The sequence below is a fragment of the Python bivittatus genome, unplaced genomic scaffold (genome assembly GCF_059951505.1).
Source record: "Python bivittatus isolate LINGU-HERP-01145 unplaced genomic scaffold, Pbiv_v1 ctg000020_np1212, whole genome shotgun sequence".
In the NCBI taxonomy this organism is placed as follows: Eukaryota; Metazoa; Chordata; class Lepidosauria; order Squamata; family Pythonidae; genus Python; species Python bivittatus.
In genome coordinates this window covers 120,606,000-120,874,239 of record NW_028277030.1, presented here as the reverse complement: position 1 = coordinate 120,874,239, position 268,240 = coordinate 120,606,000, and the positions used below count along the sequence as shown (strand labels likewise).

Genomic DNA, 268,240 nt, shown 5'->3' with positions numbered 1-268,240 from the left:
AACTTTCTGTAAGTATTGCGGATGGAAGAGTCACAAACAGCCTAGTGAATTCTATTCTTAAAAGGGCATATATATCTTTTTCAGCTTCTCAAACTTTGGTTAGGGACATCTGCTTTCTTTTGTAATATGAATGTATGTACTTTTACCACTGAAGTGGACTATGAGCAATTTTTTACAAAATTTGTGTAAGCATTCTTACTGCAAAAGTTTTATTACAATACAAAATTGGCAATTTTCATTTTGACTGAGTTTGCTGGATCACCAGTTAGCATCACTGGGTGTACCTTCTTGTCTCAATGCTAAACAAATCCAATTTTTCAAACATTCCCTAAAGATTTCAGCGTACCATTTGGTTACACTCTAGTTTGTTGGTGTGCTTTTAAAAACAATGGACTCAGAAATGGACATGATGCTATAGATGTGGTTTGGCCAGCACATAATATTGTGGAAGAGCTGTCTTGCAGGATCTGAGTAAGTTTTATCTACTGCATCATTCTGCTTCTCATAGTGGTCATCAAGATAGCACTGAAAAGCCAGCAATCTATAATGCAAGAATTTGCTCCTTCCATTGCTCTTCAGCAGTTTTTTCCAACTATGACTTTTGTGATTTTGCCACCCATTGCACAGAATTTTATATCAAGGGACTGATTTTGTACCCGATAACCAATGTGAGATTTGCCTTATATAGTCACAAACTCCAGAGAAACCTGTAAATCACATGTATGTTTTGAGCAAATACCACTGCTGTTAGCTCCTCAGGATGCTAGGAAAGTGACTAATAAGAGGGAGGAATTTGAAATACTGCTGTCTGCATTTGTTCAACTGCTCTGTTCTACAACATGGAACCTAGGATGCCCCCGGTTTCTTGGTCTCTTTTATAACTATTTTATATAATTCTCTGTATTGCTCATTAGATTTGCAGGACAAGAAAGAATTTGCCAGTGACCAAAAACTCTGCACTGCTGAACTGTGAAACGTATTTACACTTCGGTAAATCTGTTTCATAGCAGCACACATGGTTAACGGTACCATTATCAGGACAGTATAATGGTTAACAGTATAATTATCAGTTGCAGCAGGTTTGGCTTTAAAGAAGCAAGTGAGCTTGCTAGGGTGACCCTTGTGAATGGTGTTATTGATTCTTGTAGCTGGCTATGATACATGTTTTAAAGATTGATATCCTTTTGGCTTGTATAAAATGATGAATTAATTTGTGGGTCAATAAATAATTGATAAATCTTCCTAGCAGTATCTCATAATCAAATACAAGTTTTACTTGAGTGTGGTTAGACATGGTACATGCTGTCTCTCTTTCTTGAACTAATTTTGATGTTTAGGGCAGAAAGTCCATTCCTTGCACTACACAACTGAGGCATGTTATAAGCTTTGTCTGGTTAATAGTGATCTAGACAAAGCATCCTCCTTCATCTTTCTGGTAGATTGACTGAAATGCATTTGAATTATAGGATCAACTAAAGCACTAAAACAGGATACTTAGTCTCTATAGGTAGCCATCTAAATGTATCCTTACAAAAGAAGCAGAGATACCAGGTTGGTTTGTTTCTACAGCATTTTCCTTCCCACAGCCAGATTTCTCTTCTGGGTATATTTACAAAGTTCATGAGGAGTTTTACATAGTGGGCTGACTATGCTAGAATAAAATTAGCTGTTTTGGTATGTGCTTGTGAAATGTATGACCCAGATTCAGAGAGGAAAGTTTCTTAAATCAGTGGAAATCATAAGTGATTAAAACAATAATTGGGAACCATAAAAAGCAATGAGAAGTAACAGCTTCTGTGCCCGGGGAAAAGAAGTAGGTAGGAAGAGAGGGATGTGCTAAATATACCTGCTGCATGCAAGCAAAAGGGAAGCAATAATACAGCAAATGTAGAGATTCAAACTTGATTCCATTCTAACTGGGTGCTGAGAAAATCCTTAATAATTTACCTTTTTTTCTTTCAAGTTTGTCAATGAGTCTTGAATGGATGCCAGTTCAATATCTTGAAGCTGAACTAAGGGCTTAAAATTGGAGTTTAGACAGCCAATAGTCTGAAAAACGAAGAAAGCTTTCTCCATTCGTTATAAAAAGCAACATCACAAGTCCTTTGCAAGTTTATTTATTTCTTATTTTTAAGATTTATTAGTCACTTTATAGCTAATAGCTCTCAGGTACCATTCAATTTTAAAACATTAAATGAAACCCATGAAAATCATCGAAATACCTTAAAAATCAAAGCAGCAGAGGGGGAAAAAAAACCTTAAAAAACCTTAAAAATCACAGTTACTTAAAAATAGCTTTCGTATTTCTATGAAAAATACCTTTCAAACCACATTTTAATGTGGCTTCTTCTATTGTGTCCAGTCCCCCTACAATCCTTGAAGAATATACTGAGGTTTAACTTCCCTGGATTTGAACAGCTTCCCAGATAGTGCAAGAGGCATACTTTGGTCTTTCATTCTTCCAACAGGGTAAGTCTTCCATTTCTCCCAGGTCATTGTCATGAAGATCATCCCTCATATGGCTTTAGCTGTTTTGTCCATTCTCTAGGGAACGCAAGCAGAATGAGAAAGTCTTCCTGTGTAAATTACAATAGGAAGGGAGAAATAAATCTACTTTGTGTCAAGTCAGACCATTGGATATCTGGCTCAAATGTTCTCATGTGTCCCATTTTATATATTGTGGTAAGGTCCACCTGCACTACTCCCTCAGATCCAGTTATTCCTTGGACATCGGTTGGGAATGATTGCTTTGGATGTACTGGACTATAACTCCTGTCAACTGTGTACAGCAGCATTCTGGCTGGAAATGATAGGCTGCAGTCAAACATCCCTACAAAGCACCAACCTTTAGGAAGGTTGTGGTAGTGAGCTTGTTTTACATTTCAGATGAGGGTTGCCTCAGTGAACTTGTTTTACATTTCTCATAAGGGTTGAGGCCCAGTGCCTTGATTATAGTTACATTGAGTGAGCTTTGGGTGAAGCAACATTAGAAACAAAGGTTTCTGGATAGGGTTAAGTCTTTATCATGAAGGTTTCAGTTTAGTCTTTATCATAAAGGTTTGTGGGGTAGCCTCAGGAGTAAAGACTATTGAAATCAATGGAGTGTTATCTCAGGTATATGCAGGATTGCAGCCTAAGCTATAACTTCATTTGTTTGCAGAACTTACATGACTGCCTATCTCCTTCCCCCAGGCACCAGACCAAGCAACCTCCCAGCTCAATCCCCATCCTAGCCCAATGTCTGGGGGAACAGCCAGGTCCTCATGGTCTTCCAGAAGGCTAAAAGAATAGGAATCCCTTGGATCTGAGGTGGGATCCTTAGTCAGTCCTTAGGCCACAGCAAAGCCATCCTTTATAACAAGATAGGGCTTTATTGCTGTGCATTAGCTCCATGCATATAGTAATTCTAACATATTCTAACATATCTCATTTTGGCCAGCTTTTTTTTTTTTTTTTGTCTGCACTCAGTCATTGCTGACCCTGCAGTGACTGCTTGGACGAGTCCTTGCAGTTTTCAAGGCAATTGTTTTTCGGAAGTGGTTTGCCAGAGCCTCCTTCCTAGAGCAGAGCCCAGTTGGCGAGCGCAGGAGGCGGGGTTTCTGTTGCTTCGCGCCCTTTTCGGGCACGCACAGTTTTTCACGCTTACCGGCAACTGCTCCCAACTCCCTTTTTGCAAGGCGCCACCAGCATTTTTCCTCCCACCGGAGTGAGAGTACCCATTTATCTACTCACGTGAGTTTTCGACCTGTTGGGTTGACAGGAACTGGGGAGGAAACAGGAGCTCACCCTGTTTAACGCGAAGGCTGGACTCGAACCGCTGAAGCGTCGACCATTTCTGGCCGGCAACTTTCAGAGTCATTAAGCCGCTGCGCCACCGCGTCCCCCTTTGGCCAGCTAGTAGGATAAAAACAGGAATTGTCTAACACCTGGAATGACATAGTACAGTCTTCAACCTGGTGCCCTCCAGATGTATGAGGAGTACAAAGCTCAGAATTCCTAAGCCAGCATGGCCATTTTCTGGGAGGTGGGAATTCTGGTACTCCCATTACCTTTGAGGTGTGCCAGACTAAGGAAAGGCTGAACTGTGTACTATGCACCAGTTAGGAAAATATCTATCTGCTAATCTCTTTCATAGCTGGAAGATTATTTGAAGATTGTAGTCCCAACACATATAGAGGGCACCAGTTTGGGGAAGGTTTCTCTTCAATTTAGCTGGCAGAATATACACTTGGAAAGTTGTATAGACATGTGCTATGTCAGAACTGCATAATTATTGTGGCTTGAGGGCCATACCAGGCTTTGTATACCATATCGAGATCACACTCCAAAAATGGATGGCCCAGGGCCCTTCAGGGAGGATTTTGAGGGATTTAAGCAATAAAATGAGTGCCATAAAACACTCAACTAAACCATTTAAACCCACTGAAAAACTCAGATCAGTGCAAAACAAAAGTTTACCTGCCCCCAGTCTGGGGACCAGAAAAGGAATAAATGCAAGTTATTCTTTTTGCTTCTTTTTACTACATAAAATAAAAATGCAAGAGTGCATGCCAGTGGTGCTAGAACATACATTTGAGGCCATTATTTAGTTCACTAACTTCTGAGCATGAGGAACAAGAAGAGGCTATTTCAGTCTGGAAGAGAGCTATCTATTGGGTTAAGTCCCCTGTCACATTGACTGAACTTTGTTTTCTCTGTCTCTGCTTGGTCAAAGTTATATGGCGGGGGGGGGGGTGTTTCTTGAATTGTCAAAAGCCCACTGTCAAACTCCAAGTTTCAAATTAAGAAGCCGTATTAAAATTAGAAGCTGGACGTAGGAATAATGAGGAGACAGCATACAGAGAAATGGGAAGAGTTGTCCCCATCCCACCCCAGCCTTTTTTTTTTATTCTAAAAAAATGCTGCCCAAAGTGGAAAGCTATAGAGAGAGGGAAGAGCAGTTCTCCCCCACTCCATTTTGGGATGTGTCTATATACCTTCTTTTAAACTTTGTTCATCAAAAACATTAATCCCCCAAACCCTGAAACCCTAGCTCTGCCCACATACATCGGATCACTATATCAATGCCCCCTCCTCTGCAGGCTCCAACATTTTCCTTAAAGAAGTATGCCTACCCTTGGTCCAAATAAATTATACAATTTTGAATCTCTAAGGAGCCTAGCTAGATGGCAGCACTTACCTATCCTTCCTGATCTTCAAAAGCTGAGTGGGGCAAGTCCTGGTTAGTACTTGGATGGAAGCCACCAAAAATACCAAAGCTATAGGCTAGATTGTGAAGTCAAAAATCATCCTGGAAGAATATAATGGCAAACAAATTTTAAGAAACTACATAAACATTCCTTAAAGTCACCAGACGTTGAGCTCAACTTGAAGGGGTCTTTATTTTTATATTAAAGGAAGCAAGGATTATGTTTACATGATGGGCAGTCTTTTATAAGGGGAAGTTGTCCAGTTTGTAAAACCAGGGTACAGGGTTGAATGAAGACTTGCATCCTTCAACCAAATATGGCCATATAGCTGTAGGTATACCTCTTGAGGTGGAATTTTGACATTTGAAACATGGCAGGATCAGAACCTACGTAAAAAAGCCTTCAGGGAAGTGGGCCACTGTTGTTTCTAGCCATCCAGGAAGGGTAGAAATAAGAAGTACAAACTCTGATCTCTTATTACACAGAGATCCAGGGATGTGTGAAGTTCTGCCTGTATTCACAGAGGATACATGATAGACAATATATTTTGTAAGGGGAAATGTAGGCCATTATGCCAGCTACACTAAATAAGAGAAATTTTATACTCCAGCATTTCTCATTTGAGTTTTTGTTTTTTTCTTCTCACCCAGCTCTAATTTCTGGCTTTCTTATAAGAAGCGTGGCAAAGTTACTAAGGTTTTCCTCATAATGGTAACTCATATGGAATGTAAAAATTAGAGACAATATGATTTCTTGCATCCTGCTCAATCTGGGTGCCCTCCAGGTGTGTGCAACAACTCCTGGAGCTCCCAGGCAGCATGGACACTGGCTGAAAATTCAAGGGATGTTATGGTGTCCAGGTAAGGCTGTTCTGTTGTGTGGGACTCTCTGTCCCCCAGCAGTCAGACACTCTGGTGTGAATTCTTCCTGCCTGAAGGTCTTGACTCCACACAGCAAGCTTGTCTGTGTGTGTTGCTTTATATTTCCCCTGATGACATATCTCTTTGTTATCCTTTGTGCCTGCCAAAATATGGTGGCCCTACTGTCTCTCGAGTTGACCTTAAGTGTCCAATATTCTTCTCATTTCACCCCACTGTTTCTATACTTCTGGGCCTGGGGTCAGACCATTGTATCTTAGCTGTCAGAAATTTTCAGCTTACGCTCTGTTTCTTTTGGACACTCGGTGATACCCAAATTGTATGTTTTTATTTAAAGACAAACAAACAAACATGTTCTTAGATTAAATGCTTACATAACCCTGACTTCAGAAACAATTTTTGCTAAAAAGCTACCCTTGTTGAAAGATTCATGACACTGCCCTAAGAGAGCACAACCACAGTACTTTGCTTTAGTTTTGCTCTACCACCTGGTAGAGTTGATGAAGCTGTAATTCACCGAAATAGTTCATTCTTTCCCATGTGTTCCTTCCCCATGCGCAGAAAGCCTCTTTGTATACGGTATACGTGGCTCTTCTCTGCCTAGAAGGAAACTTCCTCCCTGCCAGTTGCCTTTATGCTGTGCCTGTGAGTCCGTCTATGGGGCTAAGGGTCTGTTTGGGGTTCATTACTGAGTCTGTTTGAAATTCCAACAAGCCATAACCAGCTTTCGTCATTGCCTGGTCATGTCTGCCTGCTCCAAGGACTCACCATGGGTTTTCATTTATGCATGGTGCCAAAAGCCATCCCCAATGGCAACCTCTGCCTGATAAGAAAGAAGTTATAAACACTGAATCTCTAATCATTGAATTAGGTCAGTCTTGGGGCTCAGGCCAAAAACTAGGCTGTAGACAAAACAGGGAAGCCCTAGACCTGCATCTAGAAAAAAGTCAGTCTAATGGCTGATTGTGCCCCCAACAAATTACAAGTATCAGTGCTTTGTGGGCTCTACCCACTTCTCTGTGTTAAGAGATAAGGTCCCCACCTCAGATTATGCTTGCCATGCAAATGCCACCTGGGAGAAATATGAACAAGACCTCCTAAACTTGCTACCATCTCATCTTTCCAGAAAAATTGGACCATGTTAGTGCAATTAGGAGCCAAAGGATCCGCTTCCTCAGTCGCTGGTTAGGTGGCCAGCTGACTGTGATGGAGGTTTTTAACTTTTTTTTTTAAAACTTACATTGCACATTGATGCTGGCTCTGGTGCTTACATTACCCAGGCAGAGAGTGGTTTCTGCCCTCTGCAGCATCTCTTGGTGGTTCTGCTGAAGTTCCAGTGGAGCTGACAAACCAACGGTGCAGGGCAGCAGCAAAATGGAGCTGCAGCTGCAGACACAGGACATGGGTGGCATGACAGGTGAAGTCACAGAGCAAGATGACTTTGAGGCCAAGCAGGCTGAGGCACCTGACCTCCAAAGATAAAATTGGTGGTTGGCAAGCTGACACCAACTTCCTTCTACCTTCTCTGTGTAAGCTCCCATTGCTGCATATCACCAACTGGGTGCTTTACCCCCCACCTCCAAGCCAAGAGAAAATAGTTGGGGTCAGGCAGTCAGCAGACCAAACAGAGGAACACCCAGCAGCTGGAACAGTAGCAGCCACTACTGGAGACCAACTCCAATAGCCCCTGGAATGTGTCAGAAAGAACAGAAGTACAGTATAGTCTACTTAATAAATACGTGTGACTTTTCAGAGTTTGTTGCTGTGAATGTGTAGGGTTCTATGTCTATAAAATGGGTGCATGTTTACCTCTTTCATATTGTGTGAGTGGGTGTGGGGGATTCTGGGAATTGAAGTCTACGCATCTTAAAGTTGCCAAGTTTGAGAAACACTGAGTTGTATTGTGGAAGAAAGACCAGGGAACGTGTGGTATGTACTAATTATGGTCATAGAATGGTGAAAGTGGAGGAGCAGATGATATGGAATAGGGCTCAGTCAAAAGACAGACAATATTGAACAAATCCCATCTTCATTAGAGGCCTTAAAAAAGAAACAAGCAATTGTCCATCAATTCTAGCCAGAAGCTTTTTCTTTTAATGCCAGAATCTTCTCAGACTCGGTGCTTTTGTTCTTGCTAGAAGGCACTTTTTTCACCGAAAGGCTAGTCTTCCTTCAGCTGCAAATATAACAGCTGGGGTGATTAATAAAGAGCAATTTCATTAACTAATTAACCAAACATAGCTATTTTGTGCACATATGATGCACATGGGGAGAAGGAGGCTCCCTCGTTGCAAACTGCAGCAAACGGTTTGCTGCTGCCTTTTTTCCGCCCTTCCCAACAATCTTGGCAACAACTGCACAGCTAGGCTGGTCCAGAGAATAGTGATTGACAGGGCTGTGATTAGCAGGGATGGGATCCCTCATTAGCTAATCAGCTTTCTCATTGCTTTGTCAGAGTTTAATGAGTAGCTGCCCTGGGAAGGCGGGTACCGTGCTTTGCATTCTGCTCAGGAACCGGGAGTAGCATGAGAGGGATGGGGGTGTGCTAATTGGCAAGATGAACGAGTCTCATGTGGCTGGGCCCTTTGCACCTGCTGCTCAGTCTGGGGCTGCCTTTTCTTCCCTGTGCCAGTCTAGAGTAGCAATGGCAGCTAATGGAAAGTAATTGCCCCATAAATCAATCATTTGTGCTACTGTGGCATCAATCTTGAGACAGGTCAGATCCAGTTAGAAGGTAAAGATCTCCATCTTGCTGGAACAGATGGCTCTATTAAAAAAGGTTCATCCAGCCCACTGGTGATGGAATGTCCATGGAAAGTTACAAGGAGGTTGTGATTCAGGGATTTTGGAGTACCAAAAAGTCCTGGGACACCCGCAGGAAAAGAATTTGTAGGCCATTTTTCAAATGTTATTTCTCAAATATTTAGGAGTCTCCCCTTGGCTTGAAAGGCAACTGAGGACACAGACTATATTAAAGTGCAGCTATAGATTCATTCTCAGCCACCTAAAATCTACTTATAAAGCTGAATGTGATTCATAAAAATGCATGGACATTACTCAGGTACTCAGTGCATGATTGCAAGCTGAATGTACAAACGGTTTCCGATGAAAAATGTGCTGGCGCTGATGTGAAAGTTCTAAACTGTTGCATTTATGTGGTGGGTCACTGATACACTGAAGACACAAGAGTCACACCCTGAGCTATACTGTAGTCCAAAGCATGTACATGTAAACCTATAAAGAATTCGGTTTCAACCAGGTGCCTGACTTGTATATGATTGGTTTTTAGTCAGGATGATTTTAGGGATGGAGCATATTTCTTCTTGGCAATTGAAGAAGGATGATAGCTTTAAAATAGATCTCCCACATTTAATTCTTGCCCTCTCCAGGCATAGCTGGGGAAGATTCTTGTCTGAACCCTGGAAAGTGATTGTAGTCAGAGTAGATGCAACTGAGTTAAATGGACCAGTAACATAATTCACAGTAAAGCAATGTCTCATGTTTCAAAAGGCAATTTTAAATATGGATAAATTGACATGAATGTACTATTTTTCCTATCTTGGTTTCAAATGTTAATGAATGGAAAATCTGAAAATTGCATGTAAGTTAATTAATGTACACATTAACATCTCTTTGTCCCCCCATATGTCCTGTGATAAATGTGTTAGTCATCACCTAGAATGATCATAGAACTTGGATACACAACTTCCTTGGACCATAGTTACCCCTTGATTCAGATCCTGTTGGACCAGGTTAAAGAACTGGACAGAGCCCCACACCCATAAATAAAAGAAATTTAGATCTTATTAATTTCTGGAAAGATGGCGGAGAGAGCAGGAGCCATGGACAGACCGTCCTCATAGTTATATGGCTGTATGGCATATTAGAAGAATGCCTGGGTTGGCACTTACCTGGACTGAGGCTAGACTTAGTTTTGGACTTGTTTGGGCTGTTCGGGCTCTGTTCCTGAAGGAGTGGGCCAGAGGATGGGCCACATTTGCTGTGCCGGCCACACTTGCTGTGCCAGCCACTCTTGTTGCACCTGTGGGCCTGGCAGCAGTTATGGAGGTGGCCCCTCTGTGTACTGTGTGCTCTTTGCTGCTGGCATCTCTCCCCCCATGGACTTTTTTCTTCGGTGGGGTTTGTCGGTGGCTGTGTTGGAGGGATGGCATGATAACCTTTGTTGGCTGCCTGGCCAGATGGGCTGGTGTTTTTCTGGCCAGCAGTGGTGGAGGACTGGATATCTCTTGCAGCTGGTCAATGATGCTGAGGGATTCCAGTTGCATGTTGATGACAGAGGTCCTCTGCCCGCTGTGACACTGTGTGACCCTGATGGCTGCTGGTGGGAGTTGCATCCTGGCAGCTCTCCATCTGAGAGGCCAACCAAGATGCTGGGACTCTGGAGGTGCTGGCGGTAGCTAGGTGTGGGGGGGGGGGAACAGTGGACACGGGACAGTGGTCACACACTGGATCTGGTATTCCTGTCAGAGCAGTAGCTATGTGATTTGAAATTGGGGGAGCTTTTTGTTGGAAAATATGGGGTTTCAACCAAGCCTGTCTCACACGAGCACAAAGCGAGGGGTGGCTCCACTGCGGCCTAGCTTTGCTGCTTTGTGTGGGAGGGGCTTGGAGCCTGCCTTTTTTCCAGTTTCCCTCATTTTCTTCTCTTCTCCTCATGGCTCTCCACGAGGTAGGAATAAATCCTCTCTCCTCCTCCTGTTTTCTGAACTCACATTTCATAACCCCAACATAGGGTTACGGGCCCAGCGTATCACCCCAGGAAGTTTCTTGCACATTTTCAAAAAGGCTCAGTTCAGATTTTTTTTTTTTTCCTCTCCTTTTAACAATGGAGAGGGAGGAGGGGCTTCCCCCCATCCTGAAGGTGAATGAAGAAAATTTTTCAGCTTGGCTATACAGACTAAGGCTACGATTGGACTTTTGGGACGGCCTAGATTGTTTAGATTCCCCTCAACCACAACCAGGGGATTCTGAGGAAGCCAAGAGATTGTGGGAACAGAAAAACAACAGGGCCATGATTTTAATTTCTAGTTCACTACCTGATCACAGACTGGCAGAAATAAAAGATCTTCCCACTGCCAAAGAAATGATTGAAAACCTGAGGACATTATATTTAGAAAATGATGATCAGAAGATTATTTTGTTACTGAGGGAACTGATTGCACTTAGTTTTTTAGAAGATGAGGATATTAACAAGCATTTATTGAGAATGCAGTCTATCTTTGAAAGGCTGAGCACAATTCAAAATCTCATGAATGAAAGACTAAAAATGGCTTTTCTATTAAGCTGACCTGACAATTATTACCCTTTCGTAGCAGCACAGAATTTACAAGGGTTAGTAAACCCTCAGTTGTTTGGAGCGATTAGAAGTGAAGCGAGGAGACAGAAAAATTGTTTGTATTTCCATAAAAAGTCAACAGAAGACATGGGTTACCTGGCAGAAAAGGGGAAACGTGAGCAGAAGCCATTGATTGCTAATCAGCACAACAATAAACCCATTGTTTATCATTCCTGTAACAAGCCAGGGCACATAGCTAGATATTGTAAAAGCAGAGACAAAAAGGATTTTTCAAATGGAAGGCATTCCAAGGAAAAATTAGCTCTGCATACAGTTTTCAGAGCAGAAAATGCTCTTGGAGCTAATTCTAATGAAGCCAAAAGTCAATGGATCTTAGATTCAGGTGCAAGCCAACATCTTTGTGGGAACAGAGATAACTTTAGTGAACTGAATTAAGAGCCACAAGGGAACATTGCTCTTGCTGATGGGAATTCCATCTCAAAATACCCTTGAGATATTTTAATGTAGAAAAATACAAAGATCTCATAATGACAGATGCATATTATGTACCATGATTGACAACCAATTTACTGAGTGTGCAACATTAAACAGAAAAGGTTTCAATGTAATGTTTAAAGCCAATAGAACATGTGAAGTAACCAGTGGTAGCCAGATTTATGTTACAGGCTTTGAGAAAAATGGAGTGTACCAGGTGAACTGTGAACAGCCACCACCAGATGTCAGCCTCATCTGCCAACAGCAGCAGAGAAAGGAGGACATCAGCGCCACCATATGGCACAAGTGGTTTGCACACAGGGACTTTGATGCAATTTTTAGAATGAAGAAGGAAAATATGGTAAGAGACCTTGAACCAAGCAATCACGAAAAATACTAGTCAAAGTATGTAGTGTGCATCAGAGGAAAGGCAACAAGGCCTGCCATACCCAAACAAAGGGAAAGGCGTGCAACTAAACCACTTGAACTTATCCATACTGATTTATGTGGACCTCTTCAAACATCAGCAGGTGGAAACAAACACATAATATGTTTTATAGATGATTTTTCCAGATATTGCATAACCTACCTGATGAAGGAAAAGTCCCAAACTGGGGATATGCTGAAGACATACGTTGCTATGGTAAGGAATAAATTCAACCAGACCCATCAAGCCCTTCAAAGCGACAGAGGCGGTGAGTTCATTTCTAATACCATGCAGACATACCTAACACAACTAGGCAAAGAGCACAGATTAACAACTCCTTACACACCAGAGAGTAATGGAGTCGCAGAACAAAAGAATAGATCATTGATGGACATGGTAAGGTGTATGCTGTTAGAGGCAAATCTACCTGACAAATACTGGGCAGATGCTGTTATCACAGCTACATACTTGCAAAATAGATTGCTAACCAGAGCCAGTAAGGTAATGTCTTTCAATTGCATCAAAATCCCTGTGTGGACCGAGCTTTGGCATGGGCGAAAACCAAGTGTCAAACATTTAAGAGTGTTTGGATCTAAGGCCTATGCCCACGTACCAAAAGAAAGGAGATCCAAACTAGACCCTAGAGCTGAAGAAGGGGTCATGATTGGCTACGCTCCAGGAAGCAAGGGATACAGAATCCTGAACCCAAAGACAGGAAGAGTAAGCATATGCAGAGTGGTATACTTTGATGAGAGGGAGAGAGGCTGCTGTACTCAGGTGGATAATGACTGCAGAGGAACCAGCAGCAGCAGTTACAAGCTGAGACTGTGTTGCTCTGGTTTGCCTCCTTTCTCCAGGGTCGATTCCAGTCAGCGGTGATTGGGGGGGAGAGATCCTGCCCTCAGCGCCGACTGTGTGCTCTCTCCGCTCCTATTCAACATCTACATGGGGCCATGGGGTGAGCTCATCCATCACCATGGAGTGATGTATCATCAGTACACTGATGATACCCAATTAAACATCTCTGCCCCTGGCAAATTAAGTGATGCCGTGGACATCTTATCCCATTGCCTAGAGGCTATGAGGGTCTAGATGGGGAACAACAGGCTTCAGCTGAACCCTGGCAAGATTGAGTGGCTTTGGGTTTTGAGGCCTGCCAGTTCTAGGACTATGCCATCTTTGGTGCTGGATGGGGTTGCACTGCCCCAAACAGACCCGGTGCGCAATCTGGGGGTCCTCCTGGACTCACGATTCCTGCTTGAAATAGGTCATGGCTAGGACAGCCTTTGCACAACTTCGTATTGTGCACCAGTTGCACCCATTCCTAGATCGGGGTGCTCTACTCACAATCACTCATGCCCTAGTCACCTCCTGATTGGACTACTGTAATGCACTTTACATGGGGCTGCCCTTGAAGAGTATCCGGAAGGTTCCGCTGGTGCAGAATGTAGTGGCACGGGCAGTTATGTGTGCCTCTAGAATAGCACATATTACATCTCTGCTCCGTGAGCTGCATTGGTTGCCAGTCTGCTTCCTAGTCAAGGTTCTGATTTTGACCTTTAAAGGCCTATATGGCATGGAGCTAGGTTATGTGAAGGAACGCCTCTCCCCAATTACATCTGCCCTTCCCATCAGATCCAGCAAAAGAGGCATGCTATGGGTCCCATCTGCTAGGGAGCTATGTTTGGTGGGTCACAGGAGGTGGACCTTCTCTGCTGTGGTGCCCGCCTTATGGAACATCCTCCCCCCCTCAAAGTGAGGCTGGCTCCATCCCTGTTGATTTTCCAGAAGTCCCTCAAAACCTGGCTATGCCATCAGCCTGGGGGCCCGAGGGGATCGGTGAGGTACTGAGGTGGCTATATTGTTATTAACATCTGCTGTTCTCTTAGCCTTTGTGGTTTTTTAATTGTTTTTTCTTTTATATATATATATTATTTAAATATATATATAAAAACTGTTTTATAGTCTTGTTGTTCAATGCCCAGAGTCACTTTTGTATGAGATGGGTGGCCCTATAAATTTGATGAATAAATAAAGGAAATGAATTAAATGCAGATGTTATTACTATATTGAGTGATTTTTTCTCTTTCATCACTGTAAAATGACAATTCAATTTGGTGGCAACCTTTAGAAAAACTCTGGGGCTGTCCCCCAAATTTCTGTGGCTGTATCCAACCCTGCCTAGAGTTCCACACCCCTGCTCTACACAATTTATCTTTATAAGAGTAATCAAGCCAGGGATCTGGGTTTAGGGCTTGTCCCATTTTCCCTTTAAGGTTGGTAAAAATTATAATTTTGCTAGAAACAGACTTAATGACTGTGATGGCTAGCGGGCTAGTCTTGAATCATGGATGGGGAGGGGATATATTCCACTTGGCTCAAGATTAAATCCAGAAACTCAAAAAAAAGCAGATATCTAGAGGATCAGTGCTTAAAACTGATTACAAGATACTTTCTGAATACTGGCTGCAGTAATCAGGAATGAGGGCACTGGAAGTATGGGCAGAAGCTACTTGCAGTACTTAGGCTGCTTCTTTGTCTCTTCAGAAGAGGAAGAGAATATTCTGGATTTTCCTATCTAGGAACAAAGACTGGCTAGCAAAAACAGAGCAACAGCATTTTAAAACCCATCAGCCCCATTTCCTGATACCTTAGGCTGAGTTAATGAAAGCAGATAGCCCCAGAGGGGCATCTTCACAGGTCAGGAGCACACCACTTCTGTTGGCTCAAAGGCCCCATTCAAAAGCGGATAGGGGAGACACCCCATGGTTCTTTGGGGTATACATTATAAAGTGACGAGTGACTACATCGTTGTATTTCCCCCCTTAACCTCCAAAAATGCAGAAGTGGGGGTGCGGGATGGAAACATTTGGGCCTGCTTACTTGGGGGAATTCTGAGGAACGTGAAAGGGATGCGCCCCTTTCTTGGAAACTAGACCTGATAGAGGACAAGGAAGAAATATGTCACAGGTGTAAAGTTACCAAACTAGTACTGTAATTAGTTTCCTTAAGGATTTCTTAGAGGCAATACATGTCCTCTATGATAAAAAAAAAATCTGATCAGAAAGAATGAATTAGCTTTTAAAAAGAGAAGCACTGAGGCTTTTGCTAAACATGCCCACTAGTAGATCTTGGGTTTCAAAGAGATGGGCTCTTGAAAATTAAGCAGGCAGCTTGGAAGAAGTCAGCCTTCCCCAATCTACTGCCTTTCAGATGAGCTGAACTTCATTTTTGTTTAGCCACAGCAGCTCACTCCTCATCTATGCTGACGTAGGGTGATGAAGAGTTGCAGTCAGCACCTCTGAGGGTTGCCAAGTTGGGGACAACTGCTTCAAGCTATGGGACTGTTGCAGCAAGAAAGGGCAAGCATCCCACGAGATGCCAGGAGCCATTAAAGCCCCTTGTTGTTTATAAAAACCATTCTCACCTGGGCAACTATAGCCACAGAGAATTTTCTGCAGAGTCACTTGGTACTGGGCATCAGAAATATAAATATAGGGAAAAATTTTACTTTTTTCAGGCTTGAAGTAACTTGTTTGTAATAAGTATGTGTGGCATATGATTCAGGAAATGCATAATTTGAAGGGCAGAATTTGGAGGCAGGGGGGTATTGAGTAGCTTGCAAGCATCCCTCTGAGCCAGAGGCCTGCTTGGACAGTTCTCCAGGGCAAGCCACCCCACCCACCCATCCCAGAGATGAGGAGTAATGCTCTGGCATCAAAGCTGATGCAGAAGAATTCATCAGTGGGTTCCCCCTCCCCGACATGTGAATTAGCTCCTCTCCTCTGGGCTGAGGTTGGAATGCTCAAGGCTTGCTCCCTCCCTCCCCACTCCTTCATTCCTCAGATAGAGAGAGGAATTAATATTGTTCAAACCCATCCAACATTTGGATGAAAACGTGGTCCTCCTGCTGATTGTTTTGGCAGGAGATGTGCACACAGCAGAAGCTCCAGAGAGAAATACATTGGCAGTGGATGGCAGCCGGAAGACTTAATCCACTCAAAGTAGTAGATGACTGATTTGGTAACAAGATTAAAGGATAGGGATGACATTTGCCTGGCAGCTTTGAATCAACTCAACAAGAACAAAAGATTTCAAATAAACACTGGCATTAAAGCAAGAAATACAGAAGCAGCAGAGAAGGCTGTGCACTTCTTATTGCTGCTCAACAATTTGCCCCTCTGGATGCATTTGGCTGTTCTGAACCAGCAGAATCTGGCTCCTGTCTCTCTTCACCCGCCTGAGATGTGAATTAGCAGAAAAATCCAGGACTTAATGTCTTCCTTAGTCTGTGGGGGGGAGGGGGTTGTTGGAGGGGGGCAAGGCAGGCTTTTAATCCTAGATGATCCAAGATGCTATTGCAACCTTCCTTAGGCCTGATTACTATATCCCACAGACCGGTATCTCCCTACCCCACTGAGTGAGTCCACTTGGCCACTGCCTTGCTGACATTCACATGGTACTGGCATGCCTTTGTAGGCTGACAATCATTGGCATGCTAACAATAAACCACCTACACAAATTGACACATGTAGCAGGTATATTTCACCTGGTGGGGAAGTCATGGAATGTTCATCACTTCTGCCCAGGGCAGAAAATATTTATACTTATTGAGCAATAAATAAATACCATATATACTCGTGGATAAGCCAAGGGTTTTAGGTTCCAAAATACACCCCCAAAATTGGGTTCAGTTTATCCATGGATAGGCTTATCCACAAGTATATACAGGTATTACTTTTTTAAAGTACCCCTATATACTTGCAGATAAGCCCATCTGCAGGTAAGCCTTGAATTTTTAACCAAAATATCATGAAAAATGTACCACTCACAGATAAGCCAATTATGAAAATTAAAGCACACGAAAATTTTGGGGGTTGGTTTAGGCACAAGTGGTGCATTTTTCATGGTATTTTGATTAAAAATTTGAGGGTCAGCTTATCGGTGGATGGCCTTATCTGCGAGTATATAAGGTATATGTACATATAGAAATGAAGATTCCTGCACACAAACAAGGCCAGGAAAGGATTATCCATAAGGTTGCTGCCTGGACCGGCTGCAAGAAAAGTGAACATGCTTGAATCATCATGCCTATTTAATCAAGGTGAGCAGCTTATCTCTCATCTTGGATAAGTCCATACACTCCAACAGCCTTTTCTTGAATACTTTATATGCCACATAGAATCCCTGGGAGTTGGGCGGCATATAAATTTAATAGATCATCATCATCATCATCATCATCATCATCATCATCATCATCATCATCATCATTGGCTGCACAGTCAGCCAGACGTTTAGACTGGATTTGGCATTTTTATCCACCTATTGAGTCCTTCCCAAGGACCTGGGATAGGCAGATGTCCCTGTTTGATGGCGTTAAAGATATTGTTGCAGGATGTAAGCTGTTCCAAGTAAAACTGCCTTTTGCAATTGACTGATGGTGATTTTGTCAATGCCGATGGTCTTCAAGTGATATTACAGATGTTTTGGGATTGCACCCAAGGTGCCTATTACTATTGGAACTATCTTTGCTTTCTTTTGGCACAGTCGTTCTATCATTATTATTATTATTATTATTATTATTATTATTATTATTATTATTATTATTATTATTATTACCCTTCAGGCTCCTAAGCAAACAGAGGTTTGGGCTGCAGTTGCCAAGGTAGCACCCTATGCAAAGAGGTTGCATCCTGCTACCCTTTCAACCCAGCTAATTCCCAAGAAGCAGTGAATCCCACTAAACAACCCAGAAGACCATTGTATTTCCTTTCCCTCTATCTATCTTGTCAGTGGGCTAAAGCAGGAGGAATCAGGCTGCCCCAGTTGATCATACCTGACTGGGGCCATTGATCCTGCTTACCAGGCTGCAGCATTTTGAATGCCAGAGTGTTAAGTATGTAATCAGTGAAATTAACAGCAGTGAAAAAAAGAGAATGTCTGAGCATCTTTCCAGTGCTGCTCCCAGGCACCAGGGCTTAAGAAGCAACTGGTAGGTTCCATCCCATTGTAGGAACCTCAGCAAAGTCTGTTAGCACATCTCCCAATGGATCTGACTCCCCTTTCTCAGACTATGTTGCTTTCTAACAAGAAAGCATTCTAGTGCTTCATTTACAAAGAGAACATCTTGGCTGGGCCTCAGTAGATGACTTCTCTACAAAGCAATCTTGCCAGTCACACGAGTTTGCACTGCAATTCAGATGAACATCTGGAACAGGGCAGTGACACCAGTGCAAGGGACCATGTCTGATGCTTGCAAGACAAAGGAGGCTGAGCGCTTCTAGCCAGCCTCTGCAAATTGGGTGAGTCATAGAGTGACAACTGCAAACTTTGTTCAAGGTCTTACCAACTTTCTCCCACAATTTGAGCATTTTCTCCTTTTCTGCAAGTGCAGAGAGCTTTATGCTAGATCTTTGGAACTAGCATCTTTGATCTTCTCCCAGAGATCAAGCTGTTACTCAGTTTTTACAGTTAGGTGGGCATGTCAAGCACAGTTGGAGATATTGGCCACAATGTGACAGCATACCAGCAACACTGTCACCTGTAATTGAGTGTACACTTACACAATGGGGTGAATATAACTAAGGCCTTAGTACTGCTTGTACAAAGGGGTGATGATGGCTTTGGATCAGCTTGCACCTGTCCATGGATCCTGAAGAACTCCTGGTTTTCAGAGAAATCCTGAGAGAGAAAGCTGCAGAAAAGACACCTAGAACATTGCTGGAGGAAGAGGAATGAATCTAACTGACACAGGTAAGCCTTTATTAAAGATTACCTCATGGCGATAACAGCAGTGAAACATTGTTTGTTTATTTATTTCAAAATGTAAAAGGCTGCCTAACTCTACACTGACTCTGGGTGGCAGACAGTAGAAACAGCTATAAAATACAATTTGAAAACCCCAAACTCCAGGACAACCATGAAAAAAAAACCAATTATTTCTCCACTCTTATCACATTCCCAGATTGCTGCCTGCCAGCCCTGTTTGAAGTAACTTTCCCCTCTTGAGGAAAGGGGGTCAGAGGAACACCTGCAAGGCCACTGGGAGGAATATTCTGGGCATCTGATGGATAAAGACACTTAGATCCGCTCTGAGCTAGAGTCCAGCTATGCAAGTTCAGTGTCGCTGACTGAAGCAGGGTCTTGCCTGGTTATGTGGAGGACTTTGAGCTTTCTGGTCCTGAGGAAGTGGACAGGATCCTCAGGGCTGTTAGTTCACCCACCTGGGTTTTGGATCTCAGTCCCTCCTAACTGCTTAAGGTCTCCTCTACCTGGGTGCAGGCAGTGGTGAATTCATTCTTGAGTGGGGAGTGGTCCTGCCTGTGCTGAAAGAAGGTTATTAAGAAGTTGGTCAGGCTGCATCTTCAGAGGGCCCTGGAGGAAACTGGTTATCTGGACCCCTTTCAATTAATATTCAGACCTGGTTACAGTACCAAGTCTGATTACAGTTGTTGATAATGTCTAGAGGGACTGGGATAGTGGTGATGCTGCCATCCTGGCTTTTCCTGATTTCTCAACAACTTTGATACCATAGATGATGGTATCCTTCTGGACCAACACAAGGGATTGAGAGTGTGAGGCAGTGTGTTGAAGTGGTTCTCTTCCTTCCTCTGGGGTTGATTGCAGTTTGTAATGCGGGGAGAGAACCCCTGCTTTATGGGGTTCCACATGGCTCTACTCTCTCATCAGCATGCTGATGATACCCAATTATACATCTCTATCATGGGCTGACCAAGTGATGCTTGGGTGCTCTTGCATTGTCTGGAAGCTATAGGTGCCTGGATGGGGAAGAATAGAATCAGGCTCAACTCCACAAGACCAAGTTAACTGTGGGGTTTGGGGTCTCCTGTATTTGAGGATTTACCATCTTTAGTTCTGACTAGGGTAGCACTTCCACAGACAGAGCTGGAGCACAATTTGGGGGTCCTCCTAGATTCTTGACTCCCACGTGAGGACCAGTTAGTAGACATGGCTAGGAGAGTCTTTCCACAAATCTACCTTCTGCTCGGATTGTGCCTGTTCCTAGACCAGGAAGCCTTACCAGGAAGTCCATGGCTAGTATGGACACTCATGTAACATCTCTGCTTGGCAAGCTGCATGGGGTCCCAATGTATATGTGTATCAAATGTATATTGCCATATTGGCAGAATCAAAACATTGTTCTCTTACCAACTGGTATATGAAATGAAAGACTTGCGGAAATTGAGCATACATACATAGGGATGAGTATGCAATATAGTTCTGTAATTTCCAACCAGCCACACCAGCTTGATATTTTCAGTTATGTTAGTCTACAAGCTTATCATCTCCAGCTAGCAAGTCAACAGAATGTTAACTGGGGATACTGGGAGATATAGTGCAATACCTCAGGAAAGTGTCAGGACAGAAATTAACTCAATAATCTGTACAACAACACTGTAAAGTAGGCTGGCGTTATTCAAGCAAGTGCCACTGTTTCAGAGAACGTCCCAAGCACAGTTACAGTGCCAAGAGAATTATGTGGCCTTCAGGCCGGTAAGTATACTTTAGGGTTCATTACAGTTCAACTGACAGCAGTTAACCTTTTTGATCTAATTGTTTGTGATAAATTAAGTACAAGTAGCTCAGACAGCACTTGACAGTAACACATTTGTGGTAGCTGATACTACTCCAAAAGTGCTATCTGTGCAGGAGCCAAGTATTTTATGCTGGCCAGAGAACAAACATACCTTGAATTTACCTGGCTAGATGCACACGTGTATGTCATAAGTAGTTCTGTCTTTGATCCAATTAGTTCTCGCTATCCACTTTTCTCTATCTTATTGGCACAGAGAAGACTTTACTTATTAGGCATTGTTATCTTCCAAAAAGTGAGAAAGCCTTTGGCTTGCATGAACAAGGAACTGCAGAGCTTCAGCCACGTATCCATCTCTCATTTTTGTAGATGTGCATATTCTCCTTGAGCATAGCAGAGGCCACTGAAATTATCTGGCCAACGTTCTTCTAGAATTTTAACAATTTGAGATTCTGGTGAAGTCTGTGTTAGCACCTTATTTGAACATACCCTGCACAGGATCTATCTTATTCCTTGAGGCTCTTTTGGTAATTTGTTCTTTTAAAGTGATATTATCACACAGATCCCACAACCTTCTTTCAGAGGCTAGGAAAGTTTACCCACTCACAAGAGCAGGATGTTCTGATTGCAGGGATTTGGAACTGGGCTTTGATTGGGCATATGCGTGTGTATCTGGACAGACTGAACTAGTGAAGCTCCCTCATAGCGTTTGTAATGCTGCTTGTTAACACCAAGCTTTATTTTATTTTTTCATTATAAATGGTCCTGTGCTATCCTGTCTCTGCCTTTCCTATATACATTTCTAGGCCACAAAAGAGAGAGAGAAAAAGTGGGTCTCAATACTGTACAGTCTAAGTATGTTCTTTCCAATTGCTTAAAAATAGGCCATCAGTCCTTGGTTGCATTTGCCCCCTATCCTTCCCATGCAGAGCCTCCACTTCTGGATCTCCCAGCCAGGGAACCATCAACCGCAATCTTCCTTAGCTTCCCAATTCCAGGACTTGCCTTGGGCCTTGACTTTAAGCTCTTCTCATTCCTCATCACTCATAGGAACTGGATCTACTCAGCTGTCTAGAAGCTAGGCCAGGACTCTGCAGAACCAGAAGGAGTAACAGATGCTGTCCTGTGCTGGAGGGACCCGGATTGTGTGGAGTAATCTAACTGTCACCATGCTTGTGTGCAGCCAGTCATTAAAGGGAACTGGTAGCTTCAAGTGCCTGCAGTAATTTAGCATTGTGCATTAACCCTGGCCATACAAGGGGGAGAGTACTCCATAAATTGTTTTGCCTGTCAGCTGACTCGTGTCTGCAGGCGGCTCTTTGCCCTGTTCTCTGGAAGGGAGCCAGCAGCAGCAACAGCAGCAATTTCACAGGGATCCCTTTTGTGCCAATACAACAGGGAGTGGCAAAAGTCTACTAGGAAGAAGACACAGTATGCAGAATAGGTGCTGAGTAAACCACCAATGCCATCCTAATGTTTTGTACGCAACAACAGGGATGCACATGCCTACATACCTCAAATTTCAAACCAGAGACTACTGCCCAACCATTCACAAATTACACACTGTCAGGTTATACTTCACCTTCCATTCTTGTTTATTCTAAATGTCATTTGTCTTCTACTGACTTTAAAGCCAAGTGTGTGTTTTGTTAACTTGATCGGTGTCACCCTCCTCCCTGAAAAAAAACCCTGCAATACTCTATGTAGTGAACATCAAAATATTTTTCAGCTGCTGCAGTGTGAAATGGTCGATTGACTGCTTCTGATGCTCTTGTATTTACTGTATATGCCTGCATTTTACACAAATGTGTACAAGAACTGAGATCCAGTCTCCCAGCTTATCAGTTTGAGATTCTGTTACAGGGTCAAGATCACTGATAAATTAAAATTAGCAGCCCACATTAAAATATGAATTGAGGCAATTCTGAAAAGGTGAAAAAGGCTGGCATTTAACAGAGTCTAATAGAAAAAAAAAACACAGAATACACCTTGAAACAGAGACAGTATGATAGTGATGCAGGATTTCATGCTTGGCAAGGGTGGGGATACCCTCTTTCTTTTCTCTTACACACTCTCTCTGCCATCCCTTTCTCTTTTTCTCCCTTCTTTTCACTTCCTCCCCACCCAGCAGGTTACTGCAAGAAGGACTCATCATGTTTGCCAGAAGTCTGAACAGATTGCTGCAGAGGACTTTTGAAATTAGGCCAAGGGACCTGTGAAATTAGGCCAAGAGCTCCATGAGTCCTTTGGCTGTAGGTTGCACATGCCACAATAAGTTGTGTATCTGAGTTGCACACACAGCAGAAGTTGAGATCTTTAGGGAGAAACAAATATGAGCCATCTGTGCAGCTCATGAAAATGGACGTGGTTTCATTCTGTGATTGTCAAGGGTGGCTACAGAAGTCTGATTCCTGGTAACTGCAGCTAGAACTGAAGACTAACTATGTAATTTCCTGCCACTACCATCAAGAAACCCTGGAAATTGGAATTCAGTGAGGCAAGCAAGAAACACTATCAGAAAACAGCAATTAATCCAATATTAAAACTGGTGTGCGGCTAGAGTGCAAATGAAGCCCAAATCTTTGTGCAGGGGGCAGGGCATTAAAGCAATGCCATCGGATTTTTTAAAAAATCAGTCTGTTCACTGAGCCATTGAATCATTCATCAATTATCTTTCAATAAAATGTACAAATAATGCCATTTGTAATACAAAAAGAAACACGGTGCTACTATTTAATTAACAAATGCCCCTACATTCAGATATTAGATGTGTTTAATGTTTTCATTCTGTGCCAGAGTTAGTTTCAAATAACCTTTCCCCCCCTCAGATCAGCAAATGTGCCCTTATCTTGCACACCAATTTATCTTTTTAAAATGCCCCCATCCATTACTGAAGCCATAGTTAATGAATCTATCCATTAAAGCTTGCGGCCCTTTACAGGAAACATTGCCTTGTCTTGGAGATACATGAAATCAAGTGGGGGATTATAACCCGTTGCGACCCGCAGATCCGCTTCACTTCCCTGCCAGTCTTGAGAAAACTTGGAGTGGTTTGCTGTGGTTTGCAGCAATGCCACTGGAGCTTTGGGCTTAATAACATTTGACCTCAGGGCATGCACAAGCTTGCTGGTGGGCGCAGTTTGATCCACAGCCCTGTTGAACAGGGCTTGGATTTAAGCTTTCTACATTTACTGCACCTCAGCTGTCCTGACACTAGTTTAAATAAAAGGTGCTTGACTTTATTGGGATGCAACACGATTTGCCTGAGGGAGCTATTCCTCTCTGAATGAAAAGCTTTATTAAAAGGTGGGTGGAATGCCAGCAAGACACATCAGTTGGAATGACCTGGATGGGGCTTGGCATCTTCTGCTTACATTGCTGGTTTGGGCGAATTCGTGCAGGAAGACAGTGAGGACCTGCGTGTAACTTTTGTTTGCTTTGCAGAGTCTTGGGTGCATTGCTTTTCAGCAGCATCTGTTCACACAGCCAGCAACCAGTAATTCAAGCATGCAGCAGATGAATGGAGTTCAGATGACAGCATCCTTGCCCAGCACAGGATGGTGTTTTCACAGTAACAGTTCCTAGAGGTTTACGTTCCAGCCACAGAAATGCATGCCTTGATTGCCTCAGATCATAATTTCACTGGTCCCCACACACTGGGCTTATTCAATATCTGTCTTTCTGCATTTTAGCTGCAGTATTAAATCCCCAGAGCGAGTTACCTCCACCCCAGCAGCAAACTATCCAGTGCAGCTGTCCCCATCCTGGTATTTTCCACGTGTATTGCAACCACATCTGCCAGAATTGCCAGCAAAGTCTGGGAATGGTATCCCTGTGATCCAGGTTGGGGAAAGCTGTTGTAATCCATGCGTAATATCTGAAGGAAAAGTTCGCAATGATGCCCACAAGGCAATTCTAGACCTGCTACTGTCCCCAGCATCTGTATGTGCCTCTTCTTAACTTTCCTTTAAAGCAGCACGATACCCAGTTTAGTGTGGGAGAAGGGCTGAAAATGGGGCCAGTACGAGAACTGAAACTGGATAGGCAGGAAACAGAGACTGGAGCAGCTTGTTGGGGGGTGCTGCTGAAAAGCTTGCTTGTTTATCATGAAGGATAAGGGTGAAACTAGCAAGGAAGCAGCTTCTTGGTCTTTTGCCTTGACTAGTATTGGTGTCAATAGAAGAGAATATCTGTAGCTCAGGGTTGAACTATGGAGCCCTTGGTGCTCTCTGAGCTTGGTTGTTTGCTTGCAGACGTTTCATTACCCAATCAGGTAACATCATCAGTGCCCTGTGCACTAGTTACCTAGTTGGGTAATGAAACATCTGCAAGCAAACAATCAAGCTCAGAGAGCACCAAGGGCTCCATGGTATTGGTGTTCTCGCAAAATTCTCTCCCTGCAAACTGAGGCCATTGGTATTGGAGTTTCAGTATGGTAGGGTGGTCAACCTTTTCTTGCAGCGGAGAGGTCCTTAACATTGGGTCTTCTGTGGGCAGACTAATAATGGAGACAAGTGGAGCTACTTTTATCTCTTTTGAGGGGGCACTTTGGGAGAGATGCTACACATAAAACCTATTTTAAAACTTACAATGGAGCTTTGGGTAGGAATCATGGTGCTAATTTTCCACAAATCTGGAGAAAGGGGTTTTGGAAGCCCCAAAATATTTAGTAGCCACCTGAGGAGGAGGTTTGGACCCTCAAGTTACTAACCTTTGCAGTCTGGCATTGAGATCTGGGTGGAAGATATTCTGACACTCATTAATAGAGATGTCAGTAACGCAACCCCCCCAAATATCAATGACATGTACTCTAGATAGCCACAGGTCAGAAAGCTGTGCAAACTATTGCTAGGGATGGAATGTGGATGGCTTTTTACCAATGGAAATTATATTACCCTTTCAGCACAGAGGCAATGTGGTATCTTATCTCTGGGGAGGACAATATTTGAGGGGTGGGGAGCTGAAACTCCCTCCCAATCTTCCAGAGGGCTGTAGGAGGCCCAGTGGTATCACCAAAAGGGGCAAGGCTGATTTTCTGGGCCCTTCTAGGGGGAAGGGGATTCAAGGTGGGAATGGAAGTGGCAGGCATCTGGAAACATGATAATTCTTTAAGAGAAGCCACTATGTGAACTGGACTTGTCACACTATTAATGAAATCATAGGGTTTTGTAAACACATGGCACAAACTGGACTTGGGAGCAGGAAGAGACTGAAGACAAAACCAATTTTTTAAAAAAGGCTTGTCCCTAGTGACAACTGAGAGGTGTTCTTAAAATGTTTTGAAAAAAATCCCCAGCTGATGATGGTGGTTTTTTTTTTTTTTTAATATACATGAGATACATTTCAGCATTGAAGAAAATGTTTGTCTGCAATGTAAATGTTATAGAAGAGGGATTCAAGGGAAGTTAATTTGCATGAGTATTGATTCATGTTTCTGTGTTTACCAGACCAGTGAGCAGTTAAGCTCTAGCAGCTGTTCACTAAACAGAGCCAATAAGGATAAGTTCCAGCCAAGAGTAGACAACTGGGTGTCCTCCAGAAGTTTTGGACTTCAGTTCCCATTGGCCCCAGCAGCTTGGCCTATGAAGAGAGCTGCAATCTTCAGTTTCTGGAGATACCTAAGTCCCCCCAGTCTTACACTAAGATACTAAGCAGATGTGACTGGAATGACCCATTTGTAGTTCTGTAGAGCAACTATTTTAGCAAGTGTATCATCCAGTAGTTCTTCCGGAGTCATAGGAACCTCTGAGTTATACTCTCAGTGTTAACTGCAAAAGGAGGAAGGGATATGTTTAGAATTAGATTTACTGTAGGTTCATTGGCACTAGTTACTGGCAGTAATCCATTAAATTTGGGACTACCTGACAAATGAAAGGAAATAAGTATCTGTATCAATCATCTTCCTTTTTCTGTTTTCACCCTCTTTCTTTTTGTTCATTAAATTTACAGTAAATGTGTATTGATTAGGTTTATGCAACAGGCTAAGCCAATTGTCCCCAACCTGCGGTCCAAGTATTATTGGTAGTCCATGAGGATATGTCAGGGGTCCCTGGTGCAGGTGCCAAAATAAAAGCCCCAAACTTGGGAGACTGCTGTGTGTATCAAGATTTTGGCATTCTTGCCTAAATGGAGATGCCAATATTTCATGAGGTTTGACAATTTTGTGAGATTTTAGCCACTAAACATTTATAATGCAACTTCTTCAGGTTGGAAATTTATACTCTTATGATTTGTAAAATGCTACATTATTATGATAAAAGGAGAAAGGTTGAGATACAGTAGTTGCAGCAGATATGAACATTTACTAAATCCATGATCCAGCAACCAGATGGTGGAACATCTGTATCTGGGAGCATCTGTGCTTTGTGCACAGTCTAAAAAGAGCCTTGGAAAACAGGCCTGCAAGAGGTTTTTGCCTGAGACATGGAGACACTATCTCTCATGATAGACACCACTGGAATCAATGACACTAACATGGCTTTCCCAACCTTCCAAATTACCTAGAAGATATTATTTGTTATCATTATATCATTATCTGTTAGCTGTAAGCCATGCTTGGCTGGAGGTGATGGGATCTGAAGAATACCAAAATAGGAAAGTCTGGACTAATGATCTGGTTTTGATAAAAGGCTACTTTTTACATTTACAAGCTATACCCGATGCCCTTCAGAAATCACCCAAAAAGAATAATATCTTACTCAACAAATCTCGAAGGACAATTGCCTTATCAAGGGTAATGTTTTAATATTCAAAATCCATGTTTCTGGGATGCTTCTTGCACAAAAGGGGCCATAGTACTAGATTCACTTTTCTTTGCCTTTGACTCTTCCATCCAACAGAAGTCCAACATAGATAGTAGGCAGTGTGCAGCAATAAGTTTTTCATGCTCAGGAATTGCTAATTCCTCAGAGGTAAGAGTCATACATTCAAAACCATTTTTTGGTGTCCAGTCATGATATCTAACTCAACAAATACTGCAGATACTCACCACTCTCTTAATTACTTTCTGTTTCCAAAGACCTTGGATAGTTTTCTCATGCTTTCAAGATTATCTTCACAACAAGGGTTCCAGCGTGATCCTAAGATGCACTGCAGCCTTATGATGGAGGTGACCACATTCCTGGTGGGACTAGGTGGATTATAGGGGAATTGTCTTGTGGTGTGTGTGTGGTGGGTGGGGGGAGAGTGGATATGTACCTGGGCATACCAGTTTAATAAATTGTTGTTATTACTATTATTATTTCTTAGGCTTTATTTGGGGAACTGAAAATATGAATTTATCTTCAAGTAATTTCATGCCTTTTGACTACAACTATTGGATCTAGCCTACAAAGTTCTAGAACAGTGGTTTTCAACCTTTTCATCTCATGGCACAGATCTCATAGGTGAGACTTCTGGCTCAGGAAACACCTGCACACCTTTCGTGGCACAAAAATGTGCCATGGCACAGTAGTTGAAAACTGCTGCTGTAGAAAATCACTAGATGGCAGCAAATTCTAGCTCTTTGCTGCCATCTAATAGTCTTCTGGAGCTCCGCAGTCCAGATTTGGTAAACTTACCTTTGACTCTCTTTTTTTCCTTTACCCATTTTTAAGATATTACTGTTCTTCTTTCTTTCAAATATATAATTTAATTAAAGGCATAAATAATAGTTACATCTTATAATATGAAACCAAAAAATGTGGGGAAGAAGACTACAGATTTTGACCAGCCAGTTCAAAATTTCCTCTTACCTCCTCCAAAACAAAACGAAGTTAATAGAAAAAGTGACAAAGCTTTTCAGAAAACAAGACATGCAGCAGTCAAAAATTTAACAGCTTACATGTGATGTTTTCATAAGCTAGATCTCTTAGGTGCAGTTTTCTAGTTTATGTATGCATTTGTGCATATGTGTTTATTAAAAACACTGATTTTCTCCCCTGGAGAATTTACATACAGTCTCTGAGTTTTCTTTTTATTTATGATTTCTGGTTTTTGGCATATGACAGTCTGAAAATGGCTCCAAATCTTCTATTAAAAAGCTGAGTAAAGATTTGTATTTAGAAGGAAAGGAGAGTAAACTGTACTCCAGTTAATTAAACTTCTGATTACAAATCCTGTGAAATATGTATGTGGGAGTAAATGTCACTGACCTGAGTGGGAGTTTCTTAAGAGTAAGCTGCAGGACACATGGGCCATTTGCTGAACAGAAAGCCTCTCATCAGCTGCAAAATAAGTTTCTCATGTCTAACTGTAAGCAGTAAATGGTTTTATAAAAATCTGCTAAACTTCTTTTTGAAGAGGAATGACTAGAGTACACTAAGAATTCCACTGAAGAAAGCAAGAAGAATAGACGGTCCTTCTTTGGCTTGGTCTCTATTTATTTATTTATAATAGTGCAGGTTGACACTTTAAAGTGGTAGAATTGGAAATACTTGCTCAAATGTTGCCCTGCAAATAAATCAAGCATACTTTCAGTGCCCTCTCCCTTCCCTTTTGCTTTAATTAGCAAAATAAAGATAATTAATCCCCTCTCTGACTTAGTCCAGGAGTTCCTAAAATGTGGGTCCTAGAGGGCACCCCGTCCTGGAGGTTCATGAGAACATTTGAGGGGAACTGCACTTGCTCCTACTCTGTCTGGACACAGGTGGCCTTTACTGAGCTGAGCTGCTGGTGCTGGGTAGGTTAGTCTGGGTTGTATGTACAATTCAGGTCCTGGGGCTCTCCTTCAATGGCCTTTGTACCAAGTCTGTCAAAGGACAGGCCCGGAGCCTGGGGTATATTTTAACCGTGATTCAGCTTTGGGTCTCAAAGGCTGGCTTGCACACACACAGAGGGGGAGCCCATCAGAGTAGTATTCAGGAGGGGACCATTGGACCAATTCATTCACGATTTTAGGGGATCACAGTGCCATGAAGTTGGAGACCCTATGCCTTAGCCCTCATGTTCTTTACTTTAGCTTCTCTTGAGGTATCTTTAAAATCCAGGTAATTAGCAAACATCCCTGCTCATGTTCTGGCCCTACTTAAGGAAGAGAAAGGCTCTTCCCCAGAGCAGGAAGCAGCTGCTATTCTGGGGCTCTTTTCAGCTTTGTATTATAAAAACAAAAGCAGCCTGGCGACTTCCATTTCTGCAAAAAGCCTTCATTCGGCAGAAAGTACACATTTCCACCAGGGTTAAGCAAGTTTCCTGGCAGTCTATTCAGTGAGGAAGAAGAAAGGAAAGGGGTGGGGAGAGCTTGGAAGAAAACAAAGATGTGCCCCAGAGAAGGTGTGGGCTCTTGACTCTGGACCTGCCTGCCTATCGCTTCCTTCTGCCCCACTCCTCCCAGCATGTGATGTGGCCTCCGCAGAGCATTCTTCTAGGAGTTCAGCCCATGACAGGAAAGAAGTCATCAGAGGACAAGGTGAGTCCTTGAATGTTTGTGGAAAGGCCATTTGAACAAAGGCAGCTTACCCTGCAGGAGAGGGAGGAAGGTGTATCCGTCAACATTCTCTCCTATCTCACAATTAAAAGGATTCCTGACCTGGAGGCAGGTAGGGAGTTATTATAGTGTGGGCTATTATGGAGGATGAGGCCCATTGTGGATTTTTGTTATAGTAAATCTATAAAACTCTACACATTCAGAGAAATTGCCTTGTAAGTAAAAACTCTACAGGATCCAGATGAAAGCACAAAAATGAGAAGAAAAGGTGCAGAATCCTTGTCTGTCCCCCATCTCCCCAAAGAAGCAATAAAACTGAATACTCTTGCATCTGGAAAAGGAAATCACCCTGGCAATTTTCTGTCTCTCTATTCTTCCTGTCTGGCCACATCTAGAGCTGTCTCTACACAATTACTGCAACACCATCAGGGTGACAATATTGCTTGACAAGCATGGCTGCACCTGCTGCTCCATGATTCAGTAAGAAAACATTTTCAACTCCAGTCCCAATAAATTTTCATTGTATAGTTTGAAACCACGCCTTAGGTGGTTTTTAAGAGGAGGCTGAACAACCCAGGTCCTGAGATAACCAAGTGGGTGATATTTTGTGTCTTTCTCTCCTCTTGGTTTCCTGCAACTAGACCTGTAGCCTTCTTATCTTCCAAGGCAGCATCTAGCATAAACACTGACCTGATCACTGAAAGATGTTGCAAGGCACTTGCACAGGGAAATGGGACAAACCTCCAAGCTTGGTCTTCATTTTATTGAAAGAGAAAAATATCCATGAAAAAGAAGCATGGGGAAAAAGGATCACAAGCCAGCATGTTTCCACAGGAGAGAGAACATGGCCCTGGAACCACCACAAATCTGGGCAGCCCACCCCCAGAAAATTAAGTAGGCAGGCAACAGATGCAGCATCTTTCAACCATCCCAGAAAGGAAGGTCACATTTTGAATTTATGTGCCCAGTAGGTGCAGAAAAGATGCTTTCCTGATATTCACAGATCTATTCTATGCAACAGAGTTGGCCATATGCCCAAACAGCTTTCATTACAGAATGACTGACTACAGGAAAGGCACAGGAGGGAATTAATCACTTGCTGCTGACTCCTGTCCACTGGCAGATTATTGATTCAGTGGCTCATACTCCTTCCCCAGAGATTTGTCCATCAGTTTCTACCACTTGCTAGCTTGCTCCTTGGCAGTAGGGCTGGGCTCTGTCCTGGATCATTCCTGAAATGACCTTATTTCAACTGAGGCCACTGTTAGCAGTACATCTGTGTAAGAAAGGAAGGGGAGGGAGCACTCACTGATAAACTTTCAAGATGGACCAGCACTGGCTTGGTGGGGCCTGATACATTTGGTTCCTCTTTGCTTTTGATCTTAATGATCACAGACATAAGGTGCTTCTTGCCACATGGCATGTGGATGCACAGCTTGTCATGTATTTTCCTGGGCCAATTCCTCAGGACAGGGAGTCTGGTTCTGAGGTTTCAGTAGATGCATGACAGGCTGTGGTTGGGAAGAAAGATGATGTTGTGGGTCTACTGTGCCTGATCCTGCTGCTGTGTGATACAAATGTTTCTTGTACTGCACAAACATGCAGACCTTAAGAACAATGGCCAGCACGTTCTTCCCCATGAAGATACTAGAGACACGAATGTCCCGGAAGAATAACATGTTGCTTCCCCTGATGAAGATAGTGGTGATATTGATTGTAAGCATGCTCAGCATTGGGTAGAGCATCATGCGGTGGGGCACAATGCTGATTCCTTGCATACTAATTTCACACAGTGACACACAAGGCAAAATCAAGAGCAGGATATAGCAGTAGAAGAACATCAGGCCTTCAGCCCAGATGGGTAGCCCTTTCTTTTGAGGCTCCCAGAGATTGGCCTGGATATCCAGCACATCCAGCATGTCGACAATAACCCAGAAGAGACGATTGCGAAGATCCTCCTTTTTCTTGAACGTCCTGACGTACTCCATATGCTCTGTAGCCACCAAAAGCACATAGAGAGCCGGGATGCAGATTGACAGCAGAAGGGTCAATGCTTTGCGGGCCATGAGGTCCAAACTTTTCCTGTCAGCCTTATAGTTCTGATAAATAAAGTAGACTTTGATTTCCAGCACGAAGACATACAGGAACCAAAGGATCATGGCATAGCCTCGTTTAGCAGTCCTCACTTCAGCCCCAACCCAAACAGCAACATACCTGAGCACCACCAGGAAGCAGATGTCTCCAACTGAGACCATGATGCAAATAGCCAATTTCCTGGAACCCTGGTTCTGTTCCACCAGATAAGCATCCATCAGCACCATGCTGCTCATGATGAGTGTAGTGGATAGGCAGACATGGGGCTTGTTAATAGGAGGGGGAGGAACCATTCTGAAACAAAGAACACACAGCACACATATTATTAGTCCAACGGACAGAATTTCTGTGCAGCCATGGCCCTTCTGTAGGCTCATTTTTAGCACTATATATTCTGCAACTTCAGGGGGTGGGGGGTGGGGTGTTGACTAACTGTATCTCTTTATCTAATATCCCTATGGTTGAACAATGCACATTAATCTGTTCTTAGTTCCCAAGGAAACTGTATAGATATAACTTTCAAGCAATGGAAACTGAACATGGACCTTTAATCCAAGCTGTGACGAATGTATTAAACATGCATTCTTTGCAAAAATTTCAGATATGGGCACGGTAGTACCATGCTTTCAGCACTTAGAAAAATTTTATTGCAAACTTCTCTTTCCCTCTGTGAAACGTGGGAAAAACATGGTCACTACTGATTTTCCTTTCATCACATAACCAGTAACTATATTTCCAAATATAGTTACTATATATATACCATATATTATATACTCCCATCCCTCTGGACAAATTCTGGGGAATCCAAACATTTGGGGAGAAGACATCAGTGAAAATGATCTGTGGTCTTTTCTAACCACCATCCAGGGGTAGAGTTTCACCGAGAGGTCACTCTCTCCACTAAAGCTTTAACAGTGATCCAAATCTTTGATTTTAAATAAAAGCATACCCTAGTGAGGGATGGTTCCCTGACTGATATTACATTTTACACAGATGTTTTGCGGAATCAATACAATCCCTCTCTCAAGTTGCCAGCATGGACTGTTAAGTCTATTGTGGCCTCAAAAATGTGCCTCACAGAACAGTTCATGGATAAAATCCCAGTTCCTATGTAACGCGCACTCCCAGGTTTGGCTTATGGTCACTTATTCATACATTCTCAGCCTGTTGAGGCATGCGGATCTTGAAAGCCCCCCTTGCTTTCTACCTGGGTTTTCCAGGTAGGTGCAGCTAGAGCAGACAAACACATAGTCCTGGTCAATAACCCGAAAATAATTAGGGACAAAACAAATCACTTTCAGTCGAACACTGAGGCACACCAGGTTCTTTGGAATACAGAGAGACTGAGTGAATTTAAAGTAATAGCAAAACTTTACAATGTACCCTTGCTCTTTCTCACTCACACACACACACACACACACACACACTCATCCACACTTACCCACATCCTTCTCAACTAGACTGTCAGGCATTAGCTAGAAGGACAGAGGTGCCAAGTCTGGATCCAAAAAATGACTCAATGAGTGGGCGGGCTTCAGGACCTCTTTTTATCCCCAAAAGTTTTTGCTTTCAATAGAAGGTAGTATATGTAGCTCAGGGTTGAACTGTGAAGTCCTTGGTGCTTTCTGAACTTGTTGGTTTGCTTGCAGATGTTTCATTACCCGACTAGGTAACTTCATCAGTGAATGAAATGTCTGCAAGCAAACAACCAAGCTCAGAGAACACCAAGGACTCCACAGTTTTTTGCTTTGTTGATTAGCTGGGATTGGGTTTTTTCCCTTGTGTTCACGCCCAGCTTCCTTTGTCTGGTTCAGGTGACATTTTTTCCTTTGTTTCCTTAACTACTTATTTCCTTCTTATCTACCTCCCTGAATGGATCTTCTAGACAAGATTCCTGGCTTTTTGTCCTCTCTGCTTAAGTGCCTGCTTCATCTTTAGTTATGGCAGCTTCAGCCTAGTCTCACACCTATCATGTGCATGAGCACTGTATCCAAATATTGGGAAGAGACTGAAAATGAATTAAAGGCTAGGAAGAAGCCCAACAGCTCTAAACTAGACCAAGCTCTAGAACAGCTTTTCCTAACGAGCTATCCTCCAAAAGATTAGGTCTTCCAGAATCCCCAGATTAGCTACATGCTCAACATGCAGCTGAGCCATTCCCTTGTTCTTGTTTACTATTGGCATATGGGGTCCTGATTCAGACTGGGTCTATAGTAGGTGCTAAGATCTTTCCTCTCCCATGCCTCTCATTCCCAGATTTCTGGAAAGTACCTCCATCAATGCCAGTGATATTCTGTGGCAAAAACTTGGATTGTCTAACAAACTTCAACATAAGAATGATCTCCTAGAGGTAAATTTTTAAAAGCACTGATATAAACCAAATCTGGCCAGCAGTGTCATTCAGCAAAAAAGAAAATAACCTGATGGCTTGTTTTATATTTCATATAAAAGTGGGATCATGAGCCACTGAAAAATGGGAATGGGATCCCTTCTTTCCTGCTATGTTCATATGTTGGGTTAAATCATAATGTGGTCTGTTTGATTTTGACTTAGTGCATTGTATAAACCCAACTGCTGTGGTTCAAACACAATTGTCTATGTCTTAGTGTTGTGTGTGAACTCAACCACTTGGAATTTAATCAACAAATCATGGTTAAAGCACAGATCCAGTCACTGAGCTAAATGACTTCTGAAAGGGAGATGTATTGAAAAACATCTTGTTAGACTATGTTCCCATAACCATCCCAGGCAGTGACTGCTGTTTCCTGGGCCTCTAGCTCTCACAAGTTTATTGATTCTATGTACTACTGGGGCTGTTGGAACACTTAGGCTGGTGCTAAAGCAATCTTCAAAAGGCTTGCAAGCTATTGCTGCTTTGAGAGACTCTTGTGCCAAAGTAACATCAACAGAAAGAAGTAAAAGCTGAGGCCACATCATAATGATGATCACCTGAGCTTTTGAAAGCAATTGAAGATACCTAATATGCTTTTTAGAGTTTTATTTTTTATGTAATTGTTTTAAGTTATTATCACTTAAAAGCAAGGCTGCTATTTGTTTTTAAGGATCTGCACTCTGCTTTTGGATTGTAATGTTATTTAAGTGAAATGTTATTTAAACTTAAGCTGAATTCAATTAAATTCAGTGCACTTAAATTATTCCTCTCTGCATGTTTAATAGTTTTTCCTCCTGTCACCTTCAGAATTATATTACTTTTGAAGGGACTCCAGTGCCAGGGCCTAGAGGTGGGAACAGGCATTGCTCACCTCCGGTGAAAAGCTCATCCATTCCAATGTAGAGATGGTTGGGCTGGGGCTGTGGTGTGTTCTGTTTGACCATTAGACAGCTGGTTTTTAGGTTGAATGGCATCACATTTTAAGCAACATTACTCCATCTCATTACTGTGAAGTGACCTAGGGTTTGAAGCATATGCCTTGCACATACATCCTTACAAATCTAAATTGACATCTTCACCCTACTGCCTCAGTGATACAATACAATTAGATTTGTATAGCTGAAGAATGGATAATAATAGTTAACGGAATCCATTTATCAGTGTATGAAGATACGAATGGTAAATCAGTAGATAAGCCCATGAAAGAGCTCATTCATTTCTCTGAAACTGGATAAAAATTAGTGAATGATCTGTTCAGCACTTTTTAATAAATCCTGTTTATTTTAAAGGGAACAGATCTTTAGGCCTTTCTGCTTCACTTTGACTAGATTCCATCTACATATATATGATATATAACTATAAAAACTGAGGTTGCTGTATCTCTTCTCTACACACTTGCACAGAGAGCCAATTTTAGTAAATATATTACATTGGAATTGCCTTGTGAACTCTTTTGCAAAAGCCAAGTTACTCTAGGAAATGTTAAGTGTATTCTATTTATACAGTGATTTATGAGTGATCCAAGTACCCTTCATTTTATTTTATAAAAAACATTCTGTGTTTTTAATAGATATGCACATTCAAGAAAGCTAATAACTTTCAAAACCAGTACAAAATTAAATCATTCAAATGAAGAACAAAGAAGGCAAAAGAAATATTATAGATAAGTTCTGCATCTCCCATGGTTAGTTTTGGCTTGGAATGTTTTGTGAATGGAATCAATGAAGTTTATAGCTCAGTGGGATGTACAAACCCAGCATGCGCGCGCACACACACACACGTCACATTTGTGGATTCATGTGACTTAGTCAGGAAACCAATTAAGTAACCCATGACTTAGCACTACTGCAAGCTGGGGTCTTCCAAAGTTTGGACACAATTCTCAGAACTGACCATGTTGCCTTGGGATTCTGGGAATTGCATTTCCAATATAGGGAAAGTGTGTACAGAATGCCAGGCAGGTTTAGTGTGTCATGTTAAGCCTCACTTAAGGATGTCCTGTGATTTCTTCAGTCCGTTTAAAGTCTCATGCAATGCAATTCATGTACAGTTGGGGAGCATATGCCTTCTAGGAGATAGGGGAATCTACAGCTGAGCATACGTGCATAGGATGAGGCTATCAATCACTATGTAGGGCCAGCTCTCAGGACTCGTAGTTAAATGGTAGCAACTGGGCTATGATCTTTGAAGGGAGTATTGAGGATTTGTTCAGTGTTGCACTTTAGAGGACAGCTCATGGCATTCAAAACTGCAGATGTGGGAAGCTGTGAGAACTACCAAAAAGAAGAAAAAAGCTAGAAAAGAAGCAGCTGAGACTACAGACAATGGCAGAAGACAACAAAGCACATACAAACGGAATTGGGGCTGCTAGGAAGCCTGACTGGGGAGAAAAATGCCAGATGAGCCACTGAAGAAAGGGTTGCTTAAGATCTGGTGTTTTTCTTCTATGCTTCTGTGCAAGAAAAATACATGCAAAACCTGTATATAAATTATTTTCCTATTCTGTCCACTGATCTTTCCTATGATTAATCCTCACTGCTGTTTATATAAATCCATAGCTAAAGTTGCCAGAAGCCCCAAGTAAAAGCAAGAATTTATGCTTCTTTCATGTGTAACTAGTTTTTAAGAGCAACTTGTTAGGTACTCCTGTATCACAACATTAAGTAGGAGGCAATAAAATACTGTCACCGGCCCTGACCTTAAGTAGTTGAGCTAATATGCTTCTCTAGCTCAGAGACAGGACTAGGTTAATTAGTTCTAAAGGAGATATGTAGACCAACATTGCCCCATGTATTTACAAACAGGTTAAGATGGCTCATAAATGGAATAGAGGCTAAATACAGCTCATACAATCCAGGGTGGTGGGGTTCCTTTGAAGCATTCAACATAAAAAAAAGGGGGCAGTGCTCCGGTTGCACAGTCGCAGCCACTCTCTTGCCTTTTTTGAAGCCCCTCTACAGACCCCCCTTGCTCCTTAGCTCGCTCTACTGGTTCAGCCTCTAGGAGAGGGTTTATGAATTCGGGACTATGTGAAAGAGAATCATTTATTCAGAAAAGAACAAGCTTGTAAGGAAGTAAAAGAAGCAGAAAAATGTACCAAAATGTATATACTTTGCTAAGTTATATAGCAAAGGCCAAAAAAAGAAGGGAAAGGCACCTGGAGCAACAAAATACCTGCTTTGAAAGAGTCCCACCTTAGAAAGTAAATCCTCTTCTTTGGCTTCACAAGGGCTATTCTAGCATTTGATCCAACACAACGAGGTACATTATAAGCTACAAAGCAAGACAAAAGTCAGCTTCCTTTGATTTAGAGGGAAGTAGCAGCAGAAAACCATGCAATTTAGAACCAACAGAATTTGATTAAAATTTGAACTTTGGAACCATAATTTATGCCATGGAAAGAGGCCACGTTAAAAAAAAATCTGATCTGAGCAATTAGTCTGGGACTCCAGAAGCTCCTCAGGTGGTTGCTAAGTGGGATGAAGCCTTTTGATCAAAAACAAAGGACATTATGTTTTTACGGGTCTTAAATCTAATGCCTGACTGTCTGGATTCCATTAAACCGGAGCCAAGAAAAAAATTAAGCCTCCAACAAAGAAAGATGGGTCCAAGATACAGTATCATCATTTGGTAAGAGTGATACCATTTTTTCATGTAATATATTGTTTCTTTATCCATGGTGCAACTCCATTGTTCATATTTATTCAATTAATAACATTGGGATTAGATTAAGAACATACCGTATGGGGTTAGGAATGTGTAGGATGTGAATGTAAAAACAGCCACTGTGAAATATTTCTCTCAAATTGTCAGCGCATCTTGCTTGTCACTGGTGACTCTGATGCTGCTGTCAGTCATATATTGCTTTCATATAGCCCATCTGATGGTAAATCATGTAGCCTGCTCTAGTTTATTAAAGCAACATCACTCAAACTTAACTAAGAAATGTGTAGCCAGTAAGTAGAAAATTTAACTTTGGATCTTACAGAAGTAGGAAGAGACAAGTGTTAATTTTAATAAGTGACATATTTTTAAGTGTTTCTTTCCTACATTTGCATCAAAAGATCTTCTTTTGGTTGTGGTCACCCAACATGCAAAATCATAGTTTACTTTACCATAATTTATTAAAATAAACCATAACTGGTTGACTCCACAGAACACAATAAATTATAAAGCACAATCTACAAACCATAATGTCTGGATTCATACATTAGATTTAAATGAACACAACAGAGCAGAGCAGAAAATCACCCAGAAGCTGGGCTGAACATTACATCATTAGGGGATTAATATTTAGAGCCAAATTTCTATCCTCTCATGTGGATCATATACTTGTTCATGAGCCAATCCATGCAATGACTTCTACTAAGCAATACACCAAGCATCAAAAAATTGTCTGTTGTTTCCCTGGCACAGTTTAAAGTCTGAGTGTTAACCTTTAAAGCCCATCAACAGTTTAGGATTTGATCTTCTAAGAGACCCCATATTTCAAAATGAACATGCCTGGGCATTAAGTGCAGAGGGGCTCACTTTCTGAGGTCTGTTTGCTGGACATATAGGAGAAGAGCTTTTTCTATATGGCTCATACCCCTGGGCATCTGGACGGGGCAAGGGGGAAGTGACATCATATACATCATAATGCAACTGCTATATTGTCATAATGACATCGTGATTAGTATGACATTGTAATGGCTTATAGCAGTTGCCTTTGTTCTCAGGAAAAGGAGACAAGACTTTCTTCTTCAACTATGCCTTTTTAATCCGAGTTAGCTTTAATACCAGTTGTAATTGTTTCAGTGACATTTTAACTCTGGTTATGTTTTGTACTGTTAGCTGCCTTGATTGCCCTGTGGACAGAAAGGCGGGATATAAATAAAATAAATCTCTATGCACATATCAGTCTAGCTTAACTCACAGGAAATACTGATGGTTCACATTACATACACTGAGGCAATGTACCACTCCCTTCTTCAGCTGTCCTAAAACCTGAAATTTAGCAGTGTAGAGATGTCATCGCTTCTTCCTCTTATATAGGAAGCAGAGTAGGCACTTCCCTTTGAAGGAGGCATTCTGGCTATTATGATGCAAAAATCCAGTTCAGACTGATTTCCCAGAACATTACTGTACAGTTACCACAGAGATCCCATGAGCAACATGGCATGTCTGTCTTGTAATTCCCCCAAACTAATAAAGATTCATCAGTTTTCCCCAATCTGATGCCCCACCCCCAGAACTCCCATGCAGGCTGCTGTTCTATCTGTTAACCAACAGAGTAGAAACAAGTTCTGCTCACCAGCCAGCTCCCTTCAACCCTATAAATATGCTTATTTGTAAATTGGATGGCAAAACTTCAACCACAGAACAGGATCCACCAAAAAGATTATTACCTATCCTGAAACATGGCAATAATACTCTAAACAAAATAGGGTACTTCCTCACCGTTTTTTTCTTAATTTTTCTGTGTCTTATGCTTAGCTCTAGTTGAAGGACTTAATGTTAGAGGTTTTTAACTGAGTCCAAGCAAAAGTACGTTAATAACCAAAAAGGCAACATTGCAAGCAAAAGGCAAGGATTCCATCTTTCTATCTAGACCTCACCTCTTCTTTCAGTGGCCAGCAGCACGTGCTCCACACACACACACACACACACACACCCTGCTCAGTTTCCCACATATCAGAACTCATTGATGCCTTTTGTTGAGAATGAGTCGTCCCTTCAGATGAATGATGGCTGTCCAGTCCACCTGCTGAACATGGATCACCTTTTGCTGTTCAATCCCAACTTGAGACTTTGGAAGTTTTTGGGAGCATTTGTGAAAGAGTATGGAAAAAGGGGTGCATCAGCCTCCACTTAGCACATGGGGGAGAAACAGTCATTTGTCCATCTGCAGCAGGGCAGAAAGTTAGGCAGGGTGGCTGGCCTTTGGGTCACGTGCAAAAGGACTTGGATTGCTGTATTTTTTTCACAAGGGGCTTCCTGGCTGCAGACAATGCAACTTATAGTCTAGCACATCTGGAAAGTGCCAGTTTGAGAAAAGTGTTTTACACAACCTATCTTTTCCTGCACACCTGATTAAACATATTGAGTGTGTATGTGTGTGAGAGACGCCTGTCTAAATAGAAATAATAGTCTTATTAATGCTATTCAGAGATAAAAGGTCATGATGTGGGAATTCTGTGCCTGGTTCTTTTGTGTCTTATTTTATCCCAGGCTGGCACAGGCTAAATGGCAAAATCAGTCTGGGTCTGTAAAATAGATGGGAGAAGGCACTTAGCCCCATCCAGATCATTCTTCCCTCCCACAGCTGCTGTCTATTAAATGAATATTGGTGAAATTTCTCATCAATTACAGTGAGACCATAAACATTTTAGTGAATATACTGTATAGCAAATACTGATACTGACTGGGTGTCAGAATTCATGTGAGAATGCAATCTCAGGATAATTTTGTCAGTCCTTGGAGTCTACATATGCACACAATCATAGTCTCCCCCCCCCGCCCCGGGACATGTACAATAAATGTGGGCAACTACATCTCAGTGATTGCCAACATTCAGAAGAGTGTCTAAGTTTTCAGTAGGTCACAACATCTGCCCAGGATCGTAAAGATGCACGAGCAAATAGCACGTTTTCCAGAGGTTCACACTTTCACCCTGACGTATTGGTATCCGGCCACCCATTCACTGCAGCATCAGGCCCTTCCTCAGTTTGTTCTTTGGCTGCTTCCCACAGAAACCCAAGAGCTAAAACAAAACCAAAGCTCATTTAATGGATGATGATTTTGGATGACAATTATTATTATTAGCAATAGTAGTAGCAGCAGCAGTAGTACAGTATTACCTAGTGCTGGTCTTGAAAGCCCTGGGACTTTTCTCCGGCTCTGGGCAGGGACGGTTCAGTGCTGAAAGACGGAAGGATCTTGAAGCGATCCAGTCAGTTAATCAACTGAGTTGGGGATGAGAGCGAGATCCCTGGCTGAGCGAGGCCGCCCTTCGCAGCCAATGAATGCTCAGCAAGTTCTGCGCGTGGATGCCAGCCCGGGTAGCTGCTCCCAGTCCTGGAGAGCCAGCTGCGCCGCCGCCGCCCGCCCGCCCGGCCTTTCACGCCCGGAGCGCCTCGGACGGACTCTTGCGGGGGACCACCGACGTGCCAATCGCTACGGCTAGATCCAGTCCTCCCTCCACGCGCCCTCCGCGCCCCGGCCCGCTCGCTCTCGGCGGTCCCGCACGCCGGCTGCTTCCCGCCGCTCCAGGGGGCTCCCTTCCGGCTGCTTTAGCGTAGACCGATGCCGGGAGCGCTCTGCGCCTCTCGGCTTGCCGCTTCTCCCCCCAGATGCCGCCTCTCCGGTACAGGTGACGAGCAGCCGTTGGCCCGGCGCCCAGCAGCACCATCCCCCGCGATGCGACCCGGGCAGGCAGCCTCTCTTTCCCGCGGGAAGCGAAGGTCAAGAGCGATTCTCGCAAGCGGCGGTGGCTCACGGGCTTTGCAGTTCCTCCGCCCTCGAGCGCGGAAGGTTCGGGGGGGGCGGAGGTGAGAACTGTGAAGAAGCGGCGCCCGCGCACACATACACCCCGCACACAAAAGTCCTCGAGGTGCCGGAGAAGAGCCGGACTTTGACTCCGCTCGGCTCTCGTCCGGCCTCGCCTTCGCCCGTCTCCGGCTCTCGCCCGCCTCGGATCGCAAGTGGCAAGCCGCTCCTCAGGCGGGGGGTCCAGGCACGCGAGCTGCGGTTCGGGGGCGGGAGCTCCCTGCCCCTGGCTGGGAAGCGTGCGGCGGCGGCGGCGGCGGCTGCTTCTGCAGTCTGGCAAGCGCCTGGCTCGGCGAGGCTGCGAGCGCTGCCGCGATCAAGTGCGCCTCTGTACTGAGCTGAGTGAAGCAGTGAATTAAAGTGAGTTAGTCAGGCGGCAGGTTGGCAGCATGGCCGCTCCCTCCAGAGAGCGAGACGGACGGAGGCGGGAAAGGCGGAAGAAAGGAGCGGACAGCGGAGGTGGATTAATTGGGCTAATGGGGTGTTTGTCACGCCAAGGAGCCTTATGGGGGGGACAGGAGGAGGAGGAGGAGGAGGAGGAGGCTACTCCGGGACAGTCCCGGGGGGATGCGCCGGCGCTTACTGTGGTGCAAAACCAGAGTTAAATTCCAGACGAGGGCAGCCATCTATGTATACTGTATTTGTGCGTCCGCCCCGGTGCGCTCCTGCTCAAACCTCCTTCGTTCTCATCCCAGAAAGTGCTCCGCATCCCCCACTCTCCACCTATTTAAACGCTTCGCCAGCAAAAGCCAAAAAATACGCAAACCAAAGGATGTGCTTGGCATAATTCCGAACCTGCTAATTTTTGAGAGGAGCAGATCTTTAGGCCTTGTATAATTGTCCTTCCTCATGTGCACGCACGCACGCGCGCACACATACACACAAATGTACATAAGCATGTGCAATTTCACTAGCTACAGTTAACATACAGTACTTTCAAGCTCTTTTCTGCAGGCAGAATTGCTTTAGAAGGGTAATAGATACACACAAAAGCATAACAAAAAGATTTTCAGAAAGATTGTTGTGCCCCAGCTCCAAATTTCCACGATTGGCATTGCAGTCTAATACAGTAGCTCTGGTGAGGGAAAGGTGAATGAAGGCAGACAGAGAGAGAATGCCAGTTAGCAGGGTTTGTATATGTTAAAATAAAGATTTAAAAATCTTTATTTACCTCCCCCCCCCAAACACAAGCACAAGAACATTATACAAATGTAGATGAATACAAGGTTATATTAATCCAAGTAAAACAATGTAACTCCACCAGAAAAGTATATAAAAATATGAGCGTTATATAATTTATTTATAAAGAAATCTTATTTTGTATTTTAAAGTTGAGATACTGCTCCTGTGGAATTTTTGACAACTGATACATAAGAAGCCCAAGTATAAGCAGCATTTGCTTTTTTGGTAGAAATTGTGACCTTTTCCTTGCTGCTCAGGAATGTCAGGCTTATAGGTATCCTATTGTCTAGCTAGTACAAATTTAGCTACTTTTAAAAGGAAGAAGATGGAATCCCTCCAAGCCAAGCATTAATAGATTCAGCATCAGAGTTCAGACGTTGCCCTAAGCATCGTTTGTTAAGGAAGCCACAGGTGACTAGATTTGTGCATTGTGTTCAGCCGAAACTAAACAAACCACAATTATGACTTACAGAAATGTGGGATTGTAGCCAGGGATTTAAACAATTAACAAATCACAAGTATAGAGAGTACATACTCTGAAATATAAACTCCCTCAAAAGGGATGGGATCCTGGTGGCATAATCTAAACTTGCTTGTTTGTGCATATCAACCACTTGCTCACAGTTTAAAACCTGTTCTCTGATGTCATTACGTACAGAGACAACAGTGTATTTTCTTTACGTTTGTGCTGTGCACCTTAATCCCATTGTACCTGTATATATGTGGGTGTGGGTGTGTATGTATGTATATATTAAAAAATCCTCTTTCACCTCTATGGGTGGTATGTGTCTTCCTCAATCTCGGGTCCTGGGAGTTTGAGGGTTCTGCACAGTATCTTAGCTGTTCCTAGCACTGCACTCTTCGGGACAGAGAGCTCGGATGTTGCTCCTGGGATCTCTTGGAGCCATTCTCCCGGCTTAGGAGACACAGCTCTGAGTGCTCCTACCACCACTGGGACCACTTTGGCCTTTACTTTCCACATCCTGTCTAGTTCCTCCTTCAGGCCCTGGTCCTTCTCCAGCTTCTCATGCTCCTTCTTTCTGATGTTGCTATCACCTGGTGCTGCTACATTTATCACCACTGCTTATATAAATATAAATATATAAAACTATGCCTGAAATTCCTTCCCAGAATAGCTATTGAAGTGACATTTTCCTTCAAATTGCCCTCCAGCTTCCCCCCTCCTTACATTTTATTAAACTTTGGGATTAACTCCGACAAGCTGAATTTATGTCCCATCAAGCTGAAAAGTGACTACTAATCATAAGCAGTGGCTCCACCTGTTTCTGGTATCAGCTTAAGGCTAGACTAGAGAAACAAGGAAACGGTCAAAAAGTTGCCAGAATTTCTATGTGGCTTATATGCTGCATTATGCCTGGCATGTATATTTCAGACTATACAGGCCTGGATTAATCATTTATTACTCATTTACAACTAAGGCAAAGCTGAAATATATGTTTGTTTGTTTGTTTATTTACATTTTTTGTGGGTCCTGCCTTTCCTTTTCCTTCTTGCTTTTCATTTCAGATTCAGATGCCAGATTTAACAGGATTTAGGAATGGACATAGACATTCTAGAATCAGAGAAGAGACTGAGTAAAGGTTACTTTCAAGGTAACCAAATAATCTTTTTAAATATATATTTGTAATTGCTTTTTAATTAATAATGAAAAGAAAAAGAAAAAAAGCAAAACAATGATAATAATGATGGAGATACATGTCAAAGAGAAAAAATATTAAAAATGCTTTACAAAAAAGTGAAAAAAGTATGACAAAGAAGAAAAGTATGCTATATCGTCATTACAACAGTAAACAGTTACATTCTCTATATATTTATCTAATACAAATATTGTTCAAGTACATATATATATTTCTAAAATATGTATATGACTATCATGTTTTTTTAACCTACTGTATTTTGTATAAATGAGTCCCATATTTCATTATACTTGTCCATACAAAGTCTATGTCTATAGGCAATCCGCTCGTAAGTGGCAAGTGGAATCAGATCTTCAGTCCATTGAGTAATACATTTATCTTTCCAATGCTGTAATATCAGTCTTTTAGCCATAGTAAGGGCATGGAGAATCCATTTACGTTGTCCAGTTATCAAGTTCCATGTACTAGGTATGTAATTCAAGAGAATATTACCCTCTGAAAATTTTAGCTTTAGTCACAATTACATTTATATGGTCCAGTAGTTTAAGGTCCATTGACACTCTTGCTATAGAAGTTAAGTCCCTTCCCCATAAAGTCAATTTGGCATGGGAAAAAAGATCAAATCTTTTTCTGTTAGGCATTACGTTCCATAGCAGGAAACATCTTACAAAATTGCTACCATAGTGGGCATGGCCAGACAAAAACATCCATTCACCAGGAGGCAAATTTGTGAGGTTATTCTCCACTATCCTTCCTACACCTCCCATCATGTTCTCTAGCACTTCACTTTCTTTTTCCTTTTTATAGTGGGAATGGGGACATTTCCAATCAGATTATTGGACTGTAGCCACCCACCATTTCTACAAAGACTGTTCACACTTAAGCTTGTTATTCAATAAACCCAACATTAAAAATTGGGAAGAAGATGGTGATATGGAAAAATTGGATGGAAGTAGGGATATTGACTTTGGACCAACTGATAGATGATGAAGATGAATTTTTAATGTATGCTGTGTTAAGAGATAAATATCATCTATCAGATGTAACCCAATGGCAATGTTTACAGTTACAGCATTTGTTAACAAATTGTTTGGACCAACAGCATTTTCAGCTTCTGAAAACCTGAGATATTAGAACAACTTGTTAAATCCTTTAAGACTAAAAAACTTACTATTAGTTTGTATAGATATTTGTTATCAATAAATCAATTTGATATACAGATGAGTGATAAGCGGAATAAAGAATTAAAGGTTTCTAGATTGCCTAGACAATGGGAGAGTGTCTTAACTTCTATAGCAAGAGTGTCAATGGACCTCAAACTACAACTTATGCAACAAAAAATAATATTTAGAATTTATTAGACTCCACTACGTCTGTATAGAAAAGGATTGTCAAAAACAGCATTTTGTTGGAGATGTAATAGGGACAATGCCTCTTTAAAGCATATGTTTTTACAATATCCTGTACTTATTAAGTTTTGGGAGAAAGTAGTGGACTATATAAATATGATTGTGCAACAGAAGCTAAAATTTTCAGAGGATAATATTCTTTTGAACTATATACCTAATACATGGAACTTGACAACCAGACAACGTAAATGGATTCTCCATGCCCTTATTATGGCTAAAAGACTGATATTGCAGCATTGGAAAGAAATGTATGGCCCCGTATATTTAATGGAAGATCTGATTGCACTTGCTATTTATGAGCGGATTGCCTATAGATATAGATTTTGTATGGACAAGTATAATGAAATATGGAACTTATTTATATAAAATACACTGCGTTAAAAGAAAAAAAACATGATAGTCATATAACTCTGTTAGAAATATATATGTACTTGAATAATATTTGTGTTAGATAAGCATATATAGAATTGTAACTGTTTACTGTTATAATATTTTTTCTTTTTGTTTTGTTTTTCACTTTTATGTTAAAGCACTTTTATGTATTAAAAAAATAAATCAATAAAAAAGTGTGCTTGTGACATGCTCTTCAAATTCTACATGTGTCCACTGGCCCCCAATAGATTGGTTACTCCTGATGCCAGGCATACAGCTGAGCATGCTGGTTCTAACCCAATATTTCCCTACCCACATTCTCTGACCTTCTCAGATTTTTCAGTGGGAAGCTATGCAGGAGAGGTATACTTTCACTCATGTGAACATGATATAATTCCCTGTGTGATCACAGAGTCAGGGGCTAGAGGTATCATGTGTCTCCTCCTGGCCAGTACATTTCATCCTATATAGTGTTCAGAAATCCTGGATGGGGGCTAATCTCTATTATAAACTATACCAAAGCTATATTTCAAAGCCATCTATAAGTTTACTCTTTTAACACACTTAATATTGGTTAGATAGCCATCATCATCCTGGCATGTCAAAATAAGGAAACTATAAACAGCACTAAATAGCTCAGGAAACATATGCTCCCATAGTAACATGAATGCTGGGTCAGGGGACTTTGAAAGAGGAGAATTGGAGGAGATTCTCATATGCTAGGCTTCTGACTTCTAAGCCTGGATGAAGAAAATAGCCTCATTTAACATTTGCAGAGGATAATTGTGAGGCGAATAAAAAAGTTTGCACACATTTTCCTTCTGCCCAATAGTTCTCTGTAAATGTCCTTCCAGTCACTGCATTCATCTCTGGGCTGACTCTACCATTAGGTAGCAGACTCAGCCTCTACTATCTGTGAGCTGTTAGCTGTGGTATCACACTGCCTGACTTGCATTACCTAAATGAAACTGCCAGCTAGCCTTAAAAAATGCTCTCCTGTTGCTGCTGTTCAACTAAGATGTAATGGAACAAGAGAAAGGCGACATCTTATCCTTCCATTTGGTCACCCAACGTCTTGGGCTGCCAAGAAGGTCACCAAAAATCTTGGGTACTGAGAAAGTCCTCTCCTCTGCAGGTCTTCTGCTTGGGCTGGGGCATGAAGCAGGCCTACCCCTTATGGTGAGGTTCATTTGAAAAGATACCATGCTTTTTTGTATTAGTAGTCTCATAAAGTTCTACAATGATTTGGGCCTGGAAGACCCAAAGGTATGAGCCGCATCCCATATCCATAATCCATAATGGGACAGCAGCAGTGGTGCTACAAGGTGCGCCAAGTGGTCATAATGCCCGATATCTAGGACACTGCAGCCTAACGCTGGAAAGTCACATAAGTACAGCACTAAGTGTAGAGATGCTGATATCTGACCAAGGAGGTCACATGCTGATACTAAGTATAATCCCAAAAAACTCTCCTGGCCAGTCACACAGCTTTCTCTGGGCAGTACCAGCCTATACCATGTAGAACAGGACCAGCACCTGACTCAGCAAATCTAAATCAGAATTTAAGTGACTGAGGTAGAAATCAAATGATTTTCTCCCTCTCTTAGATTTTTTTAAAAAACAGTCTTACGGCTCCTTAAAGACCAACCGATTTATTTTCTCAGAAGCATCTGGGAATCATATGCATATAGAGTGTTGTGTGGATGGGTATATTCACATCGTGTATCATATATATTGTCTATATTTTTATATCCATTTTTGTTGCAACAGCCTAATGCAGTTATGTTTCCGTAAACTATTTTAAAAGCTACTGATGTATGAAGAAACTGGCAGTTTGGCTGCCCTTTAATGGCACCTGAAAATTGCTAACTGAAGCAGGCACTATCAGTACTGTAGGTAATGATGAGGCTAATCCTGTTCTGAAGAGCAGAACTTCCCTTTGTCACCTTCCCATACAAATGCAGGCAGCGTGTGTCACAGGTTAACAGAAAGCCTCAACCGAAGTGGCCACTGGGTGTCACTGAGTCTCTACAGACAGGCTCTGGATGAAGAGGGCGTACTTGTGTATGCGGGAAGGAGATATTGCAAGTCCTGGAATTCACTCCTTGCTTGACTCACGCCCTGCATCTGCGAAGCATCCCCAAGGAATACCCATCAGTGGACATTTCCATTTCCTTTCAAACCTTTAGCATACTACTTTGATGCAGGGAGCATTTCTGCTGGGTGGGGAAAAAGAAAAGAGATTGTTGTTTGCTTACACATCTTATCTTATTTAAACACGAGCTAATTTATAAAGCTTTCCACCAAGTAAAATATCATAGCCATGGATCTAACAATAAAGTCACTACTGATATTTGGGAGACACTAAAAAATCCAGGGGTCTTTGCTGGCGTCATTATTTTATTTGTTGGAGGAAAATATGGTTTAGAGAGGCTAAGGAAGATCTATAACCAGATCAGTTGGTTCTTGCTATTGGAGCTGTTGAAACTTTATGAATCAAACATGCACCTTCTCTCTACTGCTATTTTCTGAAATACTGCAAGAGGTGTGGAATTCTGATGATCTTTTATTCATACAACTGAAACTGAATTGCCAAAATACCGGTGGTAAACACAGTGGAGAACAGATATCTATTATCTTTAATAGCTGCACAGGAGAGAGAACCTTAACAAAAACAGCATTATTTTCTCTCCACAATAGTACACCTTAGCAAGCTATCCAATGCACTGTTAGTTATTTCTTATATATTTCAAAAATTTCATAGAGTCTTTCCTTCTAGAGCATCAAATACATTCTTCAAGAAATCCATTGAAAGTAGATTTCCCCATGAATTCATTTATTCTGTCCTAAGATTAAAGGGCAATCACACAAGCAACATAACACAACACAAAGGAAGCTTCTGGAGAGCATATCAAGTATGGTGAAGGTAGAAGAGAATTTAGACTAGAGATCCCTAGAGGCTTGAGAGGATTAGCTGAGCCATATAATCCCCCACCCTGCCAGGATCAATTTCTGAAAGGATCACAACATGAGCTGAGATAATTGTATTATTTTGACCTTCTCATTTGGGTTCATGCTTCCTTTGAATTTTAAACTCAGAATATTGGCAAAAAGGCAGTACTGTATGCAATAAAGATAACATCAGATCAGAGATGGGAAGACTTCTGGTTGTGGGAGGGATTTTTATTTTCAGAACAGTGCATTGAATTCAATATGTCTATTCTAAGCTATTGGACTCTGTATTTCAATTCTAATTAGGACTGGATCTGGAGTCAACCTGATGTTGCAAGGATCTAGCAATCTTTCCATAATCTACTACTGCCTTCCTGATATGAGGAACTTGAGCATCTGTAAGCCATAACCAGCACAGTTATACTGACAAGGAATTTAGGAGGTGGTCCAACACACTGAGGGAGCATTAGCTTAGAAGTGGGCAGATTTTATTACACATAGGTTTTTGACATACACCTCAGGCAGTGTCATTTTTACTCATCACTGACCTCTTAGTCAATCTTAAGACTATGGTAAGGCATCCTTTTTTTTATGCTTGTAGCTCAGATTTTTCATTGACTTGAACCACATGTGAATTTCATTTTATTGTTTTAAATTAAGCATGGCCCCAATGTTGTGAAGGTTCTCAGACCATCCTTTCCATTGGCTCTGTTGCAGCTAAACAGAGAATAATAGATGCTCCTTGAGGGTCTAGTCTCTCAGGTAAGGGCCCCCTCGCCATGGATATCCTGACAATCTCTGCTATTGATTAGACAAACACTAGACACTTCTAGGCCTGGGTCCCTGATGAGAAGTAGAATTATCTGCTTATTAGTTATATAACCCAGTGTTTCTCAACCTCAGCAAGTTTAAGATGTGTGAACTTCAATTTCCAGAATTCCACATGCTGACTATGGAATTCTGGGAGTTGAAGTCCACTCATCTTAAACTTGCTGAGGTTGAGAAAAACTGATACAACCCATAAAACATTCCTTGCTAGAGGTGCTGAGGTAGAACATGAAGTTGTTTCTAGTGCTGAGGTTAATGCTTTGGGAATTCCATGTCTGTATATATTTTGGGGTGGCACATAGAATGGGAACTCTTTATGGACCCGTATGCCTCCCCATTTGGAAGCAATTCATTTCAGAAAAGACCTGCTCGAATAGACATGGTTTCTCATCAGATGTGAGAGAACATGCAAGAGCAGACTGAGAAATTAAACAACATACTGCTACTACTATTTTATATCTCCATTTTATATACATGCAAATACAGAATGCCCCATACATTGATAAAACATTGACAAATCTGGGAGGAGTCCTGGGAATGGATATGTAGGATATCTAACATTAAAATGATCCCTATGAGGCCCTGTTTGGAATAAATATTAGAGTCTCAGCTGGTAGTTAGAAAGAACAGGACTATTTTTCTATGGCGCTAGATGTGTCCTTGGGCAGAATGAGATGGGCAAGGGACGCTGGTAGTGTAAAGGAGGCAGAATCAAGCCATCCTTGGGTGTTCCTATTGAACTTCCTTCTGAGGCCCATCTGCTCTGCTGGAGGATTGAGGATAGAGTTCTGCACCATCTAAGCAAGGCTGCTACCCTCGGGTGCATTTCTGGTTCCTGTCCAATTCCTAGTTTGGAAGTAAAATTAAGCTGGCAGATTGGTCAGTTCTGTAGATGGAATGGGAGGGGGCTTGTCTTGAGGTATTTAGAAAAATAAATCCTGTATGATCTGGTTTTTCCCACATTTTCATGAGCGTCGTTAAAACTTACACAAAAAATAAATCAGAAAACATTTAGGTTACTTGGCTGAATTATTCCAAACTATTTTTAAAATTGCTGCTAAACTGCTTTGTATCCATTAATCTTTTCTGGTTGGAATTAATAACTTTAACTGTTAGTGCTTGCATGCCGCAAATGTCCCTTACAGACACTTTCCATGTCTTTACTCACCACCAGCCACCACTTTTTTCTCTTGCAGAAATGTTTTTAAGGTTATTGGTAGGGTTATCATTCTTCCACCTTCAGCTCGTGTTTGAGGATGAAATCTTTTTGGCCATTAGTGGCATTAATCCCTTCCAGAAAGGACAAAAAAAAAAAAAAAAGACACCAACTTACATATATGATATATGTGGGTGCATGTCTCTTTACACACACACAAATGCCTACACTGAATTCCAAAACTTTAAATAAATAGGGCAGTGATATGGAAGCAGTTTGCCATTGGCTTTTGCCTTGATATTGTTTCAGCTTCTCAGTTTAGCCAGTAGCCCCGGGATTCCCTGATGAAATAGAACCACAGTATGAATTACTATAGTACTAAGGACTTGGACAAGGACCTCTGTGTCTGCTTAGTCTGCTGTCCATGTTCTTATTATTAAAGGACAGTTTCAAGCCCCTGCTTTTCTTCTTATAGTTCTAAATTTTTACATTTGGACACGGACCAGGCAGCCTTTCAAAAAGAAGTCTTCTGCAGTGTATTGCGTTCTACATAAGTTGGAACTACAGCTCCCAGAATTCCTTTCTGCCACATTGGCTGGAAATTCTAGTACATACCTAGAGAAAACTGTATTGGGGAAGGTGAAATAGGATGCCTCAAAATAAAATAGGGAGCTCTTCCTCTGAAAGCCCTTCAAACAGAGGACTCTCAAAAAGGACAACACACAGCCACCATAGTTGGATGTAGCTATAATATACAAATGAGTATATGAAAACGCATGGACAGTTAAGCATGCTGGAGTGCACTGCCTGGTGTTTCACACTGGTGAGGCTTATTTTGAACTACTTCCAGTATGTGTTTGATATGAGCATATGGAGAGTCTTGCTGGCTTACACCGAGTACTTTGTCAGTGTTCTGTATTTCACTTTGGCCAATCACAGTGAGAGCTCAGAAGCTGTAATTTTCCAACTACCGGGATTCAGAGGCAGATAGCTTATTAGCCAGCCATTAAGTAACCTGCAGCTGCCTGGGACGTTATGGATTTTGGTACATATATGAAACGTCTCTTCAACCCCCTACCCCACATGAATTATGTACTGTATTCATCTTTGTTAGGCATGACAATTGTTATTGCCAAAAAGAAAAAAGAAAGGGGGAAAAAAGAATAGCACATAATGAGAGAAGTGAAACTATTGATCTGCAAGGAAGGTTTGTTTTTGTGATTCCTGCTTTCAACTGGCCAAGATGGTTTGAACTGAGAAGTGTAAAGTAGTTAATCTGTATATTGATAAGTGAGTTTGATAACAAAACCCAATAACAAATTCTACCTCTAATGTAGAGCACAATTAATTCCCTTCTTGGCTGTATGGAGGGGAAGCCCCTAAAGGATTAATTAAAGCTCCCCTTTTCTTCCATGCATCATAATATGCCAGACATTATTCGCTATGGGAAATTCAGGATCTTCTCTGATACAGAGGTTCAGCTGCCCTGCTCTTTTTCAGCTGTCAGAACAGATTACTTGTAATAAGAATCTCCCATTTGTTCCAGGATCAACTGAGCATTGTTTCATTACTTATTCCAAAACTTGCATGTGCTCACACACATGTATAATACCTATGAAACAATATAAATCCTTCTAATATATAGCACCTTTATTTTAACGAGCCTTTGAGGAATGGCTGCTCTGCAGACTTTCATGGCAAGGAGAAATGCATGAAATGTGTCTTGTTGAGGTGGTGGGAGATCTCCCAGGCAGTTTTTAAAGGGCTGATGCAATTATGATAAATCTTGATTTTCTCCTAATTTTTCTCTCTGGAATCAACCTCAAAGGAGAAATAATTAGAAGCTTAGGATATATTTCTAAAACATTGATTTGATATTCAGTTATAAGCCCTGTGCTTAGGTAAGTTTCAACTGTAGATCTAATGGTGTTTTGACTTTTGTTGCTTTTGGGGAAATTCCTGGAAAAGCAGCAAGTCCACTAATTTTGCATGTAACCGACTGTACCCTTTGGAATTCAGAATTCCAAAGCTCTTATGTTCCCTTGCTTTTCCCAGGATTTAAACTACAAGCTGGCTCCAAATTGCTTTTTTTATCCTCTTTTATAGCTGGAGGATGCCAACCTGAACAGACATTGATTGGTATCTCATTACAGAGACTGGACAGGGATTATCAACTAAAGGAACATTATCATCTTATGGCTAAATTCTTACAAGGCCATTTCTTACCACAGTCTGGCCAAAATCACAGCAAGTATGTCCATCCTATAGGAAACATATGTACATAATGTAGAAAACAACTTGACACTTAGGAAAAGAAAATGAGAGTAAAAACAAAGGAACATATATTGTAAACAGTGCCAAGGGAACTGCTCCAAAGGAAAAGGAGGTCATTTAATTAATTGGTTGGCTAATTGGTAGGACTCTATGTTTGCTGTTTTTCAAAAATAAACAATGTTGGAAATATTTTAAAATATTTTCTTATAATCAGTGCATAAGAACATAAAAACTAGAAAAGATAAGAGATCACTGCAAAAATAAATATACAAAAATAAGTGTCACTTTCAATGTAATAATTAGAATACAGTATAAATGGGGTTGAATCTTCCAACAAAGTTAAATCTTTAACAAACCTTTTTAGTTTTCCATTTTAGCTTCATTCAGCAATTTCAGCAAATCATTGATGTATTATGGACATAGCTTCTATAGGTCACAGAATCTGCTCCTTATTTCATGGTAATTGGTTGCTATACAAGCGCCTGACTACTGGCCTTTACTCTACTTTCCCCCAAAGCACTACTCAACTCTCCTCTAATGCAGCTTAGAAATTATTCCTGTTTAAAGTTTTTATGGGTAATTTGCTATAGGTGTAATATTTCTGCAATGAGCAAGTATCTTTTTATTGAATTACAACTGAGACAATATTTTTGTGTTTTCAAAAGCTTGCTACAAACAATTATGATGTAGTGGATCATGCTAGATTTCAGACTGGAAGAATCCACCTCTGCATTCTACATCAACCACAGAAACACTGCATGATCCATAGAAACATTAGCTTAGCAGGTTCTGCAACAGAAAAAGGAGATCAAGATAAAAACAATGCAAAAGTCAATCAGGGCTCTACTCAGAGACTTATATAACCTGGGAGTTTCTGAATGCTTTGAGGGAGTTTCTGGCTGCTAGAGCTGATGATCTCACTGAGATCTTCTATGGAATGATGAGGCAAGATCTTGACTGATTATGTGCCATCAAGTTGTTTTTGGCTGCTAGTGACCACATTGATAGATTTTCTCCGTGATAATCTATCCCTAACCTGTTCTTTCAAGTCTCCCAATGATGCAGTCATCGCCACTGTAACTGAGTCCATCCACCTTGCTGCTGGTGTCCTCTTCTCTTTCGAGGCAAGACGTGCCATCAATAATAGAACGGGCAAAGGCAAAGGGGCTTTAGATCAGAAATGTTCATTGCAATAATAATGTACAGACATCAACTGCTCCTCCCACAAGAAATGACAGTTTTTATTGCTATATACATATGTTTTGAGTCTTCTGATTTGCAGCTACTGCTTTTTTTTTTTTTTTGCTCTAACTGCAGCTTTTCAAATATCTGTAATAAAATTAGCTTATCAAAAGCTGTGTCCTTCAAATTCTGCCTGCAAGTCCTACAGTTCAAGTCCTGTTCTGGGTGGTGAAGCCTGACACTGAGCCATTGCAGAAGCTGATGGTCTCTGTGTTTTTCTGTGAAGCTTTGGGAGATAAACTGACAGCTGACAGCTGGAGCATGCTTAGAGCATCCTTGCCGTGAGGATGACTGAACAGGCACTAGAGCCTGTTCACTGATCCTGCTTATTGTGTGGCAGAAAATGCAGAAAAGAGCTTTTACTTTCCTTTGCTGTTGCATTCTCAAAAACCACTTGCGAGCTTTTCAAAATGGTTCAAGGCTCCCTGGCTCCAAGAATGGGTTAATGTGTCATTGCACCATGGAATGCTCCCTGCTACATTTTAAGAAGTGATTAGGTGTCTACTTCTAAAAATGCTTCCCCAGGAACCAGAGGTTTATGACCGATCACAAGTATCACCTTTTGAGCAAGGGAGCAAATAATAAGAGAATACCCTGATTTAACCTCATACGTTGAATTTAAGCTCATAGGTTGCAAATTCATTAAAAGTAGCAAGGCTCTTTAAAAGAGGGTGTATATGTATTCTTAGCAAAAAGTATAAAAAGTAAAGCTATATCAAAGGTGTATATAATAGGTGCATATTTTTGCCCCAACCTTCCATTTATAAGGTCTAGTGCATTACTTAACAATGAGAAAAGATCAGATTACATCAAAGACTCTTCTGTGTTTTTGATAATTTCTCCTATCCTTTTTGTTCTAATAATCACTTTGATTTTCCAGCAGTCCAAATAATTATTTTTAGTTTGATGTCCTTTTTATTTTGCAGCAAATTATTGTTAAAAACATATTGGCATTTGATGATATGTATTTATACTTTGCTTGTAGACTGGAGTAAAACAATCCTGAGGTTTCCGAAGTGTGACTAATAGTGACATTTACAGTTGTCAGAATTTATATGATTTTTAGGAGCCAAAGAGAAATACCAGAAATATTTCTGGATATTATCTTAGATATTGATTAACTTGGATATTGATTAAAAGAAGGCATTGAGGTTTATTAGTAAATATCAGAGTTTTTACATTCTTTTGCTGGAGCTTTTCTATTAAGAATTATCAATAAATAATATCCACCACTTTTCTGATATGTGTTGCAGTGTATAGAGAAACACATATGCGCACATGTTGTGCTGTGTTGTATAGAACCCCTTCCTTTTTCATGTGATGGCTGTGTTAGCATGTTTGATGGCTGTGTTCCCATGGTTACCTTTATCCAGGTACCTCAATGTTTGTAGCATTGAGGAACTCACTGAACCATAAACTATAAACTGACCATGTGGGCTGAATTTGCAGAACATGCTAGGCTAAAAGTGTAGCTGGCTAGTTTGTGGTTCAGCAGGCCATGTACACAAAGGATAAGGAGATTCAAACCCTACCTGTGGAAATTGACTGAGCTACTGGGCCTTGCAGGTTAGGAGATATCTTGTGGGGTGTTTTGCAGGTTGAGATACAGGAACGGATGTTGGACATACATGCCATTCTCCAAATCTACTGCCCCCCCCCCCATGCGTGGTTGGGTAGGTGTTGTTGCTGACCAGCTGTGATTGGTAGCCCTGGAAGTGATTGCAGGTAGGAGATTTTTTTTATTATCATTTTATAAGGCTTATTGGGGCAAGGTCTTCAGATAATTGTATATGGCTTGGGATTGAGATTGTTGAGAGATGAGTATCACTTTGTTCCCTTACGCATCCTGCTTTGCTGCCTCATTGTGGCGGCAATGGGATGTTCTTGGGAAGGATGAGCAAAGATATAGTGCCAGATGATGGACCATTCAGGTCAGATGGAAGAGGTGAGGATCTTTTGGGGTACTAATATTGTTGTTGCTATCATTATGCCTTCAAATCATTCTTGACTCCTGGCAACTACATGGACAAGCCATGTTTGTGAATTGGCCATGTCCATGTTGCCAGTTTTCTTGGCAACATTTTCAGAAGTAGTTTGTCATTGTTTCTTCCTAGGGCTGAGAGTGACTTGCCCAAAGTCAACCAGCTGGCTTTGTGCCTACACTAGGACTAAAACCAGTCTCCTGGTTTCTAGCGCAATACTTTTAACAACTATCCCAAACTGGCTATTAGTGTGATAGATTATGCAGCTAGATTAAAGCCTTTGGGACATCTAGTTGCTGATGTTGCCATGCAAGAGAAGAAAATCCAAAGATGCAAAGACAGAATCTCACAGGGAACATGGAATGTAAGAAACATGAACATGGAAAAGCTCAATGTAGTTAAAGATGAAATGAGTTGACTACACATTAACATGTTAGGCACCAGTGAATTGAAAGGAAGTGTAATTGGACACTTTCAATCAGAAGATCATACTGTTTACTACATAGGACATGAAAAACAAAGGTTAGTGTTGCTTTCATAATCAGAAAGGATATAGCACAGAGTTACTTGGCTACAATGCTGTCAGTGATCAAATAATATCCATTAGACTTTTTTGCTATAATATGGGGCAGAGAGAAACTCAAACAGGCTTTCAAGATTATTGTCAGCCCTTCATGGTAGGCAGGGTCAAGAACAAGCATGGCAGGGATTTCAGAAATGTTCTTTATTATTGTAGGGTAGAACAACAGAATCTTGAAAGCCTGTCAGTGTTTCTCTCTGCCCCATATTATACCAAACAAAATCAAGGCAAGATTATTCTGAGTTTAATTTTCATATTTTCTTCTTTCTCAAGATTGAATAATTTCTTCTGAAAGTCCTTCTCTTAATGCTTTTCTCATTCCTTCCCCATTTCCAAAGCCAAGTCTACATTCCTTCACATATAGTGAAATTCTATACAATATGGATGTCAACATCCAAGATACCTTAGAAGATAATCCCTATTTACAAGAACTTTTAGTACTAGTATATAAAGGTACTCCAGTTATTACCAAGTTGGAAGGCTACAGGAATTGATGGAATATCTACAGAAATACAGCAAGCAACAGAAGAAGAATCAGTGAAGGTTCTAACCATTCTATGACAACAAAGGAGAAGGATACACAGCAGCCAATAGATTGGAAGAGGTCAATCTACATACCAAAGAAAGGAAACTTAACACAATATTCTTAATTTCACATACTAGCAAAATAATGCTTAGAATCATCCAGCAGATCAGAGCCCTATATTGAAAGGGAAAGGTCAGATGCTCAAGCTAGTTTTAGAAAAGACATTACTGCTGATGCATAATGGATAATCGAGAAAGCTAAAAAATACTAAAAATAAGTCAATGTGTGCTTCACTGATTAGAGAAATGCTTTCAGTTGTGTCAGTCATGTGAAGCTGTGGGATGTCCTTTGAAAAATGGGAATCCCAGAACATGTTATAGTCCTCATACAAAACCGATACATGAAACAACAGTCCAGACATAATATAGTGAAACAGACTGGTTCCAAGTCATCAAGGAAATCAGACAAGGCTATATATGCTCTCCTTATTCAAACTATATGCTAAATCAGTGTTTCTCAACCTCACCCACTCTATGATGTGTAGACTTCAACTCCCAGAATTCCCCAGCCAGCATGCCAGGGAATTCTGGGAGTTGAAGTCCATGCAACTTAAAGCAGCTGAGATTGAGAAACACTGCTCTGATAGCCTTCATTGATACTGGGCCTGCTTTTTTTTTGCCAATTACCTGCATTCCTCGAAAGGTCATTTAGAGGCCTGCCAAACTATACAGCCCTAGATTTCATCTCCAGGCCCAGCCCTATACACATGGGGGTGCATGTTTGCCAGCCAGTTCTCTAACATTGGGGAATTTTCCTCCATATCTTTGAAGATGAGCAAATAACCTTTTGGTCATGCAGCAGCTATATTACCCTTCCCACGTGCAAATTTGTGATTAGGGTTGTTCTGACCATAGTGCCATCTTATTCCATCGTTTCCATACATGCTTGCTTGTTGATTTGAAAATCCCACAATACACAATAATCCTGGTAATTTAAAAAAAATCTAGACAATCAAGACAGTCACAACAGAGACAGAAACACGAAGAACGCTTCTATTCGTAGCTCTTTCTTTATTGGACAAACCACCTGTCACTCAAGTTCTTTCCAATCCTTAAAGTCTGCTTCCCCTCCTTATTTAAATTCTTCTTTCCCAAGACCACGCCTGGTCAAGCCTTCCCCTTTTCAAAGCCTGCCCCTCGCGTCGGAATTGGTTGATGCTGTGGAAACAGTTTCTCCCCTCCACGCTGGTTGGCGTATCGGCGCGGCAAGGTTTGCCCCCGTCATTCCCGATTGGCTAGCCCGTTGGCAGCCCCGCCCCGCCCGTCCTGTGAGGAGGGGATCGGGGCTGGGCCGAGGGTCCCGGCTGCCCCCCTACCTTCCCTCCCACCGCACCCAGTTTAGGTTCCAGGGTAGCGGCGCGATGGCGGCGGCGACGGCGACGACAGCGGGCTCGCTGGGGTCCGGGTCAGGGCCCGGGGGGGCGGCCGGTAATGCCTTCCCCCCGACGGGCACTTGCGCGGCGGCGTCGGGGGTCTCTGGGGGGCTCGGGCCGGTCCCGGTGCCTATGAACCTCTTCGCCACCTGGGAAATCGACCGCTCGGCGCCCAGCTGCGTGCCCAGGTAAGATGGGCGGGATCTGACCGGGTCTTCGCTTCAGGGAGGGAGGGATGTGCAGCGCGGGGTCCGGGAAGGGGGCGGATGCAGAGGAGAACCCGGCCCGTGGTGGGCTTCACGGGGGGATGAACGTGGTATGGAGGCGTGGCGCGGTGCGGTGCGGCGCTGACATAACGGGGTACTGGCAAGCGGGTGGAGGGAAATGGGGAGGGCGTCATCGTGGTGCTTCGTGGGATAGGTGGGAAGCATAGATGCAGATGTGGACTGGGTGGGGTGGATTATATATCAGTATGTGCGATGTGAACTCTGGGGCGCACCTCCAGGGCTTTCTCTTTCCAAAAAAAAAAAAAGCCACAAAAACCCATGCATCACTGCGAAAAGAATGTGCATCTTGTACGTGCACAATGGAAAGCAGAGGCTTCATTCTGATTTTTCTGAGGTTCTTCAGGAAGTTTGGGTAGGGATGGGTCTCTGTCTAGGAGGGCAGTGCCCTGGGTTGGTACAGCCTTCCCCATACTTAGTGTGTTTCATACATGCTAGACTTCTCCATTTATAGGTGATGGGAAATGCAGTTTAGCACATCTAGGAAGAACCCTCTATGAGGGAAGTGGGCAGTTTTGGTATTTTCAATCAGTTGTTTTGTCTTGAAGAGAATTTAGGGATTCTTGCCTTGGGTTCCAATGATTGTGAGAGAATCCTGACTCTAAATAGGTAGGCTGATGGATGGTGATATTTGGCCCATAGCTGTTTATTCCAAAGATAAAACAACAGTATGGATGAGCAGTTGAGCTTTGTGATGGTCCATTGGATCTTGGCTTATCATTCTCAACTCCTTGTCAGAGCAGCTGTCCAGGAAAGCTGGTAGCAGATAGTGACATTTTAAGGATTTGGGGTATAAAAAGCTTGACTAGGATAGAGAGGTATTTGGAAGTCATCTCTTATATTCGGTATTGACCCCTAATTCCTACATTTTTCCTAATGCTTCCCTAGTAATCCTCTGCTTTAAGTTGGCTTTTCCTAACTTTCATGCAAGATCCTCTTGCCCCAGGGAACACAGACCGCTAATGAACATTAGTGTAAATTATGTAGGGTGGGGGGGAGATGATATCACTGCATAACATCCATCTGTTCATATAATTAATTTCGCCCTGCATATTCTATTTTTTGTATTGGTTGCCAGGGCTTGTTCCCACCTCTTTGTGCCTCCTTGTTGATATGAAGAAGGCCCTGATGTCGATAAAGTTGGCTGCTTACAAGAGAAAATGTTTTTATAAATGTTACTTGGTTGTTCAGTTTGCCAGAAAGATAAAATGTGACAGCTATATATTGGCCTTCTCCAATGAGGTTTCAGCAGGATGAGCCTTACCTGAGCATGTTAACATAAAAGGCCTTAGACACACCTAATTCTGCATTAAGGAATAAGGCTGTCTGGAGTCCTTGTCAGGTTGCTTGGCCATTTGCTTGAGAGACAGCAACTGTTGTAACTGTTCTGAGAGCAGCTGTATGCACGTTGGAGATCCGTTTGGATGATTAGCATTATTTCATGATGTTAAAATTGCATAGCTACAAGTCTGCTGAGCTGTCCATAGCTGACTACTGTATTCATTGTAAGAGGGTCATAAACTGGACAAGGTGCTCCTGACTAGAGGAAGGAGCCTTGTATATCACCTGCTAGAAAAACAGATTCCTGGGTTTCTCTTGGCTTGGTACATACCAGTTGGCTATCTTTAATGATACACAGAAGAATTGTTCCTCTTCCATATTGTTTGGTATTGACTAGAAATGTCTTTGGAGGATACAAATGACATAACATAAAGCATGTTGTGTATAATAATTAGTTGCATGAACTAATTTTCTGAGACGGGGATGGGTGAGAAAGGAAAGGACTAAGGGGGTAAACAAGTGCTCATGTAAATGCAGAAGAGGGTAGGCTACCAAGGCAAGCTGCTGCTGAAAAGGTTTGTGTATCCATGGGCTCTGTGTCATTCCATGGCAACTGATGGCAACTGTCTCTAAGCAAGAGAAATCATGACTTGGAATCCTGCTTCTAATAGCAATATGGTTATACTCTTGACCTTCGTTTTTCAGCCAATGTCCTGTTTTGCAGAGCTTTCTTTTTTAAAAAGGAGATAGGCACTTTTTCTTTTTTCTTTTATTAATGTGTTATTTGCTTTGTTATGGAAGAAACTTAAAATCATAAAAGGTAGAAAAATAAATCAAGAAGGTATCAGTCTAAAGCTTAGTTATTCAACACTGCTATGGCTTCTTTAAACTTCACAAGCTTCTGGGAAAGATGTGAGGTTCTTCTTGTAGATTAACTTAGCTCAATTTTGGACATCTTGCAGATTTATTTACATGCATGTACTTTTTAAATAATATTTGAGTTTGTATATTATTCCCTAGTCTTGATGTTTATAATTTATACTTTCATTAACAGATCTGGAAGGTGTGTGTTTGAAACCCATTGTTGTAGGTTCAGTGAACAGTTTGCAATGGTCTGTAAAGGTAGTCCTTGACTTATGACCACAATTGGGACAGGAACTTCTGTCGCTAAGCAATGTGGTCGTAAAGTGAGTCACACCTGATTTTACGACCTTTTTGTTGCAGTCTTTAAGCAAATCATGAAGTCATTAAGCGAATCCGGCTTCCCCAGTTGACTTTGCTTGTTGGAAGCCCCCTGGGAAGGTCACAAATGGTGATCATGTGACCCCAGGACGCTGCATCTGTCATAAATACGTACCAGTTGCCAAGCGCCCGACTTTGATCATGGGAATACTGCAATGGTCGTAAGTGCAGGAACCAGTGGTAAGTCACTTTTTTCAGTGCTGTTGTAACCTTGAGCAGTCTTTAAACGAATGGTCATAAGTCAAGGACTACCTGTAATTGGTGACATAGCTGTCCCCATTTATACAGTAGTTGATCTGTTTGGCAGGTAAGCACGTGTCACAACTTTGAAAGGAGGTGTTAAATCTGGATGCCCATTGTCTTGTCCGAATACTTTTTTTTTTTTTTTTGTGGGTATAGGAGCCTTCCCCAGTCTGCTATCCTCCAAATACGTTGGGATTACAGGAAATCTAGATGTCACCAGAGTGGGAAGGCCAGCCTGAAAATTGGGTCTGCTTTTGCAGAAGATTGAAGACATTGTTTACTACTAAGCTGGTGCCTAAGCAGCTGACCTCTTATAATGTGTCCTCTTTTTGTTGTTGTTGAAAGATACAATGATAATTTGCTTTGAATTGTATGTGGAAACAGATTCCTTTTTATCATGGTTGATAAATGAGTCTTTTCTTGCTTTGTTGGGTCTTTCTGTCCAATCTTTTGTGATCAAATTATTTTTGTTTTGTTTTATCAGGTGCTATTTCAGTGCTTCGAATTAACACAAACTGTGGTGTTTGAAATACTGATATATTGGAGCACTTCAGGTTGCTTAGAAACAGGAGAGAAAGAAGATCAAGAAAGAGTAGGGAGTGTCATTTTTTCAGAGAAGGCAGTGTTTCCTGCAGTCCAAGACAATGCCAATATTAAATAGCCTATTGAGATGATCCAAGGCCATGGAGGAAGACATCTTTATCCACCCTTGCACAAGCATGAAAGCACATCCTTCCACCTCTTCTTCAGCTCCCCCATTTCCTCCTCTCTAAAAGCTCAGGACTGGAATCATTATTTAAACTTTTGCAGAGGAATTCAGAAGAGGAAAGAGCTATATTGAGAATGAAAATGGAGAGGACAGAGATGTAGCCAGAAACCCCCTTTATATTGTGGGCCACACAAATATGTTTGTAGACTAATAAAAATTTGGGAACATGAATGAAGGGGACTTGTGAGGGAAAGGGTCTATTGTTTTGAGGTTGTTCACAAATGGGTATCTGACACTGTTAATCTAGCCTGGCATTATATACTGCTGTAATTTCCCAGAGCTCTGTTATCTAATCCTTCATCTGGACAGTTTGGAGACTCTCCTGAGTCTTTTATTCAACCTGAGCATTTTCTTGTTTCTATGGAATGATCCAGAATTATGGATAGATGGAGCTGGTAATTTATGGTCCATGTGAGTTTTCAGTGTGTTCTCTCATTAGTCCTGTTCTTGTATTAATCTGTGTTGTTTTATTTAAAAAAAACTCTGACAGTTCAAAGACATTAGTGTATAAAGCTGAAAACCACATCACATTATTTGGAGAAATGTTGAATTTTTAGGATAATTGTGTTCTAATGTGCATAGTTAGGAACGTGTGGGCTACATTAGTATGCTTTCAAATGAGGACCTAATTAAATTCCCTTTTTGCCTGTAGCTCATATGATATACAGCTAGTCAAAAGGATCATTGGGTGTAGAATAATATTTAATGACTAGTACTAGAGAAGGTTCCAAAACATTACTCTAAAGTTCCTTTATAGAAAGATAGATGAGCAAATGCTGAAATATCAACTTGGAATCATTTACTATTGTTTTAGTTTAATGTAGAAAGCAATATATATATATATATATATATATATATATATATATATATATATATTGTTTTTAGGGATGAGTATAACTTTGTTCAGTTTTCACTTTAACATGAATTTATCTAATTTGTATCTGTCCAATCAACGTGTAAGCTATAGCACAATTATCCTTCACATGTTATCATGTTTCTGCATTTCATGGTACAGTTTTCCAGAATAAAAAGTGTACCAGATCCTTACAGTAACAGTACCACACATTTGCAAAGGCAATATCAAAAATACAACTACAACAAATAAATATTAGAAAAATTGCATGGGGAAATACTTTATATTATGATAAATGTGTAAAAAATTCCAATTTTGTAACCAAAACTAAGTAAATGTTTGAAGAGCATGAATTAATGAATGAAATGAAAGAAAAATGATACGTTGTGGGTCTGTGAAACTAAGAAGGATGAATAGATCTGAGTTAAGATGATCTGCTCTTGAGTAGAGTTGATGAATTTATGAAGGGAAGTTGAGATGTAGATTTAATTATGAATGACTAAAATATATGTCAGAAAGTAAGTATTGGTATAATCTGTGTTATCTGTGCATATGAAACTGGGAAACCATAAGTTGGTATTAGTCATGTTATGCTCAGGTGAATAGTGATAATGGAAAAAACGGAGATGGGTTTTGGAGAAAAGTGTGCAACATTTTGAATGAATGCAAGGAGACATGGATGGATGGGTGGGAATAAGATGAGAAGAATACAAGGAAAGTGATTGAGCCCTTTGAAGACCCAAGAATTAATGAGAATGGAGATTGGTGAGTATCTGCTTAGAAAAAGGATTGTCTCTTTCAAATACATGGTTTAAACATCGGTCTATTAATATGTACACATGGCAAAGGAATGAATATGAATCCAAATGTATGATTGATTTGATAGTTTATCATGAAAAATTTAGAGAACTAGTGAAGGCTACAAGCATGATGAGAGGTTCTGAACGTGAGGCAGGCTATTTCTTGGTGGTGTCAGGAGTGGATTTTGGGAAAAATGGACATGGGGAAAAAAGGAAAGAAGTGGAAAAAAGTGAAAGTAGGAGGTCTGCAGAAAGAGAAGGTAAAAGTCCTATGTGAAAAAGTTTCAGAAGATAGATTACTCTCAAAATAAAATGAATGAGGACATAAGAAAAGAGGATGTGGAAACTGCTTGGAAAGGATGAAAAGAATTATGTAACAGTGTCAGAGAGCTGTGTTGAGTTATGCTAATGGGAAATATATAAAAGGATGCTTGATGGAGTGATGAAATGAAAAAGGTTGTGGATGAGGAAAAATGCCTATAAAAGAATTATTGCTGTAGAAAAAGTGAAAGATGTTAGCTAATGTGTAGAGAGAAACAAAACATAGCTGTAAAGAATGTAGTAAAGCAAGGAATAGTTAAGATTAAAAAAGGCAGAGAGAACACTGATTCTGAAGGAAACAAAAGTTGTTTGATGAAAAAATATTGATTTTGATGGAACAAAAATTGAAGAGGGTAAACAAGGACTCTCTTGCAGAATGAGTGGAATTATGAATAAAGATGAATACATAATTTTGGATGAAATTGAAATGAAGAAATGCTGGAAGGAGTATTGTAGAAATTTGTATTGGAAGTGATATTTTGAAAAGTGGAATTGAAATAAATGATATGAATGTTAATGTCCAAGAAGATACTGATTAAAAGCATTCCTAACTAAATAAAATCACAATATGCTATGAAAATGATAAGGCTACAGGTGCACATGGTTTAACTGAAGAAATACTAAAATGTGGATATAGTTTCCTTATAGAATAGCCATGAAACTTGTTCAATGTGTGGGAACATTGAATCTGTATCTGAGAAGTTGAAGAATGCCATTATTGTTCCCTGTATAAATTGAAAGGCAGCAAGAATGAATGCAATAATTACAATAGGGTTAATTTGTTAGGTATGCCTGGGAAGGTGTTTGGCAGGCTTCTTATGGAAAGAACAAAAGAAATGACAATGAGCAAAATTGAGGAAAACAATATAGCTTTATACGTGGGGGTGGGGGACTCTGTAGATTAGATTTTTGCTCTTCCGCATATCATTGAGACATCTGTGAGTGTAATGCATGACAGTTGAGTATATCAGGAGAAATATTAAAGTTAAGTGCCAGGAATGAAATACTTACGTGTCTGTGGTAAAAGAAGATATATGGTTCAGAAAGGATGGATGCTGAATTAATGCAAACACAATGGAAAAATTAGTGAGCTGAGAGCATTATGCTGGATGGATTTGATGAGATCCTCAGAAAGAACAGGCAGCCATAAATGAAGCAGTGTATAGACATGGTGAAAGAAAAAAGTGATTTGCCAGGATAGAAATGTATGAGGTATAATGAAAAGTGTTATATAAACTAGTTTTAACTATTTTTTTTTAATATTGTGCCTTTGATTTCTTAGATTTAGTATGTAGCCCAGAGTCATTGAAAGTTGGGTAGCATACTAGTTTAATTAATTATTATTTATTACTCCTTTTCTGTGCTGTGTATAATATTGCTTATCCCAAAAGGGAATAGAATGATACACATGTAAGTGTGTCTTTCATATTTCAGATTATAGTTCTCATCAGTTTTGATAAAATCTTCACTTGAATTTCAGCATTGAATAGTTTTTTGGTGGTAACAGGTAAGAGAGGTGTATCTCTGTTATTTTGAATAGTAACTACTCCTGAGGAAGATTTTTTTAATAATCAATTATTCTGGTTAAATATGGGCAGTGGGTGGCCAGGTGGTATAATTGATTTGCTCATTTTTCTTTGAGTCTGGTGACTTCTTGTTTTTTGCTGCTAGAACATTCTTGACCTAGATTCAAATTCAGATGTTGCTGGAGTTCCTTTGTTTGTAAGCTCTGTTATGGGTGTCCCTGGAATATTTTTCTAAATATAACTCATATTCCAAGCTCTGTCTGTGAGTGAGTCTTGGAGTGTACAAATATTAAGCTCACCTAAATACCTTAAGTAGGAAGGGAGGAAGGTGTTTGACCAGAGTTCAGCACTGTAGAACTATAATTCCAAGGCCCAACATTGCCAAATACTATTTGGTCTTTATCTGAATGCTTGTACCACTGTTGCCAAATTAATGCAGAGAATATTCAGATGAACCAAATGGTAGTACGTGATATATTGCAATTTACTATGTTCTGTTGAATGGGTTCACATGTTGTACTAAACTACAGTGTAGCTTTCTTATTTTTTACATGATGGGTCAGTGAATAAACGGTTACCTTTTTAGGGAAGTAATCCATACTTTGATTAAACTATTGACTTGGTATTATGTGTAGAGTACCTAGTCCTTCTGTGATTTTGTGGCTTATTCTGCTTTGTTTTTATCTTCTGCTCAAGATGCTGAGGAATTCACAGAATGTTCCCTAAACAAAAGGAGGGAAAACAAACTAGGAATTAGCAAGCAATCCATGAATACTTTGCTCACCTACAAAACTGACTTAGGTTGGTTTCTAATTTGTTCAACATCCTGCGATTAAACAAGCCGTGCTTAATGTGTTGCTCTGGAAGGAATCAGCTGTCAACTGACTTTCATTCATCAAAGTTGTTGCACAACTTTGGCCATTTGTCTTTCAAGATCATGCATATGTCTTAAATTAAGTGCATCTAGATTTTTCTCCAAATAATTGTCTATAACATGCAGGAATGTGTCAGCTTATATTTGCTAAGAATATAAGAAAAAGCTACTGAAAGTGAAGTAACATGAGCTGCAAATGGCTGGTGACATACTTATGGCAAAGCTTGGATGCCTTTGAAGATTAACCCCATTATTTACTGCTGCTTGGGAGGGGTTGTTTACCTGGTGAATTTAACTCTTTTTGTAATGTCTAAACAGCTTCCCTTCCTACTGCAGCAGTTGCTTCCTTTCATTCTTCCTTGTTTCTATTTCTGCTGGAAAGCAGGGTTAAATGTATGTATTGGTTTACCTGTATGTTTCTCCTCTTTTTTTGGTATGTGGCTTCTGGCAGAGAAAAAGTCATACATGCACATATGGCCATTACAGTACAGGTACACACATTTCTTGAGGGAGGGGGAAATCTCCAGGACTGTTTTCCTCTGTCATTGACAACCCAAAATGGACAAATTAAGGAAGCTGGGTGTTGCACAGGATTTTTGTCTGTGTGGTTTTTTTTTTTTTCCCCTTGTAATCTTCTTTTTTGGGAAACTTCCTAAATTCAGGGTTGTCTTCTTTCTGGGTAAAAGTGATAGTACAGTTAAGTACTATTATTGGCTGCTGTATCAGTTTCAGATCCACTAAATGTAAGTGTAGCTTTCTGCTTGCCCCCCAAATATCTCCTTTTCAGTTCCTATTTCTGGTATTTATTATTTCTAGTCCTTCATGGGGAGTGAATATTAAAGTAAATGTCTGGTGATAAAGAGAGAAACTCACTTTAATTTTAATGCATGCTAAAAGCAGGTGATTTTACATACGACCACACATTAACACGTCAGATGTGGATCAAACTGATTGGTGACTGGATTATTAATTTAACTATAAAGCATATTCAGAGGCAGAAGACTATTGTACTAAAAATCTATTTTATTTTAGCTATCACACACTGTCACACTTAATGAGCTGGTGTATCCTGTATTGAAGAAAACTCATAGGCTAAGAAATATGATTGGTCTTTATGGAAAAATATGATTCCCGTATTTTGTGTGGTCATTTTACAGGTAGAATATCATTAAATATAGTGAGGAATAGATGTAAGAAACACCACTATGATATATTTCCTCAGACCAAAGAATGTTATATTTAATTTCAGGAAATTATTTGAAGAACATGAATGCTAGTGTGGTTAGAAACTGGAGAGGTTGACTTAGATACAATTTCCAATTTTTGTGCAGCCAAAGCTTGTTGGATGACCATATGTTGGGTTTGAATGCTGGGGACTGTACTGTGTGAAGTGGTCTGGACAAAAAATTAGGTGGAACTATGAGGAAAAATAAACTTGAATACATTAAAATGAAAGTTGGTAGTATTATTCCCTATTTAGTAATTTTCCCTTTCTGTCAAATGAAAAATTACAGCATAGTCGTAATTTTGGCAGAGACTCTAGGAGCTGTACAAAAGGTTCTAGGGGACTTCATGTGGTCCTGGGGTTTCAGGTTATATACATCCTAACTTTACAGCATTATTTTGAAGGAATAAAAGGAAAGGATTCCATCCTGAAGTTTTTAGAAGTAAATTAATTTTAAAAAAATTAAAAATCCACTGGATGTGAGTGCGTTAAAAGAAAATATTGCTCGGAAAGGCAGTTGGAGAAATGTCATCTTACTCTAACAGGTATTCCTCCATTCTTTCCTCACCCCCCAAAAAGTCAAATTAGTATGCATGGTAGTTGTGAGTAGATTAGGGTGAGTCATTTGAATGGAGATATGAACCCAACTTTTACTAGACACAAAACTCAAAACTCAAAACTCTTAAAATACTGTGAGCTATTTAAATACAGAGAGTTATGCTGCAAGGAATAAATATTTCAGAAATTAGGAAGTAAAGAACAGAAAGCTGCAAGAATGTATTGTGACCATAAGCAGAAAGTTCTGCTGACTGTGATGTTGAAAAGCAGAAATTAAGTCTTTAGGTCCTTTTAACAGTGCTATTGGGTGGGAGGGAATGTTGAGGATCAAGCTATCTCATGTAAGAGATGAGGGGGATTACATTAACATGACTTTATTGTTTCAGTGAGTTCTATATTCTTGTTAAAGACATTAACAACTTTGTATTCAGTAATGGGCACAAAGGGAGGAGGGGGGTGGATGCCAGGAAACTATGAATCTGTGTGAATTGTTTTTTTGATCATATGAGTAACCTCTTCTGTAGAATCTTTGAAGTTTTAAAAAAATGGATTAAAATCCCATCTAACTTTATACTTTTGTCCTTATCCTTCATCCTATGTAAGAGGTGCCCATCCAACAAAATTTTCCAGTCTCCTAGATTAACCCACAGGACCTCTATCTTTTTGGACCAATGAACAAGTTTGGAGTTTTAAGAAACAATCGAGTGCCATTGCAAAGTGATGCTATGGGATGATGCTAATTTACAAAAGAGCTGTTGTGGTACCAATGCCCAGTACTCATTTCACAGAAAAACAAGTTAGTGAAAGTAGAAAGCACATAATTAGCCCAAGACCCTGAACAAAGAGCAGAATTGGAGTCTGAGACCCAAAACAGGAAGAATGCCTTTGAATCCGTATTTCTCTTGCTTATATAAGCAAGCATATTTTTTTTGGGGGGGGGCTACACTCTCCAGCACAAAATCCACTCATATTAGTTATTATTTTCTTCCAGGATTACCATCTTCCTGAACACTTCCTTGATATCCCCCCACTTTTTTTTTTACTTTCTTACATGTCTGCAGCAGAACTGGCTCCTTTTTCTTCATGGCCAGTATGAAAAAGCAGCCTGCAAGCCTTTTCACTAAGCTAATCAAAAGAAGCAAAAAGGAAGCTAGTAACTTTACAAGCTTGATGGTATGTGGAGTTATTTACAAAGCAATGTTACATTTTAAAGAATAATGGCACCAAAATGGAAAAAAATAAAATATAAAAATGTATCTTCAGTCTAAAAAATGTATGGCGTTAGAGGAGTTATTATTAGAAGAGATATATATTTGAAACAGCTTTTTTTCTCTCTTTATTGGATCACAAAGTACCAGAAGAGTATGTCTTCTTAATAGTGAAACAGTGAGAATGCTGGATATTTACAGTCTGAGAATATTAAAAAGAATAAGGATTATGCTCCTATTAAATTTGTGTTCTTATATGTATAGTGATAGTTCTTAAGCTTGTGGGGTTGTAATAGTAAATAAAATTTATATTTATTATATTTAGAGTTATTTCAATCCAACTTTTGCATTTGGAATAGAAACTGTGTTGGTCTCCCTTTAGTGAGAGAGGGGAAATGCATGTTTGCTGATTCTCTTGGACCTGTCAATAGCTTTCAGTACCATCTGTCAAGGTATTCCTCTGGACCAGTTGTTCGAGTTGGGAGTGAAGAGCACAGGTTTATTTAATTTACTGCTTTCATAGAGTGGTGTTGGAAGATGATAGTTTTGCTTCATGATAGTTGTATCATATAGTTTCTCAAGACTCTATTTGATCTTCTGTGCTATTTAACATCTACATGAAACCACAGTGGGAGATCACACAGGGACATGTACTAAGCTGTCATCAATATGAGGATGAAATTCAGATTTATCCCTCCTTTTTGTCAAATGAAGCAATGGCTATCCTGAAGTAGTGCTTGGATACATTAGGGATTTGTAGACAACCAGTATATTGAAGAAAAAAATGAAACTGTCCAGATAAGTGGTACACTTAGCTTGAAAGACCAGGAATGGTGTTTAAAAGTGCTTCTGTATCCATCACTGTCACAGGAGGCATGGGGCCTTGGTGACTAGAACTGTATTTTTATCAACTTGATGTACTAGCAGCAACAGTGTATCAGTATATTTCTGAGTAGGGATAACCAGAGTGATATAGCCTGTTGTACATGCTTTGGCAAGCTCTCAGTTGCATTACTGCAATCCTTGCATGTGTGACTACCACAGAAGATAATGTAGAAACTAGTTCAGAAGGGAATTGTGAAGGTAACTGGGATTGCTAATATGATAAAAGTGCCAGTTTGCTTCCTGATTTGATGCTGATTTTAAATCCACTCTTAAGGAATGCCTTCCTCCTTATGAACTTTCCCAGGCTCTTCTATCATGTTCAGACTCTCTCCTCTGAGTGCCTTACCAAATGAAATGGGGTGAATGACTTAAAGGGATATAGGATGTGGTGAGGACCATTTATGGATGCCCCTCCACAAAGGAGGGATGCTGTGATACCTGTTCCACATTAGGCTGAGACATTCCTCATCTGTTAAGGATTTCTGTAATTTTATACTCAGTTTGATTTCAGGTGCGATAATGGAGGTTATATTTTGGGTGTGTTTATATGTGTGTGCGTGTGTATGTATAGCATAGAACTGTTTTCATTGGCGGGCTTAAAATGTTTTTAGCAATTATGTAATTCTCCCAGAGAACTAGCTATTTAGGTGAAGAGAGAAGGAGGATGCCTTATTATGCGTATTACTGAATTACTAGGTTCATATTTTGCTTTAAGCCATGTTTTGCTGAATAGGCCCCTGGCCAAATTCATATATAATGCTAAGTCATAAATCATGATTTATATATCACAATTGCAAGTTCACATAACATTCCTAACTAAATAAAATCACAGTGTGGCTTTACATAATGTGTGATCTCAGCTAATGAATCTTGGATTGTGCACTATAGCTATGAATACTTTCAAATGTCTCTTTGGCAGCCCAATTTGAATTTTTTCTCTGTAGTATTCAATTCAAGTAAGTTTTCACAGCACTAAGGTGTTAACATATTGGAAGATGTTCTTTGCAGAGACAGTTGCTTTTATTATGTGAAATTTGCCAGTAGTTCAGAATTACAATATGAGCAAAGGCAAGGCAGTTCCGTTATAAATAAAGAAATCTCAGTGGGTTTCTCAGAATTCTTGTGAACTCAACTTCTCCCTCACATTGCAGTTTGATTGACAGTTATATATACTTGCATGTGGAATCCTGGTTTTGCTAATAGTTTTCTCAGTTTGCTCATACTTCACTCAGCTGTTTTTTCCTTCTAAGTGACACATGCATATTTTATTCATCACCTTATTAATTAGTTTTGGTAATAACTATTTATTAAGATCTACTCTGATTATGTGGGAGGAAGAATCTTCTTAGTAACATAAGAGAGAACAGCCAATTTGTGCCTTTGACAGCCAATTTCTGCTTCAGAGTCACAGCTTAGTTTTCTCCAAAGTTACAACTTAGTTCTCACTTTCACTCTGAAGGAGAAAAGTGCATTTGTCTTCAATATACGTGGCTTTAATGTGGCAAGAGCACTTCCAAATTAATCCTACTCCTCTCCACTTTTTGCCTCCATTTTCACTTGAAAGGGAGGAGGGTAGCCTCATCCACTTTTATGTTTGTCCATGTGTTGGATTTAACACTTGATATTTTGGACTTCAGTTTTTAAGAAGTTCTAGCAGGAGATGGTGCTTTAAAAGACAGTCCACTTCGCCCCCAGAGGCCCTGAAGAACTGGGAGTCACCCACTTGGAAAAGGTCAGTTGGCTCATCCATTCCAGGGCTGTGCAGGGTGTGTATTGTGAACTAATCGCGTATCCCAGCCATGAAATTTAAGCCTTTACAGCAGTAGCCAAAAAAAGCTGCTTGTCAAAGGTCTACTGTGTCTGTAGTTTGAAAGGGCCCTTGCTCCCACACAGCTGAATGGGGCGAACAGTGGTGGGTGCGTTTCTCCACCCTCAGCCCCGGGAAAAGATTCCCAGCTCTTTTCCTCTAGATATACTGATTCTCCCCGGCTGCAATTCTCTTGTCTTTTTAATAGAAAGCTAAATTTATCCAATTACTGCTTTTATAGATTTGTTATTTGTGATTTTAATTGGGGGATATTTATATTTTTATTGTTTTTATTGTCTTGGCTTTTAATTGTAAGCTGCCCAGAGTTACCCTCTGGGGGAGATGGGCAGCATATACATTTAATAATAAATAAAAACAAAAAAAAAAGTTTTTATTTTAAAGCAGAAGTGGACAAGTAGTAGTCTTGGACCACATTAAGCTCTTGTCACATTCAGTGTGCTGCGTGAACAGTCAGTTCAGACATCCAGCAGGAATGATGATTTCTCACCCCTCCCCCACTTCAGGCTGCTGGATCTGAGGAAGGATGTGATTCCAGCCCTGGTTGCTCTGTACCCCCCCCCAGCTAAATTACCTCCCGAACCCCAGGCAGCATACTTTAAATGCCAGCTGCTGAGGAGTGCTAGTGCCCTCCTGTCCACTTTATGAGCTTCCCAAATATCATGTGTGATACAGAATTCTGGACCAGGTGAGCATTTGGCTTGCTCCAGCGGGAGATCCCGTGTTCATTCTGAAAGACAAAAAGTGTAGCTAATGTATTTATTTTTATTCTGCTATTCAACTTGAAAGGCTCTCAAAGCAGCTTTGTAGGTTAATAAAATGATCCACTGGACATGCAAACTTAAAATACTCAGCACAAGAGGAAAAAGAAACAGGAAAAGGAAACTTGAAGACAAATATTTAGTTTGAAGGTTATCATAACCAGTTGAGATAGTAATACATTGTTCACAGTTTTGAAACAGGGCCCTGAGAAATAGCTTGCCAACCTAGCCTTCCTAAAAACTTGCTGGGTCTTGCAGATTGAGTTCTTGGCTATAGAATCATAGAAATTTCAATTCTTCACCATTGAACCCAACCCACTGCTTTAGGAATGAAATTGAAAGCGTACCCGATAGGCGGCTGTCTGCCCTTCAGTTGCGCACATCCAGTGAAGGGGAGCGTTGTGTTATGCACTGCGCTGTTATATTTTATTTTGTTATCTTTAGCCTATTCTCTAACACAGTGTTTCTCCACCTCAGCAACTTGAAGATGTGTGGACTTTAACTCCCAGAATTCCCTAGCCAGTATGGCTGGCTAGGAGAATTCTGGGAGTTGAAGTCCAAACATCTTCAAGTTGTCAAAGTTGAGAAACTCTGCTCTAACATGTTAAGATCTCCGAGTTTTATGTCATGTATAATTAGATAAGTGTTTTCTTCTCTTCATTGTTAATTGAAATGTTGAAGAGTACAGGGACAGGTCTCAACTTTGTGACACTTCCCTGAATACCTCCTTTCAGTTTAATGAAGGTCTGTGATGAGCACTCTGTTGATGAGTACACTTTTTGGGTCGGCTATGTATCCACTTGATTGATACAGCCAACACTTAATTAGCTTGCCAATTAGAATGTCATGAAGAATTTTGTCAATACTTTATAGAAATCAAGATATATTATTTATATAACATTTTACAATCTATTAAAAAAGTAGTCCAGTCAAAAACTAAGATCAGGTTAGTGTGGCAAGACTTGTTCTTGACAAATCCATGCTACCTTCTGATAATCTCAGCATTTTTTTTAAAGTAATTACAATTTGATTGCTTTATAATCTGCTGCTGTAGAGTGTTTCTAGGTATTCATTTCAGACTGACTATTCTGTAATGTTGTAGGTCTTCTTTTTTCCCCCTATTAGAAAATAGGGATACAGTTTGCCTTCCTCCAGTCATCTGGCATTTAACCTGTTCTCCAAGATTTCTGAGAAATGATAATTTACTCAGACCCTTAAGTAGTGTCTTCAGGATAATAGAATGCAGTTTGTATGGCCCTGGAGATAGAAACTTGTTCAAAGTAATTAAGTCTTCCCTGACTCCATGTTTCTGTCAGTCCCAAACTTCAGTTCTTTTGTTTGTTTGTTTGCTTGTTTTATTCTGTTCTTCATAACAATATATATTATTGGAGATGACTGAGATGAAATGGGGATTAAATTTGCTGTTAGAATTTTGTTGCATTTGAGCAGCTAATATACTGATTCTTTTATACATATCTGAAGAAGCCTTTTTAAAATCATTCTTGTCATTCTGCACCAAATTGGGCTCTTTATGAGGGTTAACTTTTCTGATACCCCCTCTGCAATTCTGGAGATATATATACATACGCGAGCACACATACACAGTTCCTTGGTAACCCTCTTTTTATCCCCTGTATCAGGGTTCCTCAACCTCAGCAACTTTAAGATGGGTGGACTTCAACTCCCAGAATTCCCCAGCCAGCCATGGTTGAGGAACCCTGCCCTATATGTATCTTTCTTTTGTTTTTCTAGCTTCACTTTGTTTCTCTATATGGTTGTTGGCAATTGTGCTTTTAGTTTTTTCTTTTTTTAGGTACTGTTAACCCAACTTGAGCTCCTTTGCCCATTAGCTTTTCCTGCCTCTATGAGTGGTTTCCTACTTATTGCTCTGAGGATACTAAAATCTAATCTTTTGAAGCCTAAGATTCATATTTGACTCCACTCAGCTTTTCTTCAGCATTACATGGTCACTTTCCCCCAGCTTTTCTGTTACTTCCATTTTATCAACTAAGTCTTCCCTGCTGGATTGCATTAAGGATAATTGATTTTCTTGTGCCTTTCTTCACTCTCTGATGGACAAAAGTGTTGGCAAAGCAAATCAGGAATTTCCTGGGAGAACCATGCTTGGCAGAGTTTATCTCGTAGATATTGGGGCAATTAAAGTCTTCCCCATTACTATTGCAAGCCTCTTTAAAAGATGCAGTTTGTTTTTAGAAGGCATCATATACCTAATCTCTTGAGTAAAATGAGCTATGATAGACACCAACAGCAGAAGTCAGTGATTCTCTATGGCAGCCCATATCCTGTGAAACAATTCCTCCCCCTCCCAGAACCATATGGTGCTCTCCTTCCCACTCTTTAGGAAGGCAGTGAAAAGGGAGCTGTTCAGGAGAGCTTTTAATGGTTAGATCTTGTTGGGAGATACCTCTATTACTATAATTCTGCTTTTTTTTTTTTTAATCCAATAATGTCTGATTCTTGGAGACTGCCTGGACAAGTCCCTGCAGTTTTCTTGGCAAGGTTTTTCGGAATTGGTTTGCCATTGCCCGTCTTCCTAGAGCTGAGAGAAAGTGACTGGCCCAAGGTCACCAGCTGGCTTTGTGCCTTAGGTGGGACTAGAACTCTGGGTCTCCTGGTTTCTAGCCTGATGCCTTAACCACTACGCCAAACTCGCTCTCATTTAAGATAGTTATCAAGATAGTAGGATGCAGTTTGCGTGGCCCTGGAGATAGAAACTTGTTCAAAATAATTAAGTATTCCCTGACTCCGTGTTTCTGTCAGTCCCAAGCTTCAGTTCTTTTTCTTTGTTTTATTCTGTTCTTCACAACTGTTTATATTATTGGAGATGACTGAGATGAAAATTTGCTGTTAGAATTTTGTTACATTTGAGCAGCTAGTATACTGATTCTTCTGTACACATCCAAAGAAGCCTTTTTTATCATTCTTAAATTATCTAATTTAAATAATTTAAATAATAATTTAAAGATAATTTAAAGTATAAATGATCTAATTTAAGATATGGCTATGTGGGGTTTTTTTGTGTGTGTTTTATTAAATGTTTGATGCTGTTCACCAGGAATCCAGGAGAAATGCAGCAACAGAAAAATGTATTAAATAAATTAGGGTGTTGACTAAGGCCACAATTTTTCATTGTGTGGTTTAGTAGGCAACCTAATAGCAACTTTTTCACTTCCATCCATACTGCACAAATCTTTATCTGAGATCCTTATTTTAGGGCCGGCTGCACCAGGTATTCCTTTGTGGCCTGCGATTATTTTTAATTTATCAGTGTAGTCCTTTCCCCTCTACAAGTTGTGCAGGCCTGCTTTAGGGTCTTCATTCCCAACCCCTATAGGTCGTGATTAAAGCCCTGCTGATCAAATTCACTATGCTTGGGCCAAAAAAGTTTTTGGTAGTCCTCACTGGAAGCAACCCATATTATACAAATGGTCCATCACTGAGATAACTCAGAACTGTTGAAACATAGTAATAATTTGCTTGCTTCTCATCAATCTTGCCACTGCAAATAAGGCCAAAGAGACTAGATTAAATTAGCGTTATCTCCTGAGGAGGTGGTTCTCTTGTTCTTCTTTATAAGGCAGCCTAGCTGGTAGAAATAGCAACAAATGGAGATAGTAGGGCCTGCTGTTGCTTCTTCTCTTTTTTGCAAGGCAGTTGGTTCAAGCAGCTTTCCACAATGGTGTCAAAGACCACTGACTTGCGATTTGGGAAATTAAAGTTCAGAACCTCAGGAGATCTCCAGGCTAGGGAAGGCTGGCTCAAGGCATTTACCAGTTCCTCTTCTTATTACGTCCCAGTGCAGAGTGCTAATTGGCCTTCTGTAACACACTGCCAATTACTTTTTGCTGCATTAATATTTTATGTTAACTGTTTGAGAAATGATAAAAAAAGATATCTCAAGCTTTGACTTTAAAAATTAAATTATAATCATAAAAGTAATTAGCAGAATTGATTGACAATCCGATCTGAGCCCCATGTAATAAACTTGGGTTGTAAAAACTCCTAAATGGCTAGATGTTTGTTTTAGAATTAGAAAAGAAGAGATGAACTCTATCTTTAATTACAGAGTTGCTATCACACCTCCTGTAAAAATACATTACAGCCTTAATTAATGGCTGTAAAATTTCGTTCTTGGAGTTAGGGATTTTCAGGAGTGGAACAGTGAGTGAAGTGAGAGAAAACATTGTGAAAGCTACTATTCCTTGGAAGTGCTTCAGCAGTGATGTTTGTAAAATGCCTGGTTGTCAACTTAGTAATAATTAAATTATAGGATTCATGAATCCAGGCAAGAAAGCCTGTCCTTAATAATAGAATTGCTAAGAGCAAATTATAGGTTAAATACTGAGTTTTTCAGTACCTCTCATTTGGTGAACATAGGAATGCTAAAAAGATGCAGATGCATTTTTGATGATAGAGAGATTCAGCTTATTAATTGAGATATAACTAATTCATAAGTTATAGTTGGTGTACCGTTCTTCTAGTTGGCTTTTTAATATGCATTGTTTTCTTTTTATTTGTAAGCCACCCAGAGTCATCAAGGAGTTGGGTGGCCTCAAAATTTGATAGGTTAAGAAGAATAAGAATGCAAATTTCATGTTCAGGGTTTGTATACATGGGGCTGCTCTTGAAAATCATATGGAACCTTCAACTGATGCAGCAGTCCAGGTAGCTATGGGCATGCCTATATTAACCCATGTGATGCTACAGGAATTGCATTGAGTGTCAGTCTGCTTCTGGGTAAAATTCAGGTGCTAGTTGTCATCTTTAAAGCCATACATGGCTCAGGGCCTGGATATCTTTGAAATTGCCTGCTCTGGGCTGAATCTGCTTATTCCCAGTAAGAGCTGAGATTTGTTAAGGGTCTCCTCTCTAAGGGAGTACCATCTACTGGGGCCTCTTAGTAGAGCCTTCTCAGTGATAGCACCCCCTCAGTGAAATAGTTTGCCCTGATATCCAAAGTACCCCATTTCTTTGGAGCTTCTGAAGAGCTTTCAAGATATGACTCTTCAGGAAATCATTTGAGGACAATGAGAATTAATGTATCTCAGTTGGGTAGCACATTTAGGGGATATTTTATGATTAGATTATTATGATTCTGTTTTTAATTTTGTTGCTTGATGTAAGCCTCTCACAACTGTTGGGAACTGAGCAGTATATAAGCCATAATAAGTAACAATAAATTAGGATGCATTTTTATCATTGGAATCTAGGGACAAAACATTTGGGGATGGTTGCCTTCACTTACGGTCAGTTTTTGAGCATTTCAGAAGCATGCTAGTTGTTGCTGACAATACAAGGTTAACTCTGCAGTCCTGTACTCATTACCTGTAAATAAGCTCAGTTGACATACATAGGGTATTCCAAGGAAGATAACTTGGGTAACTTGGTGTCTTTCAGATGTTTTGGATGTCAACTCTCATCCAAAACATCTCATTAGTCCCAGCCAGCATGGTCAGTGACATTGACTTATGAGAGTAGCAGTCCACAATACTGTAACTTGTTTTCTCCTATTAAAAACTAGCAATGATGTAGAAGATGAACCAGCTGCATTTTTAGTTCTAGATAAAGCACTTAAAAGGGGATCAGAATTATGGTGCACCTGTTTAATGCAGATATTGGCTATCCCCGAAGTAGATTTTTTAGCTGCCGTGTGAGTAAGAGGTAAGCTACCTTTTTGGTGCATTTAACATTTTTTGGAGCGGCTGAAGGCTACAGTGTGAGAAAGGATGACCCAGAATGGGTAGAGGTGGCAGGGCAAACTGGGTAGAACCAGAGTGCACATGAAATGTTCTCTCTTTCCCTCTCCAAGGCTTTAGTGGGTATTACTTTTCCTTTTTCCTAGCCAATTCTAGCAATTAGGGTATTACTGCTTTTTCCACCTAAAAACAGTGTGAAACTGTGTCAGCGATCTTCGGCAGCAAAATTAGGCAGAGTGGTTAGAGAAACCTCCAGGGGATTAAAAAAACATGTTGGGGGGGAAGGGGGGCTTGTGGGCTCCATGCTGGCCATGCAGGTTCTGGTGAAGAAGCTACCAAAGGTTGGTTTAAAATTAGCTATTGAGAATTAGCAGGCTTTAAGAATTATTCTTGTAGTTGGAAGACAGACTTGTACCTAAGGTTGGTTCCTGACAAGCTACTGATTGCAGAAAGTCAGTTTAGTGGATTACCTTAATTATAGATGAAACTGTGAGCTCGACTTGATCATGTTTGCATAACATTTTCTATTCTAAGAATCTATTCCAGTTCATTTTTCTGGATGAGTGTTTCTGATGGCCTTTTAAATACATTGCAGCAGAAAATGGTTCAGGTGTTTTTAAAGAATGATTTTAAGGGGAAATATTTTTTCCCTAGTTTTACATGTGAAATATTGTTCTATTTATATTGATGATGATTTAAATGTTTAAATTATATACTTTGGCTTAGAAATAAGCTAAATGGGGTGAATCTATTGCTGGATTAGAAGTAATGGGAAGGACTCAGAATTCAATTATGGCTTGCATTTTTCTTGACAAAGGTTTCTAGGAAATGGTACAGTAGTCAGAAATTCAGAAAGTGAGAAAAGTTGCACTTATTAAATATTTTTCTTTTGTAAATTGTGAAAGTAGGATTGTCTTCTGAAATTATTAATATGCAGAGTTTTCCTATTACTGATCTAGACTGCTGTCAGGCACAGATGGAAGAAACAGAGCTGTAGCTCTTTGCTTGGCCTAGCTAGTGGTTCTACCCAGTTTGCTGGAAGCTTTTGAGGACTGTATGTCAGCTACTTAATGATGATAATCCATCTTGCCTATATCTAGTTTTGCCCCAAAGTCTGTAACATTGTTGGAGGCAATACTGGGAATATGTTCATGCTCCATTAATGATTTGACTTCACAGTGGACTGTTCAGGGCTCATTCATACACTGTCGTAGGGGTTAGGATGCATAGGTGATAGGAGATGGAAGTCACAGAAGGGGATGTTTGTGTTTGCCTGTCATTTTGTTTTGTTTCTTCTTGTTCTGTCTGGGGGAGGTGCATTTGGATGCTGTGGTGGTTTTGCACTCACCGGTATCTGTGGCACCTGGGGCTTCTTGGAGCAGTGTGGAGCCACTCCTGTAGCTGTTGGGATCCTGCTAGCGAGAGGAGTGATAGGCAACAGCAGCAAGAGGAGAAGAGCTTTGGTGAGATTGAGATCATGATGGCAACATTCTTGGCCATCATAAGGTCTCTTATGAACAAATTAAAAAAAAAATAGTTTTAGCCCAAACCCCACTGTTTTTTTCACCTCCTACATAGCTAACAAAACTAGCTGACTTGTAATTATTAATAATAGCAATGATTACAATAATAAATAATTGTTTATAATGGCAGTTGTAGACCAACATATTAGGAAGATACTAGGTTGGAGCAAGTTAGTATAAGGAAATAGACTCGAACACTGATGATGGCTGAAGGGGAATTGAAGATGCCATAGGGTCAAAAATAGTGCCAGCCATACAAAATAAATAGGAAAAAGTTAACAGAGTTGGTCCCAGGAAGCTTATTTATTTTTGATTAACTATTTAATGCACCATCACTTATTGGATAGATTTTTTTTTTATGAGAGAGAGACTCTTATTTTTCTTGTTCTATTAAAAAAAGTAAATAAACAGAAAATGGACATATTTTAACTATTTTGTGATAAGCATTTTAACATATTTCTAACTTTAAGGAGAGGAATTTCCAAAAAATAGAATACTGAGGAGCAGCTGTTGGCACCTGGGAATCTTGTTCTTGTTTCAGGAGAACTGTAAAGTGGTACAGAACAGTTTCAAATGCTTGTGCTGCTTGGTCATGTTAGCTCATTGGCACATTTTGCTATTACATATGGAAACAATGGCTGAGTCATTTAGCAAGTGGTGCCTCATCACAGCAGGTTAGTACTCCAAGCTGGCAAACATCATCCCAGGCCCTCCAGTGCAATTGTCTGTACTGGGGAAAGGGCAAGTTACTTGTTAAGTCATGCAAATCACTGCCAAGTAATCAATTTTGCTAAATTTCCCTTCAGAGAGTAAAACATATGGGGGCATGAGATTTAAAAACAGATAAAGGAGCTGAATGTTAGCACTGTAGGTTTGCGAAAATGGAAGATGAACAGCAAAGAGACACCATCAAAGCCCCCCCGAAAATACAGAGTCCACTTTTCTTCAGGAGCAATTTCTGAGAAAAGCTTTGAATAAAAACATACAGAGACCCAGTCCTTGAAAAAAAATTGCTGACTAACCTTTCCCCTGATTACTAGACTGCACTTAGTTCTAATAAGAATCTAAAGCTATTTAATATGCAAATATCTCGAGTTTAAGATTATGATGTTTTTAGGGGTCTCTCTTTTGAATTCCTGGTTGTTTTTGAAAATGCGTGTTTGGGCTTATACATTTCTTCAGTTGTTTGACTTCCTGATGTAGGAAGGCAAAGTTATTTTATTTTTATTGTAGCTTTCCTTGGGATGTATTAAGGTGCTTCACATCACTCACAGTAGCTTTTACTCTGAATTAAATGCACATGTTACCTTTGGTATATGCACTTTCATGTTGATTTAGTGTTGAGTCTCATGGGAAAATAATGGAGCATGCTTTTAACTCAGGTGTGGGCAGCCTTGAGGTTTCTGCACTCAAACATAGAGTGCAGAAACTAGCATCCCGAGATATGCTGGCTGGTCCCAAGGACTTTTATTGTGGCTCTGTAGGGCAGGGCAGTTGCAGTACTTAGCATTTTAAAGCAGGGTTCCTCAACCTTGGCAACTTTAAGACGGGTGGACTTCAATTTCCAGAATTCCCCAGCCAGCAAGGGAGTTGAAGTCCACCCATCTTAAAGTTGCCAAGGTTGAGGAACCCTGTTTTAAAGGGTAAAAAAGGTACTCCTGAGCAAAGGCTTTGCTCAGGAATCTGGTTTTAATTTCAAGACAAAGCTTTCAAATTACATTTACACATTCATTTTTTACTTCTCTTCCCCAAGGTTTTCTTTGTTTAACTACTCAGAGATGTAAGTAGATGGACTTTTGGAAATTAAGAAATCTTGTTGTTTTCATGAAAGTCATCCTACTTTTGGATCCTATCCTTCCTTTTGCTCACCTCTGCCTTAAGTAGATGTAAAAATGTTTTTTAAATTAATTTTTATTGAAGAATTTTTTTACAGAATAAAAACAATACAAATTTTTAAAAAGGTAAGTAGAGAAAAGTGATAAGTAAATAAGAAAGAAAGAAAAGAAAAGAGACAAGAGAAAGAAAAGATATAAAGGAGTAGCTTCTGATCTTCTTTACAGCAGTTATAAATGCATATATATTTTATCCTCTCTTTCTAAGGTTACATTGTGACTCCTTTCTTTCCATATTCTACCCTTTCTAATCATCAAACCTGTAAATCACACATTCATTTCTTTCTGTTTTCAGCAAAAAGTCCATAAAGGGTTTCCAGTCACTAATAAATGTAATTATTGTCTTTTCCCTAATCAAACAAGTCAATTTTGCAGTCTCTGCAAATTCTGTCATCTTCACCAAACGTTCCTCCATTGTGGGTATTTCAGAGTCTTTCCATCTTTGTGCGTACTGTATAATAATCTTACTGCAGTTACCATGTACAAAAACAATCTTCCATAAGTCTTTTCTAATTGTCCCATTCCAGTTATTTGGCAATGGTGACTGTGTGAGTTTGGCAATGTTGAAACTGCCTACTTTGTGGGATTGAATCAAGCTGCCAATTTAGTGCCAAAAGTAGTGGTGTTCCAGGTTTTATTCAGTACAAGATTGGCATTCAGGATTGGATTTAGGTTAGTGTTTAGGCCATAGCAAAAAAAAGCAATTTGTGTCATAAATAAAGATTAGCAAATTTATTATGGAATAAACTTTCATGTACTGTTTACTTAATCAGATTCAGTAATCTAATTGGCTGTTCTACCATACAGTGATGTACAATGAGACCCTGATTGAGCAATAAGGTTAAATAACAACAGAACGTATGAACTACAATCTTGTGACAATTCTGTGCAATATGTCAAATAAACAGTGTGACCACAACATCAGTAATTGATGATTATATATTATTTATGTATTTAGACCATTTAGAGACTGTCCAGTAATAAATTTTTTGTTGTTTGCAGTAATAAAATATTAACATACAAATTAAAGCCATGAAATCAAATATAAAATATATCAGGAAGCTTGGCAGCAGAATAAAAGAAATGCTGTCAGACTTTTAATAGTGCAAGAAATAAGCAGAATTTAAACATTCCTAAAAATATTAAAAGAATATTTACTTCAAAAATACTGGAAAAGTATAAATAGTAAATGTGACAATCGGTATCTAAAAATAATATTACATTGGTCTGTTAAGATCCATTCACTCCCAGCCCCTAAAGACTTTTATTGAAGAACATTTTTGACCAATATGTTTATGCTAAAAGTTACCGTCATTATGGCATGCAGCACATAAAATAATGCAAGTCGTAAGTAAATGCATAATTTTGAATTAAACTTGATACTAAGTGTACTTAAAGATAAAAATATAGGGAGGGTGTAATTGTTTAATTGGGCAGTCCCCTCATTTCCTGAATGTTTCCTTTGTGACCCGCAACTGCAGAAAGTTTGAGAAACACTAGCTTACTAAGCACTCTGGAGAGGGCATTCTATCACTTTAAAAGGTCCTCTTTCCCGTGCTACATATCACAGTGCAATTGGCAGAGGCATCCCCAGAAGATGATTCTGAGTTATACACATGGTGACACTTAGATAAACTGTTCTGTGCCATGTAAAACTTTAAAATTTAAATCCAACATTTTGAACTGGCTTGGAAATGTTCGCAGTTAACTATCTTGGAGCTCCGAAATAACAATCTCATATTCTTTTCTGAAGTCACTGCAGTTACTAGACAGTTTTTCTAGTAACTACAGTTTCCAAAAGCAGGTTTACTACAGTGCTTTTTGTTTAGCCAAGTGAGAGCTTATGGTTGCTTTTGGCTTTAGTCTAGTCTAATAAAAGTCAGCTAGAGAGGCCTCTGGTGATTTTAGCGCCAACAAGAGCCTCCTCAGACTTCATGTTTAGTGGAAGTTCACACCTCCAGGAAATACTGACTGCTACTCCTTTAACAGAGAAGTTATGAATAGTAACTTCATCTTATATAGGTTGGTTTTCAAAGTTACTGGTGGTAATCCTGTTAATTTTGTGTTAAATCACCCCCTTGCCTAGGTTATACTCCAACTGACTTGGATGGTACCAGGTTGGGAATATTGGTATATATAGTCCTCTTTTTCTCTTTTAGCTCCAGCCTGAGCATTTGCAAACATTACTTACATATTGGTGGCTGCTGATGTTTCTAGACATAGCTGTTTCTACTAGTGAGACTTGAGTTAATTACCACACTGGTGTTTTACAGAAGTAGCAGTCAAAAGCTCAAGAGTCGTTAGCATCAAATGCAAATGGTTGGGTTCTCTGTAATCCTGTAGGGTTTAATGCAGACAAAAGGTGAAGGTCAACTTGGACACCTCTTGACACGTAGAGGGGATACAGAGTTGGAAGTAAGTGAGAGGTTTTCCAGGATTTATCAACAGTTTTAGAATGGCGCCCTTACCTGTTTTGTTTAGAGATCATGCTTAAGTGATAATAAAAGGAGGATCAGCAAGATTAAAAGCCAGCCAAGATTAAAAGCCAGCCAAGATTAAATAGCAGTGTTGTCTGAGCATCATAGGGACATGGGAAGCATACTAATCCTTGCCAGGTAGTCTTTTGCTGTCTTTTGCTCTCTCTTGGCCTATTTTTGAATTATCTTTATAATTCTAACCTTTTGCAAAGTAGTCTGAACTTCCTAAATGTGCATATCATATCTTCTTCAAGGCAACAGGCGCTGGGGGAGGACAGTGCACTTGATTACCAGAATTTTAATTTTATATTTCACATTGCTTAGAATTAGACTGAGAAATTGAAGGTGGAGAGAGTGAAAAATAAAGAGGAGGAGATTGGTGTTTTGTGAGAGGCTAACAATGTGCTGGGAAGTACAGATGGGAAATTGGTATTTGAAAGCAGTTATTTGTTAGGGTTAATTTAGCTCAGACCTAACTTGCATTGACATGCTTTCTTAAGTAAGCTTCCATGACTGGTGGGAGAATAGGTAAAGCTGTCTGCTTCAAACCATTTATCGGTGTGTTTTCCCAGACCCTAGGGATATATCTGACATATACTCCTGGGAAGATTTGGAGATTTCTGAAGTTTCCAGAAACTCATCATTCAAAAAGATTGGCTTGCAGCTTTATATGCAGCTAGGCAAGGGGAAGGTGTATAGTGTCTACCTTTGGGTTCAGCTGAGGCAGTCCTTTGGACTGTGGCTCCAAAAATTAATCACAAGCTCATGAATTCTCTCCTCTGCTGTAATGTATAGCCTCATTTCTTGAATTTGAGGGCCACGGTTTGGCTCTGATATTTGCAACTCACTGTGGCTTCCTTTTCTTGTTAGCGGTCAGCGTTGATGCTCATTCTGATTTCCAGAAGTCATGACAAACTGAGATAGTTGCTGACAAGGAAATAATTTAACATAGAGTAAGAAGGGGGATGTGAAATGCCAGTTACACTTGTTTGATTTTCCAAGGACACTTTTTACAAGCTGAGGTTTGCTCTTTTTATTTTTCTTGCCAATGGTCATCAGTCAGGGCAGTGATGCATAGTGGATGGGACTGTTTCTTTCTGGGTTTTGTGGGAGTTTACTTTTTACTCTGGGTAGCATACAAGAATTAAAAAACAGTGCAAAACCTCTGGTGCCCAAGTATAAACAATAACCCCACTCAAAAAAACCTATATCAACAACAGCAGAACTCTCCTAACCTCCTGACCCAAATGCCTGGAGAAACAGCCAGGTTGTCACTGCCTTACAAAATGCTAACAGGGTTGGGGCCATCTGAATCTCCAGGCGGGTGCTGTTCCATAGGGCAGGTGCTGCCATTGAGAAGGCCCAAATCCAGGGCCCAACAAGATAACATTGTATTTATTAAATATAATATTTATTAAATATAAAGAAGACTATACTAATGACAACAGGTACAGTAACCAGCCTTAGAATTTGACAATGAAGACATTGAAGTGGTGGGCAACTGCTGCTTTTTAGGATCAACTATCAACAGTACAGGATCCAGCAGTCAAGAAATAAGCCACGGACTACCACTTGTAGAGTAGCAATGAAGGCCTTGAAAAAGATATTCACATGTCGTGACATGTTTATACCTACAAAAATCAGAATCATGTAGGCAATGGTTTTCCCTATGACAGGTTATAGAAGTGAAAGTTGAACTTTGAAGAAACAGGATAGAAAGAGTATTGACACTTTTGAATGTTGGTATTGGAGAAGACTCAAGAATACTGTACATGGATAGCCAAGAAAAGAAATTAATGAATCATAGAATAAATCAGTCCAGAGTTCTCACTTGAGGTACAAATGACCAGGCTTAAATGATCATATTTTCAACAAAGGAGATGACCAGCAGCAAGGGTTTCAGACCTGGGCATGGGACTGAAACAGCATTGGTCACACTTGTGGATGACCTCTGGGGGGAGCGGAATGAGGATGGCGCAACCATTCTTGCTCCTTATCTCTCAGCAGCCTTCAATACAATAGACCTTGGTATCATTCTGGATTGGCTCTGGGAGTGGGAGGTACAGTTTTGCACTAGTTCTCCTCCTTTCTTTAGAGACAGTTCCAGTTGGTGTTGATAGGTGGGGAGAGACCTAGCCCATGGCCCCTTCTCTATGAGATCCCTCAAGCCTCGATGCTGTCCCCATTCATATTTAACATCTACATTAAGCTGCTGGGTTAGAACATCTGTCAACCCGGTGTGAAGTATGATCAATATGCTGATGATACCCAGGTTTACATCTCTGCCCCAGGCTGTCCAAGAGATGCTGTTGAGTTTCAGTATCAGTGTCTGGAGACTGTGGGGGTCTAGATGGGGAAAAACAGGCTTCAACCTAGCCCTGCAAGACTGAGTGGCTATGGGTTTGGGGGGCCCATGAATCTAGGGTGTTTTCATCTTTGGTTCTGGATGGGTTGCACTACCCCAAACAGAACCAGTATACAATTTCTCCTGGACTCACAACTCCTGAAATGGTTTACTGCAATGTACTTTACATGGGTCTCCCCCAAAGACAATCCAGAAGCTGCAGCTAGTTCAGAATGCAGGAGTGCGGACAGTTATGAGCACACCTCAGTACGCCCACGTTAAACCTCTGCTCTGCAAGCTGCACTGGCTCCCAGTGTGCATCCAGGTGGAATTCAAGGTATTGGTTTTCATCTGTTAAAGCCCTCTATGGTATGGAGACAGGTTATTTGTTATTTGTGGGACTGCCTTTTTCTGGTTGTTTCTACCTGTCCACAGTGTAAGTGAAAGTGGACACACTTTGGGTCCCTTCAGTTAAAGAATGTCATCTTATGGGACTTTTTTTGTCATAGCACTTGCCCTCTGGAACACCATACCCACCCCACCCACCCCGCTCCGATCACATTTGGCCACAGCCATGCTGGCCTTTTAAATAGCGCTGAAGACCTGGATGTGCTCCAGGGCGTGGGGGTCCGGAGGTTAGATGGCCCACTGAGAGGTTCCTGTTTATTGTTTTACTAATGTTGTTTTTTATTGTTTTAATGTATTGTTAGCTGCTAGAGTTACATTTGCGAGATGGGCAGCTATATAAATTTATTTAATAAATAAATAAAATAAAGGTGGATGGGCTCAAAACAGTGGTGATAAGTGCACCGTTGGAAGATCTGAAAGACCAGGTTGGGGACAGAGGACAGATTGTCTTGAAGAAAATCTGTCTATATTAGTAGTTCTTCAATGGGGGGGGGGATTTATTAAACCAATTTATATAGCCTAAGGGGGTAACTTGGGCATTTCCTGGGAGTAATGGAGCAATTTGTAATTGCTCGTTTGCAAGTTGAAGATTCAGTTTGGGACTACAGCTGCTGAGATGCTTGTATAAAACAACAGTTTTTCTTTTTTTCTTTTTTGTGGGGATAATAGCAATATTCAAGATTGGGAAAAGGGGTAATTGGGTCAAACAATTTAAGAACCACTGATCTATGTGGTTGCGAAGAGTCTACAGCAATATAATGGCACATAACATCTACTTAAGAAGCATGCATGCTAAGTGGTTTATAAAACAAAAACATATTAGTTTCCACAGAAATAATTATTCTGTTAAGTCTGTTATTCCCAATCTGGTATTTTCTGCCCTCTAGATGTAGTAGACTGCAATCCCCATTATACCTTACCAAAATGTTAGAGTTGGGGAAAACTATTTGATAGTATAGGCCCACATAGCTTTTACAATCTGGAATTTAATAAGGCCTACATAGCTTTTACAATCTGGAATTACCTGGTTAGACTCATCAGGGTTAAATCTATGAGTCAAGTAGTTTGTTTGCTTTGTACATATTGGCTGACATTATTCAAATCACTTCCTTAGATATAGCTAGATGAGCCTAAGCCAAGTGGAATCAACATGCTTAAGACATTTGCAAAAGCTCATACACGGACCCAGTCCTTTGACTTGATTTGCCACAGTCACCTTGACCTGTAAATGCTGCTGCTTGTACAGGAGAGGGAGACCCGCATTTGGTAGGAGAACAGTGGATTTTTAGAATCCACACTAAAGTCAAAGAAGTTTCAAAACAGCTGAATATAGACTGTAATGTGCAGGGGGATGGTGGAAGCAAATGGGAAGAGGAATGGAACCGTGTACTGCAGTAATGTTCAGACTTGGCAACTTTAAGTTCTTAAGATGCTGGCTGGGGAATTCTGGGAGTTGAGAACCACATATTTTAAAGTTGCCAAGCTTGAAAACACTGGTGTACTGGGAAAGAGGGGTATATGTAACTGATTAAATTCTGTTGTAGTTTCTATTACATACATATGTATATAGAGAGAGATACAGATATACAGTAGATATCACTTGATGTTAAAAATCAGATGTTACTTTTTACAGTTTACATTCCATCCTTAATTTGTCAAAAGACAGAACCTGACCTGGTTGATGGCATTTCTTTAATTAAATCCAGCATCCTTATTTTCCCCACAGGGCCTATGCTTAAACTATGTTGCTAAATTATACATATTTGGGCAGTTGAGTTGGTGAACTCAATTTCAGTGCATCGTATTTATTGAAGACTTGCTGTATTGAACCTTCTGGGTGCAAGTATGTGGCCCTCCACTGACATATAGACCCTTCCCTACTTCAAAACTGTACCACCTGCCCACCCCTAATGATGCTGCTGCCTACTATTAAACCATCAGGTTGGTAATATGATTTTATAGTCTCTCCACTCTCTTTATGCTGAATATAAGCATTCTTTTGTTTATTCACTGCAGTTTAACCTAATGCCAAAATGATAGAATCCTTGGCACCAGTTAACTTCAAAGGGAAGGATACTTCAGTGATAAGCAGCCAACACAGAGAAAATCCCCTGATTAGTTCTTCCCTGATAAAGAAGCCGGGAGAATAGCATCTTCTTAGAACATGGGGAAATAGGCATAGGAGAGGTGCTGCTTCAGGTTTTGGGGTCCATAACCATTAAGAATTTTAACACTAGGCACCAGCACCTTGAATTAAGTAGTGTAATTGAATAAATGAACAAGCGTACTACTCCATAATGTGTGTGTATTGGATTTCTCCTTTAAAGGTCTGTAAATAAAACCTATCATGCTTACTTGAAAGGAAGACAGCCTTAAATTTAGGATTGATCTCCTCCCCTAGAGAAGATAGGGGAAAAAATCCACAGAGAAAAACCTGGTGCAATACCCACCATCCTCACTGTCAACTTAGGGGCTGAGTGCTAGAGATTCCTGTACACCCCCCCCCCCCCAAATTTATGCATGTATGTATTTACATAAACTTGCCAGAAACTATAAATAAAAAACAAAACCAGGACAAAAAGGTTATTTTATTTGGGTGAATAACTACTGATTAAAATAAATTGCCTGAAAAACAAAATATCACATTTATAAAATTAATCAGTTCCTATGATGAAATAGTAGATTGTGGCTTTGGTGAAATGCAAGTGAAGAGTTAACTGCCTATTTCCTTGCACTGTATGGACAAAGGGGGCAGAAAACTAAGACAACTTGGAGAGTGGGGAAAAAGATAATAGAGAAGCAGTTGATAATTAGGGAAAGGAAAAAGAGGAAAAAGGAAAGGTAAAGAAGACAATCAGTATACAGTATAGAAAAACCAGTGCATCTCTAAATGGAAACAACATATCCCAGATTACCTGTTAATGGAGTGTTACTGTGTAATGAAGTTTTAATTTTATAAAGTTTAAGTTTATAAACAACTAATCTTCTGAATAAATAACAGATAAATATAGTATTATAAAATATATACTATATTAATATATGTATATAACACTAGGAAGAAAAGAGTTGATAAGAGAGACAGTATCATCAGAATAAGAACTCTATGTTTGTGGGGTGGCATCAGCAAGAGTTTTATGTTATGTCTTATCCCCCAAACAATCTGAAAAGAAACTATGCTACTTTTGACCAAATAATCCCAGTTTTGGGGTAAGTCCCATCTACATGTACCAACTATTCTCTCTCTCACACAGACCACTCTCTCACGCAGAAATGCAAGTACACGTACACACACACACATACAAACTCCATTCCCTTTTTCTAGAAGAATCAGAAAAAAGAAAAACCAGGATGGAGCAAGGAAAGAAGCAAGGCTAATATTCAGAGACAACCAGACTTTGCAGCAGTGATGCCTGCAGCCATTTGCATTTACTGCTCAGTCCTTTGTTTTCAGCACTTACCCTGTTTTTCATCTGTGAATGTAATGAATGTAAGAGCCCCCCCTCCCCGTTTCAATACATAGCTAATTATTTCAGCAGAAAAAGCAGATGCCACTGGCTCTATTGTGCCATAATTGCTCTATACAATATCTGGGGATTATGTGTGAAAGCCGACAGATACCAGTGAGAATTGGGACAGATTGTGTGACCTTTCCAACACAGTCAGCAGTATCTTCCCTCCCAGGGTGGACTAGATTTTGTGGGAAACAGGAACATGTGATTCAACTTCATGTTCAGTACTTAAACTGCCTGGAATTTGCTTTGTGGAAAACCAGTTGCTCAGCAACTGTGTGTGTGCATAAAGAGTACCTTAGCTGGGGGAACAAGACATCTACTCTATATCAACAGCATTGACGTAAAACAGTCCAAGCAGTGAGGAAAATGGGCACAATTAAGATTATTTAAAGATCCGTTATATTGAGATAGAAAATGGTTGCAGTGAGTCTGCTGAAGTTGATTGGCTGCTTTGGAGCACCCACAGCTTTAAGTGTGATGTAATCTTGCAGCCTTCTGCTTGTTAAGGAAAAAGCTTCAACAAAAATACTAATCACACATTATTATCTTAAATGAAGGTGCACCAGGTTTCATCTGTATGTATCAGAAAAAAGCAGGGAGGGTGGGGGGGAGAGCTGAAGAAGTATTTCCAGGCTTGCAAACTCCAGCCATGCTGAGCTATGCTCAGCATTTGGAAGAGCAGTTCTTCACTTCTAAATAGGAAATCCATGTGGTGTCTTCCTTGGGCACACAGTATCCTTGGAAATCTTTCCTGCTGACAGATAGTCTCTGCAACCCTGTACTGTTCTGAACAGGATGCCCCAGTTTGTGTGTAAACATTAAATATATACTGTGTGAGCCTTCCAGCCTGTAAATTGAGAATAATAGAAGCTTGGGTTTGAATTGCAAAGTTGGAAGATTGGCAAACTGGCCAAGGGCACCTTGGTGTGAAAACAGGGTAGAATAGCTTTTTCTTTCCAGATCCCTCCTACAATTTTGGCAAGACGTGTGGATGGATGGATGGATCAGAATTTGGGAGAGGCTGGAGAAGTGAGTGGAATGCTGATGAAGCTTATACTGATTTTCAGAACTATGTGCATGTTTCTCCTCCTGACACAGCGAAATGAATGGCTTAAAAAAAAACAAAAAACTAAATATCTAACCTCTATTTCCCTTTAGTCTTGTTCTGTCCTGAGGCTAATTTATCCTTCCCCCCCCCCTTGTATCACATGACACTCTCACCAAGGAGTCTTGCACAACTTTGGACTCTTTATTCTGGTATTTTGTTTTGCATCCTCTTTATTTTGGCTATTTTAAACTGTTTTCTCTGTGTTAGTGATATTTTTACGGATAAGCTGTGTGTTATTTTGATCAGTGCCAGTAAAACTGGCTTCAGCCTACAAAACTGGTCTGGTAACCTTTCTTCACCTTGGAAAGAGTAGGGAAAAGCTTTACCAAAAAAAAATATGGATTTTTCTTTCATCTGCCGACTGTTGACCAGGATAGATGCTCAGCTATTTGATAAATATATACATACTATTTTAATGCACTCCTACAGAATCTGCAGCTGCAATTAACTGTACATTTTATATTAGCTTATCTGGAAAAGCAGTTCTGTGAAGCTGTGCAAAATGAGATTTTTGCTGTCCCAAAAGCTGGAGAAAAAAAAAAGCAGCATCTCAGAGGAGCGGGTGACTTGTCAGCAACTCATACAGAGCTTCTGAAATGTGATTTAGGGTTGAGGGCAGCATTTAATCAGTCACTCTTGGCAGCTTTCCTTGTCCCACAGAAGGACTTATTTCCTTAGTTTCTTCCTTGCTTGGTGAAATCGGGGAGGGAACTCAATTGTCCTTCCCCTTCCTAATACTTTTTTTAAAGGAAAAAAAAAAGGGATTTTTTCCCCTTTAAATCTCTTCCAGATAGCTTCTTCTTTATTTTCTTGCTCTTGCTCAAGGCTGTCAGTGAGTTCATGCACAAAGTTACTTAGGTATAAATCACACTGAGTTAAAGTAAGCGGACATGGAGGGTACGAGGCAAGACAAGAAGAAAAAGATATGCTCAGATGATGATTGAGGTGATGTAAGAGGGATGCTATCACTTTTATGTCCAGCTACAGGGAAGTAGAGACTGCTTTTTGGTGGAGATGGAAAAGAGGAGAGCATGTGGTAGGAAAAGGAGAAGAAAGCTTACTAAGAAGTCTTGCTGCTTTTGAAGCTCCCAATAAGGAGACCAAGACACAAGGAAAGAGAAGATAGCACAAAAACTCTTACAAAAGGGCTATCTGGGAGACTGTAGAAACATCAGTAATAAAGCACATCGATTCCCCTCCCTGGTGAAGTACATGGCAGAAAGTGAAATGTTTTCCATGGATCAACAGAATAAGCTGCAGTTGTAGAGCAGCCCTCCCTTTGATAAAGTAATGTAGATCTGGGTTATATATGTGCACATGTGCGCGCACACACACACACACACACACACACACAGAGTTTGCAATTACTTCCCATTACTGATACTATACAATTTTTTTTTCTTTTTTTGGTGCTTTCGAGTTAGTGGTTTGCCATTGCCTCCTTCCTAGGGCTGAGAGAGAGTGACTGGCCCAAGGTCACCCAGCTGGCTTTGTGCCTAAGGCAGGACTAGAACTCAGGGTCTCCTGGTTTCTAGCCTGGTGCCTCAACCACTACGCCAAACTGGCTCATGCAAGCAATACAAAGCAATAAATGGCACGAACTCCTCTTAGAAAATGCTAGAGCTTCACTCATCTAGTCTTAAAAACACTGTTCATTTCTTATATAGTTGCAGTGCTACACCCTGGCATGTAATTCAGAGACACACTATGCAGAAAGAATACTGTGTCATATTCATTAACGTGTGCCATTCAGAAATTGCATTGTCAAATACCAGTGTGAAGCAGTGATGTCTCTTGTTTCAGAGACAAGGCCTATAGTGTAGATTATGTTCAGAACTCCGTTGTTCTGCTTCCTGACATAGTTTACTTATTAGTACCTCAGTAGCCTATTATAATAGGTTTGCAAGGTGTTGAAGGTAAAATTGGTCACATCCAAGCTAGATGCTAATAATTATTGAGTTTATGGGAATGCCGTTTGGTTAGAATTTACAGGTAGTCCTCTGGTTACAACCACTCGTTCAGCAACTCTTCAGAGTTATGATGGTGCTGAATGAGTGGTACTTACAACCAGTCCTCAAATTTCTAGATGTTGCAGCGTCCCCACGGTCACATGATTACGATTTGGGTGCTTGGCAACCAGCTTACATGACAGTTGCAGCATCCTTACCAGCTTTCCACAAGCAAAGTCAATGGGGAAGCTGGCAGGGAAGGTTGCAAGTCGCTCCCATAAGTCACTCCCGCCACTTTTTCTCCTGAGGAGCCCCAGTACAGAGTAGGAGATCCCAGAGATCTTGTACGCTGTAGCACCCCTGCCCGCCTGTGCTCTGTAGTATATGCGCACCTGCAGCAGCTCCACCTGCCTGCACTCCCTAGTGCCTGTCCGTGGCCCCTGCCAGCCTGTCCAAGCTCCCTAGCACCTGCCCGCAACACCTGCCACCACCATGGCACCTGCGCACGCCCTGTACTCCTTGCCTGGGACTCCTGCCTCTTCCTGCTTAATGACTTGTGCAGTCCTGGGGTTACGATGCTAACTGGGACTGCTGGTATTGCCATCGCTAAGAGATGTGGTCATGTGACATCATACTTTATGATCACATTGCTTAGCAATGGAAATTCCGGTCCCAGTTGCTGTCATAACCTGAGGACTACATGTATATCAGTTTTTAATTATTGTCACCCAAGGAATTGGACATCGTGGAGGTTAGTTCAATTATTTGTGCTTTAGACCTTTGTCTTTTGTGACTGAAATTCTGTTAGATCTAATGGGCTGGATCCAGAGAATAATCAGTGCCTGTTTCATTCATGAGTTATACCTACCACCTCCTAGATGGTGCTGCAGTCTTTCTTGAAAAGGCCCTCCCTGGAGATTTTGGATAATTACTATGCGGTTGAAAATATTTCTTTTGGGGGTAAAAGGTTAGGGTGTTAGTTAATTGCAAGTGTTCTTGAAAGAAATGGATTATCCTGAATTGTTGCAATTTGTATCTAATAAGCAAACACCCTTGCTTTACCTTATAATTTTTACCAAGAAACGGGAGTGCTACCATGCTGATTCTGCTAGATCTCTCACTGGCCTTTATCCGTATTGATCAGGGACAATCGCTAGAATGGCTGACTTGGTTAAGAATCAGAGGCACTTTATTATGGCGGTTCTGTTATTAACAGCAAGAGTCCCACTCGAGAACAGAAGTGGGAGTTTTGTATTTAGTCCCCTGGTGTTTGCATTGTGCGATACAATAGGTTATATTCTTTCTCCTCCATTGTTCAATATATACATGAAGCTGCTTGAATCAGTCATGTGGAGATTTGTAAGTATGCAGATGTCACTCAACTCTGTTGCTCCTTTCTACTTGGATTAGGAGAGACTATCTACGTGCCTAACAGTTGCATGGAGACGCTATTGAAAACATTATGATGTTTCTTGGATTTAGATGTTTTAATGTTCATTACCCAATATTTTAATGTTCATTACCTAACTAGGTAACCACAACAACATGATGTTACCTAGTTGGATAATGAAACGTCTGCAAGCAAACAACCAAGCTCAGAGAGCGCCAAGGACTTCACAATAAACATATTTTATATTAGCGTTAATAGGGAATAAGGTATTTTATTTCTAAACGCAAGGGGCAGGTTGATTCCTTGCACCATAATTCTCAAGTTTCTTTACTTAATTGGTGACAAGGATTGATATTCCATTAATGGATATAAAAATATGAAGCTAACTCTTAATCTAAAGACACAAGCATGTTTGTTTCCTCAATATTCCTCAGCATTAATAAGTTCCTCAATTGAATTAAAGATCTAAGTGCATTGGGTGGTTTCAGCCAATGCAATAAAGCATGATCTAATATATAAATATTGATAAAACAGAGGTCTTTTTTTTCCATTCAGCACTCTAATTTCTGCAGAAGAAAGTAATTCTGTTAGCTATAATTAAATCCATGTATCTTGTCAAGTTGCTTTTCAGGTTCTAAATCATACTTCTACAGAAAAAAAGGTAAAAAGGAAATTAGTAGAGTAACATCTGGTCTTCAAAAATGTTTGAGACTTCCTCAGACTATTGAAAGGGTCTCTGTAATGGTATGTTCTTCAGTGCCTTCCCTGTTGTTCCCACACCTTCAGAGGTAAAGTCTCTGAGTTGAACTTGACTCTTGGTGATTCCTTGAACACATCCATGCAATTTTCTTGACAACAGTTTGGAAGTGGTTTGCCACTCCATTCTTCCAAGAATTTTTCAATTTCCCTGTCTAGCCACCAGCCCTGATATTCCCTGGTGGTCTCCCATCCAAGTACTAACTAGACCCAACCCCAGTTATTTTCCAAGCCTAAACAAGGACAGCTAGGAACTACTGCTTTCTGAGTTGCCAGTTAATTTTGGGCCTTCCCAGAATTAAAACATTGTAAAGAAGCAATCTAGTACATTCATATAGATATATGGTAATCCTTTGGGTTCAAAGAAAACACGCTGATGTGCATTTAATCTATGGATACGGAGGTGGCTCTGCAGTCCCAGTCTGGAAGCACAGAGTCTAGCACAATGGGGGACTGGAAGTCCATTGTTGTAGTAACTGGGTGTTACTCTGTGACACTGCTTATGGTTTTCTATCAGTTTTTGGAAGCACCTGTCTTCAAAGCTGGTGGAGGCTTCATAGCACAGGGCTCACCAGCGGGTTCTGTCAGCAGCCACAGTTTCTAGTTCCATTGGCTAGATGTCATAGTAGCATAGGGTTTCTTTCACAGTGTCTTTGTAGCACTTGCGTGGTTGACCTCGAGGTCTTTTCCCAGACTCCAGTACACTATAGAGCAACTGATGAGGCATACCGTAGTCATCCATTCTGATGACGTGTCCCACCTACCACATCTGGGCCTTGATAATCAGGGATTCAATGCTGGTGGACTCCACACAATCCAAGACACGGTCTTGGCAACAAATACCGAAGATGGAGCAGAAAGTACGTGTGTGAAATTTCTCCCGTTTGATGTGCCTTTGGTACAGAGTCCGGGACTCACGTACATATAGGAGAGAAGGGATAACCACAGCTTTGTAGACTTTCAGCTTTGTGGAGATATGGATGTTGTGTTGATTGAGCACTCTAGTACACAGTGGCCCCAGTGCCTGGCTGGCCTTGCTGATCCTAGAGTCAATTTCTTCGTCCAGAGACCCATCACTTGAGATGGTGCTTCCCAAGTATTTGAAGCTGTTTACATTTGTCAGCTGGGTGTCGTCAACAGTGATTTTAGGTTCTATAGGGTTGGTATTTGGCACAGGCTGGTAAAGTACTTCAGTCTTGTTCAGGCTAATAGGCCAAAGAGCATAGCAGCATCTGAGAATTTGTTCAACATCAACTGTAGATCACTATCTTTGTGAGCCAGGAGTGCACAGTCATCAGCAAAGAGGGTTTCTTGGATGACTGTATGGAGGCACTTTGTCCGTGTGTTCAAGGTCAAAGAGAGAGCCATCTAATTGGCACCTGATGTACACTCCCTCCTTCAGACCCTGGACAGCACGCGTCAACATACAAGAGAACAGATTGAACAGGACTGGGGCTAGCACACAACCCTGTTTTATTCCATTGGAAATGGCAAAAGCAGCTGATGTATCACCGTTGTAAAGAACCTGTCCTGTCATACCACTGTGGAATAGCTGAATCAACTTCACAAATTTCCTCGGGCATCCATAACATCTCTGGATGATCCGGAGAGCCTCCCTGTTTACAGTGTCAAATGCCTTTGTCAGGTCAATGAAGACAGAGTAAAGAGGCTTGTTCTGCTCAGTGTGCTTCTCCTGGACTTGCCTCACAGCAAATATCATGTCTGCTGTACTCCGTTTTGGCCGAAAGCCACACTGTGCCTCTGGGAGGTTCCTTTCCAAGACAGTGACAAGTCTGTGCAGGACAATGCAGGCAAAGATCTTGCCTGCAATGGACTGCAGTGAGATACCCCCGTAGTTTCCACAGTCTGATTTGCTTCCCTTATTTTTGTAGAGAGCCACAATGAGGGTATCATGGAAGTCATCAGGCATTTCCTCTGTGGACCAAATGTCTTCCAAGGTGACTTGGAACACCTGTAAGACATTTGGGTGCTTTGTAAATCTCAGCAGGAATGCCATCCTGTCCTGTTGTTTTATTTGAGTTCATCTGCGAGATCACTTTCTTGATCTCATCAGTAGAGGGAGGCAGGTCTGAGGCATCCAAGACTGGCAGCTGAGGAATCTGCTGTAAGACATCAACTGTTGATGGCCTATTGAGTAGGTTGGAAAAGTGTTCAGCCCAGCATTTTTTCAGTCCTTCCTGGTCTTTGATCAGGCTCAGCCCATCAGATGATACACTAAAGAACTCTCTGGTGGCATGCATGTCTGCATAGCATTCCATTTGCTCAGCCTTTCTCTGCCACCACTTGTCCTGCATTTTTCACAGTTCCATCTGTACTTTGGTCTGCAGGTGCTTAAACTTGTCTTTTTTTGAGACAGATGATAGATTGTTCTGCAGTTTGCATAGGCCTTGTTCTTGGCCTGGAGGGCTGCTGAAATGGTCTCATGCTTTTCATCAAACCAGTCTTGATGCACCCAGGTTTTCAGTCCGAGTACAGTTGTTGCAGTGTGCATGATGACATCTTTAAACTGCGTCCGCTTTTCAGAATAGGTTCCTACAAATGGTAAATTGCTGGAGAGTTTTTCATTAAGTACATCTTAGAAACATTGGGCTTGGCCTGGGTCTTGCAGTCTGCCAATGTTGATTGACTTTCTGTCAGACTTTGGTTGTTTATGATGTAAAGGGGCTATGTGCAGATTGATGACCGACTGGACCAGCCTGTGATCTGTCCAGCACTCAGCGCCTTGCATGGCTCGAATGATGGTGATGTCTTTAAGGTCGCACTGATGTACTATGACATAGTCAAGTAGGTGCCAGTGTTTGGACCTAGGATGCATCCAGGTAGTTTTATACTTGTTTGTAAGTTTGAACATTGTGTTAGTGATGTGTAGGTTGTGCTCAGCACATTTGTTCAGAAGCAGCAGGCCATTGCTATTTAGTTTTTCCACCCCATATCTCCTGAGGACTCTGTCCCTGTTGTTGCTGTCTGTCTTCACCCTAGCACTGAAGTCATCCAGAATGACAGGTTTGTCACTGGTGAGGATTGTTTGAATTATCTGGTCCAGGTCCTTGTAGAAATTTTCCTTGCCTTTGTCTGGACTCATGAGATTTGGTGCGTAGGCACTGATAATGGTGATACAGTGGGACTTACTGAGAGGAAAGCAGAATTTCATAATGCATTAATTTATTCCAGTGGGTAGAATAGAGATGTTCTTCAGCAGAACAGTTTTGATTGCAAAACCTACTCTGTGAGTCTTGTTGTCAGTCTGTAGTTTCCCTTTCCAAAAGAACATATATCCACTCGCTGCTTCCTGTAATGAACCCTTGTCTGCCAGCCTGGTCTCACTGAGTGCAGCAATGTCAACGTATAACAGCAAAGTTCTGCTGCTATGAGTGCTGTTAGTCTTTCAGGCCTTGACACCTTGTTCTATCTAGCAAGGTGCGGATGTTCCAGGCTCCGAAAACAAGTTTTCTTTGATTTGTTTTTCTTGATGCTTGACTGCTAAGGAGATGATCTGCCAGTCTCAGTTAGCTAGCCAGATGTTGTGGAGCAGGCAATGTTTGGGTACCTTTTCTAACCCCCTCCCTCATGCAAGGGTGAGCAGTGCTATTCTAGAAGGGCTGCCCAGTCACCCTGGATGATGCCGGACATCTGTGCTGCCCCGGGTACTGAGATGACTGACCACTGGTCCGAGGGTTACCCATGCACAACTTTGTGACTACAACTGCTGGTGGTCATTCCACCTGTTGCTTTGCCACTCCCCCATAGCCGCAGGGCTCAATGCATTAGGTTTGGACTGAGATGATTTACAGATGAGTTGTAGATGAAAATGAATTGCACAACAGAAATGTGTGTGATGGAATTTTAAGTGGAACTGCCATTGCACAAGGGCAGCCCCACTCTCTCAGCATAAGAGACCTTAATCCAGTGGCACAGAGACCCATTACAGTTGGAGTCCTCTCCTGCTGCAGTGGATGACCAGGACATCTAAGTATCTTATCGGGCTCTTAGTGCTCCACAATGCCTGCTGGGCCTGCCTTCTTGACCGTTGGATTGTTGATCAGTCTCCTCCGCTCAGTCTGCCAGAGCTAGACTTCACACATTGGAATAGACAAATCCCCTATCTCACCAAGAGTCGAAGACCCATCGGCTACCCTCACCTGGTTTGGCCCATCTGCCAAGATGGTTTACTGAAGTGTGGCTGCTGCGCGTGTTACAGCTACTTGTAGCCACAGGTGAGAGCTGAGTGCCAGGTGGGGACTAAAGGTGAATGAGAAAAGGTACAGCAGGCCCCTTCACCAGAAGTGCTACCCCGCTCTGAACACCCCATACACCCTATTCATATAGAACATAATAGCAAAGTCACCAAGGGCCAAGCAAGTCAAACTTTGTAAAATCTTGTATTTACTAAGTCATAATTTGAAGACCATCTGGAAGCTATAGCTGGTCGGTCGGTCGGTCGGTCGGTCGGTCGGTCGGTCTGTCTGTCTGTCTGTCTGTCTGTCTGTCTGTCTGTCTATCTATCTATCTATCTATCTATCTATCTATCTATCTATCTATCTGATTTATCACCGCCCATCTCATTAAAAAGCGACTCTGGGTGGTTTACAGAAAAGATAAAATCAATTAAAATGCAATATAAAAATGATCTTAATAATAAATAAATTCCAAGAATGATGGGAATTGGCAAATAGTTCAGGGAACATCATCAGGGCGCTAGCCACCCCCAGGAACGATTAGAGCTCTTATTGCCCCATGCAAGCTGGTACAGCCAGGTCTTCAATCCTTTCTGGGAGGGTAGGGACCTGCTGTACCTCTGGGGGAGAATATTCCAAAGGGTGGGGGCAATGGCAGAGAAGGCTCTCCTGGGCCCTGCCAGCCAACATTCTCTTGCTGACATGATCCACAACATGCCTTCTCTGCCTGACCAAGTGGGATGGGTTGATGTGATGGGGATGAGATGGTCCCTCAGGTAATCTGGACCCATGCCATGTAGGGCTTTACAGGTGATAACCAACACCTTGAATTGGACCCAGAAGCAAACTGGCACCCAATGCAGCTCCCACAGTAAAGGTGTTATATGTGCCATCCTTGGGGCACCCAAGATTGTCCTCATGGCCACGTTTTGAACCAGCTTCCAGATACTCTTCAAGGGTAGCCCCATATAGAGCGCATTGCAATAGTCTAACCAAGAGATGACCAGGGTGTAAGTGACTGATTGGAGAGCCTCCTGATCCAAGAAAGGGCATAACTGGTGCACCACATGAAGGTGGGCAAAGGCCCTCCTGGCCACAACTGCCACCTGCTTGAGCAGGAGTCGTGAGTCCAGGAGGACCCCCAGATTATGCACTGGGTCTGTCTGGGGCAGTGCAACCACATCCAAGACCAAAGATGGTAAATTCTCAGATACAAAGGGGCCTCCAATCCACAGCCACTCTGTCTTACCAGGATTCAGCTGAAGCCTGTTGCGCCCCATCCGGACCCCCACAGCCTCCTGGCACTGTGAATGGGTGGTCATAGCATCACTCAGGTCACCCGGGATGGAGATGTATAACTGGGTATCATCTGCATATTGATGATACCTCATCCTATGGTGACGGATGATCTCACCCAGTGGTTTCATGTAGATGTTAAAAAGGAGTGGTGAGAGTACTGAACCCTGTGGTATCCCACAATGGAGGGGCTGTGGGCTGGATCTCTTGCTCCCAATCAGCACCGATTAGGATCGACCTTGGAGGAAGAAAGAGAACCAGTGCAAGACTGTGCTGCCCATTCCCAATTCCCTAAGTTGACCCAGAAGGATACCATGGTTGATGGTATGGAAAGCCGCTGAGAGGTCAAGAAGAGCAAGGATGGATGCACTACCCTCATCCCCCTCCCGCCAGAGAATCATCCATGAGTGCAACCAATGCCATTTCCACCCCAAATCTGGGCCTGAACCCCGACTGAAAAGGGTTCAGATAATCCATTTCCTCCAGAATCTTCTGGAGATGCAACACCATTACCTTCTCAACCACCTTCCCTAAAAAGGGGAGGTGGGAGACTGGATGACAATTGTCCAATACAGTGGGATCCAGTGATGGTTTCTTGAGGAGGGGATGCACCAGCACCTCTTTAAAGGCAGCTGGGAACACTCCCTCCCTCAAGGATGAATTCACCATCACCTGGACCCATCCACATGTCATCTCTCAAATAGCCTTAACCACCCAGGAAGGACATGGATCTAGTTGACAAGTGGTGGCATTGACTATCCAGAGGACCCTGTCCACTTCCTCGGGTTCAACAGGATTAAACTATTCCCAGATAACAGGATAAGTCTGTACCCTGAGCATCTCTACAGACTATGCCCCATGCTTGGTATCCAACTGGGACTGGATGTGAGCAATTTTATCCTCCAGATGCCCAGAAAACTCCTCTCACGGCCCTGTAAATGGGCCACTGGGCCTCTCTTTCCCAAAGGGATCAGGTGATCTTAAACAGGGCCACTGGGCGGCATTCTGCGGATGCAGTAAGAGTGGAGAAATATTGGCATTTCGCCGCTCTTACTGCAACAAGGTAGGCCTTAATAGTGGCTCTAGCTTATGTTTGATCATGTTCAGTCCTTGTTTTCCTCCAGTGGCGCTCTAGGCATCTCTTAATCCTTTTCAAGACCCTCAATTCCTCTGTAAACCATAGGAAGTGTCAGCTTTAATGGGTTAGGAGAGGACACATGGGCGCAATCTTGTCCAAGGCCTCAGCTGCTTTTCTGTTCCAGGTAGTGGCCAAGACCTCCACTGGACCGTGCAGCAGACCCTTGGATAACCTCCAGCTCCCTTGGGTCCATCAGTAGCTGTGAGCAGACCAGTTGAATAGGTCCTGCCTCCCTGTGGAGGGGGATAGCATAAGAGAATCTCAGGGCCACTAGGGCGTGATCTGACCATGACAAGGGGGACAGATGTAATTCCTTCAGATCACATTGCCACTGCTCTGACAAGAAAACCAAATCTAGTGTGAGACCACTGTCCCGAGTTGGGTCACGAATAATCACTGCCATGGTGGTCATGAACTCCTGAGCCACCTATGAGGTATGCCCTAGGGACAGCAGGTTGAAGTCCCCCAAGACCATAAGTCTGGTGAACTCCACCAGCCCCACAACAGCCTCCAGCAGCTCAGGCAGGGAAGTTGCTACGTGGCAGGGAGGCTGGTACAGCAACAACAATCCCAACTGGTCTTGTGAGCCCAACTTCAGGAACAGGGTCTCACAACTGGCCACTTGTGGAGCAGCACCCCTGAAGGCCAACTGTCAGGCCTAGCCCAAGGAACTCCAAGAGACAATGCCAATTCAGTCCAGCTATGTTTATTAGCTACAACCTCTAGCAAGAATCTTCCCAGACTAAAACCCCAGTTCCCAAAGTCCTCCAGCCACAACAGTGTGAATTCCTCAGGGAGGTGCCAGTCTCATCCTCTTGTTCCTCCCACGCGGTTCTGGCGAGCTAAGAAAATGTTTGTCTCCCTGAGCTTGGCCTTCATAATTCCATTCCATCACACCAACATAGATTCCCAGATGACAACCGCTACCCCTCCTCCCCTGCCTTGGGGTCTCAGCTGGTGCCAGACGTAAACTCAGCCGAAAGGGGCACCCCCCCTTCAGGGCCCAGCCAGGTTTCAGTGATACATGCCAGGTCAGCCCGCTCCTCAGTGATCAAATCACATATAAGGGGAGACTTGTTGTAAACTGACCTGGTGTTAAGAAGCAGCAGCCAAAAGCCAGGGCCTCCATGGGTCCTCTGTCCAGGGCCTGGATCTGAGTCCAGAGGGCCGGAACATGGCACTGGTAGTAAACACTGGGGGTGTCTTCCCCGAGAGTGGTCCGCTCTCTGACTCCCATCATAACATCCCCTCCCCTGAATGGTATAACTTGCCCTAAACCCCCCAGGAGCTCCAGTTCCCCCAAATCCCAAACCCCTGGCTTCCCTAGTTAGGGACCCTCCATTCAACCATACAATAACAAACTCCCAATCAATCAAATGTGTGTGTGTGTGTGTGTGTGTGTGTGTGTGATGGGCTCCCAGGCACTTCAGCTCTCACTCCCAAACCGTAGGGCCGCTATCCGTCCCCCCTTCATCCACTGTGCACCCTCCACCAGCTTCTCTCACTAGTCGGTAGGGGACACCCAATTCACCCCTCTCCACTCTCCCCAACTCCCTCGGGGTGAGTATCGTCGCCACGCTCACGCACTCACCCACACACTCACAGAAACACCCTCAGGCTTCCCTGCCTGTCTCTCACCCAAGGGAGGGAAGCCCAACTATCATCCACTGGAGGGACCCCAGCACTCTGACCAAGAGCAGCTCACTGGTTCTCAGGTCTTTCAGGACCCTTTAGGCCACAGTCGCTGTTCAGACACCAGTTGACCAGCCAATATCCTGGTCTCAGGTCTGTGCCGCCAATCCCCCTCCAGCCAGTGCTCAGGCCACCACTAGTCCTCTGGTACCAATCTGGCCAATCTTTGGGCCCTCCGGGCATGTGGGAACAAAGCACCCCCAACAACCATTGGCTGGCTCCAAGTTCTCTCCCTGTGGCCCTTTCCCAGGCTCTTGCCGGTTGCTGCTTGGTGTGCAGTACTGTACCGCACAGCTTGCTGTCAGTGCTGGAAGTTTCCTTCCTTCAGCCCAGGTCTCTCCTTGGGCTCTCACTGCCCTCACTGCTTGCCGCTCGCCGCGCCCTGTTGGGTTGTGCTGCCCAATGTGATCTCACTGAGCTCCATCAGGCACAGGGTTCCAGGGCACACCCAAACCGACAGTCTGGCTCTCATTGATCGCTGCCTGCTGCGCCGGCCGACACAACTGTGGAGCTCCGCCTGGCTACATTGGCCTCCGCTAAACTCCACCAGGCAAATGGCTCCAGGGCACTCCCAGAGGTGATAATCTGGCATCGAGGAGCTGCCAGGTCACTCAGGTAAGCTTGCAAATAAGTTTGCAGGGTGGAAATAGGGTATATGAAACCCATAATCACCGTTCATAACCTAGCATTGTGGTCGGCATTCACTCCCGATCGCCACCTTGAATTCAAATTCAAAACGCAGTAGTAGAAACAGTAACAGGTGCTTCCCATTATGCCCATGTGTCATTACTGTTACATGAGCTGCACTGGTTACCTGTTAGCTTCCAGGTGTGATTCAAGGTGCTAGTTGTTGCCCATCAAGCCCTTCATAGCATAGGGCCTGGTCATTTGAGGGACTGCTGGTCTCCAGTTGTTTTTGTCTCTCCAGTGTGTTAAGGCAGAATGGATGCGCTCCAGGTCCCATCAATTAAATGTTGTCATCTTATGGGACCAAGGAAGTGTGCCTTTTCTGTCACAGCCCCTGCCCTCTAGAACAGTATCCCTCAGAGATACACACAGATCCTACTCTCCTTGGTTTCCAGAAGTCTCTTAAGACTTGGCTCTGTTCCTAAGCCTGGGGTTAGGGTGACTATGAAGCTCTTGTTTAGTTTTTCTTGCTGGTTGTAGAACGTTGTTTTGGTCCAGGCAGTCATGTGGTTTTTAGTTGTGTTTTTACCATATGTAGGGGACTTACTGTACACTGTCCAGAGTCTTCTTGGAGTTGGGTGGCCTTACCAAATCCAATAAAATAAATAATTTAATTTTGCCTTAGCTGAATATGTGAATTCAGCCTCTGTGCACATTTTATGGTAGAGGTAGGCAATGGGAAGACCTTTTGTGACCTTTTGTGATAGGCTGGTTGAGAGACTGAGTTGCAGCCCCTGACACTGAAGTAATTGCTACTTCTGGCCTATTGTTTATCATTAGGTGTGTGGAGGGAGTAGAGCAGTTAGTTTGCTTGATGGAAACAATAGCTTTAATATGCTTTCTAAGTATGTAAAAATTGTCTTGAACGTCCAAACACCTACATGCTGCCACTGTTGCTTTTAAAGTTAAAATATGAGTTTTATTAATTACTATGCATATCCATCCCGATCTAAGATTTTTCTCATGTGTCTAATCCTACTGTAAATGTTAAATTGCTACTGCAATTGGCAAATAGGTTTTTTGAGGGTGCTTTTCTCCCTCCTTACTAGATCCTCCTACTAGGATCTCGGGAGAATGATTCCCAGGTTACAAGAAAAAAAAAGATTGTACAGTAGATTACAGTCCTAAACTGTAAACTACTTTGAGATTTCTTTTAATGGAAAAAGATATAGAAATATTTTACATGCAAGCATATCTTTTGATGAGGATAGCCTTTTTCTGCCTGTTTTTGATCAGTCCCTGTCTTGCTTATTCTTCAGCTGAAGGTCAGCTGTTCTCTAGTGTAGAGAAGGTCTGGTTCTACTGTTAAAAAGAGTGAGGTAGGTGCCTTAGGTATGGAATATGTGAAGGAACAGGAAATAGGGGCAAGGAATTATTGAACAGAACTGTGTGTGCCACATGACCTAGCTTGTGTAGTTTATCAGTATGAAGGAATGATTCATCTACCAATCCAGTTAACTTCTTTTTTTATATATAATTTTTATTAAAAAAATTTTTTAAAGGAAGATACAAACTAATATAAAGTAAGAAAAGAAAAGCAGAAGAAATAAATCAAAGAGAAAGTTGAAAGTACAAGAAAGAAAAAATAAAAGAGAAACAGAAAGGAAAAAGAAAGGAAAAAGATACAAAGCTTTGTAGCTTCCAATCTTCTTTACAGCAGTTATACTTACAATTATAAATTTACCTCTTACTCTAGGCTTACAACATAACTCTCTTCTTTCTATAATCTATTCTATCTAATCATCAAAACCATAAACCGTAAGTTCATTTTTTTCTGTTTCATGCAAAAAGTCTGTAAGGGATTTCCAGTCAGAAATAAATGTAGATATTGTCTTTTCTCTGATCAAAGAAGTTAATGTGGCCATCTCAGCAAGTTCCATCATCTTCACCACCATTCTTCCATTGTGGGTAAGGCCAAACCTTTCCATCTTTATGCATACAATAATCTTGCTGCAGTTATCATGTACAAAAGCAAAGTTCCATAACTCTTTTCCTACCATTTGTCCATCAATCCCAAAAGAAAACTCTCTGGTCTCAATTGTATATTAATCTTTAAAATCCTCTGAATCAGTGTGTGCATTTGAATCCAGAATTTTGTAGCTTTTTTACACATCCACCAAACATGATAAAATGCCCCTTTTTCACATTTCCAACATAAATTTGAAGTGCCTTCATACATTCTAGAAAATTTCTCTAGTGACATATACCAATGGTACATCATTTTATAAAAATTCTCTTTAAGATTATAATATAGTGTAAATTTCAATCCTTTCAGCCACATAGTTTCCCATTGTTCCACCTGTATATTATAACCAATTTTTTTAGCCCACTATCATACATTATTTCATTTGTTCTCTTCTGTTTCAAATTTCAATAAAAGTTTACACATTTTATCAGTTACATTCATCATTTGTACACAATTCTATTTCAAGCTCAGTTTTACAGTGTTCAAAACCATAAATTATTTTATCTACTTTAAAATCTTTCTAATAATTGTAAATAAGAGAACCATTGACAACTATATTCCTCTGCCACCAGTTCTTCTGTTGATTTTCCACCAGTTCTCTTGATTTTGCCAGTCCAGTTAACTTTTGTAGCATTTCTGTTGGTGAAATCATCCTCTCTTTTGTCTCAGGCAATACACAATGTTTTAAAATGGTCCTGCCAGGGAATGAATATAGAGGTTAGGCAAATGTATCCATGTACACTTAAGGTACCTGCAAATGCCTCTCTTGGGGCTTATCAGGATTATGTTCACTTGACTTGAATTTTCTTCTTACATTCTTTTATTTTTATTTTTTTTAATTATTATTATTATTATTATTATTATTATTATTTATTAAATAAATTTATATAGCCGCCCATCCCATGACATGTGACTCTGGGCGGTGTACAACAAAGCTAAAAACTGTCAATAAATACATTAAAAATATAAATATAAAAATAAAACAAAGAATAAAAGGATGTTAAAAATAAGAGAGCCACCTCACTAATTCCCTCGTCCCCTGGGGTCCCCAGGCCTGCTGGCATAACCACGTCTTAAGGGAGCTCTGGAATCTCAACAATGACGAGGCCAACCTCACCTCAGGGGGGAGAAGATTCCACAGTGCAATTACCACAGCAGAAAAGGCCCACCGCCTACGGACCGCCAAAGGTAGCTCCCTAGGTGATGGAACCCATCATATGCTCTCTCTGCTGGATATGGTAGGATGGGTAGGTGAAATCGGGGAGAGGTGGTCCCTCAGATAGCCCAGCCCCATGCCATGCAGGGCTTTAAAAGTCAACACCAACACCTTGAATTGGACCCAGAAACAAACTGGTAACCAATGTAGCTCATGAAGGAGAAGTATAACGTGCATTCTACTAGAAACACACATAGCTGCTTGCGCCACTGCATTTTGCACCAGCTGAAGTTTCTGGATACTCTTCAAGGGCAGCCCCATGTAGAGTGCATTGCAGTAGTCTAACTGGGAGGAATAGTTTTAAAGATGATTATGTGAAGAGGGGAAGGAAAGCTAACATGCTACAATGCAACACAATAGTTTCTAATACCTTCTTTATAAAGATGCATCTGGGGTCCTTATAAGCTCTCACAAAAAGAATATTTTTAATATTCTTAAAAAAATATTAAATGGCAAGTGGCTACAGCTACGTGGAATGGAAGAATTCATCCAGAGGAGCTTGAGCAGGTAGGGAGGGGACTGTCCTCCTTGCCTTGTCTTCCAATAAATGGGTGTAATGTGATTTGGCAGGCAACCCTATGGCAGCTTTTTTGTGAGAGCACCTACAACATACTCTCAACATTTCAAATGTATCACCAGTCTCCCCAAAATGCCTTTTCTTTCAAGATGTCAGACCACTGTCCATTTAGTGTAGTACTGCCAAATGTAACTGGCAGTAACTCTTCAAGAAATTTCCCATCCCCACTATATCCCAGAGATGGTACCCAATTTCTTTTTAGCTAAAGTTTTTCAATAATTGTGTGCTGAGATTTTCTGCATACAACACTGCATACAACAAACAATTTTGCTGCTAACCAAAGATTAGCTAATTATTCAGCCAACGATTGTTTTATTTGGTATGCAGGTCTTTGAATTTGCTTGCAACATTGCTTTTGACCTTCAAGTGGGAAACATACTATGAGTCTTCATTCAGATTTTATTCAAAATAAAGAATTCATAGGGCACCTTGAGACATCATATCATTTTTTTCAAGGAGGTAGAGGTTGCTGGTAGACAACTTAGAATAATGCTGCCTCCCTACCTGACTGTGACCCACCAGTAAAACTCTTAAGGTTTTATGAACTAGGTTTCTCAGGGTTTATTTTATTTTTTATGTGCAGTGCACTGGAAACTGGACCATAAATGCAGAAGAGATTATTTCTATCTTTCAGAGCATAGTGAATTTCTGTATGAGCTGTAATTATGCAGATATGCAATATAGTGTTTCAGCCATGCCGTGGAGTAATTCAGAACATGTATAAATATTCCCATTTGACCATTATTATGTATAACATAAATTTTCTATATGTATTTTAAAGCATATTATTATGTTGTCCTTGCCCTATGAAGCCTGACTGCCTTAGATACCATAGAACTGGTAACTAGAGCAACTAGACATAATTGTACAAAAAATAAGGAAAGCAAAAATAAATCTTCCTGCACATATTCTGAAATCAATTTTAGATAAGTTGGTTATTGAAAAAGAAGTACCCCCAAAAAAATCTTTCTATATCCACCACCTCAGTTGCCCATCCTGAGTCTTCTACAATTAAAAGACAATTATTTCCAAGTCAGGCTACAATTATTTGTTCTGCATACCAGATATTTTTGCAGCCATTTTTTAAATTTGAGAATCCATTGTACTACCTTCAGCATTTTTAAAAAAACAAAGTGTTTTTGTACTAAGAAGTAGAAAACCTTTTTGTGTCCATGTCTGTCAGTACATATGAGAGTCTGCCTTTTTGCTTGTGCATGTGTGAATTTTAATGGGCAATTATGAATAGGCAAGAAAACAAACAAAGGGATCACAAAATGAATCAATCCAGAGCTCTCACTTGAGACACAAATGACCAGATTCAAATTATCATATTTTGGGCAATTATGCAGAGACCCAACTCCCTTGAAAAGTCTTTAATGCTGGAAAGGTGGAAAAAAACTGAAGAAGAGGATGACCAGCAGCAGAGTGGATAGACCAATTAGAGTGGTGATGGATTGCACCATTAGAAATCCTGAAGGACCAGAAGGTGTCTGGTTGCTAAGAGTCAACACCAACTTGAAGGTGCATAATCAAAATGCACAGAACGGAAAAGTAACTGAGTATCAACATTGGAGAGTTTCCTGCCACCACAAATGTCTATTGGTGCAGTACTATTTAGAGAATTGAAATTTGGGGGGATGCTGATTATTCTCTGCTAAAGATCTGATACACAGACATACCTAGTCTAGAACTATGGCTATGGAATACTCTTCTAGGGCGACTGAGTTACGGTTAAACTGGTTTAGGTCTATAGTGCACTTACTGGTATCTTTTACAGATTATTAGGATATCATTTAGTTTTTCTCTAGAGCTTCTTGACTGTTTTGTAAAGTTCAGATATGGAAGAACTTTATGTTTTACTGGGGCCATTGGTATGGTAAAGAAAACCTCTCTGAATATGCTTATTAACAGTTGTGGGCAGATTGGAAAAATCTTAAGCAGTAGTGTCTCTGAACTTGAAGTTTGAAACATATGAAATGGGTATAATCTCCTTAAATCTTTATAGATCTTTCCCCTCCTCCAGACTCTTCTAACCCCCAGCCACCCATCCAAGCAGGAAATGCTGTATTGTTCTTAGTTACACTGACTGAAAAATACATTGCTAATGTTGGTTATGTACCTCTCCATGAACTGAGATCCCATACTGCAGACTTTCATCAGTTACTTCTGTCCTCTGAGGTAAACATTCCACTTCTCTCCCCCCATCCCTATATTGATAGATCCATCTCAGTGGCCCACACAGGAAAGTCCTGAATTTATCCCCACCACTTGCTGGTTTAATTTGCAGAGCTGCAGGAATTGAAATAGAAATTAATTTTATTGTCATTGTTGTGGATATTTATGTTGTATTTTATTGTTGATTTTTAATATGTTTTTAAAATAATTATATTATTGTCTTTATTACTATGGTAATAGAAAATAATATAGCAAAAATAGCACATTTTCTAAAACAAATTTTTGTGTGTGGTTTGGAGTGGGAATTGGAGAAGGGCTTGTTTGCATATAGTGCTTCTAAGGAATGCACCCTTGTTTGAAGTAAATCTGGGTTTCTTAATTCAACATGAAGGCACCTCTGGCAGCTGTTTCGTGTTTCTTTTCACTGATATCTCAGATGATTTTCAGTGGTAATTCCTGGTGTTGTTGGGTCAAACATACTGTGTAGTTTTTCCATCTTTTCCCTTCAACAGATGTTCTCTGGTAAGGGGGTAAGGAAAGAGGAAGAATTGATATGAAAGCACAGGATTGTTACAAATGAAAGTTGATACCAAGCCTGGACAACCTGTAAAATTCTATGAGTGGGATAGAATAATAAAACCTTATATGGGAATGTCCCTAGAATGTGTCCATACATACCCTTGTGTTGGTAATGAAATAGATTTAGTAATAACAGTTGTTGTAACTGAGAGCCTGAAGATATATTCAGTAGTTTTGAGTCATATCTATGTGGCCTGGCCTCAGCTACATTGTATATGACATTCCAGACTACATTATGCCTCTACAGTCATGTGAAAAAGTAACTCCATTGAAAATTTTGGCTTTTTCAACATATAGATGTTTGATCTTCATTTCAACAAAGGGGATATAATATATTGATAGAGAAAGGGGATATAATATAACAAATATCATGCACCACTTATGTTTTGTACTGTTATGTAATTTAAAGAAACATAAATGCAAATTTCGCATATGGAAAAAATAAGCACAGTCCTACATTTATCACTACCTCAAATACCTAAAATTAGAATCAGGTGCACCAGATCAGGGGCAAATGATTAGAATATCGTTAGAGAGGATCTGGGGGAATCTGTCGCATTGAAACCTCAGGCATTTAGTCTGATTTGCTCTTTGTTGTTGAAGTGCGTGGTATTACCATCGCTAAATTAAAATGGCTCTCTGGGGCCTTCAGAAAGAAAGCTATAAATGCCTATGAGTCTGGAAAGGATTTGAAAAGGAAGCTAAACAATTGGACATAAATCATTCTACTGTTTGGAAGATTATCTACAAGTGGAGTTTTCAAACAACCACCAACTTGCCCGGGCCAGGCTGTCCCAGCAAGTTCAGTTAAGAACAGAATGTAAGATGCTGAAAGAAGTCTTTAAGAAGCTCAGAATTTCATCATGTCACCTACAGGTAGCTCTCACCACTATTGATGTCAAAGTGCATGAGTTAACCATTAGAAAGAAGCTGCACAAATTAGATCTACGTGGGAGGTATGCCAGGAGGAAACTGATGTCCAGAAAGAGCAGGGCAAGACTAAAGTTTGCTCTTGAACCTAGGCAAAGACAGGACTCCTGGAACAATGTGTTCTGGACAAATGAGGCAAAGATAGGGTTATTTTGGCACAGTACCAAAAGATACGTTTGGCAAAAACCCAAGACAGCATTTCACCAGCAGAACCTGACACCAACTGTAAAGCACAGTGGTGGAAATGTTATGGTTTGGGGCTGCTTTGCTGCATCTGGGCAACTCACCATCATAGAACCCACTATAAATTCTTCATCGTACCACAAGGTGCTTGAGGATAATGTGAGACCATCTGTCGGAAGATTGAAGCTCAACTGAAAGTGGACTTTGCAACATGACAATGACCTAAACATTCCAGTAAATCCATCAAGGGATGGCTGAAAAAAAATAAATGGAGGGTTCTGGAATGGCCAAGTCAAAGCTCAGATCTAAATCCTATTGAGATGCTGTAGGGTAGTTTGAAATGGGCTATACATGTAAGAACCCCCTCAGACATCACACAGCTGAAAAAATTCTGCATGGAGGAGTAGGGAAAAATTCCTCCCAGAGACTGGCAGACAGTTGTAAGAAACACCTACTTGAGGTTGTTTCTCCAGAGGAGACAATACCAGGTATTAAAGCCAAGGATGTACTTACTATTTCCACTGAAGGAAATGGCATATCTGTTTTTTTTTTGTTGAATAAATGATTGCAGAGACAATTTTTCAGGGTTTTTTTGTTCAATTATATCACCTTTATATTCTGTTTGAATTATAATATTGATAAGTCCACATATGTTAAAAAAAATAATTACATGAGGTGTACTTACTTTTTCGCAGGACTGTATTTGGAAAAAGTTAGTGTGGCACACTTGCTGTATCTCTTGCTGAATTCAGTCAAAATCCAATTGTGTTCCTGACCCAATTATTACTACCTATAGCAATCTTAACTGTGGCCTGTGGTTGACATTTTTCCCCCCTTTTGTTACAGTGCTGTTCTTAATGCAATTTTCTTGAAACTCTTATATCTGTTGTTCACTCCCTAGGTAAACTTTGTGTGTACAGCTATTTTTTGTTGATGGAATTTTGCTTTGATGGTTCTATCACGTAAAATCTGAGGAGGCTACTTCAGATTACTTTTCTTATTCTTTTTCCTGTAACTTTGGTTGATATAGGAAGCGTAATTGGTTTTTTCCCCCTACCTGTTCTCTCCTGAGTTTTGGACCAAGACAAGATACAGCATTCTGATTACTTTTCCATTTCATAATTTCTATCTTGTTTCATCCAACATTCCTCAGGTGGACCCCTGTAGAGGTATTATGGGAATTGTAGTCCAGGGCATTTGCAGGTCCATATTGGGGAAGGATGCATTAGATGATCAAATGTCCAATCTTTCTCCTTTAATCCCTTATTTTTGTTTTTCAAAACAATACAGAGTGGACAATTTTTAATCTTTCTGCTGCTAGAAACCTCCTGATTTGCCACACAAAGAAGTGGAAATGTTCATCTCCATATAATGGAAACCTTCAATTACGGAGTATTTGCAAATCAAGTATTTATTAGAACATGGTCTAGCTGAGTAGCTATTATATATATGCAAAACTCATAACACATCAACCCTCTTCATAAAATTCTGCAAGCTGTAGTGAGGCAGGCAACATAGTGCCACATAGTTACTGTTATTTTGGGCATGCACATCAGATGCTAAGTGTACACCTAAAATAGAACACAAATTTAATCTCTGTATGTTTTGTTAGTGCATACTGTTCAGGGAAGTTTGGTTGTAACTCCTTGGTGTTGCTTGATTTCATTTGATAGGAAACTTGAGTTTCATTTTATATGTAGAAAAGGGCATTTCTTAGCAAGTGCTAAGCCTCCCTGAAGAGTTAGAACTACAAACACCCTGTAGTTCTGATGTCCTTTCATCCCTGCAAAACCATATGGATGGTTTTAATTGGTTTGAAAATAGCCCCCACCTCCAGTTGAAATATATAACTGTGAGGGTGATTTGAGGTTATCTTCTGTTTTTGTTATTTAAGTTACTACTCTCAGTAGAAAGTTTAGGGCTGAGGTTTTGTGCAATATTTTATAAGAGTACACAAACTATTTAATGTTATGTTTTAACCACTGGCAAAGAGCCAGCCCAGGGGACATAAGTTTTCCTTACCCAAGAAACTAGATGAGGAATTAAGCCATCTTCTGGTCGAGCTAGCACAGTACGATCATTGTAGCTCTCTGAGTGTTTTGTAGCAAATGTTCTCAACTGGTATTTATCGACTTGCCTGTCTGTGATGGGTTTTTTAACACATTGTTTTGTTTTATGCTGCTTTCTTGAACTACTGACATTAATCTGCTACTTATGTTAACTGCAAGGGAAGACAAAAATGAACTTGACAATGCAGAGCTGCTCTTTGACAGAGATGCTGCACTGATTTGCAGGAGGCCATGCTGAACGCAAATGTGAGCCATGGCAATGTTGGTGTATGCTGTCAACTAGAAATAACCACAGAGGCAGCAACTTTTTACTCAGACTCTGACAGGAGCATATGTTTCAGTGAGAGGAAGAGTGGTGACAGATGTCAAAAGATTGCAGTGGAGATATTTGTTTTCTGATTCCATGAAGAAATGATGCTGCATATCGAGAGGGTAAATGTGCCACATAGTATAGCATCTTGAAAGAGAATGCTATTTCCACCCAGTCATTCTGGTCTAATTGAAGTGTCTTTTAGACAGCTTCTGAAAATCATGAATCACCTGAATAGTTAGAAAGATGTGCCTTCTTATGGAATAGCATTCTGGTTTCTTCATATATCTTGGACCTGCTCGTAGATTGCCCACATGGTGCATTTTTAAAACAATATGGGTAATGGGATTGGAAAAGGCCTATTTTTCTTTGCATTAGATCCTGAAGATTCACTGCTGTATTAGGTAATATTGAACTATGTGGATCAGTATTTTTCTTCTGGAATCTCTTTGTCATATCCAGATTTTGGGAAGTCTCCTATACCTTTTTGGTGTTTGTATAAAAATACTACAGCAAGCTGTTTTTCTGTCACACCTTACCGTGTAACTGTATTATTGCTGTTTAGCCATCCAGAGTTCTTTCAGATTAGGGCAGGTTATAAATACTAAGAAATACATCCATCTATCCATCCATCCATTCATACATACATACTCTGACATGGAAAAGCTGCTTTTGGAGATATGTTCAGTGCCAGATTTAAGGATATCTGGGTCTGCTCAGAGTCTGTTTATATGAAGTCCTGTCTGAGAAACTGTAAATAAGGCTGAATTCTCTATGTTTGGATATGACATAGCAGGTTATCCTTAGGGATATAGTGTGGCATGTTGCAAAGCAATGTGTGCTCTTACTTCTGCCTTCTAAAATCAGTCTGGCTTATTTAGCAGTTCTCTGTCCTTCTGGGTGTAATTCCAAGTGCTGGTATTGACTTACAAAAAATGTAAGTGGATTATAGTCAAGGTGCTATAAGGATAATCTCCTCCCGTTAGTTTACTGAGTTTATCCTAAGCTGATCTTTAAGTGTCCCCATTTTCAAAAGTGAGATAGAGGCTTATCAGCTATAAGACCTTCTTGGTGGCGGCCCCACAGTGTAAAATAGTTATCCTAGTTCTCGCATCCATTCTTTCTTTGTTTCTAAAATTGTTGTATTTGAAAGAGCTTTTAATGACAGGTGCCTGAGGTTTTATTACGTCTTTTGGGGTTTAGGCATGTGTCTTTATGTGCATAGAAAGAGGGAATGAAGAAAGAGAAGGATATTTTTATAAGCTTTTTAAAAAAGTTTCTAATACAATGATTCTTCCTGATTTATAGACAGATTATAGAATAATAGCACTGAAATCTTTGCAGATTTAGTGTTCTCCCACAATTTCAGCCATTTTAAAAATGACGGTTACTATTATCAGAGGCATTTCAGTTTGCCGATGCCTAAGATGTCAGGGTTTAACTGATTCAGATAATCTTTCACTGTGCTGAGCTTTCCCATGTTCATGCTTTTTACATTCCATGTTCCTGCTGTAATTCTGTCTTTGCAGCTTCAGATGTTCTTTTCCTGTATGGTAACATCAGCAACTAGCTATCCTGAAGTCTTTAATCTAGCCACGTCATACACACCATTTGTATTCTGAAAGATCTTCTGCTCTTCCTTAGTAGCATGCTGAGTGCCACCCACCTGAGGGGCCCATCGTTTGACACTATATCATCAATCACTATATTGTCTATCCATGTGGCTTTTTTGCTAAAATATAGAAGTGATTTAACATTGCCTTCTTCCATGCAATATCAAATGATGCCTTTGCTGTTGTTGCTAAAGTGACCATTTGCCTTCAGCATCTTCTATATTGTTACTGCCCAATATAGGTGTCTGCTTGCTTTAGCTGGGCAGCTGGAATGACCTTCATGCCTTCAGTGACCCTGCTGGGAATATATACTCTTGGCATACGCTCCCAGTGTTCTTCACTCATCCCTCCCAGGAACATCCCCCTGCCATGATGAGGCAGCACAGCAGGACTTGAGGAGTTATTTTTATTTTTTTAATTAATAGAAATGGAAGTGGGAATGCTCAAAGCAAAACAGTAAACAAAATATTCACTTTTTATTTACTTAAGGATTATTAGAAATTAGAAATAGTTGGTTCTAACTGTGAGAAATTAGAAATAGTGCTTCTTTCTAGAAAAAGATAGAGATGAGTTGTGGGAGCAGGGAGGAAATATCCTGAAGGGCTGGAGGGAATAGCAAGGAGCAACTTCATATTTTTGCCTTCTGATAAATGGGAGGTTTTCATGACTGACTTTATCTGTCAGAGGAATAATCAAACTCTCTTGGGTGAACAAAATATGTTCTCAAAATTTCCGATGTTCTTACTGGCCCCCAAAGTATTCTTCAGGGTCAGACTGGCATTTATTTGTTCAGTTTGATAGCCAGATTTATGTTTCAGAATAATTGGCAGAGAAGGAGGAGGAAATTATATTGGTAGGTTGAAGAGGCCAAAGAACAACAGCCACAAGGGAAAAAAATGGCTACTGGGAAAACTTTTCTTATTTAACACATTCATACCTCCTTGAGGGCGTTTATGGTTTGATATGTACGTGCCATGTCAGCTGTTATACTGTATTCTTCTCAGGCTTGACAGGGGTCTTTAAGGGACGTTTATAACCCTCAAATCCCTTTTGGATAATTTTACTGCTTTATCTATCAATATTATTTTTGCATTTTATGTTAGTATTTTAAAGTTTATATTATCCAGATTGCTAATTTTAATCTCTTTTCTCTTTTGTCGCACATGTGTAGCCTGAGCAAGCATCTTATCATTCTTTGCTTTTAATATTGTTTTTAGCTAAAATTCTTTGTATGTGTTTCTCCTAACTACCCTGATATTGTCAATTTAGTTTTGGATATTTGCATACCTATTTCCTTATGCTGGTTAGTGTCTGCAATAAAGTTTTTCAGTTTCAATTTATTCACATGTTTGAAAGGTTTTCCTCACAACCATCAACAATGGTGAAAATATTCTTTTCTAAGCAGGACATTTCTTAAGCAGGACATTTGTGGGCTTCAAGCCCTTTTTGGCAGATAACCTATCTCTCTCTTCCGAAATTTAAACATCCTCTTTGGAAAAAAGCTGGGAAAAAGACTCTGTTTAGAGTCTGAATGATGGTACAAAATCCTCTGAACACAAATAACAGTCTGTATAATGTTGATCTGTAAATGATAGATCTGTGAGATAATTTTTTGAATTGCTTATGTATGGTTATATACTACAATATCGTACAGTGTTTTGCATTGAGCAACATTTTTAGAAAAAAGATCTGGATATTCTTGTAGGCAATTTAATATACCTCATTATTTAGATATATATTTCTTGACATGAGAAAGAGATGGGAAGAAAATAACGTGCTTTTATGAATTTATTGACCCTTGCTTGGTATCTTCCAAGTGCTTAGGGTCAACAAGAGAGAGTCTGCCAAATCTATAATGGGCCAGTTTCTTTCTTTCCTCCTTGTTTTGAAAGGGCAACAAAATGATGAAAGGCCCAAATAAGCTGTTTGTGGAGTGGAACTGTTCAAATTAGAGAAGAAGTTAATAAAAGGAGACAGGAGTGTTTAACGCAAGAATGGCATCGAGAAGGCAAATTGGGAGCATTTTCTAGTATCTGCCCATTAATGCAAGAGCAAGAAGATACTAAGTAAAACTGGGAGTTAGTGGATCCCAAATAAGTGAAATAATGAGACACTGTGCAGTGCCTTCATTAGCTTTTTTTTTTTTTTTTTGCTATGAGTTGTCACTGATGTCAAGGACTTAATAAGGATCAAAGTCTACATAGGCATTTCAGTTAATGCAAATTAGTTTTGTAACTCTACATGTAAGATATCTATAAGATTAAAAAAAAGAATGTTAATCCTGAATTGGGAAGACTCTGCCTTCGAATACTTTTCAAAGCTTTACTGGATAAATTAGGACCAGTCATCAGAACATCTTTATTACAATCACTGTCCAGAATAGGACCAGTCATAATCTCTATGTTGAATCTACCTCACAGAGTGGTTATGGTTATGGAAGAAAATGATACAAACAAATAAAATTAAGGGCTTTGAATGAAAAATTCATGGGATTGCTTGGTAATAACTTTATGTTATAGGGGTTGTCCTATAATTGGAACAAAAAGTCATAATGCAGTACAAATCTACACTATATAGATGGGAATTTGACTATTCTACAATTCTCCTGTAGCACCAATGGAAGCTTTTATCTATAGCTTTTAAATATCCTCTTTCTAAAAATGACAAGTGATTCCCTCTCCCCCACCTCCATTAGTTAGATTCTATTGGAAACTATTGAACTCTCTGCCAAATGTTGTCTTCTAAACACAAGAGACCAACTTAAAAACCATAAAACCCAGGCCAAACAGAAGCACACAAGAACTTTGATTCTCTCTGAACAAAATCTAGGACTCCTTGGCTTCCCATATCCAACAGAAAAATTCTTGATCCTCCAAAGATATTTTTAGAGCTAAAGGTTTATGTGGAGTGTTGAGCCCTATGCTTTGCTTCCAATTGCCAGAAAATAAAACCTGAAAAAGAGGAAGGAAGGAAGAAGATACCCTTAATTGCTGCTGGCTGGTAAGAGTAGATGCTTGGGGAGGGCTTGGGGCGATCCAGCATATGGGGGAAAAGTGGGAAGATTGGAGTGGAGAGATGCCAATGAGAGGAGAAAAGAGATAAGGCTAGGATATAGAGAACTGTAAAAAAGGGTGTGAGTATCTAGACCTATAGAATAATTCACTAAGAAAAGGAATGAGAAAGGGATCTTTATATATTCAGTTCTTTTTAGCTCATTGGTTGGCTTTCCTTGTTTGAGTAATTTGAGGTATTTAACATGTAAAATTCATTTGTGGTAGGGTTGCCCTGCAAGTTTACCTTTTCATTTTAATATGCTGAACTTGGGACATTATGACTGAACTTTAACTTAACTACCCTCTCCTTTTGTCTGCCCTTTCCTACTGTGCAGCAGAATGTGGAGGGGCTATCTAGAAGAAGCTGGGAACACTTCAAAGTTTAAAGGAAAAAGGAAGTCTCTTGAGTTGTAGTCTAACAACTTTGTATGCATTGTGTTTTGCTTGTGACAGTATGACTGGAATGTTTTGGTTTGTGGTGTGATCTTGCCATTTTGTGATCTGGATAGTCATTTAATTACATCTGATTCTTGCCTTGACTTATAGCAATTTCTCTTTCACATCTTATGACTTAATAGAGAAAGAAATTCAATGTGTCTACTGGCTTTATTTTCCTTTGCACTGTTGTGTCAATCCTCTACTGCAACTTTAATATGGCTCTGTTTTGTGTACACTGTACATCCAAAGGTCATTTAAGAAGGGGAATGAGTGTGTCTGTATGTTTAAAAAGAAATGAGTATAGTGTAAAATTCTCGTTAACTAGAAATCTGGTATAACAGAAGACTCAAGAAACACTGACAAACAGATGGCACCATGCTGCTACTAAGGACCTGTCAGATTCATCCTGTTCTTTCTAGTGCTTCTACCTTAGGGTCCTTTGGCGCTGCTGAGCTTTGGTTTTCCGCAGTTGGCTGGAAGCAGCATCAAAATGATAATTTCACATATCCTCTGATACAATGCTGTATTCCTTCCCTATGGCCAAAATGAATCTATAGTACTTCCTTGCTGGTTGGCCCCATTCAGCACAGGTTCCTCTGCAATGTTAATGAAGTGTACTTTTTGCAGAATTCTTCTGTGTAGGTTTTCAGGTTCAGTGTAGTTGGTAAGTTAGTCATAATTTGCCCCTTATTATAATAAACACTGGTTTCATTTTTTATTTCTCTTGAATAGAAAAGAGTGCTAAAAGGACAAAAGATTTGGGATGGGAATGGGCAATTTGTTTACTTCTGCTTGCATTTACAGCTTCTTTCTCTGCTATTTTTCCATATGTCAAATTTTAGATTCTGAATTCCGGAGGATAGGAATATATGCTGCTGATGGTGTAATATAAATAATCAGCTGTCAACATTGCTATTTTGTAGCTGCTGCAAGCAAAATATCTTGTGTGTTACAAACACTGTGGAAATTTATTTGGGTCAGTAATCTGACTATTACACAGGATTATTAAAAACATGAATATTGTTGGTCTGTCCCACAGAGAAAAATGTTGTGAGACTAAAACATTATTTATTTGTTTGGAAAAATTAACTCTGAAACTTTGTTAGAAATTTTCTTTAATTAAAATGTTGGGAATGTTTTGTTGACTGTCAAGGAAGGAGGGAGAGAGGGAGGGAGGGAGGGAGGGAGGGAAGGAAGGAAGGAAGGAAGGAAGGAAGGAAGGAAGGAAGGAAGGAAGGAAGGAAGGAAGGAAGGAAGGAAGGAAGGAAGGATCAAATGGCTGTGCAAAGCAGTTCAAAGAGATGCTTCATAACACATGGGAATGTAAACAGACCCCTTTCTTCGAATTGTTTGTAGCAGCTGCTTCTTTTGGAAGGCTTGTATGGCTGCCAGGATAGTTTTTGGAGTAGCTGTGTGAGTCTTTCAAAAGATGTAGCTGCTTTAACAGTTCAAATAAAGGTGCTCTGGTTCATACCTTCAAACGCTGTGAAGCACTTTTTCCAATCTTTTCACAGCTCTACTAAATAACTCATTATTCTACAATTTACCACCAATATAGTTCTATTGATTATTATAAAACAACATTTACAGGTATAGGAAGCATCATAAACTTGACTTTGTTTGATGCATATGCTTTCTGCTAAAACAGTTTTAGATTATGAATGATCAGGAGTTTCCAGGCAGATCAGATACCTCTCTGTTTTCACAAATCTTAACAGCAGGCAACAACTTTTTTTCTTCCAGCAAGCATCCTATATTTTATTTATAATATATCTGGCAATTTAATAACATAAGATTTTTTTTGACAAGTCTCTGAAAGTGAAAAAGATAAGATACAATATCAAAACCATGGAAAGCAGCATGAAAATAATTACCTTGGCTAGAGGAAAACATGAAATAGTTGATAAAGCAGATACACAATAAAATGAAGGTTTATTGTTGAGAAGCCCAGATTGTAAAAACAGAACATGAATTGTTCAAAAACTTTGGCAAATTCTGTCAGATGGAAGTCTTCTGCAGAAAGTAGAGCTGTTCCCTGCCAGCAGATCCTCTGAGTCCAGAGAAGGAGCATTCCCCTCCCCCTGTTACTAGTAGGCTGATTGTATATTTCGAAGAGAAATGTCTTGCAAGAATCTGAAGGATACAGATTCATTAACAGAACCCTCAGGTTCTCCAGCAAGCCATCTCTCAGTTAAATGCAACTCTAGCCAAGATTTTGCTGTGGCATCCCTGCTTTGAACATCATAACTCTTATTTCCTTGAGATTGCTCTGGATATAAGGAATTCTGGCTTTGTCTGGCCATCTGTTTCCCTGGGTGGGTTCACCTAAGTTGGAAAGGGATTAATATAGCATCTCATTGATGGATGGGTGGAGAGGTTTCTAAATGGAGAGTTGCAGCCACAATATCAGCCTCATTCACTGCAGTGTATAAATAATACTGTGACTAATTTAACAGTGACATTTAGTTCCTTCTTCATGCTGTCTGATGATAACAGGGATTCCCAACCTTTTGGGGCCAGAAGGCATATGTGGAATTTTGAGAACGTATTTGAGAATCTGCATATTGCGCACAGTGATTGTGTGTTTGTGACTCTTTCCAAAATGGTAGCCTCAACCACTTAAAACCTGTTTACTAGAAGGCTAACTTCTGAGGTTGTTCCTTGCTACCCACTTCAGCATTCCAGATCTCATTTCCCCCTCTGAGCCTATAATTGGCTTTTGGCTTTTCTCTGGCAAGAGGGCACATTTCTAAACAGTACATTATGCTGCATTCATCTACCATTTTTATGTTCTAAGAATGCCTATGGGGCCCAAAAACATCCTTGGAAATAAAAATAATGCTACAGGCTTTGCAGTATGTCCACTTCCTTTTTTTAAAATAATGGATTCTATAAAAAATTAAAGGAAGGGGAGACAGGAAGAATGCAGGTGCCAAGGGTGGTATTTGCAAGTGTGTTGGTGACCAGAGACACCACACTGGAGACTTCAGCCATATAAAATGGCTCCTGGCTATGGGTTAGATTGGACACTAGGGACCAGGATTAGCAAAAAACTGGTTTTACTGCAGGCCTTGCATTGTTATTCAAAGTCTTGGGTTTTAATTATAAACTTGTGAAATCAGCAGTTCCACTGCTAGTCTCATGCTGTTTTTCAGATTGCTATTGTGTATTCCTTACCTACTATTTAACATTTGTTAATTGCTGATAATATTTGTAGGTGCTATGCATGAAAATTGAGTTTAACCAGTATGATACAGATATACAGATATATATAGAGAGAGAGGTAGCAACCTTTCCTAATTGATACCAATTCCAGATGTATTGAACTACCATGTGTATCATCAATGTGTGATGGGTGTGAAAAAAAAAACACCAGTGGCTGGGATTATGGGAATTGTAGCCTGATGGCTCTGGATTATACAGAAAGAAAGGATAAGTGCAGCCTTGCTAAGGGTTCTTCCAAGTCCTCTTTGAGATGTTACAACTTGGCTACATAGTGAGTAGACCATGACATCATTCTGGACTATAGGTAGTCCCCAGTAAGAATGAGTTCCATCCAGACTCCATTCCAGGTCTGTCCTTAAATTGAATTTGTATGTAAGCTGGAACAGTATTATTGTATAATACTGTATAAATAGTGTTGTGTAATTAACTCGAACCATTGTGTATGTAACTTGAATTTTGCTACAATAGGCTCTGCTCTTAACTATGGATTGTTTGTAAACCAGGTGTTCTTAACCCGGGGACTACCTGTACTATTTAAATCAGAGTGGGAAATTTTCTGTAGTGCATCATGGATGGCCCAAGCTTTTCTATCTTTAATTACTGGTAATCTCAAAGCAGCAGATATTAGCTGAGATGAAATAGATGTTGATCAATATCACTGGCATTAACTTTTCCCAATGCTCTCAGTGGAGCTGAGATTCTGATTCTCTACAGCTAAAACAGCAGAGAATAAGGATTTCAAACAAAATCACTTGAGAGGCAAGAGATTTTAATATATTCACCCTTTACAGTTCAGCCTTGCTGGGTTGAAGAGGGATCATCTGCTTTTCTTCATGCCAGCAATCAGACTGTATCTGTGTACTTGTGTGTCTAGCCATGACTATCATTTCCAGTGTATGGCCTTAGTATCCAAAAAAGTTGAGCACCCCAGTATAAATGAATTGCATCATATAAAATACCTTTATGAATGGATTTCATTCCTAATTTTAGTTATGTATGCTGAGTTGATGCATTTGCCTCTTGGATAAAATCTTGGGTAGGTCAATCTTGCTACAAAATGTAGTAGAGGTGATTGGAAATGGCAAGCCTACTGTTCCAGATGCTTGGGCATGGAATTTACTTCAGCAGCAATTTTGCTGTACAACATTAGTTTGTGAAATGTAGCTACTGTTATATGAGTTTTGTGGCCTGTGCTCATCAGAGAAGAATTCCGGACATACATGCAAAACCTAAACTGTATAAAACCCTAAAATGGCTTGGATCCAGTATGTCCAAAGTATCACTGTCACCTATATAAACTTAACAGCTCATATACATTATCTTTGAATGATTCTTTCTGGGTTTTCCCTCCCAGAGTGGTGTTCTCCCCACCCCATCAAGAATGATTAAATCACAGAAATAATCCATTGGGGATTGCACATAATGCAATTAAATTATTTAATTGCATTATGTTCTTATATACATTAAATACCAAAATACTAAATAAATACCAAAAGTATTGGAATGGCTAGGAAGATCGTGCTGGATTCTTCTGAACCTCTGGCTGTACAGGTAAGGATCCAGGGATGCACTGATTCATGACGAGTATTGTAGCAACCCTCAGAGAAGAAAGCAAGTGAAGATGTGCTGCATAACCATTTTTATATAATTTCCAGTGACTGGAAAGGTAATACACATTTGGTTGTTCTCCTTGAGCTTTTCTGAGTGTGGATAAAATTGGTTGAGAAATTCTTTAGAAGTTTCCTAGAGATAGAGGGCCCCAACTAATCACTCAAGTCTACTCCTGTCCTTCAGGAAATTACTCTTAAGTGTTAGTTTTACCTTGTTCTTTCCTTTTTCTAGGCAGCTTGATTTTGCTTTTGCACAGTTGGAGAAACATATTTTCTTTATCATGGTGAATATAAAAATGTTCACATCATATTTAATTGTTACCCTTTTTCTAAAAATGTGTGTCTATGTTTCAGAAATTTAACATGTCTTATTATGTGTTATATTGTCCACAGAAATTTATTTTTGATTTCTGGCCATATATAAACTTGAGGGTATGTATACCTATTCATAAATGCCTGTTTTCTCTAACATGAAGTATTGTATCCAAGGTCTTTGGGTGAATGGTTAGGAAAGAATGATCAAGCAAAAGAACGGTACAGTACAATACTCAATTCCTGAACATTGGATTAATGATACACTTTATAACTGGATAATGAAGCTGCATTTGTGTAACAAGAGTGGGGAACTAACACAAAATCCTCTAAAACTGCATCAAATCCAGTGTCTAATGTTTGGGATGGAGACAGACAATATGACAGTTAATCTACAGTATGAAAACTTGCTTTCCAAGGGTACACCTTTAATATTTTTGGGCCTCTAAAGGCTGTAGTCAACCCTGATTGCTCATTGGAAGGATCGATAATGAAGCTCAAGCTCAGATACTTTGGTCACCTAATGCGAAGAGAGATCTCTTTGGAGAAGACCCTGATGCTGGGAAAGATTGAAGGCAAAAGGAGAAGAGGACGGCAGAGGATGAGATGGTTAGATAGCATCACTGAAGCAATGAGCATGAAACTGAGCAAACTCAGGGAGGCAGTGAAGGACAGGAAGGCCTGGCGCAATATGGTTCATGGGGTCACGAAGAGTCGGACACGACTTAACGACTAAACAACAACAAAAAAGGCTGTAGAAAGAGTGGCTGTTGACATCATCATGTCACCAGAATGGGCGAGGTCCAAATTTTGCAGAAGCTGAATTCACCTATTTTCCTTTCACCCTCCCTGGGAAAATCAGCCCAGTTTTGAGAGGGTTGGTGTGCCTTCTGGGGTGAAAGTCTGGCATCACTCATATGGGGTACTTTCGAAGTACACAAGTGTGCTGTAGGGCTGCATGCTGCCTGTGGGCTCAAGCTTTCCTATCTCTGCTTTAATGGATATAAAATACAACATTAATCTTACACTTCAGATTATCTGTGGGGAATGATACTACTGTTTAGAAGGTGAATGCTTTTTCTGACTTTGGAGATGAATAAAAGCAATTTAGAAAGCGGCTCTGAATCGGTTACTATGTACTGCAATCCATTCTCTTCGGTGACTATACCCATCATTTCAAGCCTTCAGAATGTTGCTTTGCAACTTGAATGAACAAGCCTTTTAAAACCATCCAAATCTAGCCAGAGCAGCAATATGTGCATAGCTTAGAAGCCTTTGTCTATTCTGAATAAACAAGCTATCCCAGTGTTTTTGTTTTTTTCCTATCACAAAAAATGCAAAGAAGTTCCATCTCAGATACATGGCTTCTCTTAAACCTGATGATGATATGTGTTCTGCTCACTGTGTTAAGCAATAAAATCTTCCATCTCCTCTAGGCCTGGGGTGAAGGGACTACTAGTACGGCCTCTGAATATAATATTGATGGGGGTTGTCCACATATTTGCAGGCCTATAAAGCTCTTTTTAAAAAAATTCTAAGTTCATTTATATGTAAACATGTCTGTGACTTAAGCCTTGCTGTAGTTAAATCAGTACAAGAGACAGGCTTTAACCATTGGCCCCCTTCTTATTACCTGTTGTAATTATATTAATGATTATACTTGGTTCACATTTGTTCTGGTGCTTAGGACAATTTGTGATATCCCTGGGCTCATGTAATGGTATATTTTAAAATAGATAAATGTTATGTGTTTTTAATTTTCTCATTTAATTTAATTTTCTAAGTAGTTTCTTACCAACTACTATTTTCTCTAATTCTATTTTTGGTTGGTCCTGGAAAGGTCCAGTGGAAAATGGTCAAATACTGTGATTCTGTTTCTCTGTCTCTATCGCTATAGCCTGATATGTTGGGCATTCATGGAAGGGCTATAAACACCTACTTCAGTATTTCTGTTTTTATTTATATTGAGTTGTGTAGGCTCTTTTCCCAGTAGAGGTAGACTATAGGGAAGCTTAGTAGAATTCAGATGGTGTAGTTTTCTTTTGACAAGGTAGGTCAAGAAAATTCATATTCCTGTCAAGAAAACTGGCTAGTGAGGGTGGATTTGATGAAGGTTAGAGCACAGTCAACATATCTACTGTCCATTTGTTTGTGGAAGTCACAGCTGCTTTAAATACAAACTGGGAATGTTGGGGGATAAGGTCTACAGGCTGATACGCTATTGCCTATGTAGACTTCCCAGTTCTGTTCCTTGGGAAATAAGTTGTAGCATGATTTTTGTTTTATTTGATTAGTCCATTGGTTCTCAACGGGGGCTGTACTGCCCCCCGGGGGGCGGTGGGAGGATGCTGAGGGGCAGTGAACTTGTTTTGGGCGGTAGGGGGGCGGTGGGCATGTTTTGGGCGGTAGAGGGGCGATGAGCATGTTTTGGCATTCGAACTTAATTTTAAAACTCCCCCAAAAATTTATTAAATCGATTATCCGGTTTACACCATTTGTACCAGCAATAAAACAAACTTACGCGACGGCTGCCCTCACGCACTTCTAAGAATGGTGAGACGAATTTGTATTCTAGGTAGGATGACCTTGAAGAACTCGACACTACGATTCTTCTCCGATCCCAACCAGCACAGCGCATGCGTCAGCTGTTTTCCCGCACGATTAATCGCAGTGCGTGCATTGAGTGTCCTTTCAATATGAATGTTTGATTTGACCCGTGTTTCTTGAGTTGCTTTTCGTTCGCTTCATTTTTTTTGCATTAGTCATTTTAATTTTAATAGAAGGAATGCAATTACCTTCCAGGGCAAAAGTATCGAGTTAAATCGAACAAATTTGGTGTGTAAGTCTACTGAAAAAAAATACTTAAAATTTTTGCCTTTTATAATTCAGTAACTCCCCCCCGCCCCAAAGGGTGGTGTTGAAAAATTTTCTGCTCCTTAGGGGGGCGGCAGCTTCAAAAAGGTTGAGAATCACTGGATTAGTCCATTGGTTGGTCGAATTCACTCTTGACTATTGGCAGCTCTCTAAGGACAAATGCCCTGCTTCCTCAGATTGTGGGACCTGAGTCTGCAAGTGACAGTATGGAAAACAAATGCTATACCATGAAGCAATTGTTCTTCTTCAAATTAGAACACAAGGACGTGGGTCGTGTATGCCTTTGATGGCTTCTCTTTTTTCTTGTTCTGTAGCGTCCTGATGTGTGAATACAAAAGTTAGATAGGGAACCTGTGGCCCTCCAAAACTTGATGGACTGTAATTCCCATTCATCATTAAATACTAATCATGCTGTTTGTGGCTTTTGATGATAGTTATAGGCCAATAGCATCTGAAGTACTACAGGGTCTGTACTTCTGATTTAAGAATGTTCTGAAATAACTTTCAGTAAGAATGCAGCCATGCTTAGGAGAACTGGTTTTTTTGCCCATCCTTTTATAACAGTTCCTGCAAAGGGTAGAGTATGTGCTTGTATCTTTCAGACACTTGAGAAACTAATAAACATTTCATTGTACCAAGGGTAATTACATGGAGCTGAAGAACATGAGGGTTCAAAGTCTGGGTGTAGAAGGGACTGGTATCAATAAAGCTCAGTGAACTGGAGCAAACCTAATTTTCAGGCACTGCAAGGTTCCAGCAAGCCTTGGAGATTAAGCACCAGCTCCTTTGTGACTTGCCTGCTGGTCTGAGGAAAGGAACTGCAGACAGTTTGTATTGCATGTACCATGATTCCGATGTAATACCCAGTGAATTAAAACCTGCTTTCCTTAGCACACACTGGATTGATTTTAGAACCAATTCAAATTTACCCAGCTTTGTTTTTTGAAGTAGCTCTAGTTTTATGCCAAAGAACATTTTAACAACCTGCTTCCATGCTGTGCAGAAATGGCCTTTAATATTTTTTTCTGTTAATCCATCTTACAACTGAGTAAACATTAAGAGATCGTAGTGTCCATATAAAAAAAGTAGGCTGTTAAATCCCATGTTCAATTTTGGGGTAGTGCATTAATATCTTTTGGGCTATCTGAACATATGTAAGTTTACTTGCTTAATCTAACTAAATACATTGACAGGTGAGTGTGTATACATCTGTCTTTCTTTTATGATCATGGTATCTCTCCTGCCAGCTAAGCATATTTTCCTTTCATGCAGAAAAAAATGCTTGTTGGCTGTTTTCTGGGATTTATGCTAATGAAAATATGCATCTCTAAAAGAAGATAATTAGCTTAGAAGCATTATTATTTGTATATTTGCATTTGAATATGAAGACCGATATGTATCAGAGGTCATTGTGCTGTCTTTTTAACAAAAAATTATCTTAACACATTGTACAGAAAGAAATAGAAAAATACAAAATTAAAAAAACCCAGGAAAATACAGTGGAACCTCGGGTTACGAACTTAATCTGTTCCCTGACTCTGGTCGCACCCCGAATTGGTCGCAACCCGAAGGAAATTTCCCCATAAGGTTCAATGTAATTACCGTTAATCCGTTCTGGCATGGAGGACAGGGAGGCGGCTATTGCTTGGAGGGAGAGTCCCCCTCCCTACGACCACGTGTCAGGGGCGGAAAATGGCCACAGACCATGTGTCAGGGGTGGAAAAATGGCCGTGGACCACGTGTCAGGGGTGGAAAAATGGCCGCGGACCACGTGTCGGGCGGAAAATGGCCGCGTATCACGTGTCAGGGGCGGAAAAATGGCCGCGGACCATGTCACGGGAGGGAAAATGGTCACGTATCCTGTTCATATCCCGAGGCGGAGTTCGCAAACCGAGGTAAATTTTTGCAGCCGGAGCTGGTCGTAACCCGAAAGGTTCGTTAACAGAGGCGTTCGTAACCCGAGGTACCACTGTATGTGAAAAACTACAAAAAATACAGCTAGCCAACTTAACAAAAAAAGAAAAAGAAAAAATAAAACAGAAAGGGAGAAACTATCTATATATGTCACATTTTAATCAAATGCCAGATTTCTGAATCTACCTTAGGGAAAAAAATTAAATGATATTATGGTATAGTATTACAAAATATAAAATCTATGCCAGAGAAAAATATACTGAGGCATTTTTGGATTAGTACATAAAATTGCCTTTTCAAAATCAGTAAGTTGCACATTTCTTGAATTCAGTCCTTAATATCAGGAATATTACTACTTTTCCAATTTCTCAAAATAATTCTCTTAGCAATGCCTGAAGCCTTATAATAACCATAATTCCTCTGGGCTGTCTAAAAGATAAGTTATGCTAACAGCTATCTAAGCATTTCAAACCCTGGCTTTAAAACTGGTAATAAAGAAATTTGTTTATGTTAACAAAGTGACAGACAATACAGGTAGTTCTCACTTAACGACCATTTGTTTAGTGACCGTTCAAAGTTACGATGGCACTAAAAGCTACCTACAACCGTTCCTTGCACTTACGACTGTTGCAGAGTCCCTGTGGTCACGTGTTCGCGATCTGCTTGCACCAGCTTGCACTTAAGATGGCTGCAGAATCCTGGGGTCACATGATCGCCATTTGCTGCCTTTCCAGCCAGCTTCTGGCAAGCGAATCAATGGGTAACTGTATGAATTGCTTAATGGTCACATGATTCACTTAATGACCAAGGTGATTTGCTTAACCACGATTCACTTAATGCTTAATGACCGCTGCAAAAATGTCATAAAATCAGGTGCCAGTCACATGATGCCTCACTTAACAACCGCCCCGCTTAACAACTAATTTTCCAGTCCGTATTGTAGTTGTTAAACGAGGACTATTCACAGCCTGAAACAACTCGGGTGATGATCTAAACAAGTGTTTCTCAAACTTGGTTAAAGATGTGTGAACTTCAACTCCCAGAAGTCCCCAGCCAGCCATGGGAAATATCTTAAAGTTGCCAAGTTTGAGAAACCCTGATCTAAACATATTTGAAAACTAATCCCATCTAGGCCGCATCCATCAGCGGGTGTTGGGCATTACCTATTACTCTTCCTTTTTTAGAAACAGACCTTTGCTGGCAAGAGCCTAGAAGTAAAGTGTTTAGTTAACTTGTGTAATACAGACATGATAGTGTCCAGATGATATCCTTCATATTGTGATATGAGTTTTCAGGAGACTTTTGAACTAAAAGTCTATGCCAACACCTAATTCGATGTAATTTGCATAAGAAAAAATCAGTTTGCATTAGAACATTCTCATATGTGATAGAACAGTGGGGGATGACTTTTTGTATCAGTGATTATACTTTTAATACCTTTTTCAGCAACCAAAGGACACATTGGGAAGGGCAGTGATGTAATTTCCCACTCTACAGGATCAGCTTTATTTTAGTAGCTTTTAAATATTCTGTCTTCTTGCACAATATGTTTTCTGAGGAAACCTTGGCTAGAGATTGTGGTGTCAGGAATGGTATAAGTACAATTGTGATTAATTGTAAGTTTTAATTGCAATCATACGTTTTAGTAGTTTTTATTGTATATTTATATTATGGCTAGTTGTGTTGCTGTCATACACTGCTTGGGATTGGGTTCATGTAACTCATATGTGAATCTCATAAACAACCATCATATATGAATCTTATACAACTGACTTTTGGCAGGCATATAGATTAGCTGGAAAGTGGTTGAAGGAAAGACCTTGGAGAGATGAGATTTAAATTTTCAACTTTCCCCACTCACTGTGCAACTGATTAGGAAACTTGGTGATCTGATAATCCAGGAAGATTTTCTCATTCTGGATCACCAGTTGGCTGTATTGCTTTTCTCTGCACTCAGTCATTTCTTCAGAGTGCAATGCAAGGAAAATTCCTGATCCAGCAGATTTCCCTTCCTGTTTAGTTTCCAATTAGGGAAAGACAAAAGAAGTCTGAGGGAACTGCTTCTTCAAAGCCTTCCAAATTTTTTTAAGGTTGTGACTCCCAACTGCCAGCTTCTTTTTCTTTTTAACTTTTTCTGAAGATAAAGCTTAGGAAAGGGGCATTCACTGGGGATTTTATGTGCCTGGATGGGAAAACCTGATGGAAGTTTCCCATCATATTTTAGGGGATTCTTAGACACATTATATAAGGGCAAAACCTCAATTCCTGTAAGACTTGTAATGTCTTGTTGGACATCAGAAGTGTGTTGGGTAAATTGTCCATGATCAAGAATATACTGCTTGCATTCCTGCAGAAATGTGAAGGAAAATATATCCGTTATCTTCTATTTGAGCAATAGGATATATTTGAAGATCCCCATAGGCTTAATGGATAATAGTTGACAACAGTGTGGTAAAACAAAGTATTCCTGAGATATCTGTAGATTAGAGGAGCAGGAGCGTAGAGATTATGAGATTAATTTAAGATCAAATTAAATGCCATATCATGGGAGAAAATTTGATCTAATTTCCCAGAGGAACTGATGCCCCTCTTGTCTTCCTTTTATAAAGGAAGCATCCCAATAATTTCTCTATGCTGTTTGTGTGATGATCAACATCACTAATGTTAATTAAGGATTGTGCTTTGGAATTTAGCCTCTGGATAACACTTAGCTGTTAAGCCTTCTTCACTGCCATTTTGAGGGGGCCCAGAAATTACATTTTTGATTTTCAGCATTGTTTGTTTTTAGTTTTGTTTTAATTGTATTTGTTAAAATAGTGAAATACAGAAGAAAAGAGTCTACATTAAAAAATTATTATATAGCGAAGAAAAAACCCCTAAATATGTTATAGTGATTAAATGAACTAAATGTAGCCCCCGATGCAAAAATGCTAAATAGAAAGTTTCATATAATAAGTATAAATACCTGTATGGAATTAATTAATCTTGTCATGAAATAAAAACCAAATAGCAACATAGTGTGCCATCTTCTCATTTTTAGAACACACAGATTTTTCAAAAATAGATAACAATGTCATATCCTAGGTCATTCCTTAAATCAAAATAAATAAAAATCAGGAGAATGACTTTTTTTCCAGTTATGTAGGATTATCTGCCACACCCCAGGTTGTATTTCATGTTTTTAAATATCTGGGCCCATTGATTTTCCAAAATTGAATATTCCAGTTCTTCCTTCCTTCAGATGTGTAACTAATAATAACTTTCATTTCTCCTTTTAATACCTTATAAAATTGAGTGGTTGGTTTCTGTTCAGGAGCAGCAATCTCTGAAAGAAAATAAAATTCCAGGTGTCTCAGAGGCGGCTAAAGCATCCGGGCTGTTCTGTTTAATATATGTTTCAATGTTCTCGCTCCCTTTCTCTCTCTCTCTCTCTCTCATGCCAACTGTATATTGAAGGTAAGTCAAACTCAAAACACAATTTCTCAGGTATCAACTGATTTAAACTATTAGTCTTTTGTTTAGCCCAAGCATTCCAATAGGGGCTTGTTTTAGTTGAGCTTTTTAAAAGTGGGAAAACCTAACAATCTTGAATTTATTTGAGCAGTAAAGTTTTATTACTCTCATTTTAGAAAACAGCAACAACAGTAACAACATGAAGCTAGGATGATATATTGTTGAAGACCACCCAGGATGCTCTGGGTTGGAATTCAGGACTCCAGATCTAGCGCTTTGTCTATGAGCCACACTAATGCCAACTATAGAATACAGTATAACTGTTTAATCTTTGTGCAAATAAATTATTACTTGTAGTCAGTGTCAGAGTTCTTGGGTACACTTCCTGGGATGTAAAATTTCTATCTTGTTTTTTTCCTGCTGCAGTATAGCTCTCCTATTCCTTGAGATATTAACCATTTTTATCATTCCCTCAAATTCTAATGGAGGCTCTTCAGGCTATTGAATTATGTCAGTCCCCCCCACCCCCAAAATGTCAGATAAGCTTAAATCATGGTTTCCTTTCAAAGATAATTTTTTCTTTAACTGTCCCAGACAGTTGCCTTCTACTGGTGTGGTTGCAGGTTGGAATCACAATTTTATGAGGTCAAGTACCATTTCATTTTACCCTGCTAATGGTACAGGAGTCTGCTCAGGAGATTATTACAGCAGTAGAGATTAAATAGGAAAGGTTTAAAAATGAATTTTGTTTTGCTCTGTAGCATGTCTGTAAATGAAACCATAGCTGAGAGGGTCAAAGCAGGACTGAGAGTGAGCTGATGAAAAAGATTATCATTCTTGATGAATAGCCAGCATTGTGTGCACACACCCAGAATGCACAGTTGCTTGTAAAGAATCCATTGTAATTGCTTATGAAGAATGCAGCCTCTGTCTATTTTCAAGCTTTTGCTAGCTAAGAAATGCTAGGCTATGGAGCCCACTTTTTTTGGGGGGGGATAATAGTTTGGTGCTTTGTTTTGTTTTTTTCAAGGCATGAAACCAATCCCATTTGCTTTTCTAATTGTAGAAATTTTACATCAAGTTCCTTTTCTTGATTTCTGATTTACTTGTTTGTTGGGGCAGTATTTCAATAGCAGAAGCAAGTCTAGGTTCTGGGTTCAGCCATAAAGCTTCAAGGTGAGGACTTTGATTTGGAAGGGAGAAGAGTATTTAGTCATTTGTCCACCTGCTTCTTTTTCCTGCACCTTGTGATTGTATGTTCTCCCCTCCAGCTTTGATTTTTAGGCAAATCTGTGTTCTTGCTGAAAAATAGGATAAAAGTGCTATACTAGTCATCCTGTATTTCTTTAGTACATTTATACCCTACTTTTTTTTCTCTAAGGAGCTTAAGGTAGCATGCTCTAATCCCTATTTTGTCCTTGCAACCCTTCTGCCATTTAAGTTAGGATGGGAGTGGTTTTGCTTCAAGAGAAAAGCACAGTTGTTCAATGATATAGCTCATGTATTACATGCAAGAGATCCCAGGTAAATGCTAAATGGAGTTGTAGCTCAGAACCTCTGTTTAGAGAAAGCTGTTAGTAGGTCTGTGAAGTATCAATATCTGTCATCTGACTTGATCAAATCATGGTGCTCTCTACCACATGTGGTCCAGTAGGCCTTGCTGTGGTTTGAACTTGGATCTCCCCAGTCCTGGCCCTAACACACTAGTGCTCATCTCAAACAACTGCTTTTGCCACAATGTTTTCAATTGTGCAGTGGCATCGATTCCCAGACCAAGGTTTATTGCTGTTCTGCCTGGGGTGAATATCTCTCCACTTCTAATCTGTTTACTTTAACCAAATGCTGGGAATTTTGCACTTTTTTGTTTCCTTTTCTCCTCTAAACTAGATGGCATCTTAGGGCATGAGATCCATTTTTGTGGCCCCTAGATCCACTAAGATGGCATCCTTACTAATGCATTCTGCTAAAGTTCTTATCAGTAATAGTTCATCCAGAATCAAACATGATCGACTCTTCATTTCTAATATATGTGCAGGCCACATATTCTTTGGCCCTTCAGAGTCATAAAAAGGTGCTTTCTAGAACTATCACTAACTTTGATTCAAGTCTTATTGTTGCTGCTTCTAACTAAAAGTTGATTTGCAGTTGATTGAATGTAAGCTCCTCTCTAGCAACACTGAATGTAGTTCAAATCAACTTAATATTGATTTTCTTCAGTCTTGCAATTTTTAGTGCCACTGTTGGCCACGGGGTGACCAACTGATTGGGGCACATTTCTACCTGCTGCGAGAGAGAGCCAAATTACACACAGAGTAGAGGGAAGGCTTTCACACTTCATTTCTGTATAGAAGCAAAGAGGTGCACTCAGGATCAAAATCCAAATCGAGTGCCCAAAGGGGCATTGTCCAAAGGTTTTTATACATTTCAGTAAGCAGGTAACATTCATCATAATTCTTATTGGCTAAAACAAATCCACGGGTGTATTACATCATGCATACTACAACTATGTACCGCATAATAAGCCATGGGGGTGCTCATTAGCATCTCATGTTTACTCCTAGGGGTATGTTCTTTACTATTATAATGAGATAAAGAGTACTATAGTTTAACTTTTAACTCAACACTTCCTCCTTTCCTAGTCACATATAGATTGAACCAGAACAAGCCGGAGTGACACAGGAAATTCCTAATACACAAACACAAACAGCCCCCAATACACAAACAGCCTGTCGGGGCCCCCACCACAGAAAACGGTATGGCCCTTGCTTCCTTTGAAAGTATGGCATTGAAATATTAGTTTGGTTGGGAGTTTCTGACATGTCTCATAATTGGCAGACTCCAAGTGTGCCTCTCCGAAACAAAGCAGATGGTGTAAAGGCCTGTGGGCTTGCCAGCCTAGAATTCTGAGATTTGTAATCTCAACACATTTGGTGGACACCTAAGTTGGTAAAGCTTTAAGAAAAGAGATTCCTGGGCATCTCTTTGTTGTAGGAAAGCTAATGAGGGTAAGACCCCTAAATTGCATATATTGGACTAGGGCCAATATAAGCACCAACTTAGGTTTCCATCGGCAGTATTCATAATAATATTAAAAATCTTTGTAAGGGATGGGGCTTTGATAATCAGTCACACCCACCATTTTGAAGTCAGTGATCATTACTACAGATGCTCCTGATTGTTATTTTCAAGGCCTCAATAGTCAGAACTGAAAGCTACATAGGAATATACCAGTCAAGAACAGTGTGTTGTTCAGCTAATGTTCTAGTCCCCAAAGCAATAGAATAATGGGAACTGTTCTTTTTCTGCAAAATAGCCTTTTCTGTTGTAAGTAAAGGCTCCACTGTCAACAAATTTGAAATATGTTCTTCTTGTGCCTCAGTTTCCCAATAGTTATTTCTAAACCATTGTTCAACATATGTTTCTCTGGGTGCTGTGCATAATAATATCGAAAATCTCATGTAAATCCTGTCAGCAGTGATAAAATAAATAGAAATTGTAAAATTAACAGCAAAACAATCTTTTTCCAAGTGTCTACCAGAATAAATTTTGTCTTAACCTGCTTTGGAAAAAAATGGGGAAGAAGACAGATGATCTTTTCAGAGAGGAGCATTCCATAAATACCATGGCAGTCCTGACCCGGCAGTCGTGTGAAAAAGAAAGTACACCCTCTTTGAGTTCTATGGTTTTACATATCAGGTCATAATAAAAATCATCTGGTCCTTAGCAGTTCTCAAAAGTAGGTAAATAACAACCTCAGATGAGCAACAACACATGATATATTACACCATGACATAATTTATTTTACAAAAAGCCAAAATGGAGAACAATATGGCATCACTGTAGCACACAAACCAACTAAAGCCCTCCAAAACATCTTAAGTAAACCAAAAGACCCAGTAGCCCAAGAAGAAAAAACTTGAGTCATCTACAACATGCAGGGTAAGGATTGTAACAGCCACCAAGACAGGCAGAAGACTAGCAGAGCACATCCATGAACAACTAGCAGTCAGAAGACGTGATGAAAACTCCTTAATCTCATAACACGTGGACAGACTCAACCATAGTTTCAACTGGGAAACTGTCAGCATCTTAGACCAAGCTAAATCCAAAAATTCTAGGGAATTCCTGGAAGCTTGGTATTCAGACAAGTCAGCCATCAACAGGCACATAGAGATAAACAACATTTACACACCGTTCAAAAGAGACAATAAAAAGGAAACAAAAAGAGCAGAATACCTCTTCACCAGCAATCAACAGCCAGATAAGCAGGGATTAACACCAGACAATCAAGCAGTAAACGGTACCCTAATCAAGGAACTACTCACTTAGGCAAACAATCAAGCAGCGAACAACAGCCTAACCTAGGAACTACCGGGAAAAAAAAGCAACTCCCCCACCAACACTGACAGGGCAAGCTACTGCATATAAACAGAGAGCAAACCCCACTCCCTTCTAGCACTGAAGATGTTACCTAGTCGGATAATGAAATTTGTGTAAGAAAATAACCAAGCTCAGAGAACCCCAAGGACTCTATAAAGCATTGCTAAAGTTCTTAATGATTTTGTGAGAAGAGATAAAGAGAACATGAAAAGAAAACAGATGCTAGGACATTATCTAAAGAGATCAAAGTGTGGGGAGAAAGGGGAAAAAATAAAAAGTCAGTTTATTTGATCAAGGTTAAAAATAGATGGGTTGTTATCTCTGGTAATTTTTAATGGATTTTTGTTGAATAGGACTGGATGACAATGTTTTACAGGTTTTGTTTATCTGTAGAGATATGGGAAAGTTAATTTGCATTTTAAGTTTATTTGTTGAAAACCAATATAGTGTTAAAATAACACTGTTATTTCTGGTAACTTTTATTTTTAATGACCAGGTTTCAGTGATAAAGATATGAATGTAAAAGGAAGGATTTTAAGTGGGTTTATTAGATTTAGTTTATAATAGATATATTGTTATTTTTGATAACCCTCAATGGGCTTTTACTGATTAGGATGGAGCGATGAGGCTTTAAAAATTTGTTTATAGAGAATGGGGTGAATATGGGATGAAGAGATGTCTTGTGTTTTAAGAGATGGTGATACATTGTTAAAGATATCTCTACTTGCTGTGAAGGGGGAGGTTACCTTCTTTTTCCTTTTTCTGCACTTTTTTCTTTTCTTTTTCTCTTTTTTTTTCTCTTTTGTAGTTTGTATTAATTTTATCTGTATAATATAATCTTTAATAAAATTATTTTAAAAATAGTAAGGGGAAGAAAAAGGAAGGGCTGGGCATGTGTGCCTCAGTCTTCTCTCCAAGTAGGAAATTGTGTTCAGATGGACCTCAGCAGAACAATTGCCACAGGAAGGGGATGGTAACCCAAGTGAAATAAAGAGCTAGTTAGGGAACACTTGGCTTACCAGAACAAGTTTAAGTTTCCAGGACTAGATCAAGTACATCCAAGAATCTTGAAGGAGCTTGATTGTGTTCTTTGAGAAATCATGAAGCATAGATATAATGCCAAAGGATAGGAGAAAGGCAGAAAGAGGAAAAAAGAAAATGCAGACAATTACAAACTGGTCAACTTGACATTGTTCCTGGGGAAAATTTTGGAATAGATTACTAATTCTAATTGGTTTGCAAGCATGTAGAAAAGGATGTTTTGTTTGTCAGGATCCACATGCCTTACCAAGAATAATTTGTGCTAAACTACCATTTCCTTTTTTGATAGAATGACCAGTTTAACTGACCATGCAAATGTGATAGATATAGTGTATTAGATAGTATTTTTATTCTAATCTTTTAATTATTATTGGAGTAGTTAGGATTATTTTAAAATGTGAAGTGACTTAACAGTAAAAATCCTCACTATTTTAACAGCTTAATACAGGTAGTCCTTGTTTAGCCACTGACTTGTTTAGCAACTGTTTGCAGTTATGACAGTGATGAAAAAGTAACTTTGTGACCAGTCCTCACATTTACAACCTTCATAGGTCTGTAAAGCAAAGGAAAGCTGAAATAAGATTGTAAGCACAGTCGTGGTTCCACTTAGTGACCCCTTCACTTAACCGAGTTGCTGGTCCCAATTGTGGTCGCTAAACAAGGACTACCTGTAGTTTAATATTTTAGTATCTTACATACCTAACTGTCAGGTTCAGCCCAAGAAACTCCACGAGACAGTACTGGAACAGCTCAGTTACTTTATTAGCTTGCACCTGCTAGCCAGAATCTCATCAGACTAACTCTAACTCCCAAAGCCTGCAACTAAACACAACGAATTCCTTAGGGTGGTGCCAGTCTCATCCTCTTCATTTTCCCAGGCTCAGGCTGTGGGCTGAGGAAATGCTTCTGTCCTTGAACCTCATCCAAGTCCTCCATCACACTAATGATCTATCAATTAATTTCTGTTGTAAATATTTTAGACCTTTTCCATATTTTAGTATTTGCATTTTTATTCTATGTAAGTTGGGATCTAGCATAGTACGGGTAGTCCCCAGGTTAAGAATGCCCAGGTTACAGACGACCCATAGTTAAGAATGGAGCCTATTGTAGCAAAATTCAAGTTAAATACACAATGGTTTGAGTTAATTACACAATACTACTTATACAGTATTATACAATAATACATTCTGGCTTATATACAAATTTGACTTAAGGACATACCTTGGTAACGGAATTCATTCTTAAACTGGGGACTACCTCTATGTGTAAACTGTTCAGAAATGTTATTTTTATCTTCCTATGAACTCCCCAACCTGACAAAATCATGAATAATTTAATTTAAAAAGATAAACTACATCCATCAATTTAACAGCATATCAACGATCCATGACTGCAAATCAGGTGTAAATTTCTCCTTCTGCTGTTGTACAACAGTTCTTTTAGCCAGCCATCATGTCCCCCAAATTCAAAATTCATGATATCTTCATAGATTCCAAATATTAGGCAGAGGCAACAAGAACATGCATATCTTTAACACATGGTGATCAATCTAGAATTATATTCTGTCAATTTCCATCCGGAATCTGACAACTCCAAACCTTGTATTCCAACCAGGTCTCATTTAAAGCTATGAAATCATATTTGCCTCCTGTATTAAGAAGTTCAAGTTATCATCTTCATTTCCTATTCTCTGAGTGTTGTTATATAGACACTGAAGGCTGTGAATTTTACATGCCAATGGTTTTTCTGATTTTTCCATGCATAGATTAAGAGGCCTCTTTATAATAACAACCCCATATCCTTCTGTAGTGCAGAATGTCTTATTTGAGGTGCTTCTGGGCTTTTGTTTCCCATCCCCATAGGATTCAATTTAAAGTACTCCTGATCAAATTTGAATGAATGAATGAATAAAACTCATTTTTACCAGTCCTTATGAAGGGCTAGCCATTGTGTGGAAGTACTCCATTATCCAGATACCTCAGACCATGGTCTCAGAAATCAAATATTTTTTGTTTGTTTATTTATGTGTTCAATTTATATGGCCACCCATCTCAAATTCATGACTCTGGGCAGCTAACAATGTTAAACTATAAAAGCATTAAAAAAGAGAAGAATAAAAAAACCACACATGTAGAAACAGCAGCTGGGGTAAAAACAGCCCCACCAATCACAAGTTAACATAACACTTCCTGACCCCCTTTCTTATCAACACCATTAGCATAACTGGTTATACTTTCAGTGTTCTTTCCCTTTTTGGTCCTCTCCCATGGATTGCAAGGTTGAATGAAAACGCCACTTGAGCCTCTGGTGTTTTGAGTTTGATTCTGCAAATCACATGCCTGGAATTAGGCTTTTTTTAAATTGTCATATAGCATTTGTCATCACATTTGAAATTTCTCGTTCATGGGCTAGACAAACAAGCTGAATTCCAAAGGGCATATGTGTTTTTCAGTTCCTTCTGATTCAGTTGACATTCTCCCAGAGCTATATTTTAAGCTATTCTTCATGTATATAATCCATTTGCTTTTGGAGAACATGATTTTATATTGATAGCAGGACTGTAGCTCCATGCATTGTTCTGTCCTCATTATTTTTATTCTTGGTGCTGTGCTTCCTAACCCACTATACTTGAGTTAGCCTTCTGGTTGCTCTCCTTCTAGCACCATGACTTGCTGCCTAAAGCTAGAGAGCCTTATTAATATATTCAAGGGTGTTTAAATGTTAGCTTTTGTTATCTTGTATCTGTGACAAGCATTGGGGCGGGGGGTTATATCCTGTGGCTCAGTTGGGTGGTTATGTTGCCATTTTGTCATTGAAAATAGACTGAAATGAAGACTTCAGAAGAACTTTTATAACCAAAGAGTTATATTAGTATAAACAAAGACCTTTAGTTCAACATATGAATCAAGGGTTTCCTTAGGGCAATCACTATATTTTAAGATCATTCCTCTTTCTTGTTTCTCTACAGGTTGGAACATTCTCCTTGCACTATCCCCAGTTCTCATCTGACCTTATTTTCTTGCAAGAGCTAAACAGCCTCATCGGTTCCTTGATGTTAGACCAGCAAAAGGAGGCAAAGGGGTTTTTTTTATTTGTGGAGGGTGAAAGCATCTCTCTGTCGGAATTGCTTCCTCAATGACGCTAATGGCATTATATAAACAGCAGGATACCCTTGCATTTGATATATTTTTTTCTTCTTCTAATGCTCTAGATAAGTGCACAAGTTGAGAATAATGAGAAAAAGATTTTGTCCTTAAATGCTTATGAAAAATGAACACTGTGCCAGAAATTTGGCTTCTAATCAGAAAGACCTATATTCCCTTGTGAGTGTGTGTGTGTGTGTGTGCGTGTGTGTGCATGTGCATTTAGTAGGCCGAGCTATGACATGAAATGGTTCCATTAGACTTTGGTAAAAGCTGAATCAGCTCAGAGTGCTTATTAGATATGGCCATGAAGGCTGCTTAAACAGCAGTCATCTGTATCACTTCAACTCAAAGTTGCTCCCAGTAGGGAGACTGCCATCTTTAATTTCTGCAAGGGTTCTAGCTAAAACACATTTTCTCCCTTGAGATAATTACCTCTGCTCATGTGGGGACCTGACCAAATTTGATGACATGAAATGCTTCTGACAAGTGAAGCTGTAAGACCTTTGTAATAAATAATTTAACTTTTCCCAGTAGACAGTACAGAATATTGGCTTTAACACTGATTGTTTTTGCCGCATCTGTACCACTTTTGTAGACTTGTTGGTGCCTCAAGCCCTTTGGAGATTCTGTCCTTAGACAAAATTTCTCCTTGCCTGAAAACGTTTTTTTTTAAAGGCAGAAAGTTAGAATATAAAAGAAATAAAAAATAGTATATTAAATTTGACTAAGGATGGAAGTTTGTTTGGTTTGCATATTACTAGAAATTGACCACATTAATATTGTCTGAGTTCAAAACAAGACATAGTGATCTTTTTTGTCCATCTTTACATTTGGAGATTTAGTTCTCCAATCAGATAATATATAAAAATGCATAATAATAATAATAATAATTTATTAATTATTTATTACTCCAGATATTTTGGGATTGCACTTAAGGCGCCTATAACTATTGGTACTACCTTTGCTTTCTTTTGCCACAGTTGTTCTATTTCTATTTGCAGGTATTAATAGAACAACTGTGGCAAAAGAAAGCAAAGGTAGTACCAATAGGAATAGGTGCCTTGGGTACAATCCCAAACATCTGGAGTACCACTTGAAGACCATCAGCATTGACAAAATCACCATCAGTCAGTTGCAAAAGGCAGCTTTACTTGGAACAGTTTGCATCCTGCAACGATACCTTTAACGCCATCAAACAACATCTGCCTATCCCAGGTCCTTGGGAAGGACTCGATAGGTGGATAAAAATGCCAAATCCAGCCTAAACAACTGGCTGATTGCGTGACCAATAATTATTTATTAAATTTATATGCCACCCAACTCCCAGCAACACTGAGCATGAAGTGTGTATTGGGGGATATGATTTTAAAAAAGCAGTACACAGTAAAAAAGCCTACAAATCTTCATGAATAAAATGTACATGAAATTAGATTTTTAATCTTAATCTCTTATAACAAGGTGAAACAGATATAATTTCTTTCCCTGCTTTATCCTATCCTTCATTACTTTCCCTTTCCTCTGTTTTTTGTGTGTGTACTATATTCTTAATATTTATGTCCCTCTAGTTTTACAAGGGCGGTTAAGAAAGATCATTCAGCCAGATCTTTAAAAATGAATGATTTCAGTCATGTCTATATAAACTATGTTTTCACATGTTTTTAATTTTTTTTCCAACTCTTGGTTTTTTTAAAAAAAAACTGTTCTCATTTGATAAGCTACCTTGAACCTTATATGAAAGGAGGATATGAATTTTACATACGGATTAAAGCATACATTCTTAGCATTTGAATAGTAATTTTCCTCAGTATTGGTGTTTAAATGTAATTAAGGCACAAGTTATACATAAGTATTTACTTCAGTTTGTTTCATTGGGTTCAGTGGGACAGTTTCTGAGATGGCAATCTTAGGATTGGTTTGTGGATGTGTACATTGTCAAATCATTTAGTGATGTCCATGCTTTTTTGTTTTGTTTTAATACGTTAGAATATATGATTGGGAGCAGTGCTTAGATGGGTTTGACCTGTTCTGTCCTTTGTTGCCTGGCTTCTGTTTTCCGTAGCCCCCCATAAATACAGGAAATCATCATCATCATCATCATAATCAATCATAATAATATGGTGCTGCATCAGATGAAGCCATATATAATTAACTCTCTGCAGCTCAGCAAAAAAGAGCCTCTCCACCAAACTAATTATTTTGGGGGAAGGGGGAGAATCTCTATACACTGAACATTTTTGAAGGGCTTGAAGTTGGTATTTTGTACTGTTGTCATAAAAGATGAAATGTACAACAATTATTATTTTATCAGGAAAAAGTTTACAACTTATGTAAAGCAAATAATCATTGAAATATTCATAGTATCTGAAACACTCCTTTGTAAATTTTAGTCTAATTGTCCATGAATTTAGCTTTCCTATTATTCCCATGTCTTTGGAAATAAGAGTAATTTTATTATCACTGTCCAAGCCTGCCTAGCATTTTACAAAAATCAGGTCATAGTTTATCCTTCATAAAAAATATCCTGGAATGGGATAGAGAGGTAATACAAGAGTATTAATACAATCAACAGGAAGACTTTAAATGTTGGGGGTGTAAATTGTTTCTAAATGCCCCATAGTGGTAATGGTAGTGGTATATGTTACATTTCTCAAAGAAAGCCATTCCATTTTTAGAATGCCATCAGAGAACACTGATAAAACAATGTATTTCATCTCGTGGTGGGATGATAAATTGAACTGCACTTCACTCCAGATGCAAAGCGTGGCAAACTGATATTATTTGTAAGCTGAGTTTTGTCTCAGTTTTTGCAACCAATCTGTGTCATAATCAACCAGGCTTTGTTATAGCACAACCCTCTATAATGCAAATCCCCTGAGCCAAAGAAAGATATTTTTTGGTGTGTTTGGCATTTTTAAAGAAATTTCCAGGCCATTTCAGACAAGTGTCAATCTTTCTGAATGCAGATGCAGCTAAGGGCACCTGACTGCTGGGATTCCATTGTTACTCAAGTATTTCTCTAAGATTGCCTTATGGCTGTTTCCAGGACCAATGTGCACGCTCTTGACTTAGATACAAATGAAGCCAGATATGAGTTACAGGGGAAATAACATAAGTGCCGTAAGAAAAGGAAAACATGATCTTAAACTGAATTCTTGGGTATCTAATCTCAAGAGTTTGCCAGACTTCTTCTTCTTCTTGTTTGCCTGCCATGAAATTGATTTTATAGCACATTTGTGTGGGTCTATGTGGGTTCTGACTCTTTTTCTTCTACCTATTCTTTGTGTAAAAAGAATTAATGAAGAGAATGGGTGAAGTTATATTAATGGGGTTTAAAGAACTTCATTATTCATTTTCTACTGTAATTATTCAACAACAGTTCATCTTTCTGCATAAATATTCTTATTAACTTGGAGCTGACCAAGCATTGAATTTATTTTCATGGTAGCTACATTATTTTCACCGTTCCAGTAATTAGAAGTGTATGAATGTGTATTATTTATAAAATGTTATAAAAGATACTATGCCAGTGGCATAAATACTGCAATGATTCTTTGATCCCTCAAATTATCAAACATGTATGTACAGTATTGTCTGCAGTCATTTCCAAAGCAAGCAGGTTATTTCATAAACATGTTTCAAATTTCCTAAAACATTCCAGTGTAGGGATTAACAAGCAACCTTCTGTTGAGTAACATATATTACAAATTACATGTATGCATACAATCAAATGGCGAAAAATTCTTATTTTCGATTTATGGGTTGACCGGCAACATGGTTTAATTTGCAGTCTTCTGCAGGTGATCACTTCAGACCTTGGCAAATGCAGTCTCTCCCTTTTCTTGCAGTTTTCTGTGCAAGAATCAAGAGGTAGAGAAGGAAGAACAGAGAAAACGCAATTGAGAGATGGGTGGCTATATAAATCAATGTAACTGAAAAAAGCAATATAATAAAATAGTCTTGCTCATTATTGCATGTAGCCCCAGACAGGTAACCCTGAGACTGCACCATGTCTCAAATCCTATACTTTATATACTTTCTGTGCATACATTTTGTAACATGTTCATTGCACATAGGAGTGAAACATGTATAGAAGTCATAGCAGAATTAGGATAGTTCTTTATTTTAGATAGAATAAATCCAAGATGGCGACCGGGAGCAAATGCCGGCTGCCTTGCTAGGCTGGACGAGGCAAGCCGAAGGTGAAACCGAGGGGCTGGGCAACACAGCTGGGTTAGGTTTTACCTGGCTGCCCTGGGTACTCCTTGGCACCAGTCTGCGAGGAGTTGGGGTGCCTTGGTCCCACCAACTTCGTGGCGAGCAATCTGAGGTGAGCAGCCCAAAGTTGAATGGTGCAACAGGCGGTTTGAGCCGGGCGGCACAGCGAGCGCAGCGAGTGCAGCAGGAGGCCTGAATCATTGAGTGGTGCCCAGTGGAGCTCAACGGAGGTTGGGGGAGCTCAGCGGAGGCTAGCAGAACTGGGCTGCACAGCTGAGCCGGGCTGCACAGCTGAGTGGCGCAATGGGGATATGGTGAGCGGCCCAGATCCTAAAGATACAGCGCAGTGTGTATCCAGTGTTCCAGATTGAGCAGTGCGGCGAGTGGCTTGGGATGCCGGGTTGCACCCCGCAGAGCCTGGTGGAGGTTGGTGTGACTCAGCAGAGGCTGGCAGGAGCTCGCCGGAGGCTGATAGAGCTGGGCTGCACAGCTGAGTAGCGCAGCGAACAACAGAGCAAGCGGCCTGAGACGAATGATACAGCAAGTCCCCGAAGGGAGGTCTGGTCTGCGGCGGCCTGGAGAACAGTCGAAGTAGGGCTGGGACAGTTCAAATGACTGAAAGTTTACTGGACTGGTGCTGGAGCAGTAGTGGTACCTTGAACGGGACTGGGGGCAAGAGGTGAAGAATTGGCGGCGACAGCCCAAGGCCTGAAAATTGACCAGAGACATGGTCTGAGGTGCAACCTGAGGGGCAGCCTAGGTGATCAACTCAACTGGCCCCTATAGCCTATGCAGAGAGGTCAGAGGTGGGTGGGGGTCCTTCCTGTGTGTGAGTTGGGGTGCCCCTCCCTAGTGTGAGAGACAGGGAGGGGAGCCCAAGGGTGAATGTATAAAGTGTGAATGAGGGTATCAGTGTTGTGAGGATACTTGCCCCTCCTGAGTGAGAGTCGGGAGGGAGGGGAAGTAGATTGGGTATCCCCTGCCAGCAAGTGAGAGAGGCTGGTGAAGGGGGCACAGTGGGTGATAGTGAATGAAGGGGGTGAGGGGCAGGGTTCCGACGGCACTGAGAGCAGTAGCTGAAGTGCTGAGGAGCCCACCACCACCCTCTGATTGATTGAGGTGTGTGTTGGTGTATGGCTGGATGGAGGCCCCCTAACCAGGGAAATCGGAGGCTGGAGATTGGGGGAAAGTGGAGCTCTGGGGTGGTTAGGGTGGGTTACACTATTCAGGTGGTGACAGGCAGGGGATGTTATGACAGGAGTCAGAGGGCAGGCCGCTCTCGGGGAAGGCACCCTGGTGTTTGTTACTGGTGGTGTGTTCTGTCCCTCTGGACTCAGACCCAGGCCCCAGACAGCAGATCCATGGTGACCCTGGCTTTCAGCTGCTGGTTCTTAATGCCAGGTCAGTAAACCACAAGGGCCCCTTATATGTGATTTGATCACTGAGGAGTGGAGCGACCTGGTGTGTATTACTGAGACCTGGCTGGGCCCTGAAGCGGGGGGGGATTCCCCTTTCATAAATGTGCCCAACCGGGTTTACAGTTTGGCACTAGCTGAGACCCCAGGGCAGGGGAGGAGAGGTAGTGGCTGTCATCCGGGATTCTCTATTGGCCTTCAGGGGTACTGTTCCACAAGTGGCTGGTTGTGAGACCCTGTTCCTGAAGTTGGGCTTGCGAGAACAGTTGGGATTGTTGCTACTGTACCAGCCTCCCTTCTGCATAGCGACCTCCCTGCCTGAGCTGCTGGAGGCTGTCTCGGGGCTGGTGGTGGAGTTCCCCAGACTCTGCTGTCCCTGGGACATGCCTTGGAGGCAGTCTGAGAGTTCATGGCCACCATGGCGGCCATGGGCTTGTCCCAGATTATTTGCAACCCGACTTGGGACAGTGGCCTCACACCGGACTTGGTTTTCTTGTCCAAGCAGTGGCAATGTGATCTGAAGGGGGAATTACATCTGTCCCCCGGTCATGGTCTGATCACGTCCTGGTGGCCTTGAGATTCTCCTATGCCAGCCTCCTCCGCAGGGAGACAGGACCCATTGGATTGGTCAGCCCCCAGTGACTGATGGACCCAATGGGGTTCCAGAGAGAGCTGGGGACTATACCCGAGGATCTGCTGCATGGTCCAATGGAGGCCCTGGCCACCACCTGGAATAGGAAGGTGGCTGATGCCTTGGTCAAGATCGCGCCCATGCGACCTCTCTTGACCCATAGAGCCCGATACTCACCGTGGTTTACGGAGGAGTTGAAGGTTCTGAAAAGGATTAAGAGACATCTAGAGCACCGCTGAAGGAAAACAAGGACCAAATCCGACCAAACACAGGCTAGAGCTGCTATTAAGGCTTACCTTGTGGTGGTAAGAGTAGTGAACATTTCTCTGCTCTTATTGCATCTGCAGAATGCCACCCAGCGGCCCTGTTTAAGATCACCCGATCTCTTCTGGGGAAGGTGGGCCCAGTGACCCACCTACAGGGCTCCGCAGAGGAGTTTTCTGGGCATCTGGAGGATAAAATCACTCGGATACATTCCCAGTTGGATACCAAGCATGTGGCATGGCCTGTGGAGATGCCTGGGGTATGTACTTACCCTGTTAACTGGGAACAGTTTGATCCTGTTGGACCTGAGGAAGTGGACAGGGTCCTCCAGGCTGTAAATGCCACCACCTGTCAATTAGATCCATGCCCCTCCTGGCTGGTTAAGGCAGCTCAGGAGGTGATGTGTGGGTGGGTCCAGGCGATGGTGAATTCATCCTTGAGAGAGGGAGTGTTTCCAGTGTCCTTTAAAGAGGCACTGGTACACGCCCTCCTCAAGAAACCATCACTGGATCCCACTGTACTGGACAATTTTCATCCAGTCTCCCACCTTCCCTTTTTAGGGAAGGTGGTTGAGAAGGTGGTGGCATTGCAGATCCAGAGGATCCTGGATGAAACGGGTTATCTGAATCCTTTTCAGTCGGGTTTCAGGCCCAGATTTGGGACTGAAACAGCATTTGTTGCACTTTTGGATGATCTCTGGCGGGAGTGGGATGGGGGGGGTAATGCATCCATCCTTGCTCTTCTTGACCTCTCAGCGGCTTTCAGTACCATCAACCATGGTATCCTTTTGGGTCGGCTTGGGGAGTTGGGGGTGGGTGGCACAGTTTTGTGCTGGTTCACCTCCAAGGCCGGTCCCAGTTGGTGTTGATAGGGAGCAAGAGGTCCAGTCTTCGGCCCCTCCTTTGTGGGGTGCTGCAGGGTTTGGTACTTTCCCCGCTCCTTTACATCTGCATAAAACCACTGGGTGAGATCATCCACCACCATGGGATGAGGTATCATCAATATGCAGATGATACCCAGTTATGCATCTCCATCCCAGGTGATCTGAGTGATGCTGTGACTACCCTTTCACGGTGCCTGGAGGCTATGGGGATCTGGATGGGGAGCAACAGGCTTCAGCTGAACCCTGGTAAGACGGAGTGGCTGTGGTTGGGGGCTCCTCTGTATCTGGAAGTTTACCATCTTTGGTTCTGGATGGGGTCACACTACCCCAGACAGACCCAGTGCATAATCTGGGGGTCCTCCTGGACTCACAACTCCTGCTCAAAGAGCAGGTGGCACTCGTGGCCAGGAAGGCCTTTGTTCAACTATGTGTTGTGTACCAGTTACGCCCTTTTCTGGATCGGGAGTCCCTCCAGTCAGTCACTCATGCCCTAGTCATCTCCCGTATAGACTATTGCAATGCACTCTACATGGGGTTACCCTTGAAAAGTATCCAGAAGCTTCAGGTGGTTCAAAATGCAGCTGCGCAGGCAATTTTAGGTGCCCCAAAGATGGCGCATCAGCTGCATTGGGTGCCGTTTTGCTTCCGGGTCCAATTCAAGGTGTTGGTTATCACCTTTAAAGCCCTACATGGCATGGGACCAGGTTACCTGAGGGACCATCTTACCCCCATCATATCAACCCGTCCCACTTGGTCAGGGAGAGAAGGCATGTTGCGGATCCTGTCAGCGAGTGAATGTCATCTGGCAGGGCCCAGGAGGAGAGCCTTCTCTGCTGTGGCCCCTGCCCTATGGAATACACTTCCCCCAGAGGTGAGGCAGGCTCAACTCTCTTGTTCTTCCGGAAAGCAATCAAGACCTGGCTCCTCTAACTGGCATGGGGTGAAAAAAGGGGCAACCAACCCTGGGGGTGGCTAGCACCTTGAAGATGTTCCCATATGTTAACATCTTATTGATCACCAGCATCTTGGAAGATATTATTTGTGTACGTGTTTTGTTTTACTGTATTTTTACTGTATTTTTATACTGTTTTTATTGTATTTTAATTAATATTTATTATTGTGAACTACCCAGAGTCGCATCTTTGTGAGATGGGCAGTATCTAAATTTGAAATATGAATGAATGAATGAATGAATGTTTCTGATCTGTGATGCAGTGGTAGATAATCTGTGATGTTTTGGTTTGCTTTTCCTAGTGTGGCTAATTAACACTGTAATTTATTTTCAAAACCAAAATTTCTCAGCTTTCACAACAATGTGTGGTCCCTTGTTTTTTTAAATCTATTTATGAATAAATGTATAACAAATGCTTATGATAACATTTACAGGTGTGTTGGGTGGGTATGTAATTATGCATGTATTGTATGCAGTTGATGAAATATTTTTGGCTGAGAACCTGAATTATTGGCAGCAAATGTTATATATAAAAAAAATGAGATTGGAATGAAAATTAATATATCAAAGTTGAGTTTGACAAGGAAAATAGGCTAAACATTTGCAAGTTATATATAAATGGTGAAAAAAACAGCAAGTAGATGAATTTTAGTACCTTGACTGAATGTTTATTAAAGACAGGAAAATGCACGGATCTGTTTTAAGATGTACAAATGCTTGAAGGATAATGGATAGTATGTAGTCTGATGTGAGGAATGAATTTTTGTTGAAAGAAATGAAAATGTCTGTGGATAGCCATAAAACTAAGTTAAATGCGATGGGAACGGGGTACTTAAGTGTGTATGATGAATGAAAGAGAAAATGAATAGATTCTGAATAAGCAACCAGTTTGAAAGTGAATAACCAGTAGAAAAAAAGTACATTGATTTGGTTTGCTCATATAAAGAGACAAAGTGAAGACCACATCATAAAACTAATTTATGAAGGAAGAGTGAATGAGTTGAGTGGGACAACCAAAAAAGTAATGGTTGTATGGAATTAAGGAGATTCTCAAAAAGAGGCCAGCAGTTTAAAGAACACAAGGCAATGTCAAACTCAGTGTATGGATGTGGTGAAAGCAAGGATGGTTTGCAAGGGCAGAAAGATACAGTGAATGGTATAGGTGTATTCTAGGTTTAGTTCTTTTCTCGCGTCCCCTGACTTCAATTACTGTACTTGTGCTCATTGTTGTCACTCTTATAGTGCACTTTGCATATCTCTCTTTACCCCAAAAAGGAATAGTGTGATGGATGTGCATGGTTGGATCATAGTTTAAAGGGCTGGTATTGGCAGGGCAGGAACTAGTAGTCTCAAAGCTAGAAAGAACTCTGTAATAAAAGCTGCCGCCCAAGGCCTTCAAGAGACTGGTCAAGTATTTATGTATTTATTTGTTAAATTTGTATAGCCTCCCATTTCACATACATGACTCTGAGTGGCTCACACAAAAGTTAAAAAACAGAAAAAACAAATACAACCCCCCCCAATAACAACAAAAAACATTAAAACAATTTAAAGAACATTAAAACCCATTAAAACAATAAAAAACATTAAAACCATAAAAACATCTGCAGGAGAGTGTAATCCATCTTACAAACAATGTAATCATTTTGCCTGCTCCACACCACCACCAGATCCCTGGCATAATGTAAAAGCCATGTCTTCAGGGCCTTCTGGAAGGCCAATAGGGTCAGGGCCAATCTCACCTTGGGGGTTGATGTTCTAAAGGGTAGGTGCCATGGCAGAAAAGGCCCTCCTCTTGGGTCCCATCAGGTGAAACATCTTAGTGGACGTGATCTGTAACATGCCCCTCCTGCTGGACCTGATGGGAAGGGTAGATGTAACCAGGGAAAGGTGGTCCCTCAAATAACCCAGCCCCATGCTGTATAGGGCTTTATAGGTCATTACGGGCACTTTGAGAGTATCCATTAAATCAGAAGCATGGAAAGAAAAAAGCCTGGCGTTTCAGCTCTGAAGCCAGGTTGTGACAGTTACACCACAGTGGACAGTCAACTTTAAGGCTTCATTCTTGTTTGCAGTAAAGTCTACCCAAGTTGGGTCTGAGAGTCAACTGCCAAGTCCAGCCAAAAGTGAATTAAGTGCTAAGTGATAGTGTTTAAAAAAAAAAAGCTATCTCTATAAATTTGCCATCAAACAATACAGGCACAATTTTGTTTACATTCTTCCCAGAACCATTAAAGAGGCAAATGCTACAGATTTATAAAATTATGAACTATATGGGCAGAGAAGAATACTGTGCTCCTCCTCTTGTGGTATTAGAACATCACCTAAATAAATTGATTGGCAGAGGACATAATGTATAATTAACTGATGGAATCCTCCACTGTAGATGTTGAAATTACTAATGGCCTAGATGGCTTTTAAACAGATAAATTAATGGATGTCTGGCCGTAAACTGTGTTAGAAGCTCATTTGTCATGGATGGCTTTATTTACCAGTTATTTTGGATTCAGCCCTATTTTCTCTTAACCATTTGAAGAATTGGCCTTGTGTGATTTATATATCTCAGTATCTAGAAAGACCTCTAAGATGGGGAAAGGTGATTTAGTGTTGATCCAGCATTAGAATCTTGTGTTTATAGGAAGATAAACCCCATAGCAATCATAGAAGGTTAATATTATAAACTCCTTAACATATTCAGTAAAAAATAAATATTAAACATTGCTTGTAGATTAGTATATCCCACATCAGCACAGAGTATCCAAGTTGTGCAGCAGTTCACTTCAAGAGTCAAGCTTGAACTACTGTTTTATAATCCATAATGAAATAATGAGTTTAATACAATGAAGTTAACTGTAAATCCTTTATTTATTTATTTCTGATGTTCTATTCTTCATCTACTATGTGTCTTTATTTTTTTTAGGTAACTATTCTGTTCCTTAATTTTTTTAACAAATACATTATTATTTTTTTAAAAAAAATATGAACAGTTCTACTCCTGAAACATATTATTGTAAAAGCCTGTTTGTTTGTTTGTTTGTTTATTAAACCAATTTATATAGCTGCCCATCTCACCACAGGTGACTCTGGGCGGTGTACAACAAAGCTAAAAACAGTCAATAAATACATTAAAAATATAAATATAAAAATAAAACAAAGAATAAAAGGATGTTAAAAATAAGGGAGCCACCTCACTAATTCCCTCGTCCTGTGGGGTCCCCAGGCCTGATGGTATAACCAAGTCTTAAGGGACCTACGGAAGCTCAACAATGATGAGGCCAACCTCACCTCAGGGGGGAGAAGATTCCACAGTGCAAGTACCACAGCAGAAAAGGCCCACCACCTAAGGCCTGCCAAAGGTAGCTCCCTAGGTGATGGAACCCATCATATGCTCTCTCTGCTGGATCTGGTACGATGGGCAGGTGAAATTGGGGAGAGGTGGTCCCTCAGGTAGCCCGGCCCCATGCCATGAAGGTCTTTAAAGGTCAACACCAGCACCTTGAATTGGACCCGGAAACAAACTGGTAACCAATGCAGCTCGCAAAGCAGAAGTGTAATGTGTGTTCTACTAGAAACACACATAACTGCTCACGCTGCTGCATTTTGCACCAGCTGAAGTTTCTGATACTCTTCAAAGGTAGCCCCATGTAGAGCGCATTGCAGTAGTCTAACTGGGAGGTGAGCAGGGCATGAGTGACTGTGAGTAGGCTGTTATCTTTTATATATAAATTTTGTCATCATTTGAATCCTGTTAAACCTCAAATGCAGTATTAATTCTGTAAATGGTGTACATTTTATATTCTGTAAGACTAATCTATGCATTTTGGTATTTCTGATAATTCCAGTATTGATTAATATGTAATTTAAATGCTGGCAATAAAGCTAACATGAATTGGAATCTATAGATTCCATTGCTTTGTTTAAAAAACAGGTAAGAATGTCTGATAAGTATTTATTTTTTGAATATTGCATAAAACATTTCCCCAAAATAACTTGATATATGCATGCTACAGAAGAAGAAAATCTGCTTTAAGTGTATGACTTTTCCTGCCATATAATACTGATCATTATAATTTTTATTTGGTTTGTATTGTGATAGATTTCACTGATAAATTGTACTCTTTTAAACTTGTCTCAAGAGATAGGTTGAGTAGATTATGGAAAATCCAGGTCCAACATAAACCACTCTTTTTCTTTAAAACTGCACTTGCTAGAACTGGGGGCAGGAGTTATCCCGTGAAGCTTAATAATGGGACAAACAGGACAGATAAGAAGAACTATTACTCCACACAGAATATAATTTAACTGTGGGATTAATTTTCGTATTACAAGGTGTAGTAATGACCATCCACTCTGTAGAAAAACTTACAGAGCATAATACGTAACACTATCAATGGCCTGTAGTCATGATGGCTGTGTATTATTTCTAGTATTATCAACCAAATATATCTAAATGCTAGTTGCTAAGGAACATGAATAGAAAGATGTGCTTTCATGTCCTACTTGTGTCTTTCCTGTAGGCCTATGTAGGCCACTAATCTAGATAGTCTTTTGCTCTGATCTAGCAGAGCATCACATAATCTCATTTTAGAAGAACAGAAAAAAAATATGGCTGAGTAGGGTGATGAGAATCTTAGGCAATTTATACAAACTGTACAGGTAGTCCTCACTTAATGACCCTAACTGGGATTGGAATTTCCATCGCTAAGTGAAGTGGTTGTTAGGCAGAACATCACGCAACTGCACTGCTTAGCAATGGCAGTTTTGGTAGTCCTGGTTGCAGTTGTTAGGCCAGGACTGCGCCATTGTTGGGCAGGACCTCATGCTTCTCCTGCCCGCTGCACTCACCTCCACTTCAACTGCCCCCCACCTATCTCACTCCCATCTCTGCCCTTTTGACCACCTTGCACTCCACCACTGCCTACCCCTGCCACCTACCCCTACCACCCCCAGTTGACCTTTGCAGTCTTCTTCCTCCCACTGCTGACAAGGCACATCCAGCCTTTGGCCTTGTGAAGGGCCAGCAGCTGCCCTGGCCAGGTGCACCTCAGCAGCGGGAGGAAAAAGAATACGAAAGCCAGCTGGGGGTGGCACGGGTAGGCAGTGGCAGCAGGGTTAGGTGGCAGTGGTGGAGTGCAGGGCAGCCAAAAGGGCAGAGATGGAGGGGAGATAGGCAGGTTGGGGGGAGTTGAAGCACATGCTGCAATTGTAAATGCAGGCGGACTGCCAAGTGCCTGAATTTCGATCACGTGACCGCAGGGACGCTGCAATGGCCGTAACTTTGAGGACTGGTCATAACTACCATTTGTTCAGCACCATCGTAACTTTGAACGGTTACTGAACGATGGTCATTAAGTGAGGACTGCCTGGCTTCAGTTTTGATGGCCTCTGTAATATTCTAAAGATATTTCTGTATAGTTCCAGTTAATAGAATAGCCTATAATGCATGAATAAGAGAGATTCTGGGTCCCCCCCTTTCCCGATGAACATCAACTCGTGTTTCCATTTTTTAAGTGCTCATGTCATCATGCTGCCTTTTCAGTAAAAGTCACCAAATGCCAGAATACATAGTTGTATTAAAACTTAACTCTCAAGTTCTTATCCAATGCTTCTGAGAAAAAGCTTACATTAGAAATTCTTTCATATGAATTCTGGTTTAATGTTATTCCTCCAACCCTGTTTGGAGCACTAGATTTAGTGCTTAATGCCTTGGTTTTTTATTGCTTATTGCTTTTTAGTGTAGGATTATGGCCGGCAACTCAATTTTTAGGAAACTCTCATGGATGGGAGAAGCAGACTAAACCTTTTCCCTCTGGGGCCTTCTCTGCACCAGGAGGGTGGGGAGAAGAATTCTTTCAAACAAATGGATGGAGGAAAGAAGGAATATAAACTGGAGAAGTTGCATTTTTGCCTTGGTGCATAAAATACTCTTGAAACATTTTCAAGAATGTAGGAGGGAAATAAGAAAAAAGTTGACAATTTGGGGAGGAGAAAGGAGGCTGTATTTTAAAGCAGGATAGAGAATCTGTGGCTCTCCAGATGTTCTTGGACTTCAGCTCCAATTAACTAGTTAGTCTACCCAGCAGTCAGAGATTATGAGGATAAATCCATCTAGTTGGCTACTGGTTGCTGATGTTCTATTCCATGATTGGTTTGCATTGAATACACTTTTAGATAACTAATGTTATGTAAATTATTAAATTGGTATTCTTAATGTTGTGAGGAGTTCTGGCAATACTGTAAGGTATTATCCAAATAATATCCAAGCACTGAAGTGTACCTTGTGTCAGTTTTGTATCAAAATGCTAATGTGCTTATACAACCCATCTTTGTTTCTGGGCTAGAAGACTCCTTAGTGTACATTTAGTTAAAAAATTATCTTGTGTTGAACGGACCAGCATAATATTTTTTTTAAAAAATTGAAGGCTTAGGTGCTGCCATGGTTCCATCTCTTGATCTTCTACACCAGTGTTGACTTGTATTTTTACTTCAGGTTAGAGAAGTCCAATTATAATAATTCTTGCCTGGGCAGATGTTCTCTGTCTTGAAGCCTGTCTCTAATCAGATGACACTATGTTCAGACTGTGTCAAATTAAATAAGAATTACAACTGTCAGTCTTAACACTAATTACTTAGCATGTTGTTTTTCAGATTGCTTTCTGGGGAACTCTAAGGTTCTTTGGAGCTTATCAGACCTCCTGAAAACCAGCAATAGCAAACAGATTTTCCAAACAGCTTATTTATGGCTGCTGTTGCACCGCCCATGTTCCAGTCACACCAGAGTGCTGGATTCTGTTCCAGGCAAGGGCACATTCTCTCAGAGAGGAATTGCAGTGAGACATGAGAGCTGAAGGAATCTTTATGCTTGTGAATCTGATAGTGCACAATAGAATACGACCTCCAAATCCTCTGCATTGCACAGAGATTTGGTAGCAGATTGGTTGACATATCTCAGCAGAAAAGTCCAATGTTGAAAATAAAAAGGTTAGAAGTTATTGACAAACAAGTTGCCTTCCTCATCGCCTGCTCTAAGCCTTCTTGCAGTTTTTCCCCCATCCTGGTTCATCTGTAATGTGCCTAAAGGGCACTCTAAATCAGAGTTGTGTGTTTGCAAATTATCACATCCCATTTGATATTTGAACTGGATTTAGCCCTTTCCCTGTTTAAGAATATCTGAAGAGCCCACAAGGGTCAGACCAAAGGTCTGTTTTACTCAGCATTCATTTCTCACAGTGGCCAGCTAGATTGATGCTACTGAGAAGTCCATATAGTGGACTATAGGGCAGTAGTTCTGACCAGTAACTAGTTTTCAAAGTACACCTATCATATGCCCATTGCTAGTTTTTAACCTGAATTTCCCCACCATTGATTTTCACTGAGCGCCAGATGCTTCTTATGGTGTTAGAACTAGGGATGAACAGGTCTTTTGCATTTAATCCCATCCGGTTTCTCACTTTTTGTATAATTTTTGTGAGCATTTCCCCCAGTATTTAATGCATGTTTCCTAATAGGTGTATTTCCATCCCCCAGCGTCTTCTTTCATATCATGGAAATTTGTGCACAGTTTCTGGTAATACAAATATATGTTGGTACATTTTACAAGTTCTGAAAAGGACAGGTTTCAGTATAACAGTGTATCCTGTTCACGTGTTCATTTGGAGTGGATAAGTTTGTGTTGTTGTAGTTGTTGTGATTGAAATAAAAAAGAATAATCTGGAATCCTTAAGTAGGCATCAGGGTCATATTGGGAATAATGGCAGGCCAATGCAGAGGAAGATTCAGTTATTTAATATTCTGCTTCCTGGGCTTTTCAAAGGCATGTTGTTAGATAACTAAGGTAGACCTTTATTGTGATCCAGTATGGTGCTCATGTCATTACAGTTTGTGGCTTTAAACTGCCCCTCCCCTTAAGAAATTTTAAACTTTTTTCCAGAGGCGGGGTAAATGTGACATATCCTGTTCCTGAGTCAGTTCCTGAGTTCCTTTTTGTAATGTTGGCACCGAGTGCTACCATTCAGTGTGGTTGCTGTGGTTTTCTCTCTCTCTCTCTGCCCCCAACCCAGACCCCCTTTCCCTGGGCATCCCTTCTGGTGTGCCTTTGGTAAGTCATACACAGAGCATCTTGGAAGGAGGAGGAATGCCCGAGGCCAGTGATGGAGAGGGACTGAAGAGCAGGGCTGCAACCTTGGAGTCAGGCAGAGCCATTCAGTTCTTGGAAATGCCCAGACAGGCTGACTTGGCTGCAAGGAAATGTAACTGGAGCCGTCAGTGCCTCAGCCGAACTTGAGGGATGCTTAGAAGCTTAGCCGGTTTCTTTTATGAGCCTATTTTAAACCTTTCGGTTTTTTCCACTAAGGGGAATTCAGGCTGCTGGTGAGAAAGCCGGATGGGCTGATTACTTAGGAGATTTTGGCTTGGGGCTCCATTTTCTTTCTTTCTTGCTTCGGAATGGCTAATCCTGGGAGTGCTGCCAGGAAATCTGCTGGTTCCTTAGAATTTAGGTACTTCTAGCATGCTGGAAGTAGTTTACTTGGATTGCAGGAAGTGGGTGTTCTTCATGGTCACAATTAGGGCTACAGCAATAAAGGAGGAGGGTGGGGAGATATAAAGGAGGAGAGGTGGCTGAGTGCAGAACTTTGAAGGCCAGATTCTGCTTAGCTCAGCTTAGCAGTCACTGGCAATGTGTTTCCTCGCTCTTCCAGGATCTGCTGGAGTTTGTAGAATTTGTTATATTTTTCTTTTTTTTCAGATTTCACATTCTTTACCTAGTTATATACCTTGTCTGTTACCGATAAACCATTTTTGAGAGGACAGTGAAAGAGAGAGAAGACCTCATGCACAGATTCTCAGAAGTGTTGACTCCACTGACTACCGATTCTTTCCTGCCATCTAGTATGATATGAAGTGGCTAAAGGCAGGAAACTGGTGCCACCTAGAGGACATTGCAAACTACCGAAATGGGTCTCCTATCCATCGGAGCTAAATAAAGCCTTCTGCTCATATAGGGTGGGGTGATGGAACCCACAGAAGCAGTTAGATTGTCAGCTGATGACCACTAGGTGTATTGGATCTTGCTGATATTGGAAATTGTTGTCCAATATAGCCAGGCCGGTGGAGTCTCGACTGGAGTAAATAGTATCTGGACTAGAGTTGTTCAAATTTGTCACATTTTTATTGCAGTCAATAACTAGTCAGTTGCCAACTTAGATTTTTTCGTTATTCAGATTTTAAATTTGTTCTATAGCATTCCCATATCAATATGCAAAATTTCTTTTCCAGAGTGCATGAAAAATTATGGTGGAAAGATGTTTAATAGCTAATAGTTGTAATGCTTGTACTACTCCAGAATCAAAAGCAGCATGCCTTAAATTGAATTGCTAAGCAGTAGCACTGAAAGTTTATCGCTTTAAATGTCCTGCTAATTTTTTCCAGGAGTTCAAGGTAGCTGCCTTCATTTTGTCTCCACAACGACAATCCTGCCTAGTATCTAGAGTCAACAGAAAGTAATTGGCCCAAAGTTACCCAGTGAGTTTCTGTTCCCAAGGATAGATCTGAACCTGGATCTCCCCCATCCTGGAGCACCACCTTCACTATTACACTACAGTGGTCTCATGACTCTCCTGAGTGCATTTCTCATTCAGAATTAGATGGCCTTTGGTTTAGTCTCTAATGTGTTTTATAATAAATATTTTTCTGCAAAATGTTTTCCTTAATATGCATTTTATGATCTTTTCCTAAAATACATATTTTTGTATGTATATTTTTATTAAGAATTTTGATTATAATAATAAAATCTAATACAAACTAAACTTAAAGAAAAGAAAATAGGAGTAAAAAAAGGAAAAAGAAAGAAAAAAGAAAAAGAGAAGAGAAAATAATATAATACAGAGAAAAGAAATATATAAAAATGCTAGAGACTAAATAAACATGCTAGAGACTAAACCAAAGGCCATCTAATTCTGAATGAGGAATTAAATGTACTCAGGAGAGTCATGAGAGTTCCAATCTTCATCACAAGAAGTATAAACAAATTTAGTAACTTTTCACCTTCTCTAAAGTTACAAACATTTATCCCTTCCTCCCATATCCCATCTCTTGAAAATAAATCCATAAAGCATATCTTTTCAGTCCTGGAGTCAGCAGAAAGTCCATAAAGGGTAGCCAGAAGTAACAACATATCTTATTTTAACCTTGATCAAATAAACCAACTTTATATTCCTTCCTTTTACTTCTAACAGTCTTAATCTTTAGTTTATGCAAATATTGTCGTAGGATTTGATTTCTTTTCACTTCTTTATACCATCGCACAGAGTCCTTCAAGGCTTTAACAAGCTTCTTTTCTAAATCCAGTAGGAAAAAGTTTATCCAGGTCACCATCTTGATTTGTCATTTATATTTCCTTTTTAAATTTTAAAACCTCAACCAGTTTCTTTTGTAGATCCAGTAAAATATCTTTTTCTAAATCATTCTCTTGGCCTGTCAGTTGTAAATCCACTTTCAATACCACCTCTATCTTGTCAGATAAAATTTGTTCTACATCTGATATTTCTTCAATAACATCTTTTGGACATAAACTATCCATAGAAGAAGACATCATTACTGATATTGTTGATATTGTGGCTACTATTTTCTGATTCCATTCTACAAAAGTCTCCTTCTGTATTTTTATTGTCATAACATCTTGCAGATATCTGTATATCTTTCCTCTACCTAAAATCTTTAGTCCTGTCTAGTGTCTAGTTTTTGAAATCATGAAATTATTTATCTACGTTGTGTTTTGTAAAAACCAAAACAGGATCTATTTCCCATGGGAAGCTGTTTGCATTTTATGATTAATTCCAAAATCTTATTGTAAAAGTTTCAATATTCCAATTTTGACTGGATCCTTTATAACTTTATAAAGTCCATTTATAACTTTCTAAGATCAAAATCTTATTTAGCTTTTTTCTGTTTATTTCACATTCTGTAAAGTCTTAAGCTTATAATTAAAGTTTTTTTTTTCCATTCAGGATTAAAGGGAGACTCACCCAGCATTTTCAAACTTGTCATTTGGAAGGTCTCTAATAGCTTAGAAATAGTTAATGAGCAATTTCTGAAAGTGATTTGAGTGAGACTTGTGAACTTAGTGTCCTTTACAAGTCTCTGCTGTGGTTGCAAGCAAGATGGCGAATTCCATCATCTTCCAGCACTCAAACCCACAGAAAACTGCTGTCCTGCAGTCTCCTTGTAGGGAGCAGCTGTTAGGTGCACATGTAGACAATCTCCTGTCCTCCCCTTATCCAGAGAGGTTCCCAGGAACTGGTCTACTTGGTCTTTGCCACAATCATCAGCTCCACTTTCACAGATTCATCTTCAGTTTACCATACCTCCCCCAGAAGCCCAAAATACATATTTACTCTTCTCTAATATACACAGTTGAGTGCATATACTGGTAGATTCCATCATAATATTTGGAAAAGGGTGAATATGTAAGGTACATCTAGATTCATGAATAAATTTGGGAGCAGTTGTAGCTCATTGATAGAGGAAATGTTTGTATGCAGAAGGTTCTACTTTCAATCTCTGACATCTCCAGATAGTCCTGGCACAACTGTCTCAAATCCTGCAGTGTTGCTGCCAGTCACTGTCCACAATGTTAAGTTAGATGGACCAGTGGTCTAAGGCAGGCTCTTATGTTTCATATTAATTAGAGGAATTCGCATTAAAATGCAGCCCAATGCATTTCTTCTTTATTTTACTTTGATGTAGGCCTATCTATTGCATGAGGAATATTGGCAGTAAGGGTTCATATTAATAGCATGTTGCTGGATGTATCTTTAGTGATTAAAACAATATAAATGTTTGTTATCTTTAAAGGCTGCCAAAATTATTATGGCATATATTTTTATGGATTCATTTCATCCAGTATATGAAGCATTAGCTTCAGCTGGTTGGTGTGGAGTGTGTCTGATTTTTATTTATTTATAAAATATTTAACCCACTCTTCATCATTATAAACAAAGCCAGATATGTCTACACACACAATGTAGAGAAACAGAATTCTTGTCTCTTCAGCTTACATAAGAAGCTGAATAATAATAATTAATATATTTTCAAGGGAAAAAGCTGTATATTTTCCCTATTCCTTTGTGCATATGTATGTGAGTGATAATCCCCTTTAACCTCTACCTGTCATCAAGGGGTCAAGTTTTACTTTTGCTAGGCATGGATCTCTTCCTTCCAAGAACACTGAAGCAAGATTTATTTGAAAACATAATTCTATCTATCTATCTATCTATCTATCTATCTATCTATCTATCTATCTATTAAATTTCTCCCCCGCCCATCTCTCCCCAGTGGGGGACTCTGGGCAGTTCAGACAAAACATTAAAACCATAAATACATATAAATACATAAAACATAAAAATTTAAAAAACATTACTAAAAAAGAGGAAGAGAGTCCAAGAAGATGAAGGATCTGGGGCTGAAGGAATTGGAGGAATGCTTAGATGATTAGAAATAAGGAAGTTGTACCATGAAAGAGTCCATTCTTAAAAGTTCAACACCAGTGTTCAAAATAAAAAATGTGTTCAACATTGCATTCTTTTTATTTTAAACATGTTTTAAGTATAGATCCATGGAAATAAATTTCACACAGGGAAGAGCAAGGGTTGGAGAAAAAAGATTTTTTTCCTCCTGTCCATTTTTCCTTTCTCTTCCTTGTCTGCTATGAGTCCTCAGCCTGACCCAACTGAAGACCCAACTAGACAATATGTCAGATGTCATTGGTATTTCATATACCTGTTTCACACATCTTTTTTTTTAAAAAACTAGCAACTATGGGAGTGGAACAGACTATTCAGAGAATAGGAGAGTTATCAATTTTACCTGCTATAGCATGAAAATACTGTACATCCTAAAACGGTTTGTTGGGAGGGTTAAGTTCCATTGTTTCCAGGAGTTTCAAGTGTGTGTGTGTGAGAGAGAGAGAGGGAGGGAGGGAGGGAGGGACTGGGGCATTAAGGAATGGTTATGTCCTCTCTCTGCCAAGTGTCATACAATTTTCTTCTCTCTATAAACACCTTAAATGACTACATATAGGAAATGTGTCACCTGGCTTGATACTGAGAAGATCAGTGTACAGCAGCAATTAGTTGGGGCAGGAATTTTCATAAATGAAGTGTACTGTAAAATGTTTTTATTGGGAAGTGTAATGTATGGAAATAAACATCTACATTTGATTACCACATTTTACTTATTCTTATTCTATTGCTGTTCAGAAGGCCAAAATAATAATGTTTGTTCATTTTATGTTTACAGCCATAAGACTAGACTAGTATTACATGTCCTTCATAGGATTTTTCATTGGAATATCTAGGATCTTCAGCCTCTTTTGAACAGGGTAACTCATTTCCTAATCAGAGTTCCTCAGTCAGAGCATATGACCATACCACTGCAGTCTCTGCACTGGATTCTTGCAGTCTTCACATACCTTGTTAAGTCCAGCATTATTTATTTAGTCTTGGCATGGCTAGTTGTATGAATGCAACTAAATTGTGACTTATTTGAACCATATTTATACAAACCATGGCTTAACATAATATGTGAACCCAGCTTAAGTGTTTCGTGTAAACCACTATAACAAAGAAGCATGAGTGGGAATGCTCTGTTAGCAATATTATACAGTAGATAACTATGAATAATTATGGTTAGAATTATTATGTCAGTTTGGATTTTATGCATCTACTAGCATCTCAGAATGTTAGGATTTATCAAAGAAGTCTCCTAGTAACAGGTTTACTAAAATTGGTGAAAATGTTCTGATAGTTACAAAAAAGAGAAGAGAAAGTAACCCGGCATGTAAGATATTGAGCTACATTTTCTGAGCTTCATTACTGAAATTAAAATGTGCTTCTCCTGACAGTTGGATGAATAAAAGCAAAATGCTGCTGGCTTATTATGATATGAATGTAGTGGGCCAACTTTTAAAATTTTGATTTAAATGATCTCAATATAGTATGTTAAATGGAAACATTAAGAGAGGTTGGCCTATATTTTATTACATTCCAATCAGGCTTAACAAAACAAAACAAAATTTGTGCAACAGTTGCTCATGGGTATAAGAACAAATGGATGAAAACTGTTACAGTAATTTTATGTTGAGCATCTGAAAAAAATAATCCATGGAAGAAATATAACCTTGAAATAACTATACATTTATATAATGTATAGTTATTTATATAATGTATCTTAGCATTTGATCTTGTTGGTAAGATAGTAATATAATTAATATGTATAATCAGCTCTTCCTGTTTTTAATTTCTAGCTTTTGTTGATACAGTTTTAAATGTTGTATACTTCTGTTTTAGGTGCATTGCATTTATTTTTATTTAAATATGTTTTTCTTGTAAACTGTGCCTTGAAGAGAATTTGCTCGTAAGCCAGTATAAAAATATTGTAACAGAAATGCTATGGATGGTTCTGAGGAATGATCAATGCCATGCTTAAATTATGGAAAGGGGGTCTTAGCTTTCCTTCTTCCTGTGATGCCCTTGGTTAGAAAAAATTCATGCTGATGGCTAATGAACTAAACTGTCTTGGGCTGAATAAAAAGAATGTATTGATCCAAAAAAAAAAAAAAGATAATTTCTGTAGGCTTCTCCCTTTCTTCCCTACAGAAATCAAGGCAGTAGAGAAGGAGCTCCAGAGACTTGGGGACTGGTGTGTGCGTATGTGTTTACGTACATTTAGATAGCTGTAAATACTGGTGACCTCATAGGGAACCAGACTTTCTCTTTAGGGACCTGTTGCTAGCATTAGGGCTGATTTATTGTGCTGAGTTGAAGACCAACTAAATTTAACACTCGGTGACAAAGGTATGATGCGCATAAAGCAGTTTGCTGCTGTGTCTCATAAGATGCATATCCTAATTTATTTATGTTTGAGGGGATATCACTACTTGCAGGAATCATACAAGGAATCATAAAGCACCTATAGCAAATTCTGTGGCACTGAAGACAGTACATAGAGTTTGTATAATGTAAGACTAACCTTCAGACTGAGCTCAAGACCCAATGACTACATGTATGCAGTTTGCTTAGCAATTTTTCAGAAGGTAACTAGCACCTGGGGGGGGGGGGTTCTACTTTCTGCTCTAATCTGCAGCCCTGGAATTACTAGATGATCCCCATCCAAACATTAACCAGGACTAAATCTGCTTTGCTTCAGAAATTAGCCCTGGTTCAGCTAGATGCTGCCACCTGCTGATTTTTTATTTAGAAGCTAAATGTTTGGGGAATTGTAAATGTGTAGAATGTATTGCTGTAGAAAGCAATTTTTAGTAGTGTGCCTGCTGAATTTTTGAAATGCTTCAGTGGTAAGTGTCCTCAAAGCAATCAAAAGGGTATTGATGGCTATTCCATCAAGGAGCTCCTAGGAGTGAAGGTTTGTTTTCTTTGAAAATTTAGTATAGGAAACCAGATCTTTTTGCTGAATTGTTGCCATTCTGCTGCATAACTGGCCAGCAGGAGAAAACTTTTACTTTCCATTTTCCACTTTCTGACAGAAGGACAGTGTCAGCCTTCTTGTATGAAGCCCATCATGATGTGGTTCAGTAGTAATCAAGCACCATCTGAGAACATCTGCAGTGGTAGAAGCAAGCCCAAGCTGCTTGATCCTAGTATTTAACACCTCAGTCCAAATAAGTCCTGGAGTTGGTGGCAGGCCTTAGGTCAGTGCTGGCGGGGGGGGGGGGGGAGGGACACAAAAGATACAGAATTCCATTCAATCCACAGCAGTACACCCAAATCCCTCTCAACAAAATGTAGGACTGTTTGAAGTGAGTGAGACTGCTCCTGTCTGTGCTCCTGCTCTCTGAAGATGCCGGTCACAGATGCTGGCGAAACGTTAGGAAACAAAACTTCCAGAACACGGCCACACAGCCCGGAAGACCCACACCAGCCATCGTATTCCGGTTGTGAAAGCCTTCAACAATACACTGTTTGAAGTAGTTTGATTTCTAAAAGCTTGCATACTTTTTGGTCAGCTTTTATACCTGCACAGGTAGCTAAGCTTTTATGATACACAAAATATCCACCTCTCTCACATACTCTGCCATTCTCTTTTTGATAGTGGAAAGGTGGTGGTAGATTCACACGTCTGTATAGGAAAGTAGTTAATATATGTACTGCCACTGCAACTGGAAAAAATTGAGTCAAGGCTGACCTAGATTTTGTACAAAGGTTTGCATTTTATGAGCTTTATGAATGATGCATACTGCATATGTTCAGAAATCAGTCATTGGCATGTTTCTGTTGGGCTTGTGAAGGAAGAAAACGATAGCGAACCATACCGTCCATCCTGAGGTCTGCACATAACTTTTTTTTTTATGAGTTATCAGTTATAGCTCATCACTTAAAAAAAATCACTTAATAAACTTTGGTCTAAAAGTAAAATGGTGCTTTTAGATGAAAAAGGTGTTCTAAATTTTTATTTTCAGAACAATGATGCTGAAGGAATTTCTTGGAAATAACTATTGTAACAAACTAAATTTGTCACCTTCTTCCAGCCTCGTAGAACGCTAATAATAACTATTCCAGGTCCTTGGGAAGGACTCAGTAGGTGGATAAAGATGCCAAATCCAGTCTAAACATCTGGCTGACTGTACAACCAACTATCATCATCATCATCCTCATCATCCTCATAGTGCTTCTTCCAACCCCTGTCAACATCCCATAAACCAAGTGGAGTGACTGAGAAAGAGGATTTGTATTCCTCCCTCCCCATTCCTCTGCTTAGAATTCCTGGTTGAATGATGAGTAATGATTGTTTAAACACCAGGCTGCATTCAGTGCTAGTAAAGCGATTCAGAAACAAGGCTGATGGGACCAAATGGGGAGTAATGGGATTCACTGAGTAGGATGATTTGGGTGAACAGATTTAACTCAAGCTTATGTATTTATCTGCTGTTGCACACCTTACTACTTTATTTATGTATTATTTATACATAACCCAGAGTAGTAAATAAGCAAGAAAAAATTCCTTTGGGTTACATTAAGGGCAAGGATACTGTAATAGTTGTAAAGAAGTTCCCCTAATCATTCAGTGTCTCTGTACAGAGCTGGCACTGGTTTCCTTTTGGGCAGGGATTTCTCTTCTGTGTGCTTTGCAACTTCCTGTCATAGCATAATCTTCTTAATCCTGCTTTAGCTTTATTAATTTTCCTCCTTTCCTCTTTTTCTGATCCGCTTTCTCTGTGGTGCATGAATCCAGAAGTTCCTGGGCTAGACAAGCAAATTGGGCCCCGCTGCGGTCAGCCAATATCCCAGGCTACCTCCGGAGCATCTTGTATCATGCAGCAGGGACTCTGGGATGGTAGTGCCTGAATGTATCCCATTCTCTCTGTCTTCCAGGCTCTGCAGCCTTCGCCTGAAAAAGCTGACGGTGCTGCGGGAACTAGACAAGGAGCTTAGCTCTGTGCTCATTGCTGTGAAGATCCAGGTAAGCTGCTGATCTTCAGTATTCGCCTATCTTTGGGAAGGCCTGCTGGGTTCTAGCTCAGAGATGCTTCACTTCACTTTACTATTGCTATTGTCTCATTATTGTCACAAATCTGCTTTTTCCACAAACTGCCATTGCCTCTGGAGAGAGGGACCACCTTCACTATCTTTGCAAAGCATCTTGCTCTTTAGAAGATAACCATTTGATGTGTAGAAATGTATATTGCTATATAATAGTAATAATACACAGGAATGAGCCTTCTTTTATGTACAAGAACCTTCACATAAGATTATAAACTTCCCAATAGTTTTGCATAATTGCTAAATATATGAGAAAAAGATCTCAGTAAAGGCCATGTGCTTTTGTCTTGAATAGTGAACCTGGAGAAGGAGGGAGGGCCTTTGAATTTTCTAACTAATTAAATAGGATGTCTCTTTCCTCATGGGTGATGATCAGCCATCCCTAGTAAAGATGTGATTTGGGTCACATCCCAAACTTCGGTACTCTCAGGCTTTTTTTGGACACTTTCTACTTGAGGATTTTTAATATGCTTTTTCTTTCTTTTGAGCACCATAACATTCTAGGAGTAAAACAAAAAACCCTAATGTACATTAAAATAACGTATGAATAAGTTGTGCCACTAACCACCTCATTGCTAGTAGATCTTTAGGAACTGTTGACAGTTTACACACAATGGGATAAAAAGAGGAATACTATTTTAATACATCCTTTTTGAAGAAGGCATTTAATTATAACTTTTCTAAATGTGGGCTATTAAAAAGAGCTGAAGCTATTTTGCCCATTGCATTTAAAACTGAAGTGCATGAATGAGCAATCCTGGCTAAAAATACATACACCATATAGGATTAGAATTCCAAGAAGCCATCATTGGTTGCCACGTTCTGATGAGTGTTCATTTGTTGGTAATACCTGAATTGCAGGGTGGCCTGAAGGGCCTGACTCCTTTGTCTAGTGCGATGGCTCCTTGGCTACTATTTTTAGAGAATGATTGGTGGGGGCATGGATTTGTCTAAAACTGTGAAGAGAGTCAGGGTGGGGATTGATGGATTTCATAAGGGGCCTTTCTCTTCCAATAATTTGTGTCGAGGAAGGAGGATACAATGTCCTGGCTCTCATTGATTATGATGCACACGTAGATAAAATGTTTTAAAAAATCAGAGTAATACTTTGGTTTGGGAAACCACCTGCCTTATGCCAGATCAGGCAGTTAGACCGTTTGTTTCACAGTGGCTCTCGAGGTTCTCTTGTGCCCTTTCTGTGCTCTGGTCAGCTGTTGGAAAAGCTTCTGATGCCACTAAAAGCAGGCTGGGGAAGAGGCAGAGAGCTTTACATTCTGTCTAGGCAGCCATTAGGATTTAAATCCAGGATTAAGAGTTGAAGCTGCTGTTTTTAAAGTTGCTCTTTGCAAGCATATCGGGGTGATTTACTCAGTGCAGTTGTCATAAGGGACTGGCAAGATAGACAACAGATAGGATGCATTGAATGTAGCCCATGTGGTTTTCCCAATTTGATGGAGGGATATGGTGCCACTCCCTGAAATTCTTTATTGTGCAGGTTCTTGAGAAGCTTTACTTACTCTGAGACAGGCTGAATGTAAACTGTGGCCCAATGAGTTACTCCTTTAAGCTCCATTGTAGTCTTCCCTAATTTATATAGGGAATATTATTTATTTGTTTGTTTGTTTGTTTGTTTGTTTGTTTATTTATTTTCCCTATATAAATTAAATAACAGCTTCCTCCAGTTGTTCTGGGTAGTAACTCGTAGCCTGCATATTGCCTGGGCATTAAGGGGATTATTGTCTAACATACCTGGAGGGTGCCAAATTGGGGAAAACTGTTTCACTGCCTCCCTGAAGAATTTAAAATGCCAAATACCAAACAGCTTTTGCCTGAAACGGAGCTCTTCTGTCAGTACAAGCCCTTGTCCTGAGCCTGACACACACTGGGTGGTAGAATGTAAACTAAATCCAGAGATGAATCAGGCTTGAGGGAAAGTATCTTTGGGATTCCTCTCATTTTACGTTACCTGCCATTCCTTACTGTGGTGGTATCTCTAGGACCTGCAGTCTGTAGAGCAGGTAGCACAACGTCTCTCAGCTTGGGAACCACAACAGGCTGTATTTCATTACAGGCACCATGCTTCAGAAGTGGCTTGAGCCAAGACTTGTTTATTGGGGATGAAGAGGTCTACTGTCAGCCCTTTGAGTAGTCCAGACAAGAAACCAAAACCATGATTATCAGCACTGCCTTTATTGTAAGGTTACAGTAACAGCATCTTGCAAGTCTGAAAGCACTTCTCCCCTCCCTTGGCTTTACTTTCCAGAGAACTAAGAAGAGTCCCTTCTGAGACACTTTCCACATCCCCATTGCTTCTTTGGGCTGAGATGTGTTTTGTTTGTTGTCTGGACTGTGGCTCTTCCTCCTGTCTCCCAAGGTTATTCTCACAGCCCATGACATCTACCTACTTGGGGGTGGGGTGTCTGAGAGCCACAAAGGGGATGCCCATGGACTATATCTGGTTCCTCAGCTGCACTCTTCCATCCCTGCAATAAAGACTCAGTAGTGAGGCAGCAAAATGTTGGGAGGAGCTGCATTAGACGGAGTTGCCATTCCATTTCTGTGTTCTGTTCTGCATTGAGTTTTCAGGCAACATAAGAATGAGGAGAAGCAATGCTTAGTTGATGCTGAGAATGAGAAATGGTATTTGAACAATAGTAAGATTGCATGTGGAAATATACCACTTTAATTGTGCAGACAAGCAGTGTTTAAATCAAAGGGCAGTTTAAGAAGACAGTTTATTATCTGCCACATTAAATCCTGAGATTTTAGTTCAGAACAAATCAGTTAATCTTTGAAGTAACAATTGTAGCTGTGTATTTCTTCTCTTCCATTAACAGAGTTGGGTCTTTTTTTCAAATCCCATTAGAACAGACGGGGAAAAAAGCCAACGTGACATGTAGCCTTATATGGCTTGGATTCTCATTCTTTCAAAAAAGCAATGACTTTCTTGTGAAACTCGGAAGATTCTCGTTTTGTTTTTATCCCTGGAGTCTAATTTTTCAGTAGTTAAAATCATGTTTTTTATGTGAGTTGCGTATATCATTTTTCATCCTAGAGTGCAACAGTTTTTGTGCTTTAATGCAGTAAACAAGGACATATTTTCCCTACCTTTTTGTGTATGTCTCAGATGATTGTCTGGGCTTAAAGGAATCCTTCCAAACTTATGTTGTAAAAAAGAAAGTGTGTACCTCAGAGGGCAATATTTTTGATGATTTTTTTAGTATCTGAAACACAGAATGAAAATCACTGTGCAATTTTAGGAGAATATTGTATTCGTGGGGGCTATTTGCCATAGAGAAACAAGGCAGACTAGAACCAGAACTATCTAGGGGTAGATGGAAATACTTTTTTGAATAGGAATGAGTTAAACTTATGTTGTGGCAGCAATCCCCTAATGCCAGCTTAAACTTGCAACTGTGTTTTGGAATGTAGTGAGGATTGGTTAGTATGTGGGTAGAATGGTCTAGCCTATATGTATAAATGTCTGACCTGTCCAAGCTTATCCAGTAAGTTCTGTCACCTAGCAGGGATTCAAACTGAGTCCAACACATTTTAACCAGCATCCCATACAGGTTCTCTCTGCTTACCATTATATAAGTATACCTGGCTCAACTGAGTCTTTCAGCTGTGCATAAGAAATGCCTGTAGCCACTAATATGTCAATCTGCATTTATTGCTTTGCAGTATAAGCTTTTTCATTACCCGGAGCAATGGTGCTTGGCTTTCTCAATACCTTTTCCTCATTTCCTCATCCCATAATCTTTAAGAGAACTTGCCACAATTCTCAGACTTCAATCTTTCTCCTGCAATGCTGCATGTTTTTCTTTATTTGGTACAACTATATCCCTCTTTCCTTCCGTTTGTAAAACATAAGCCGCCATCCATCATCTGTGGGGCTCCCAGACAGTTTCTCAACCTGGTATGACTACACTCTTACCTTTCGCTTCAGGAAAGTAGCTGCATCATCTTCCTTCAGGCCATAGCCTTGGACAGCATTGTCATGCCTTAAATCAATTCTCAGAATAGGGAGAGACACCTTCCTATCTCTTTTCAGATGGATGCAAAATCATCTCATTTTGTTTTCAAAGGATATAGAGTTATCCCTACTGCAAAAAGTCACTTGTTTGGAGCTGGATGAAGTAGGTACTTGGATAGACAGCTTCTTTTTTTCTAATAAATGAAGCTTTCAAAGGCAGCAGAATCTTTGCCATGGCTTGAAAAAAAAAGCTATCTAAAATACATCATTCTTAGATAAGGTGATTGAGAAGTAGGAGACTTGCAGCTCCAGATACATCTGGATAAAACTGATTTTCTAGGCTCATTTCAATTAAGGTTAAATCCAGAATATGGCACTTGAAATTACTTTAGTAATCTTGCTGGATGATTTATATCAGAAACTAAATGAGATGGAGTGTAACCCTGCTAGTTCTCTTTGACTTTTCAGCAGCTTTCAATATTACTGCTATGCTTGTATCATGGTAGAGGGTGTTAGGAATGTAGAGGGCATTGGGAATGGCCTTGAAAGACAGGAGGAAGAGCCACTATCAAGGCAACAATCAGACAAGTGTGGCTTAAGTCCATACCAAGAAACTAATTTGAGAAAATGTCTCAGACAGGCCCCTCCTTAATTCACTCGAAGATAAAGTGAGGGAGGAGGGAAGCACATTCAGAATTATAAGATTCTGTTACAATAGCTTTTCCAATAAAAGTAATTTTATATCAATACAGTATGGTATTGGTTTCTTAGTCTGGTCTTCCTTATAGGGCTAACATTCATTGTTTTATGATGATCCTCAGGATTCTGCTTGTCTCCTGTGCTGACACATATGCTCAAACTGCTAGAGGAAGTTATTAGGGGTTTTGGACTAGGATACCATCAGTGTGTTGATGACACCCAGCTCAAACCTCAAGCAAGTGATTAGTACCCTTAAATGCTTAATCTCAATACTAGGCTGAATGAGACAGGTTGTACATCAGGAAAAATGTCCTAATGATAAGAACTGTTCAGCAACATTGCTGTTTGCTCAGGAATTGGTGGTCTTCACTAAAGGAATGCTTGATAGTGGATTCCTGCAATGGGCAGGAAGTTGAACTAGATTATCTCCATGTACCCTTCTAACCCTTCCATCCTATGATTCTGAGAAGCTGATAATCATCATCATCATCATCATCATCATCATCATCATCATCATCATCATCCATTAAATTTATATGCCGCCTGACTCCCAGCAAAATTAAATTAAATCCAAACAAGGCGGTGGTGCTGTTGATAAGGAGAAAGCTGAACTCTGAGACTGAGGTGTAGTCTGTTCTGAATGAGGCTGCGCTCTCCCAGAAGGAACAGTTGGATGTGCTTTCTGACCCCTAACTATCACTAGATTTGCAGAGGGCGGCTGTGGTGAAGAGCACGTTTGTACCACTGTCTTAGTGCTCCAACTGCAGTCCTTCCTAAGCCAGTCAGACTTAGCAATAGTTTTCCACACTTGGTGTGATGGACTGGAATGGAGGAAGGGGGGTGAAAACGGTACTCTCGTCTCCAGAGCAACGCTCTGGAGATAAGCGGAGAAAGCTGGCGCATCCCTAAACATTCCAGAAGATAGTAGAGACTTGTGCCTGGGAACTGCTGGTCAGTCTGAGAAGATTTCTGTAAACAGGTGCTGGCAAATAAACCTTGCTGATTGAACCTGCATGGTCTCCAGGAGTTCTTTGGGCTAGGCCTGACACTTGATTACGGTCCACCCCAACTACTGCAGTGTGTCTTATGTGTGATTGTGCTTGAAAAGTATCCAGAAATTGTAACTGGCCAGCCTGTTGACAGGTGCAAGATATAGGAACCATTAAAGCCTGTGTTGAAAGCTCTGTGCAGCTATCAGTTGCTCTTCAGCCATGGTTTAAGATGCTGGTGTTGACCTGAGGCCCAAACAGCTCAGGACCACCTATCTGTGGGAACACCTCTCCTGCCACAATACTGCCTGGTTACTTGGATCAGCAGGAGAGGCCCTTCTGAAGATGCCCCATTGCCAGAAGCTTGACTGTGGGTTATATGAGAAAAGGCTGCCTTCTGTGTAGCATCTAGCTATGATATGTGCCCCTAAGCAGACCTGTTTAGCTCCCACTTTCTCAGTAATGAGGAAATATTTCTTATTTATTAATTATAAGGATTTATTTTTAATCTTGGTTTTTGTTTTAAGTGAAATAAATCCATTAAGTTTTATACTCTGTGTTTTAGGCTATTGAAATGTTGAAATAAACAAAAAGGCAGGGTATAAATTCAGTAAAAAAAAAAAAAGGAAGGGAGGGAGGGAGGGAGGGATTCAGCTTCCTTCCATGGGGGGAGATAGTAAAAGAAGACGGCAGAAGCCAAGACCAGTCGAGGCTCATTTACCATTTCCACCACAAACAGTGCTTCCTGGCATTAATAATTACAGAAGCCTTAGAACAAAAACAATTTGTTAACTCAATTTGTGGGAGATTATTTAGGTGTCATAACCAGCTGTTAAAAGGATGAGATAATAACACCCAAGAAACAAAAGAATTAAAAAAGGTGGGGGGAGGGGAATTAACCTGAGCTACTCTGCTCAGAATGGTGTATCTAATTCATGTTGAGAAACCTGAGATAGCCCATGTTATGTAATAGGACCCCTGCCAAAACACTGATGCTCCAAATGGCAGTTCACCCAATCAGCTCAGCGTGCTAGATATGAAATCTTGCACACTGCAAGACAGTTATGCATCAGCATCACATACAACCCAGCATGTATCTATCATAGCGCTGAAAACCTGAAGTATTTCTGCAACCCTGGATGATGGTTTTTGCATCTTTGGTGGTTTGCAGTCAGGCTTTTAGGTTCACAGCAAATCCATCCTTCTACCTCTAAAAGCTAAACAAACCACTACTGGGAAGCACCAGCTTTGATTCCAACGTAATTAAAATTATGTTATGGATGCTATAAATACATTACTTTTCATTTATTGGTTTGAAGCATGTTTTAAGCAGTGAGTTTGGAAATTGAATTTTGATGAGACAATTGTTTGTAGTCACATCTGTATTATTTAATATGCGTATGTTATATTGAGAAGCATTTAACTATGAAAAATCAAGAGGCTGCCACAAATGTAAGGACAGCATGGCACCTGGCCAATTCCTCTTTCTAATAGGAATGTCAGCAGGATTGTAATCATCATGTGATCTTTCTTGTAGTGAAGATCTTCTCTTGTAAGTACACTAAATATTTTGGCATGATATTAATTTTAGCATTCCTGTTGATGTTTTAGGAATGTTTTTGCAGCAAGGTTGTTTGTTCATTTGTTTACAGCAAGGTTTGGCTTATTCATATAATTATCATCACTTTTTGCACCAAGTGATTGTTCATTTTGACATATAGAACGACTGATTGCAAAGCCAAATTAATGGTTACATACAGATAGTCATGCATTCACAGACTAGTCTCTTTGAGTGACTAGATATGATTTTATTACTACTCCCCAATAATTATCTTCATGTAGTTAGATCAGTTGTCATACCTTTCTGGTGGTGGTTGTTGTTTTTATGTCTTCAGTTACAATGTTGCTGGAGTCAGTTTCATAGTGATGCTTCAGACTGAGGCCAAAGTTGGATTTTCCTTTTTAAGGACAAGGGCTTCACTGCTGAAAACCAACTCTTTAAATGTCTGTGTTTGCATAGTTGTCTGAGGAGTTGACAAATTAGGAAAGTATTTCTTGGAATTATGATGGTTTAATCTTTTTTGTTGTAGATCAAATCATCATGTTTATCTGCACTGTAGTATTTTTAAAAATCATTATCTAACTTATTCTGGCATGAATTCTACCAGGAGTTTCCTTAATCCAGATTTGTGATCTTAATATTTTGATGTATGGTTTTGCAGGAAGTAACATAGACTTTCAGAATAAAATTGAGGGAAGTGAAAAACCAAATATTAAAAATTGAGGAACTGAGGAATAGGTAATATCTTACTGGATATAGTTCTACGTGTGTGTGTGTGTGTGTGTGTGTGTTTGTTGTCACATTCTTAAGTAGGGGATAAATAATCCATATTTGTAATGGCAGCCAGCAGGCTATGTTTTACTTTTATCTGTGCTAAATCTGGGGTGACAAATTATTTTCTGAAGCTGGATTCTTCTTCTCTGCAGGTGTCAGGATAAAAATAAAAGTAATCGCTTACAAAGACTCTTAGATCTGTGACAAGTCTGTTAGAAGCTTATTGCAACCAGAACATAATGGGGCATTTCAGTTAGATTAATGCCCATTTTCTTCCTGGAATGCAGTGCAGTCAAAATAGATTAAAGAAAGCCAAATATTCTTTACATTAATTTTTCTAAAAGCTGTTTGCAAGTAATATCAGCTTTCATTAATGTTGGCAGAGCACCTCCCTCTGGAACAGTTAGGCTGCACCAGTGATTGCTTTTAAGAAGGAAAACAACCTAACCTTGCCACATTGCCCCTCACTTCTGGGCCTGTAGTTTAGGGTTTAAGCTGCAAGCCCAGCTGAATTGCTGTTCTTTCTTTCTTTTTCTTTCTTTCTTTCTTTCTTTCTTTCTTTCTTTCTTTCTTTCTTTCTTTCTTTCTTTCTTTCTTTCTTTCTTTCTTATTTCTGGTATTACTTTTTCTACTTTTTACCTATACTTGCAAAACCCTTTTTTATTTATCTAAGTGGGACAGAGGAAGAAAAATAATGTTTATAAAATCTAGAATCACTTTGGAGGTCTGAAGATGATTGCTAAAGCTCTAAATGAATCTGCATGGTCATGGATTCAGAGTAAATTGAGATAAGAACTAAAACTGGGTGTAATAATGGACATCCAGTCCTCCAGGATGATATTCTCAGAAGATAGGCAATTTTTTTCTACTGAATACCTATCTAATAGCTTCAGTAACTGCTCACATGTCACTCTCCCAGCTACTGGCAAAGTCTCCAGCCAGAACTTGGTTCAATGGCCCTGTCTCCATACTCATCCTTTCCTGCATCTTACTAGGATTATTTATTTATTTATTCATTCATCAAATGTATATGGCCACCCATCTCACAAGCAGGTGACTGGGTGGCATACAACAAGTCTAAAAAAAATTAATACAATATATCAAAACAACATCATCATCATTATTATTATTATTATCTTTAAAAAAAATTTAAAACACAAGACTAAATGAGAACAGATATTAGGCTAAGAGCAGATATTAATAACAATGGAGCCACCATAGTGTCTCAACTGTCTCCTGGGGTCCCCAGGCCTGATGACACAACCAGGTTTTGAGGGACTTCTGGAAAATGAACAGGGATGGAGCCAGCCTCGCTTTGTGTGTAGGGGAGGAGGTTGTTCCATAAAGCGGGCACCATGGCAGAAAAGGCCTACCGCCTAGGGCCTGACAGATGTCGTTCGCTAGCCAACAAGACCTGTAGCATGCCCTTTCTCCTGGATCTGGTGGGATGAGCAGATGTTATCAGGGAGAGGTGTCCTCTCAAATAACCCAGCCCCCTGCCACGTAGGATTTAAAGGTCAAAACCAGCACTTTGAATTGGACCTGAATTAGCTAAGTGGCTGCTTACTCAACCACCCCAGTCAGGAAGGGCTAAGTAGTTCCTTCTCCTAGAAGCAACTGTTTTCTTTGCTTACCTGTTGCAGAGGGGGGATGATTTTTCAATGACAAAAAATGTCCTTCATTAGGTTCTGAGGACAGAAATTCACAGTAAGAGAATGATTTCTCCCTTTCCCCCCTTCATTAATTCCTCTTGGGAGAATGTGTATAAGTCAGCACTGAAGGAAATTGCAGTCAGCAAGGATCAGAATTTAAAACAGACTTCAGTCTGCAAAATTTTATGACATAATTAATGGATTAAATATTTAAAGTACCACAACATTCACCTGCTTTTCATTTTACAAAATCTATTTCCCTGTCTAATGAACATATAATTGGCTAGGTCATTGAAGAATAGGGTTTTATGGATAAGTGGACCTTCTTTAGTGGCAGAGTGACCGAGACATTTGATGTGTGTAAAAGAATGGCAGTAACTTAATAATTCTTAGAAGTGAAGATCAAAAGATCCATACTCAGAAATGTGGAACATCAAATATATCTTCAAGAGACTGAGGTCTGTAGTAAATGCCCACACAGCACAAGTTAAGAACTACCAAGTTAGCTAGTATTCACAGATCCCTCTCAATTCTGCTTGGAAGCAGTCTTTGAAATAGCTTATCAGTCTTCCTTATGCAAATAGAGAGCTGAGATAGAAGAATAGTTGATTGCATGAGGCTGCTCAGCAGGTTTTTAATAGATTGACTTTTAAATACATCCTTTCTAGAACTTGATCTAACACTTCAGCCAGGCAGTTACTGTTACTTACAAGATATGTGGTCATACACTAGTGTAGGCCTTGTAGTAACAGATAAGACTCTTCCTTCTTTCAGCACTCCCTGGCTTGCCATGCACTTCTCGCTCATGATTTCTGGCAAGCTATTTCTTCAGCATTGTTACATGTTATGTCTGTTTGTTCATTCCAGCCCATCCCAAATTAGTCTGAAAATGAATACCTGTTGTTTTTCCTTTGTTCCTTTTGGCTTGTCTTTTATCTGGGTTATGCAGAATGTGTACCAGAGGGACGCTGTCATATTTATACCATAAATTAAGACCTATATTCTGTTAAGCTTGTTCTATCAATTTTCTGAGATTTTGGAGAAGCTGCGACTTGTTGCTTGGTAGAGGCAGTGAGACATTATTTATAACCTGGAATTTGCTCCACACATATTTTATTGGAATAGTTTAAGGCTCAGGAAATGGGACACTTTGGTGAGGGTTGGCCCTCCCAGCCTCCCTGTCCCACACAGTGCTCCAGGCTATCAGCTGCATGTCCTCAGGTTGCAAGCATTCTGAGTTACCTCTTGGCCTCAAGCTGGAGAGATTATGCTTGCTGCATGTAGCTCAGAAGATCCCCACAGCTCCCCTCTGAGGAGAGGAAATATTTTGTAATTTTAAAATCCAAAGTCCAAACAGAGAGAGGAGAGTGATCTCCAGGAAAAGGAGAGGACAAGGTGGGAACCAAGGCTGGGTAGAACAGTTTCAGAAATTACTGTATCTGACTGAAATCCTCAGAGATCATCTGGACAAGGGATCCAGGAATAATTGAGACAGAGGGCATTACCTTGGGAAGGATAAATAAAAAGGTCTAGCTAGTAATATTTCATAAGAGTAATTTTATTTTGGAGTATATACAATTATTTAAGCTTTGTGATCTCTGATATATCTGATTCTGGATATTTACATTCCCTGTACTTGCTTATTAAACTGTACATGTTTTAATGCAACCTGGCACCTCTTTGCATCAGAGTTGCTTTTATATTATTAGCAGATCTATCACCTTGTATCTTATCTTACCTTTTGTAGTTTTCTGTGGGAGATTACTTTAAGATGCTGACTGTGGTTTTAATAGCACTATATTTTTATCTCCTTGCCATTGAATGTTTTTACCTGTGACTACTTAATGCTGAACAGGGATTTTTGCATCTTCACTTTTCCTTTTTTTTTTTAATATAGTAATTTCAATTATCACTTGTCAGATGGAGCTGTCTTAAAGTTATAAGGGCCAGGAGGTAGCACTGTAGAATTTATTTCATTTTTATCATCTTTTGTTCCTTTGTACTTGCCACTAAGGCCATGGATTGTGGGATCCTTATCTACCTCATATGCCAGGACTGGGGGGAGGATGCTGGGTAAAGTTGGTTCTCCAGGAGGCTAAGTGGAAGCAGCAACATCTATTAAGTAGCTACATTGAAGCAAAGCCAGGGTGTGTAAAACCCAAAGACTTTTGGGAGAGGAGGGTTGAGACTTCTAGCCTTTCTTTCTGTCTACCATATAATGGTTGTCCAGATTTTTGCAAACTGGACTTCATCATTTTAGATTACTGTTGGAATCATATGTAATGGATGCATATGGAGTCATATGTGTAAGAAACCTTGTATATGCACATTTTATATTATGGGGATCAGGTCTAATTAGATTTTCAGAGTCCTGGGCTGAATTCTTACAAGGTGCACAGATGGCATTTCCTTAAAAGTTTACTAGATGACAGCCAGAGTCTCTGTCAGCACATAGCAATTTCATTATAAATTATAAATTATAAAATTCACTTTTGCAAGCACCACCCCTTACCAATTTCAATATGGTAATATTGGGGGTGCGCCTGCTTTGCTGTGTCATGTGCTGTGTCATGTGCTGAATATTGAGGGCATGAACCTGTGCGTTTATGGGAATGGGTTTATGGGAATGCGTTTACGGAATGGGTGAATTTAATCCAGGTGACCATTATATCTACTACTGTGGGCAAGAAACCCTTAGAAGAAATGGAGTGGCACTCATAGTCAATAAGAGAGTGGGAAGGCAGTAATGGGGTACAACCTCAAAAACGACAGAATGATCTCAGTGCGAATCCAAGGCAAACCATTCAACATCACAGTAATCCAAGTCTATGCCCCAACCACTGATGCCGAAGAAGCTGAAGTTGACCGCTTCTATGAAGACCTACAACACCTTCTAGAACTAGCACCAAAAAAAGATGTCCTTTTCATCATAGGGGATTGGAATGCTAAAGTAGGAAGTCAAGGAGTAATCGGAATAACAGGCAAGTTTGGCCTTGGAGTACAAAATGAAGCAGGGCAAAGGCTAATAGACTTCTGTCAAGAGAACAAGCTGGTCATAGCAAACACTCTTTTCCAACAACACAAGAGACGACTCTACACATGGACATCACCAGATGGTCAATACCGAAACCAGACTGATTATATACTTTGCAGCCAAAGATGGAGAAGCTCTATACAGACAGCAAAAACAAGACCAGGAACTGACTGTGGCTCAGATCATGAGCTTCTTACTGCAAAATTTAGGCTTAAATTGAAGAATGTAGGGAAAACCACTAGACCACTCAGGTATGACTTAGATCATGATGCTGGGAAAGATTGAAGGCAAAAGGAGAAGGGAACGGTAGAGGATGAGATGGTTAGATAGCATTACTGAAGCAATGAGCATGAAACTGAGCAAACTCAGGGAGGCAGTGAAGGACAAGAAGGCCTGGCGTGATATGGTTCATGGGGTCAAAGAGTCGGACACGACTTAACGACTGAACAACAAAACCTATACATGCAGTTTCCCACATCTTTGTGCTGAAGTAGTACTTTCCATGTGCTGTGCTATGTGCTTTTTCTGAATGTGTTGCTATAATTCAAAGTGAGCCAAAGCAGCACTAGGGTTTTGTGGCAATCAAGAAAAATATGCCTGGGAGGTGTTAGAGAGGAGATGACATCTCCTTGACAGAGAGCTGCATGAAACATGGAGTATATCTGGATGGTTGCCCAGAATACTTGAGCTGAAGCTTATTCTTCTAGGTTTTAGGTCCTTTTAACCATTAGGTTAAAAGTATTCTATGTGTTACAAAGCAACAAACAAACAAAAAACATGGATGGGCTGACTTCAGTCCTGGGTGGCCTTTTTTTTAAGCATTTATACTCAATGGGGATCTTTTTTTCTAGTGTGATGCTTCCAGCTCTGAAATGTGGTTTCTTTGGGGGACTTGCTTTGATCACTTTCAGTAAATTAATATTTTAAAACTGATCAAAAAGGTGTTACCAATATAATTCTCAGAGTCCTAGTGAACATGCTCGAGAATTATTAAAACCATCTTGAAACCTTATGGAGGCTAATCCTTTTCCTTCCCTGAGGTGGGCCATGTTGCAGTTAATCCAATTAGGCCTCTCATCAAATAATATTTGTGTCTGAATCAACTTTATTCCAGTGTAACTTAATGAGGCAAGGTGAGCAGGTGATGAGGCCTCACTACCTTTCCCTAACCTTATCGTTGGTCATAAAAGGAACTTCTCTGCAGTATGGAAAAGTTTCTTCTGGTTCTGTTGAAAAGGAGATAGAGAAATGGTTCTTGAGAGCATCTTGCCAGCCAAAGTAGTAGGGTAGTATGTAAGTACCAGGCAAACTTCCCTTTCTCTCTCATGATCCCCTGTAACTTCCAGATTAAGGGTGCAGTTAGAAGGGAGCATCAATAGGGCATGGATAAATGTATGTTATATTACAGATTCCATCATTACTAACTGTTGGTCATTCTGCTTGGGGGGTGATGGAAGTTGGAGTCCAGCAACTTGTAGAGAGCCACATATTCCCTATCCTTTTTTTTAGAGGGGTTCCTAAACATAAGACAAGCATCTTGCCTCTGTTTCTGCTCATTAGTGTCAGAATGTGCATGGAAGTAGAGGATAAGGAGGACTGGGAGCCATGTGATTATAGGTAATGGAATGGGGAAAGTAGGTGGCAGCAATTATAAACCAAAATAATATAAAACAATTATAGTTTCTATTCATAAAGCAGTCTTAATAATGTAAACATGATGGCAATAGAAAGCTAATTAACTCCTGTGGCGGTATAAAGGGTCATTAACTTGATTCAAACTGCTAATGATAGAATCAGATTATTTGATTAGTTGTTATTCAGTGGTTTAGTTGAAGAGTCACTTTTTCAAAGTTTTTTTTTTTTAATCTTCCAAATGCCACTTTAAAGGCAGTAGCAGTTTTCTTGGGAAGTTGAAATATTTTTCCATTTGATTTGGAACATTGCCATTTCTGCTGTTGGATCTGTATATGTTTACTGTTTTGTCTAAAAATTAATAATTTGGTGTTGAGTGCAGAATGCCATTGCTAACCAATGAGAGGACATGTTGCATTGGAAGATGAACAGGTAACAACCTTTGACATTGGTGATGACGTTATTAGATCTTGTAGTGCTGTTCCCAAATTGTTGTAAAGGCATCTGGATTTCTTGCATGGTCTAGTTCTGTTGTAGGCATGGGTCTTTATTTTGTAGCTTTTGTAGCCTGTTGTTAGTTGTTTTAGGTTAGGAGGGTGGTCTGCTGGCAGGAAGAAGCCTACTGATTTGGAGAGAGAAGCATACTTGTTTTTCTGTAGCTTTAAATGGAATAAACGTGGATAACAACAGATTATATTTTATCACATTTTCTTCTAGGTCAGACTCACAATAAATTACTTCTGGGTACCAATGTGCCGTTATTGATCTGTCGAAGTGATTTGGTTTTTAGTGCTACATCTCACAAAACTTGCATTTCCATACATTTATTTATCTGTGATCTTTTAAATATCCAGCATCCTCCTAGGCCTGCAGAATGCCCAATCTGACTAAAATGCTTAGTCAGGAGCATTTTAAAGTTGCAATTGTGAGATAGGAGGCTATAGCCATCATTTAGTCACTTTGCATCTTCATTTTCCAGAAAAGTTCTGTTGAAATAAAAGGTAGCAGGGAGACTGTCTGAAAGTAAAAAAAACAAAAAAAAAGTGGTGGGCCCTTTACCACCATAATGGGAGGAGGAAGTAGAGAAACTGGTTTAAGATGGAGAGGGCTAGGAGGCAACCCACCTTAGGGGAAGAGGAAGGGAACCTGGGGCTGGGGCTGGGGCTGGGGCTGGGCTGGAGGAGACTTCAGAGAACAGCAAGATGGGAAAGGAAAACCCAGGTGGAGGAATATGGAAGCAGGACTTCAGTTCCCTGTTAGGCAAGGGAGTTCCTGAAAAAGAGGGGGAAATAAATGACTTCAAAGCTATGCCTGTGGTTTAGTATCTCATTCTCTACCTCTAATTGTTAGCAAGTTACTTAGCTTCCCTAGCTTTTCTGTGAACAGTTCTACTTGTGAATGATTGCCGCTCCCAATAAGCAACTTAACCTATTAGGTTTTATATGTAACGCATGTATGAATGTGTGGATATGTGTGTGGTGTGTGTAGGTGCACGCATGTATAAAACATAAGCAGTTAGTGACTTAGAGATAACCAATCTACCTACTGACATATATGTATGTATTATGTTGTTGTTTGTGGTAACTAAATGGGGGTAATGATGCAATGATTGTTTCTGGACTTGTTACAGGGCTCAAAAAGAGTCTTGAGATCCAATGAATATGTTCTACCACCTGGAGGTTTGATGGAGACTGATCTGGAATTAACATTTTCACTGCAGGTAACTTTCACTTTTTTGGGCAGAAACAGAAAGAATTGTGACTTGGTAAAATGTTTCTTTGCTTATTTTGAATAGGATGTGTATTTAAGAATAACAGTTCTAGTAACTATATGAGTTGTTAAACAGTGTTTGTCTTCTATTTGTAGCATATGATCGGTATTCTTAAAGCAGAATCCTTGGAATATTTATTCTGAAGTAAGCCCTACAGCCTTCAAAGGGACTTACTTTCCTAATTCGTTTATTTTGAGCACAGCCTAAGGCTATTTTCAAGTCACATATGTGCAATGGTTATAAGGTGAAGCATAAATGAAGGAGATATGGAGGCTGCTTGAGAGATCTGGTTTGTTCCTTCTTTACCTCTTTGTGAATGTTTCACCACAAGCATCCCAAAAATGGTCTTTTATGTGAATACCTTGTCTTCTTTCTTTACAGTATCCACATTTTCTGAAAAGAGATGGTAACAAGCTCCAGATCATGCTGCAGCGTAGAAAGCGGTACAAGAATCGAACTATTCTGGGCTACAAGACTCTGGCAGTGGGCATCATTAACATGGCTGAGGTAAAGGAAACTGCAGAAAGATTGTAACACACTTTCAGTTACCTAAGAACTGATGGGGAAGAGGAGACACTTATTCGGGGTGTAGCTTTAGGACCAGAACATATTCCTGGGTGCTTTGTACCTTATCCTAGAAAAGCATGGAAGGACATCAGTCTATGCCAGAGGCCTCTTGTATTGTATCTTCTACTCAGGTCATGCAGCACCCAACAGATGGAGGGCAACTCCTGGGCCTTCACAGCAACATCAAGGATGTGAGCATCCGAGTGGCTGAAATCAGCATCTACTCACTCTCTAGTCAACCTATTGATCATGAAGATGGAAATGTCCCCTCTGGTCCCAAAATCAAGGCTTCTGGTAAGGTTTTGTTTGAGGAGCTTCACCTTGCAGGGTTTAGTTGAAGTGCTTCTCTAGTTGCCCAAAATCCTTTGGTCAGATCTGATTACATTGTTATTCTGTCCTGAAGTATTTTCTTTTCTCCTGTCAATCCACAATAATGTTAATGAACTTTCTTCTAACGTGTGGCTAAATGGTGGGCTCTCATTGTGATTGCCACCAGTTTGTATGGCTTCAAAGAGGAATTAGATAAATTATGGCTGTAGGTTACCTCTGTTATCAGAGGCAGGAAGCATTTCACTAGCACTTGCTGGGGAACACGAGCAGAAGGGAGGGAGCCAAACAATACATTGAAAAATTACTGTGAATAATGTGTAGACTATATCTCAGATTAAAATAGGAACTCTAGAACACAAATTTGGTTTGTGGCCCAATTCCATGTATAAAATTGTTGTCCAGAAATAGTTTCCAAGTAAGATTAAATTGTACATCATGTTTACTTTTTAAATACAAAGTTATTCTAGACATCAAGGCATATTCCCACTGTTTAATTCACCATTCACCCATAGAGGAGATCAGAGATCTTTTCCAACAAAGAACATATAAAATCCTTGCAGCTGTTATATATAATGTTATATATAATGTCAGTTCAGTGTATTTTGAAGAAATGTATGGTTTGGTGAAGTTTAATAAAAATATCTAAGGTTGAAATGGGATTGCAACTTTCAAAATTTGTTCCATTCTGAGATGAATTAGTATTATATTCTGTTGTGCTCTGTCACTCTTCTTCATGAACCCTTGCAGTTACTTCCTGCCATTAGCTTGTAGCCTTCCATGTGAAAATCTAGTGCCTTATCGTTGTATGTTCTTCCATTCTTCTATATCAGTCCATGAGTGGCCATGGTAACCATCTTTTTCCATTCTAGATCGCTCTCCAGATATTGATAACTATTCTGAAGAAGAAGATGACAGCTTTTCCTCTGAGCAGGAAGCCAGTGATGATGCAGTACAAGGCCAGGTACTGATTTACTTATTTGCCTTCCTACCTACCTTTTTTGTAAGACATGAGTTCAAATACTGGGTATTTTTTAACTTCTGATGAAGATTCATGGTGAACTAGATGTTCCTGAAGGACCAGGGATGGCATTGTGGTGGAGATTGGTGGCCAGACGGTGAATTCTGGCCGGCGAAATCTCTCTGGAAAAAGGAAGGATTGTGAGATCACCCACATATACTCTGGGCAGTTGCTCCTTGTGAGTAGACTACAGGAACGGAGGTTTTTGTGGTTGACTTGTAAGTTGACTGGCTGGGAGTCGAGGGATTTCAACCAAGCTCACAGCTATAAGTAGCCTATATGGACATAAGGTTCACCGAGTCTCATTTCTTAATCACTTTTGGAAATTGCTTCTTAACTGCTTTTCAGCTATTAGGAACCTTCAAATCAACAAGTTTTATAGCATTCATTGGGTGAGTTTCCTTCAATCCTTAGTGAAAGAAGTTTTAAATACAAATTTAAGGACTTAAAAAAAATCTTTTTTTTTTTAATAAACAGCAAAAGGGTGATTAGAATGTTGATTTTGGAAAGTTATAAACAGATTAAGGGTGCAGATGGATTTGAAATGAGATTTTGAAATTAATTATAAGAATCTTTCCTGGGGAAACATACTCTTGTTTTGAATTCTTAAAAAAAAAAACATGATATGATGGGACTTTGAAGGTTGGACACTTGAGGGAACCAGAAAGAACTAAAGATTGCAGTTAAAAGAGAAGAACACTTACATTTGACTTACTAATACAGAATGGAGCAAAATGACTTTAACATTGGTTGTATTGAGGGATATTTGTGAATAGTGGACTCAGAAGTTAATTTCAAGAGTGTCAACCATTATATATAGACTGTGTTTAAAAGATGTTATGGAAGAGGAACAAGTTTTACCAAGCAAGACTGAGACTGATTTGAAAGTGGATTTAAAAATGACAGGCTACAAGAATGATATGGAAAAAGATGTTACACTGGATACACAAATGAAACTGGCTGATGTCTTAATAATTAAAAGGGATATACAAATAACAAATCAAGAGTGACTTGAATAGCTTCCCTATATTGGATTTACAAAAGAGACCTGTTAAAGTTTGAAGGATTTTGTGAGAAGGGACAAAGAAAAAATGAAATCAAGTTCTAGAACATTATTTGAAGGGATTAAAGATCAAGATTGTTAAAAGTAAAAGGAAGGAATATAAAGTCGGTTTATTTGATCAAGGTTAAAATAGATATGTTATTATCTCTGGTAACCCTTAATGGACTTTTGCTGACCAGAACTGAATGACAAGGCTTTAAGGATTTGTTTATAAATAAGATATGGGAAGAAGAGATCCTTTGTTGTATTTTAAGAAGGTGATAGGTTACTAAAATTGTTTATACTTGTTGTGATGAAGAGGGAAGTCATTTCTTTATGTATTTTTTCTTTACTATATTCTTATTTTTTCTTTTCTATTTTTCCTTCTTTTTTCTGCACTTTCTATTTTTCTTTATATTCTTTAATATTTTTTTTAGTTTGTATTAGTTTTTATATTTTTAATTGTAATGCTTAATAACATTATTATTAAAAAACCTGGGTATTTTTCAAGTGTTGTTGAGTTACAAAAGCCTCAATCCATGGGGATGATGAAACTTGGCCTTCAACATTTAGAGGGCCATTGACTCCCCACTCTTATTTAAAGAGATTAGGAGAGAGTGGATATATGGTTTCTTTTCTGGGCTATCCTTTCCAGCTGTCAAGGAAAGGGGATTTTTCAGTGCTATGTACCAGACATCAGTTGCTACTCTCTTTCCTCCCACTTCAGCAGCTAATCTGTACCCAGTCCCTGTGGTTTATAGAATGGCTTAGCCTAGAGAGAGAGAGAGAGAGAGAGAGAGAATATGATTGATTAAAAGGATGGCTAGTAAATAACAAGATAAGAGAGAGCCCCAACCTGTGATATTTGTCCTACAATTCAAATAGTGGCATGTAATAAGTGAATAATCAGCTATCTTTTCTTTCCTCCTCCTCCACTTACCAGGAATAGCAGGCTTGTTTCACTGTGGATGGGTGCCTGGGGGAGAGATAAAAGCTATTAAGAGAGAAAAACAGGGTTCTAGCAACAGAGGTGAATCTATTGAGATATATTGTCAGAGAACATCTGGAACAACACTGTTAAAATAGTTCTAGTGGATCATACACATTCCTTAGAACCAGAATATGCTGATTTTTAAAACATTATACCTTCTGAGAAGGTCCCCATCTCAACTTTCTACTCAAAACTCATTGATCATCAGCCATGGCATCTCTGCTTGTTGCAGAAAATTCAGAGTTGTGTTTTGAGAGGCATTCTCTTTTCTAACTCTATGACAGTCAGGACTCTTAAACTCCATTGTTACTTCTTGGAACAGGAAGCTTGACCTTTGCCTAAAATGCACCAGCTTTCCCTTAGGAATTGACAAACTGTCCTCTGGGGTATATCAGGAGATAGCAGCACCTGCCTATCCTTGTTTGAAGTCAGAGGCTTGATAGGATTGGATCTGATTAGTACTTGGATGGGAGGCCAACTGGAAATACCAGAATTATAAGCTAGCCTGGGAAGTTGAAAACAATCCAGGAAGAAATCAACAGCAAGCTTACCCAGGTCATGGCTATGTTTGTGTAATCATCAGAAGTTAAGCTCAACTCAAGGGAGGGTTCTGGGCGAGTGTACCATGTATCATTATAAATCCTTGAACTCTCTAATAAATATCCAAGAAATCACAGAGTTCATTTAAACCCCCCAGAAACCAGATTGCCATGACAGTGTGCTGCCCTCTCTTTCTATTCAGGATTTATATGACGAAGAGGACGAAATGAGGAAGCCAAAGAAAGCCAGGCGGAAAATGATCCGAACTACATCAATGACCCGAGTAAAGTCATCCCTTTTTATTTTTCAAAACAAGAGATTCCTGGGGGTGGATTTCCATGGGTCTCAGATGGGATCCTGAGTAAGAGCACTCCATATTAAAACATGATTGCAAGACCCACTTCACTTTTCCCCTTTCTTCCTGTAAGGGAATTCCAAGTGTCGTTCATGAATAAATTCAGAGAGAGAGACAGAGAATTTCATGTAGTCTTCCATCAACATAGGTTGCAGGGTTAGATGTGTTATAGGCTTATTTCTGGCTTCAGATTTTTTAGAATATAGTGATATTTCTGTTTTTGCCATGAAGGGTAGTTATATGTGCTTAGGATATCCACATGCATTTCATGCTGGTATTACTTGGGGTAAACTGCTATCCCAATCAATAGCTATCTCGTACACTCCTAAGTATGTTTATGCAGGAGTAAGTAAGTCACACTGAATTTCAATTTAATTCTTTTAAGATTGCAGTTTTTGCTCATTCTCTTTTCAAAAATATAAAATTTTGGACATCCCTTTAAATGATTTCATGCTTCTGTGCCTTTAATCCCTCTGTGTTTTCAGTCCACTCTGATTCCTGTTTGTCTCCACCACCCCTATCTGGCAGTCTTTCTATGCACTTGCCTATTTGCATGGCAGGCTTTCTGTGCACAATGTTACCTCAGTGGTTTTTAGCTATGTTGGAATGATGACTGGCCAGGAGAGGGTAGGTGATAATAACGGAGCTGGCAAAATTTGATATTAATGAATCTGGATGTTCTCTCTCTGTCTCTCTCTCTCTCTCTCTGTCTCTCTCTCTCTCTCTCTGTCTCTGTCTCTGTCTCTCTCACACACACACACACACCACACACATAGGCTTAGGATTTATGTGTATTATCACTCTCATCTGTCCCTGACTTCTAATTGTAGGTCAGTGGAAGGGTAGGGCTGATTATTCAAGACAATTTTCCCCAAAGTCCAGCAGTTCTATACAAGTGTTGGAACAGTACTTATAAAGAACAGTTGGAGATGTTTTGCCTGTGGGAAGACGTGGTAGTTGTCTTCAAGTATAAGGCTATCACATAGAAGATAGGACAGATTTGTTTCATAATACAGGATAAGAAATAATGGGTTTAAATTACAAGAAAGTAGATTTCAGTTGGACATCTGGAAAAATGTCTTAATGGTAAGAGCTATTTGACACAGGAACAGACTGCCTCCAAAGGTGGTAGACTTCAATGAAGATGTTTACACTGATGTTGGATGGCAGTTTGTCAGGGATGTTGTTGTAGTCAATTCCTATACTGGACAGGGGGTTGGACTAGATCAATATTTCTTAACCTTGGCAACTTTAAGATGTGTGGACTTCAACATGCTGGTTGGGAAATCCTGGGAGTTGAAGTCCACACTTCTTAAAGTTGCTAAGGTTGAGAAACTGGATTAGGTGATCAAGGTTCCTTCCAGCTCTTCAGTTCTGTGATTCCATGAATATGTGTTATAACATGCATCACAGTGGTAACTTCTAGGTAGGAAGCTGTTGGGATGAAAAGGCCTGTACCTGAAAGGCATACTGGGCGTCCACATTCAGCAGGTGGAGGCATTAGCTGGAATTCCCCACCCCACCCCCACCATGGCATAGTGACTCTGATCACCAATCTGACCTTTTCATCACTGTTGCTTTCATCTTGTGTTCTGCTGCTACTGCTGCTGATTAAAGCCACAAATGATTAGGCAAATGAAGGGAGGATGGCGACCATCTCTGCCCTTAGAACCAATAGAACTTAGCTTCTGAGGACGAAGCTGGCAGTGATGCTACTATTCAGAGGGGATTGCTCATCTTCTCCCTTTGGAAATTTGGATCTGGGCTGCTGATAGATGTTTTTGGCTTCTGTCTTTGGGCAAAGTTTTAGTTCTCCTAGGGGGAAAAATGGCAAAATGGGCCAATGACAGGGCGTGTTTGTAGTCCAGCTAGAGGGAGGTGGCAAAGGAAGCCTCTGCCCCTGTTACTAAAATTGTCTTCTCAACTTCCTTTTCATTTTAGCAACCAAACTTCAAGCAGAAATTTGTTGCCTTGCTGAAGAGGTTTAAAGTGACTGATGAGGTAAGGAAATGGGTTTCTGATAGATGTGGAGCCAGGCTATTTTCCCTCTTCTCTCAACATTTTAAAAACATTTTTACTGAATATTTTAAAAGGGGAAAAATCATAAGCCAAAAGGAGAGGGGGGAAAGCACAAAGTAAATAAGCAAGTGATTTACATCCATCATATGTTAGACCGACATACTACCACAACATAATTTGATATTCTTCTACTGAATGAATTGTATGTATGTCTCAGAGCAGAGCATAGAGTATCTTAGCAGCTGTTAGCTGTACAAAGCTAGTTTGATATACTTTGTAGAAATATAGTTGTCATAGTTAATAGAAATACCCCTGCAATTTCTGTGCAGGAGCAACTACTGTAGAAATTATAACTGGCACTCTGTGACCAAGGTGCTTACATGGCCCCACCAGGAATTCAGTAGAATCCAACCAAAGAAATCCCTGCATTTGCTAGCTCTAATTCAACTACTAAAAGATGTGCTTTGATTGTATAAAATGCAGCAACCAGTAGACTGGGAGAAACCAGTGGCCTTCAGGGGTTGCAGACTGCAGCTCCCATCTTTGAACATGCTGACTGGAGCTGATGCGAGCTGGAATCTATCAGTCCTGGAGGGCCACAGGTTTCTCCACCCCCAGTCTGAATGTACTATGGGGATTTTTCGGTGCACTAGTTACCACTTCATTCTTCATGCATGAGAAGGTTAAGTCTCCTCCCATCCTTGAAGGATGCTATTGCTTGTTATTTCCACCTGTGGTTTTTTTCTAGGTTAATGTTTTTTTACTGTCTTCATTTAACGTTCACAGCTTGCCCCAACAGTAATAGCTATCAGTGCTATCAACATGCTGTTTTAATGCCTTCTCCTACAGACCCCTCCCCCCAATAATAGGATTCTTTGACAAACCTCCCAATGGCCAAAGTGCTTCCCCTTATTATATTATTTATTATCCTTTCTGTTTTGGTTTCTGTGCTGGCTTCAGGTCATCAAAACCTGAAGGGTTTAATTGATTAAAAGTGTTGATAGATGTCATTGTGGGGGGGCGGTGGCATGGCCCACCTCCAGTCTGCGTTTCATTGGTTTCATAACAGCTGGAAGCATTGGGTGTGGGTTGCAACCTGAGAAAGGGAAAGCATGTAGCATAATCTGTTTTTGAATGGCTGAAAAATGCTCCTTTGGTTTCAGATCATTAGGGGGCACACACTGTGTACACTATATACACTATCTCAGGGGAATAGAAATAGATTCTTCCAGAAATTATTTGGTTATTAGTGATTCTTTAATTTGGGTTTAATTAATTTAGTTTTGCCTGATGCGGCAGAGTGTGAAGCAAATCCTCTGCTTTGGACATTGGGATAAAACTTTGATCCTATAGGACTTAATTTCCAATGCCTCTGAGTTTTTTGGGAGAAGGGAACACTGCCTTCTCCCCAACCTGATGGCCTGGTTTGGGCTTCTGCATGCACTCACTCATTCTCTCCCTGTGTCTCTATTTTACAAACACCTCCAGTGTGGAGAGGATGGCAGAGGAGGTTGTGCTGGGTAGCCTTTGGGGGGCTCCCTCAGGATCAGTGAAATTTTATTGTATAGTATGATTGCTTGTGCTTAGCCATTGTAGGATTAATCAGTAATATTTTCAAAATGTAGAGGATGTCAAAGACACTTCTAAGATAATTTATGGTACAAGCTATTTCTTCCTTCTTCTTTAAAAGCTTCTAGAGAGCTATGTTAGTCTTTTGCAGTGAAACCAACAAAACATTCTGTGGCACTTTTAAGATTTTCTCATGAGCTTTTATAGATCATAGTCCACTGTAGTAGTTGTTCTGCAGAGGCCTATTCCTATTCCTGCCCCAATTTCCCAAATGTATTAAAAAAAAATAGTCTATCCCTTCACAAGTGGTCTCCTATAGCCTCTGAATGATCAGGAAACCAAGTTGTGGCTCGCAGTCCTTCAAAAAAAATGTCCATTCCTGTCTTAAAATTATTAATTTGAGAGATTTAAAAAGTATTCAGATGACTCTAAAGTTAGGTACATGCACTCTCTCTCTCTTTTTTTCCTCCAACATGTATTCATCTCTTGTCTACTGTACCCTCAAGCGATGCAGGATAAATTAATCATTACTCGAGATGGATGAAGATATGTAAGATAGCCCTGAATTGCCAGATAAGCTATAAATGAAGGAAGTGTCTTGTATATAAGTCCAGGAATTCTCCTTTATTAAATAAGGGGCATAACCATTTGTAATGAAGCTGTCTTTGATACTCTTCATCTTTTAAAAGACGTGCTAATTTTGGATCAGGTGATACATTTGGTAGAACAGTCCTTGTGACATGGGTTTTCCATATTGAGAATTGGGGTGAGGTCAAGTTGCATTGGCTAAAGATAACCTTCCCTTTCACTTTTGTCACTTCTGTCCTTCCTCAGAAAAGAAATATGGCATCCTAAAGAACAAGAATGCAATATTATTCCCCTGCCATGTACTACTCAGATTGTTGGGTTAATGTGGGTGCTTGTACCCTGTTCTGTGAGTTAAAGTTCTTCTTCAGACAAAAGAACAAGCCTCAGAATGGCAGCAGCTGTTAGTCTGTTGTTGACAATGCAGGCCTTTTCTGATGTCGTTTTCTATTGGTCTTTGCTTATTTAATTTCATTCTTAGGAATGTTTAAATTTATTTTCTTTTGTAATAAACATTAACTTTCTGTTTTTCCCCATGTGTTTTCTAAGACACATCAAAGCTATAATGCGGCTATAAAAACCACACACACTCCAATTAAAAAAAAATCACAGCTGCATAGCATCCATTTAAAATGACTTTATAGTGGTCCATTTCAGTAGCTCAGATACAGTCATATTCAGCCTAGTGTATCAACAAGGAAAGTTTTAATCTTTTGTGATGGTTTTATATGTAATCAAAAATAGGAAAAGAAAGAAAGTATGATCTGGCTGATGGAATAAGTAAAGATTATGTTGTTGTATTGTCTTCTTCCCCACCTTGGTTTGGGATCTCCAGGTTTTGGATTCTGACCCAGTGGATCAGGCCCAAGAAGTGGAGGAGGACCTGGGACTGCTATATGATAGCCTTGAAGAATGCAACAATAGTGACAGTGGCCCTGAGATAGAGGATAACGAAAGTGTTCACAGCACTCCTAAACCAACATTGAGGTAAGATGAAAAGCTACTGAGTCTGGCTTTGTGCACTGTGGCAGGGAATATTGGTCCTGCAAAGATTTCCTTTGGATTTTACAGTCTCTCAATACTGTCCCCAAAATTCAAGTAACTCCGTACCCAGCCCCTGTACAGGAATGCTTTGCACGTCTATTTCAAAGCAAGCCCCAGTGAGTTCATTGAGGCTTAGTCCCAGAGAGCTGTATTTGGGACTGCAGTCTTAACTTTTCTTTTACTGCATGCAACTGGGCTGATGACTTGCAAGACACAGTTTCTGCATTTGTGATTCATTTGCTGGAAAAAGAGAAATTTGGGATCATACGGTAATTTGGTGATAGATGCTGATAGCTTGAGGCTGGCCTTAAATGTGACAGGCTAATAAAGAGCCCTGCGTAAGCCACAACAGACCAGCAGGGATTGATGAAGTAGCCAAGCTCCTCTGTGGCAATTGTGCTGAGTCTGCCTTGTAAATAACAGGGGTAAAACAGAAAGAGGCAGATAGCGAATGTTGTATTTTAGAGCTTGCCTGAGCAAACAGTGGACTGTCTCTTTTGGTGTCTGTTTTCACATGGTTTTTCTTTCAGGGAGGCAGGCTTCCTATTTTAGTAATCTTTAGGAGGATTTAGTGGCAAACTGAGAGACAGAATAAGTCTCTCTCTTAGTATTTCTTAGTTCTGCAAATCTCACCATTGGGAAAAGTGCAGTGGACAACCAGAGCATAGATGGAATTGAATACTTTCTTACCAAGAAAGGAGAAGCAGATTTTTCTGACCTGGTGTTTTACAGATGGGTTCAGCTCTAAGTCCTGTGCTTGGCAGTTGTAGTCCACCATATTCAGAGGATCTCTTGCTTTGGTGAGGCCACTTGGAACAGCAGATGTCCTGTGCCACCATATATGGGTCTTTCAGTTAGTGGGAGACAGCTCTTTTATTATCTCGGATCTAAAGTCCTGCAGGCTTTCCACATTGGACTTTGGTCTCTAGCCCCTTTGCCATCTTTACCGCCCTCGTGTGGGCTATGAAATGGAACCCTCAAATTTTTTTTGCTAGTCGATAGTAGTGGGAGGTGTACCCTACCATTGAACTTTTTGGGAATATCTGGCTGGTTGCTTACAAAATAGGAAGCAGGGCTATTACTTCCCTGGAGCTTCTACAGTGGTGCCATACCTGTTTATCTCAAAGCAGCAAATGTGCTTAAAAAGGTCCTCCTCGTTGCTGGAGCTCAAATCTGCACAACTTCCTGTAAACTAATTTTATTAATGGTGGATAAATCTCTAGGAATGTTCTTGTCTGTATCAAATTTGAAGCATAGATAATGGAGGTACATAGTGCACATCTCAGATGACCAGGAAAATGGCCTTGCAAATTAGCCCACAAAGAAGTTTATATTTCTCCTGTAAGTTTGAAAATGTTCTGTAGTTCATCAGTGACCTGAGGAAAGGGAGGCCTCCCACTCTGCCCTTTTCCATTGAGAAAGCTTCACTATCTGTTCAATGTAGATAGTGATAAGGGAGGGCCTTCTTATAAGTCCACAGACTGGGCTTTTTAATATCTGAGATAGCACTTTAAGAAGATATCCTTGAAATTACCTCCAACAGAGATCTATTTGCTCAGATATTTCCATCTCTGAAGAACTATCAGTCTGATCTGAATGAGTTAATGTCAATTGGCTGGATGTTAGAAACAGATGGGGGTTGCCAGCTGATGGTTCTTCTCCTTAGAGTAGATTAGCATATGCATAATATTAAAAAGGAGTTGTGGAGACATACATGCATAGGTATGCACATCCCAAGTGAGTTTGTCCATCAGTTCCTTGCAAAAATCCTTGGGTGTACAAAGTGGAGTCTGAAAAAAATAATTCTTTGCTCATTTGGGGGATTCCACCATGCATAGGCAGTATCTAGGTTCACTGAATACTTTATACTGCTCCTTTTCAGATGCTTGTACTGGATATGCAGGGTCTTTGTAGAGAAACATGTACTCTGAGTTCTTGCAGGTAGATTTGAGTATACATCCATATCCCCAAACTCTGTTTACCATAAAGGCTATGAAGACCATACCTTCTGATGGAAGTAATGCAAGCCACTTTTACCTAATCCCAGCCATATGCCTAACTCTGTGCAAAAGCCAGGAGTTGGACCAATCTGCAATACAGAGCTTGTCCCTTGGCTGTGTAGTTTGGTGCACAGTTACAAAATAAAGTTGCAAGCCTGAGCCAAAGCAAACTCACTTAGCTTTTCTTCCTATGATTTCTGAGTTGCCTTTCAGTTTCGCAGTTGATTTTTTCAGACATTTCAAAGCTAACCTGAACCTGAATAGCTGTCCTCCTCCTTCTACAGATTCAGTTACTTGAAGGAGAGAGGGAGAATCTAGTTGGTTGGGGAGAATATATTTGTTCGAGTTGGAAGTAGAAATGCTTTGCTCTGTTGTATTCCTTCTCTGTTAAAAGTGTCACTTAAAAAAACCCCGTTCCTTTCAAGGATCAGCCCTCCCTCCCCTCCCCTGTCTTTTTTGTGTTGCTGTAAGACCAGGGCTTTGGTGATGGGTTTGCTTGTGGTGCTCCACCGGAACAGAGAACGGGGAGGAATTCAAGCTTGGGTTATGGTGACTTCACTTCTCCCTCACTTCTCTTTCTGTCTGTCTGTCTGTCTCTCTGTCTGTCTGTTTCTTCTGCAGGCGCTTCTTTGAGGGCGTCTCTCACTCTGGTTCCCAGACTGAGATCAGCAGTCTGCACAGCCAAAAAGGGCAGGAGCGAGAGTCGGGCAGCCCTGTGAGTTGTTAACTCTCCCTTCCTTCCTTCCTTCCTTCCTTCCTTCCTTCCTTCCTTCCTTCCTTCCTTCCTTCCTTCCTTCCTTCCTTCCTTCCTTCCTTCCTTCCTTCCTTCCTTCCTTCCTTCTCCTGTCTTTCTAGTCTATCCATCCAGAAACCTCTGTGCTTTGATACAATTCCTGCTATATACATTTTTTTCCCTTTCTTCTGTTTTTCCTTAATGAGCTTTCTTTTTCCAATGTAGAAGAAGTGGGATAGGAACAAGCCAACCAAACTTACTTAGCTGCTTCCCCTGGGTTCCTGCAGTGCCAAAATGAAAGGGAGGGTGGCTATTTTCCCTCTGCAGCCTCCCCTGTGGCCCTTGGATCTGTTTCCAATATTCTGACAATGAGAAAGCAGAATATATTTTGGTGTGTGCCTGTTCTTCCTATCTCTGGAACAGCCCTGCTTTTGCTCCTTTCCTGAGGTTGCTTGGAGCCAAAATTGTCACTACTCATCCATTTTCTTCTTCCCTTCCCCATGCCTGCTTGCTCTCTGCCCACTCTCCTAGGGAGAAGCAGAGAAGTGGAAAGTGGGTATCACACGCATCCAAGATGAGGCTGCTGTGGAAAATGCAGCTATGGTGAGTCCCCTCATTTCCTGGCTGTTTTATGAAGTTTCTGCCACCCTATCTGATCTGGGAGTTTGTCCAAATGAGCAAATGGCTGTCTTTGGGTCCAGTTTTCCAAATACTGCACATTTGAGTGTTCCCGAGATAAAACAAACGTGCCATTTTCAGGAACGCCTCCTGCTGCAGAGATTCTGGGATGGTTGGCACTTGCTATGTAGATGTGCCCAACCCTTGCCACTTACTCATGGGGCCCTGCCACATTTGGTCATACAACAGCAGTGTTTTCTGCTTTGACCTATCAGAAACCCATTAGCTCACAACGAAGAGATGCTTTCTCTGGGTGATTTGTTATATTATTTTTCATGGACCCAGAGCAGCCATATGTATGGGGGCTAGACAAGCTAGTTGGATAATTTTTAGAGCAGTAAACTGGGACCCATTCATAAGCTAAGCATCTGTAAGTGGTTGGTGTGAGCATCTTCCTGCTTCATTCTGTTCTAATGTCTGTGTGAGCAGCAGGTTTAGAGGTGGTGGGAGAAAATGACTCAAGAAGCCTTGGAGATACATGGGCAATGTTTGGGGAAATTCTAGCATTAATCTTAGTGTATCATTGCTAGATACACTAGCATTATGTATTAGTAATCCATTCAGTTTATTCTGGGTACTACTCCCCAATACTACATTAGCATGAAGAAGAGTACCCTGTGCTTTCTTCTACTGTATAAACATCCACAGTCTCTGTGGGTACTGATAAAAGATTGGAGATCCTGCTGACATTTCTATATACTAGAGTAGTGGTGGAAGGTATGAAGGGAACAATGTTAGGATTGAAGTTTTGGAAATACAATGGTGCACATAGCTGTGTTTGGTTGATACTCTGTTCTCATGGGCTACATACTGCTTGCCAGTTCACTTGGTGATTCATCCCACCACCTCAGTGCACAGTGGAAGCACATATTCTTTATTTGTTGCCTTGCAGTCACAGTCGAGAAATTTCTCCCCACCTTCTAGAATCTTGTAAACATATTTGGTTCTTTTTTGAAAGTATAGAACAACTCATAATTCAAACCTTCCTATTAGCATTCTTTCTGCTTCTGTCTGTTTGGGTGGAGTGAATCTACAGAAGCGGCCCTAATGATGTAGCAGTTTGGGTAGAAATGTGCATCAGTGATTTTGAGGAGTGGGAAGAGGTTGAAGAGGGACTTCTGTTCTTTGGTTAGGGAGCCAACATAGTGTTAAAAAAAGTTGGGTGGAGTAAGGCGGGGAAGAGGCATGCCGTAAAGCCAATTCATTTGACATTCTTATGGGGCTCCAAATCAAACACATCCTCCAACCAACTTTCCAATGCTTTCTGTGCATCATCATCTCTTTGATTATTGGGCGTATTGGAAATATAATAACCACATGATCTCAGGAGCTGGAGGCAAACGATTCCTGTCCAGGAGGAGCAGCTGAGATGGTGTTGAAGGAGAGCAGCATGGATAGGCTTGCCCAACTGAGCAATATAAGCAAGCCGGAGTTCCCAGCCACTGTTTCCCCCAGGTAAGAAAGGCCTCATCTGCAGTGGGCAGCTGATCTCACATGGGTAGCAGCTATGTTGGCCATGCAGAGGAAGCTTTTTAAAGGCCCATGTGGGGCCAAGATTCGGGTAGAAACCCCAAGTCTGCTGTGGCTCAGGCATGGCTTCTTGGCCTAAGGTTCCTTGAGGGTAGTTGAATTGGTAAATTCTTCAAAAACCTAAGATGTCTTCCCAGATACCCTTTCAGCCCTAAATTGGCATATAAACAATCAAAGCATAGGTGGTGGTGTATTTGGTTGGTATTTATAGACTTTGACACACAATATTGCCTCACAATGTCCAATTAATCCCTGTTGCAAGTGTGAACTACTTAGCCTCCCCCCCACCTCTTCTGTCTGGGTCCCAATAGCTGCTGATGACTTAGAAGCTCTGGCTGCTCATGGCGTCTGCTCAGTAGCCCTGCAGATTCTTCTTTTGGGCATCTGAGGCCTGGCTATCCTCCCCCTGACCTTTGCTGATACCTGCTGTTTATCTTTCAGCAAAGCTGAGAACAAGCAGCTATGGCGACCCCGCAGTATGTCTGTCAAGGATAGACAAAACTCCAAGAGCCACAGTGACCGAACCGGCAGCCTGGACAGTGAGGGCTCCCCAGATTCTCGGCAGAACAGCCAGGTTAGACAGTGGAGGGTGGGGATGGTAGCTTGCGGGGAAAGGAAGGCTGTTTCCTGGGGAGGGAATGAAATGCCTTAAATGGGAAATGGGGAAAGCAGAATCAAAACAATAGAGGCATTTGCAGTTTTCCCAAGACAGCCAAAGTCTCTCCTACCTTTAGGGTCTTTGATGATGCAGGGATTGCAGCTGTTCTGAACATGGCTTTGCTTGCTGCTGCAGGTGCCCCGGAAATCTGTGTACGATCAGCTCAACCAGATCCTGGTCTCAGATGAGCAGCTACCTGAGAGCATCATCCTGGTGAACATCACAGAGTGGCAAGGCCAGGTGAGGAGGCCTGGGAGCAGCTGATTGCACAAGGATTGCATTTAACCCACCCCTCTGCTGCTGAAAGTGAAGGGGGACTTGTGAAAAGTAGCTCATGATTTTACAGAGCAGATTGGCCAAAAAAAAAAGACATATCAGCGATTAAACGTACAGAGGAGTATACACATGTCATGTGTAAATAACTCCACAGGTGAATGAATTACATGGTATGAAATGAGTGTAAGTGTAAGGCAATGTAATAGCCTAAGCATGATGAACATTCACCTAAATTCTTCATTGTATGTTTATTGTTTCGTTTTTATCTCTCCCACTCCCAAACCTAAAAGACCTCCACTTAATTGCAGCAAAAGACTCTCTGGCCTGCCTCCTTGTTTTCCACCCCAGGCTTTCAGTCTTTCTGGGAACCCTCCAAGCAGGGCATGAGAGTAACAGTCCACCATCCATTGACATCAGAGCTCCCTGATTTGGGAGGTGGCATGTCACCATCCCTGATCAGGAGCCATTGGTAGCCTTATCCCACAGAAATTATTCGCAGTCTTTTTTCAAGCTCTCCAGGTTTGTGCCTACCATGACATGTCGTCGTAAAGAATTCCACAGGTAAACCAGGTGCTGGGTGAAGATTCATCTGCTTTTATCTCTCTGGAATTTACTACTATTGGCCTCTCTGGATGACCCTCATTTCTAGTGGTAGAGTAAGTTTGTTCTGTGGAGTCCTTGGGGTTCTCTGAGCTTGGTTTTCTTGCAAATGTTTCATTACCCCACTAGGTAACTTCTTCAGTGCTAGAATGGAGTGGAGTTGGCTCTCTGTTTATATACAGTGGCTTGCCCTGCCAGTGTTGGGTGTGTGTGTTTGTTTCCTCCTGGTAGTTCTTTGATTAGGGTATTGTTTACTGCTTGACTGTCTGTCTGATGATAATCTTGGTGTTAATCTCTGCTTATGATTGCTGGTGAGGAGCAATCATTACCCAGACAATCATCACCCAGATAAGCAGACATTAACATCAAGATTATCACCAGACAGACGATCAAGCAATAAACAGTACCCTAATCAAAGAATTACCAGGAGGAAAACACACACACACACACACACTGGCAGGGCAAGCCACTGTATATAAACAGAGAGCAAACCCCACTCCAATCTAGCACTGAAGATGTCACCTAGTCGGGTAACGAAACGTTTGTAAGAAAACAACCGACCTCAGAGAACCCCAAGGACTCCACAGTTCAACCCTGAGCTACATATATTCTCTTCTAAAAGTTTGTTCTATCTGCTTTCTCTTGGCTGATTTTTGGCACTGGGGAACTATGCAGTCTCATAGGTGGAAGTAGTTCAGGAGAGTTCCAGATCCTGGGAGCAAAGGGCTTGCAATTACCAGGCCCCCAAATCCAGGTCACTTGAAGCACTGGCAGAATCTCCACATTCTTCATCCTCCAGCAGCATTGGTTGCTTATTCATTTCTGGTCCCAGTTTTAAAGTGCTGGTAATTAAAACTGCCCCAAGGGGCAACCCATATGCTGCATGCAGTCCTAAGTCATTTTTTTGTGCCTCCCCCCAAGTCCCCCCAAATTGCACAACAGCACGAAGGGGGCTACTCCCATCTTAACCAAAGGCCTGGGCAAAGAGCCAGGTCTTCAAGGCCCTTTGAAACACCAACTGGATGGGAGCTATCCAGATCTTGGGGAGAGCCTCATTCCAGAGGGCAGACACTGCTACAGAGAAGACACGCTTCTGGGTCCTGATGGCATTTTTTACTTGAAGGAATCTGGAGTACGCCAACCCTACTGAATCAAAGCAGCCAATCAGATACTAGGGGAGACAAGCAGTCTGTCAAGTAGCTGGGCCCTATACCATGTAGACTTACAGATGACCAGCACCTTGAATTGCACCCAGAAGCAAACTGGCAACCAGTGCAGCTTGTGGAGCAGAGGTATTACACAAGTATCTTGAGGTATGCCCATCACTGCCTGTGCCACACTGCATACTGGACCAGTTGGAACTTTTGGATGGTCTTCAAGAGCAGCCCCACCTACAGCACATTGCAGTAGTCAAGCCGTAAGGTGATCAGGGCATGAGTGACTGTCTGAAGACCCCCCCATCTGCCTCATCTCCTGTAGCAGTTAACAGTGTTTTTCTATTTAATACTGATCAATTTCCTCTTTCTCTATAAATGTTTTTTTCTTTCTTCAGTCCCATTAGTAAAGTGTTTCTCTATAGCCCTTCATCTTCTGTTATACCCGTTTGCCTCTATTAGAGCTCTTTCTTGATTAATAACTTAAAATTTGGGCAGTGAACACATTTTCTTGTGGCTGGGTTTGGTCTGGTCATGTCATCACCTCCAGATTTACTTGTAAGAGTTCACTACTCTTTCCCAGGAATTAGAAAAGTGCCTTCCAGACTGGGAGTCTTTTCATCTGGCATTCAAGCTCATATAAATGTTTCAGCCACATCCATACCATTTTCTTGGCAGCTACAAAGAAGTGGGTTGACATGGCTATCTTCTGAGTTTGATTTTGAAGTATTTTTTCCTAGATTGGTTGCCTTCCCTCATGCCTGCAGAATTCCACCTGCCCTCTATTCTGTTGAGCATTACCTTTCTCTACCCCTTTCAACCTTGTCTGTTAAGAGCTTATTCTCCCTCCAGTATCATTCTCAAGGTCATTGAAGCTATTGAATCTCCCATCATATCAAGATGTTAATCTCCTGGGAGATACTCACTCTTTGGATAAACAATTGTGGACTTTACTCTTTTGAATTTTAAATGGTGTGAGAAGACTTTTTTTAAAAAAATATGTGATGCTTTATATTGTTTAATTGCTGGGTGGTTTACAATAAAACACACTAAACATATACTTTGAGTAAAAACATGTATGATAATGTCAAATAAAATGCAGGAAGAGAATACCATGCAAACTAGGCAGAAGCAAGGTGGTCATTCAAAATCTAAATCAATATGAATTAAAAGACAATTAAAAATGCTAATTTTGTAATGCTTTTAAATTCTGGCTTTACTAATATTTGTCATACTGTGTGTTATGGTTTTGTGTCTTGGGACAATTTTGCCCTGAAAAGCATCATACCAGATTTGAAGATAACTCCCAAAAAAGCCCTCCTTGTAGCTTGTTAGCTCAGGAATAGATCTCCTCCCATTCAAATCACAGAGCCAAGAATAGGGGCAGAACTTTGAGATCAGAGATGTTGCATATCTGTTTTAGCTGCTTTTCTCTATGTTTCTTGTTTTATATTGGCAGTATCTGTGTGATCAGCTCCAAGAACACAAGCAGCCCATGGTTTCCACCTGCTCCATGGCAGATGTTCAGGCTGCCTTCAACACGATTGTTTCTCGCATTCAGAGATAGTGAGTATAGTCAGACAGGCCACAATGAACCAGGTTCTGAGTGGTTTCTCAGGCTAACCATGTGCCCAAGAACTTTGGTGCTTGGTTATATGGGACATGCAGCCTCTCTGGTTGCAGCTTCAGAGATGGGAATTCTTTGTTGTTCAGTCCAGCTTTTGACAACCCATTGCTCTCCAAGGCAATGAAACACAACTTCCCATTACGTCCAACCCAGGTGACTGTTGGCTAGTTAGGAAGGCTAGGACCTTCCAATGGGGAGTAAACTAGATGGAGTGCTGGCAGTGGGTAATGTGGGTTTGGTGTTGCTCTACTGGATCTGCACCCTTCAAATTTCTCAGAATTTCTCTTCCTCCACAGCTGTAACTGTAATTCCCACATGCCTCCCCCAGTGAAAGTGGCTGTGGCAGGGGATCAGAGCTATCTGAGCATCGTCCTGCGCTTTTTTGTGGAGCAGCTAGCCAGCAAGACTCCCGATTGGCTCAACTACCTCCGTTTTCTTGTGGTGCCCTTGGGTAAGAGTCTTGCCCACTGGTGCCAGTTCTGAAAAGCCGTGGCATATTCTAAACCAGGGTAGCCTTCCTTCCTTTTTGGTTAGCGTGCTACAGCAGCCATCCCAGCCAGGAAAAGAAAACATGGGCTAGAGAAATATGGAGGTGAGGCAATTTGCTATTCATGCATGTTTGCTCAGACCTTTGGCTCAACTTTGTAAGGAAAGGATGAGGAAATTATCTTGTCTATGTCCTCCACCTTTTCTTCCCTTTGTTTAAATGCTCTGTATCATTCCCAGGCTCTCACCCCCTGGCCAAGTACCTTGGTTCTGTAGATAATAGATACAGCACCCTGTTCCTGGATGCAGCTTGGAGAGAGCTCTTTAGCAGGGTTGAAGCCCCTAGTTCAGGTAAGAGCTAGAACTGGCGGTAGCAATACAGACCAGTAATGGGATATCTGGTCTAAGGAGCTGTAGGGCTTCACTGGTGCTTTGGGTGTCCTCCAACTCCCTCTGTCCATCTCTTTCCAGATACGGTGGACATCCCTGGCCGGGTTGCTCAATTCATCACAGGTGCCAATGTATCTCACCAGCTGCCCATTTCAGAGGCCATGTTGACCTACAAGCAGAAGAGGTAGGAGGGCTTACAGTCTTCCTTCCTTCCGTCTGTCCTTCCTTTCTCTCTCTTATGGGCTTCACTAAGTAACAGAATTTCTTACTTGAACCCCCATAACATGGAGCCCATCTCTTATGGTGCATGGCTGTATCCCCATATTTCTTGGGGTGCGGGAGGATGCTGTGCTGGGCTGGGCAGTGAGGCCTGATAAAAGGAGGGAAATTGTAATTTGTTTTCTGCCATTTTGAGATAGGACACACACAATACATAGTGTATGCTCTAAAATAGGCCTTACATGATTAAAACAAAACAATCTCTATGATGCTTCCAAACCAGAGAAAACTGTACTTGCCAATATGTGTGACACAGCTCTACCTACTTTACATCATTGGCCCACCCGTTATGGCCTGCCCCGCCCCCCGCCAAATACCAAGTCATCCTTCTGGGAGCACCAAACAGTTGCTGTTCCCCCTACTTTAAATGGTCTCTTCTCCATGTGTTTCCAGGGAACATGATCAGGTTTGCTGAGTGATCATTCAGCTCCTGAAGGACAGAGCAGCAGGGGGAAAGCAGAACTGATGGGCATTTTTTCCTCTGCGGGTGGAGAAGAACCTCTTGCCCCAGAATAAAGGCTGGTCTAAATAGTCATTTTGGGAATTGCAAGTGCTGTTTCTGTGCTTCCTCCCCCCACAGTTCAGGTGTGTGGGGTACATCAGGCCCCACTGTTCTCTGCTTTTCCCTGCAGCCAAGGGGGACTGGCACACAGTATGTACAGCTGGCTTGCTGCACTCGATGGGGGAGCTTCTGGGGAGGTTGGGAAAGGACTCTGCTTTTTGCTGGGACATTCCTGGACTGAGGGAAGCTGTGTCCCCCCACCCCCCCAAGTAGACTAGTTACTGAATTGGAGGCATGGTGGCATTTTCATTTCTGTAAAGTTTCCTTCACAGCCATTTAATTTTAAACCCAATTAAAAAGGAAGTTGCATGCGGCAAAGCAAAGCACCAGCCTTCAAAATCATCTTTATTTCCAAGGATGGAAATAAGCTTCCACACAGGTCCCATAAATGTTTTCAGAGACTAGCAATACAGGCGTTTATTTTAGATCTGCCCAGCAAAAAGACAAAGATAAGTTGGCAATTGATCATCAGTATCCTGGAAGGCTAGGGAGGGTGACGGGGGCAACCTCACCAGTTTGCTTTCTGGTGAATTGGTGTTTTCTATTTGGCAGTCTCCCCTGTAGCAGTTTTCCCTCAAATGTCCCACCGGTCCCCAGATGCTGAGGGTACCTGCTCTAAATTAACCTCTGCTGATTTGCTCTGATGAGCAATTCTGTGCTAAAGCCCCACTGCTGGAACAGCATATGCCAGGAAATGAAAACTTTCCAGTGGCACGGTGAGAGGATGGGGAGAAGGGTGGGGCAGGGCTGTGAGTCGTAAAGAACTTACTTACCTAATAATCTGGACACATGGCAGTTGTGAATACAAGAACTGTGACGAGGTGGCTTCCTGCCCCCATTGCCATGTATAGGACTTGCCTTATGGTATTGCTTTTGTGGGCATTTGCAGTGGTGGCTTCTGCCCAGAACCTGGACTGCATGTAGGTGATGTGTCTTCAGCTTCCTTGCCACACAGAGGCTGCAACATAACATGCACATGCATTCCCCAGAATAACTTCATTGCTTGATGTTGTGTAAATAGATCTAGAGGTGCCAACATTAAAAATGAGTCTGGAGATGAGCAAGTGCTTTGCATTGAAGGGTCTACAGTTACCATGAAGATGGACAGCCTGCAGGCTAAAGATGGCTCCTGAACCCATTTTTGGGGGCTCTTGGAAATCCCAAGAATGCGTCATTGAAATTTAGCAATGAGCTGTCAGTTTATGCAGCATAATTTTTCATTGTGAAGAGCAACAAAAGAGATGCGTTAAGCCTCTGGTAGACTTGAATGCACCTATTTTACTTTTTAAAAAAAAGCTATTAAAAATTCCCCTCTGGTGATGTCACTGTATGTCCCCTGTGGCTTTGACTGTCAGAGATGAAAAATAATAAATAAAAGGTCATGCTATGTAATTCAAGGAACTCACTGCTCAGGTAACTGAAGGCAGAGAAATCAAACTATGAATAAGAGGGCAAGAGCTAAAATTCTCCATTATTAAAATACACTGGTATTAAGAGTGAAAATGATGAAAAGCTGACATTCTCTAATACTAAGTGGAGCCTAGAGAGTTTTGAGTAAATTGTGCCTAGCTCCTTTTTTTCTCCTAAACTTCCTGAAAACCAGGATGCAGTCTTGCCACTCTTCCAAATAGCACAGTAGGCAGACAGGACTTGTCTTTGGCCTTCGTATACCATTTTGCTGGCTAACGGCCTTCATACAGTTGTATTTCTTCTGGTGGTTCTTTGATAACCATTCCTCAGAGAGTTCATGTACTCTGATAACAGATCTCACCTCATAATGCAAAGCCATGGGGAAGCATGAGGTGTGGCATTGAATGCACATTCAGTCAATGTGTGGGGACAGAACCCAGCCAACATCCCAGCTGAGCAGGGAAGGCACCAGCATCTCTTTCGGTGGACTGTTTGCAATGCATGGAGTTCCAGGACTCTTCAGATACCTTGTTGTTGTGGGGAAAAATAATTAAAAAGAATTTAATAGCAATGGCAATGATTTGCAGTCTTTTTGTGTTTGGTATTTGAATGGAGGGGACGTGCGCAGTCATACCAAATGAAGTTGGCTAGATCTGTGAGAGCATTAACAGTACAATGAGACAAAAGGAATGGGGAAAGACTGTAGCAGAAGTTGGCATGCCTGTGCCAGGCAGGGGACCCTCTGCTGATGACAAAAAAGGCCTCTCTTAGGCAGTAAACATATTTTTTTCCTAAACCATTCTGTGGCAACAGGTTTATTAGATGGAACATATATGTAAAATATGTTTTTTAAATCTTTAAAGGAATTGGCCTCTTTTTTTGCTGCTGCTAGTTTGGTGCCCTCACCCCTGTCCCCCAGCAACCCCCCCTCCTTCCCCCCCCCCCCCGTTTGAATTCTGCCAGCTTTCAATTTCCCCCTGCCTTATGACTGGGACTTATAACAACCTGTCCAAAGAGAATCAGCCTCTGGGCCTCTGGGTTGCTGCCTGGGAAAGGATGGGCAAATGGGCAGGGCCACAGGGGAGCTGATCCATCAAGGCTGCTGGGTCCAAGGCCCCACCAAATGTGGAGCCAGTGCTGGTACTGATGTTTTGTAGGACAGTTCTCTTTTCTAAAATGCCCTGAGAAATTTTGTGAGCAGCTGCGACATAAATGCTGTACAGTACAGTAAGTATGTTAAGTGGGAAATTGTTGGAAATATCTGAGATGCTCCTGCTCCTCTTTGTGGATTTTGGAACGATCTTCTGCGGAAAGCTAGCCAGGCACACCTTGGAAAGATGTCCTTGGGAAAAAATGTCATGCTTTCTAACCACTGATGCAAGGGCCACGACGGGTCATACTGGACCTCTCTTCTCCCCTCCCCCCCCCATGTTGAGTACAACATGGCACTGATTGGCCCAGCCTTGCCAGGTGAGACAGGCACTGTGTGTTGTCTCCCGGCACCAGGGTCTAACTGCTTGTATTCCAGTAGTGCTTACACCTGTCCCTCTTCTTGGTTTTCGGCATTCAAGGAAAAGAAGCCTCTATTTTGATTTTTATATCAGGTATTGGACTGTGGCTTGCTGCAGTGTTGCCTTTCTCCTCTGTGTCCGTCCGTCTCATCTCTTTGCCTAGGAACAGGATGAGTGCCTCCCCTGCCTGCCTTGCCTGAGGCCAGGCTGCTGGCTGTCCCTGGTTGCATGTGAGAACTCCCTCCTGTGGAAGGCGCAGGGAGGGAAGCCGGCCTGTCCTCCTTCCTCTTGAGTCTCTTCTGCATCTGTCCCTTTGCCCTCCCTCCCACCTTTCCTGCGCACTGTGATCCTGTGCTCAGCATTGGGGTTGCGCGTGGGGAAGTTTGCTATGCTATGTGAGAGCGAGGGAACCATCCTGCTTCCTTCCACCTTCCCGAGAAAGAGACACCATTGCTTGCCTCTGTGATAGCTGCTTGCTTATTACATCAGGCTTTTGCTGGGGTTGCCTGACCAAATCCGGGAGTCAGAAAGCTGCCCTTTCTACTTGTGTCCAATGGCACTGCAAGGGGAGGGGGCAGAGCTATTCCACAGCGGTTGGTAACATGACCAGCAAAGGATGATGGGAGGCAAAGCTTGGGGAGTGAGCTCCACTTCACAGTTGGCCTTTGCAGGTAGAGGACTCTGCAGGGGGCTTGCCATTTGTAATCACCTCTGTTACATTTTTACAGCCCAGATGAGGATTCGTGCCAGAAATTTGTGCCATTTGTTGGGGTAAGTGCTGTTGGAGTATATCAGCCGGTAACTGCTAGAGGAACGTTTCTCAACCTTGGGAATTTTAAGATGAGTGGACGTCAACTCCCAGAATTCCCCAGCTAGTTAAGACGTCCACACATCTTAAAGGTTGAGAAACACTGTGCTAGAGAAATGCTAACATTTTCTTTGCTTCCTTAAGATGGCTGCAAGGGAAACTGAATGTGTATGCCTTGCAGGAAGCCAGATACTATATGAAGGGGTCTGTTGCAAAGTGGCTCTTTGGTGTGAAGCTGTGGGTGGGCCTAGCCAGGGTGTCCACAGGGTGTGGTCTAAAAAGTCAAGATGGCAGTCATGATGGTGTGATCTCCATCTGCGACGCACATAAAAAACAGGCAGCGTTTGTGAATTTTTGAACCTCACCCTGCACACATATACACACACACACACACACACTGGGTCTATCTGTCAGGGTGGCAGAATATTGGCTGTTGGAATTTCTTGGTTTTGAGCTATTTTTTCCTTCTACACAGGTGGTGAAGGTGGGACTTGTGGAGCAGTCCTTCAGTACTTCAGGTGAGAGGTGGGCATGGATGGCGGTAAGAGTTGGGCCTTTGAGGCAGCAGCCCAACTCTGCTTTCACTCCTGCTTTGTGTCCTGCAAGGATTCAACCAGGCCAAATTTGGGATAATTATGGGGCAGAGAACTGAAATCACACTATGGCAACCTGCCTCATTCCAACAACTATAACCTCACCTGGTTTTGCACATCATTGAGGTCTAGGCTTATGAGAACAACAGCAAAAACAGGAGATGCAAAATGAATCAGTGAATGATCAAACTTCAGAAATGTCATGGCGGTTCTCACATTGGTTGTACTGAAATTTGGGAAGCCCCTCTTTGAACCCACTTGTCCTTTTCAACCTTTTCCTGAAGCCATTAGGGTTTCAAATTGGGGAGAGTTAGGACCCTACCCGCTCTGACCTCACATCCTGTCTATCTCACTCTTCAACCACCATCTATTTAGCTGGGAAGTCTGGAGAGGAGTTGTTTTGGCTGGATCTGTTGCTTCATTTGGTTCTTGGATCTGCTGAAAGCTATAGTCGTGTTTAGGTGAATGTGATTACATCTCTCCTTCAGACTACTAAACCCGTCATACAAGATTGAGGAGACAAGGTGGATGGGACAGAAAAATGTAGGGAATGGAAAAATGTAGAGGAATGTTCCTCTACCCTGTTTTTGGCATTCAAGCAAACACCTGAACAGGACTACTAAGGTGAAAGAAATAAGAACAGAACATTAAAATGCAGCACTGTGTATACAAAAAGGTCCTGGTTGTCATCTTCTAAAGTAGCATGCCCAGCCTGACTACTTTTGAAATGTATGGGCTTAAATTCCCTGTCAGCAAGGAAGTTCTTTGCTGGGAATTCTGGGAGTTGAAGTCCAAACATCTGGCCCAGCTTCCTCTTAGACTTCAGTACAGAATCATGCTAGCTTGTGAAAAGTGCTCTCCCATTAAACGGAGAGTGCAGTATGTGAGCCCAGTCAGTGTTTTACCATTCTTAATCATGGCCACCAGTGATTAAAAGGGACTATTAGATTTAGGGGATTAGATTTGGTAGACAGAGTGCCTGAAGAACTATGGACTATGTTCTTAACATTGTACAGGAGGCAGCAACTAAAAACATCCCCCAAAAAAAGAAATGCAAGAAAGCAAAGTGGCTGTCTGATGAGGCTTTACAAATAGCTGTGGAAAGAAGGAATGCGAAAAGCAAGGGTGAAAGGGAAAGATATAAACAACTGAATGCAGATTTTCAGAGAATAGCATAAGGCTGTCTTAAATGAACAATGCAAAGAAATCGAGGAAAACAATAGAATGGGGAAGACTAGAGATCTCTTCAAGAAAATTGGAGATATCTAGGGAATGTTTTGTGCAAAGATGGGCATGATAAAGGACAAAAAAGACAGGGACATAACAGAAGCAGAAGAGATTAAAAAGAGGTGGCAAGAATACACAGAAGAACTATACAAGAAAGATCTTAATGTCCCTGATGTCCACACTGGTGTCGTCACTGACCTTGAGCCGGACATCCTAGAGAGCGAAGTCAAGTGGGCTTTAGGAAGCATTACTAACAACAAAGCTAGCAGAGATGACAGTATTCCAGCTGAGCTATTTAAAATACTAAAAGACAATGCTGTTAAAGTGCTGCACTCAATATGCCAACAAGTTTGGAAAACTCAACAGTGGCCACAGGATTGGAAAAGGTCAGTTTATGTTCTAATTCCAAAGAAGGGCAATGCCAAAGAATGCTCAAACTACCACACAGTTGCGCTTATTTCACATGCTAGCAAGGTTATGCTCAAAATCCTACAAGCTAGGCTTCAGCAGTACGTGAACCGAGAACTACTGGATGTACAAGCTGGGTTTCAAAGAGGCAGAGGAACTAGAGATCAAATTGCTAACATTTGCTGGATCATGGAGAAAGCACGAGAGTTCCAGAAAAACATCTACTTCTGCTTCATTGACTATGCAAAAGCTTTTGATTGTGTGGATCACAACAAACTCTGGCAAATTCTTAAAGAGATGGGGGTACCAGACAATCTTACCTGTCTCCTGAGAAATCTGTTTGTGGGCCAAGAAGCAACAGTTAGAACTGGTCATGGAACAATCAATTGGTTCAAAATAGGGAAAAGAGTACGACAAAGCTGTATACCATCACCCTGCTTATTTAACTTATATGCAGAGTAATATCATGAGAAATGCTGGGCTGGAAGAATCACAAGCCAGAATTAAGATTGCAGGGAGAAATATCAACAACCTCAGATATGCAGATGATACCACCCTAATGGCAGAAAGTGAAGAAGAACTAAGGAGCCTCTTGATGAGGGTGAAAGAGGAGAGGGCAAAAGCTGGCTTGAAACTCAACATTAAAAAAACTAAGATCATGGCATCTGGACCCATCAATTCCTGGCAAATAGAAGGGGTAGAAATGGAAGCAGTAACAGACTTTATTTATTTGGGCTCCAAGATCACCGCAGATGGAGACTGCAGCCATGAAATCAAAAGATGTTTGCTCCTTGGGAGGAAAGCTATGGCAAACCTAGACAGCATATTAAAAAGCAGAGACATCACCTTGCCGACAAAGATCCGCATAATAAAAACTATGGTTTTTCCAGTAGCAATATATGGCTGTGAGAGCCGGACCATAAGGAAGGCTGAGTGCCAAAGAATTGATGCCTTTGAATTGTGGTGCTGGAGAAGATTCTTAGGAGTCCCTTGGACTGCTAGAAGGTCAAACCAGTCAGTCCTAAAGGAAATTAACCCTGACTACTCATTGGAAGGATTGATACTGAAGCTCAAGCTAAGATATTTTGGCCACCTAATGTGAAGAGAGGACTCTTTGGAAAAGACCCTGCTGCTGGGAAAGGTGGAAGGCAAAAGGAGAAGGGGACGGCAGAGGATGAGATGCTTAGATAGCATCACTGAAGCAATGAACATGAAATTGAGCAAACTCTGGGAGGCAGTGAAGGACAAGAAGGCCTGGCGTGGTATGGTTCATGGGGTCACGAAGAGTGGGACACAACTTAATGACTGAACAACAAAATTCAAAGAGGCTCAAATGACACTGCTTCCACCCTGGAGCAGTTGCCCTCTTTCTCAGGGGGCAGATGGTTCTGAATGCCCTCCAGGAGGAGAAGCATTCACCCACTTTCCCACTTTATGGCATGCAAAAACAGCTTCATGTTTTAATTATTGTACTTTTATTGCTTTTATTGTCCTATGGGTGATTGTTTTACTGTTGTTTTATCAGATTGTTTTTACTGAATATTGTTTTATTCTTTTGTACACCTGTCTGAGGTCTTTTGGGAGGAAGAGAGATACAGTGGTTCTTGTTGTTACTATTTTAAGAGGTTGTCCTATGATCTGTCTGAAATGCAGATCAAGAGAAGGGATATTACGCTATCGGAAAATAAGTGTTTCGTCTCTCTCATCTGTCTTCAGGAAGACTTGAAAGGCCAAGTATGTATTGTCACCTAGCAAAATTGAATGCCTCTCCCTGCAAGGCACACTTCCTTCTGTTAAAGGAATAGGAATCAAATAATAACACTTGGTAGTTATTGTGGCTCTAGGGCAGAGGCACAGCCGATTTATTTGTGCACCAGATTTTTTACCAAGAGATTGTACTGAAAACAATTGTTCAAATACAAATATCACTCTATCAAATATATCCAATTACATGAATTCAGTTACAGTTCATTTGAAAAATACCAAGTTTAATTAAGCATAAAATAAATAATGTACATTCATCATGTCAAATAATAATAGCATATTCAATGGTTCGTATCTAGATACACCAAACAGAAAAAGACAGAAAAATGAAGCAAAGAAATTGGAAGTGCTTCATTTTTTTCAACCAGGAAGAGATTCATTGGAATCCCATGTCCTGAAACCAGAGGAGATGCTCATTTCCTTAGAATTCCCCTTCAAGCTAACTAGGCAGCAGAGCATCAGGAGACTCAAGATGCAAAGCTTTTTTGGTTCCAGGTGTGTGGAAAGCAAATAGTCACTGACACCATGCCATGGTTTCTTTTGCCAAATTGGCTGCGAACGTATCACATGCTGTTGTAACTGTTTTCAAACCACAGTGGCTGGGTTCACACAATAGACTAAACCGCACAACCACATTATGACTTACCTTGTGTGCAAACCCAGCTAATGCCTCTCTCCTTTCCTTGTTCCTTCCAGCAGCAGCTACCTTGTGAGGTTTGGTAGGGCAAGGCATATGGAAACAGCCAAGCTCCGATAGTAGACACCTCCTTCGCCCCTTATTGCTTTGTTCCAGACAGCCAAACTTTCCCCCAAGTGCTCTGGGCAGACAGGAGACATATTATTATAATCAGGTACTTTCCCCCACTTTTCCTTAGTTGATTCTGATGATGCTACCATCTGCTCAACCTCACTGCTGAGCTCATCATCTCCATCTGGTGGAGGGATCCCTTATACCAAGGAAGCTGTAGGAACCCCTCCGCCCTCTCCCTCTGTCAGCAGTGGGCTCTCAGGAACTGGGTAAGCACCTTTCAGTTTTATCAGCATTTACATTATGGGCCTTTTGCTTTACAATACTAATAACTGGGCAGAGTCCTTTAGTTTAGCATTTTTAGGTTAACTCAATTTCTTTGGCTAGCGGGCTGCACCAGGACTTGTGTAGCATGACAGGGCTAATACTTCAAAAATGGGAAGGTCCAGGATCCAATTTTGGTGGGGGCATAAAGAGGTGAGATGAATACTGTTAGCCTCTACAAGGCTTAAAGCACCCATTTCACCACTAAATCTTTCCTGCAGTCCCCCCAAAAGCAAAAAAAAAAAAAAAAGGAGAGGAGAGGAGCAGAGCAGATTCAACCCCACCCACTCACTCTAAGGAGGCCCAGGAGATTGCATAAGGAATGCTGGTGGATATGAGCTGCACATTTTGCACTCCTGGGCTAGTTCAGTTCTCCTGAGAAGATAGAATGATTTGAAGGAGTCATGACAGAAGCCAGATGAGCAAAAGTAGATACTTACCCAATGAGCTTATTCTCACACTGTAGAAATGCCAGAGGTAAAGGACTACAGCTGGTCCCTCTGGATGGTATCTCTGTGCAGCTAGCACAGAGCCTTCTGCCAGAAGATCAGAATTCTTTCTTTGGGGACCACAGCAATATTGGCGCAGGAATGTGGCTCCATGAGAAAAGACTATTGCATGGCTGGAGGCCATAAGAGGAATGTGATAATATCAAAGACTGGCTACAGTGACCCTGGGCTCTAAAGCAGCTACTTGAAAAAGGGCATGTCATCCTATTTATAAAGGTACATGTATAGCAGAATCCCATGATATAGGCTGACTTTACCGTTTCAGAGGACAAGGGAGTTACACATTTTAATTTTTGCTCAGAGGAAAAACTGTTCTGTAAAAACCAAAAGTAAACATTAACATTTAGCGTATGAGAGATCAGAATAGAACTCTTTAAAATACAGATACACTTTTTAATGGCAGCATGTGATCTCTTCTTCTCTTATAGGCTGGAGTGGTACAGTGCCATCTACTCCTTCTGAGTGCATAACTTGATTCAGATGGTTTTTGTTATAACTTTGTTTTTTCTCTTCTTTCAGCAATTTGAGCCCTGGCGTGGAGGTGATGGGTCTGCAAGTGGACTACTGGACAGCTCAGGGGCCAGAGAAGAGAAAAGAGGCCGAAAAGCGGGAAATAGGCATCAAGAACACCCTGAAAAGCAACTTCCGCTCCCTGCAGGTCAGCCGCATCCCTAGTCCAGGGGAGCTCACCCCACCCAACACCATGGCCATGACTGTGGTCACCAAGGAGAAAAACAAAAAAGGTAACCAATTGTCTTAGAAGCCTTTTTTCAGGCTGCCTCAGCTTGTTTGCCTTTAGTCACCCTGCGTGCCCTATGGGTATACATTGCTATAATTAATAAACAAAAACTGCTTGTGGTTTGACATGGTCTCTGGAATTAGCAACTTTGCTCATTAGTGGCTTAACTGTAGTTTGGATTTAACTGTTGAGTCTTGCTCCTTTTCTTGACAGTGATGTTCCTGAGTAAGAAACCTAAGGAGAAGGATTTGGAACCCAAAAGCCAAGTGATTGAAGGGATCACCCGCCTAATCTGCACAGCCAAGCATCAAAACACCATGTTGCGTGGTAAGTAGGTCAATTCCAGGTGTTTCCAAGTTGGGACCTATCATGGCAGAGTTGTCCTTCTAGTTGACCAGGCCAGAGCACAGGTCTCCACATGGGTCTGCCAAGACTCTACACTTGCTTTCCCCAATCTGGTGATCTCCAGATGGGTTCCAGTCTCCATATATCTGAAGGATGTCAGTTTGAGGAAGACTACGTCACAAAAGAGCTACGGTTAAATTCCTTCACCAGCACCACCATGCAGTTTGTTGTTTATAAAATATGGCTCTTTTCTCATTTCACACATGTCACTACCTAGACATTTGAAACACTTTCTCCTGCCGTTACTGCTCCCAGAATGAATATGTTCTGTCACCTTTCTTGCAGTTTGTATTGATGGTGTGGAGTGGAATGATGTGAAGTTTTTCCAGCTTGCTGCACAGTGGCCGACACATGTCAAGCATTTCCCGATTGGCATCTTTGGCTACTCAAAGAGTGTGTGATACAAAACAAGCAGAATGGAAGATCCGGGCTCTGCCAGATAGACCAGAGGAGGGAGCATCCACTTCCTTTGCTTCTGAAGACTGACTGCCCATCCCAGAGCCCAACTCTGGCAAGGGCTCTACTTGCTCCATTTGTTCTGTGCAGGGAGCATCCCGATTTGCTTTATGTCTCACCCATGAGTTTTTTAGTTTAACGTGAACTTGGGTTGTAGGAAAGGGAAGGAAGACAGACGCACACACAAAAACACGGAGAGAAATGGCTTTTCAACACAAACTCTTGAGACTAGAATATCAGGCCTGTCTTCTCTGTTCATGTGACATTAGGAATGAAAGTGGCTGAGCAGGGTTGAACAGCTTCCCAAGTTGCTTGTGGAAGGTGGGACAGAGTTCCTTTCCATGCCTTGTCTAGCTGGCTTGGGCAAGAAATGGGAAGGCAGGTCCTCTCTAACTTGCTGCTACCTTATAAATCTCTAGTGGGGAAATAAATGTGTGTTAACACCCCTCTTCTAGAATTGTTTAGCCAGGCTTGCCCAGAATTGTTCTGGACCAGTTGACCTTTGCCCACAAGTGCCACTCGGTAGTCCTCTTTCTCAGAATTCACCGAGGGCTCCTGGGTCTTGGTATCTTGTAGTTTTTTAACATGAAGCCGCTTTCCCCTGTCTCTCCTCTTATTTGGAGTGGAGCTGGCATTGTCTGACTTTTCACACCATTAGAATGTGTAGAGCAGAGTATCTAAAACAAGAATAAGGGGATGACAAATGAGACAAGCATGATTTCTGGATTTGCTCTAGAGGCTGCTTGAGAGGTGGCATACAAGCCATTTTGTGTTGTTCCTACCCTGTTCAAACTGTTCTTAAGGAAGCAGCTAGAGGAATTGTTTTCTCCATTCATCAGCTGTGAGCACAACAGAATGAGGTGGCACATAACTGGACTTCAGCAAGGAGGAAATAGCCCAGGCTGTGCCATGAACCAGCAGGCAAGAGTACTCTTTCACAGCAAAATAAAGGGAGGAATCATAGAATAGCTGGTTCTGAATGAACATCCTTCCAATGAAATAGAGGAAACATCTTTGCTAAGCAGTATTGGGGAAGGGAAGATGGAATGGGGCAAGTAGGCTTAAGCTCTTCTCCAGAATGAGAAAATGTATCTTGAGGAATGGGGTTAGGCCATTTTCCCACCAGAAGTATTTTAGCTATGCGTAAATGTTGCATATTTGTTTTCTTTGCCTGTACCACGCTGCTGTGCCCTGCTGTATAGGTAAGGTCAAGTACTAATATCTAAAGCTCATGGAAGTGGTGGGGCAGGCTAGGTCCTCTCACCTCTATTCAGATGAAGAAAAAGGTGCTCTCGTGTGATGGAACCAGCTTATGAATCAATACACTCCATTTATAGCCAGTATGAGTGCTCCCTTCCCCTTTCCCCAGACCAGCACTTTGCCTGAACAGGTCTCAGGGTAGTTACTAGATCCCCAAGTTGCATCAAGTTCCACCTTCGCTGTGTTGTGGTAATAGATCTGTGGCACTGGCAGACTGATGAAGCTGGCAAGTATGAGATCCACTGGCAAGGTCAGGTGCAATGATGTGCAGGGTGGGATAGACATAGAACTTTAAAATTGCTTATATTGATCAGGAGAGATTGAACAAGTGAGTATGTGAAAATACAGCAAGTGTCTGAAGGCAGCTACTAGTGCCTCCTTTCCTTCCCTAGCTGGATTCACAAATGTCCCCATCCATTCTCTTACCCCTAAATCATGCAGGCTCCAAAGGCCAGGACCTCTACCTTCCTGGAGCTTGTGTCACTAGAACTGCCAAACCAACGTCCCCTGCCTTGAAAGTGTATCCTACCGAACTTAAGAGACCTAAACTGTGGTATTGCGCCTGCCTGGCGAATGCAGCTGCTCGTGGTTAGGAGAGCAGGGATGGTGGGTAAATCCCATTTTTTACAAGATTCTATTTTTGTTAATGTAAGGTTGCTTTCTGGATTAATTTTAATAAATTAATGCTGGTACCATTGTGATTGAGAGCATCATCTTGATTTTATTCTGTTTGGAATTCTGGTTTGTTCTTCTTTGTGATTTAGAGGCGCAAGGCATCAGCCAAAGAACGTTACAAGAGGTCTTTAGATTTGGATTTGCTCGAATGCTTGGGGTTTTTTTTCTGGAATATACTCTAAAACAGTGTTTCTCAACCTCAGCAACTTTAAGATGTGTGGACTTCAACTCCCAGAATTCCCCAGCCAGCATGGCTGGCTGGGGAATTCTGGGAGTTGAAGTCCACACATCTTAAAGTTGCTGAGGTTGAGAAACACTGCTCTAAAAAGTAAGGAAAAATTAAAGAACAGGCATGAAAGGAGGTCAACCTGAAGAAAACAAAACAATTCAACTGGCAGCTTCAGATCTTTGTGTACAGTTAAGCAATGCTACAGCCCCCTACTGTGCCTATTCAGACATCCCTATTCAATGACTGGGGATACAAGTAAAAGAATATGGCCTGCTACTCTAGCAGCTCATGACCGAAGTGAATGACTACGTCCCATTATATTTCCTTATCTGCTTCTTTTTGAACCAGGATGACATAATCTTTTGGAGGCCACGGGCAGCATTTAGTCTTGAACTGATATGTTGGAACTACATGCCAAGATGTTGGCAGGATCAGCATAAGAACTCTGTTTAACTTATATACGGTTAATGTGGCCGCTTCCCATGTTTTAATGAATATTCTCTACCTTTAAAATTACAGTTCAGCAGCAATTATTGAATGGACTCTTAAGAGCTGAAGCAAAGGCTTTTCATGAGGCCCTGTGGACTCACATGCTCTATAAAATAGATCTATAAAATTGTCCAGCACCATTGGGAGTCAGGCAGCATATATTATTAAATAATCTATTTAAGTTTTGCACAAGAGTGAAAAGTGTAATGAAATCGTTGCATCAATAGTGGACAATTTGTGGCTATGGGGATAGATACAGTCCTCAGCCTCTTTTCACAATTGCACTGTCATCAGACTGCTGGGAATAGCAGGCTGGCTCTCTTGGCAGGGAGGAGAGAGAGAGAGAGAAAGAGAGAGAAGAAATGAGGCTGTCGCAGAACTTCCACATCCAATCTTCTTTTGACTGTACTAGCCTGCACTGGTTATGGTTCTATTGCCAAATGAATGCAGCCCTCCATGGGGAAAAATATAGCTTATTCCTGCACAAAACACATGCTCAGAAGTATATGATTTTATCATCATTGCTGCAAAAAAAAAAAAAAAGGCAATAAAAGCCGTATCTGGTATTTAAATCTAACTCCTTGTGCGGAATACAATTTGGGGGGGGGGGGCAGGGGAGGTAGGAACTGTTTTGAAGGAAAGCATAATTGCCTTGGGTAGGAGGTTGGACTAGAAGACCTCCAAGGTCCCTTCCAACCCTATGATTCTATGATTCTATACTTCTTTAGAAATAAAAAATAAATCCTGTGAGGATTTTGCACTAAATCATCATACTCCCCAATTCCATCACTTGTAGTCCCTTCTGGTTCTCTTATGCCTGATCCTATTCTGTGGTGAAATTGCATATTGCTAAAAACTATCTCCAAAGGAAGGAAAAGTGTGTCAAGAAAAGTACTATTGAGTAGGAAGAGATCTAATATGAAAAAGCTCTGTGCTGGCTGCACAAGAATTAGTCATACCTGAGCAGCTAAAAGTTGCTTTCTACAAATGTTAAATTCTTGCAGTTGTTCTTCCACCATCTAAAGAATTCTCTTTCCATTCCTTGCATGCGCAAAATGGGGGCATGTGCAAAAGGCCTGCTGGAGCATATAAAGTAAAGCAGTTCCTATTTGTTGTTTATAATTTGCTAAGGGTAGAAGTGAGCTGTTGTTCTTGTAAGCCAGAATCACTTGTTCATGCTAAACCATGTACCACTCTGTTTGTAATTCAAAAAGCCACATTCTGCATATTGCCAAATCTGTCTTTATTTGGAATTTGGCCATTGATACAGTTCCAAGATTTTAGATACATAAGAAAGAACTGAAGTGGAAGGCAGCTGCATTAGGCACCAGGTAGATTGAAGTATAAACCATGGAAATGTCAGCATCAGAAATACTACTCAGCAGGAACCTCCATCTCTCATTTTTGTAACTCAAGCGATCTACTGCTGTAGTGTCAAAAAGTAAAAAGCCCCCAACCAATTCTTTCTCATAGTGAAATAAGCAACTACTTGCTTATAATATGCAAAATGCAAGTAGATAAATCATCTGAAGTTGTATGCTACAGATAGGTTTGTGAGCTCTGAATAGAAAATAAATTTCTCAGTTTCAAGGCTAAGGAAATGGAAAAAGTGCCTGATTTTTCACTGTGATCTACAGCTTCCTTTTATCCAATCTTTATTAAGTAACTCTTACTAGGCAGGGATGCAAGAGACTAAATAAACACAAGGGGAAACCAAAGTGATAACAGAAATGCTAAGAACTTGTTCTTTACTGAGGATTGAAGGGTGTTTTTTTCTAAATAAATGAATGTGGATTACAAAAAGAACACAGTCCTTGTTTAACAGTAGAAAAGAACTGCAAATAGATGGGGAAAGTGCGTTCCTTAAGGCCAGAGGCAGGCATCAAAGACTCTTTCTGAAGAGGAGGATGGGCACCAACCATCCACCGTGCAATGAAGGGGATTTCACTCCATTCTCTGGCAACGTGACCGTTGGAGATAGGGCGATGCAGATGGGGGGCAGGGGAGGGGGGAGGATGTTCTGAACTGCCTGGATTTAGAATTAAGCCACCTTGCTCAAGCTGTGCAGGAAAGAACGTGCTGACTTACTACTCAGGTTATGTCCCGCAACTGCAGCCAGGCAGTGTGAGAATAGAGCCAGTTGGTTTTGGTAAGGGAAAAAAAAAAAACATTAGTGGAAAACTGCTCTGGGCAACAGCTTGGTCAGTTCCTCTTTCCAGCTTTTAATGTTGGAGCATTCTGCTCTCCTTTTAGAAAACCAGTAGGAAGAACAAGAACCACACAGGAAGCTCTCCACTGCCATACGAAGCAGAAACTAGTGCTTTTAAAAAAGCAAGCGCAGTTTTCAGTCTTACCTTCCTAGCTTGTCACACACACCTACCAGGAGCCAATTTTATCTAAATGTAGAAAATGTCTGTTTCTTCTCCATACAAGGCATACTGGGCACTTTTTTGATCTGCACAGTCTGAAATACTACTTGAGGCTGGTTCTTTGGCAGTGCTGTGGTTGGGATATCTACAGATACATACTGTAAAAGTTGTGGAAGGTTTTCCTGGCGCTGGACAAAACCCTGATTTAGCAAATACAAGATACAGGACAGAACATCAGCACTGCTGCAGACATTTCTCAAGAAGTTTGAAGGTGAGCCACATTTCTGTTTGTGGAAGGCATCAATTACCTGGGAGAGGCAAAAAGAATGAATGGAATTATTAGTCCTCAGGTTATGACCACTCATCCAGAGACCAAAGTTACAACGGTGGTGAACGAGGGGGACTTATGACTGGTCCACAAAGTTGCAGCCATTGCAGTGTCCCCGTGGTCATGTGATCGTGATTCGAATGCTTGGCAACCAGCTCACAATTATAACAATTGCAGCATCCCGTGGTCATGTGATTGTCATTTGCAACCTTCCTTGCTGGCTTCCCACAAACAAGTCAATGGGGAAGCCAGCAGGAGGTTGCAAGTTGCTCTTGCTGCCTTTTTCACACACTCCATAGCACCTGCCCTCCCTCCCATGGCGCCCACCTGTGCTCCGGAGCGCCTGCCCATGGCACCTGCCTGGCCCTTGCGGCACCCGCATACCCACCCATTCTCTTTAGCACCTGCCTGCAGCACCCACCCTCCCACCTGCAGCTCTTGCCCACTGGCCTGCTTGCCTGGGACTCCCGCCTCTTCCCATGTCATTCTCACATGAGGTCCTTGGTTAACATCCCACATGGTCTTGGGGTTACAGGGACCTGCTGTCGCTAAGTAATGTGGTCATGTTCAGCGACAGAAATTTTATTTATTTATATATTCATTCATTTGTTCAACTTATACAGCCGCCCATCAAAGGCCAGTGACTCTGGGCGGCTAACAACAATTTCTGGTCCCAATTGCCGTTGTAACCCAAGGACTATCTGTAGCCTTTCTTTGGATTACCAGCTGGGCTGAGTAAAAGGTTAAGTCCCTGTAATCTATACCTTGAACACCAGGCTGTCGATATGTATCTCTTTCTCCTCCTTCAGGATCTGGATGAGGAGGCAGCAGATGAAGTTCCTTTTCTTCTCCAAAGCATGGCATACTTTTTCTTCCACATTCAGGTCCATTGGTTTGGGCAAGAGCCACAGGCACTGACCAGACACATGACCTAATGCCTCCTCATTCAGTCTTAAAATACCTAGCAGTCAAAGAACACTGGAGCTTAGAGAAGCAAAGACATGCTGACCTTCCTGAATTCAGTTGCCTCTTGTCATACCTAGCTAGAAAGCTCTCTTGTTTCATAACTAAAGCTGGTAAACCAAGTACCCCATGGGAGCAGCCCAAAGTCAAAATTCCACCCAACTTACTAGGGTAATTTTCCAAAAGGACAAAATCCTCACTCCTCTTACAGAAAGTTCCTCCCTACTTACTCTGCCTCTGGGTGAGGATCCCATTCTCCTTTGTCAGAGGTTTCAGTGCATGACCTAGGAAGACAGGGGAGAGACCTGTGACTTCTAATACCGTCTCCACAGAAACTTCCTGAAACCAATAGAAGGAAAAATAAAGTTGAGTATGCAGAAAAAGAGAGGAGAATGCTGTGACATCTAGTCTTTAGACCCACTCTGAGAAAGATCTTAAGTGCAATGAAATTCCCATTTCCAAGATTTTGATCAGTGCAGTAAACTACAGACAAGAGGAAGAAATCCTGGCAAAGGGATTCCCAGCATAGCACACACACAATCAATTCAGCCTCACCAAGATTTCAAAAAATAACACCCAATTCAGAGTAACACTTTTAAACCTCATACTGCAGATCATACTGAGAGTTAAGATTGTAGAACATTTCAGGATTCTTAGTGGTCTCAGAATAGACAAACTCTCATTGAAACTGGTTTTGTAAATTTAAACATTTTCAATTAATTTGGGAAGCAAATGTCTGCAGCTGTAAAATAAGAGAAGCCAGAAGCTGCTTCCAGCCTGAATCAGGCAAACCATCTGGCTGAATACAAGTTGATGAACAAAGGCCACTGATTCAATGCCCTGCTGGTACTTCCCACCATTCAGGGAAATGTGGTTTCTCTTACAAAAAGGAGAAACTACATTTATCTGCATAATAGAAAAATTGCCTCAAACTGGAATACATCCAGAGTCAATTTACAACTGTATCCTTTGTATGTGTGTGTGTAAAACTCCTGGAGACTGTCTGGACTAGTCCCTGCAGTTTTCTTGACAACATTTAATTTGCCACTGCCTTCTTCCTACTGCTGAGATTGACTGGCCCAAGGTCACCCAGTTGGTTTCATGCCTAAGGTGGGACTAGAAGTCACGGTCTCCCAGTTTCTGGCTTGGTGCCTTAACTACTACACCAAACTGGCTCTCATAATTGTATCCTAGTGCACAATAAATTCTTGGGATTAGCAAAGATCCATTTCCATGTTCAGTGTAAAATTCAGGGGGTGATTTTTTTAAAGGAATGTTTTTCCTTCTACAAGCCAAAGGAAAGGGGGGGGGGCAGGGAGATACTGTAATAGTAAAGTTCATATTTTGCTTATAAAGATTCATCCTCTGGCATCTCCAGCTAAGGCAAGACAAACTCAGAGTCAAGCGTGCCAGGCAAATGGACCAGTGGTAATGCTTAAATTAAAGCAACTTTCTAGGGAGACAGAGCCCTAGGAAAAAGAAGGCAAGGACAAACCGCTTCTGAAAAATGCAGGGAGCAGTTGCCAAGACTCAAAAATGACTTGAAGGTACAACTTTTCAATGTGTATGTGACATATTATTATACTTCCAAGTTTCTATACTTCAACTACAAAATATGTAAACATTTTAACATGTTGCTATTACATGTATTTGCAATTTATACTCATATTGTGGTGCACAAATTTGTACTTGGTTTGGGAAAAGCTGCATAAAACAATCTATTTCCCACACATGCCATGTCAGAAATTAGAGAAAATCAGGACCTCAGCACTGTTGAAGCACAGAAGAATGTACATTTGCAGGGTGGACACCTGCAGGATGCAGCCCTGGTACTCCAGCTCTGCATGGCCCAACCAAGTCCACTGTAAGTGTGGTGGCTTTGTCTGCTCCAGCCCCAAGCAGATCTGACCTGCAAGAGACGAAGAGCTCAGTCACAGATAAACACTGGCAAGACTGCCAGTGTCAGTCTCCCCTGCATATTGAAATAGCTCATCAAGAATAGAAGTCAAACCATTCTAATCTTTGACATCTTTCATCTCAACCTTTCATTCAAATAGCTTCATAATGGTTGGGCAATTTCACTGACATGTGTAGCTTTCAGGGGATCAAAGGGCTAGGCTGGGGTCTCCAACTTTTTGAATCAGTTGGCACATTTGGAATACTGAGCCCATGTTATGAGCACTCTCACAGCATGGAAAAGAAAGCATTGAGCTGCAGCCATCCTCCACTTAATCTTCTAAGAATATGAAGGATTTAGAGACAGTTTGAAATAAGGGTTATAGTCTACATGGTGTGCAAATTTTTCTTTAACGAAGAACATTTTTAAAAAATGAAATTAGGGCAGAGAATTCAGCAGGTGCAAAGCAAAGTGCTGGCAGGCATACTATGACCCTACACTGCCATACTGGGAACTCAGGGGCTAGGCCATTCCCTGCCCTTCACAGCAGTTGGATATCATAATGCTGGTGCTGGATCCAGACAGAACCAAATCTGATGTTCGCTTTTTAATTAGCTACTGTATTCCTGAAATCATACAACTGGTCAGCTCTTCCAGAGAAGATAAATCTTTAAGACTGCATCTCTAAAAATCTGCCCCAACTCTCTGTCATTTCTCTATCATTTCTGGGTGAAGTGATATTGATTTGCTCACTATCAACTAAGCTAGAGAGAAACAGGAAGGATCTAACTCAACTTGGGCTCAGGACACCTCCATACTCACTCTGGATGTAGAAGTCTGCAAATTTGCTCAGGTGCTGACTGAGGAAGGATGGGAAAAACCTGATAGGCTCCTTCAGGTAGCAGAGTGGAGAGATGGTCCAACAGAAGGAAGACAAGGCCAATACCTTCACCTCCGCCTCTTCCTCCTCTGAGAATGACTTCTCCTGCATCATCTAGGAGCAAAACAAATCCAGTATCAGGTTTATAGCTTTTGGACACGGCAGAATATTCTACACAGCAACAACTGGAAAAAAAGATGTGAGAGGGAAAAAATGCCTTGACTTCAGATATTTTAGCTCTAGGAGAAACATTCATTTCCTGCTCACCTCTCCCTCTCCCTCTCCTTTGTGTCTTCCATGCTGATCAACTTCCAGCAAATGCTTGTCAAGCCGCTGGAGCTGAAAAAGGCGAAACTCTTGCTGCCGCTGCTCTAGCTCACTCAAGTTCTTCAGCATCTGTTGAGGATAACGACTGGGGAAGCAGAGACCAATATGTTCTACCACAGCAGACTCTAGCCATGTATTGCCTTGAGACAGAAGACGTTCTCCTAGATAGTATCTGAAGAGACAAGGAACTCTGGGTGAAGTGAAAGACAGAGCTCTCCCTTCAGCTCACACTCATTCCTATACCTCCACTGACCCCCATCCATGAGCTATACGCCTGTTTAGTTCATATGCAAGAGCCAGACTGCCCTCCCCCACTCCTGTCCCATTATCCCTCAGAATAAAGCTAGTACTGCACTTGTGTTTTTGAGGATGGTTTCATCCAGACTGAAGTGTTTCACCACTATTGCCCAAGAACTTGCAGCCTGAGATCTGTCTCCTTTGTTTGCAGGTGCAGCGAACTCTTATTGCCTTTCCTTTTTTCCTGTCTATAAAAATCCTCACCGATAGAAATGTTCAAAGATGTTGGCTAATTCCAATTCTGCCAGGAAAACGATGGGCTCAAGGTTCTGTCGCAGGTGTTGTACGTTCTCTACAGTAGCTGAATCTGTCCAGCTGTCTCGGATCCACAGGTCAATGTATCGGGCAAACTTCTCGCTCACCTGAGGTCATAGAAAAGGAGGTGCCAGATGACCCAGGGAAGAGGAGGTGCTCTATGGCACCCTCCATGAAAAGGGGAGATTGAGGAAAGGAATGTCACCCTCCCAACTAGGAGATATAGCTCCAGGATCAGTGCAAAAAGAAACATTAGCATGTCTTTTGCCATCTAAGGGACTCAGCTAGCATTATAATATCAAAGGCTATGAAATAAAATGTCACTTGAAGCTGAAACTGCTAAAAAAGTAATGACTGAGTAGCTCTGGCAGTAGAAATTTGCAACAGAGGTCTGGATTGATGACCCACAGCCACTTCCTTTGCACTGGTAGGTTCAAAGGCAGGGATGCACATGTGGATTTTGAGTGCTATGCCAGGGATTGCAATCCAAAAAGTAATGTATGAGGTAAAAACTAAGTTTGATTTCGTGTACATTACATTTATACTTACATTTAATCAAAATGAAATATAGTTAATGTGATTGCATTCCATTCTTATATTTAATAGAGTTTCCTTTGGGTCACATTAAAAGTTACAATTTAGTTATGACAGAGAAAGCACCACCTGCACCATTTTATTTGAATGAAAGTACTAGTCAAACAAATATAGAAAAGCTTCAGGAAAAAGCACTTAGTCACACAATTCTTAGAAGTAGCATCTGACAGCTAATTTCATAGAATGCATCCTAATTTGATATAACTCTGATATCTGGTGATCCTGTATCAGTGGAACTCAGAGCAAGGAAGGGCTATAAAATGAGGCTATAAAAATAACAGAAAGGTCTTAAAGAAGACAATGAACAGATATTGGGAGTATCATTTTACCTATATAAAATTATCTCAGGAAAAATATAAACTGATAAAGATTTTGATACAAGAAGATCTTAGAATTTGGGAGGAAAATGGTGTTATCTCAAGCTATCTACTCATAAAACTTTGTCAAGTATGAGGTATGAAAAATTAAGCAAAAATGAGATTGGGAAGACTATAAAATAGAAAGTCACACTGAAGCCACTTTGCTATCCTAAATGAGCAGCTCAACTCCTTCTTAATGTGTGTGGTTCAGAAAGACTTACAGTATTTAGCAAATAATTTATATGCCTTATAAACAAACATGCTAATTATATGTGAGCATGGTGCCATTCAAAAGAAACTTTGTAAATTTCTGAAATTATTTTTCTTGTTTTAACCTATAATAGAATTGTTTCAGGAAATCATTCTGCCTCATAGAATACTTTAGAGGTAAATACTTTGTGTTTAAGGTGACAGAGAAACATATGTGTTCAGGAAGGTTTGGCAATATATTTAAAATCCTAAGTATATCCTGTAAATTTTTTCAGGGAGCAGATCTGGCCTTGGGACTCAGGTTTCATACCTCCATTCTAGGGAGGCATTTTAGTCCCCAACCATCCATCCCTTACTCACGTGGACAGCTGTCAAGAAGGGGAGCTGCAACAAGCCTTCAGAGAAGCCATGGCACAAGGCCAACCAGAAGGACGTTTTCTGCCCAAACAGCTCCTCCATGGCAGTACGGAGGCGCCGGTAGATGCTACAGTATTGCTCCACAAAGTCAGGGGTCTGCCAGGAGGACTTCAAGAACTGTTTCACCTGGAACAGAAGCATATGCAGTATTTTAAAAACATAACCTTTCGATCTGGTTCATGGGGCCATACTCAAGGTAGCCTTTTGCAACGCCAAGTCTTTTTTCACGCAAGACAGATTTTTCACAGCTGACTGCTATTTTGGAATGTTTTACCTACATATCAAATTTTCTGTCTATCTGTAATCACCCCAGAGACCCAAGGAACGCATTGTGTCTTCATTTCACAATAAAAATAAAACCACCTAACTTAGTGGACAACAAAACCTAAAGCAGAGACACTCTTTTCCTCTGAGAGTTTGGTGTCAAACCAGCCTTTCTTTGAAGTCTCTGGAGTCCTGATGTAGAGTCCTCAGAACTCCTTAACTTTCAATACTATAGCACACATACGTGCACCATAGATAAACATGATAATAAATAATGTAAGCACAAAGCCCAAACAGTTTGCATCAGCAGATGCAAAAGCCCTGTACCACATCACCCTACTTGAAACATAGAGTCACACTCCTATTGCTGGACACCATCTTTCAGCCACCCTTACCTGCTGCTGCACAACATCTTTCCAGCACTGTGTGATGCCTATCAAACTGGTGGATTTCTTCACTGTGGCCTTTACAGCTCCTGATCTCAATTCCTTGTTCTTGGCATTCTTCCGATCTGAAAAGGGAAATTTACACAGCATTTAGGAAGGCTTCTGGGACAGAGAGGCAAGAGTCCCAAGTACCTTTCTCCAATTTTCTGAGTCCTTTAAAGTTTCCCTCTAATCAAGAATGGCTTGCTACCCCACTCCCCAACAGTCCTTCTCTAAAGAGATCCCTCAACAAAATGCTGCCTATTCTTGTTTTGCCAATATGACCATAAATATATTCAAGGAATCCAACTTTATTATCATCCCTTTCTCAGCTCCATGAGGATGATCTGCTCATTTTACACTTTATTTGTCCCATGGAAGAACACTCACTGCATTTAATAGGAGACTTCAGTTCTTCGGGCTCAAGGCCACTGGGGTCCACATGCACCAGCAGATGGCTCAGACGCCGAACACGGGAATTGAAGATGATGCTCTGGCTTGTGGCATTCTGGGCTGCCTTCAGATTTTCCAAGTATTGGCTTAGGAGCCAACACATAGGGCTGATACCACTGGGGTCTGGAAAGCCAGAAAAACAAAAAACCAGTCAACAGGGTTGCTGAGAAAGAGGAAGGATGGATAAGGCTGCAACGGCTGCCAAGACTTGTGCTAGCAGGGAGAGCCCATACCTGGAGAAGTGATTCTCTGCACCAAGGGGGTGATCAGGGCCTCCCAACAGGTCTTGCCCAGAGCTTGGGCAGCTTTGTCATCAGGAAGGAAGCGACTGGCAAATAGTTGCTCATGGCACAAGGCACTGTTCAACCTGCAATGGGAAAGGGGTCCAGACTGAGCTTTTTATTTTGGGAAAACCCCCAAGAATAGGTACACATAGATTCAGTACTCTAAGGCAAGTAAAAGGGATATAATGAGGGAGGACAGGAGTTTGGATAATGTGAGGGATATTAATAAACAGGATAAGGAGATAAAAAGGTATCTTGGGAATAGTGACTCTCTCCCATTACAGCAGGGATAACCCCTGCCCGTCGTAGTTTGTGTTCTAGGAAAGCACTCTGAGACAGACTGCTGATCCCCAGGCCATCTCCCCACCTCCAAAGGACAAAAGAGTTCCATTAGGAAAGGCCTGACCTGTTGAAAAGTTGCAGCAATTGCATCTGATTTGCTGAAATTTCTTGACACCAAGTGCGTGCTTTGGTAGCATAGAAGAGGTGTGTGCGCCGGCACAGCTGCTCCCTGAAGATGGGCCAGAAGGTGGGCTTGGGGCCCAGCACTTCGATGCCACGCACACGTGTGTCAATGCCACCCTGTGGACAACACATGGCACTGCTCTAGCTCAGACTTCTCCAACCTGGCATACTCCATGTGCCTCATGCCTGCTTCCTTCCCAACTACACCAGTTGCTCTCACTGTTGGAATAGAGGGAAAGCGCACCCACCTACCTGCTGGCAACGCTTAATCTTGATCTGTATGATGGGCCAGAAGCGGGTCATGTTCTCCAGGAGGATCACTCTGGTAGATAAAGATGGGACATTTACCTTTGCGGAGAAAAGAGGAAGGACATCAATTGTGTTATGAAACGTTGATGATGATATGGTGAAAATTCCTATTCTTCAGATAGAAAAAAAAAAAAGAACAAGAATCCAACTCCTGACTGGAATGGAGTGAAGCAAAATGTCCATTCACAAAAGCCTTTAACAAACAGGCCTTTCAGAGTGAAAAAAAAAGTCAGCTTCTGTGAAAGAAATTGGAGAGACTGCAAAAGTCTGAGGTTTATAAACTCAAGTCTCTAAACAGCTCTATAAACACAACATTTTGAGCATGTCCCAGTGCATCTGAATATCCCCAACAGGGTAGTTAAATAAAAGTTCAAGGTCATAGAAATGCAAGCTGATCAATCATCAATGAACAGAATGCTTTCTGTATAGAATGTAAAAGCATTTGTATAACTTATATCTGAATGAATTACATCTGAAGTTAAATGAACAGTGAGGTGGACAAGTTTGCTGATGACATCAAATTATTTATCTGAAGAAACAGTGAAAAACTCCAAACTCTGGCCTTTTCAAACTTAGGGCACAGGCTTTAAAATAGCAAATGTGATTCCCTGTGTCAGACTTCACACTGGGACACAGCAGTGAATCCCAGCTCCCCAAGCATCGAAGCCCTTAGTCAGCAATTGGTTTATCTTGGCAGAAGACTCCGTCGGGACTTGACTAGATTAAAATCTATTCTACAGACTGGAATTACACACAACTTGTGATTTGCCCTCTGTGGTACAAGGAAATCAGAGCTTATCTATATGTTTGTGCTCCAGACTTTAAACTGTAGACGCTTTCCTTGCCCTCACAAGTTAACAGATATTTGGTTGTAGTGAGGCTGGCCTTGGGAGATAGCAGAATTGTTTGACATCCTGGTTCCCTCTAGCCTGGCTGATTCTTGCTTTCTCCCATCACCAGCCCTTACATGGTGTGAACAACTGTAGAATGATGGCTAAACATTCTAGCATTATATAGCTGATGATATCTGAGTTAGTGGTTAATATCCAAGAATGGCATCTTGAGATAGGGTGAGTAATTTAATGGCAACATCAATTCAGTGCACATAAATGCTAATCCTGTGCTGGAAATAATCAAAACTATAACTGCCAATATATACTATCTTTCTATAAGTGCATAATCTACCTACCCTTAAAAATTGCTCTGATCTTATCCCCCTGAACGTTGTAATGCACAAAGGTTAACTAAAATGATAAATGAACTAGGAAGGGGACAACTTACTAAAAATAGTAGGTGGAGGACAAAAATGGAGACAACACTACATATACTCAAACTCAAGATCATCATTCTAAATGATTCAGGACAGACAAAAGGGAGGATTCACACAAGAAATTGCTAGTGCCAGATGATTTTGAAAGGGGATTAGACAAATGTACAGAGGATAAAGCTATCAACAGCTGCCAGTAACAAAGACAATGGCAATATGCTTTTTACCAGTTGCTGGGCAGCATGAACTGAAAGATGCTGGACTTTCACATCCTGCTTGTTGGCTTTCCACTAGCAGCCAGTTGCCCATTTGGGACAAGGTAGGCCTTTGTCTGATCCAGCAGGACTCTGTTCCCACTTCCTGTTAACCTCTCAGGCTATATTTAAAACAGCTAAATTGATTCATTTACGCCACTAAGCCTCACCCCCAAAGGCAAGGTTCTTTCTTCTATGAAGAACAGTGAATCACTCACGGTAAATCACTAACTTTTAATTGTATATTTATTTATTGTTTTTAATATGTTGTGAGCTGCCCAGAGTCCCCCATTGGGGGGAGGTGGGCGGGGACAAGTTTAATAAACAAACAAACAAAAACTTGCAAGAGAGAAAAAAAAGCTGCCCTACTGAAAAGCAGCTGGAGGGTACAGAAGTCCACCTGGAGAAATGGAAGGAGGGTTTCTCACAACTTTCCCTGCTCTCCACATACATAGGTGGATCATCACTTTATACTTGTATATTCAGGGGAAAATATATTCTTGTTTCAGCACTTACATATACATGTTCTCTTTGTATCTCCTTCCCCTTTATGGCTGGGAAACTTATACTTCAAGTGAGCTGTTAGCTTTAATCATGGTTTGTTGACTAAGCCTTAATAACTGAATTTACACATTGCATAAAGAATAAGTCATAGTTGGCATACTGGACTTACACAACAAACCAAGCCAAAACTAAATGAATCATACTGGAGCATAACATCAAAACGAAGTCAGCATGGGTTTTATAAGTGGCTATGCAACCCTGGCAGCCATTTTGTGGTTCTCAGCACTTTTTAAAAATGCCAGCTGTGTTCATGAGACAAAGACACTAGAAATCTTTCATCTACCCAGGCAATGGTTCTCCATCATCTGCTATTTGTTCCTATTAAATGGTTGGTAGGTTGGATCAGGGTTGGGAAGATGCAGATTCAGATCCCCACATTATCTTTAATGTGTGACTTCTGGCAAGTCACTTCTATCAGTTTAAACTACTACAGAGTTACGCCTTCCATCTCAGATATAAAAATGTATTTATTTATTTAGATTAGATGCTGCCTGACTCTGGCTGCTCACAATTTCAAACGAACAACAATATACAAAATATAATATTTTTTAAACTCTTGTACACCACTCAGAGTCACTTTGTATGAGATGGGTGGCTACATAAATATGATAGATAGATAGATAGATAGATAGATAGATAGATAGATAGATAGATAGATAGATAGATAGATAGATAATATAAAATATTCCAAAAACCAACAGCCATTCAGACAATACACTCTAAATCCAAAAGCACATCTGGCAAAGGGGCCACATCAGCCCTACCCAAGGCCTGGGAGAACAAAGCCTTCTGGAACACCATCAGAATGGGAGTGAATCTCTGAGAGGATCTCCTTCCAGAGAGCAGGTGCCATGACAGAGATGGCTTGTGCCCTGGGTCCCAATAAATGATATTGCTTAATCGAAGGGACCCATAGCACCCAACTCTGCCAGCTCTTACCAGACAGGCAAAAGGCATGGGAGACAGGTGATCCCTCAGATACTCTGGATATAGTATGATACAATGGCGATACAGACTATACAGGATATTGATGTAATGAATGAGTGACTGTTGGCCTCACGAGGTAAACCAGATAGGAATCACAACCAGATGAACTAATTCTACTTTATTGTAAAGCTACACTGACAGAATCCTCCAAGTCTGAAAGTACAATGCTCCCCCCGTCTCCTTTACAGACCGAGAAACTAGGGAGAGTCTCTTCTGAGCCTCTTGCCATGTCCACTATCCAGCGGTGGGCTATGCTGTCTCTTATCTGACCGTTCCCTAGGTAGTGTCTCTTTGCCCAGTCTCCCAAGTTCTTTCCCACATATCATTATAGTGACTGAACCTGGACCGCTCTGCAAGCTTCATGCAAAAACTATAGTCCTTCTTCTGAAAAGTATTCCTTAGAGTGGGAATCCTTGCAAGGCAGGCTGAAGAGGTCTGTGCTCTTCCCTCTGGCCATGGAAGCCTAGGTTATTGGGGAAGTCCACAGGACTGACCATATTGAGCTTGGTGCTGATGCTGGAAGTGCTCTCTCCTGCCATGACTATAATCCGGGCTGGCATGTAGCTGGAATCCTCGCTGGCCACCAGTAGTGACATCTGTCTGTACAAGCCAAGAATAGCAGTTTCAGGGTAAGTACCAAGCCCTTGCTGAAAAGCCATTTTGTCTCATAATGTAAAGACATACCTGTCTTATTCCATATGAGCCACCCCATTTGCCCAGGCCTGACTGAATAAGAAAGCCAGAATTCCACTTGGCATCTGACCCATAATGATGTTTCTGTTGATCCCCAAAGGACCTATTAGATACTTCCAGTAAGGAAACAAGAACTTATTTTTGTGTACTCTTTCCTCTTAGGGGACATAGGCAATATGACAGAAATGCTATTCTCTTATTATGCCCATAAGGTACAGGGGCAGAAAAAAACCTTTGCCCATCGAAGCCCAAAGGTTCCTTGCCCCAGAGCCCTCTTGCTGGTTCATGCATACACTCACTGGATTATGACACCATGATGGATGTAAACATTGATGTAGTGGGAGCCAGTGCTGCCATTTGACTCCCAGTAGGTTTTGGCATTTCCATCCACTAACTTGTTGGCCTGTTGAGAGTTGGAGGAGACTTCTACTCTCTCCCAACACTTGTCTTCCTTCACTTCAGTGCTGCAGCCTGTGCACAAAAGAAAAGACTGAAGAAATCTAGGCTGGGCATAAGCTGAACAACCTCTGAAGTAATGAGTTATCTGAAACTCCCAACACTAACAATATGCTCACCATGACAAAGATAATGCAGAAATACATCAAAAAACGGGACATTGATAGGCTGATGGCTATGCCTGTGTTCTTCTATCTGACCTAGAACCATCTGTAAAGTGTGTTGGAGAAGAGACAAAAGAAAAAAAAGCCAAGGTATAAAGTTAAGTTGGCCAAACAATACAGCAGAATTATGTTGGAAAAAAGAAACCCGAATTAAGACTGAGAGGCAGGGCTTTCCTGAATTGTTGGACTTTCAGAAATATTGGACTTCATATCCCATCATTCCCAGCCAACACTGCCAATGGTCACAGTGCCTGAGTATAGGAGTTGTAATCTGACCTATGTGAAGACTATCCAGTTGGGTAAGGCTATCCGGAGGCACTGTGAGATTGCTTTAGATTTCCTTTGGATAAAAGTAAATCTGAGCACCATGCTACTATGAAGTTCTGATCCTCAGCCTGCTCCCTTAAGTTAGACAGCACCCTTCAAAGAAGAGAAGATTCACCTGGATGCAGCCAGCCAGGATGCTGGCTGTCATCTTCTGATAGAGGCTAGCTGGCTTCTCACAGTTATTCATGAGGTCCCTCAGTTCTGTCACTTGAGGGAGGCTGGAACCGTGTTTCTCCAAGACTTTGGCCAAGGGTTCCTTAATGCCAGAACAGCACATTGCAACAGCACAGTCTTTGTTGAGGATGGCCAGACGGTGCAAGAATTTAATGAACTCTTGAACAATCTGCAGACACAAAGTGGTAGTATGTGCAGTTAGTCCCTAGACGTTTTCTCTGTGGCATTAGTGCCTCTTCCCCAACTCATTCCACTATTTCCCACTGCCAGCCTTGCTTCTTGGGGAATGGACTAGTTCTATATGTGCTGTGCTCTGTATGTTGGGCCCACTGTCACTCGGAAAAGAAATGCAAAGGTAGAGAATCTGTGGCCTGGCACAAGTTGCTGGTTTCCAACATCCAGCAGGCATGATGGGAGCTTAAGTTCAAGATCTTACAAGCTCCAGTCTTCCATTCTAAACAGCAATTCATTAAAAGGAGATCTGAAGAGATCAAGGTGTCAGAATTTTGGACAATATTTTTTTTCTGCATTTTATAAAAATAGTTTTTGTATTTTTTTGCAGTTCTTATCTGACTTTTACATTTCATCTATTTTTTTTTAAATCTCTCTCCGTTTTCTTTAACAATTGCCAGAGCTGGCAACTATACTTCTTAACAAAAATCCATTTAAAAAATTAAAGCAAAAAACAAACTGTGCAGGAGCAAAACAGAAACAGAAAAGCAACTTCAGCAATAAATACAATAAAAGCAAACAAACTAGTTTTCAGCATATTAAGAAAATCACTGTTTGCAAAAGAGTTGGACAAAGACAAAGAAAACGCAAGGTGGGCCTCTTCTTTGGTAAAAAAAAAAATCTGCATACAGATGCTTGGAACGACAAGCATATAATGGTCCAACTATGAGACAGGACCATGTGGGTGGATTCTTGTTAGCTCCCTCTTAGAGTTCCCTTGTCCTACCTCTCGATCATTTATGTGGCTGTTTATGGAAGACAAACAAGGTTCAATGCATTTATGCCAGGGTACTACATCCTTCCATGAACTATCCAAACACTTGTTCAAAAGCCTAGATCAAAAAAGAGAAGTAGTTTAAGAAAAAGCAAAAGCACTTTGAAAATACATATTAAAACAAAAGTGACTGATTCTTGTACTAATCATCTTGTGATCTAACTGAAAAGTACAAGCAGTCTTGCAGCCCCCCAAAAGCATTTTTCTGTCTCCTGAAGTTTTAATTTTCTTCATATTCATTTTGCATGTGGACATTTTTGCACCACTCTTCAGAACTGCAGAAGAAAGTGGAAAAAGCAAAATTCAGCCAAACTTTACACTGGTTGGCTGGGCTTGGGGTTTTTTGTTGGGGTGGTGGTTTCCAGATTGTCCCAAAAGATTCTTCCTTTATTCATATTCTAAAATGGTTTACATTTTATAAAAGTCACCCTCACCATATTTGCATGATGGAAGAAGCATTAACTCTTGTGATCAATATAGGAAAGAGTTTGGTTATTCCTTCTGTACATTTAAATTGCAGTCTAAATCAGAGAACTGTCAGTTCATTTGGAAAAGCCCCATGAGACAATGTAATTAATTTATCAAGTAACATAACTCTGAATGGGATCACCAAGAACATCAACCATGCAACATCTCAAGCGGAATATCAGCTTAGAGTGGTTTGCAATACAATATGAATGAATTACAACTAATATTAAGGATTGAAGATGCTCATTTTCTAATAAAAAACATTGGGAGTTGGTAAAGATTGCATTAAGCATATACAATTTGTGATAAACATCTACTCCAGACCACAGGTTTAACCAATTATGTAAAAATCCACCACCGTCTTTTTTCCATTGGAGCAACAAATCAACAACCCTATGACATGTTAGAGATACAGAACAGTTTTGTTAGTACCTGCAAATATAGAATAATTATTGAACAGTTAAAAGTCCCTTAGTCCTTGACTTAGTTCATATATAAAACACTAGTCTGGGTCTCTAAAGATTGTCAACTGGCCTTTCTCAGTACTAGCATCTTATCTCCTAAGAATCCCAATAGTCCAGCCTTTAATTTCAACCAGCATAGCCAGTGGACAAAGGTGTGGGGTCGTAGTCCAACATCTGCAAGGCAACATGTTACCTCCCTTTCTGAAGAAAACTGTCAGAGTGAGAATACTAGACTAGATGGAATTTAAGATATCCTGTACTGAAAGGAGAGCTACCTGTGTTGCTGTTGTTGGACTACAATTGTTGTTAGATTAGAACTTCCTTAACCTTTGACCTCTGGCTATACTGGTTGACCTAATGAGATCCAATAGCTGGAGGACCATTTATTGCTCACTTCATCTCTAGGAATTCCAAATATGAATTTCCACATTTAAAACATATACTCTACTACTGAGTAACAGGAGCCTTACCTTAACATTCCCAGTTGTGTTTCTTTTTCAGATTCCTGCTGTGTCAAATCTTTAAGAACAAGCACATTTACCAGAAACTCATGACTAGTTTCCTCAAAGAAGGCACCTTTGTCACAGAGGCAGCGTTGCAGCACCAGTGCCATCTCCTTCCAAACACTGTTTGTGTGTAGACTACTCAGTAGCTTTGTGATGTTAATGTCCTGAAGATTAAAGAAGGCTGTAGAATCTGGTTGGGGAGGGAAAACATTGGGGAGGGCATAACTGAAATGCTTCCTGGCCCAGAAACTTTATTTTAGAGAAATATTTGGGGGGAAATCTCATTCACTTCTCTGACCAAAATAACTAGGAGTACCCCCCACATAATTATGATGTTTATTATCCCTTCCGAAGAGATGTACTAAATCTGTGAAAAGGGAAATGACAACCTGTCAATCTTAGTGATCTTTAGAATACAAGGAAGGGTATACACCAATATCACAACACCAATAGTATTCCAATATCACAACACCAATAGTTACTGGGAAGGGTATACACTACAGACTGTGGTGTTTCATACCTGCATTCTGTTTGCTCAGTGGTGGCTTATGTTCAGACAGATGGGTGAGCATGTTTTGAGCCAGGTTTTTGTCTGAGCTTTGGCCTGAGTGGCAGAAGTTCCGAAGGGCACAACAAAGATCAGAGTTTCCTAGTTGCTGTGCCAGGGACTTATCGTAGTCAATCAACTTGCTGAGCACCAGAAGCCCATCCTGAACTGCTGCTGAGGCTCTGGGAAAGAAGGGTAAGGATTAACGCTTGATCCTAAATCAACCCCTGCTGAAGCATAAGCAGATGAACAGAAAGCAGAAGGGAGCATAGTAAACAGTGAGATGGGCAGTGACAATTTGAAATATAAATAAATAAAATAAATATGAAAACAGAACAAGCATTTGCCAGCCCATGAAGACTAATTGTTTAGACAGCAGCCAATATAGAGCTTGCTAGATTGACTTTGTGGCAAAGGAGGAATTGAATCCTTGCCCCAGAAGCTCAGCAAAAACAAAGTTACATCTCTTCCATAGTCCTGAGTGCCCTTTAGCTGCCATACAGTCATATCTCTGTTTCACCAAGATTCTCACTTGAGCTTACCCAGGTGTGCCCAACACCTTCTCAACTGCAGCAGGGATGACACACAGTAAGTTGCCAATATCCTTGCTAGAAGCAGAACCAGTGCTGACCAAGATCTCTTGCATTGTCTGGAACCCTGAGTTGCCCAGAGGTTGGAACTTCCCACAAGCACTTGGTAGCTTATAGCTCTCAGCATCCAACAGCATCTTCAGTACCTGGGAGTCAAATACAGCAGCTCAACAGCAAGAAAGAAAAGGGGACATGATATAGATTGGAATCAAAATCTCCATTCTCTTCACTCAGAAAAAGCAGAGCAGACGCAGTTACTATTTCACCCTGTATATATGCTTGGGAGTTATTAGTTTCCAGAAAGGGCACTATCAAATCTGAAAGAACCAAGGAAAAAAGCTATCTGGGATTTCCTCATGGCGAGAAAAGACACTGTAGCAACGATTGCTGATCACATGCTGCAGTTTGGATACCTTTGCAGCCTTGATCTGGACCCTGAGACCAGATTTAGCAATTCCACAAAGGACAGTGTTTTTCAGAGGATGGCCCTGTCTGAAAGTCCCTCCCTGGAGATTTGGTTCAAATCTCCCATGTGCGTGTTTTTAGGGAGACAAAACAATAAGATTTGTTTATCCTTTTTAGTATATTATGTTTTGTGCTTCTTGTTTTGATTGCTGCTCAATTTTTAATTGGTTATTTAATTGCATTGTTTCAAACTGATTGTAATTCTGAAAAGAATGTTTTACAGAAAGAAAGAAGCAAGCATCTCCCAACAGCCTGATTCTAAGGAATCTATACATCCTACTTACTGCTAGGCCAGCCTGCTGCACCAGCGCAGATGCGGGGTTCTCCTTCATGCAGTGCAGCACACAATGCAGCCCACCTTTGGTTGCAATGAGCATCTGCCAGTCATATTTTGCCATGAGCATATACAGCACCTGTAGCCCCAATACTGTAAGCAGGGCTTCCTTTACACGGTGGCTCAGCAGGTCCACCAACATCTTCACAATTTTCTCCCTGCAGGTAGCAAAAGAGGCAAGCCCTCACATGAGTTTCTCTTGAAGATGATTAGCTGACAAACCACATAAGACAAGAGATGAGAAGGCCCAGCAAATAAACTGGAAAAATTTAGGGGGAAAAACATGTTTATCCATCACTTGCTAACACCTTTCCATGTGCTTTCAGAGAAAAATATTAAACGACTGGATTGTAAAATATTTACTTTTTGAAAGATAATTTCTAAAAAATGACTTAGGGATTTGTCGAAGGCTTTCACGGCTGGCATACGATGGCTGGTGTGGGTCTTCCGGGCTGTGTGGCCGTGTTCTGGAAGTTTTGTTTCCTAACGTTTCGCCAGCACCTGTGACCGGCATCTTCAGAGTGCAGGAGCAGAGACAGGAGCAGTTCTCTCTGTGCCCAGGGTGATGTGACCCTTTTGTGGCTATTTATAGAGATCTGAGGGGGGGAAGGGGGGGATTGGGGGGTGGGGGGGTTGGGTTACTGAATGGCTGCTTGTTTTGGTGTCAGAATCTGTGTGTATCTTCCTGGGGACTAGGCAGGGTTTTTTCTTCTATTGAATTGTTAATGAGGGGCTGCTGGGGGTGATTAGCAAGTTCATTGTGAACAGTTCACACAGCCACAAAAGGGTCACATCACCCTGGGCACAGAGAGAACTGCTCCTGTCTGTGCTCCTGCACTCTGAAGATGCCGGTCACAGGTGCTGGCGAAACGTTAGGAAACAAAACTTCCAGAACACGGCCACACAGCCCGGAAGACCCACACCAGCCACCGACTTAGGGATTGCTGATATTCATAGTGGTGCAGAACAGGGCAGCCTCTGTTACAATGACCAGAATATGGGACAATCTGCCCATTTGGATTAAGTGGGCTTCCACAGACTAGGAAGTTTTCAACATCAATTAAAGACTTACTTATTCCACCAGGCATTTCCCTGATATCCCACTACTTAATCACCAGCTACCCTACCAAAGTTTATAAACAATTTTGAATTTTTAGAAATCATTACCTATTAAATTATATAAGGTTGCATGGTAAGAACTGTGATTTGATAAAATGAAAAATTGTATATAGTTTTGTTTTTTTTAAGTGCATTGGATAAAAAGTTATGAATGTACAATAGTTAATCTATATAAACTAATTAGCATATTTTCATAACAAATCTGAATTATGATTTAATTCTTACTTAATGATATTTTGTTGCAAAATCATCCATCCAGCTAAATTTGTAAATTTAGGATTCAATCATATTTTAAATTTAATATTCCACCTATGATCTTATGAACAAACTAAAGTATTCAAAATACCAAAGATGAGTTCTGTTTTGTAAAAGATGTTTTAAAAATTATTTCAACTTTTCCAAAAATTCAGTTGTTTTTTAAGGAAAAAAAGGTTTCAAAAGTTTCAGAATTGTACATCTCTGCCTATGGAACAACTTTCTGAGTCTGAACAAAAATGTGCCAAGCTGTGTCTAAGGATCAGTGGAAGAAAAATGCTCTAAATGAAAACATGCTGATATCTATGTTTACGTACAACATCACCATCACAGATCTTATGTTTTATTTATTTCGAATTCAATTCATTCTGATCTTTCAACAAGACAAAGGAATGTGTATCTTCTTTTTGACATCATTTTGGCTTTGGTATGTTATTTTAATAAGAACTTACTTAAGGGCTGCATATAATAGCTCTCTATATTTCTTCCTATGTTCAATACATGCCATAAAGATAACAGGATCTAATGAAAAACGCTGACCTAATGGCAAATTCACACTCTGCTGTGGCAATCTGTTTCCCTTGCCCAGGTTCCTCTTCCTCCTCCAAAATCTCAGTGATGAATTTAAGACCAGCCATCTGCAGCTCAAGGTCACAGCTGGACTTCTGGATCATCTCCATGGCATCTTCCAGCTGCTCCAAGGTGCTTTTCTTTCTGGCCACCTTCATACTGCAGAAAGCTGATCAACAGATTTATCAGCACAACAGCTCTGCAATCAGTTTCATCAATGTATACTCCTCATAGTTACTTGCTCTCCATCCAGTCAACCATAGTACAAATCCCCTTATTTTAGCCTTTTCTTAGCAATTCTTTCTCTCTTCATTGGATATAACTGTGATGGAATGTATCTACGAAGAGGAGAGTGATGTGAGAGATCAGGGCTATCAGGAAGGAGAGTGTGTATTCCAGGAAGGGTAAGGAAACAAAAGGCAACACAGTCCGCAGGAGGAGCGTGGGAAGTGAAAGAGGTTCAGGATAGCCACTCCCTAGAATCTCCCGGGGTAGACCCACTTGTTGCAGTAGTATAGATTTAGTCTGGCAAGATTCTGTCTATATGGTGTAAGCAGATAAAGGAACTTTACTCAACTGGACATTTCACCATTGTTCTTGGGCTGGGCGTGGCAATAACAAATCTACACCAACAATTATCAGTGAGGATTAAGACAATAGGTCTGAATGCCAAACAATCTTTCCAATCTCAAAAATTAATTTAAAAATTAGATGGTGATCTCTTGAGAAGGGGGCATACCACCATCTCTTTCAAAGTTGGCAGGATCACTTCCTCTCTCAGAGGTGGATACCACCAAATGGACCCATCCCTTGGTTACCTCCTGGGTCACTTTAACAACCCAGGAGGGGCAGGATTTAACAGATGGGTGGCTGCACTAACAGACTGGAGGACTTTGTGCACTTCCTTGGGCATCACAGAATCAAACTCAGCCCAGATAACCTCACAAGGCTGTGCCCTGGAAAACTCAGCTGGACCTGTCGAGTCAGAGTCCAAATCCAAGTGAATCTGAGCAACTTTATCTGTCAAATAGCATGAATATTCCTCACCATGGCTCTGCAGATGAACCTGCAGCTCTCCCCTCCCCCCACCAACAGGGAGTGGGCAGCTATTGGTGTAATCAATTACAGCAGAGAAATAATGACATTTTGCCACCCTTATCATCATGATGTAGGCCCCAATATTGGTTCTCACTCATGTTCGGTTGGATTCACTCTTTGTCTTTCTTCAAAGATGCTCCAGGCATCACTTCTAGCACTTCATCTTCTGGAAATCCTTGAAGAACCAAGGAATCAGCACACAGAGAGAGGCTGCATAGGAGCTATCCAGTCGAGGGCCTCAGTCACCTGCTTATTCCAGGCTGCAACTAAAGCTTCAGCCAAACTGCCTGACAGATCCTCAAGGAAAACCCAGAGCTCCCTCTAGAACCTAAATGGGCCCATCAGTCACCTGGGGTGGACCAATCTAACAGGTCCTATCTCCCTGCAGGGGTAGGTGATCCCAGCAAGTCAGAGAGCAACCAAAGAGTGATCTGTCCATGGCAATGGCTTGATAGTAATGTCTTCCAACATACTGCAACTGCCTTGAGACAAAAACTGGATCTAACATGCAACCCCTGGTATGCACTGGGCCCTCTATTATTTATAACATTATTATTACTGATCTTCAAACAGATATAAATATATGTGTTATCTTCCTGAAATACTCAAAGCATTAGTTACATCAGAACTGTTTGTGTTTTGTAATCATAGCATTTCTTACTGCGGGACTACAATAACATATCCTCATCCACTTCACCAATCTATTGCTTTGCCTACAATAGAGTACCATCCATGTTTTTTTCCTCTGCCATCTCTGTTCTTTTGTTTTGTGTTGTTTTTGTATTTTTGTATTATTCCTTGTTTTTAAATGTTTTTAACAATTTGTAAAGCACCCAGAGTTGCTGGGAGTCAAGCGGCATATAAATTTAATATGCTGTCATTGTTGTTGTTAATGGAGTCTCTAAAAATGCAATCCCAAACATAGCAGTGGGGGAATGCCAGTATATCTAAGGCCACCTTTCTTGGTTCTACTATATTCCATGCCCCACATGACTCTCTGATGGCCATGGGGTGGAAGGGAGGTCTTGGGAAAGTGTAAAGCAGCATTATGGTAAGTTCTGCTTCATAACTGGCTAAATCAAACATGTCAGACATTTTGTGAAGTGGGAAACCCAGCCCCAGCAGAGAATTTGCTTGACTGCTCATAATATATTCTCAACATTGGAAATGTGCCTTAAATTAATTGTTGCACATTTTCAGTCTGCTCTAAAACTATGCACACACCACAGGAAATAACTGAAGTCTATCTAGGACCTCTCCAACTCCGTACGTCTAATAAAGGTAAACTTGTATTGGGATGTCAATCATTGTTATTTTCTGTCACCTGTAGTCAATGATGTGGAGAAAAAGTGGGGAGCAAAGAATGTTGTACATGAATATAAAACAAAACATGTGTCACTGGCTGCTAATAGCCAGTGTATCAAACCAGGTTCTAATAGCAACTTGGCTATAAAACAGAACCTATATGCTGAATCATTTCATTTTAAAGTTCAAAGCACAGATGCACTATATGATAGACAGAGGTAGGAATTATCAATGCAACAAAGTTTTGTAATTCCTCTCATCAATAAATATGTCTGATGCTGCCTGGTGCTTACCTTTGACTTTCTCATCCAATATGTCTGGGAAGAAAAGCCCTTCTATTTTGAGAAATTTATTAATCAGCTGTCTGTCACTTTCCTTCGCTGCAAATGGAGTTGGAGAACACACTGCATCAGGCAGTATATCTTCCTTTGGTTTTTTGGACTTCATGGCTTCAGAAAGGTCACCATAACTTGCAGAGAGCATGCCTACATTTGGATAGTTCTGCTCTGTACCTTCCTTGCTGAAGAAATATTTGAAATAGACATGGGAATTCTGCAGGTCAGTTTGAGTGGTGCCCTGACAATGCTTGTTCAGGAGCTGCAGTATTTTCTGAGCCAACTCTACTGAAACAGACATCTGGATCAGATCCTCTTCATTTAGTCTTGATAGCTTGAAATGCAGAGAGAATAAAAGTACAGAGTTCCTATTGCAGTTTATAACCAGAATTATCTAGAACCACACCAAAGCCCACAAAATCAGAAGACTGGGAGTTCACTGATCCAGCTTTGAAACTTGACACTTGAGTCTAGAGCACCTTACATCAGATGAGCTGCTGTGCCATCTGTGATCATTCTTCCTCATTAGAAATCATCTGGCCAAAGTTATCTGTGGTTTGATAATTTGGATAACCGTAGGGGTAGGCAACCTAATATCACCAGATGTTTTGAACTTCAATTCCTATCATCCTCGATCAAGTTGTTAACCCCTGGACTAATGCAGTGTTCACAGAACTGCTTTGAAGGTGGTATGAAAACTGTAGCTTTAGAAAATTCAATACTGTATGCAACTAATTTGGAGCTGGTGTTTCAAATCAGCTTCATTGATTTTGGATCTATCTGCATAGTTTGTCCTGGGGCTTATCTTTAATCTTTAAGGTTTAGGGCCCAGCACTTATCTTTCTGGTTACAGAGTGTAATCCAAGGTATTCATCAGGATAAATGCTTTTCAGATATGATGCCTCTGACTTTGTAATATATATATATTTTTTTACAAAGTTAGGGAATAATGCAGCCTAGACAGTACATGAGTTCTCACATCACACTAAGCAACTAGGAATGGTTAAAGAATATAGGAATGGTTGAAGAATATAAAAGGAACTCTTTTAGGATTTAGGACATATCTGTCCTACTAAACAGTAACAGAAACAGAGAAACATTTGCTTATTTCTGCGTGAAATCCCTTTTTGATTATTCTTCCTGTTCTTTACCTTCTGATTCTGCTGGATGAAATGAACAACTTCTTGATGCTTATGGAGTTCTAGTTTGTTAATGAAGAAAAGTAATTCCCACCATTCAGCCTGACTTAGAGTCCCACAGTCCTTATTCAAATGATCCGTAAGGCATGGTACAGAGTACAATCCTTTGAGCGGTTTGCGGTACCTTGCCTGGTTAACTGGAAACAGACACAAAATGACTAAGAGATGCTATATGGTTCCTTGAGAGACATTCATGTTAAATGGTGCCATCAAAGCAGAAATCTCATAATGGGACCTTCTGCGCATGTTAACAGGCAACTTAATCCTACAGCTATTGCAGCTCAAACTCATACATGTCTACTCAAAAGTAAGCCCCATTATATTCAATTTGATTTATTCCTACAGAAGTATAGAATTACTCTGTTAATGTACAATTAGAGGAGTAGCTAAGGAGATAATGAAAAATGAGAAACCAACATAAATAATTATATTCATATTTTAATGATCAATTACATAAATGAATTCAACTGAGCATACCTCATTAATATCCTGAGCATACCTCATCCATATCCTGATTACAAAAAAATTCAAATATTAAATATATCAAACGTATGTATCTGAAAGATTAAAAAGTGAACATATAAAAATGCATACATAGTTAAATAAGTTGATAATGAACTTTGTCTATATTAGTAAGTTCATTGGACTTAATACTTAAGTCCAAACTACTCTCCAAAGTTACTAATATTGTGCCATTAACTTTCTGGTCAGTATTAAATTAACTTTATTGTGTCAGCTCAGACAAAGAATATATATTTCCTCATCTCAGCTGGGAATGGAGGCTGGGAAGAGCATGGGACTAAGATTTCCTCACAACTTCAGATAAAAGTGTGGAATACCCAGGAAAAAAGGGAGAACCAGAAAGAAAGACAAAATATTCTTTTGCTTCAGAAGGCCTGCTGTTTTGGGAAGAAACAGATAAATACTCTAGCCTAAATATCTACTGTTAGAGCTTTAATTTATGACTTAGTGTGTTGGTGCTATGTTAATACACATTATTTTTATGTTTATATATAAAATTGAACATTCTGTTTAAAAGAGTCTGTTTTGCTGTTATTCATTTTTTTTTAGTTTGGTCTGTTTCCTAAGGAAGGGCTAAAATCTTCTCATCATATACCTCCAAGCATCATTTCCAGATGGCTGTGATGGGGAAATTGTTCCATTTTTAAAAATTACTTTTTATTTGCCAGAAAGGCAACACAGAGCATGAAAGCCCTCTCTCTCTCTCACGCCAGACTGAGGTGTGTGAATGCAAAGTGATGTGTCTCCTGGAAGATAGGAAATGGCAGCGGAAACAAGCTGAGGCTCTAAAGCAGAAGGTGGGGCCAGGAAGGGACAATCCAGAGGAAAAGGAGGTTTGAGACCTCGTTTTCTACCTTAGGATAGAATTGAATACTTTAATGTAAATGCATCATACGCATTTTCTTTTGCAAGGTCTGGATAAGCTGAGTCAGCAGTATTGCATTCACACTATAGGATACTTGGACTCAAACACTTAATTGTATCCCTTCAGAGCTGAAAACAGCTTTGAATCTAAGGCTTTAGTAATTCCAGCCCCAATGAAATCATCCCTGATGCTACAGGGCTGCTCCCTATAACACCAGCCCAGGAATCAGAACTATATAAATTCTGTATCAGTTGCAAACTGTATCCAAGTACCATATGCAAACAGGAAAGAAAGAACCTACAGTTTAAACACAATTAGAAAGTTAAGGATATTCCCCACATCCCATCACATCACAAGCAGCATCTCTCTGCATCTGATTCTTATGAGCCTCACCCAGTAACAAGGGTTCTGAATGCCTTGAGATTTGTGAGAAGAGGTTTTGCTGAAGGGCCAAGACCAATTACAGCCAAATTCTTAGTTTCTTCCTCAGTTTCAAATATACTGACTGTGCATTTCCACCTGCTCAGAATTAGGCAAGAGAAGTACAGGGACACAGGAAGCTGATCTAATTCAATATTGTTTACTTGAACTGGTAGCAGATCTTCAGGACTTAAGATACAGAAAACTCTGTAACCTCCCCTTTTTTAATTGGCACATATATACTGAACCTGGCACTTGCTGTATGCAAAACACATGTTCTATCACTAAACCATGACCCCTCCAAAATAATGGAGGACTGACAAAAAAACATTATTTCGGCATTTCATCTGCTTAAACAGCAAGGTAAGGGCTGAGAAAACTAAAATCAGCCTACAGGCTTGGTATAAACAGCAAAACTGAAGCTCAAAACCACAGAGCACCCCAGAGGCCCTGGGAACTTAGTGGAAGTGCATCTAAAAGCTCAGCAGGATCTTACCTGTGTTTTGTTTCAGAAGATCTCTAAGACTTGATACCTTTTCCTGGGCTTTCTGCTCTGCATTTCTTGATGAACCAACAATCTCAATCATGTGCCAATGTACCCAGTATGTACGGCCCAGAGACTCCCAATAAACCTGGAAAATTATAGAGGTATAAGGGGCCATGAATCTGGAAATTACTGCATTGTTTTCAAGATGCTTACAGATCACTTGCCTTATGATCTGGTCTAGAATCATAAACTCCACAACACACAAAAATTCTTCTCCTGTAAACAAGGGCTAATGATTTGGCTTAAAATGCCCTATAGACCAATTATGAACCAAGCCACAAGCCTTCTCTGGATATAGATGTAATTCTTGTGCCAATCTAGGAAGCACAATACAGGTAGTCCCCAGTTTAAGAATGGGTTCTGTTCCCAAGGCCTGTCCTTAAGTCGAATTTGTATGTAAGCCAGAATAGTATTATTGTATAAGTAGTATTGTGTAATTAACTCGAACCACTGTGTACTTAATTCGAATCATTGTGTATTTAACTTGAATTTAGCTACAATAGGCTCCATTCTTAACAATGGGTTGTCCTTAAACTGGCTGTTCTTAACCAGGGGACTACCTATAATTTGAGAAACTCAATAGGGTTCTTAAAAATCAAATCTTATCACTCCTTCACCATCATATCATCACCAGGATGTCCCCATCCCTCCCACACTCAGTAGTACCTGCACAGGTGGTGTGCCATTATTGCTCTGAAGAAACTCGCCCTCATCTCCTGCACCAACTTTCTCATAGTCTTCCAGCATACGTACATGCATGCCACGCACCAACTTCTCTCGCATATATTCCACATAGCTGTTACGACTAGGAAAGGCTGAGCGCAACTTGAAAGCACTATTTTCTTTCTGGGGCAGCTCTGCAGCTGATGGGATGGTGATGCAGGTTGAAATTTGGGGCTGGAAGATTGACTGAAGTTGTTGTTTCTTTTGTCTGAGTGAGTGAAGCTCTTGATTCTGATTCCATCCCATAACCTGGATCAACTCTGAAATGAGGTGGGCCATAGCCATGCTGAAGTCAAATTCATATTGCATTCTTTTCTTTCTCTTGGAATCTGCACTGGAGGGCATGAAATGCTCCTGCTCCTCTCCCCACTCTGTGATGTTGTTGAGTTTGTCCATGAGAGAAGTAGCACATAGATAACGCTTTACTAGAGAAAACAGCAGTTTTCCTGGAATCTGAAACAGGAAGAAGACCATATCCATTGCCAATAATTCCGCTATTCCCTCAAGGAAGCATACCTTATAGCTCACCCCATAAAAATTCTCATATTTCAACATATATCTGACACACTCTTGAGTTCTGGTGACTTCCCTATCACATGCAATCAAGGCTTGTAGTCTTTTCATCCCTCCATTTATTACCTTTGCTCACTACAATTTAGGGCCGACACATAGGAGATAGTGAAATTCTGAACTGTTTTCCTTTTTAGTACTCCAGCTGCAGCTATTTGACATCAACAAGGTGCTGGCAGCAGAAAGAAGTGCCAGCCATTTATTTTCTATCAGAGTATGGCAACTAGTCATTATAGATAATGACAAATGCAGGAGATAAAATTGTGTCATTTCTTTATGCAAAACTGATTTAGTTAGCCACATTAAGCTTTCCAATGGAAAGGCAAGATGCGCACAGCTTCTAAATTTATCCCCAGTTGCTGCAGATTACATTCTCTCAATGTCTTCACAACTAACTCAAAATTCTTTATAATAATATCTTAAATTGAAAATGCCTGATCAATAAAGAGGGTTACACTCCTCTGCCCAAGCCTTTTGTCAGTCAGTACCTGAGGAAGAGGAATCCCTTCAAAGGATATGCAATGCTCTTCAGAGGATGTTGTTTCTGCAAACAGCTCAAGAAGGGTATAGCGACTATCAAAGTCCATGTGTTGTTCAATACCATCCTGCTGGCTCAGGGACAGGAGAACATAGGCTCTGCTTCCTAAAACCAGAAAAACTGATATAGTTCTTTCCTTATACTGTTCCCCACAGTCTTAAGAATCTAATCCCAAAGCAGGGTGGAAGCCACTTTTTTTTTTTTTTTTAACTCACAAGGAGGTATCAGTTAATCTATAAACAAAGCCTCACACCCCAAACGTATTTAAACAGAATGACCTGCAAGTTAGGAACACTGGGGGTATTGGTCAGCACCTCAATCACTGGCATTTCCTTATCAGCACACAGCTCTGGTAATTCTGTTCAAGCAATGGAGACACTCTTATCTGCACCTTCTGCAGATTCAAGAGGCTGTCAGGGATGTGAGCAGTTAATGCTGTTGTCCCAGTAACTCATTGGGAAGATCCTTCTGACCAGCTTGCCTGCACAGAGACCTATTAGTCTCTGTACTAGACCTATTCTCTGTACTAGAAGTCTTGTATAGTTCCACACCCCCCTAAAACAGCAGCTCAGCTTGTTCTATAAGAAATACAGAGCAAAGGTGAACCACTATTTTCACTGGGGCATGGGGAACATTAATTCAGAAATCCTAAAAAAAAAACGCTCTCCCCACCCAACTTCCTCAGGAGTCCAAGCATTTCAAGCACCTTTTCGGCACTTGGAAACCTGTCCAAACCTAAAAATAATCTACAGCCATGGCGAATGGACAATCCTTTATATCAAAATAAAAGTGTACAATTTACTGAATGATTTAAAAAAGACATCGTGATGTTTTTCCCCATATATGAGTAAATTTATAACATTTATAAACTTATACTTGTAATATGTTTATAACAATTAAGAATGTTTTACTTGCTCTGAACCAAACAGAAGCAGTTATTTTTTTAAATTAAACTTTGTAGAATTTGAATCTGAATTGACTACCAGCTTTTATTTTATGAAATATCATATCTGAAAATGCTGATGTATGTTCATCAATTAGAAATTAACTTTTAATAGACAAGAGTTACTCAAAATTTGCCTCAATGGCTCAATCATCTCTTTGAATTATTCATCAACATCTAACCAGGTAAGATTTCTGATTCTATTAAGGATGGGAGTGGAGGTCTATTCAAATCACTAAGAATAATGGGTTAGCACTGACTTAGGAAACTTTCTGTATTACTGAATGTGACTTTCATTTAAGCATATCTAAATACTTGTTATACCTCAGGCAGGAATTTTATATTAGTGGCTGGCATCTCCTAAGCAGCTCTCAAACTCATACCTGCATCATGACAAGCCAAAGCTCTCAGCATCTTCCCAGCACTACAACGGATATGTTTCTCCTCATTACACAGCATCTTCATCAGTAGCGTAAGTGCCCCAGTCTCCTTGAAGATGGTCATCAATGAGCCAATACTGGCATAGGCACTGAGTATATGGATGGTGTTCAATATAGATAATTGTGGAATAGGGGTACTTGCTAGTTGCCAGGAAGCTCGCTGCACCAGGTTCCTGACATCAGCTTTCATCTCCACAAGAGAAGTTTCATCCAAAGTGTCTTCAGGAGGGAATACATTAGACACATTCTGTTCCACCAGTTGTTCCTGGGGCTTCCTCTTGCCTAGCAATGTTGGACAGTTGGCATATATATCCTCTGCCGACATCCACATCAAGATGGTCTGCTTTTTGCCCTCAGCTGAAGAGGCTTCAACATTGTTTCCTTTACCATTATCCAAGCAGAGGATGTTCCAGCGGATCAAGTATTCAGTACAGCCATTGTGACCATGGCGCTGCCGAATTAACTCCTCAGGACAGGCCTGAAGTTTGGGTCCAAGATGCACTAGTACATCCCCATTTTGCTTTTTAATCCCCATGACAGGGAATGTATCTGCTGGTATGGTAAGAGGCAGGTTATGTCATGAAGAAAAACCAAAAAGACTTTCAGTCTAAGAGACCTCAGAAGAAAAATGCAAGAATACCTGCTTTGGGATAACCATAGATTGCTATTAGAAAACTTCCCCAGCAAAGGGAAGGTTCACCAAATTTGACAAACACTAATCATCTCTGCTGAAATCAGGGCCGACTTATCCATTAAGTACAATAGGCACAGGGCCTAGGGCCACAAAGTTTTTTTTTTTAATCATAAAGTATAAAAATGAAGTAGAATGTATTTATTTTTATGACTTTTAGGCAAGACATGCACACAATTTGAACAATAAATCAATCATCTAACAGATATAGCATGAATGGTAAAATATAGTAACTTCGATGAGACGCAACAGACATAATTAAACAGCAACAACTGATTATTATTATAAACTAATATATATATTATTTACTATTCCCTACTTCTCTGTAAAAACACTAAGAAATATTGAAAATCATATGAAACATAATTTTAATACTATTGTTTTATGGAGGGAGGAGCCACAAAAGCAAAAACTGCCTAGGGCCCATAAAAGTCATATGGCCCTGGCTGGAACTACATTCCAGCATGTGCTAACTTAGCTCATATAGCTTTTATTATTAGCTGTCCTTTTAAAATAACTTCTGCAGGGTTAATACATTTAGCAAACCATATTTACAAATGTAGGTATTATAGCTTGCATTTTTTTTAATCCACTGATATGGAATATGGCTAACATGCTCTAGCCAAACATATTTTGAGAAAAGTTATAGATTTCTATCAAGATCTAATAACTATTCTTCAGAAGTACTGGAAAAATTTGATTTGATGAACACCTCACACGGGACACACGAACACATCCTAAGCACAGATTTAATCTGTGCAAAAACACATCCCAAAGTAAAATTAATAAATATCAACTACTGCTTCCTCATAATAAATTGATTTTTGTGCAACCTGAGACCATTTTTGAATCTAGCACACCCTAATCCAGTCTTTCCCAGTCTAGTGCTTTCCAAGTGTTTTATACTACAGCTATCGTCTTTACAGGCTAGATGTGACGGAGGTTATTATACAAAACGACTGGAAGACACCAAATTGGGGAAGGCTACACTAATCTGAGCCGCTATAACATTTTCTCCACTTCATCTCAATTCTGAGATTTAAAAAGAAAACAAACAAAAAATAACTCCCAGTCTGAGATTTGTAATAATGCTAGACAATGGATTTCTATATCCTTGCTTTTCTTTTTCTTTTACATTCAGTAATAAAGAATTCCTATTAGTGAAAAATGTTCTTCATTACTTTGAGCTGTGTTCATTAATTCAAATAAAGAGGTATAATCCCCATTGCTTGGATGTCTTTTTTTAAAATGGATCGGTAAGTCTAAGTACAATTTTCAGATAAAGTTGAGATTGGATCTACACAGCAGCCTTTCAAATGGTTGCATTTTCAATGATATAGATAAATCAGAAGCTGGTCGGCAGGATATGAACAGTATCAATTCTGTCTTTCAAGTAGAATCAAATGTTATTCTAATCAAGAAATCAGCCAATTCAAAAACCAAATTCAGCTTTTTGATGGGCAATTCAATGAGAATTGAAGGTAAGAGTTCACAGGTTCAAGAGTCTGGAGCTGAGCTGGCATGGAACTTTGTTTTTAGTGTGCTTTTCCAAACTTCTTGTTTTTAGAAAACATTTTTGTCAACCTTCCTCCATTCTGCTATGGTCCCCCACTCACTGCAGAGCATTCTGGAGTTGTTGCAGGGTGCTGTCCAAGCTATTAGTGTTCAAGACCCAGATATGGGTGATACACAAGCCTGAAATAATATTAGCATCATTTTTAATGTTTAAAATAGATGGCATAAAAGGATGCCCAAATGCAAGTTAAAAGCTTGGTATTCTCTTTAAGAGTGCAGAAGAGAGGACTCTGGCAGAAAACAGCTTTCTAGATGACACATTCTCTTTTACAGTATAACACACATTTATAATTAAAAAAAAATATTCCTGGATGCCAAAAGGACAAGCTAAAAGGATGGACACACATAGCCAGAAAAGAGCACCCTTAATATCAATAGCTGTACTTCTGGTGGGTCTATAAAAATTATTTTTTCTTTATAAAACCTGATTTGGAAAAATTACGATGTTGCACTTTAAGATGAACAGACACACAGCGTTTCTTCTAAAGTTCAGTATCTCTTACTGATGCCATTTATATTCAAACCCCATATCTAATTTTAACCAGAAGAGGCAGTCTATGAATATTTATGGGCACTTCACATTATCTGATGCGACGCAAAATACTATTTAGAGCCTTTCTCAGTTTAGTCCTGCCCAGGCTTCTGAGATTGCTATTTCTATCATCCATGCTGCAATATGTTGTAGAGGACACCACAAAGTCTAATCCCAAAATAGCTTCTAGTTAAGAAGCATGAAAATGTGTAATTTCCTGAGCGATAATCATATTTATCTGTGCAGTAGTAACATGTTTTTTACATGATAAGATTCTGGGGACTAGAAATTCTTAAGGACGAGTTCACACAACATGGTAGCCTACGCTAAAATAATGTTGGGTGGTTCAACAACTCCGCATGCGGATGGTCGGGTTGCCTGGTCTGATGGAAGCAGCCAGGGCGCCAGATACGTGTCATTTAGTTGCGGCTGAATATAAGAGGGAAGGAGCACCGCTATTGTGCGCCCTGTTTCGCCTTGATACTTCTCCTCCCGCCCGGTTTATTTTTTTCCTCGCTCGAGGCGCCGGCCGCTTTGCGCCCAAGCAGCCACGCCCGGCCGCCCCGCAGAACTCCGCTCCGGCCAAGGCCAGGCTCGAGCCTATCGGCAGCAGAGGAAGGCGGGCCCGAGGGGGCGGAGCTTAGGGACGCGTCCTTCCTGGAACGAAGAAGGGAACCCGCGGGATTCTCTTCCACCGGAAACGGCAGGCGTCCGCGCAATAGCAAGGTTTCGAAGCCTCGGGATTAAGCCTACCTTATACGCGGTTCCAAAATTTAGTAGTAAAAACACCAAACCGTCGGCAAACCTTGCTTAGTAACTCCCACTTATTTATCCAGCCCAGTCGCTGCCTCATCTCTTCCGCTTGTTCTGCGCATGCTTCTTACTACTAAACAGTTACGGGTCCTCCGATAGGACAGAGTTGTGCTAGAATCGCTTTTGAAGGTGGACGGTTGAACCCAAGATCTTGGAAGGAGATTAAGAGGAGAATGCTGCCGTATTCTTCTTTAGGAATGAGCGACAAGTACTTTCTAGGAGTGTGAAAACAGTTTCTTCCCGGTTATGCATCGTCTTTTATTTCCTTCCAAGTTAATTAGTTTGCGTTTGAGCAGGAACTCCTACGTACTGATGTGACTACCCATGTAAATGCACTTCTATCAAAATGGGCAGTGTGTTCAGTACCCACCCCAAGGACAGGCAAGGTAACCGTATTTTACTTTAGTAAAAGTACCTGTTAGTATTTTTTTAATGAAGCTTTTAAAAACAAACAAAGCATTAAAGCGGAGGGAGGAGAAAAATAACTTAGTACGTGAATCCGGAGAGGTAGCTGTGGCACCAAGATTAATCCAATTTTTATCACATTAAGTTTTGTGCATCAAAGTTCATGTTACCAAATACGTGGCATGAGCATAATCCTGAAAGGACTGTAGATGCAGCTGTTGTGAGGAAGGTCGAATAGTGAAAGGAGGACAAAGAGACAGATTAGATAGCATTAGCAACCATCAAGAAAGCAGTGAGGTGTAGGTAAATTCTCCCTTCATGTCACACTCTATTCCTGGAGATTTTATGGACACATCTATGGAAGTGGGTTGCCACAGCCTGTTTCTGGGATGCTTTTTGACATTCCGGTCTAGACCTGGTATTTCCTGGTGGTCTCCCATCAAGTGCAAGCCAGATCTAACCCTGCTTATTTTTGAAATCAGCCACTGTCAGCTAGGAGCTACCACCTAGCTGTGCTACAAAATAATAGTTTGCTGTAATTATTGTAACATTTGAACTTTGCACCCATTTCAAAAACTTACAAAACAGTCACTCAACCAATACACTGTTGCAAACGCAAGACAAGAATACAGTATGCATTGAGACATCTCTTATAAACTTGAGATTTGAAATCAGGCTGTTCAGGGATGATGGGAGGCTTTTTGCAGATGATGGGGCTTGTGGTTTAACACATCTGGAGGCTGTGTTTCGGGAAACTGCTCTACACCATATTGCATATTAATGCATTGTGGAGATGTCACCACTGATTAAACATTACAGAGTTGGTAATACTGTATGAGTACAGAAGGCCAGCTGGCAATCCAAATGGACCTTAGAAACAGCATTCTCCATTGGTCCTTTTCCACTGGTGGATTCTGATGAATTTACCTACTAACCATAGCAAACAATACACAGCAGAATCTAACTATCCTTTTAAATTTCCAACAATGCTCTGGAACTGCTTTTCCCAAACAAGTGTCCTTCTGACTAGTTGGATTACAACTCCCAGGACACGCTGGCTGGAAATAGACATCCATTCAATTAAAGAACATCAGAGTTGTTGAGAGTTGGGCAGAATACAACTTTAATAAATTATTATTAGGTTGAAGAAAATTGTTCTGGAGCAGCATGATATGGGGGACGTTGTGGGAAATTAAGGGGACATTCAGAGTAAACAAGAGTTGGGGCATTAGCAGCTCCCCAAGAATTCCACATACAAATACTGGCTCACTCATCGTGAATTCATTATTTTTAATTCTTAATTTACAAAATGAGAAATATCAGTTCCTACCATTCTCATTTTCTGTTCTGGAAATGCTACCACATAATTCTAGATTAAAGGAAGCTACTGAGAACGATCAGTTTGCTGAAAGGTGGTAGTAGAAAGCATTATTTCAGAAGTGTTAAGTCCACTAGTGAATTGGGGAGTCATTGTTTATATAAAATATATTTGCTGTTATATCTGTATTTATTCAAGCTATTGAGTTATTTTCTTTGTAAATTTGACTTGACAAACTTGTAGCCAGTTTAATGGGAAAGTTCAGAAAGTCATAAAACAGAACAACTTTTTTCCTAAAATGGGCAAGAAAAGAAGGGAAATTCATGTTTTATGTCATTCAGAAATACCTTCTTTTCTCTGTAGAAGTAGAGTTAAATTGTTTCTCAATAATTGGAAAAGATTAACTCTTTAGAATCACATTAACATAGACAGTAGTCCCATAATCAAATTGAAAGGGTTTGACTTTGAATTCCCCTGAAACTATATTAGACACCAGACTAAGATACATGTTAATTAACTGTTTGTTTCTAGAGAGCTAGGGAAGTCTAAAAACAATTTAAAAGCCTTAAGCTCACTAATTCTACATAGGGTTGATCTGTAACTGTACTAGCCTCACATCCAAGTAAGCTCAAGGGATTTAATTGATACCAAAAGGGGTGGAGGGGAGGAAAACAGTAGCTTAGCCAAGTTTGTCGATGAAAACAGACTTTATTTAACAGAATTCTAGAGACCTACAACTGTACAGCTGGCACTGGCAGGTTCACGTAATTTTTTATCTCTGGGAGGGGCTTGATCTTGCGTCCAGCCCATCCCCCTTTGCGCTGCCATAAACCACTATCGGGCCGCTTTCCTAGCCACCGGTTCCGACCAGCTTTCCCAAGATTCCTTTGGTTGTGCTCAACATTGGAAACTCGGCCCACTGTAGCCACGCATGTTTCCAGCACCTGTAAGAGTAAAGGAGGAAGTAGAATATTCCAGATATTTGTAGGCACCAGACAAAATTATTCTATTCTTTGTGCTTTCAATAGCTTTTAAATGTTCAGGATCATAGGGGAGAGAGAGAGAGAGAGAGAGAGGAAGATCAGCTTGAGGCCCACTCCAGGTGAACTATTCCCTTCTACCCCAGAGCCATTTGCTACCATCCTCTGTGAGAAGAAACCTGGTAACTTGTTATATGTATAATCATATCATCATTCTCTTGAGTTTTAAAGGCTAGTTCTGAACAATTTGATTCAACACAAAAATATTTACTTGATTCCACATAAATTTCCTCACTAGCGGCATCTGCAATAGGGCAAGAGAGAGAGAGTGATACAAGCAGCATTGCAGGATCACAACACAAGCCCCCCCTCCTTTTCTACATGTGTTGCAATGCCAGACACATTCCCAAAAGAGGCACAGCTTGCAGGGTAGCACTCTTTTTGTCATTCTGATGAAAGTAGCAAAAGCCTGCAGATGATGCTGTTCCCCATCAAGAGAATTCCCAGGTCTCAAAGGAGGCTTAGCATTCTATCCTCACTAATACTCCCAAACCCTAAAGGGCTTACCTGCATTTGCCTCTTGGAGGGCAACTGTATAATGGCTGTTCCATTCACTTTCCTCAGTAACACCCCACAGGTGCCTAAAACAGTAGAAAGTATCAGCAGGACTGCAATATTTAAACATAAATTGCTAAGTAGAGAGAATAATATATCTCTGAAAACCCTTTTAGTATTCTCAATATAGGTTTTAAAAGCAATATAGAAATACTAATTGTACTGAACGACCTTCAGAACACCCCTCTAAAAAGAAGTCAAAGCAGGGAAGGAGACACTGCATGCAACTTTGGGATACAGACTTAAATCACAAAACATCAATAGTTTTGGTAAACTGGATTGGGAAGAAGCCAAAGACTCCCAAGCTGCTTTGATTCTGACTGTCCAGATTTGCTTCATCCTTCCAAACTGTTTTTGGCTTCCATTGGATCCTGACCTGCTGCTCGGATGTACTGTGCCCCTTTCCCAGGATGACTCTCCAAGTTATTTATTAGGGTTCCAAGTGGTAGAGCTCCAACTGGATATGCATCCCCATCATTAGCAGAGACTGAAAGACAAAAAGTAAGGGCACTGAATAACCATAACAAATAAACATGGTGGAAGGCTAGAAAAAAGTAGTATACCAGGGAAAATAAACAACAGACTGTTACAACCACATGGCATCACTGTAGCACATAAACCAACTAAAGCTCTCCAAAACATCTTAAGCAAACCAAGAGCCAGTAGCCCAAGAAGAAAAAACAGGAGTCATCTACAACATACAGTGTAAGGACTGTAACAGCCACTATGTAGGACAGACAGGCAGAAGACTAGCAGAGTGCATCCATGAACACCAACTAGCAGTCAGAAGACACAATGAAAACTACTTAATCTCACAACACATGAACAGACTCAACCACAGTTTCAACTGGGAAACTGTTAGTCCCATGCCACACCCCTGCATCCCCTCCCCAACCCATGCCTGAACCCCGTGCACCCTCCCTGACCTGTGCACTGCGACACACCCTTGTGCACCCTCCCTGACCCACGTGGTGCCTCGCACACTGCCACACCCCCTCCTCGATCCTCCATGCACCCTCTCACTCCCCCACCCGGCAACAGCCACCTACCTGCCTGCCAGCTTGGGACTTGCAACTTCCTGCCAGCTTCCCCACTGACTTTGGTTGTGGAAAGCTGACAGAAAATTGCCTTGTCTAACAACCATGGAATTCAGTTAACGATGACAACTGGGACTGCAGGGATTGCCATCACTAAGCAATGTGGTCATGCTTTACGACCACCTCACTTAGCAATGGAAATTCCAGTCCCAACTGTCGTAAGTCGAGGACCACTTGTATATAATTAGTGAGCAAACCCCACACTCATTTGCACTGATGATGTTACGTAATTGGGTAATGAAACATCTGCAAACAACCAAGCTCAGAGAGCACCAAGGACTCCATCGGTTCAGTCCTGAGCTATATATATTCTCTTCTATTGGTCTACAGCATCAGTCCTTAGAAAAGTAGACTATAGCCAATCCTTTAATATTATACTGACAATCAGCTTGCAATGTGATGCCAAAAGCTTGTCTCAAAATAAACTCTTCTTTGCTCTTAGCTTTAGGTTACCATATAAGATCATCATAATAAATTGGGAGTATCTTAGTAACATTTTAGAGAAAGTAATATATCTTGAAACCCAGCCATTCCCATCCAGCTTTTCTTTGGTAGCTTACATAGCATATCAAATATTTACCTGTCATCCTTTCTATTTTTCCTGAAGTTTTGATGGTGTCACCAGCCACCATGTTTTCGGTTGCAATGATCCAGCGTTTCCGCTTCCCTCCAGCCACTAGAGCTATATGACCTGATCTTTAATGGAGAACAAACAAAATCAATAAAAGATAGACAACTCAGTGTATTGGCCTCACTCAGAATAAAGAGTAAAGCAAACTGGGCAAGAGAGATGCCAAAACATTTTGTTGTACTACTGTTCAGAGATGGAAATCTATCAGCATTCTGGGCCAATCAAGCAGGTCCAGTGGGATTTTGGTTCTCAGTAGGATTTTGGAGGGGCAGCTGGTGCCCAATCCCAGTTATATCAAGATCTTTGATTTATATAGACTGCTCTGACTTCCATTCCTGAAGACAATGAAAAATAGCTTCTTGATGTGAACTGGGGAATGACCTATTTAGACAGCGCAATAGCAGTCTCTCCCTGTTTTTAAACTACAGTACATGTGTCTTCTACCAGCTGCCTTTTCCTGATGTTCCATTTCATTAGTTTTTTAGTTCTTTTCTTCACAACAAGCAGTTACCATTCCAATGTTACTTAGCAAGCTCAATCTTGATAGGGTTCTTTTTAGGGGATTATCTTTTCTCCAGGGCTTTTCCATGCTAATAGTTCTATATATTTTTAAGGATATCAAGTTTGCTCTGAGTCGACAGTTACCTTCCTTATGTTTGGTTGTTACTGTCAAGCAATAGCACTTACAAAACTAAGATCAAATTGAAACTTAAGAAACCTTCAACCTGCTTGTCAATCCAATTGTCTGTTGCTTACCTACATGGATCATATCGGACCAAAAGCACTTTTTCCTCAAATGGACCAGGCTCAGCTGGATCTGGATAACGCAGCCTTTGGAAATCAATCATACGATAGCATTGCTTTCTTCCTCCTCCAATTCCATGCACACGGATACGACCTTGTGGTAGAAACAGTACTTATTAACTATCATATATTGCACTGAAACACTATCGTCCAGTTGGCAAGTTTTGCATTTTAAAAAATGCTACAAATCTCAAAAGAGCATCAAATGAGAATTAAACGTTCTTACCACTGAGCTCTCATAAGATTTCAAGCAAGAATACCAGAATTTCACAAAATTTAGCAACTTTACAAGAATTTAGCATTTTCACTTTAAATTAAGACATTTAATTAATTTGGGGAACCTACAGATGCCACCCACAAGGGTTTCTGGGCATCACACTGCCAATCCCTGCTACAATCAAATGATAAAAACATTAATCTCAGAAGACTGTCTAGCAGCTCCCCTACTTCTATGAAAGTTGGTAAAAATTATAGAGACTAAGGATAAAGACCGAAATGTGTATTGTTTTTGTGTTTGAAAAGGAATATTTTTGCTTTCAAATTTATATTAATTTGGAGGAAAAGATGAGGAAAAGAAGCCCAAATTATTATTGGTATTTGCTTACCTACAATAGATCCAAGACATAATTTTAGAACTATTACACCTGCTCCTTGTTTAGCAACTACCTCAGTTAGTGACCATTCACAAATATGATGGAAATAAAAAAAAATTTTCTGACCAATGCACACATTTACAACCAAATTTCATGTTCCTGACAACAATGCACATCGAAGTGAGAGTAACACTGGTGTAGCTATACAAGAGAACTTTATCTGAATGAGACAGCGGCAACCAGTGATCTTTGCAGTGTCTCTCTCTGTGTCATGTATTAATTAGTGACTATTTCACTTAACTACCAGGTTGTTGGAACAGAACTCAGTCACTAAATGAGGAGGGGATATACATGAACATCTTACATAAAAAGAATTAATTACATTCATTTATATAGCCACCCAATCAACATGTGACTCAGGGCAAAGTACAGGTAGTCCTCAACTTACAACCACAATTGGGAATGGAATGTTTGTTGCTAAGCGATTTAGCTGTTAAGCGAGTTGCACCCAATTTTATGATCTTTTTGCTATGATCGTTAAGCAAATCATGCGGTTGTTAAGCAAAGCCCCCTGAGAAGGTTGTAAATGCCAATCACATGACCCTGGGATGCTGCAACCATCGTAAATACATGGCAGTTGCCAAGTGCCCGAATTTTTAACACGTGACTTTGAGGATGTTGTGATGGTCGTAAATGCAAGGACCAGTCATAAGTCACTTTTTTCAGCGCCACTGTAACTTCGAATGGTCATTAAATGAATGGTTGTAAGTCGAGGACTACCTGTACAGAAATAATATGCTTCCAGGTTCAATTCAAAGTGCTGGTGATGACCTCTAAAGCCCTTCATGGAATGGGACTGGGTTTTTTGAGGGACTGCCTCTCCCTCGTTACATCTACCCATCCCATTAGATCCAGCAGGAGAGGCATGCTCCAGGTCCTGTCTACTAGGGAATGCAATCTGGTGGGGCCCAGGAAGGGTGTTCACCCTTTGGAACATCATCCCCCAAGATCAGATTGTCCCTGATCCTACTGGCCTTTCATAAGGCCTTAAAAATGTGGCTTTCCCACCAGGCTTGGGGATCCAAGTATGCGGTAGAGGCTGTACAATGATTGAGTGTTGTTGACTGTTTTTATACCTTAGCTGCAGATTGTGTTATATGATTTTTATATAGCTTTATATGCTTTTAATATTTTTTTATATTGTATTCTGCTTTTTTATATTGTTTTTAACTGTTATAAGCTGTCCAGAGATGTGTATCTGAGATGGGTGGCTCTATAAATGGGAATAAACAAACAAATAAATTCAATTAAAAAACCATCTGTTGTTGAAGACTTTTATGCTTTGCCAGATAGATAAAAGTTTTTATGTGGCTGAATATTATTTGATCAGCTGAATCTTCCTCTATTTCACATTGTTCTTTTATTATGAAGTGTCACTTTACAACAGTTAACTGTAAACTGTCCTCATGCATATGCATTAGAAGGGTGAAATCCAAATCTCAAAATAAATGAAAATAGAATGCTCTATATGAATTCTAAACACACCATTTTGTGGATGTTGAGGCATTATACTCCAACATCCCTCACAAACATGGATTTCAAGCCATCAAGAGTATTATCACTGACATTAACACAGCACACCTTGCCACCTACCCATAACTACAGTGGTACCTCGGGTTACGAACGCCTCTGTTAACGAACTTTTCGGGTTACGACCAGCTCTGGCCGCAAAAATTTACCGCCGTTTGCGAACTCCGCCTCGGGTTATGAACCAGATCCGTGGCCATTTTCCCTGCTGCCACCCGGTCGCAGCTTCCTGTGGGCGAGATCGCGGTAGCAAGGAGACGTTCGGTGAGGCTTGTGGTGTGTTTTGTGGCATTTTGGAAGGTTTTTGGTGTGCTTGTCAGCATGGCAATTTCATTTCTGGAGGGTTATGCAGCGCAGGAAAAAACAACTGACTTTAGACAGGTTTTTCCCCAGAACTGAGCCTGCAGCTAAGAGGCAAAGAAGAGAGGAAACCCCTGAAGGAGATCTCCCCGATGTCCTTTTGGAGGGGGACTCTCCCTCCAAACAATAACTGCCTCCCCACCCCCTTCTCCCTCTTCATACTGTGCTGTACTGTACTTTTTTTCATGTTTTTGTGGTTTAAAAATAAAATGCATATGTTTCAGAACGGATTAACCGTATTTACACTGAACCTTATGGGGAAATTTGCTTCGGGTTGCGACCAAATTCGGAGGGCAGAACAGATTAACTGTATTTACATTGAACCTTATGGGGAAATTTGCTTCGGGTTGCGACCAAATTCGGAGGGCGGAACGGATTAACCGTACTTACATTGAACCTTATGGGGAAATTTGCTTCGGGTTGCGACCAATTTGGGTTGCGACCAGAGTCACGGAACAGATTAAGTTCGTAACCCGAGGTACCACTGTACTTCATCTTAACATATACCTGCAAATCAGTGGCACAGCCATACAAACATGGCTGTATAGTATGCCAACATCTTTAAAGGCTGGCCTAGAACAATGGTTTCTCAATTCTTACCCCCTGAAGCGCCTCCTTCACTTGAGATTTATTAACAAACTTCTCATCACTTGGACCCATGGAAAAGAATCTTTCACCAAATTGCATCATAACCTCAACACTTCTTCTTCACTATCAACCTCAGCTTCAAATCAGCTACAGAACAAGTCCACTACCTTGATATCACAATAAAGCTATACAAGGGACACATGAACACTATGTTATACAGGACATTTACAAATCACCATGCATATCTATATGCTTTCAGCTTCAATCCAGAATACACCACCAAATCTATCATCTACTATATAGCCATACTGTACACTACAACTGCATTTGTTCTGACCCATTTGACAGAGATGCTCAACTGATAGAATTAAACCAGGCATTCAGGAGACTGAACTACCCACCTAATGAGATCAATAGACAACTCAATAGAATTCGATCAATTCTCAGGGAGGATTTATTAAAAACAGGCCACAACCCCACCCCACTCAGAATTCCATTGGTTGTCACCGACAGGTTACAGCTCAAGCCACTCACACACATTATTAATAAGCTACAACCAGTACTTCACAATAAGACTGTATTTTCTCAGGCACTGGATAACAGGACCATACTTACATACAGATAACCACCCAACCTGAAGCAGATTCTCACATGGAACAAGAAATAACATAACAGTGATGCTAACATGGGAACAAGACCCTCCAACAAACCCAGATTTCTACTTTGCCCCCATATTTACACCAACAGCACCATCACAAATCCTAACAACTTCACACATACGATTAGAGACCCCTTCACATGCTTTTCTTCTAATATACCATAATCTGCCAGCAATGCCCTTCTCGATTCAGTGTAGGACAAACAGGCCATACTTTGCACAAAATAATAGTTAGGCATCAAGACTCAAAAAAAGGACAAAGTAATATCAGAGCATTTCAATCTTCTAGGACACTCCATTACACATATCAAAGTAGCCATTTTGGATAAAAGAAATTTCACCAGCACAATCATGCAAGAGATTGCTGAGAGACTCACATACAACAGAAGGTTTCAGGGTATCTCAAAAGGTCTCAACAAATACAATGGATTTTTAACACATTACAATTTTTAATTGATACAATACGTAATCTGCTTTACATATAATCTGCATCAGCACAACTATCTTCTGTCCTCCCTCTTTTCCCTCCTCCCAACAATCCAGTCACTCCTTTGGGACAGGGATGCAGTTCAAAACGTACCTGTGTGATCTCGACCTCCTGTTTTTGTTTTAGGAATGGGCTTAATGGTATACTTTGTCCTGCATTTCCACAGAGGATCTCTGGCAAACACAGCAGTAGAAGTACTGATTTCACGGTATGCACTGAGATGGCTAACAAGATAAAGAGGCCTGGGAGATGCAGGGATCTAGGAAAGGCAGAAAAAGCAAGCAGCAGGACATTATGAATGGAATATTTTAAATTGCAGGTGCATAACTGGATATAATATGGGCCAAAAGTTTTGATCCTTCTGTTGTCTAATGTGTTAGAAATGAGACCTTGAAATATAGTGACAATTTAGCAGCAAAGTTTCTACAACATTTTGTTGTTATGTGTTAAAAATGAAGCCATTTTTGCAGGTTTCCTGCAAAGCACAGGGTCAAGCTGCATCCTCTAAAAGTTCATGGCACATAATAAGCAGGGACATCCAAAATTAAAAAATGCTGGGATCAAAATAGATATCTTATTATTGAAACCACTAACTCAAACTAAAAATGTTCACCCTACTTATATGTTTGAATCAGGGGTACTTATTTTACATTAGAAGAGGAAAGGCATCTGCAAATGTTTACAAAAATTTGCATGCACTGCTAGGTAAATAGAATCTCTAAAAAATGGATCTAACTGAAAGACTGTGCCTTGAAAGTTCAAGCTTAATTTAGGCCTTTATATGGCAGAAAAATAATTAAGGGAGTATAAAGTCCACTAAGTAATTCTACTCAGAGAGAATATAGGCAGAATAAAAGGATAGTACTAAGTTTACACCCCACCTTTTTTCCATAAACTGAAACTAGCTTATATGGCTGCCTTGAGCTCATGTGTGAGTTACACTGGACAGAAAGAGATATTTGCCTGGAAGAACACATTAGAAGATGAAGAATCCTGCATGATTTATAATCCATCTGGCCAAAACAGCAAAGTAAAGGTACCTGTGAAAGATGAGGACTTGAAGACAGCAGCAGGGAACCAAAGGTCCGGATCAAGTTTGATATTGCCATTAGGAATAACAGCTTGCTCCCTGCTGCAGACAGAAATAAGAAATAAAAGAATGACCATCAGAGTTAATACATACATTTTAACTCTTTCATTCATAAGCAAATCTGCATCTTCAGTTCCTTCCACATATTCATGATCTTCACCTGATCAGACCACCTTTATTCAGCTCTATCAGAATCTTCCCCTTTTTTCTTAGTTTCACACAGAACACATAGGCAGCTGGAACTATGTAGATGGGATTGCTAATGAACGCACTCACAAAGAATTGCATGTATAAGCAGGGGAAAATTCTTATATTTCTAATATTTCTGTTTCTGACAGATTACTGTACAGGACAATTGCAGAGGAAGGACTGCATTCTATTCTAAGAGGCAGAAGATTTGAAATAAGCCTTTTTTATTTAGCGGGGCTTATTCTTAAATAACTTTGCACGGGATAGCGGTCTATTTACAAAAACGCATTTTGCTGCTATATTTCTTACTTTTTTTAGGAATGTCTAGCTGTCGGAGGAAACCATGTCAGGAGACGTGGTTTCTGCTTATACTAACAGGTCTTTGATCTTAAGAGCTCAGGAGTGAGTCCCACTGATCTTGCATTAATTTTCCCTCTCTCTCCTAAAACCATGCACGGAATGAGACGGGCAAGGACAGGGTCGTAACTTGAAAATGTTATAGAGCAGTCTCTTTTTAGCTACAGAAGGAATATTCCGGAAATAATAGCCTTCCGGCAGGAAAATACTTCTTTACAGCGATTACGTCTACGAGCCCGATGAAGCTCTCAGAAACAGAAAATACTTCTCCCGATCCGCCTTCACTTACCCGAATCACACTTCACGGCGCAGCCATCTCGAATCTCGTTCTGCGTAACCCCCCCCAAACGGGAGCATGCGCACTCTGACCGGAAGAAGGATGTGAAGGCGCGCAGGGCTTTGCTTACCTATCTGGTTTTCCTGTAGAACTTATAGATAGGGAGCTGATGGATTCAGGCTTTCACAGGCTTTGTCCCCTGATGTCCTTGGGTCGTTATTCTTATCATCCCCGGCCAGAGAGAGCAATAGTCGGAATAATGGGAATTGAAGTCCCATTTTGAGAAGAGCTGCTTTATCTTTTCTTACTATCAGCATACGTAAGAAAATATGCGCAGAATGCACTTCCAATAAGCGTAGAATCTCGATTTAAAGTGGATTTGTTTTTTTCTTGTTCAAATATGTTTATTTGGGAAAGAAAAATTGCGACGTAATCTTCTGACGACCTACCCAGAACTATTCGGTTTATTAGAGCTTATTTGCTTGGATGTGTACCATAGAGGACTGCAGTCGTGGATTATTATTTTTTTTAAACATCCG

The 268,240-nt window shown here is 40.7% G+C and overlaps 3 protein-coding genes and 1 pseudogene across 15 annotated transcripts; 1 reads left to right on the top strand and 3 right to left on the bottom strand.

Annotated features, from left to right (window-relative positions):
* Window positions 1-25,222: 25,222 nt before the first annotated feature.
* On the bottom strand, window positions 25,223-42,655 carry LOC103064505 (transmembrane protein 121 pseudogene; annotated as a pseudogene). Its single transcript, XR_015797449.1, has 2 exons — window positions 41,568-42,655; window positions 25,223-32,630 (listed from the first exon to the last, which is right to left on the bottom strand). The product of XR_015797449.1 is annotated as a transmembrane protein 121 pseudogene (transcript).
* A 17,043-nt stretch (window positions 42,656-59,698) lies between these two features.
* LOC103064748 (phosphofurin acidic cluster sorting protein 2-like) lies at window positions 59,699-219,551 on the top strand. 5 transcript variants are annotated; one of them, XM_025162983.2, is made up of 24 exons: window positions 59,704-60,036; window positions 169,400-169,487; window positions 185,515-185,604; window positions 186,037-186,162; window positions 186,354-186,516; window positions 187,422-187,513; window positions 190,346-190,426; window positions 192,440-192,499; window positions 195,507-195,658; window positions 198,337-198,430; window positions 198,980-199,051; window positions 200,454-200,581; window positions 201,098-201,230; window positions 201,450-201,554; window positions 204,804-204,910; window positions 205,268-205,422; window positions 205,698-205,808; window positions 205,929-206,031; window positions 210,338-210,380; window positions 210,893-210,935; window positions 215,285-215,426; window positions 216,510-216,733; window positions 216,943-217,056; window positions 217,420-219,551. In XM_025162983.2, exons 1-24 carry the CDS (start codon window positions 59,837-59,839, stop codon window positions 217,533-217,535), a joined length of 2,742 nt encoding a protein of 913 aa, XP_025018751.2. In that variant the 5' UTR covers window positions 59,704-59,836; the 3' UTR covers window positions 217,536-219,551. The 5 variants fall into 5 exon arrangements, with proteins under 5 accessions (XP_088004284.1, XP_088004280.1, XP_025018751.2 ...); XM_025162982.2 differs by lacking the exon at window positions 198,980-199,051; XM_088148158.1 differs by lacking the exons at window positions 216,510-216,733; window positions 216,943-217,056; window positions 217,420-219,551 and adding an exon at window positions 214,709-214,904 and having other exon boundaries at window positions 59,699-60,036; window positions 215,285-215,421.
* A 1,918-nt stretch (window positions 219,552-221,469) lies between these two features.
* On the bottom strand, window positions 221,470-255,724 carry LOC103063086 (cullin-9-like). 7 transcript variants are annotated; one of them, XM_015891507.3, is made up of 30 exons: window positions 255,606-255,724; window positions 251,998-252,606; window positions 250,622-250,776; window positions 249,507-250,016; window positions 248,790-248,925; window positions 246,439-246,623; window positions 245,246-245,621; window positions 242,520-242,718; window positions 240,556-240,763; window positions 239,759-239,952; window positions 239,190-239,398; window positions 238,634-238,859; window positions 237,184-237,289; window positions 236,167-236,394; window positions 235,680-235,770; window positions 235,404-235,575; window positions 234,906-235,011; window positions 231,283-231,378; window positions 230,972-231,147; window positions 230,515-230,648; window positions 230,219-230,404; window positions 229,799-229,914; window positions 229,083-229,265; window positions 227,509-227,666; window positions 226,948-227,179; window positions 226,623-226,794; window positions 225,667-225,812; window positions 224,134-224,242; window positions 223,705-223,901; window positions 221,470-222,920 (listed from the first exon to the last, which is right to left on the bottom strand). In XM_015891507.3, exons 2-30 carry the CDS (start codon window positions 252,587-252,589, stop codon window positions 222,636-222,638), a joined length of 5,883 nt encoding a protein of 1,960 aa, XP_015746993.2. In that variant the 5' UTR covers window positions 252,590-252,606; window positions 255,606-255,724; the 3' UTR covers window positions 221,470-222,635. The 7 variants fall into 7 exon arrangements, with proteins under 7 accessions (XP_015746993.2, XP_025018752.2, XP_025018753.2 ...); XM_025162984.2 differs by having other exon boundaries at window positions 251,998-252,694; window positions 255,606-255,718; XM_025162985.2 differs by having other exon boundaries at window positions 251,998-252,603; window positions 255,606-255,718.
* Window positions 255,725-258,076: 2,352 nt separating this feature from the next.
* On the bottom strand, window positions 258,077-267,855 carry MRPL2 (mitochondrial ribosomal protein L2). Of its 2 annotated transcripts, none has more exons than XM_088148102.1 (8): window positions 267,832-267,855; window positions 266,829-266,920; window positions 265,882-266,047; window positions 261,468-261,609; window positions 260,661-260,776; window positions 259,360-259,470; window positions 258,936-259,009; window positions 258,077-258,332 (listed from the first exon to the last, which is right to left on the bottom strand). In XM_088148102.1, the coding sequence occupies exons 2-8, from the start codon at window positions 266,895-266,897 to the stop codon at window positions 258,120-258,122; spliced, it is 891 nt and encodes a 296-aa protein (XP_088004228.1). In that variant the 5' UTR covers window positions 266,898-266,920; window positions 267,832-267,855; the 3' UTR covers window positions 258,077-258,119. The 2 variants fall into 2 exon arrangements, with proteins under 2 accessions (XP_088004228.1, XP_007422732.1); XM_007422670.4 differs by lacking the exon at window positions 267,832-267,855 and adding an exon at window positions 267,714-267,763.
* Between the last annotated feature and the right edge of the window lie 385 nt (window positions 267,856-268,240).

Coding starts and splice junctions, on each gene's coding strand:
- LOC103064748 (XM_025162983.2), top strand. CDS start 59,837: ATGGCGGCGGCGACGGCGACGACAGCGGGCTCGCTGGGGTCCGGGTCA. Junction 186,163..186,353: donor GCATCATTAACATGGCTGAG/GTAAAGGAAACT, acceptor TCTTCTACTCAG/GTCATGCAGCACCCAACAGA. Junction 210,936..215,284: donor GCAGTCCTTCAGTACTTCAG/GTGAGAGGTGGG, acceptor ACTTTTCCTTAG/TTGATTCTGATGATGCTACC.
- LOC103063086 (XM_015891507.3), bottom strand. CDS start 252,589: ATGGGGATTAAAAAGCAAAATGGGGATGTACTAGTGCATCTTGGACCC. Junction 238,860..239,189: donor ACTGAGCAAACAGAATGCAG/GTATGAAACACC, acceptor CTCCCCAACCAG/ATTCTACAGCCTTCTTTAAT. Junction 223,902..224,133: donor GATCCTCACCCAGAGGCAGA/GTAAGTAGGGAG, acceptor TTTGACTGCTAG/GTATTTTAAGACTGAATGAG.
- MRPL2 (XM_088148102.1), bottom strand. CDS start 266,897: ATGGCAATATCAAACTTGATCCGGACCTTTGGTTCCCTGCTGCTGTCT. Junction 261,610..265,881: donor AGGAGGTCGAGATCACACAG/GTACGTTTTGAA, acceptor TTCTACCACAAG/GTCGTATCCGTGTGCATGGA. Junction 260,777..261,467: donor GTCCGATATGATCCATGTAG/GTAAGCAACAGA, acceptor TCTCCATTAAAG/ATCAGGTCATATAGCTCTAG.